This window comes from Lithobates pipiens, unplaced genomic scaffold (genome assembly GCF_037356315.1).
Source record: "Lithobates pipiens isolate NorthernLeopardFrog02 unplaced genomic scaffold, aLitPip1_a1.2 Scaffold_16, whole genome shotgun sequence".
NCBI lineage: Eukaryota > Metazoa > Chordata > Amphibia > Anura > Ranidae > Lithobates > Lithobates pipiens.
Window position 1 is genome coordinate 606,873,732 of NW_027507748.1, and position 288,358 is coordinate 607,162,089.

Below are 288,358 nucleotides of genomic sequence, written 5' to 3' on the forward strand. Positions count from 1 at the left end.
AAAATTCGCTCTCTTGAAATTAAGTGTTTTAATCTTTCCCGTATGTGATTTTTTTCTTACAGCTAACATCAAATGAAATCATGTTATGGTCACTGCTACCCAGGTGTTCCTTTATGTGAACATTAGTTATACGCTCTGCATGGTTTGAGATTACCAGGTACAACAGAGCATCATTCCTAATTGGGGCCTCAATAAACTGGTCCATAAAATTGTCCAGTAATAGGTTTATACATTTTTGCCCTTTAACTGTCGCAGTAGTGCCATTACTCCAGTCAATTTCTGGGTAGTTAAAATCTCCCATTATTATCACTGTCCCACCCCTTGCAGCCCTTTCTACCTGTGCAAGGAGCTGAGTCTCCACCGCCTCATTAACATTGGGTGGTCTATAACAAAGTCCAATGATTAACCTTCATCTGTATGCAGTTCCACCCATAATGCTTCAGACTAATCACACTCTCCATCCACCAGGTATTCTTTCACACTCGCTTTGAGATCACTTCTCACATACAGACAGACCCCTCCACCTCTCCTTTTTACTCCGTCTTTCCGAAAGAGTGCATAGCCAGGAATATTAATAGTCCAGTCATGTGAGGACACAAACTATCCTCTTGGGTGTTCCGAGATTGCAAAAAGGACTTGCTACTATACTTACCTTGGGTTTATGTGCTTTGGTTACCCTCCCCCCCATCGCTTAGTTTAAAAATCCCTCTAACTTTTTGGACATTTTTATTCCCAGCTGATCTGCACCCTCCTCATTTAGGTGCAGTCCGTCCCTTCTATAGTACCTGTTATCGACTGAGAAGTCATCCCAGTCCTCCAGGAACCCAAGCCCCTCCTTACTACACCAGCTCTTCAGCCACTTGTTTACTTCCCTAATCTCCCTCTGCCTTTCTGGTGTGGATGTACCAGTAGTATTCCTGAGAATACTACCTTGGAGGTCCTTTTCCTAAATTTAGCTCCCAAGTCCCTAAAATCATTCTTTAGGACACTCCATCTGCCTCTGACTTTGTCATTGGTGCCAACGTGCACCATGACAGCTGCGTCTTCCCCAGCCCCTCCCAGTAATCTGTTTACCAGATCCGTGATTTGAAGGCCTTTACACTGCGGTTTTCTTTCACATGCTTCTGAGTAGTTTTTAATCTGTTCTTTTAATACATTTATCAAAGGATAATGTACAAGGCTGGTGCGCCCTCTTTTCTTTATTACTTTTCTTGGCTGCTAGGATACCCCTATCCTGGAGGGCAGCAAGGCCTGAGATATAATCCATCTTGAACTCTAGATCGCCTGATCAACACACTTGTGCACAAGAGTATTTGTTTGCTGCAGTGGTCAGTGCAGTAGGCTGGAGACAGCAGGTAGGAACTGCATGCTGGAGAAACAGGTAAGTACTGCAGGCAGGTACAGCAGGCTGGGTACAGCAGGTAGGCACCTAGGCAGGTTACAGCATGCAGGGCAAAGCAGGAGGCATTGTCAAGGATGGTAGCAAAGGTCAGTGAGCTGGTGGTCAGCAGACAGGAGATCAGAGATGTGGTCAGACAAGCCAAGGTCATAGACAGGACAGGAGACGAGCAGATCCGTGGACAAGCCGAGGTCAGAGCCAGGAGAGAGACAAGAGGTATCCAAGGGCAAACCAGGTTGGTAACGGGGAATCCAGAAACATAAACAAAAGAGTGGACCTCCACTATGTGTGCATGCAATTCTGTGCAAATGGGCTTGACCATATTAGGAATTTCCCATTGTGCCAGGCCCATGGGCAACTCTCCTCTCGCTAGTCTCCTGACAAGAACAATGGTCTCCCAATAAATATGTGTGCTGCAACACTTCATTTTCTCTTAGTCTCCATGAAAAATCTCACAAATACCTGCTGAGTCTTTCCTGCCACAGCTGCCACACCTGATGAAGCTGCAAAGCAGTGGTGAAACATGTTGTGTTATTTGGGTGTTTTTTTTCGGTGATCAGCAAATCTAGGTTAGAGGGTGGCATGAGAGAAAAGAAAAGCAGAGTGTTTTGTAAAAAGAATATTGAGATGAAATAGAAGAGAGGTGTTTTTTGTATTTATATTAGTAAAATAGTAATTTAGAACAAATGTGGGTTAAGTTGGAAGATAGTGATTTGTAATGAATGTATAGTTCCTACATAAAGTATACAAGCAAAAGTAGAGTGTATAGCAGGTAAGAACTGCATGCTGGAGCTACAGGTAAGTACGGCAGGCAGGTACAGCAGGCTGGGTACTGCAGCTAGGCACCTAGGCAAGTTACAGCATACAGGGCAATGCAGGAAGCATAGTCAGGGACGGTAGCAAAAGTCAGTGAGCCGGTGTTCAGCAGACAGGAGATCAGAGATGTGGTCAGACAAGCCGAGGTCATAGACAGGACAGGAGACAAGAGCAGATCCGTAGACAATCCAAGGTCAGAGCCAGGAGAGAGACAAGAGGCATCCAAGGGCAACCCAGGTCAGTAACGGGTAATCCAGAAGCATAAACACTACGTGTGCATGCAATTCTGTGAAAATGGGCATGACCATATTGGGAATAAAATAAATACTAAATAATTGAATTATTTAATAATAAATAAATAACAAAATGCCAGCAAAGTCCTCCTAATGGAACTTTCTGTGATGGTGTGGCAAAAATGCTGTGCTGCCCCTGAATTCAGAGCCACTCTCATCTAAGCAGTGCCAGCTTATACTATAAAGGATTGAAACATTTTCAATTGCAAGCTATGCCTGAAGATTCTTCGTAAAAGTATCTAGCAATAAAAGGTAAAAATGAGGGGTATATGTCTCAACAGCAACTGGACTTAAAGACAAAGGACAATAGTTGCCTTTCAGACAGGCATTGAACTAAATACTGCTGAGAATCAAATTAAAGTTGCCAACCTCAGAGTCTCACGTTTCAGATTCAGATTCTAATTTCAGATTTTAAATTCTAATTTATATAGATATGTTGAGATTTTGGAGAAACTATTAAACCCACACATCTGTATTAATTCATGTAGTACATACTGTATACCAAATGTTATTATGCTTACTGACTCTGGACCTCATTTATCTATGTGTAGAGACCAAATATCAATATCACAATTATTATAATTATATACCTGTTTTAAAATCACTCTACACAGCTGGGCATTTGCATTAAAGCCCAACTGAAGTTTCAGCTTAAATCAAATGAATCTGCTCCTGGTACATCAAAGCAAAATGTGTCTTACTGTTTTTTTTCTTTCTAACAGCTACAGACTAAATAGAAAAGCCTGCAGCTACCAGCAGATACAGATTATGTCCCTTGCCCACTATTAGGGATGAGCCGAACGCCTCTAAAAGGAAAAAAAGTAATTTAAAGCTACTCGCGACAACACAGGGGACCCATAGGGGAACCCACAGGGAAACCTCGAACCAAAATTTAATTTAAAAAATGTGTGAGGTCCCCCCAAACTCTATACCAGGCCCTTCATGTCTAGTATGGATTTTAAGGGGAACCCCGTGCCAAAATTTAAAATAAAATGGTGTTGGGGTCCCCCAAAAATCCACACCAGACCCTTATCCGAGCACGCAACCTGGCAGGCCGCAAGAAAAAAGTCGGGGCGAGAGAACGCCCCCCCCGAACTGTACCAGGCCACATGCTCTCAACATTGGGAGGGTGCTTTGGGGTAGCCGCCCACAGCACCTTGTCCCCATGTTGATGGGGAGAAGGGTCTCATCCCCACAACCCTTGTGGGGCGTCTGCAGGCGGGGTGCTTATCGGAATCTGGAAGCCCCCTTTAACAAAGGGACCCCCAGATTCCACCCCCCAGTGCAAATTGGTAATGGGGTACAAATGTAAATGGGTGACCCCGCCCCCTCTGACACCATAGGGAAAGCCATAGGGAAGTCCCCGTGTGTCAGAGGGGGACGGAGTCACCGAGTGGCCCCGCCCTCCATTCTAATATAAGAGCTGTTACCTGAACAGAAGCGTCACACACCGGGAGGCTCCCATTGAGGCGGATTGTCCGGAGGACAAAGAAGAGGAAGATGCCAGACGAGAAGACCGGTGGAAGAAGCGGAGGAAGATAGAGGAAGAAGCGGGGGAAGAACAAGATGGAGGAAGAACACCGAAGGAAGACAAGAAGAAGCGGGAAAAGAAGAAGACATTAATAAAGGAATTGTCAAAAACCATCTATTGTTTTTTTTAACATTTTTGACACTTTTTTGTGAAATGGTAGGGGCACATTTATACCCAATTACCAATTCACATGGGGGGCGGGATCTGGGGGTCCCCCTGAAGGGTCTGGTATGGATTTATGGACCCCCACTCCATTTAAAAATACTTTGGTGCATGGTTCCCCTTAATATCCATACCAGACCTGAAGGGCCTGGTATGGAATTTGGGGGGACCCCCACACATTTTTTTCTTTCATTTTGGTTCGGGGGTTCCCCTGTGGGGGAATCCCATGCTTTTTTTTCAATTACTTTTTTGTTGTATTGCAGGGACCGATGATTCATTATAGCCACGAGTAGTTTTAAATTACTTTTTTCCTTTAGAAATGTCATTTTGGATGCCAAATTTGGCGTGGCCTGACGGTACATGGAGTAAGACGCATTTCACGGAGCTCCGCTCGTTAATTCTACAATCTATTGCATTCTGCATACTGTGACCCGCATTTACTCCCGTAAGATACCTGTTTGGCAGCCTCAAACTCCAGGCATCATGTCGCCGTCAAAATCAGAAAAAATCCGCGTTGGCAAGGCTGGCACAGTACCGTCACCGAGACTCGGCAGACCATGAGGAAGATGGCGCCGCACCTCGCTGACCTTACAAATAGAGGAGGTAAAGGTGGATATCTCCCACCTTCGCCAAGATCTGCACAAGCTCCGTGATCAGGTGAAAACAGCTGAAAACCGCCTGTGTCCTGTGGAGGACTCACTCCCGCCATTGTAAACCGGAGCTGACGGCCTACAACAACAGATACATCATCTGTTCTCCAAACAGTACGAGATGGAGAACAGACTCAGACGCTGCAAACTGAGGCTGATCGGGCTACTGGAGGGAGCAGAGGGGAAGGATCCAGCTGAATTCTTTGAGAAACTGCAGATTAAAACCTACGGCAGGGAGGCGTTCTCCCCAATACTAGTGGTGCAAAGAGCCCACCACATGCCGGCCAGACCACGGACATTCATTGCAAAAATGCTTAACTTCAAAGATAGGGATGCAGCCCTACGATTGGCCAGACTGAAAGGCAACATTGAATTTGGCAACGCCAAACTCGCTCTATTCCCGGACTTTTGGGCGGAGGTCCAGTGGTACCGTCACACCTTCCTTGAAGCTAAGCGCAGGCTGCGGGTCCACAACTACAAATATGCCATGATATTTCCAACTAGACTTCATGTAGAACATGAAGGTAAAGTGTCTTTTTTTGATGAATCTGAAGATGTGATTACCTGGCTGGAGCACCGCAATGTTGCGGACAAGAGAGACTGATGACTTTGTGAGTACACTGTATAGTATCTTCTCCCTGTGTGGACTATACGGGCTTCTTAAGTATAAACTTGTTTGCTTAGACTGGTGGCTACTGGTCCCTACAGCTTACCTGGAGGTGTAGAGCGAAGGGGGGGAGGGGGGGGGGGCAGGTGAGAGACCGTATTTCTATAGTAAAATGCAATATCTAATGGTTGTTCACCAAGCCACCCCTCCTCTACTTACATACACGGGGAGAATGCTGTGCTACTATCAGGGCCACAGAAACGTTTATTATTAGTGCTATTTTCACCATTCTGTTGTCCTCATGAGGACATGATACTATCCTTCACCACGGCAGTGGTGGGAGCTCTAGAACAGTATGGGTCCTACCAAATAAATGTGCTGTGCAGCGAACTTTACCCCATGCACAACCCAGATTCTATTTCATATTACAGGTGGACATGGCGGGAATATGGAGGCCTCACGAAACCTGCCGCACTGGGGAAGCTGGACACGGTTCTTTTGCACGCTGTTGCCATTATTGACTGTGCTACTGTCAGGGCTGGCTTAGCCCTTCCTCCTCTGGGCTGGCCGCTCAGCTGTCGGCTAATTGCCAGCTCTCTTCTCTCTCCACAGTTACCAGCTGTTCCCGATGATGCTGGTCTGACCTGCCTATTTAAAGCATTCCAGCTCATTTCTCCATTGCCTACATGTTGGTCACATCACAAGGAACCCTCTGCTGCTGTTTGTTTGAAGACTGGCTTGCTGACATCCCTCCTGGCTTCTTATGCTGCTTGCAGTTGCTCTCCTTGGATACCTGACTTCTGGACTGGTTGATTACCCGATCTGGCTACTGGACTCTGGCTATGCTTGAGTATGCTTTTTTCTATTTACCTTTTTATTTTTATTATTAATAAACAAGTGTGATTTGATTGTACTTCTGTCTCAGTCTGTTTCATGGTTCCTGACAGTACTTGAAGGCCATGAATCCAGAAGATACAGTCAATCCACTTGTTGGTAATATTTTTTTACAGATTGGATGAGCAAGATCACTGCATGGATCAGTTTGCCTTGGCGTTACAAACGCTCCTGAATCGCACAGCTCACCTGGAATCCCCCACGGTGGCTGCTCCGGTACAACCTGAGCCGCAGGCTGTCCCTGCTGCTGCGCCAGTCTCTGTGCAGACACCCGCCTCGAGTATTACCTCTATAAGAGGTATGTCTGGTTCTGCTCTGCTTCCCCAGCGATTTGGGGGTGATCCAGTTCAATAAAGAGGGTTTCTCAATCAGGTTGAGATATACTTTGAAATGCTGCCCCAGGCGTTTCCCACGGACAGAAGCAAAGTAGGTTTTGTGATGTTTGCTTTCTGAGAGAGCCTTGGCCTGGGCTAACCCTCTATGGGAGATGCAAAAACCTGTTGTCTTGAGTTACCCTCCATTTGTGGCCTCCTTTAAAAGGGTTTTTGACGTTCCAGCACGATCCGCTTCTGCTGCCAAGTGCTTCATGTCCATCAAACAGAGTACAAGAACTGTTGCCGACTACGCCATTGAATTCCGTACTCTGGCAGCAGAGGTTGCTTGGAACAATGAGGCCCTCGTGGCTGCTTTTTCTCATGGTCTCTCGGATTCCATCAAGGATGAGATAGCAGCCCGAGATATACCCACTGAGCTGGAGAGCTTGATCTCATTTGCCATCCTCATTGACTCCAGACTCAGAGAAAGACTTTCTCTTAAGGAGCGCTTGCGGAAGCCTCCTGTACGTTTGCCTCCGAGCTTTGTAGTCCCACCCATGCCTCTCTCACCTCCCATGCCTCCTGGTACCGAGTTGGTCAGTGAAGATGAACCATTTTGTGGTTGAACTGGATGGACTTGTGTCTTTTTTCAACCTGACTAACTATGTAACTATATAACCCATGCACCTGGGCTTCACGCGGCTCTCTGTGGATGAGAGAGCCTTTAGAAGGTGAGAGAGAGATTGTGCCTTTATTGTGGCCAGGCAGGTCACTTTTTGAAGTCTTGTCCTACCCGTCCAGGGAATGCCCAAACCTTGAGGTCCTGTCATGGACAGACCTAAGGTGGCGTTGTTTCGTCCCCAGTTATCCAGAAGGATAAGCCCCTGGTTTTGGTCACCCTTTCTTGGGCTGAGTCGTCCATCGAGATACAGGCTCTAATCAACTCTGGGGCTGCAGGCCTGTTCATTGATGCTGCATTTGTTTTGCAGCACTCGATTCCGCTGCAGCTGCGTGACACTCCACTTGCCATTGAGGCTCTTGACGGGAGATCTTTACAGCCTGCCCATGTGACTCATCAGACGGTTCCATTGTCCCTGGCTGTAGGGGCTCTTTACCATGAGATAATCCAATTCCAAGTTATTTCCTCACCCAGATTTCTGCTGGTTATTGATTATCCTTGGTTACAGAGGCACAACCCCTCTTTTGATTGGCTCCATGCTGAGGTTCTCTCCTGGTCACCACAATGCAGTGAGACATGCTTCCTGAAGGTATCCAAGGTCCTGTGCACCGCTTCACTCCCCTCCCTGCCGGAGGAGTACTGTGATTTTGGCGATGTCTTTGATAAAGGTCAAGCCGGTAGTTTGCCTCCACACCGCCCTTATGATGGCACAATTGACCTTCAACCTGGTGCCATACCTCCTCGTGGCTGGGTTTACCCTTTGTCGGTCTTGGAGGATAAGGCAATGGAGGAGTATGTTGCTGACGCACTTTCTCGAGGTTCCATCCGCAAATCCTCGTCTCCTGCTGGTGCTGGTTTCTTCTTTGTGAAAAAGAAGAGCGGTGAACTGAGACCTTGTATAGATTATAGGGGTCTCAATCGTGTCACAATTAATAATGCCTACCCGATTCCATTGATTACTGAGTTATTTGACCGCCTCAAGGGAGCAACGGTTTTCACGAAGCTTGACCTGAGAGGGGCATACAATCTCGTGCGCATTAAGGGGGGCGACAAGTGGAACACTGCGTTTAATACCAGAACAGGCCATTATGAATACCTTTTGGCCTTTTTAACGCCCCGGCAGTTTTCCAGGAATTTATTAACAATGTCCTCCGAGATTTGTTGCAGTTGTGTGTGGTGGTTTATCTCGATGATATCCTCATATTTTCCAAATCCCTGGAGAGCCACCACACAGATGTCTGTCCTGTAATTCAGAAACTAAGAGAGAACAATCTCTATTGTAAACTGGAGAAGTGTGAGTTCCATCGTGAACAGGTTACATTTCTGGGCTATGTCATTTCCACTGCTGGTTTTTCAATGTACCCAGAGAAACTTTCGGCAGTCCTACAGTGGCCTCGACCCATGGGTTTACGTCCTCTGCAGCGTTTCCTGGGCTTTGCCAACTACTATTGGAAGTTTATTCGTAATTTCTCGTCTCTGGTATAGCCTCTGACTGATATGACCAGAAAGGACAGTAACCCACAGAGTTGGTCTCCGGAGTCCATTAAGGCCTTTGAGACTCTTAAAGGCTGCCTTTGTTTCTGCTCTTGTGTTGGCGCATCCTACGTTGCCTTTTATCCTAGAAGTTGATGCTCCTGAGACTGGAGTTGGCTCCCTTCTGTCTCAACGTCCTAACTCTGAGAGTGCTATGCATCCGTGTGGCTACTTTTCCAAGAAATTGTCACCTGCTGAGTGCAATTATGAGATTGGTGACAGAGAGCTGTTGGCAATCATTTTAGCCCTGAAAGAATGGAGACATCTCCTTGAAGGTACCACTGTGCCCGTTCTTATTCTTACTGACCATAAGAATCTTACATTCTTGTCTGAGGCTAAGCGACTCTCTCCCAGAAGGGCGCGATGGGCTCTTTTCTTGTCGAGCTTTAATTATATTGTCTCATTCTTACCCGGTACTAAGAATGTAAGGGCTGATGCCTTGTCACGACAATTTTCCTCCACTTCCAAGTCAGAGTCGGTTCCGGTTCCTATGATTCCTCCTGATCGTATCTTAGCTACGGTTCACACCAGTCTTACTTCTCCTTTGGGTGACAAAATTCTTACTGCTCAGGTCCATGCTCCCCCTGATAAACCTTGTGACCGCTGCTTTGTCCCAGAGAGTCTCCGTACTGCAGTGCTCCAGACTTATCATTCTCCCAAGGCAGCTGGCCATCCTGGGAAGAATCAACTCATTTGGGCCATCTCCTAACAATTCTGGTAGCCTAGTCTACGGGCTGATGTTACTGCTTTAGTGGCTACCTGTCCCATGTGTGCTCAGAGTAAGACTCCACGACACTTTCCAGTGGGCCTCCTACAACCCATACCCAATGTAGAGAGGCCCTGGACTCACCTGTCTATGGATTTCATTGTGGAATTGCCTAACTCCCAAGGCAACACTGTTATCCTTATGGTGGTTGACTGGTTCTCAAAGATGTGTCATTGTATTCCACTTAAGAAGTTGCCCACCTCTAAGGAACTGGCTTCTATTTTTGCTCGGGAGATCTTTCACTTACATGGGCTACCCAAGGTGATTGTCTCGGACATGGGCAGTCAGTTTGTCTCCCAGTTCTGGCAAGCCTTTTGTGCACAGTTGGGAATCCAGCTTGCGTTCCCTTCTGCGTATCACCCGCAGTCTAATGGGCCGCAGAACGAGCCAATCAGTCCTTGGAGCAATTACCACGTTGCTATATTTCTAAGCATCATCAACTGGTCTGACCTTGGGCAGAGTTTGCTCACAACAGTGCCTTGAATTCTGCCTCCCAATTATCTCCATTTATGGCGAATTATGGTTTCCAACCTTCCATGTTGCCTGACTCGTTTGTTCCGCAGAGTATTCCTGCATTAGAGGAGTATCTCCGTGGTCTTCGTTCCACTTGGGTACAAGTCCAGGAGGCTTTGCATCATGCTAATGATAGGTACAGACACTGTGCTGACCGCAGACGCCTGCCTGCACCTTCCTACCAGGTTGGGGACAGGGTTATCTCGCAACCTCCAGCTTCGTGTTCCCTCACTGAAGTTTGCACCTCGGTTTATTGGGCCTTTCTGTATCCTTCGCAGGATTAACCCAGTAGCTTACGCGTTGGAACTTCCTCCTAGTATGCGCATTTCAAATGTGTTTCATGTGTCCTTATTGAAACCATTGGTCTGTAACCGATGCCACGTCCTCACCCTATTCAGGTTGAGAACCATGAGGAGTATGAGGTACAATCCATTGTTGACTCCCGTAGGTTCCGTTGGCGCATACAGTACCTGGAGCATTGGAAGGGGTACGGTCCGGAGGAACGCTCCTGGGTTTCATCCTCTGACGTACATGCCCCTGTCCTCCTCCGCGAGTTCCATAGACGGTTTCCCCTCAAGCCCGGTGGCCCTCCGAGGGAGAGGGGTCATTGAGGGGGGGCACTGTCAGGGCTGGCTTAGCCCTTCCTCCTCTGGGCTGGCCACTCAGCTGTCGGCTAATTGCCAGCTCTCTTCTCTCTCCACAGTTACCAGCTGTTCCCGATGATGCTCGTCTGACCTGCCTTCCAGCTCATTTCTCCATTGCCTTCACGTTGGTCACATCACAAGGAACCATCTCCTGCTGTTTGTTTCAAGACTGATTTGCTGACATCCCTCCTGGCTTCTTATCCTGCTTGCAGTTGCTCTCCTTGGATCCCTGACTTCTGGACCGGCTGACTACCCGATCTGGCTACTGGACTCTGGCTATGCTTGACTACGCTTTTTCCTATTTACCTTTTTATTTTTATTGTTAATAAACAAGTGTGATTTGATTGTACTTCTGTCTCAGTCTGTTTCATGGTTCCTGACAGCTACCCAGTGACGTGCCAGAACTGAGTAGACCCTGCTGGTTCACTATGATCTCGGTTTTTGTTATCACCCTTGTTTCTGGGATAGTTGCATATGTTTGGTTCTGGGATAATGCCCGCATTAGTTTGGAGAGATGCAGGGCGGGGAGGGGGGAGGGGGGGTGGGGGGTAGTTTTAGTTGTTAAAACGGTGCATACTGTCTGTCGAACACAGAGTAAATATAACCACTTAAGGTACAGTCTGTCACGCTTTGTCATTTTATGGGCAATGCTACGGATGATATATTTACAATTGAAGCCTAACACTAATGATCTTGCGGGAATTCAGGGAGCTCAACCCCGTCAACTAATTAGCTGCTTTTTAAATTTTGTCCTTTACACAGTATGGCGCTGTTGAAGTTTCTTACATGGAACATGAGAGGGCTGCGCGATAAAATTAAGCATGCGGCAACTTTCACGATTCTTAAAAAACACAGAGCAGATGTGGTGGTGCTGGTGGAGACACATGTGGAGGGGAGACTGCAGATGGGCGTATCACTCGACCCATACGTCCCACTCGAGGGGGGTGTCCCACCACCTTGTGGACTCATGGAGGCACAAGTTCCCCATTACACAAGCTTTCTCGTGCATCATAACACGATGTCCAGGATAGACTATATATTTATTTCACAAGGCCTCACCCCACACTTGTCGGATGCATCCTTTGGCCCACACTGCCTGTCTGACCATAGCCCATACCAAATCTCCCTCATGCCGCGTACACATGATCAAACTATCTGGTGGACTGTGGGCTCCAGCGGACTTTTTTTCCCAAAAGTCAGGCAGACTTAGACTGTAGTTTTGACTCAAAAGTACTGTAGTTTTGACTCAAAAATTGTCTGCCGGACTGTGAGTCCGGCGGACAATCCGGCCGTGTGTGTGCTAGTCCGCCGGACTTTTGAAATGAACAGACTTCCACACACGGAGAAAAGTCCATTCATTTTGAACTCGGCTCCAGGTAGCCGGGACTAGCGAAGGAGGCCTTTGGCGGCGAGATTGACACGTCACTGGCCCCGTCACCTGGAATGGACATAAAGGGGAAGCCCTACGCATCCATATCAGACCCTTATCTGAGCACGCTACCCGGCCAGTCAGGAAAGGGGGTGGGGACAAGCTCCTGAGCTGTACCAGGCCACGTTCCCTCAACATGGGGGGGTGCTTTGGGGAAGGGGGGGCCCCCCCACCCAAAAGCACCTTGTCCCCATGTTGATGAGGACAAGGGCCTCTTCCCGACAACCCTAGCCGTTGGTTGTCGGGGTCTGCGGGCGGGGGCTTATCAGAATCCGGGAGCCCCCTTTAATAAGGGGGCCCCCAGATACCGCCCCCCCACCCTATGTGAATGAGTATGGGCTACAATGTACCCTACCCATTCACCTGGTGAAAATAATGTAAAAAAAAAACACAAGGGTTTAAAATAATTTATTGCACAGCTCTGGGGGTCTTCTTCTGTCTTGGGGGGTCTTCTCGCTGGACTCCTCCACTATCTTCTGCTAGCTCTTTTACTAGCAGAGGAGCCTTTCTTCTTCGTCGCCACCCGGGGGTCTTCTTCCAACTTCGGGGGTCTTGTTTCCCTCTTCGGTTCTTCTTGCCGGGCCTCCGCTCCTTCTTCCAGCTCTTACTAGCGGTTGCCCGGTCTTCTGTCGCCACTGTCACCGCTGCCTTCTCTTCTTCTTCCTTGAGATGTTGACTCGACGCTCTCTCTGGCCGCAATGACAGGGACGTGTTGCGCGGCGACTTATATAGGGACAATGGGCGGGGTCACCGGGTAATGTCCCCACCCATTACGATGTCACAGTCCCAGCATCCTCTGGGAGATATGGAGTGGGTGAGGTATATACCTTTTGCAACACCTGCTTTCTAATGGTACCCCCAAGCCCTTTAACCAACTAAAGGAAGATTTTGCGATACAAAACAATATGCACTTTCAATATTTACAGATCCGGCACGCGGCCCGTGCACAATTTCCACGGGAGGCCTACCCACAACCCACCCCTCATCTATTATTTCCATAGCTAGAAGCACAGACCCCAAAGGCCTCATCTCATCTTACTATGACATGCTATCCACCCCAATATCTAGCAAAACCGCATATGCCCCAAAGCCACCGTGGGAAAAGGATTTAGGTCCTATGAAAGATGGGGAATGGGAGGAGGCACTTGAGACATGCAGAGAGGCATCCCCCAGGTTGTCGGATCGATTATCCCAAATCTATATACTACATAGGGCTTATCTCACCCCTCTCAGAGTAGCGAGATATAAGAAGGAATATCCATCAAGCTGTTCAATGTGCAAGGTGGCCCCAGGTGCATTTTTCCACCTTATATGGTCATAGGCCCTAGGCTACAGGGGTTTTGGGAACAGGTAGTAGTGAATTTTGACAACATGGGTACGCCCGCGGGGCTGGACCCTAAGAAATGCCTCTTGGGCATCTTTCCAGAGGTGCACGATAGACACACTAAAATATTTCTGCAGGAAACTCTATTCTCTACAAGAAAACACCAGGAAATGGATGAGGCCTACACCCCCAACCTTAGCAGAGTGGAAGACATTAATACGACCCTGCCATATAAAAAGTGTATCTACACCAATAGAGGTTGTTCGATCAAATACAATAATGTATGGGGACCAATGGCTGAACGACTCTGATACTTGCTGTAACCTGGGGGACAGGCAGCAGGTATAAAGCTCCCTGGGATGAGCAGTTTCTCAGGCACAGATACCAAATCCAGAGATGAAGTGACCAACAGTGTTGTGTTTATTTGTGGTATATACAAGTCCATATACAGGTGCTGTACAGTGCTCCAGAAAACAAAATAAAGGGCAAAGTAGCAAAACACAAAAAACCCTAGCCGTGTCACGGCTCTAGCTATACAATCTGCAGGCCCTCACTACCAGGTTGAACAAGCCTAATGCTTGTCAGTCTCTACAAAGAACTGCTTAACAGGTTTTACCAACCTTACTCTCTTCACAAACCAACTTTGTGTGAATGTCCCAGGCAGAGAGCAAAGTCCTGCCCCAGGGGACATGGATCAATGAAAAAAAAGTTTTAAAAACGGCCGGTGTGTTACATCAGAGGGGGGCGGGATCACCCATACGTCACTGGGGAACCCCATGGCTTCCCTCATCAGCGTTAGAGGGGGCGGGGTCAGGTGACGGATGGCCCCGCCCTCCTAATATAAGAAACATCAGCACTGGGATCCCTCCAGTGTCTCCGCAGTGGAGACAGGAGACGAATGTATGGACAGCGCTGGACTGAAAATCACCCGTCGCTGGATCAGATCAGCCATCGCTGGACCCCAGAGAGATGATCATCCGTCGCTGGATAGCAAGAGTGGATTACCACCGCTGGAAACTTTTTTTATTTTTTTTATTTTTAATAAAGGAATTTTACAAAAGTGTGTTTGTCTTATTTAACCATTTTTACACTTTCTTTGTGAAATGGTAGGGGTACTTTTGTACCCCCTTACCATTTCAAATGGGGGGGCCGGGATCTGGGGGTCCCCTTGTCAAAGGGTCCTTCCAGATTCTGATAAGCCCCCCGCCCGCAGACCCCCGCAACCAACGGCCAGGGTTGTGGGGATGAGGCCCTTCTCCACATCAACATGGGGACATGGTGCTTTGAGGGGTCACAGACCCCCAAAGCATCCTCCCAATGTTGAGGGCATGTGGCCTGGTACGGTTCAGGAGGGGGGCACTCTCTCGTCCCCCCCTCTTTTCCTGCGGCCTGCCAGGGTCTGGTATGGATTTTTAGGGGGACCCCCACGTCAATTTTTTTTTTTTAATTTGATGCGGGGTTCCCCTTAATATCCCTACCAGACCTGAAGGGTCTGGTATGGCTAATTAGGGGGACCTCCACGTCAATTTCTTTTTTTAATTTAACACGGGGTTCCCCTTAATATCCATACCAGACCTGAAGGGCCTGGTAATTGAATTTAGGGGAACCCCCACGCTTTTTATTTTTTTTATTAATGAATGAATTGTCGGCTAATACAGAGAACACTCATTGAGTGTTCTCTGTATTACGGGAGCTGACAATGGGAAGTGATTTTAAAAGACTTTTTTTCCTTGCGAAATGGCACTTGTGCAGGGACAGTTCTAAGCACGGGAAACATGCGCCCCTTCCCAGGCATACTATAGACACCCCCCCAGGTACGACATTTAAAGGAATATTACACTTTTATTGTTTCACTTTAATCATTATTAAAATCACTGCTCCTGAAAAAACGTCAGTTTTTAAAACTTTTTTTTGCATTGATCCATGTCCCCTGGGGCAGGACCCGGGTCCCCAAACACTTTTTAGGATGGTAACTTGCATATTAGCCTTTAAAATTAGCACTTTAGATTTTGAACGTTCGAGTCCCATAGATTTTAATAGGGTTCTAAAGTTCACACAAAGTTTAGGTCTGTTCGCAGGTTCTGGAGCGAAATGAACAGGGGGTGTTCGGCTCATCCTTACTCACTATGAGGAAATAATAATCTCTCTGTACAGGTCCAACATTCCCCTTACTGAGTCAGACCTATAGCTCTGCAATCAGCAAAGCTCTGGCTGTAACTTAGCAGGAGAATGTAGGACCTAAATGACCACTACTGTTCCACAAAGTGCAAGGGTCCCTTGCAGTTATACTGGCAGGACACAGGCTTTGCTAGGCTCTCATGTATACATTTTTAATAACTGTTATGCCGCATACACACGACCGGACTTTCCGGGAGACTAGGTCCGACGGACTCAGTCTGTCAGACAATCCGATCGTGTGTGGGCTAATCCGATAGTTTTTCGTAAAAAAAATCAGACGGACCTAGAAATAGAACATGTTTCAAATCTGTCCGACGGACTCAATTCCTACAATGCAAGGGAAGCTATTGGCTAGTGGCTATTGAACTTCCTTTTTTTAGTCCCGTCTTACGTCATCACATTTAAAACGAACGGACTTTCGAATGGACTTAGTCTGTTCGTGTGTGGCAAAGTCCATTCGTTCGGAAAGTCCATCGGAAGTCCCCCGAAAGTCTGTCGGGAAGACCGTCGGATCTAGTCTGCCGAAAAGTCCAGTCGCGTGTACGCGTCATAAAACTTTGTGCATCTTTTGTTTTAATGCATCTTGAATGTATTTAGTTAATTTAAGTTGGACATTCAGTTAGGATTTAATTATTATGACTGCATAATGTGATGTTTAAAAGTAGAACACAGCCTCCCGTGTCCTCTGTGCACTCTATCTGCAAAGCTGTCATTGGGGCCCGTTGAAGCACCTGCCCCCTGGATTATCCATTATATGCCTGTATTCACTCTGCTTTTGTGAGTAGCCATTTGGCTTTGGTTTTTTAATTTATTAAACAGTGATTTTATATACTGCACTTAGTTTGGTGCACCTGACCTCTTTTTATGGTAATTTCATGCAGTATGTCCGCAGTCTGGTAATCTCATGCAGTATGTCCGCAGTCTGGTAATCTCATGCAGTATGTCCGCAGTCTGGTCATTTCATGCAGTATGTCCACAGTCTGGTAATCTCCTGCAGTATGTCCGCAGTCTCTTATAATCTTGCACAGTATGTTCGCAGTCTCTGATAATCTCATGCAGTATATCCACAGTCTCATATAATCTTGTGCAGTATGTCTGCAGTCTCTTATAAACTTGTGCAGTATGTCCGCAGTCTGGTAATCTCATGCAGTATGTCCGCAGTCTCTTATAAACTTGTGCAGTATGTCTGCAGTCTGGTAATCTCATGCAGTATGTCCGCAGTCTGGTAATCTCGTGCAGTATGTCCGCAGTCTCTTATAATCTTGTGTAGTAAGTCCGCAGTCTCTTATAATCTTGCGCAGTATGTTCGCAGTCTCTGATAATCTCATGCAGTATATGCACAGTCTCTTATAATCTTGTGTAGTATGTCCACAGTCTCTTATAATCTCGTGCAGTATGTCTGCAGTCTCTTATAATCTTGTGCAGTATGTCCGCAGTCTCTTATAATCTCGTGCAGTATGTCCACAGTCTCTTATAATCTTGTGCAGTATGTCCGCAGTCTCTTATAATCTCGTGCAGTATGTCCACAGTCTCTGATAATCTCATGCAGTATATCTGCAGTCTCTTATAATCTTGTGTAGTATGTCCACAGTCTCTTATAATCTCGTGCAGTATGTTTGCAGTCTCTTATAATCTCATGCAGTATGTCTGCACTCTCTGACCCTCTCCTGTAGTATGTGTATTAATGTGCCGCTTTACTTGCTCAATTATTTGGGATTGCTCTACTGCTCAGTGAGTGGTAATGATGTGCATTAAGGCCCCTTTCACACTGAGGCATTTTTCAGACGCCTGTATAGCGTCTGAAAAAAACGTCTCCTTTCACTCCAGTGTGCTGGCAGGACGGTAAAAAAAGTTCTGCTAGCCGCATCTTTGGAGCGGTGAAGGAGAGGTGTATTCACTGCTCCCAAACCGCTCCTACCCATTGAAATCAATGAGGCAGCGCAGCTATACCACCAGCAAACCACTGCAGCTACTTTTTCAGCCACTAGCGGGGCAGCCAAATACCACTGCTAAAACTATGGTAAAGCGCCGCTAAAAATAGCAGCGCTTTACCGCCGACGCCTGCACCGCCCAGGTGTGAAAGGGGCCTAACCTATAGCAACCAGACTGACAAGTTTACTTGCCATTGAGTCAGAACTTTTAAATACTTTGTCTTACAAAGATATTATCGATGAGTTTGCCAAAAGAAAAGTTAGAACTAAAAATTTGTAGGGAGTTTCTGCTATAATCTATAAAAGGCATTTTCTGCATTATAGAGTATTTTTAGTCTGTACAATTAAAGCCAGTTATTTTCAGTGTTCTCATGTGTGGAGATATGTTTTTAATTGATCTATTGTAGTAGTCATCGATAAAGGACGAGAATGGTGGTGTGTGGGTGGGGGGGGGGTGTCATTGAAGGACCCGGCCTTGGGGCGGCAAAAGGGAGTGAATTCGGGCATGGACGTACATGCCCCTTTCCTCCTCCGCGATTTCCATAGACGTTTTCCCCTCAAGCCCAGTGGTCCTCCGAGGGAGAGGGGTCATTGAGGAGGGGGTGCTGTCAGGGCTAGCTTAGCCTTTCCTTCTCTGGGCTGGCTGCTCAGCTGTCGGCTAATTGCCAGCTCTCATCTCTCTCCACAGTTACCAGCTGTTCCTGATCCTACTCGTCGGACCTGCCTACTTAAAGCTGTCCAGCTCACTTCATCTCTGCCTTCACCTTGGTCACATCACTAGAAACCATCTCCTGTGTTCTTGTTTAAAGACTGGCTTGCTGACATCCCTTCTGGCTCCTCATCCTGCTTGCTGTTCCTCCACTTGGATCCCTGACTTCTGGTCTGGCTGATTACTCGATCTGGTTATTGAACTCTGGCCTGGCTGACTACTCAATCCGGTTACTGGACTCTGGCTATGCTTTGACTACGCTTACTCTATTTACCTTTTTATTTTTTATTAAGGAAGTTCCACACACACTTTTCTATGTTAATGTCATTGCTTTTATCATCCCTTGAAGAGTGCTCAATGGTTGTTTATTTTTATTTTTTTTCCTCCTACCTTTAAATATCTGCTGGGGTTTGTGGTCCTACTGTTCTTTCCCTGCAGCTGTGGGTGGGGTTAGTGTGGGTATCAGCATAATTTCCGTTGTTCTCTGCACTGTCTTCTGGGATCTCGTGTAATTCATCCCAGGAGTCAGTGCGCCTAGCCGAAGCGAAATGACACGTGTCATGTTGTGATGTCACGTGACATCACAACAGGGGTGGGAGCTTCTGAAGATGCCACCCATTGTGATGACAACAGAGAGGTTTACGCTAATCAGCTCTGTTGCCATTGAGCATGCGTGGGAACCAGCAAGGGATGCTGGTAGTTCTAATTCGAATGGAATAAGGAAATGATTGCTTGTGGGCTTCAAATGCCCACAAGCAAAATGAAAACTCATGTAAAAAATGTTATAAAGTTGCGATTTGATATAGAAATGGAACTGGATACCGCAAAGCAATATTAAAAGTGAGTAGGATGCTAGTATGTTAGTAATTTTCTAATGTACAAAAACAAAATCCTGTGTGCAGAACCGCTTGAATAAACAAGCCATTATTGTAAGACAGAGGATAGATTCCAAAATCAACCAGGTCTGTTTAGGTAATTTTTGTGACCTACTTGTGACAGGCCCTTCTTTCCCTCTTCCGAATGGCCAGATCCATTTCCTGTGACACCATATTTCATGTAAAACGAGAGGTGTTATATATATTATATTCTGTCAATGCGGAGCCTTTTATATAGGCAAAATGATCAGGCCATTCTGGAAGAGGATTACAGGACCATGTATATTATGCCACAAGTGGTCTTCTAAATACCACCATGGGCCATCACATAGCATTCAAGTATCACTATGAACCACGAGTATTCAAATTTTCCACCCTTGAGTGTATATATGAAGACCCTCAAGGGGGCAACTTTGATCAGAAAATCCTTCAAAAAGAAACCCAATGGGTCTATAGTCTACGGGACACTTATTATTCTGGTCTGAATGACATGATGAGCTCTAGACCCTTTCTATAAGAATCCGTACTAAGTTGTATGATCCTGTGAACGCTAGTATGTTTGTTTTTACACTTTTGTTCCCACATTTAGATTCTCCTTGCCCTCGTCCCCTTTTGAAGTAAATATAACTATATTTCTAATTACTAGTTTTCGCCTCATTTATAGTGACCAATATCTACTAAATATAGGACTCCAGATATGGATGTACAGTGGTGTGAAAAAGTGTTTGCCCCCTTCCTCATTTCCTGTTCCTTTGCATGTTTGTCACACTTAAGTGTTTCGGGAACATCAAACCAATTTAAACAATAGTCAAGGACAACACAAGTAAACACAAAATGCAATTTGTAAATGAAGGTGTTTATTATTAAAGGTGAAAAAAAATCCAAACCATCATGGCCCTGTGTGAAAAAGTGATTGCCCCCTAAACCTAATAACTGGTTGGGCCACCCTTAGCAGCAACAACTGCAACCAAGCGTTTGCAATAACGTGCAATGAGGCTTTTACAGCGTCCTGGAGGAATTTTGGCCCACTCATCTTTGCAGAATTGTCCTAATTCAGTTACATTAGAGGGTTTTCGAGCATGAACGGCCTTTTTAAGGTCATACCACAACATCTCAATAGGATTCAGGTCAGGACTTTGTCTAGGCCACTCCAAAGTCTTAATTTTGTTTTTCTTCAGCCATTCGGTGGTGGACTTGCTGGTGTGTTTAGGATCATTGTCCTGCTGCAGAACCCAAGTTCGTTTCAGCTTGAGTACACGAACAGATGGTCGGACATTCTCCTTCAGGATCTCTTGGTAGACAGCAGAATTCATAATTCCTTTTATCACGGCAAGTCTTCCAGGTCCTGAAGCAGCAAAACAGCCCCAGACCATCACACTACCACCACCATATTTTACTGTTGGTATAATGTTCTTTTTATGAAATGCAGTGTTCCTTCTACGCCAGATATACTTGGACACACACCTTCCAAAGAGTTCCACTTTTGTCTCATCGGTCCACAGAATGTTGTCCCAAAAGTCTTGGGGATCATCAAGATGTGTTGTGGAGAAATTGAGATGAGCTTTGATGTTCTTTTTGCTCAGCAGTGGTTTTCTCCTTGGAACTCTGCCATGCAGGCCATTTTTGCCCAGTCTTTTCCTGATGGTGGAGGCATGAACGCTGACCTTAACTGAGGCAAGTGAGGCCTGCAGTTCCTTGGACGTTGTTGTGGGGTCTTTTGTGACCTCTTGGATGAGTCGTCGCTGCGCTCTTGGGGTAATTTTGGACGGCCGGCCACTCCTGGGAAGGTTCACCACTGTTCCATGTCTTCGCCATTTGTGGATAATGGCTCTCACTGTGGTTCGCTGGATTCCCAAAGCTTTGGAAATGGCTTTATAACCCTTTCCAGACTGATAGATCTCAATTACTTTCTTTCTCAATTGTTCCTGAATTTCTTTGGGTCTCGGCATGATGTGTAGCTTTTAAGGATCTTCTGGTGGACCTTACTGTGTCAAGCAGCTCCTATTTAAGTGATGCCTTGATTGTGAACAGGTGTGGCAATAATCAGGCCTGGGTGTGGCTAGAGAAATTGAACTCAGGTGTGGACAACCACAGTTATAGTATGTTTTAACAAGGGGGGCAATCACTTTTTCACACAGGGCCATGATGGTTTGGATTTTTTTTCACCTTTAATAATAAACACCTTCATTTACAAATTGCATTTTGTGTTTACTTGTGTTGTCCTTGACTATTGTTTAAATTGGTTTGATGTTCCGAAACACTTAAGTGTGACAAACATGCAAAGGAACAGGAAATGAGGAAGGGGGCAAACACTTTTTCACACCACTGTATGAGATATGACACAATAGATAGTAATGTATTGTACATAAATATTATTATATGTACAAAAATTTCTATCCATCTATTTTTCTAAGTGTTCAGGTATGTTTTTTTATTTAGTCAGCCTGTGCTCTCTATTCATGAATAATTGCAGGGTTTGGATGTCTCTCAATTTTGATGTCATATGGGCTTCTCTTCTCTTACATATGTGCATGGGTATTGTTGGGTCTATGGTTGATTGGGCGTATAAAATTGTGGATATTTATTCTCCCGCGGGGCACATGTGCCAGCCAAATGTTCGTTTATTGCGATGTTTGGAACGATTGGGGCTTACTTGGTTCTATGTGGCGCCAGGATGTGTCGGCGCCACAGTATACCACCCCTTATAAATTTATGGTATAAGCATTTTATTTACTTATTTTTGGGCTTTGGTTCACACGCATAAGTCGAATGGCTCCCGCTGTACATTTGGCCTACACTCCCCATAATGCAGCTCGCATTGGATCACGTGCCGACGTGTGCGTGTCAGATGATTCAGTTCATTTTTCTGGTGGTTCTGATGCGCAAGCACAATCAGAGTGGGGCCTGCTTCTTATGCGGCCTACAATCCCCATAATTCATCCTGTCTAGTATGACATGCTGATGAGTGTGCGTCATATGATACAGGTGTAAGGTGTACAGGTATAAATAACCCACGCTTGCAGCCTCAAGGTGTGCACAGCGTTGGGCTGTCTCCCAGGGGCTTGCTTTCTTTGTTCCACTTAAATTTAAGCACTTTTATCCGTATGGATATAACATCTACTTCGTTATAGCATCATTATCTTTTTTGTCTTTCCCACTAGTGTAGATTTTTACCTTTAGCTGCTAATTATGCTGCTTGGGGTACACTATTTGCTATCAGCCTCTGTTAAGCTTCAGTTGGATGGTAATCTGTCCTTTATTGGCTGTCCCCATTGATGGTAGAATGTGGAATAAGACTTTTTTGCCCCTGCTATAAGCAAGGATTAATCTTTGTCTGGTAGGTATTCTATTTGCGTAATTGGTCTGTGATATTTTGTGTGTATAAATAAATATATATATATATACATATATAAAATACACCTATGTGAAAACACACGTTAGATGGTGTTTACCATTGTTTTTTGTTTTTTTTGTTAGTATTCATCAGAACGTGCCACGTGCTGTCTACCCTATCACAGAGTGGTTGACCTTCTCCATATATTTGGATTTGTCCTGGTTGCTATGACATTTGAATTTGAGGTGCAGCCCATTTGAAAGTATCTTACATTTTATTTTTCCATCTTTTTTGGTATGTTTGTCTCCCTGTTTTCTGGATAGTTGAGCACATGCTTTTTAAATGTGACATGCAATGCAAAGTCTGTGTATATATGCATTGTTTTGAATTTTAACTCTAATATGTCTAATTTCAGATAGTGAGATTTATTTTGCTCTCACTTGCTACGATTTTGAACCTTTTCCCGTGTCCTGGGGAAGCCTTTACGGCGAAACGCGTAGACGCGACGCACAAGGGCTCAATGTACAAATTGTATCATTTTATATGATTTTTATATTCTTTTTTGAACACTGTTATGATATTGTGTATTTTCTATTAATAAACTATTTTGTTACTTTCTTATTTGTTTCCATGCCTTAAAAGTCTGACCTGTCGATACCTATTCGGTATCTTCTTTGTTTTACGATGTGCCCGTCATGTGCTGTGCCATGCAGTGCCCACTATGTAATGTGCAATGCCCATCATGTCATGCGCAGTTCCCGCCATGTCGTACTGTGCCATACAGTGCCCACCATGTCATGTGCTGTGTCATGCAGTGCCCCCATGTAATATGCAGTGCCCACCATGTCATGTGCTGTGCCTTGTAATGCCCACCATGTAATGTGTCATGCAGTGCCCACCATGTTGTGCTGTGCCTTGCAGTGTACAACATTTAATGTTCAGTGCCCACCATGTCATGTGTTGTGCCATGCAGTGGCCACTATGTCATGCTGTGCCTTGCAGTGCCCACTATGTAATGTGCCTTGCAGCGCCCACCATGTCATGTGCTGTGCCTTGCAGTGCCCACTATGTAATGCACAGTGCCCACCATGTTGTGCTGTGCCTTACAGTGCCCACCATGCCATGTGCTTGCCATGCAGTGCCCGCCATGTCACGTGTAGTGCCCACCATGTCATGTGTTGTGTTGTGTCCACCATGTCATGTGCTGCTCCATGCAGTGCCTGCCATCTAATGTGCTGTACACACCATGTAATGTGCCGTGCTTTGCCCACCATGTCATGTGCCATGCAGTACCCACGATGGAACGTGCTGTGCAGTGCTCACCATGCCATGTGCTGTGTCCACCATTTAATGTGCTGTGCCCACCATGTAATGTGCTGTGTCGTGCAGTGTCCACCATGTCATGGGCAGTGCCCACCATGTCATGTGTGTTATGCAGTGCCCACCATGTCATGTGCAGTACCTACCATTTAATATGCTGTGCCCACCATATAATGTGCTGTGCAGTGCCCATCATGTAATGTGCCCAGCTGTGCCCACCATGTCAGGTGCTGTGCCCACCATATAAGGTGCTGTGCCCACTTTGTGCATGTGCAGTATCAACCTTGTTATGTGCTGTGCCCACCATATAATGTGTTGTGCCCACCATGTAATGTGCTGTGCTTTGCCCACCATGTAATGTGCTGTATCCAGGTATCCACCATGTAATGTGCTGTGCCCACCAAGTAATGTACTGTGCTTTGCCCCCCCCCCCCATGTAACATACTCTGTTGTGCCACCAATGGAATGTACTGTGCTATTATCCCCCATGTAATGTACTATGCTGTGCCCCCCACAGACTCACCCCCTCACTCTGTCTCACCCTCTGTCTCGCTCTTTCTCTCTCTTTCATCCCCTCACCCCCCTCTCTCACCCCCTCCTTCACCCCTTTCTCTCTCTCATCCATTTCACCCCCCTCTCTCCTACCGCCCTCTGTCTCACCCTCTCTCTATTTCCCTTTTTCTCACCCCTCTATCTCTTATCTCCTCTCTCTCTCATTCACCCCTTTCTCTCTCTCTTCCTCCCTCCTTCTCTATATTACCCCCCCCCCCCCCACTCGATCAACACCTCTCTCACCCCCTCTCTCTCTTTAACCACTTCCATACCACACAAATTCCAGCACTCCTCTCCTACATGTAAAAATCATTATTTCTTTGCTAGAATATTACTTAGAACCCCCAAACATTATATTTATATTATATATATATATATATATATATATATATATATATATATATTTATTTTAGCTGAGATCCTATAAAATGTCAGTCATTGAAACGTTTTATGTCACACGGTATTTGTGCAGCAATTTTTTAAACACAATTTTTTGAGGAAAAAAAAATACTTTCATGAATAAAAAGATCAAAACAGTAAAGTTAGCCCATTTTTTTAAATGTGAAAGATGATGTTATGCCAAGTAAATAGGTACCTCATATGTCACGCATTAAAATTGCATGCACTCGTGGAATGGTGCCAAACTTTGGTACTTAAAAATCTCCATAGGCGACACTTTCAAATGTTTTACAGGTTACCTCTTTAGAGTTACAGAGGAGGTCTTGGTCTAGAATTATTGCTCTCGCTCTAACATTCGCGGTGATACCTCACATGTGGGGTTTGAATGTCGTTTACATATGCAGACGCGACTTATGTATGCTTTTAAGCCTTCCCTCTTCCTTTTTTCTTCTTTTTCAAAAAAAACCCTCCAAATCCCAAACAAAAACAAAACAACAAAAAAAGAAAAAAGGAGGACACAAACAGAATCAATCTCTCCTCCCCATCACCCTACCCCGCCAGCCAGCAATCGAGCGAGCAGGGTTCCACTCTCACCAGGAGCCAAACTAGTTTAAACAGGACAGTGCCCTTTATCCTGAACTAATGAAATCCGCATCAATAAGATCCCTTCCCTCCTCTGAATTAATACAAAGGTTCAATGGAGCCCAGATTTTATCATATATCTCTCACTTCTTTTAGTTGTCCAAACCAAATCTTCCAATATATTAAATTCTTCAACCTTTCTGAGCTACAATCCCACTGAAGGTGCTTAGGTCTGCTTCCAGGTAAGGGGGATGTAAGATTTAGCCATATTCAAAAGGTGGCCAATAATAAAAATTTTGTGTGTCTTACCTGGTATTTTAGTGTCGGCAAAATTTGTGTCTCCTGGAATCTCAGGCTCACTGAATTTTTGAGTAATCTTTGGGACCTCTCTCCAATAGTCTCTGAGTCTGGTGCATGACCAGAAGACATGTAGTAATGTTTCACGCTCCTTCTGGCAGTGCCAGCTTTGATCAGAAGCGTTTGGAAAATATCTAAATAACAGACAGAAGGGAGGTGAAGCTGGACTTCTTCTATCCCCACAAAGCACCTTCCAAGTCCTTCCTGTCCCTCCCTCTCTATTCCTCTCTTCTTTCGAGATGCACTGTATTCATCTGTTTTCTCCCATTTCTCTGAGGATTGCAGCAATTTATCGGCCTACTTGACCAGTATCGCGCTTTCTTGATGACTTTGCTGCCTGGCTACCCTATTCTCTCTCCTCTGAAATACCCACTATCATTCTTGGTGACTTCAACATTCCTGTCAATGTTAACAGCTCATCTACAGCTAAACTTCTCAACTTAACCTCATCTTTTGACCTAACCCAATGGACACATACTTCTACTCACTCCAATGGTAATACCCTTGACCGTGTTTTCACCCTTCTCTGCAACCATGGCAACCTCACCAACACCCCCTTTTCTCTCTCTGATCACAACCTCATTAGCTTCACTGTGTCCTTGCCTCCAACCACCCATCCCTCCAAGCAGCATACAATTACTTGTAGAAACCTTCGCCACTTTAACCCTTCTATTCTCTATTCTGCTATTGACCACCAATATGACATAATCTCTCCCCTGTCCTGTCCTGTCCTGGTTACCTCTGCCTACAACAGTTCACTCTCATCATGGCTAGATGCACTTGCTCCTCTAACCACACGCAGAATCAGGCACCGACCGTTACAACACTGGCAAACTGACAACACTGGAAATCTCAAGAGACATTGCCGTGCTCTTGAACGATGTGCCGTGAAACCAAATGCCTGCAAGATTTCCCCCTATATAAATCTGCTCTTCTAAAATACAATTCCTGCCTCCATGCTGCTAAACAAGCCTACTTTGCCTCTTTTACTAATACCTTGTCATCCAGTCCCTGTCGGCTCTTCTTAATCTTTAACTCTCTGCTTCATCCCCCACCCCCTCTACCCAATAACTCACTCACTGCCCAAGAGATTGCCAATCTCTTCAAAGACAAGATTGATGCAATTCATGAGGACACCTCCACTGTGCGTACATCTTCCCCACCCAACACACCTTGCCTAACAGCACATTCAGCACTCTCCTCTTTTGAATTGGCTACTACTGAAGAGGTTACAAAACATTTTTCAGATGCCCACCTAACCAATAGTCCCTTGGATCCTGCTCCCTCACAACTACTACGATCACCCTCTTCTACTATCCTATGCTCCCTCACTCACATCTTCAATCTCTCCCTCTCTAGTGGCACCTTCCCCTCCCCTCTAAAACATGTCCAGATCGCGCCCATACTTAAAAAGCCCTCACTGGACTCCGCTAATCTGAACAACTTAAGACCCAATTTATTGTTCCTATTCACCTCTAAACTTGTAGAACGCTTAGTCTATAACCATCTTACAGTAGCTCCTACCTCAGTGAAAATAACCTTCTTGACGCCTTACAGTCTGGCTTTCGCTCGCAGCACTCCATGGAAACTGCCTTACTAAAAATCACTAACGATTTACTAACTGCTAAAACCAAAAGCCAGTACTCCATACTCCTACTACTTGACTTCTCTTCAGCCTTTGATACTGTTGACCACCTGCACCTTATCAATAAACTACATTCCCCTGGCCTCCGAGATTCTGCTCTATCCTGGTTCTCTGCCTATCTATCACAGCGCTCCTTCAGTATCACCTACAACTCTGTCTCCTCCTCTCCATTGCCCCTTTCTGTGGGGTCTCCCAAGGCTCTGTTCTTGGACCCTTTCTCTTCTCTATCTACACCTCATCACTTGATAACCGCCCACGGCTTCCAATGCCATTCATAAGCTGATGACACCCAAATCTATCTGTCTACTCCTCAGCTCACTCCTTCAATCTCCTCTCGCATTACTAACTGACATATCAGCATGGATGTCGCGCCACTTCCTTAAACTAAATCTCTAAACACTAAACTGAGCTATTAATATTCCCCCCCCCCACCCGTGCCCCCCTCCATGACTTTTCCATCAAAATCAGCAATGTAACTATCAGTTCCTCCACTCACGCCAGGGTACTAGGTGTAATCCTAGACTCTGACTTGTCATTTCAGCCTCAAACCCAATTGTTGTCAAAAGTATGTAGAATTCACCTCCGCAACATCTCTAAAATTCACCCCTCTTTAACAAATGAAACTACCAAGCTCCTCATTCACTCCCTTCTCATTGGCCTGCCTCTCCATAAGCTATCCCCTCTTTAGTCTATCATGAATGCTGCTGCCAGACTTATACACCTTACCAACCACTCAGTGTCTGCCAATCCTCTCCTCCAATCCCTACATTGGCTCTCAATCACCCAGCGAATGAAATTCAAAATACTAAAGACAACATACAAAGCCATTCACAACTCTGCCCCAAGCTACATCACCAATCTTGTCTCCAAATATCACCCAAATCACCCTCTCCGCTCTTCTCAAGACCGCCTACTCTCAAGCTCTCTCGTCTCCTCCTCTCATGCTTGTCTCCAGGATTTCTCCAGAGCCTATCCCATCCTCTGGAACTTGCTACCTAAACCTATCTGGCTATCCCCTACTCTTGCTACCTTCAGGTGATCCCTGAAAACTCATCTCTTCAGGAAAGCCTATCATGTCTCTAACTAATCTTTTACCCCTTCCATCAGTTCATTCCCCACAGTTACAACCTTTTGTATCACCTGCCCCACCCTAATAGATTGTAAGCTCTTCTGAGCAGGGCCCTCTTAATCCTCTTGTATTTTATTGTATTATAGCTGTATTGTCTCCCTTTTATATTGTAAAGTTCTGAGTAAACTGTTGGCGCTATATAAATCATGTATTATAATAATAATAATATCTATGAAGAAGGGCCAGAGTATGGTACCATTGAGAAAAGATCTTATAATTTGTTTCTGGCATTTTTGTGCAAATTAAGGTTTCAAATATGGAGTGAATTATGTTAGCTCGCTGCTCCTCTGTTAAGATTATGCCTAAGTCCACCTCCCATTTTTGAAAGAATGGCAGTTGGAAGTCTTCTGGAGGTACTACCAATAAAGTGTTAATCTTTGAGACAGTATGAGAGAGTGGTCCTCTCTCAGTACAGTACTTTTCAAAGGGCGTAAATTATGTTCATAAACATCAGGAGCATGTAAGGTATGTAAAAAGTGTCTCAATTGAGCTGCTCCCCAGAAATCCAGTTGATATTGCCCAGTTCCCAATATGGGTAACTAGTATCTGTAAATCCCTATGAGGCTCCACCCCCCCAGGTACAGAACTCCCCCATTCTGTTGCTGTCTTTGTGACAGCTTCAGTGGCTGGGAGGGAGCGCTACTGTACTGAGGTTGGAGTCCCTGTATGGACACTCTGGTCTCAGTGCGCCTCCACACTCGGTGTGTTCAACAGAATCATGTACCTGTCTACAACAGGTACATGAAAGTGTTGCCCACACTAACATTTATCATGTGTAGGCACACTGGAATTTTAAATGAATGTGAATGAATTCCAGGGGTTGTGTCTGAGGGCCACAACCTGGAAAAACCCACCAGTAAAGTCCATCATTCCTTGCAGGAAGCCCTAATGAAGATCTGGTGGCGGTGATTACTTGCTGCACCAGCAGAACTTTTAAGAGCTCACACCCTTTCCAAAAATATGCATAAATCACAGAGGACCCACTATCCAGTTTGTCTGTGACATTCATATTCTCATTAGTTAGCACAGTGCTACATGACCAGCACCGCTGAGGGACCCCAGAACAGAAGATTAGGATCAGGATAGCTCTGTGCAAAACCCTTGCACTGAGGACGTAAGCATGACATGTTTGTTATTAAAAATATATATATATATATGAACCTTTACAAGTCCTTTAAGTATATAAACCTGGAAGATCAAAATGTGTAGCACTACAAATCATTAACTAAGTGAATAAAATGTATTCCAAACAATAAGCATATTAAAAAATATGCACATAAACCTTATACAAATAAAACAAGATATGTGCAATGAATCCGAAAAGAATACAAATACATGTAAATAAAATATATAAAAGTCCCGTGACCAAGGTGAACTGCAAAATTCAGGGATTAATTGATTTTAAATAAGCATTAGAATTAAAATTATTGCACTTACAAAATCCAGCATAAATTGAGTGTGTACATTACACTGGAGAAGTATTACTATGTAGGCCGGAGTTAGGACATACAATGCACCACGCATGGGTGATACACTCGCAGCCACCTTGGAGACTGGAGTTTGCAGCCCTTCTCCAGTGTATTGTACAATCTCTATTTATGCTATATTTTGTAACTGCAATCGTGTAATAAACATATTTATGTATATACGGATCTCCACTATGGTTGGTGTTCTATTTTACTTCCATGTTTGATGACTGGTGAGATCAATTAGCCTGTTTAAAAACCTATGCCCTTGTCGGATAAGCTGGAGTCCATGAGATACATCTTATGGCTGTATGGTTGCCGTTTGGAGTAAGTGGCAAGTGGCTTTGAGGAGTTCAATACTAACTAAAAGTGTGCTTTGTCCACTGTTTACTAGCGGTCATATATTTCTGGTAAGCTCCTGTCTGCTACGCTTGGGTGACGTGATCCTTCCTTGGGCTTTGGATGTTCTTGAGCTTCCCTCGGTTTACGCCCCCCTCACTGTACTTTTAAAAAGACTTTCTTTCTGTCTCTGTGAATCATCTCCATTCTTTATATTTGTAACTGATATTTAATCAATAAATCGTGGATACCGTGCTTAGGTAAGGCTGGGCTATTGCCTTCCCCAAAAGCTCCACTAGTGAAGCACTAAAAAGTATTTGTGTATATGTGCAGGGGTGGGTGGCGCTGCCTGTTACCTGGAGAGCAACCTCTAGCCTTAGTTGCAATTGAAAGTGCAAGTGCTAATGAAACCCCTATGTGATAAAAACTAGGATTAGATTATGTGGTGTTATGTGACACTTCCTGTCTCCTTCAGTGATGGAGGGAAGAGAAAGCAAGGGATTGTTAGTGTATATTTCAAACCCGTGTTATGGTGTTCATATATAAGGTATCTAAACCTCTCCGTTTATATACAGCGATGCGTATTTCATTTAAAAAAAATCACACAGAGTTAACAGATAACCTAAGAATTAAACTAAAATATCATATGAATTCATTATTGCGATAATAAAGTAAATTCTTTGGTGCAAATGTGCACAAAAATTATGAGTTATATAAATTCAGTCTGTTAGGCTAATGGCATATCATATAATATATAACAGTCCAAGGTGACCTGTGCAAATTCCTGTGAAAACAGCATAAGGTGACGTTCAAAGTGACTTGTGCAAATTTCTGGGAGAACAGTATAAGGTGACGTTCGTGCTCCCCTTCAGTTCCCCATTCACCAGATCCTCATACCCCTACAGGGGTTAACTGTAAAGGCCTTCCTCCTTGTTTGATCCAACCAAAGGGTGACCAATGATTGCTGGAGATGGGCGAAGATGAGTGTGGTTCCTGGGTGGTGGCCTACTTCATACTCATTCAAGCCTGTGGGGCATCCTTGTATGAATGGAAGAGATGGGCACTCATAGGGAAGTTCCATAAAAAATTCTCAAATTTATTGTATGAGGCAGAATAAAATTCAGCAAAGCCAGTGGCCAGAAAGAAGTTTCCGATTATATAGAACAAAAAGAGTTCCTGTTCAGCATGCGTTCCACCAATCCGAATGCCGCAAACCGGAAGTAACGTGGGAACATACTAGGCTCCACCGTATGCATTTCGTCATAGGTGCGTCAGACAGCGTTCAGATCAGTGGAACACATGCTGAACAGGTACTCTTTTTGTACTGTATTATCGGAAACAAAGCATGTTATGGTTTTTGTAAGCAGATTTTATAGAAATTGACTAATTGCAATAAATGTTCTAAGTGACAGCTGTCTGTTAGGCTAACTTTAACTTTTTTCTTATTAAATACTACTGCACATAAGAAGTCAATCCATTTTCTTTGGTAAACATATTTTTCTCAGCAGAAGTAATCCAAAAACTGAGTTTTGGTCTGCACTGGAGTTTTACCAAGACTTCGAATTTTTTAAATATACTGTAGCTAAAGCCACAATCGTTTTTAGTTTTGCATAGAGTATGGAATAGTTAAAGCTCCTGTCAATTTTTGTTGTTGTTGCTGCCTTCATCTGATTGAAGAGATCATTCTTCACTTCCTTTCTTAAAGACACAACAAAAAGTAAGAGGAAATCTCCCTAAATTAAGAGGACTCCTTAAAGACAATTGTCACTAGAACAACTGCTCTCCATGCTTGTTCTGAAGACAACTTGAAATGTTGAGTTACTTAATGCATAATAAATTACTTTATCTAAAAAATAAAAAATAATTTTGGCTTTGGATGTATTTTAACTATGTGACTTAATTAGCATAACCTAAAATTATGACACAAGAACTGTTATTATTAGATCAGACAGACATGCACCAATATATTAATCATGCTTTCAAAATTCTGGCATACTAGTCTACACATTATTAAAAGAGATTACCTTCTAATTGCCATTGTCCTATCCATGTTGAAGGGGCAGACAGTAAGTCATGGAAAGGCTCCTTCGGGTGGCATTGTATGTCTGTTTTTTAAATATTGCATTATATAACTTGTTGAATGAAAATATATTTTAATGCCATAACATTATGCCAAATCCTCCCATGCATTCGGCACAAAATATCCTAAGCTTCAGGAAACAGATGTTAAAAGTTCCATACATAGACGGGTCTTAATTTCTCACTTTCAGTACCTTGTATATGACTGTTAACACCAGTGGGCTTTGTGTCATAATAACTTTTTATTGCCTCGAGGTTTTCACACATAACTTAAAAACTGGCATTGTCTGGATGTCATTTTTTTCTCAATTACTCTGGTGTGTTATGTAAAGTGAGGCTCAAAGAAAAATAAAACAAGGGATAAAGCGTTGAGTAAGTGTCATGACTGCCAGGGTCAAATGACATTGAGTGTTATTGCTGGCTATGTACAAGGCATTTCTTACCCACTTTCAAATGTGATCCTAATGGAATTCTCTTAGTTGTACAATCAAACTCGTGAACAGAAAAACAGAAAGTATGAAAGATTTTGGTTCTGACCAGACTTGCTGGACCTCACCTTGTTGCTCTTGGAGGTCTACAAAGGACAGGGCTAGCTTAAGCTTGCTTTAGGTGTATTGGACACTGAGCAAGGATCACAGTAAATCAGTATTCTTAAGTTGTTATGCATTAAATAACCAGTTTTAAACAGGTCTAAATTCAAAAAGGTCAACAAAACGGCTTATGGAGACAAGTTTCCACTGACTGGAAATCACTTATGATTTAATTTTACCAAAAGGGAGATTGATGCATAGCTAATGGTTTTGTCCCTCCAGAACGTTTTTCTTTTTTTCTTAGGTAATTTCACAGACAGGACAGATGAAAATATCTCAGAGCCTGACGTCCCAAAAAACTTTGAGCTTAAAAAACTTTGAAAAACTCATTAGAATAATCTGCCAAAACTAACATAAGATTTTGTTTGTCTAACCCTTTTTTCCTAAATTACTGGATAAGGAAAGGAACTATGTACATTTTATTCTGCTGTCATTACATAATTGCTGCTGTTTGTACCCCCCTTGGGGAGATATTTAGTTTACTGTTAATAAACAAATCTGTGCAATCTTCAAAATGGTAACATAAATATGCTGAGAAAGATATAGCCCTGCAATACTATGCTGAAAAATAATTTGTTTTGCTCTCTTTGTCCCTATTGGATAAATTCATCAAATCTTGTTCCCTTGACACAAAAGGATGTGAAGAAAAATTTCCACAAAGGGGACATAGACAGGAGTCATAAAATGTGTCTGGAATTTTAAGGACTAACTCTATCCAAAACCACTTTAGATCTTCATCGGTAAACTGGAAACCTACCAGCTTCTTTAAACTCTTGAATAGTCAAGTACAGTACAGTACAAAGATTTTCTCCCAGTATATTTGGTCTCTGTTTATCCCCATGAGGCTATGATGAAAAAACAAAAAGCCTTGTAGGAAGACTAATTATTTGTGAATTTTGCATTATAGAGAATTCATCACAGGCAAGAGTATTCATAACTCACCATCAGATTAAATTTGGCAGCAATCACATTAGATGCAAATGTCAGTTTTGGATCAAATTTGGCTTTACACTTCCTGACCAGCTAGGTCAACTGACTTGTGCTGCATTCCTCCTACTCAAGTCAGATGGTTAGCTTTATGCCGCGTACACACATTTGGAATTTCGCCCAGCAAAAGACCAATGAGAGCTTTTCGTTGGAAAATGCGACCGTGTGTATTTTCAGAAACAAAAACATCAATTTATTTTCCCTCATAATAACAAAAGAAAGATGAAGGCAACGGAGAAACTGCTGGAATTTGTGAGGCCTTTGGCCCCCAAGGCAGACATCAATTTTGTGGCTAAAAAACTTGGTAGCTTGAGAAGTCCATATAAAAGGGAGGTCAATCTGGTCCAGGACTCCCAGAGATCAGGAACAGCAGCACATGACATATCTGTTCCCAGGCTGTGGTACTACAACAGGCTGCGTGATCTGTCAGACCAGACTGAAGCCAGGCAATCACTTTCGACTCTTCTTTGCAACCTTCCCCCCAAGCTGACCTGCAGCCTTCCCTGGAGGCTGTGGCTCTGGAGGTGGAGTTGTGGAAAGAGGAGGAGGAGGAGGATGGGGGAGGACACACAGGTGGACATCATCCATCATTTGGCCCCTCAACCCCTTGTGGATGGCCTCAAAAAATTTTTTTTCACAGTTGAGGCATTGGCCCTCCTCCATTTTCTGTAAATTAGAGGCTAGGTAGATGCCATAGGCCTCTACAGCATCAAGGGGGGATTTCAGGGCTGCATTAGCCTCCTTAATGAGGGCTAGTGCTGCCTCCTCCAGTTTACTTCCCTTCCTGGACCTTTTGGTTGGAAGGAGGAGGGGAGGGATCTGGGATTGGGTTTGACTGGGCCCTGCCACCTCCTGCCTGACACTTCCCCCCGCCTCCTCTTGTATGCCACATTCCAGAGCCTCTTCCTGGCTGAGGTCTTCCTGTGTATGAAGAAGGGACATCGTTTTTGTTTTTGGTTCATCAATCACACACATTTTTTAGCTCATGACTGTTGCAAATTGAATGTTAATAAATATAAAAGACTATCATTCTGACCCCAGCATTTTTCATTCTTGTAACAATCTTTTTTGACCCCTACTGTCTATTGATATGTCAAACACTTTTTGATAAATCATTAATTTGTTATCAATAAAAAACATCTAGTTACCAACAATAATTTTCCCACATAAAATATGTTTCCAAATACTATACCTGGCTCCATATGGGCTCCTCAATTTCTTCCTGGATGGAAGGCCTAGGTTGGTCCTCGGAAGCCTCAGCTGCGGTTGAGAGAAGGGTGGGGGGAAGGGTAAATGGAAGGCTGGATGGAAGGGGGGCTGGAAGAGTCCAAAGCGATTCCCTGGCTTCAATCTGGTCATCCATTAAATGCATCCTGTTGTATGACCACTGACTGGGTACATACACATCATCTGCTGCTGCTCCTGATCTCAGGGACTTCTGGACCCTCAGATAATCCTTCCTATATGTGCTTCTCAAGCTACCAATTTTAGTTTCCAGAAACCTCATGTCTGCATTGGAGGCCAGAGTCTTTACAAATCCAAGCAGTGTCTCCAGCGATGCCTTCCTACATGCTTTATTGTGATATAAGGGGTTTTCACCTCCCATAAATTTCTCATATCTTGGTATTTATCCAGGAATTCACCCAGGAATTCTTGATCTTTAAATGGATGCATTATTTCTGCAAGCCCAAACAAAAGACATAAACACTCATCTCAGGCTAATCTTATAATCTAGAATCAGTATAGGCCACTCATGTCCCAAGTTAAAATCTTACCTTCGTTGTAACATTCGTCGCTTCTGTTCCTCCTTCCTTGTGTGTTGTAACATAGCTACAGCACACGTGTGTTAGCTGTATACTGTGCATGCGTAAAACTCCAGCGACGTTCTTTCTAGAATATTCCTCACCCCATCTCTTTTGTCGCAGTGGGAGAGGAACATGGCGGAGACACAGCAGGTGCATAATAGCAGTAACAAGGAGGAGCAAAGCCCGGAGCCAGAAATGTCACGATCCAGGAGGAGATTTAAGGCCTCCAATATTGTCCTTTGGTGAGATGTTGGAGATGGTTGACATATTGAAGAGGAACGACTATGAAAAGGGGTATGCATACATATCTATGATACATGGTGTGTATTTTATTTTTTAGGTGATGTAAAGGTTGTGGAAGAACAATCTCAACATTACACCAATGACAGTGCCCAAAGGCTAATCCAAGAGATCATGTATACTTTACCTGGAATATGCAGTTCAGTTTTGGGCACCAGTTCTCAAAAAGGATATCAGGGAACTGGAGAAAGTGCAGAGAAGGGCAACCAAACTGATAAGAGGCATGGAAGAGCTCAGCTATAAGGAAAAATTAGAGGAACTGAATTTATTCACTCTTGAGAAGAGGAGAATAAGGGGGGATATGATCAACATGTTCAAATATATAAGGGGTCCATATAGTGAACTTGGTGTTGAGTTATTCTCTGTACGGTTAACCCAAAGGACACAGGGGCACTCTTTACGTCTACAGGAAAAGAGATTTCATCTTCAAATACGGAAAGGTTTCTTCACAGTAAGAGCTGTGAAAATGTAGAATAGACTCCCGCCAGAGGTGGTTATGGCCTGCTCAGTAGATTGCTTTAAGAAAGGCCTGGATACTTTCCTGAATGTAGATAATATTAATGGTTACTAACATTTATAGGTAAAGTTGATCCAGGGAGAATCCGATTGACTCTTGGGGGATCAGGAAGGAATTTTTTCCCCTGCTGTAGAAAATTGAAGCATGCTCTGCTGGGGTTTTTTTTTTGTGCCTTCCTCTGGATCAACTGTGGGTATAAAATTGGGTATATTGGATTGTATGATATTTTTTATTTTTTATTAATTTATTGTTTTTAAGGTTGAACTGGATGGACTTGTGTCTTTTTTCAACCTAACTATGTAACTATGTATTGTAGTCAGGATTTAGACTGTATAAAGCAAAAAATAATTGAGATTGAACAAAAACTGAAGAACATGATTTATGTCCTAGGAAGAATCTAAATACCCAAAATATTTCACCATTTTTTATAGCACAAATTTTTTTAACATTTTAAAAGCCAGATTTTGAAGATGCACACAGTGTGTCAACATGTGCTATCTGCAATCAGGGGATATCAATGTACACGTTTTGTGGCTTCCTTGAAACTGAAGTAGGAGAGAGGAAGTGCTTGCACCCTCAAAACATGTCCATTGATCCCTAATGATGGGAGATAACACATGTTGACATTAGGCATGGGATCAGGAGGGAAATCCCCAGTTTGGCTCCCAAATTGTGTGCATCTTCAAAATTTGGCTTTTACAGGGGTGACTTCACCCCATCTGATGAAGGCAATATCAAGACATTTTAGACACTATAATGTCTGATATTGCCTTCAGTGTTTAAATGTTGAACTTTGTAAGTTCCAGATTTGTGTATGTTATGTTTTGAAGCATGCCTGTTTATGTACCCTAACATTTTTAGAAAAAAAAGAAAACAAGAATTGGTATTTTTACCAAAAATATGTTTTACAACATACATGTACATGTGCACAGAATAAAAGATTTTATACTCAACAATGTGTGGCTTTTCTTTCAATGATCAATACCAGTTTTTGTATTAAGTTGGTGTTTACAGTGACAATGGGTGTTATTTAATTATGGAAAAACCACTTGGCACTTTTTCAGTTTGTATTCCGCCATATTTATGGCCGTTTGAAACAGACGGAACCAGCTGGCCGGGATCCCAAACGCGTTCTCCACAACTCTTCTGGCTCTGGCCAGCTGGTAATTAAAAACCCTCTTCTCCGGGGTGAGGGCCCTCTATGGGAATGGGCTCATCTTGCGGTCACCCAGATGGATGCCTCATCTGTGACGAACACTAATGGCAGTCCTTCGACATTCTCCTCCGGAGGTGGCAATCCCAAACCACCACTCTCAAGATGTCGGCAGAACTGAGTCCGGGCAAATACTCCACCATCTGATATCAGGCTATTCCTCCCCACGTCCACATACAGAAATTCATATGTCGCCGACACCATCGCCATCAACATAATACTATGAAACCCCTTATAGTCAAAATAGTATGACCCCCAATGGGGTGGTGTGACGATGTAGACATGCTTCCCATCGATTGCCTCTCTGCAGTTAGGAAAATCCCACTGCTGGGCAAATTGGGAAGCCACAGTCTGCCATTCCTGTGGTGTTGAAGGAAACTGTGGAGTCAAATAAGAATAATCAAATTAGTAATTTTAAACATAAAAATTGAAAGCAGATTAGACACAAACATTCTTGGCCAACATCAGTAAAACATTTTTTGGAAGAAGTATTTAAAGGCAAAAATATAAAGTCCACTTATCAGATTCCTCACCCACTCTGATGGCCCCTTGGAAATATTTTGCGTGCGGGGGGGGGGGGGGGGGGAGGCAGGGTATGTTTTGGACAGGTAACCCTCTCCCTCTCCACTAAGTAATGGAGTAACAAAGTAATGTATGTTATTTGGCCTGCCCCTCCTTAATTATACTATTGGCAGGACAGGTAAGAAATGGCATAATAAAAAAATAAAAAAAATTGGAAGCACATTTTTAGATTCTGCAATTATCTATCAAGATAATAAGAGAACAAAACTTTAAACAGTACAATTTGAAAGTAATCAGGCATGTACTACATGTTTTGGTGAATTCATCCATAAATATGAACACAAAAGAGGTTGGTGTAGTGTGTATGGGTAATGCAAAGTCAGCAGATACAGGATTGATATCAGCTGACTTAGTGGTTGCCAGGGGGGTTCCAAATGATTTTGCCCTCCCCCCCAAAAAAAAGCCTCTGCCTGAATTTAAGGACACAAATAACATTTGTACACATTTTAGGGGTGTTTAGGGTAAATTACTACAATGGAGCTGACTAAATACATTGTTAAGTGACTAGGCTATAGGTGTATATGGGCCCAGGATAGCATTCTGGGAAGGTTAGTGAAGGCAAATATACATGAAGGACAAAAAAGGAACATTAAAAGCTTACAGTATGCATGAGGATAAAGAGGACATTCACAGCATATTATAATCATGGTAATTAGGGAATGATGAAAGAAATAAAATACATTAGCAAATATTAAATACATAGAAAGTGATGTTAAAGGATAAAACTTACCCTACTATAGTCCTTCTGCAGGACTTGAATGATGGCAGAACAGGTCTCTGGAATAATGATCCCCAGAGCCTGAGGGGAGATGCCTGTCGAGAACTTGAAGTCCTGTAGGCTTCTCCCAGTCACCAAGTACTGCAATGTAGTGATGGCTTGCCGCATGTAGGTATCCTGCCTGCTGATATAAAGGGTGAGCAAAGCCAACAGATGGTGCAAAATGGGATCCGTCATCCTGAGATAATTCCTGAAATCATTTCTCACGGATCTCACGAAGCAAAGGCATGTGCGAGAATTGGTCACGCTGGAGTAACCAATTCTTGGTCCATAAACTCTTTCTCGCCCTGTTCATGGACTGGGCTTGTATCAAAGTAAGAACCCCAACACCAAACCCCTGCACAGCACGAACTCTACGATGAGCACGTACAGGGCTGGACTGGGACAGAAATTTGGCCCTGGACTTTATCCAGACCGGCCCACTTACATTTAGAGTGTCCCATCAGCATCCACTTACATCAGAGTGTCCCATCAGCATCCACTTACATCAGAGTGTCCCATCAGCATCCACTTACATCAGAGTGTCCCATCAGCATCCACTTACATCAGAGTGTCCCATCAGCACCCACTTACATCAGAGTGTCCCATCATCAGCCCCCTTACATCAGAGTGTCCCATCATCAGCCCCCTTACATCAGAGTGTCCCATCATCAGCCCCCTTACATCAGAGTGTCCCATCATCAGCCCCCTTACATCAGAGTGTCCCATCAGCAGCCCCCTTACATCAGAGTGTCCCATCATCAGCCCCCTTACATCAGTGTCCCATCAGCACCCCCTTACATCAGAGTCTCCCATCAGCAGCCCCCTTACATCAGAGTGGCCCACTGAGCCATCGGCCCACCGGGAAACTCCCGGTAGTCGCAATGGCCAGTACATGCCTGAGCACGTACCCGCAACATGGCTTCAAAACGGTCGGCTGGTCAGAACGAACTAAACAGAAAGCACTGAAAAACAGCAAGGCCTAAAAGAACAAGCTGAAAATCAGAAACGAGTGGATTGGAACGCAATGATAGTCAAATACGGTACTGCTATAAATAGTACGCACTGACAAACAAATGCGAACGAACTACATGCAATGAAGAACAGATACAAGCCCACAAGCACAAACTAAAGAGGAGCAACAATCTGAAAAGCACGAGGCTGCAAAGCACTCACCAAGCTTCTAAACACGAGATTAGCAGAAGGAACCCAAAGGGTGGTGCACTGGCTATTGAACTTCCCTTTTATAGTCCCATCATACGTGGTGTATGTAACCGCGTTCTTGGCGGTCGAAATGTGGTGTGATTGTGTGTAGGCAAGACCGCTTGAGCGGAATTCCATTGGAAAAACCATGAGAGTTTATTCAAATGAAAAAAACGGTCATGTGTACGCGGCAGTAGACATCTGTGGTTTGTTTCATTCCCAATCAAAATTCGGACAATTTTTCAAATCACAATAGGAACAAATTTAAATGAATCTGAAGTAAATTATAACAAAACAAAATTTTGTTTTAATTAGTATCAAATTTTAATTAAAAATTGAAATTAATTAGAAAACAAATTTAAATTCGAAAAACGAATTTGAAATGTAAACATATTGCTGACTATTGCTGATTCCCTTCAAGTGTACCTAAAATAATTGATTCTGTTTTGAAGTCAAAGGGTATTCAAATATTGATTTAATTTTAATTTTTCTTCTATTCACACCACACCATATTCTCTAAATTGACAAAAATAAACTGATAAATAAATATATATTTTTAAAAGCATTCTCAAGCAAGCCATAGACGGAGCGATTTTCTTTCCTGCAACCAAAAGATAATCGCTCAATTCCCCCTTCAACAAAGTCAGTGTTGATGGGGAAATCCCTCCCGTGGAGCTGTTGTATTCTCCCAGGGGAATAGTAACTAGCAATAATAATCGCATTTAAAATCCGACAGGCTGGGTATCCAACTTGATTGATCGATAAACGTAGGTACATTCAGTCTGCCCATACTTGTTTGGAATTGTATTCCATGATTTGAACTGTATATGGCCTTTACATGGTACTTTTACAGTATTTCTTCACACCTGCCAAAAATTTTGCAAAGTATTGTACATAGAGACAGCAAGATGTTGAAGTCAGATATTTCTTTTAACACTATAACACAATATAAAACACTTCACATATTCTAAATAAACGTTATAATTACAATGAAGATTAACGTGTCAAAAATCAAACTATCAACATTTCTGGTGAATTAATAATTTTAGCATTTTAATCTAGGACTTGTTCATTTCTTTCTGTTACAATAATTTTATTAAAGGTTTAAGCTGGCCATAGATGGTGCAATTTTCTTTTCTCCAGCAGTGGGCTCAGTGTTGATGGGAGAATCCCTCCCACAAAGCTATTGTGTTTTACCAGTGGGGGGGGGGGGGTGTATGGTGGGAGCGGAGCCATCACCTACTGGGAGAGCTAACAGTTAATATAGCTAGCAGCTATACAACATGCTGGTTTACAATCATCCTTCCCATAGATGGTTTGAATCTCAGCTGGTCCCTGCTGAAACAGCCAAGATTCCAACCATGTATGTCCGGCTTTACTGTAAGCACAAATAGAGAACAGTACAGCCATGAGAATTGAACCTTTATGGCAAATGTAGGGAGAACATTCAAGTAACCCAGGCAAGACACAGTGTGAGGATAAAAACAACAGTGACGTACATACATAGTAGGTGCAGCAAACTATTTAGGATCATATTGGACCATCAAAATCAACCAAGGATGGACAATATACAGTATCTCACAAAAGTCAGTACACCCCTCCCATTTTTGTGACAGCACTGAAGAAATTATACTTTGCTACAATGTAAACCAGTAAGTTTACAGTTAGTAAAACAGTGTCAATTTGCTGTCCCCTCAAAATAACTCAACACAACCATTAATGTCTAAACTGCTAGCAATAAAAGTTAGTACACCCCTAAGTGAAAATGTCCAAATTGGGCTAAAAGTGTCAATATTTTGTGGGGCCACGGCCCCAGAGCAGAGCTAGAGGACAGGATGTCACATCGTACCACACACCAGCCTGTCTTTTGCTTTGAAGTACCCGCTTGTTGTTTGCTGGTTAATGGTGCAGTGTTGGTATCTTTTGGAATAAAGGAACTTTGATTTTTTTAAACCCACTGCACTATGAATCCCTCTTTCTTCATTTCATGATTCACCCTTTGAAAGTTCTTATTTTCAAACGGAGGTCCCACAGAGCAGATTAGAGTCTAGACTTACAAGCGGAGGAGAGGATCTGGATGGATTTTGAAATTGCCACCCTTGCCTGAGTGATCCTTCCTGTCTGTGCCTATTAGATCTCCATAATAGTGATCCTACTGTTCTGGTAAGTGGCCATCTGGCATTTTATTAGTCCTTGGCTATCGTGTGGGAATATGCTGTCTGAAGAAAATTGGGTATGGGTCTTATGTTTAAGGATCTACTTTTTGGACTATTTTGAACACTTATTGATTTTTTTTTTTCTTTTTTAGCACAGGGTTTTTTCTGGACAGGTTAAATTTAAATTTATGTATGCTGATGAATATTTATTTTGCTGCTTTTTGTTGTCCCTTGAACACAACTGTTAGAGTTTCCATGTTTTATTCAGCACAGGCGTTGCATATATATTTGTTTGTGTTTACACATATTGGTACCCTTCTTATTTTGGTTGTGCAGCTATTTCTAATTTATACATTAATGGCTGTGAGTTGAGTTATTTTGAGGGGATAGCAAATTTACACTGTTATACAACCTGTACACTCACTACTTTACATTGTAGCAAAGTGTCATTTCTTCAGCATTGTCACATGAAAAGATATAATAAAATATTTACAAAAATGTGAGGGGTGTACTCGCTTTTGTGGATATATATATATATATATATATATATATATATATATATATATATATATATATATATATATAATATCTATTGGGTGTGCTAATTAGAAGAGTGCAGGTCGAATAAGGTAAAACCTATTTTCTGCTCCATACTGCTCCATAGGACGACAGAAACAAGAAGATAAACAACTGCACAACTCTCATCCCAATTAATAAAAGGACATGGGGGTTATTTACTAAAGTAAAATCCACTTTGCACTGCAAGTGCACTTGGAAGTAAAGTGGCTGTAGATCCGATGGGGACATGCAAGGAAAATAAAAAACAGCATTTTAGTTTGCACATGATTGAATGATAAAATCAGCAAAGCTTCCATTCATTTCAGATCTACCCCTTATATTTAGAGCGACTGCACTTCCAAGTGCACTTTCAGTGCACTTGCAGTGCAAAGTGGATTTGCCTTTCGTAAATAACCCCCATTGTGTATACATATTTTTATACATTATGATTATAATGCCTATGATTTTTACTTTGTGGTTCCGAATGGCTGCATGTTCTGGGTTGTAATTTTTTTTTCGCAAGCATGAGCAATATTTCTCATGTGATGATTTATTGTACGTAACCAGTACACATCACATGAAAATCATAAGTTCTGTTCAGTAACGAGAACAATTTTGCAGTTTTCTCCTTTAGTCACATCCTTTTGGAAGGTCTAACTTGGCTCTTGGAATTTATGTACACACTATATGAAAATCTTATGATCGTTCCACATACAGAATTTTCCCTCCAATTATCATATCATGTGATGGCCAAGTCTGTTACAGGGTAGACTTTCCATTCTATAGATATGGTCATAAACAGTTAGGACCAAATTTTGTCATTTCGGGCCAAATGTGACATTTCCAACTCCATCAAAAAATGTTTGTTAACTTTTGGCCATTAGGGCGGGCACATTGTTAACTGACAGGGCTTCTTCCGCTTTTTTATAGCCACAAAAAACGATTCTGTTATTTGGAACATATCTGTATATGGCAAGAACCAGTTATGATATGCAAAATAAAGTTATTCTTATTCAAATTAATCAACGTGAAATAACCTTCCACTATTCTATCTCAACTAAAAAGTTAAGGTAATGATTAGGCATGGATTAGGGTTACTATTACTTCACTTTGTATGCTCATCTTATCTCTTGCTCTAACTTACCTAATAAAACCGCCATCTTTATTTTCCTAGATTACAAATCTTGATGAAGAGAAGGTACCGTATATACTCGAGTATAGGCCGACCCGAATATAAGCCGAGGCCCCCAATTTACCCCCAAAAAACTGGAAAAAATTATTGACTCGTGTATAAGCCGAGGGTGAGACATGCCTGTCCATCCCTGTGTGTCCGTCCATCCCTGTGGGTCCATCCATCCCTGTGTGTGTGTCCATGCATCCGTGTGTGTGTGTGTGTGTGTGTCCATGCATCTGTGTGTGTGTGTGTGTGTGTGTGTGTGTGTGTGTGTGTGTGTGTGTGTGTGTGTGTGTGTGTGTGTCCGTGCAGCCTACCTGTGTCCAGCCTGCCTGTGTCCGTCCAGCCTGCGTCCCGTCCAGCCTGCGTCCCGTCCAGCCTGCGTCCCGTCCCGGCCCGGCCCGTCCCGGCCCGTCCCGGCCCGGCCCGTCCCGTCCCGAGCCGAGCCTCCGTCCTTCAGCTCTTCGTCGGCGGCCATTCTAGGATTCAAAAGCCGCGCCTCCGTCGGTGATAGGCGGAACACTCAATTTCCCACTGACTGCTGTTCCGCCTATCGGATGTCCGTGATAGGCGGAACACTCAATTTCCCAGCAGCCTGTGTTCCGCCTATCACGGGCATCGTCTCATCCTCGTCCGTAGTACGAGGATGAGACGATGCCCGTGATAGGCGGAACACAGGCTGCTGGGAAATTCAGTGTTCCGCCTATCACAGGCGAAGGCGGAGCCGGAGGCGCGGCTTTTGAATTCTAGAATGGCCGCTGTCTGTCTGCTCGACACGCTGATCGAGCGGGCAGACAGCGATGACTCGAGTATAAGCCGAGGGGGGCACTTTCAGCCTCAAAAAAGAGGCTGAAAATCTCGGCTTATACTCGAGTATATACGGTAAGCTGCCTTTAAATGCAGTGGAATGGATCTGCTGTGCATTAATTATACCAAATATGAAATAGGAATCTATTGTACAGCACATATCCAATCCATTACCTTTATCAGTATTTAGCTCATTGGATCTTCTTAAATGGCATTGTATTTGTGACTGTATAATACATTCATTTGAATGTTCCTTGTTTCCACCCCAACCCTAATCGTGTGGCAGTGGATGGTGTGCACAAGTGAAGGCATAACATGCTTGTAAGGACTATACTTAATTTATTTATTATGCATGTGTGTGTTAAGGTATACAAAAAGATAGTGTCTTAGATCGCGTGAGTTTCATGTGTTTAATAGTAATTCAATTGTTTACAATGTGTAAAGTTACAGCCAGAGTTTCCAATAGAGGAATTTACTGGTCTTTCATAAACAGCATCAAGGTGTTTGGGGTCAAGTAGATGTTGATGCTCTTGTAGTTGAATACATTTTTTTATAAATTATAATGCTGATAACGGACCTAGAATTTCATGTTGCATACTCTGTTGGGTGGCCCCATAATGGAGGCTTGTTTTTATATGATAAAATCACAAATATTTGAACAAGTAGCACCGATCTAATTTTTGAATTGTCAATTTGAATCAAATTCGATTTGAATACAGACAAAATTTTTGAATCAAATCAAAAACAAAGAAATTAAACTGAATCATTCCGAAAATTAATCATTCTAACTTAAAGCGGGAGTCCGCCGGGAGTCCGCATTTATTTTTTTTTTAAAAGCCAGCAGCTACAAATACTGCAGCTGCTGACTTTTAAAATAGTGACACTTACCTGTCCAGCGCGCCCGCGATGTCGGCACCCGAAGCCGATCTCTCGATCGTCTCTCGGGTGCTGCCGCCGCCATCTTGGGTATGGGAATCAGGAAGTGGAGCCTTTCGGCTTCATTTCCCGGTTCCCTACTGCGCATGCGCGAGTCGCGCTGCGCAATAAGGATGGACCCGCTGCCTCTGGGATCTGTGTGTTTCCCAGCAGGCAACGGGGGACTTTCAGAAAGGGGCGTAATCTACGCCCCTTTCCGCAGAGAGCTATCCCGGAAGTGGGTGCAGATACCTGTACTGTACAGGTACCTGCACCCCCTCCCCCCTGAAAGGTGCCAATTGTGGCGCCGGAGGGGGGGAGGATTCCAATGAGCGGAAGGTCCACTTTAGGGTGGACCTCCGCTTTAACACTCAGTGGATATAAAAAATCTACACACCCCTGTTAAAATGTCAGATTTCTGTGGTGTAAAAAAATGAGACAAAGATAAATCATTTCAGAACTTTATTGTGACCTATAAATTGTACAACTCAGTTGAACAACAAACTGAAATATTTTAGGTGGAGGGAAGTAAAAATAAAAAAATAAAATAATAAGGTGTGCACACCCTTAAACTAATAATTTTGTTGAAGCACCTTTTGATATTATTACAGCCAGAGCCGGACTTACCATTGGGTTTGACTGGGCTCAAGCCCATGGGCCCCACCCAATAGGGGGCCCCATGGGCCCCGCCAAGATACATAGCTGAGTGCACTTGGCTTGGCTCCGCTCACAGTCACGCCCAGTCCTGCCCCATGATGGACATAACACAGAGACTGGGCGTGACTGTGAGCCGAGCCGAGTACACTCGGCTATTCTCCACACCGCTCTGGACTGCGAGATGACCCAAGAGCCGCCGAGAGGACCCGAGAGCCGCCGAGAGCTGCCGAGAGCCGCCGAGAGCCGCCGAGAGGACCTGAGAGCCACTGAGAGGACCCAAGAGCGCCATTTTTAAACTTCAAGACTGCAATGACAAGGCTGCAAATTACACTGGGGCAAGGCTGCAAATGACAAGGCTACACTGATAAGGCTGCAAATGACACTGACAAGGCTGCAATGACACTGAATAAGACTGCAGATGCATGGGCAAGGCTGCAGGTGGACACTGATAAGGCTGCATTCATGGGCATTTAAATGTACGTTTTTTTCCTTAAACTTCCCTCCTAAAAAAAATTCCCTAAAATTCCCTCCTAAACTTGGGGTGCATGTTATACGCTGGCGTGTGCTATACGCCGATAAATACAGTAATGTATAGAAGGTAGGGCCCAAAAGTGACTCAAGCCCAGGGGCCCCCACCACCCTAAGTCCTGCCCTGATTACAGCACTTAGTCTTTTTGTGTATGAGTCTATCAGGATGGCACATCTTGGCTTGGCAATATTTGCCCACTCTTTGAAAAAACACTCTAAATCTATCCGATTGCGAGGGCATCTCCTGTGCACAGACCTCTTCAGATTACCCCACAGATTTTCAATCTGATTCAAGTCTGGGCTCTGGCTGGGCCATTCCAAAACTTTAATCTTCTTCTAGTGAAGCCATTCCTTTGTTGATTTGGATGTATGCTCTGGGTCATTGTCATGCTGAAAAATGAAGTTCCTCTTCATGTTTAGCTTTCTAGCCAAAGCCTGAAGGTTTTGTGCCAATATTGACTGGTATTTGGAACAGATCAAAATTTCCAATACCTTGACTAAGACCCCTATTCCAGCTGAAGAAAAGCAGCCCCAAAGCATGATGCTGCCACCACCACGCTTCACTGTGGGTATGGTGTTCTTTTGATGATGTGCAGTGTTGTTTTTGCACCAACATATCATTTGTAATTATGGCCAAAAAGTTCAACCTTGGTTTTATTAGACCATAACACATTTCCCCACATGCTTTTGGGAGAATTCAGATGTGTTTTTGCTAAATATAGCAAAGCTTGGATGTTTAAGTAAAGGCTTCCATCTTGCCACTCTGCCCCATAGCCCAGATATATGAAGAACATGGGAGATTGTTGTCACATGTACCACACAGCCAGTACTTGCCAGATATTCCTGCAGCTCCTTTAATGTTGCTGTAGGCCTCTTGGCAGCCTCCCTGACCAGTTTTCTTCACATCTTTTCATCAATTTTGGAGGGACGACCAGTTCTCGGTCACTGTCGTGCCATATTTTGTCCACTTCATGATGACTGTCTTCACTGTGTTCCATGGTATATCTAATGCCTTGGAAATTATTTTTTACTCTTCTCCTGACTGATATCATTTAACAATGAGATTCCTCTGAAGCTTTGGAAGCTCTCTGCGGACCATGGCTTTTGCTGTAGGATGCGACCAAGAAAATGTCAGGAAACACCTACTAGAACAGCTGAACTTTTTTGGGGGTTAATCGGAGGCACTTTAAATGATGGCAGGTGTGCACTGACTACTATTTAATATGAGCTTGAATGTGAGTGCTTAATTCTGAACACATTGTTTAATTCTGAACAATTATGCAACCACATTATTTTATTTTTTTATTTTTACTCCCCCCCAAAAGATTTTTTCGTTTGTTATTCAACTGAGTTGGACAGTTTATAGGTCACATTAAAGGTGGAAAAAGTTCTGAAATGATTTATGTTTGTCTCATATTTTACATCAAAGAAAACCTGACATTTTAAAGGTGTGTAGACTTTTTATATCCACTGTATGCAAGTAAACAAATTTATTAACTTAACAAATCTATCCAAATCAAAACAAAACTATTTTTTTCATTCTGCACTTTGTCTAGTTATACCTAATATTGCACAATGGTCCCAGCTGCAGTGTGCTCCTCCCACCTTTTTAATGCAGCCGGGAGGGACAGGTGCAGTGTCCACCCCCATTGCAAGCTGGCAATCAAAATTTATGTGGCCAGGGGGCGTGGCCAGCGCACGAGCCGAATGGAAGCTCTGTGAGAGAGCTCCGTGACACGAATGGGCATATTAGCGACAATTCACAGCGAATATCGGTAAAAAAGATACGAACAGATGACGGAAGAGTTCCTGAATCCGAAGGTGATGTCGAAAAAGTGGAAAGACGAACGGAAAATGAAAAAACTAACGACATTCTCCTCTGAGTCAGCGGGAGGGAGAAAAAAAGATGGTGCAGATCCTCTCACAGCTGCTGTACCAGCAATGGCCTCCTCAGGGAGAGCGCACTACACTGACATGCCTGATGCTGCTCTAGAAGAATCAACTCACAAAACACATCTGGAATCTCCTCATGAGAAAGATTGCATCAGCCCTACATGTCGCAGCCTGGCTAAAACTCGTATCAAACTGGATTTCACAGGCCAGGAGGTAAGCCATAAAATACCTCATATTAGTCAAGATAACACAGTCATAACTCCTATAGCTTCGCCTATAGCCGCATTCCCCACTAATAACCAGCCTATTCTGGACACCCAATTAAAAGAAATGCTATTAACTTTACATACTTCGCTTCATACGGATATTTTACAACTCACAAATCAATTCTCCAAAGCAGTGAACTCCTTAGGTGAAAGAGTACACACTATTGAGAACTCTATGGGAGACATGACCAATACTATTAATGATTTAATAGATGCTCATGAAGAAAATAAAGCTGAAAAAGAGTGGCTTAAATTTAAAATCGCAGATTTAGAAGACCGCTCAAGGAAGAACAATCTCAAAATCAGGGGTATCCCTGAAAATATACAGCAGTCTGATCTTAAAAATATGCCACTGACTTATTCTCCAACTTGCTGCCAGCTATACCAGCCTTAGAGCTCACAATTGATCGTATCCATCGGATTCCAAAACCGTCATTTCTCCCTCCACAGATACCACGTGATGTACTACTTAGAGTACACTTCTACCATGTTAAAGAACAAATCCTCTATAAAGTGTGACATCTAGGACAACTTCCACAACCATATAATACAATCCAGATTTATGCTGACTTGTCTAAACATACTCTAGATATGAGAAGACAACTTTCCACGATTACAAAAGCTCTGCGTAATCATAAAATTGAATACCGTTGGAAACAACCATCTAAACTACTGATACAGAAGAATGACACCTACCATACAATCACTTCTGTGGAACAAGGCATTAAGTTACTTCACACATGGGGTATTATCCCCGAACCAACTCCACCTATCAGAGCTAAGAAGAATCCGGAGAAACTTACGCCACAATGGCATTAGCTTTCATTGACTAGATCCGGTTAAAATACAATCATATCTATAGGAAACCGATCTATCAGCTTGCCCGCCGTGCCGTGCGATACTAAATCTTTGGAACAGCTGACCTTTGAACTAATTCCCCATTCTAATGTTGCAGTATGCATTGAAATGTTTACCACTGCAAGTTAAGTTTAATGTTTGGTTATATTTTTGTTTGTGTTTTTACTTTTATTTTTTTCCTCACAGTATCCTATACACAACTCATAGCGTTCAAAGGGACAGGTATGTTGTGAACCTACAAAATTTGAATCAAAACTTTTCAGTCACTAAATTTTTGGACATTCATAGTCATTTCAGACTACAGATTGTTCACATGGAAGTAGAGTTTAAAGCTATTATCAGGCTAGTATGTACTTACTTTTTCCATCTTATTAATATCCTTTTATCAGTATAACGTTAATATCTTTAAATACTAATGGTCTTAACCATCCAGCAAAAAGTGCGTCGATGTGGCAAATGGCTAACACCCAGCGATGTCAAATATTGTGTATACAAGAAACCCATTTCAAAACAGGCGCTATTCCCACTTGCACCCATAAGAACTTTCCTCACATATTTACAGCCTCAGGCCAACAGAAAAAAAGAGGAGTACTTATTGCCATACATCATTCAGTTAATTTTCAATTACATGAATCTATTGTAGATACCAATGGACGATACCTCATATTAATATGTACTATTGATAATACACTTACTACATTGGTAAATGTGTATGCGCCCAATAAAAGGCAATCCCATTTTCTGAATGGCCTGATGAGAAAAATAGGTAAATGCGAAAAGGTGCCTTAATAATTTGTGGAGACTTCAACACAATACATGAACAAGAACTAGACACTTCTAATCCCAAAACCAGAACCAACTGTGCACTTAAATTTTTTTTGAATAAAAGCGATCTCTATGATGTATGGAGATGCCATCATCCTGGAGATCGTGAATACACATATCATTCCCTGGTACATAATACCTATACTCGTATCGATTATATTTTTACGTAATAAGTGGTTATTACAGCGGGTGAGGGAGTCTGACATTGCACCCATCACTTGGACTGATCATGCCTCAATTAGTATGACTATTCTACCTAAACACTCTCAAACGACCCATTTTCTATGGAGAACAAATGCATATCTTATCAAAATGCCTACCTATGCTACAGCTATACAAAACCAGATAACTGAATTCTTTAAATATAATGTGGGATCGGTGTCAGACTCCGCCACCCTATGGGGTGCTCATAAAGCATTTAGTAGGGGAATCCTAATGCAACTGAATGCTCAATTCAGGAAAAATAAAACGAAACTCATTGAGAAACTTACTGCTGACATTAAAACATTAGATTCCCAAAACCAATCTCACCCATCACAACAACTGAAAACTAAACTACAAATATTACGACAGGAACTCAGAACGACTTTATTGGATACATTTGAAAAACATACTAGAAAACTTAAAGCTAAATATTACCATACTAGCAACAAAGCAGGAAAAAAACATGGCACTTCGGATCAAAGGCAGATATTCCAAATCAAAGATTCCATATCTATACCACCCTATTACTAGAGAAAAATTGCAAGACCCCCAAGACATAGCGAATGCATTTAGCTGTTATTATAGCTCCCTTTACAATCTTAAAGATGATTCTCAAACTCCCACACCTACCCCAAAGATAATAAGTGATTTCTTAGATACTATTAGTCTCCCATCATTAACTAATGATCAAATCTCTGATCTTAACATCCCATTTTCAGTGGAAGAAATTGCTAGAACTATAGACTCCCTGCCCAACAATAAATCTCCGGGCCCAGACGGAATGATAGGAGAATACTATAAATTACTTTGAGATATACTGGCTCCCCACTTATGCTCACTTTTAACGAAGCGGCATCCAAATCAGAATTTCCGGCTGAGATGCTTCAGGCCTTGATCATAACACTGCCGAAACCAGGCAAAGATCCCAACGCTCCCCAAAATTTCAGACCGATTTCATTATTGAACATTGACATCAAAATATACGCCAAAGCAATAGCGAATCGACTGATGAACTACATACCAGACCTCATTCACAAAGATCAATCTGGCTTTACTAAAGGTCGACAATCTTCAGATGCAACAAGACGTCTGATTGATATTATACACTTCACTGAGAGACATCAAACGCCTTCTCTGCTCCTTTCTTTGGATGCAGAGAAGGCGTTTGATAGGGTCCATTGGGGCTATTTACAGTCAGTGCTTTTAAAATTCGGCTTTCATGGAAATATTTTATCGGCAATTTTTGCACTGTATAAGGGCCCCTCAGCGAGAGTATACACAAATGATATGATGTCTAGGCCCTTTGGCATCTCGAATGGAACACGACAAGGTTGCCCCTTATCTCCTTTAATATTTAATTTAGCCATCGAACCTCTAGCAGAACGTATACGATCTGACACAAAGCTATCTGGTATAAAAATTAGGCAAATAGATAATAAAATAAGTCTGTTCGCAGAGGACATAGTGCTTATAGTGTCTGATCCTATTTCATCTCTCCCGAATCCCCAAAATATACTAATGACATTTGGAGCAGCATCATATTATAAAATCAATGAAACCAAGTCCCATATTTTAGACCTAGGATTAGATAACACAACCAGGCAGTTATTGTCTAATAAATACCCCTACCACTGGAAAGACGAGGGGATTTCTTACTTAGGAATCACTCTCACTAACAAAACAAAACAGTTATTTAAAACAAACTTTTTACCATTTAAGAAACATTTTGAAACAGATCTGACAACACTTAGTAAATTCAAAATTACATGGGCTGGTCGCCTGGCAGCTTTCAAAATGATGACCTTACCAAAATGATTATATCAACTCAGGTCCCTTCCAATATGTATCCCTAAATACTACTTTAAATCCTTACAAAGCAGTTTGGGAAAATATCTATGGAATGGCAAAAAATCTCATTGCGCATACCATATACTAATTAAACATAGAAATATAGGTGGTGCGACCGTACCTGATCTACAGGATTATTATGACGCAACTCTTTTGACCCAATTGCAAGAATGGTTCTTGCCTACTCCTAAAACTTTATGGGGACAAATTGAGAAAGACATCACGTGACAGCCTAATATGCAATTCTGGTTACTTAGTAGGAAAATTAAGTCCACAATTACAGCTCAATACCCACCAACGGTGAAAGCGACGCTACACTCTTGGCAGAGAATCATCACATACAAATGGGATAAAACTCCAATCACGGTGTTAAACCCTCCTCTAACAATCATACCAACATTAATTCCTGGCGTACAAATACACGACTGGAATTTGGGTCGGGATATCAAACGTGGTTCCTTCTTCCAACAGGGCTCATTAAAGTCTTTTTCTCAGTTAAGTAATGAATTACAGCTTCCGAAATCTGAGCGATCTACATATACTCAAATAGAAAAGTGTCTGCTACACAATCCACAACTCAGAGCTTCAATCCCGGTTAAAATATGGTCTTTCCTCAATAACCATGCCACCTCACAGAAAGGAGTAGCTACAATATACCCAATTCTAAGGGAAAAAAACATACCCAGCAAACTACCTTCCTTCCTTAAATGGGAACAAGATTTGGGGCAAGACTTTTCAATTAAACAATGGATGGCTTCCCTACGAAGCATATATAGGGCCACTGCATGTGTTACACTATGGGAATTGGCACAAAAAATTGTTCAAAGACAATACCTGACTCCACATATCCTAGCAAAAATCAAGGGGAACTCGTCACCTAATTGCTGGAGAAATTGTACCCAATTGGGGACCCTATTTCATATTATGTGGGACTGCCCAAGCTTACATAACTACCGGCAGGCAATCTCCCATTTACTCACTTCCGTAACAGGTATTGTCCTTCAACTTTCACCAGAACTATCCATTCTGAATATGAATTTACATACGATTCCCAAACAATATCGTAAAGTAGTAACACATATACTTTTAGCTGCGAGACTATCCATAGCTAGAAAATGGAAAACTGACTCTCTTCCTACTATGACAGAAGTTATAGAATTAACCCAACTCCACCACTCCTACGAATTGTTATTTCCTATATATTAAGGAACAACAACTATGGGAACCTTGGAGTACATGGTACAAAAATTATACTTCCACAATTTAGATAATGCTGATTCTTTAATCATATAGAAGAAAGAACTCCTGTGCGTTTTAATATTTTTTGGATGGCTTTAAAAATAATTTCATAGCAAAGTGACAAATATATCACATGTCTGTTTATCTGAATTGAGCTGCGGAGTAAGAATAGTTCTTTATTTTCCTTCATAAAAGATAACTACTGTGTTTGAATTTCCTTTAGGATGTTGGCCTAGGTACTCCAGGACACAGATAGATCCCTGTGAGGGGTGTCTTGGGGTCCAGAAGTGGCCGTTATCCATATCGCTATTTATAAATCTTACAATAATTATATTACGGACTTTATTATACAAGTTCTAAGAGACTTACTCTTGTTCGAGTCCCTTTATGACTATGAATATTAGATACTTGGGAATACTACTTTATTCTTTATTGTGGACTATTTGTTACTATGCTATATTGTGCTGAGAAAACCCTGTCACTACATTATACTGTGCTATGTTACTTTTGTTACTATATATTATTATTTTTTTTGTAACCCTTGTTGTAACTAACTCTGCTAAAAATCTCAATAAAAACATTTGAAAAGAAAATTTATGTGGCCAGACAGAGCTAAATGCTGTTACTGAAGCGTTTAGGGTCTTATAGGTTCAGGCTTGGAAGTCAGAAATGTCAAAGACCTGCTGTTATGAAGAAATCTGAATTTGGTAATGTTGGTCTTCAGTGTATTAATTTACTGTAGCATAGGGCAGGTAATACCAACGCACTGGGGTTGATTTACTAAAACTGGCGAGTGCAAAATCTGGTGCAGCTGTGCATAGAAACCAATCAGCTTCCTGTTTTTTTTTTGTTTTGTCAAAGCTTAAAGAGTAACTCCACTTTTGTTGAGTAAAAAACATTCCCCCTGGATGATCTATGTGTATTGCAAGGATTTTACCAAACTTTGTTGCAGATTCCTACCTTTTGTTATTCTGAAGGAATCCCTGCGTGTTTGTCAGTGTCCTTGTGGAAAATGAATCTAATGGGAGTGGTTTCATGATTATCAACCAGCTGCTGCTCCTGCAGGGCTCTAATGAGGAAAGCTGCATAGTCTGCATACCTTTAGATGTGATTTCCTATTGGGCGTATCTCACCACAAATTAAATTTTTGTTGCAGGGGATGCCAAAAATCTGACTTGTATCTTAGTGCAGACTTCTGTGAAAATAATTAAGCCATCACTCAAGCAGGAAATTATGTTTCTGGGGGCGTTCTGTACAGAGCACCTCTAGGTAGCCATACTGCATTGCATTTTACAAATAAATTACAGCGCTGCAGATCAAAAAGGAAAGGTAATTTTTAATAACATTCAATTACAATATGACTTGTGTTGCAATTGTATATGCTATATTATTATTTTTTTTGCTATTTTTTTTCCACGATAGTGGAGTTACCCCTTAATTGAAGAAGCTAAAGTTGGAAGCTGATTGGCTACCATGCACAGTTGCATCAGATTTTGCCGTTTTAGTAAATCAACTCAACCGTGATCAACCAAGACTTCAGAATTGTAGATAGCGATGAGTGGTTAGACCCGTGATTGGGTAATTTTCATGATCACGTAAGATTAGTTTACACAATCTGTGTTTCCATTCACTCATCACTACCAATAACCCAACTAAAAAAATAGAATTAATAATATTTACCTCATGGAAAAAAAAATCCACCCTTTATAAAACACCACACATCTAGTTGAAATGAAATGGAACCCTTGGCTTACACACTCTGATCACACTCTGATCACCTCTCAAACCCCGAATGAAGATTCATCCATCAACCAAATACACTCATGGAAAAAAACAAAAAAAACAGGACTATACTCTACTGTTTATTTGACTACCATGGGTATTATAAGAAATAATTATTCTTTCATTATATTACTTTATTATTAACCCCAATGACTTTTATACACTGTATTTCTATGAACTTATGATATAATGTTTTGTACCATTATTTTTATACCACATAAAAAAAATGTAAACAAAAAGAACTGTAGATAGCACCTATTTGCTCTAAATGTTTTTTTTTTCTGTGAACTAGCACTCATGTATTAAAAAATAAATACTGTATATGACTGTGTTATCTATAGAAACCAAAAGATTCTACCTGTCATGTTTGCTTTGTAAGATAGAATATCCACTCCCAATGTCCCTCAACAAAGCAAAATGCATGGGACTATTGAATCCTCTTCTCTCCTCTCTCAGGTAGGCAACCCAATGATATTTCAGCTGTCTGCAAGAGGGCATTCCTCCCACTTACCGCTCTTCCCCAATATAATGGGACATACTTCCTACTGATTACTGACATAAAGAAGCACTATACTGACCACCAATATAAGGAGTATTCTTCCCACCGACCACTATGAAGAGGGCTTTCCTGCCACTAACCATCAGCGTAAGAAGACCTTTCTCCCACTGGCCATCAGCGTAAGGAGGACCTCTCCCACTGACCATGAATGTAAACAGGCCTTTCTCCACAGACAATCAATTTAAGACAGAACTTCCCCATGGACCACCAATGTAAGGAGGCGTTTCTGTACTAACCACAAATATAAAGGGGCAATAAACAGACTTTTAGTATACAGTAAGAAGGCATTTCCCCACCAATCAACATTGTTAAGGGACATTACAATTTTTACTGTGTTCATTTCTTTTCTGGCCACTGTTATTAATTGTTTCATGATTATTATTGAAAATAACTGTGTCATATAAAACAAGGGGTTTAAAATATATATATATATATATATATATATATATATATATATATATATATATATATTTACTCAGCAGCCTCTCTAATAGTCCCGTCTCCTGGGCCGGCATTGGACCAGTGTTCTGTCTGTCATAGAACTTTGTATTAAAGAGGCTGCCGAGTAAACAGATTTGCGCTGTATGTAATCTGACGGCAGTCGTCCCGCCCCCTCCCTGTCACCTCTGAGGCAGCAGTAATCTAAGGTCAGGCTGCAGATGGGCACTGATCAGGCTGCATTTATGGCAAACGTGAGGCCGCATATGGGCATTGATCAAGCTGCATTGATTGGCAATTGTGAGGCTGTAGATGGGCATTGATCAAGCTGCATTGATGGACAATTGTGAGGCTGCAGATGGCATTGATCAAGCTGCATTGATGGGCAGTTGTGAGGCTGCAGATGGCATTGATCAGGCTATCATTGATGGGTAATGTTGAGGCTGCATTGATGAGCACTGACCCTTATTTTGCTTCAAAGTTCTTCATTTAAAATTCTTTTTTTTTTCCCTGAAACTTCCCTCCTAAAATGAAGGTGCGTGTTATACAACTGTGCGTGTTATATGCCGATAAATATATATTTGCACTGGATGTCAGATATAAACACCACATATTTGTAGCCCAACTTCTCAAATTAAGTTTAAATAGTGCATTGTGTATGAAATTACCTTACTCTTCAGTCTTGATTCCAAACACCTCTTCCAAAGCCATCCTACAGTGTAATAGATCAACAAAGATCAAAATCATAGTTTCTTCAATAAGCCAAGCTAATTTCTTACCCTTCTTGTTATCTTCTTGGGCACTGGTCCCCTCACTGCCCTTGTAAATTCCCCTGCCTCTGGAGCCTATGAGAGTGGACCACTGGAAGTGTCACCTCCAACAATAAGAATATCCACATCATGGAAAAAAGAAACACCCCAGGAATTAAATAGAAGAGTAGATAGGGATATGATCTTGGCTCCAGGTAATTAAACTTGTAATTTTATGGGGCCAATCGTGCGGATGGGGCCAATCGTGCGGACTCATTTCTGAGCTGCTCTACCTGCATCTATTGACCACCCACTCCCTTGTCACAAAATGTAATGGATGGTAGTGGGAGCCAATGGCTCCTACCACTATCAGTCTGTCCTGTGGGGCGGGAGAGAGTGGAGAGAGCCATTGCTCTCATGAACAGCATTGGATCGAGAATGGGCTTAGGTAAGTATAAGGGTGGTGAGGGGGAAATCTTGTGACACAGAAGGTTTTTTACCTTAATGCACAGAATGCATTAGGGTAAAAAGCTAAGGCTTTAGAACCACTTTAATTCAAGAGTTGCTCTGTGATAAAAAGGTTGAGAAAAATAAATGTAGAGAGAATAAAAGCGCCACAGAAATTGTGTACATCGAGTAAATCTTTATTTTGCACAAGTTACATTAATGTGTTTTCAGTGCTCCAGCAGGCACCTGCTGTTGAAGAAGGTTGAGTAGACTGCTTTATAGGGTGGTTGACCATGCAGACATGATCTGACAAACAGAGCACTGCAGACTTTAACTTGTAGGCTCAGCTGTACTCACAAGTAGTTTCAGTGACAAGAAGAGCAGTTACATATCTATGGGACACACAGAGAGGGACAATAGTGATAGATGCAGGTTTTATTACCTGCCCAAATAACTGTTCCTACAAAGAGTTATGATAGGGCGGCCCTCTTTAGCACCCTCAAGCATGAGATTATTGCTCAATCTGGATAGCTTCACAGAAAAAAAATAATACAACTCACTGTATCTGACCCTATAATGTGTGCAAAGCTGGAGTCTTGTTCAGTGATTTCTCATAATATGGAATTTCATCCAAATGGGCTATAAAGTGCTAATAAAAATTCAAGACCCTGTGAAATTTCATCATTAACTGCTAGGACCGTTAAAATGATGTTGTGTGATTAAGTCCTCATAATTGAGCAGTTTGATGGCATACTGGGAGGTTTATCTCCCTTTTACTTTGAATATACTGTACTTATAAATTATGTTATTGTAAATCATTTTTTTTATCCACTAGATGGCACTGCAACTCTACTTCTGAAAAACAGTCATTACATTATTATTCTGCCATTATTCGGGGAATTCCTCAAAAAATTGGGGGGAGCCAGGGGGCATTGTTGGTGTTGTGACAATTAAATCACTTGCTTTTTTCTTTACAGGGCATTAAATTATATCAATATTGCAAATTTAAATAGGTGTAACATTTTAATCAATTACTTTATTTGAGAAACTATATTTTATACAGGGCCAAATAAACAGCAAAATTAGTAATGTTAAACAGAAATATCAAACAGAATAAAATAAAAAAAAAGTAATGCTATTTTATTTACATTTATATCACATATAAATATGTTTAGGCCTCTTTACACTGTGCTATTCTTTTGCATTGCGTTGCCGCATGCATGTTAATTTGTGGTTATGAGCCTGGGTTCACACTTGTGCGATGCAGACACCCAATGGCGTAGTGTGGGGGGTGCAGGGGGTGCCGTGGCCCCAGGCGCAACATTTAGGGGGGTGCCAATATGGGTCACTACTGGCTGCCTCCTCCTAATTTTAACTTCCTGTGTCCCCCGCGCTCCGGCCACCATGTTCAGTGTCCGGCCGGTGTCTTGTAAAATAGGGTCCTCCATCAGATGCTGTCCTCTGCGTACTGCGCATGCGCAGTACACAGGAGCACAGATTCCGAAAATTGCCGAGGACGAACGGCGCCTGCGCCGTGAGTCCAGGTTCTATCCCCACTATCCAAGCGGACATAGAGTTAGAATAAAAAAGAGCCGAGCGCAGCGAGGCCGAGCCCGAAGCGTGGCGAGCGAAGCTCGCCCGCGAGGGGCCCTCTAAAATTCTAAACCCTATGTCCGCTTGGATAGTGGGGCTACCTCCTCCACTCACGGCGCAGGCGCCGTTCAGCTTCGGAGATTTTCCGAAGCTTCGTCTGCTCCGTACTGCGCATGCGCAGTACGGAACGGACACATATCGATGGTCGGACTCAATTGGGCAGAACACCGGCACCCTGTGATTGGGCGTATGGGGGTCATGTGAGGCGTAGGGCTGGTCTGTCTGAGATTGCTCCTGAAGTCCCGCCTCCACACATGACCCCCATATGCCCAATGACAGTGCGCCGGCCGGACACTGAACTTGGCAGCTAGAGCGCGGGGGAGAGAAGAAAAACTGAGCTGCCACTGTCTTCTCCTATCTCCGGACCGATGTAGGCCAGGACAAGAAGGTTAGTGAGACTCCCTTCTGAGAGTCGTGGTACTGGCCGGGGGGTGGCTATGTGAGTGTAAAAGTACACTCACATAGTACAGTACTGCGCCACAGTGCTAGGTGACAAGCGAAACAAGTAAGGCAATTTCCGAAAGACGATCATGCACGGATCAACGTGCTCCTACTTTGGGGACACAACGCGTACAGACCACGTGACCTTAGTCATGACATCACCCACTTATCCACACGCTGATCCGTGCATGATCGTCTTTCGGAAATTGTCTTACTTGTTTCGCTTGTCACCTAGCACTGGGGTGCAGTGCTGTACTATATGAGTGTACTTTTATTTGCTTTTAATAAATCAATTTCATACAGAGAACACTAGATGTCGCTATTCTATTTCTTTCACATATGACAAATGGAACTACTTTGATATGAAGTGTCAATATACGAACTTGGATTCCTCTGTTTAACCCTTGATGAGAAATGCTTTCTTTGACCTGTCTGAGTACTCAGGGGTCCAGAGGTAAGAGTCCATTTTTACCGATGGTGGAGGGGATCACATCAATCACCCCAACTCGCTGGATTAGAACACTCTGCACATGTGGACTCTTGATTCTTAGTTTTATCCTATCTATCCTGCATTTCTCTATTAATTGATTGTTATGTACTTGTTAATTAATTTTTGTTTTAGTTTATAACATCTGCGCTGTACTACTTTTATTGATTAGTGTAGTATAGTATAATGGTTAGTGTAGTGTAGTATAGTATAGTGGTCAGTGTAGTATAGTATAGAGGTCAGTGTAGTTTAGTGGTCAGTGTAGTATAGTCTAGCATAGTGGTCAGTGTGGTATAGTATAGTATAGTGGTCAGTGTGGTATAGTATAGTGGTCAGTGTGGTATAGTATAGTGGTCAGTGTAGTATAGTATAGTGGTCAGTGTAGAGTAGTATAGTATAGTGGTCGGTGTAGTGTAGTATAGTATAGCGGTCAGTGGAGTATAGTATAGTGGTCAATCTAGTATAGTGGTCAGTGTAGTGGTCAGTGTAGTATAGTGGTCAGTGTAGTGTAGTATAGTATAGTGGTCAGTGTAGTGTAGTATAGTATAGTGGTCAGTGTAGTGTAGTGTGGTGGTCAGTGTAGTGTAGTGTGGTGGTCAGTGTAGTGTAGTGTGGTGGTCAGTGTAGTGTAGTGGTCAGTGTAGTATAGTGGTCAATGTAGTGTAGTATAGTATAGTGGTCAGTGTAGGGTAGTATAGTATAGTGGTTAGTGTAGTATAGTATAGTATAGTGGTCAGTGTAGTATAGTGGTCAGTGTAGTGTAGTGGTCAGTGTAGTATAGTTGTCAGTGTAGTATAGTGGTCAGTGTAGTGTAGTGGTCAGTATAGTATAGTGGTCAGTGTAGTGTAGTATAGTATAGTGGTCAGTGTAGGGTAGTATAGTATAGTGGTTAGTATAGTATAGTATAGTGGTCAGTGTAGTATAGTGGTCAGTGTAGTATAGTGGTCAGTGTAGTGTAGTGTGGTGGTCGCAAGGGGGTGCAAATTACTTGCCTTGCCCGGGCACTGACAACCCACTCTACACCAATGCAGACACTGCATGTGATTTGCACAGAAATCGCACTGCATTCCTGTGCACATGACATAAAATGTCTGTGTGGTGTGATTTCAGGCAAGCACACTGCATCGTGCAATCTGTTTGGGGTGTCGTTAAGATAACATTGACACTCACAGCAGACTACATTGATGACGTGTGATTGCAATGTAGTGCGGGAAACACACAAGATTCACTGCGTTTCTCACAACACAGAAGTGTGAACCAGGGCACAAGTGTGATAATTGTGAAGCAGAAGGCGGTTAAGGGATTCAACTTTTTTTTTATTTCTTCAGTTATATTCTACAGTAGTTACCAGGCCCAGGCAAATGATGTCATACATCCCAGGAGTCTTCAGGAGGTTAGGGGGGGTCTTCTCAGCTAAGCACCATATTGCCTATGTTTCGTCAGATTCGGCGACCCATCAGAATTTGTAACGGAAGTGACGTTCAGTCGCTGCCATCTTGCTGCACCCCAAACTCCTCCACAGGAAGGATACAGGGAGAGGGGGACAAGCAGACATCTTGTTACACCCACCGGAGTTTTGCATTTCACACTTATTTTTAACAGTAAATAGAGCTTATATAGTGAGATATAGGATTTAAAAATCCATCTGACTGTTTATATGTTGAATCATAAAAGAATCGTCGTTCTGTCATATTAACAAACCTGTGAGATCAGCAGGCTTGCCGCTACTTTTATAATTCAACATCTAAACAGGCCATCAAATTTCTAAATACAGTACTTCACTATATAAGCTCTGTTTACTGTTAAAAATTAAGTGTGAAATGCAAGACTCCAATTGGTATAACAAGATGTCCGCTTGATGCCTTCTCACTGTATCCTTACTGTGTAGGAGTGCGGGGTTTAGCAAGTTAGCCACGACGGAACGTCACTTCGGTTACAAATTCTGACGGGTCCCCTAATCTGATGAAACACCTGCATGTCTGAGCTAAGCGGAGATAGATTCCAGGATGTAAATACTTCATGAATCATCTGCCCTTACTCAAGATGGCCAGCGCAAGAAATGCTAGGGAGTGTTTTTCAAAGTGATTTCTAAGTAAAATAAAGCATGGAGACATGAATGGATGGGTGAGATTGTATGAATATTAAAAATGCATTAAATAGCGTTTTTGGTATTTGGTGCTCAGATGGAGTGTAGCTCCAATTTTAAATAGTCTGTATTTAATCAGTCCCAGAGCCTTTGTAATTCATCTGTCTGAGTCATGAAATGGATGAGCTAGAAACCCTGCCCAGGCATAGTGATGCCTCATGCATGTTTATCTGTGAATGTATAGAGAAAATCAAAAGCTGCAAGCAGCTCTTAAAATCCAGATGATTGATCTCACTGCAAACGTAGGTGTTGTTCTCTATGTTCTCTTTGTCCTATGTTGCCCTATCCTAAGCTCTTTTTATGAACTTATTGTGAATGTGCAAATACCCATGTGTAGTGGATGCTGAAAGTCAAAATAAAACAGTTGTCAAAATGGTAGATGCATCCTAGGTGTTAAAACAGCTGCATGCAGAGGACATAGAAAAGAAGATTTACCGTATTTATCAACGTATAACACGCACGGGCGTATAACACGCACATTCATTTTAAGAGGGACGTTTCAGGAAAAAAACTAAAATTTTAAATATGGAACTTTGAAGCAAAATAAGGGGCAGTGCCCATCTGCACCCTCATCATTGCCATCAATGCAGCTTGATCAATGCCTATCTGCTGCCTCACAAGTGCCATCAATGCAGCCTCATCAATCCACATCAATGCAGCCTCACAAGTGTCAGCAATGCAACAGCCTCACCATTGCCAGCAGTGCAGCAGCCTCACCATTGCCATCAATGCAGCCTGATCGATGCCCATCTGCAGCCTAGAGGGGACAGGGAGGGGGGGCCGACAGATTACATACAGTGAGAATTACAGAGGCCGCCAAGTAAATAGGAGAGTCTCACTGTATGTAATCTGACGGCGCTAGTCCCGCCCCTTGTCCCCTCCGAGGCAGCTAAAATTGAAGTATCGGCATATAACACGCACACATGCTATTGCACCTGATTTTCAGGGTGAAAAAGTGTGTGTTATACGCCAATAAATACAGTACTTAACCAATCCTGCCCTTCTCTGTGCTGCTAGACCAGTACTCACAGTATGTTTTCCCCCATGCTTCAGTGATCTAAGGTCATAACGTCATCAGGACAAATGCACGGCCCATAGCACTTAGACATGATGACATCGAGGGACAGTCCACTGCTGGAGCATGGGGGAGCACCATCTCCTGGGGGAGCAGAGAGAGGATTGGGTAAGTAAAAGTGCTTTTGAGCTCCCCTAGACATTAACAAGCAGTTAACCCTTGCGGGAACAGCCTCACTACAAAGGAGCATTTTAAGATTTCCTGGAAGTGGAGTTTACGTTTATTTCTATGGGTTGAGCTAGATGGTTCTGGTGCTCTTTTTGAAGATATATACTCTATGAACAGCCGGGAAAATAATTATTTAATCCCCTGCAGATTTTGTAAGTTTGCCCACTTACAAATAAATGAAGGGTCTATAATTTTTATCATAGGTGTATTTTAATTGATAGAGACAGAAAATTAACCAAAAATCCAGAAAAAAAGACATGATACAAATGTTATAATTTGAGTTGCAGTTCAGTGAGTAAAAAAGGTATTTAATCCCCAAGCAAAACACAACACAGTACTTGGTGGAGAACGGGGCGGAGTGACAACTGATGGGGCCCCCGGGCAATAGAAGATCATGGGGCCCCCTGCATCCCAAGCCACACCTGCACAGGGGGACATTTGGGGGGAGAACACAGGGAGACACTGGGGGAGAGAGCACACAGGGGGACACTGGGAGGGGGGGAGGGCATAGGGGGACACTGGGGAGGGGGGAATCACACAGGGGGACACTGGGGGGAGCGCACAGGGAGACCCTGGGAGGGGGAGAGCACACAGGGGGACACTGGGGGGAGCACACAGGGAGACCCTGGAAGGGGGAGAGCAAATGGGGAGATCCCAGAAGGGGGAGAGGGCTCAGGGGGACACTAGGGAGGAGGGAAGCACACAGGGGCACACAGGAGGACACCGTGGGGGGTGGGGAGCACACAGGGGGACACTGTGGGGGGGAGAGCACACAGGGGGACTGTCAGGTCACCTTGAGGCGAGGTGACAGATGCACACCGAAGGATCAGGAGTGCACCACAAGGTTGTGGACCCTACGGCTGACTGCTGCAGATGGGGGAAAGATCCCACTGGGGATAGAGCGTAAGATTCCCCGGGGCGCGGAGTCTAAGAGCCAGCAGGTGTTCACCAGAGCCTCCAGTGGTGAGGATGGACTTGGCTGCAACTGGCTCCAGGTCGCGACCCCCAGGGTCCCCCAGCTCACACCCACAGTAGGCAACAGGAGGATAGGGATGAGGGACAAAGCCAAGGTCGGGGCCACAAGCAGACAAGAGAATAGTCGGGTACACGCCAAAAGGTCAGGATCACAGGCAAACAAGGATAGTCAAGACACGCCAAAGTCGGTAACGGAAAACAGCAGCAGAGCACACGGCAGGAAACAGGAAGCTAACACACAAAGAATACACAATGGTTGATCAGCACTGAGGCCTGCAGTGCACAGGTTTATATAGGGCTCCCTGATAGGGCCTGGGGTGGAGCCATGCTTAGAGGAGAGGTTATAAAAACCACCAGGTGGAAGTAGCTGGCTTCTTAGTCTGAAGACATTAGGGAAGGTAAGCAAACACAGGAAGATCACTGCATAACCATGACAGGGACACTGTGGGGGGGGGAGCACACAGGGGGACACTGTGGGGGGGAGAGCACACAGGGGGACACTTTGGGGGGGGGGAGCACACAGGGGGACACTGTGAGGGGAAGAGCACACAGGGGGACACTGTGGGGGGGGGGAAGAGCACACAGGGGGACACTGTGGGGTAGCACACAGGGGGACACCGTGGGGGGAGAGCACACAGGGGGACACAGTGGGGGGGAGAGCACACAGGGGGACACCGTGGGGGGGAGAGCACACAGAGGGACACTATGTAGGGGAGAGCGCACAGGGGGACACTGGGGCTAGCATACAGGGAGACCCTGGGAGGGGGAGAGGGCACAGGGGGACACTGGGGAGAGGGGAAACACACAGGAGGACACTGGGGGGAGCACACAGGGAGACCCTGGGAGGGGGAGAGGTCACAGGGGGTCACTGGGGAAGCACACTTGGGACAGAGTGGGGTGTAGAGCACACAGGGGGACAGAGTGGGGGGCATACATGGGGACAGAGGGGGGGGGAGAGCATACAGGGGGCAGAATGGGGGAGCATACAGGGGGACAGAGTGAGGGGAGAGCATAGAGGGGGGACAGAGTTGGGGGGAGAGCATACAGGGGGGCATTGTGGGGGGAAGAGCATACAGGGGGGACAGTGTTGGGGGGGGGGCATGCAGGGGGGACAGAGATGGGGGGAGAGCATACAGGGGGGACAGAGTGGGGGGAGGAGATCATACAGGGGGAACAGAGTGGGGGGAGAGCATACGGGGGAACAGTGTGGGGAGGGACGAGAGCATACAGGGGGGACAGTGTGGGGAGGGACAAGAGCATACAAGGGGGCAGTATGGGGAGGGGAAGCATACAGGGGTACAGTTTGGGGAGGGGGGAGAGCCTACGGGGCAGTGTGGGAGGGGGAATATACAGGGGGCAGTGTGGGGAGGGGGAGCATACGGGGGGGACAGTGAGGGGAGGGGGAGAGCATACAGGGGGGGGCAGTGTGGGGAGGGGGGAGAGCATACAGGGGGGCAGTGTGGGGAGGGGGAGCATACAGGGGGGACAGTGTGGGGAGAGGGGAGAGCATACTGAAGTGTGGCCCAGGCCCCATACATCTGTACTGCTGTACTTCACTCACCCCAGTCCCCCGATGCCTGTAATAATACCGCTAACAGCGCGCTGCTCCCCGCCAGCCCCTCCTCTCTTCTCGTCAGTGCAAGCACCTGCGATGGACGGGAGGGAAGGAGGAGCCGGGCGGGGAGCAGCGTGCTGTTAGCTGTATTATTACAGCCGCTTCAAGGGGCCTCTCGTTGGGCCGAGCACAAGCCCCTAATGGCTCCAGGCCCTCGGACGGCATCTGAGTGACCAATGGGTCAGTCCGCCCCTGGTGGAGAAACCCTTGTTGGCAAGCACAGAGATAAGATATTTCTTGTAGTTGGTTACCAGGTTTGCACACATCTCAGGAGGGATTTTGGTCCACTCTTCTTTTACAGATACTCTCCAAATCCTAGTTTCTAAAGTTTCATCTCCCACCATAGTTTCTCTATAGGACTACAACAGAAATAAAAAGAAAAGAAAAAGAATGTTTAGTGCAAATGGGGAAAATCCAATGTTCTCAGCCTATGTTCTCTGAGATGTGAATGTTTGAATATGGAAAATACCATATTATGCCACTAGATGGCACTGAGGAACACACTTATTTCCTATGATAGTTATAACTATCAAGTGCCCATAATGCAGCATTTTACTTATTCACACTTTTAAATTGCAGAGAATGTACACTGAAAACCAATTGATTTTGCCCCATTCACACAGAACAAATTTACATGCAGTTTCCATTGACAAATAGCTATGCAATATTTTATTTTATTTTTTATAAATATATGCTTTAGTGAGTAGAGATAAGGCTAGTGTATCATCCTCTTGCTCACAGTTTTAGCTAAATCTGACACTTTATATAATATCATGTTTCTCATATACTCTGTGCCATCTTTGGTATGGTTGGATTTTCCTGTTCATGTACTCTCATACTCCACACACTGCTGTTATATACCCACAAAAGTCAGAATGCATCATTTTTGAAGTTAACATACATTTCTCCATAGCAACCAATCAGCATCTTCCCTTTGTGTTGCTAGGAAAAATTTACAATGAGAAGAGATCTGCTTTTTATTTCAGACGCCATCAAACATGAGGCTGTCACTCTAGAACTGTCATATCATTCCACAAACTCACAATTACACAGCTCCTCTAAGAAAGGAAGAAGAGGCATCAAAATCTTATTTTATACTGTTATAGGTTATCTTGAGTGAGCTCACAGAACTTCACAGATCCGCAACACTATATCTTATACTAGTACAGTATGCAACATAATCAGCTTCCTAATAATTCAATTGAGTGCTCAATTGAGTTTTTTTTCACCTATTGTGGTACAATATCAGTTACTAGATATGATAAAGGAGAACAAAAAAGTAATATTTAGCAGCTTACTGATACTTATGTGTGGCAGCTGCATTAGTTTCCTTTTTTCTTCTGTTTTTTTTTTCTATTGCATAACCTGATAATCATACCATGCCAGTAGCACACTTCCTATAGTAAGGTGTCAATGTTCACTAACTGTACAGATCCTGTGAAGGAGAAGCTCGCATACAGCTGCAGCACCCCAATCTGAATAACTTCAGTTTGAGATAAAAAGCCTTTGTGAGGTGGTTTTTAAAATGCCCTTCCAGATTCTGATAAGCCCCCTGCCAACCACTGCCCAGATGAAATCAGTAGTTTAGTACTATCCTCAAAACAGTCCTCCTAGTCTTCCTTATCAAGGTTAGGAAGGTCTGCCATCCACGTTTCTCACAGCCTTTCCAACTTAGGGGAATTTACACTAAGCAAGGCCACATAAAGTGAAGACAGAGGTTTAGACAGGAAATCCTGTTCAAGGAGCTCTTCAATCGGGTCCATAATTAAACTCTGAGGGTCAGGGAATTGGACACGTCTGCATGGCCTAGTTGGAGATATCGGAAGTAAATTCATCTGTAATCTAAGGTCAGAGAAGGAGAGTAATGGCCCTATCATCATATATATCTCGTAAAGTTTTGACACCAAATTGGGCCCAAAGCTGAGGATCAGACAAAAGTGTAGCAGTACAGTGACCAATGGTGGGGCCGTAAAAATCTCTGCCTAGCCATAGCCCATACCCTAAGTGTTATCCTATTGGAGTGTGGGAGACCGAAATATGCCCCCAGGCCCCTATAAATCAGGTTACTGAGTTTCTAAAGCTCACCAAACAGGGCAGCCTCCAGGCAAACCACAGAGTTGGCCTGGAAGTGTATGAACCACCAGCTGACAGCCCCCCAGTAGTAGGTCCAATAGCCACAGTGCCTTGAGGCGATTCAGTTCGCATTGTGCGCTATACAAGTATTTCATTCATTCATTCAGTCGGGCAATGCCAGCCCGCCACACCGCACTGGAAGATGTAAAGTAGACTTAGCCAATCAAGGGAGAGCACCCCCCCATATAAATGTCCCCACACATTGGTCAACCTCCCTGAAGAAATTATTGGTTATGCAAGTGGGGCGGCTGCGGAAGTCAGGCCTGGGCTGGCCCCAGGCCAGGCGACTTTAATTTTAAATAAAAAACCGGCATGGGTTCCCCTCCAAGAGCATACCAGGCCCTTCAGGTCTGGTATGGATTTTAAGGGGAACCCCACACCAAAAAAAATGGTGTGGGGTCCCCTCAAAATCCATACCAGACCCTTATCCAAGCAAGCAACCTGGCAGACCACAGGCCACATGCCCTCAACACCCCCCAAAGCACCTTGTCCCCATGTTGATGAGGACAAGGGCCTCATCCCCACAACCCTGGCCAGTAGTTGTGGGGGTCCGCAGGCAGGGGGCCCAGAACCCGGCCTCCCCCACAAAAAAGTGTCAAAAGTGTTAAAAATGACAAGAGCCAGTTTTTGACAATTCCATTATTAAAGTCTTCTTCTTTCTATCTTCTTCGGGTCTTCTTCCTTCTTCCTTCCTTCATCCTTCAGTTTCTTCCTCCATCTTCTTCTTCCTCCATCTTCTTCTTCGTCGATCCTCTGCTTCTTGCTCTGGTGTTCTCGTCCGTCATCCTCCTCCACGGCCTATCGCTGTCTCGTCCCCCCTCTTCTCCTGCGGCCTGCCAGGTTGCGTGCTCAGATAAGGGTCTGGTATGGATTTTGAGGGAGACCCCCATGCCATTTTTTTGGGGCGCGGGGTTCCCCTTAAAATCCATACCAGACCTGAAGGGCCTGGTATGGAATTTCGGTGGACCCCCACGCATTTTTTTTCTTACGTTTTTTCTCTTAATGCTAACATGACCTGTGTGAAAATAGCCTTAAAAAAACATAAAAGTGAACTAGCTTAAAAAAAAAAAGTCAAGTTGAGAGGTGCGCAAATGCAAATGCATTTACGTTGCTTGACATTTACTAAGATTTTTCCGGCGCAGTAAACCAAAGCATTTGAACGTGCGTAAATGCCGCTTGCGCAGTCACAGTGCATAAATTGACCTTGCGCAGTTCTAAGTGTATTTCCAGGCGCAGCAGGCTTGTTCAGAAAAAGTTACCTTTCCATTCTATTTTGGGCATATTTGTTACTTGGACAATTATAACTATACTTCCTCACATCACCCACATCACCCCTATAATATTGGCACTTCCACCTTCTTTCAATTCTGAGTTGAAGAATGCGTGCACCATATCTATAGCGGTGCACTGATCGCCGCCTCCCGGCGCCAGCAATATAATAGTAAATGGAGAATTGCGCTGTGTTACAGGTGCAAATATTTTGTGAATACGAAAACGGCCGTTGCACATTGGCGTGCGCCACAACTCATGGCGCAAACCGTTCGTAAATCAGCCCCAGTGGTCTGATATCATAAAAACTTTATAAGTATAAAACACCATATACAAAAGAAAAAAGATTGTGCAAAATACCAGGATATAAAGATTTAAAAAAAAAGTCTATGAAGCAGATTGAGACCAACCACCCCCCCCCCCCCCCCCAATAAAGGGACAGGAAATTAATTGCGAGCGATTGTAGTTAAAATGAAGCCAGGATGAGCTTCTAGAAAACATAAATAAGCAAATAGATATTTCAATAAGGTCAGTATTACAGAGGACTGTCATATATACTTACTGGATACATTAAACTGCACCCCATAGATCCAGGCTTACCAGGGGTAATACTGTATCTTAGGGTAGTCTTCAGTAGGGATGAGCCGAACACCCCCCGGTTCGGTTCGCACCAGAACTTTCGAACGGACCCCACGTTCGTTACGAACGTTAGAACCCCATTGAAGTCTATGGGACTCGAACGTTCAAAATGGAAAGTGCTAATTTTAACGGCTAATATGCAAGATACTGTCCTAAAAAGGGTTTGGGGACCTGACTCCTGCCTCAGGGGACATGGGTCAATGCAAAAAAAAGTTTTAAAAACGGCCGTTTTGGCGGGAGCACTGATTTTAATGACGATTAAAGTGAAAAAAAAAAGTGAAATATTCCTTTAAATATGGTGCCTGGGGGGTGTCTGTAGTATGCCTGTGAAGTGCCACGTGTTTCCCGTGTTTAGAACAGTCCCTGCACAAAATGACATTAAACGGAAATAACACCATTTAAAACTGCTTGCGGTTTTAATGTTATATCTGGTTCCTGCAATATGGTTGAAAATCATTGAGAAAAATGGCATGGATACCCTCCCTGCCCATTACCAGCCTATTTGGGTCTTGTACGCATATTAAGGGGAACCCTGTACCCATATTAAAAAAAGGAAATGCGTGTGGCCCCCAGGCCCTATATACTCAGAACAGCAGTATACAGGCGGTGCAAACAAGACAGGGACTGTGTAGGTTTGTTGTGTTAAGTTGAATCTGTTTGTAATTTTCAACTGGTACATTTTTAAAGTGTAGCTCCAGTCAAAAAAACTATTTTTAAGCTTTTTGGAAAACATAGGGAAGGGTTATCACCCCTGTATAATTTGTTTTGTCGTCCATCTTTTTTCATCTCACTTGCTGCTGTCTGATGTTTGTAAGTTGGATGTTTGAAAGTAGGGGCCTGCCCTATATGCTCTGCAGAAATGGCGGAACAAGGTGTTGGTTTTGCCACAACATTGTAAGCCCTCAAAGTGACTCTTGGTGGGCGCTGGAGCGCCCTGCTGTGAACGATTATATAAAGAATTGTAATTACATGCCATTGTTGAACAGTGGTAGAAAAATTGACCTTTGGTGGTTGTGGTGCTGGTGCCACAACACTATAAGTCCTCACCGTTACTCTGGGTGGGCACAGGAAGGGGCCCTCCTGTGAAATATTATATCAAGAATTGTAATTACATGTCCCTGTTAAACAGGGGCAGAAAAATTTGGCCTTAGGCACTGCTGCTGGTGCCACCACACTGCAACCTCTTCCATATACTCTAGTTTTTTTGCTGGAATTAGCCCTGCTAAAGCATTGCATCAAAAATTGTACTTAAACGCCCCTGTTAACCAGGGGCAGAAAAATTGGGCCTTAGGCTGAGGTGAATATCGCGGTGTATACTGCGGTCAGGGCACGCAGACAATAACCAGAAAACAGCAGAGATAAAGGGGTATATACAGATGTATACTGTGCTGTGCTGGAGGCACACACAACTTCCAATAACTCCTGCAGATGGCAATTGGGCTCAAATAGAGAACAGCTATGTAGGTGGATTATAGCGGTATGTACTGGGTACAGAGCACGCAGACAGCACGCACTATCTCCTAACACTACTGACTGCAAGCTCTATTATTAAAGATAGATCACTATCTATATAGGTGAGGTGAATATAGTGGTGTATACTGCGGTCAGGGCACAGACAATAACCACTACACAAGAGCAAGATAGGAAATCAGCCAAAAATGATCGGTGTGTAACTGTGTTGAAGGTACACAGAACACCCACTGCTTCAGATGCCAACACACTACACGAGGCCGCCTCAAAGGCGGCCTTATATAGTGTGGGGCGTGCACTACACAGCCTGAGCTATGATTGGCCACAGGCATCCTGCCTGTGGCCAATCATGGCTCTCCTCGCTGCTGGCGCTGCGATTGGCCAAGCATGCGGGGTCACAGTGCATGCTTGGCCAATCATGAGCCAGCAATGCACTGCGCCATCGCAGTGCATTGTGGGCCGTGCGCGCCACACGAATTTTGACGCGAACGGACCAAGAGTTCGGATTTCGCCGAACGGACGAACAGCCAATGTTCGAGTCGAACGTACGTTCGACTCGAACACGAAGCTCATCCCTAGTCTTCAGGGAAAATCGGTGAACCAATCACACAAACAGTAAACTGTGTACAGCATGCCCCCCAGAAACATATTCTATGTACAGAACACCTCCAGGTAGCCATATTGTATTGCATTTTACAGAAAATTACAGAGTTGCAGATTTAAAAAGAAAGGTCATTCAATCACAATATTATTTGTGTCCCAATTGTGTACGCTAAATTATTTTTTCTTTATTTTCACATTTTTTCCCCCTCACGAAAGTGGAGTTACCCTTTAAAAATTCACTGTCAGCGTCTTTGATCACACTAATATGAGTGGTTGAGAACTGACCCTTGGCCAGCCAGGCCAACATGCCGTTTTTATTGCCGAGTTAAAAAACTCTCTGAGCTGTGTACAGTAGAGATGTCTGGGTCAACTTAACCCAGAGCAGGGAGACATCCCTCAGGGTATACTGCTAGGCCACATAGATAGTCTGATCTGCATTCGCCACATATGCTGGTCAGTCTGCTAAACATCCATCTCTATCTCCTCAAGAGATTGCACAGAGGCCCTCCTGGCTGCAGAAAGAGACACATGGGGGGGGGAGGGGGGGGGGTTTATTTACTAAAGGCAAATCCTTTAGTAAGTCTTGATGTCCAGGAGCTAAAAAGGAAGTGACCTGTGCACTTGCACACTAACTCCTCTAGAGTAACTGGAGTATGTTGCTTGGTAGTGGGAGCTCACCAAGGCTCGTTTGAGGCCTAAAATGCAGGAACCCAGAAGATAGGTGTCTTGTAAGACATATATGTGGAGAAAATGTACAGAGGTAATTAAACACTATTAATGGCTGAGTTAAGACCCTGCACATTCCAAGAAACCTACGGAAAACTTAGGCACTTCATCCCTAAGGTTCAGTATTGTTGGTTCAATAATCAGAGACAGGGGAATAAGGAAAGTACGTACTCCAGTACTCCCAAAGGCATCAGTGGAGATCAGTCCCCCATGTGTTTATTTATTCGTAAATATTTAGCTGCATTTATTTATTTATTTTATATCTGCTTGGATACTTCAAACTGTTTACATCCCTCGCCTTTCAGTAGGAACAAACCACTTACAATACACAGTAATTTCCTTCTAAATGATTGTGCTTTTAAAGTGGGCTATTCCTTTTAGGAAGAGAGTTTAAGCACTATAGAGAGTGAAAGCCCTTAAGAACATGTTTTATAACTTCTGGATAAAACAAAATGAATTCCAGTACACATTAAAAAAAATCTAATGTTGATTCTGTTTTTGTCATATAGACTAATGCTTAACAGCAGTTTAACAACTATGATGACATCATACACTGTATATTTTTACGCTGTTTATAATGACTTCCTATATCTTGTTTGTCCATGGAGAGCTTGCATAAGGCTTTAATGTTGTTTTTTTTAGTGCTGCGCACACATTGTTTAGTATCTCATGTGGCTGTTTCCCAATGATTTATATGACTTTGCAGCAGTACAGACAACAGACCAAAACTACAAACTGTGCAATATATCTCAATGCATATATCTAAAACGCTACCGAAATTATTGAGAACATCCATAAAACGAACATTTTCAACACTACATAACAGAAAATTACTACCATTAAGAAAAAAAAAAATACTAGATAAGACAGAGAGAGAAATTACAAGACTTAGCTGTGCTTTAATGGAAATAAAATGTCTGATAATCCATTTCTTAGTACGCAGCTTTCGACAGCCAACTATGACCGTTTATCCAAAAATATCCGAAGGGCCAAGCACAAAAATTGTTCTCACACAATAACAGAACTAATGATTTTTTGTGTAATTAGTATAGTATTTGTATGAAAAACATTGTGTGACCAAGACCACACATGCTCAAAAATGAAAGAATACTTTACAATATAATACATAACTTCGGAAGTTGTAAACTGTCTTACGACAGAAATCATCACGGACTGTGGAAAACGTAGCATTTCATTTGGAAATAAAGGTCCCAGAGTCTTGAGGAAGAGTGCAGAGACACAGAATCCAAGTTGCATGAGGTCCAGTGTGAAATTTCCATAGTCAGTGAGGATTTGGGGAGCCATGTCATCTGCTGGTGTTGGTCCACTGTGTTTTATCAAGTCCAAAGTCAGCGCAGCCCTCTACCAATTCTAGAGCACTTCATGCTTCCCTCTGCTGACCAGCTTTATAGAGATGCTGATTTCATTTTCAAGCAGGACTTGGCACCTGCCCACGCTGCCAAAAGTACCAATACCTGGTTTAATGATCATGGTATCACTGTGTTTCATTGGCCAGCAAATTCACCTGACCTAAATCCCATAGAACATCTGTGGGGTATTGTCAATGACCACTCGAGGAACATGAGAGACACCAGACCCAACAATGCAGGAGGCCACTATCAAAGCAACTTGGGCTTCCATTTCACCTCAGCAGTGCCACAGGCTGATTGCCTCCATGCCACGCCGCATTGATGCAGTAACTCAAGCAAAAGGAACCCCAACCAAGTATTGAGTGCATACTACAGTGGTGTGAAAAAGTGTTTGCCCCCTTCCTCATTTCCTGTTCCTTTGCATGTTTGTCACACTTAAGTGTTTCGGAACATCAAACCAATTTAAACAATAGTCAAGGACAACACAAGTAAACACAAAATGCAATTTGTAAATGAAGGTGTTTATTATTAAAGGTGAAAAAAAATCCAAACCATCATGGCCCTGTGTGAAAAAGTGATTGCCCCCTAAACCTAATAACTGGTTGGGCCACCCTTAGCAGCAACAACTGCAACCAAGCGTTTGCGATAATGTGCAATGAGGCTTTTACAGCGTCCTGGAGGAATTTTGGCCCACTCATCTTTGCAGAATTGTCCTAATTCAGTGACATTAGAGGGTTTTCGAGCATGAACGGCCTTTTTAAGGTCATACCACAACATCTCAATAGGATTCAAGTCAGGACTTTGGCTAGGCCACTCCAAAGTCTTCATTTTGTTTTTCTTCAGCCATTCGGTGGTGGACTTGCTGGTGTGTTTAGGATCATTGTCCTGCTGCAGAACCCAAGTTCGTTTCAGCTTGAGTACACGAACAGATAGTCGGACATTCTCCTTCAGGATCTCTTGGTAGACAGCAGAATTCATAGTTCCTTTTATCACGGCAAATCTTCCAGGTCCTGAAGCAGCAAAACAGCCCCAGACCATCACACTACCACCACCATATTTTACTGTTGGTATAATGTTCTTTTTATGAAATGCAGTGTTCCTTCTACGCCAGATATACTTGGACACACACCTTCCAAAGAGTTCCACTTTTGTCTCATCGGTCCACAGAATGTTGTCCCAAAAGTCTTGGGGATCATCAAGATGTGTTGTGGAGAAATTGAGACGAGCTTTGATGTTCTTTTTGCTCAGCAGTGGTTTTCTCCTTGGAACTCTGCCATGCAGGCCATTTCTGCCCAGTCTTTTCCTGATGGTGGAGGCATGAACGCTGACCTTAACTGAGGCAAGTGAGGCCTGCAGTTCCTTGGACGTTGTTGTGGGGTCTTTTGTGACCTCTTGGATGAGTCGTCGCTGCGCTCTTGGGGTAATTTTGGGCGGCCGGCCACTCCTGGGAAGGTTCACCACTGTTCCATGTCTTCGCCATTTGTGGATAATGGCTCTCACTGTGGTTCGCTGGATTCCCAAAGCTTTGGAAATGGCTTTATAACCCTTTCCAGACTGATAGATCTCAATTACTTTCTTTCTCAATTGTTCCTGAATTTCTTTGGGTCTCGGCATGATGTGTAGCTTTTAAGGATCTTCTGGTGGACCTTACTGTGTCAAGCAGCTCCTATTTAAGTGATGCCTTGATTGTGAACAGGTGTGGCAATAATCAGGCCTGGGTGTGGCTAGAGAAATTGAACTCAGGTGTGGACAACCACAGTTATAGTATGTTTTAACAAGGGGGGCAATCACTTTTTCACACAGGGCCTTGATGGTTTGGATTTTTTTTCACCTTTAATAATAAACACCTTCATTTACAAATTGCATTTTGTGTTTACTTGTGTTGTCCTTGACTATTGTTTAAATTGGTTTGATGTTCCGAAACACTTAAGTGTGACAAACATGCAAAGGAACAGGAAATGAGGAAGGGGGCAAACACTTTTTCACACCACTGTATACTGTACATGGACATACTTTTCAGTAAGCTAACATTTCTGTATTAAAAATTCATTTTTTTTTTATTATCTTATGTAATATTCAAATCTTCTGAGATACTGAATTTGGGGTTTTCACTAACTGTAAGCCATAATCATCAAAAAATCAAAAAAGAAAGAAAGAAATGCTTGAAATATATCACTCATAAATTATATGAGTTTCACTTTTTGAATTTAATTACTGAAATAAATTAACTTTTTTGATAATATTCTAATTTTATGAGATACACCTGAATATACCATTGTTTATGGACTTTCACGCAAACCAATCAATATTATTAACACTTATTGGGATTTTATTTTACCAAAGACATACAGCAGAATACATTTTGGGCAAAATTTATGAAGAAATTGAAATTGTTTTAAATTAAAAAAATAAATAAATACATGATATGTTTTATTACAGAAAGTAAAACATATTGTTTTTTTTTAGTTAAAAATGTTCAGTCTTTTGGTTTATATCGCAAAATAAAAAATAAAAAAAACATAGTGGTGATCAAATACCGCCAAAAGAAAGCTCTATTTGTGTTAAAAAAAAACCTATATCAACTTAATTTGGGTACGTTGTTGCATGATCGTGCAATTACCAGTTAAAACAGCGCAGTACTAAATAGCAAAAAATGGCCTGGTCATAAAGGGGGTAAAAACCTTCTGGAGCTGAAGTGATTAATCATATCTCTCAGCGTAATTTTATCGTCTTATTGTTTGCATAAGTACACTTGCTAATCTTCTCTTCTTTTAGGCTATTCATGGTCTAATACATTTTTTTAAATACCTCAAGGAGTGTTGGTAAGTGCTGGGTGAGCAAGGTGTTTCATCCTCAAGTTTGCAGAGAAATCACAAAACAATTTAGTGGCTCTCCTGCTTTTGAAATAAGGATTTTAAACAATTTTCACCTGTCATCAAAAAATAATTCAAGGGGAAATCTTACCAAGGAGATACCTGTTCAGATGACAAAAGTCTAAAAGAGGATTCCCCTCACATTGGAAAAATGTATTCAGACCTCATGCACATGGGCAAAACAATTATGCTTTTAGTGGCATTTTTCATTTTTGTTAGCCTCTGATCACATCTCTTTTTTTAGCCAATGGGGGGATTTACTAAAATGGGAGAGTGCAAAATCAAACCAATCAGCTTCCAGGTTTTATTGTCAAAGCTCAACTGAACAAGCTGAAGTTAGAAGCTAATTGGCTACCAGGCACAGCTGCTTCAGGTTTTGCGCTTTTCAGTTTTAGTAAAGCAACCGCAGTTTATTTCGGATGATGGACTGAACAGTGCTCCCATGAGATGCTCAAAGCTTGGGCTATTGTTATATAACCTAACCCTGCTTTAAAGCGGAGCTCCACTGGATATATATATATATATATATATATATATATATATATATATATTTTTGGTACACAGTAAAAACAATGACACCTAAACAGTTGCAAACTCACTTTTTGGTAGAGTTAGATTGCCCGATGTCCGTTTTCATAGAAAAAACTAACTTATAAAATAGCGGTATTCATCTTGCTTGTGGGCATGTGAAGCCCACAAGCATTTACTTCCTTGAGATGCAATATAAAGATATAGTAAGTAAATGCCATTAGGGAGAGAGCGCGGCAGAGGACAGGCAAAGAAATTAAACCTGTCTGTCTGCCTTGCCCTCGTTTGCAATGGAGAAATTCGCGTCACTTCCTCAAAATCCCACGAGAGCTCGCGGCAGACCTCTGCAATGACTCCTGGGAAGGATGACAGAAGCTCCCAGGAGACATTGCAGCGAAAAAGGAAATTGCACAATAGCCGCAGTTGGCCCGCCCATATCCGCAGATAACAGAAACAGGAAGCAGAGAAGGACATTGAAAAAACACAGATACCGAAGAAAAAAAAAGTATATATTCGTTTTTTAACTAAATACATTAACGGCATGTGATTGAGCTAAACATATAAAATAGGGTGGAGCTCCGCTTTAAGCCTCTCCACAAAGTTATCCCTGACCTGTCTGGCCTTCATGATGCTGTCTGTTCACTAATGTTCTCTAACAAACCCCTGAGGGCTTCACAGAACAGATGTATTTTTACTGAGATTAAATTACACACAGGTGGACTCTATTTACTAATTAGGTGACTTCTGAAGGGAATTGATTCCACTAGATTTTAGTTAGGGGTATCAGAGAAAAGAGGGCTGAATGCAAATGCATGCCACACTTGTTCGATATTTATCTGTAAAAAAAAATTAAAACAGTTTATCATTTTCCTTCCACTTCACAATTATGTGCCACTTTGTGTTGGTCAATTACATAATATCCCATTAAAATACAGTTATGTTTTTGGTTGTAGCATGACAAAATGTGAAATATTTCAAGGGGTATGAATACTTTTTCAAGGCACTGTAGGTTTGTATTTTAGAGCAGCATTCAGGGGCATAAAAATGGCCCAAATCCAAGTTCAGAGAGGAGCACAGTGACATAATTTATGAACATATGTGTATAAACACGTGTAAATGAGCATGTATGCATGTAAAGTAATTCTGTTGGCCAGATAAAATTAATATTCTGAGCAATTATATTCTGCTAGCTCCTGGCAGAAAGATTCAACATATACAAGAGTGTTTTAATAGACCTGTGTGCATTTCACTTTGTGTTGTGTCACCAGAACAGACATTTTCGCAGGGGATTTACCCGTTTCCTACTATCCAAAATGAAAAACACGCACAGCAAGAGGTCACACATCATTTTGCTGTGTATCTACTAAACTACAGGTGCTCTTTGTATTGTCACATAAAGAGTTTTCTTCATCCTATCCCCCTTCAAAGTGCCACTAACAGCAGATACTCCAGCAAAATACTAAGTACACCAAGGGAATTGATTCTTCTGCTCATTTCAGTGGCACAGTGCACTGGGGATAATCACTATATTACAGGTATGCTTTAAATGAGATTTATGTCTCTCTGTTCGGATGATAAATAATTCAGCTGTGGAAAAAGCCTAGTACACTATTGTAATTAGTCTGTAATACACAGAATGGGAAGCTTTGTTATTTGTTTTACTTGCAGTAAACCTTTTATGACTTGCTTACTGTTGCAGAGCCCAGGGCGATCAATTGTTTAGAGCCTAAAGAATGAGAGAAGATGAGCACTTAATGTAACTTACTCTTAAAAAAGCTTTTATATCTATAGTATATGACTATTGTCTTTTAAAATATTTGGCATTGGAATTTCATGCAGTGTAGTCACTTGGGAACTAGAGTTAAACAATAGCTCTGTGAGTCCTGGTTCGGAGGTTGGCATCTATTCCTAGCTATTAGTATGTAGAGTAAAACCAAGTCATACTGGTACCAAATAGGACTGGTGAGGATGATGATATTGACATTCTAATGAAACTTGTAATGGGTTTTATTAGGCAATCCACTGCCAATCTGTAATTGTAAAATTAGGTCAAAAACATATTGCTACAGGGAGAAAAATTATAGTAGATAGACTCCATAGGTTTTCAATTGATTGCTTTTTAATTGATGAAGGTTTTAATGTATTTTGACATGTGATGTTTAGTCTTTCTGTAGTCCTGTGTGCCTTTTCGCCTGTTATATGTCACCTTGGCATACTTAGCAGCAATTCGATTGTGTAGAGTTTCAGCATTTACACAGAGAACTCAATGAGTTATGGCAGGGATCTCCAAACTTTTCAGCATGTGGGCCATATTGAATATTTCACAAATAAAAAAAAGTTTTCAAAATCAGGGGTCTCCTAAGTTTTATTCAAAGGGCTAGTTTACTATCCTTCCAACTTTGGGGGTGGACTGTGGCCAGCGGGAGTGGAAAAGGTCCCAGCAACACTGAAAGTAGGCAATGTCCCAGGCTTGGTGGTCAGTGGTAGCATAAAAAATTATAAAACACCAGTAGGAGGAGGAATAATGCCCCATCATTGGTGTTAGAGGAATGGACTAGTGCCCCATTGTTGGTGTCAGTGAAAAGAATAGTGCCACATTATTGCTGTAGTCCCTCATATCAGTGGGAGGAACACACATCTGAATCTGCAGTTTGGAGCCCACTGTTCTAAATGAATGCATAATATGTATAAGTCCACCATTACATCCAGGTGTAACCAGCAGAGTTCCCTGTTACATCCAATACTACCCAGGGAAGTCCCCCCTTACATCCAGGAGTGCCTGGCAGAATCTCCAGAAGGACAGAAGCTGAGAGATGGAGTAGATCAAGATGAAGGAAGTCAGGGCCTCCTGTAAATACTGGGGAGTGATAGTCTCATCACTGGTTGGTAGGATGCCAGCAGTCCTAGAAACAAACATCAGCCCTAGAAACATAGCGGACTTGGGGGAGAATGTGCGCTGGGGATTGGGGAAGGAGCATAACTGTATTATGTATTTTGATACACAGCATACAGCATTTCCACTACCAGCCAGCCTGGGTTGCTGCACATAAAATCTTGTAGAGGGCTGGTTTTAGCCTTCTGGCCATAGTTTGGGGACCTTTAAATTAGAGCATCAAGTTCTGTCAGTCTAAGGTTTCATTGAGAAACAGCTGTTTCTGAAATAGAGATCATTTTTCTGAACTGTCTCTTAAGTTAACCTATAGTGCTCTGGAGGTCTCTTTATCATGTAGTACATGTTTATTTGGAAAACAAACAATCTATACAGACTTTAATAAACTAAGATGTAAAATAAAAATATCAGTTTAGAAATCTTGTAAATGAAATAACAAGCTGACCCAAAACCATTATTAAAGTCTGTCGCTTCCAATCTGAGTCCTAATTTCTGATGTACAGTTTACGTAAAGCCAGTATGAAGATATATTTCATGTAAGCATAATGGAAACTATATAAAATATATATTTAATGATGTCTTAATAAATACACAATCAACTTGTTTTTTTTCCTGTAGTTCTGTGTTCACTTTAAAGCACCAAATTTATTTCACAGCAACGATATTAACGCTGTGAAACATTAATCAATCTACTATTTTGAGTTTGTGCTCCAAATGTTAGTCCTCAAATAGAAATATTAACAGAATTACTGGGGAAATACCATATGTTTGCCAATGAGCCTTTACGCTGTCAAGTAATCCTTCAAAATTCAGGAGAAATTAAATTAAACCTAATATTGTTCCAGAAAACTTTTTATATGTCAGATCAGGTAATAAAGTTGGCAGACTTCACGGATGGTTTGAGCTATGTATAAAACTGGACTCTTAAAGTAAACTCCCCAGCTGATTGATATCCAGTGTTAACATGAAGCTCTTACAGCACTCTCATTGATCTTTTACAGCACTATCTGCCATAACATATAGCTCCTACAGCACTGTCTCCACCAACATTCAGCTCTCGTAGCTCTCTCTTTGGCACTCTCTCTGGCAACATGCAGCTCTCACAGTCAGTGCCATCTTTATAGCATCATGGGCTCCTGGGCAAAGTAAAGTACAATATTTTCTACATTCTGCTATGAAACATATCAAATTAGAAAAATTTAAAACGTCTTCATAAATATAGGCCAAAATGGATTCTGCTACATGTTTGACACATACATACACATGTACACAGGCGCACACACACAGACACACACATTTACACACACACATGTACACAGACGCACACACACATTTACACAGAAACACACACAACCCCCCCCCCCCCCCCCCCACTTGTAGAACAGCCCTTACTTGTTAGGTGGTGTTCCTTGTCCCAGCTCTAGTGCAGGACACACGAGGGGTGCACATGCAGGAGTTTACCAGACGGGGCAGCAAAGAACCCAATGTCAACTCAATGACACACACACATTCCAAAAGCCAGTGCAACCATGGAGCTCCCCTGCACACGCCCTTGCCTTCTCCCACCCCCTCCAGACAGCTGGGCCCTTCTAGACGCTCGGGCCCCTTACTAGTGTATGGGCTGTACCCCCCTGATGGCTCCCCTGCATGCCGGACTGCCTGTGCCCGCTAAGCCTGACTCCCTTGCCACACTGCTACTTCTATTTGTCTGGCTCTGATGGGGCCCATGCATGCAGCTCTCATGGCACTCTCTCTGGTAACATGCAGCTCTCAAAGCACTGCAGTGTTGCCAGCCTACCAGATTGAAATTTACCGACATGACTCCAAAAATTTACTGGCACAGCCATGTATTTAGTGGCATTTTACAAAAGTTTTTTAAAATATATTTAGCAGATATATATGTCCAACTGGAGAGATTCCCCTTAATTTCTGTTCCATAGCCACCACAGAAAGTGAAGGGAAATCCATAGTAGCCACTAGGATCACCACAATGCATGCCCCCAATTCTAAAGATCTTCTGTTTCTATCACACCATCTCTCCATCACCCCTTGTCTCCATCCTTCCATCACCGCCTGTCTCCATCATGCCACCAATCCATCACCATACCTCCATCACACCATCCCTCCATTACTTTCTGTTTCCATCACCTCCTGTGTCCAAACCTCCATCACACTATCCATCCATCACCTCCTGTCTCCATCACACCATCCCTTCATCACATCCTGTCTCCATCCTTCCATCACCTCCTGTCTCCATCACACCACCCCTTCATCACCAGATCTCAATCACTTTCTGTCTCCATCACCTCCTGTGTCCATACCTCCATCACACTATCCCTCCATCACCTCCTGTCTCCATCACACCATCCCTCTATCACCTCCTGTCTCCATCCGTCCATCACCTCCTGTCACCATCCCTACATCACTTCCTGTCTCCATCCATCCATTCATCATCTCCTGTCTCCATCACCCTATCACCTCCTGTCTCCTACTCTCCATCACCTCCTGTCTCCATCTATCCATTACCTGCTGTCTCCATCCCTCCATCACCTTCTGTCTCCAGCCCTTCATCACATCATATCTCCATACCTCCACCACCCCCTGTCTCTATCCCTCCACCACCTCCTGTCTCCATCCCTCCTCCACCTCCTGTCTCCATCCCGTCACCACGTCCTGTCTCCATCCCACCACCACATCATGTCTCCATCCCACCACCACATCATGTCTCCATCCTGCCACCACCTCCTGTCTCCATCCCACCACCAGGTCCTGTCTCCATCACACCACCACATTATGTCTCCATCCTGCCACCACCTCCTGTCTCCATCCCACTACCACCTCTTGTCTCCATCCCACCACCATCTCCTGTCTCCATCCCTCCACCACCTCCTGTGTCCATTCCACCGCCACCGCCTCCTCCTCCATCCCTCCACCACCTCCTGTCTCCATCCCTTCATACCTTCTGTCTCTCCCGCCACCACCTCCTGTCTCCATCCATCCACCACCTCCTGTCTCCATCCATCCACCACCTCCTTTCTCTGTCCATCCACTGGCTCCTATCTCCAGCCTGCCACCAACTCCTGTCTCCATCCCTCCACCACCTCCTGTCTCCATCCAGTAGCCACCACCTCCTGTCTCCATCACACCATCCCTCCATCACCTCCTGTCTCCAACCCTCCATCACCTCCTGTCTCCATCCCTCCATCATCTTGAGTCTCCATCCCTCCATCATCTCCTGTCTCCATCACCCTATCACCTCCTGTCTCCTACTCTCCATCACCTCCTGTCTCCATCACCTCCTGTCTCCTACTCTCCATCACCTCCTGTCTCCATCTTTACCAATTTCAGGCAATACAGGTTCAAATAAAATGCAGTATTTTTTCACTATTGATGACAACAAATAAAAGAGAGTGGGCTTTACTTACAAAGTTATTATTTACTTAAGATAAAACAGTGAGTCCTTTATGCATGTATGCCTTTATATACTGCAAAAGGTGAGAATTTCTATTCAGGCCACAGAGTGACTTAATTTGGTGGAACTTTTTACATTTTTAAGACAATGTTCTGAACCACCCAAAGCACCTACACTTAAAATCTAAATGTTGGCTGTCTAATGGGGATATAATTTAATGTGATAAAGCAATCATAAATAAAAATCTTTAGTATGTAATTCTTAATTGAAAACACTTCATCATACATTGTCCATCTAGCATAATAGGAGCATATCAGAACTTTGGTTTGATGTCCAGCTCACTCTTGCTGCTGATTATATTCATGGGCTTCATTAGGGCACTTGGGTAGATTTACGAAAACTGGAGTGCAAAATCTGGTGCAGCTGTGCATGGTAGCCAATCAGCTTCTAACTTCAGCTTGTTCAATTAACCACTTGCCACCCAGCTGCCATCATTATACGGCGGCAGGTTGTCACGTTCCGCAAATTGCCTTAGGTGTACGGGGGGCCTGATGCACGTGGCCAGCGGGAGTGATATCCACTGGCCACCCGCGATCACAACAACGAGAGCCAGTACGGGGATCTGTAAATGTAAACAGAGAGGAGACAGGGGAGGAGAGAGAGATCTGCTGTTCCTAGTGATTAGGAATAGCGATCTGTCTCCTCCTCTAGTCAGTCCCATCCCCACACAGTTACGAATACCTCCCAGGGAAAACACTTAACCCCTTGATCGCCCCCTAATATTAACCCCTTCCCTGCTACTGACATTTACATAGTAATCAGTGCAATTTTATAGCAAAATCGCAGATCGCCACCATTAGTAGTAACATTACATATATTTTACCAAAAATATGTAGAAGAAAATATATCGGCCTAAATGGATGAGGAACTTTTTATTTATTTATTTATTTATTTGGATACTTATTATAGCAAAGTAAAAAATATTGTTTTCTTTTAAAAATTGTTGCTTTTTTTGTTTATAGCGCAAACAATAAAAACTGCAGAGGTGATCAAATACCACCAAAAGAAAGCTCTATTTATGGGGAAAAGGACGCCAATTTTGTTTGGGTACAACATCGAATGACTGCGCAATTGTCAGTTAAAGTGACGCAGTGCAGTATCGCAAACAATGGCCTGTTCCAGAGGCGTAACTTGAACCTCCAGGGCCCGGCCCCCCCGGCCCCCCTTCATTTCATTTTTCCCAAGCCCTTTTCTCTTGTCCCATGGCCCTCCCAACTGATCCCGAGGCCCTTTACTCCTCTATTATGGTCCTGCAACGGGACCCTTTCATTGTTCTACAGTGGACCCCATTCCTACAATCTTGGGCCCACCGCACGGTGGCAGAAAACAATAGACATGTCACCAGCACACTGGGGAACTCCATATAAGGGTCCAATGCAATGGCAGAACAACCAGGGTTGCAAAGGTCACACTTGTGACCGGGTCCTGGCATTCTGGTACCATGGGCGTCCCCAGCCTACTCTGGCACCATGGGCATCCCCAGACCAGCGCTATCAATATCCCTTCTATTGATAGCGCTGGTTTGGGGTCTCTGTCTCCATGGCAGTGGCTGCGGTCTATTAGGACCCAGTGCTGGTTACATTATGGGGCTGATGGATGCAAGTGGGCTGGCACTATTGGTTGTAGACAGATGAGCCCCCTCTCGGTCACCTAGCAGCAGTACTGCTGCATAGCCTTCTCTGTTGTCATACCAATCGGGATGTGACTCAGGTGATGCTTCCAGTCGGATCTAATAAACACAGTATTTATAAGAATCAAGTGTACAATCACCTATATATCAACCATATGTTCTGCAGCCATGTGGACTCCATGTCAGAAAGGTGGGGGCTATCACATTTAACATTAGATCTGACTGGGAACATCACCTGGATTGTATCCCAATGAGCATGTCAGAGAATACTATGAGGTGCCACCACTGCTAAGCGTCCTGCAGGGAGGCTCAGCTGTCTACAACCAGTTGTACTGGCCCTCTTGCGCATGCGCCCATCAACCACACAAAGTAATCAGCACTGGGTCCCAATGCATTGCCATGGAGACAGAGACCAGCGCTGTCAATACCATGGACAGCATCCCTGGTTCTTTGACCCCCATCCACCTGGAATATGTAGATGGAGGAATTGGATCATATTTTTTTTTTTTTTCAGTGTAATGACCAAGGAAAAAAAAAGCAACCAATGTACAGAGGGGGGAAGGGAGAAAGATAGAGGAGAGAAAGGGACAGTTCAGTGATCAAAGTGTAATGCAGTGCTCACTTATTTGAGGGACGAGGCTAGAAGTTGGTGGCTCAGGCATCATTCACACAGCTTGGAATGTGTAGCTGTGACTGGTGTTCTTCATATCTCCCGCACATCTTCCATCTCTCTCCTTCACACAGCTGTATGTCGGGATAGGTGAGTGGGTGGGCCATCAGTCTGTTTCCTCGAACTGTCATGGAGATAATGGTAGGCTGGCACCACTGCTCGGCCCCCCCCCCACAGTGGTGGAACAGCAGAGCTCAGTCATAAGTGCGACTTCTGTGACTGTGATTGTTCTGCCACTGGCCTAATCATTAAGTGGGAAAATCTGTAAGTGGTTAAACTTCAACAAACAAAAGCTTGGAAGCTGGTTTCTTTTCCGAGCTGCACCTGATTTTGCACTCTCCAGCTGTAGTAAATTAGCCCCACTGACTTTAAAATAAATAACAAGACAGCTGGATTAAGTTGTGCACTTGCAACAGCAGTAATGTTCTGCATCAGCAAAAATATACCCTCTGTTACATTTGGCGGATGCTACTGCCCACTGAATGCAACACAGTTGCAGCACAGTACTGTACAGGCATACCCCACTTTTAAGTACACAATGGGGTTTATTTACTAAAGCTGGAAAGTGCAAAATCAGGCTCACTTCTGCATGGAAACCAATGAGCTTCTAAACCCAGCTTGTTTAATTACGGTTTGGTAATAAAACTTGGAAGCTCATTGGTTTCTATGCAGAAGTGATCCTGATTTTGCACTTTCCAGCTTTAGTAAATAAACCCCATTGTGTACTTAAAAGTGGGGTATGCCTGTATTCTAATTCAAAAACGCTGTATGGCTGCCTCTGTTCCTTTTTATGGCTTTACAATGAACATATCATATGAAAAGTCTGCAGGACTATTAGGTTATATGTTCAAACGTTTAGTGAAAAGGGGTTTATCATAAAGTTTGTGTATGTGCTTTTAACATTTTATTTTATTATGGTAGACATAAAATGTTTGCTTTACCTAAGAACCTGGCTTATGTTTGAGCCTTGATTGAGAATTGATGCAATGGGGTTGATTTACTAAAGGCAAATATAACTTATTTTTTTATTTTCTTTGCATGTGATTGGGTATTTTTATGCAAAGTGACATTTCACCACATTGACCAAAGGTTGGGGATAATCCCCTTGCAAAGTGCAACTTCTCTTGCAAAGTGAACAGCTTATTTACCTTCAGTAGATCAATCCCATTTTAGCGATAACCCTTCATAAGTAGCGACAGACTGTGAGTAAATGTTGTGTATTACTGAAAACTAGTAACCTTGAAGGGATATAATTTCCACTTCCCCTTTTGAGCAATAGATATACAAAGTGTATTTTCTTGTATGTTAAAATATTAAAAATGACTTTTACAGTTCCCTAAAGATGTTTATTATTAAAGATTAGATATGATTTTAGTTATTGGATTTACTTATACTGTAGGCTTGTCATTAAAATCACAATACTGAATACTTTTTAAGAATATTAATAAAAAAAATAATAACCTGTTCAGAATTTAGGGACACTCTCCCCATTTGTATTATTTTTATTTATTACACAAAGACTAGCAGGAAAAAAATGCTGATGTAGCTACTCTAGTGTATGTTCTCTAGCATGGAGCAATGAAGCAACTATAATCTGTAGTGATAAAACAGACGGTGGGGGAAGAGAGGCCCATTCATCTTTCTTACTGCACGCTGTAATTAATCAGCCACCTTTCTCCCTGTCTACTCATTCTCCTACCACTATCTTCTTTATGTTGCGCACACCATGCCCATGAACACAGTTACCAGAGATTCCTTCTGTCCCAGATGTAAAGTGATGAGCTGTGGTGATAACCAAAATCCTGATTAGTAAATCAATTAAACATGTGTCACAAGAACAAGTTGCTTTTATAGTCAGTCATGACCCAATTACAGCTAAAGGAAGCTACGATGGTTTTTGTCAGTTTCATTTTACATTTCATCTCTGTGGGGTTAGAAACAAATGTTTAATATTATTCTTTGATTACTGGAATAAAATCGTTATTTTACAGAAAACATTTTTTACATGCTTTACATGTGCAATTGGGTTCATTTCATAAAAAAGTTGAGAATCTGCACTCAAAAAGTTGAAACCTTGTTCATCCCGAACATCTAATCATGTCAATTTAAACATACAATTCAATAAATAAAAGGAATTGGCTTTTCACATTTTTAGATAATTAGAGTGATTCTGTACTCATTTCAATCAATTTATTAGTAAGATTCTCAACTTTTTCAGTAAATTATTTGGACCGTGTGTGTGTGTGTGTGTGCAAAGTATGCTAGACTTAACCAACTAAATACCAGCATGTTTCTTAATTTCTAAATATGTGGCAACAAATGAGATCATCTTGGAGTGTCTATGATCCAAAAATGAGTCATTCAGGTGTGTTTATAGTGTTTTGGCATTTTATTTGATATATTTTAAAACAAAAAGTAATAGAATTTTTTTTTTATTCAAAGTTTTTGATCTTTTTCCATTACATAGTGTAGCGGATGACATTTTGGACAAAATTTCATACGCATGTAAATTTAGTTTTTACCTTGGAACAGTAGGGGTTCTGAGAGTTAATTACATAGGTTGGCCTTAACATCAGTATGGCCAGGTTGTGTTTGGAAGTTCTGCCTGGTCATGTGGGCGGTAAGGGCGCAGATGACAGGCCAGAACCAGGCCTGGTTGGATGTTTGGGTATCGGCCTTCTCTGAGCCAATCAGTGGGAGTGCCGGGGTCCGCTGAGAAGTCTGGTAAGGGGTACTTAAGAGGTGTGGGTCACATGTTGGGAGAAGAGTTTGTGAGGCCCGTGTGGTCTGTTCTGGTTCCAGGACTGGGGTAGCCCCGTGAGGGGTCCCGGTCACGGGGTGTTCGACATCCTGAAACATGTTCCTGTCAGAGGCCCCTAATAGACCTGCTTGGTCTGAGGTAGGGATCCGTCTGTTCCCGAGTCTCGAAACCGGCTGGTCCAAGGCGCAGTAACTGAGGGAGGATTCAAGGTGTCCAGGTGTGCTCTCGGCTTGGAGAGGCGCCACAGCTCACCGAAGTGATCGGGGGAGGACTCTTCAGAGGAGGGCCGGCAAGTGGCATCCAAAGAAATGCCTGGTTAATGAGTTGGGAAGGACATTGACAAATCCACACTTTTCCAATGCCATTGAGGAGACAGAGAACGTTCCAGGTTACTGAGGAAAAAGGTTCCCGTTCACCCTCAGTTACAACTTTGAGCCCCTATTTCTCTGGGTATTTGTACCTCTTCTGCCCATAGTGCCAAGCAAGAAAGGGTAGAGGTACCACAAAAATGCACTGACTGCTGAGCAATGTAGTTCAGCAACTGCCGCTGCTCCTGCGAGTCAAGACTCTGATCTCTGAGCAAGCATGGAGAGGAGGCTGGGGAGGAGGAGAGAGAAGGGCCAGTGGATGTGAAGCCGCCGTAATGGCGGCGGCGGAAGGCGGCGGGTGGTGGAGTATACTACCGCTCCCTGCTAAGGCTCACCCCGGCCCCCTAAACCATGAGGGTGAATCCCTGAAGGAAAGAACCTCCCTACCCACATCCTACCTGGAGCATGGCTGGAGAAATGTACAGCATTGACACTGAGACAGACAGATCAGGCATGAAAGATATGTGCTCTTGACAGCCCCTGGTGGTGACTTTAGGCATAGCATACATTTACTTAAAGGAGAAAGCCTACTACTAGAATTAGAAAAATTCTTGAGGAGTCTCCCTTACCTTATCCAGCTGCAGGGTTCTGTGTAACAGACCGAATCTTCGCCTCTCATGGTGGGCCCCGTTTAGAGAAAAACCTTCAGAGGCTGGGGCCCCATTGAATAGGGGGATCCGCAGTTCTGGGCCTGTAAAGCCCCCCGCCAGGGATATCGCTGAAAAAAACAAATACTGGATCCCGGGGTCCAGCTCTCTAAAAGAGAAGCGTTACAGGTAAAACCTTGTTTCTTCGGATACATTTTGAGTTGAACTGAAAGACATTTTGAATGGATCTGGTTGCATGGCTTGCCCCAGTGAGGATATTCCAGTGGAGCTCAGCACAGCACATCTTTACTCGTGACCAACACCTAAGACACTGGCAAAAAAACTGAGGTACTCCCAGTAAGGGGAGGGGTTATATAGGGGGTTGAACTTCCTGTCTAGGGTGTGCTAGTGTCCAATCACCTAGTGATACCCTATATAACCCATCAGTAATTACTGAGACTCTGTGTCCCATGATGTACAAGAAAGAAAAGTATTTTCTCCCTCACTGATAGGCTGCACTGATGGGCACTGATCAGGTGGCGCTGATGGGCTTATATATATATGGGCTATACCTTGATGGTAGAAATAAGGTCCTCCGTGAAGTTAAATTTCCTAAATGTTCCTTAAACAGACCATGTTAACCTGCTATTCATCCAAAAGCCACTCGGTCAACGAGAAGATCAGAAATGTCTAGTATGGTACTGCCAAGGAAGAGTCCCACTGATATTTATATATGATGAATAGGTTTAAAGGATTATTTGGGTTCTGTAACACTGAAATGCACTTTATTTTTTTTCTTTCCATAACAGTTAAAGGTAAGGGATTACTTCGGAATGCAGGGCTATAAATCACATTTCAGTTTGCAGGAAAGAGTGTAAATCAAGATTACTACTCCTATAATTTGTTGGAAGAGATATTAATCATTAATTAAAAGAAATATCCTGTGCTGTAATTTATGAACTTCTTCCCTTTGTGTAAAGCTTGTCTCAAACTTTTTCCTGGTTTTTGTCCTCACTGGAAAAACGTATTAAAGGGAAGCTAGAATGGCTTGGGATCAGTTCTATTTTTTTAAAGTTTTTTTTTAAGCTCATTTTGCAATTTTGGCATTTATATAAAACCTCCATTTTACAAATAAAAGCATAAATAACAGAGCACCTATCACAAGATTTTCAGAGCATTATGGAAGAGAGAGATTATCTAAGGAGAGAGAGACTCATCTGGCTTCTAGAAAAGAGCTGCCTGGTTCATGAATTCTATGTAAAGCTGAACTTCAGACTTACCTTCAATTTTGTACAGCTGTACATGCTCCACTCCTGTGTTGAAATTGCTTACTCTGATTTAAATACTTGTAGCACTGACCCCCGGCTGGTTTTCTTGGGCTTACCGTTTACCTTCTCCACCTCGTAGCTCATCGTTCTTGTCTAGGGGTTCCCGAGGTTGATGGCCCAATAACTGCAGAGACCGATACTCGAATTCCTTTAGGAATTTTTATTTGCATAAAACGTTGAACAGAAACTCAGTCTCTCAGTTTGGAATAGAGGGTATGGGTAGAAAAGCTCAGGTATTTTGGAACTGCTGACACTTAATAAATGTCTCTCTCTAGATGATCCAGGAAATAGCCACTTGCAACTGGATACTTTAACTGTTGGATAAATCCTTGTTTGTGGCTCTAGCAGCCAACAAGTGATTTTAGCTTAGCAAAGTCTCTGCCACAGACTTGGTTGTAAAACTTTAAATGAACGCGAAAAGTCTCTCACAGGAACTTAGTTACAACTGAAGGATAAAATAAGTAACTTTCTTACAGTATCTTGCAGCCGGTCCGGCGATACCGTAAAAAATGTGGATTCAATTAGTGTCCTTACAGCTCAGCTTCCAGGCTCTTACAGAGCAGCCAGCCATATTGAGTTGGAGGGCCCCTCCAAACCCAAGACGGTACTGGAACACCTTAGAATCCTCCTTCCAGTTACTGTGCCTTGGGCTAGCCAGTCCTGAGGCTCGGAAACGTATGGATCCGTACCACAGGCCATGAGGGACTCTGGGTGCTGGTCAAGAGGACTAGGAAATGGTGTCAGAATCAATTTCTGGACCAGAACCCAGAATCACGTGACTTCAGCACCTTAAGTACCCTTTCCCGGAATACACAGCGAGACAGTGCACCCACTGATTTGCTCAGAGAGAGAGATTGGTACCCAATACGTCCATCTAGACTGCATTTCAATGCCTGTCAAAGGTGATACCTCCACCTATGACCAGGCAGAACATAGTACAGCCCAGCCAAACTGATGCCAAACTCACAATTTCAGAGAAATTAACCCCAAGACTCAACTACAGTCTTAGGAAAAAACTAAATTTACAACATAGCGCGTACTCTTCAGGAGTACCGGCGCTAAATGTTGCGAGTTTCTCACAATGCAACATAGAAACTACAGCATGTCAGATAGAGCCTGTTTTATTTCCTAACTGGAGGATGTCCAGCTTCATCTAGAACTTTGCTGTCCAGCCCTGCGCTGTCCCTTTTATTCATTTTGTTTCAGTTTTTTCAGTCATGGAGGCCAGGGCTGGTGCTAGGATTTTTGACACCCTAGGCCAGTGATGGCGAACCTTGGCACTCCAGATGTTTTGGAACTACATTTCCCATGATGCTCTTCTACACTGCAGTGTGCATGAGCATCATGGGAAATGTAGTTCCAAAACATCTGGGGTGCCAAGGTTCGCCATCACTGCCCTAGGCGAAACATCATTTTGCTGCCCCCCGGCTCCACTCCTGACTCCACCCCCTTTGCCCTACCCACGTATACCCCTCCTTTTTAACCTCTTCAGCCCTGGAAGGATTTACCCCCTTCCTGACCAGAGCACTTTTTGCGATTCGGCACTGCGTCGCTTTGACTGACATTTGCGCAGCCATGGAACGTTGCACCCAAACAAAATTGACGTCCTTTTTTCCCCACAAATAGAGCTTTCTTTTGGTGGTATTTGATCACCTCTTCATTTTTTTTTATTTTTTTGAGCTATAAACAAATAAAGAGCGACAAGTTTGAAAAAAAAAGCAATATTTTTTACTTTTTGCTATAATAAATATCATCCAAAAATATATATAACATTTTTTTTTTCCTCAGTTTAGGCCAATATGTATTCTTCTACATATTTCTGGTAAAAAAAATAAAAATAATCGCAATAAGCGTATATTGATTGGTTTGCGCAAAAGTTATAACATCTACAAAATAGGGGATAGTTTTATGGCATTTTTATTATTTTTTTTTAAAAATTAGTAATGGTGGGGATCTGCAATTTTTATCATCACTGTGACATTATAGCGGACACATCGGACACTTTTGACACTATTTTGGGTTCATTGTCATTTATACAGCGATCAGTGCTATAAAAATGCACTGATTACTGACACTGGCGGGGAAGGGGTTAAACACTAGGGGCGATCAAGGTGTTAAGTGTGTCCTAGGGAGTGATTCTAACCTTGGGGGATGGGCTACCACTGACATGACAGCGATCACTGCTCCCGATGACAGAGAGCAGTGATTTCTGTCATGTCACAAGGCAGAACGGGGAAATGCCTTGTTTACAAAGGTATCTCCCCATTTTTCCACTCAGTGACACGTTCGCGGGTACCCGGCAGACATCGAGTCCATGGGACCCGTGGTCCCAGAGCACGTGGCGGACACACACCCACAATGCCGCATCTTAAAGGGGACATACCTGTACGCCCTTTTGTCCACTCGTGCCATTCTGCCAACGTATATCAGTCGGAAAGAGGTTAATGACTGCTACTATTTTGCATGCAACATTTTGCTAGGGGGGGCGTGGCCGGACCTCACAGGAAGATGGACACATAACAGGTTAGCTCCCGCTGTGTTAACTGCCACTTTGCTGCTGAGAGACTTTTCTTTGCTTACCCGGTCCAGCTGACATGGGGACAGCATCGCGGACATCCTCCACCTCTCGTTCCCGCTCACCAAGAAGTAATCAAAGCGGCACAAACAGCAATTTTCTTGACCCTTTCTGGACACAGGGCTCTAACATGGCAGCTTCCCGCCAAATTTCCTCACAGAACTCCCAGTTACCTCAGCAGAGAATACCTGGAATGCAGCCAGATTATCACCCCGCTGACTCAGATATTTCAGTGGCCTCTGCTTCTGCCCTAACTGCTACACACCCAAGTCTTTTAGACCTCAGAACAGTAGCAGCAGATATAAAGGATACACTGTCAGCTGCCATTGCAAACCTGCGTCTAGACATCTGTGCCATTGCTGACAGGGTTCTTGTGGTAGAAAACACAGCTGCCCAGCATCATACAATTCTGCGCAGAATGTCCCATAAAATAGATGCTCACACACTACAGCTTAGAGACATACAAAGACACACAGAAGATTTGGATAACAGAGGAAGAAGACATAATCTGCGTGTCAGAGGTTTACCAGAGGCTGTGGATTCTGATCATTTACTGTCTGCCATTACTACTATATTAAATGACCTGCTAGACAGACCAGTGCACACAAACATAGCAATGGAAAGAATTCACAGGGCCCTCAAACCTAAAGGCAGAGAGAATGATCCCCCCAGGGATGTGGTGTGCTGTTTGGTTGATTATAAACTTAAAGAAGACATTCTTCACAAAGCGCGAAACAGGATTCACATTATGTTTGAGGGAGCTGAGATTCATATATACCAAGACCTTTCTGGCATTACTCTGAAGAACCGAAGAGACCTAAAACCCCTATTAGACACACTGCGTGCCAAAAATATTCCGTACAGGTGGAAATTCCCCTTTGGGCTCTCAGCTACATTTCAAGGTCGCACGGCTCTGCTGAGAGTGCCCGAGGACCTACCATCCTTTTGCAACACCATGGGCATTCCTCTAGCAGAAGTCCCAAATTGGTACGCTGAATTCCGACAATCTGCGACTAAAAAAGAACAACAACATGAAGCCTATGGAGGCACAGGAGACCCGACACCGTCGTCGCAGATCTCCATCAGACGACAGGTCTTCAATGTCTACAAGAAGACAGCACAACGGTACAAGCTCACCTGAATCACCGCGACCTAGAAGGGCCAGAAGGGACCACGGGTCACAGCGCAACCGTGTTTACCAACGCTAACAATCAAGCCTGGAGAGTATACTGGTTTAATCCATGGTTGTTTATAATCTCCTAGTTCAATGGGTTTATTGCATAGTACAAGATGCCTTTTCTAGCCTCTTTACACCGACTTTACTCATCTGCTTAGGTTAAACTGATTAGAGACTGTCAACATCATATAAAATCTGGGGTTAAGTTACTGTTATAGATTGGATATGATAAATTCTCTTACACAATTCAAATCTCATGTTCCCACTAGAAGAGTACATAGGAAAGTACTATTGCACAGTTTTTAAACATCCTCATCCTCATTTATAGTGCTTTGATATTAGTTACTGCTCAGTCTGTTTCGTTCAATTTCCAGCAGTTAATTAGTCCTATATAAGGTTTTCCAATGCAGAACTCCCCTCCCCCCTCATCACACCCGTAGGACTACGGTTATTAGGATTTGTTTTCGGTTATCCTGCTCTGAGGAGACCAATGAACTAGTATCATCCGCTGTATGATACCTAGAAACAGTCAAGCTAGGCTATGTTTAAATGAGATGTAAGGCATAAAGGTGGTCCAACAAGGCCCAAGGAAAAATCGGAAGCATTATTAATATTTTTTTTTTTTTTGCATTTTTTTTATTTATTTATTTATTTATTTATTTTTGCATTTTTTAAGCCATCATAGGTAAAATTGGCCTTTAATTTTAATTTTAATTTCAGTATTAGTGTTATAGTATACCACTTTAGTGGAATCATCATAATGGTTATGTCTCGTTCTTATGGATGAAATACTAGAAAACTTTATTGAATTACATTACGGTCAAGACATTAAGTGAGACTCGCATTTTATAATTGTTAGTTTTGCATTATTACTTGTGCTGTTGTCCTAGTTAGTGGTTAGGTATGGCTATTTTACTTCCAGCACTTGATAAGTCCATCCCAGGATTCTACCTTAAACTATCCCCACCTATCCTCACGCCCACTGGAATGTGGCTGTGAGAGATTGTTATATTTCTTCCACCGTTGTGGATATACTAAGGAACGTGTATGGGTTTATACATAGGTATAGTACCAATAAAATTAAACACTACACAAGTAGTTGGGAGATACTAGTTTGGTTCAAGAAAGCCCAAAATACTCCGACTGCACTAGAATTATTTTATTACATTATTTTTATTTTATTTTGTATTTTATTTTGTAATTTTTTTTTTTTATTTATTTATTTTATTTATTTATTTTTCTTTTTTTTTCCTGTTCCGTACTTGTCTTCTTAGGTTAAGATAATCTTTAATATTAAGGTTAAAGTACACCAAAGACACCTTATTAATGGTATATTGGTAAGGACATTCTGGTGTGGCAAATATTTCTAATTTTACACTGTCTATTCCATACACCCACTAATATTTCCTGTTAGTTGTTCTATAGGATTCAGAGCTGGGGTTTCTAGTTCTTTCCTAAGAAGTATACGTTTATATAGGCGTGATACTGCTATGCTTTATAAATTTACAATTTATTTGTTTATTTATTTATTTTTATGTGAGAACATGTCAGTATTTTTATTTGCAGATTCCACAAAACAAGTCTCTACTCGCATACACCATGTCCTGATTTGCGTCACTCTTGTAGTTGCTTGGGTTTATTATCATAATTAGATATTTAGTACTTCCACACCCATGCCAAATACATGACCGATATCAACACAAATTTTCCTTAGTTTCTCATATTTACACCTTTATAGGCATTTGGCATTGATAACAGCGGATTACCATGTCACTCATTCTCCTGTTCTCTGTGAGGTTTTATCCAACCCCCACACAGTAGCTTGGACCAGAGTTGGCCTGTGTTATGTAGGCTTTCTCTGGCCTTGCTCTGTACTTCTCCGATTTTACACAGGTCTTGGGTAGATCCCATAACCTGCTCGGTTATTGCTTCAGACCTTTCCCCACATTACACCATCTTAGCCTTATCACATAACCTGGTCTATTCCCCTTCCCCCTTTCCCCTATTGCCAAAGTTAATCCAAAAAGAAAGCTACTAATCAAAACATACAATGTCTCTTGCAGGAAGGCACGGCCCTCCTCCCCAGGTCAAGCTATATTCTTTAAACATAAGGGGTCTTAACACTCCAGAAAAAAGATCTCAGTTGTTTATGTTACTAAGAAAAGCTAAAGCGGACATTGTATACCTCCAAGAAACACATTTTAGATCAGATAATATCCCCAAACTTTTCAATCCAGAGTATCCAACAGTATTTCATGCCACTAATCCAGACTCCAAATCAAAGGGAGTATCTATTCTGATATCTAAAAAATGCCCATTGCAGATCCAAGATACTTTGATTGATACTAATGCAAGATATATTTTTTTAAAAGGCAAATTGCATAACAAACTCGTTACTTTGGCCAATTTGTACGCCCCTAACAAACAACACGTTCCTTATTTCCGCGATGCCTTACAAAACCTTAGTACATTTCGCGCAGGCATGCTCATTGTCGGGGGTGATTTCAATTTGGCCTTGAACCCCTCACTTGATACGTCCTCAGGTGCCTCCTCTATCACACACAGGGCTCTTTGGGCAATAAAAACACAGCTATCTAACCTGGAGTTACACGATACTTGGCGCACATTGAACCCAAACTGTAAAGATTTCACTTTCTATTCCCCTCCGCATCGTAGATACACAAGAATAGACTACTTCTTCTTATCACAACCAGATTTGGATCTACTTCATCAAGCTACAATTGACCCAATGGTAATTTCAGATCATCACCCTATTTCTGTCACAATCACATTTTTTACATCCAACACTAGACAATCAATCTGGCGAATGAATAGCTCTATTTTAACGGATCCAGTAAATGTAAAGCGTATAAATGATCGCTTGTTGCAGTATTTTCAGGAGAATGATTCCTCCGAAATTACCCCGGTTACCCTTTGGGCGGCACATAAGTGTGTCATACGGGGAGAACTAATTTCTATAAACGCTCAATGTCAAAAAGCTAGACAAGCTCTGATATCCAAATTATCGGATAAAATTCATTCCCTGGAAAGACAGCATAAACAATCATTGGCTGATCAAACTTTTCAAGAGTTATTAAAAACTAGGGAAGAACTTCTAGAAGAACTAGGGAAATCCATACGTCGCAAATATGCCCTATCACAAAAAACCTTCTATGAGTTTGGGAATAAATCCAGCAAATTTCTAGCTAAAGCCCTGCAATCTAAAAAAGCAAATACTACCATTCATTACATAACGGACCCCAAAGGGAATAAAATAGAATCATCCAGTGGAATTGCAAATCAATTTAAACAATTTTTTTCTAAACTTTACAACATACAATCCCATTCGCAGACAGGCTCAAACAAGGACAGGATAAGATTAATACAAGATTTCCTTACACAATATGGTCCACACCCTATCACTGAAGAGGAGGCAGATGATTTAGATAAACCTCTTACCAGGGAAGAAACGCTGGAAGCCCTCAAAATTATGAAGCCAAACAAAAGCCCTGGCCCAGATGGCCTTCCAGTTAGTTACTATAAAACATTCACTGAAGTTCTCATACCAAGGTTCTTAGAGACCTTTAATTCCCTAGATACCCTCTCAGATAAAAATAAAGATCTTTTAGAAGCCTTAGAAGCCCATATAGTTATGATACCAAAACCAAATAAAGATTCATCTATAGTTTCTAACTACAGGCCCATTTCTTTAATAAATGTTGATGTGAAACTTTATGCAAAAATTTTAGCTAATCGTATACTTCCTCTACTGTCCTCTTTGATTTCTCTGGACCAAGTGGGATTTGTCCCAGGCAGAGAAGCTAGGGACAATACCTTGAAGGCACTCAATATTCATCATTGGCTGACATCTTCCAACACCCCTGCGTTTTTCCTTTCCCTCGATGCGGAGAAAGCGTTCGACAGAGTGGCCTGGGACTATATGACGGAAGTCTTACGCAAAATAGGTTTCAAGGAACGCATGATGAACTATATCTTAACCTTATATTCATCCCCAACAGCAAAAATCAGAGTTAATGGTCTTCTTTCAGATGCTTTCTCCGTGTCGAATGGAACTAGACAGGGTTGTCCCTTATCCCCCCTTATATTTATACTAACCATGGAACCTATTCTAAGCAAAATTAGAGCCAACAGAGATATTAAAGGAGTTGAAATAGCAAATACTCATTACAAATTAGCGGCTTACGCAGATGATATTCTTCTTTTTCTTACTGATCCCATCATAACAATTCCGAACTTATTGAAGGATTTTGACCTTTTCAAAAAAATCTCCAACCTCCAAATAAATTTATCCAAATCAAAAGCACTCAACATTTCTCTGTCAGATTCCATTGTATCGCAATGTCAGTCCAATTTCCCGTTTGGCTGGGATGCATCAGCCATAACCTACCTAGGGATACAATTACCATCAAAACTACCTGATCTTTACAATAAGAATTTCGCCCCCATTTTAAAAACCATACAGAAGAACCTTCAAGACTGGAACAAAGGCAATTTTTCCTGGTTTGGTAGGGCAGCAATTATAAAAATGAATGTACTCCCTAGACTCTTATATTTACTCCAAACAATTCCTATAAAACTACCGCCAGCTTTCTTCTCCACATACAAAAGATTATGTTTAAAATTTATCTGGGCAGAGAAACCATCACGGGTCAAATGGGGTAAGCTAGTGTCCCCAAAATTGAAGGGGGGAATAGGTCTTCCAGATATTCAAAAGTATTACTGGGCTTGTCATCTGACTAGAATATTAGATTGGCATTTACATCACAAGACAAAGGCCTGGATAGGTATGGAAGAAGCTGTCCTCCATTTACCAATGTCTTATTTACCATGGATCAATCCACAACAATTAACACATGAGGTCAGATCACATCCTCTAATAGCTCCCACGTTACAAATCTTCCATTCAGTTCGCAAGAAGCTACACATTGCCTCAGTTCCGGGCCCACTAACCCCAATTGACCAGAATCCGGACTTCCCTCCTGGTATTTTGCCTAAATCCGATGCTGACATATCTGCAGTGTAACCCATGAGAGCTAAATCCTTCTATCACAATGGTCAGATATTATCTTTTCAAGAAATTTTAGCTCGTTTCCCTGGAATGAAGATTCCTTTCTTTAAATACCTTCAAATAAGACATTTTTTGCAAAGCTCTAACACCCAATCTCTGTGGTATAGAGACCATACGCCGTTTGAAAACTTATGCTCCAAAACAGACCCTCAAAGACACCTCATTTCATTTACCTATTCTTTAATGTTCCCAGATGCTTCTTTCTCAAATGACACCACATGTAAGAAATGGGTTAAAGAACTGTCCTTGGATTTAACACATGGGGACTGGCAAAACATATACACACACATACATTCAGGCTCCCTAAATGTTACCGCTCAAGAAAATGGATACAAATTATACTCTAGATGGTATAGAACGCCTGACCGAATTCACAAATTCCATTCTACTATCCCTCCCACATGTTGGAGATGTAATCTAGCGCACGGTTCTCTTCTCCACATATGGTGGGATTGTCCTTTAATCCAACCATATTGGAAGGAAGTCCATAAGCTCATCACTAAAATCACAACCTATTCCCCAGACTACACGCCAGCTCAATACCTCCTGCATCATACATCTATTCCGCAATCCACTTATAAAAGATCCCTCATATTACATCTTATAAATGCAGCAAAGCTTTGCGTCCCCGTTCATTGGCGTTCTACCTCTCCCCCCACTATTTCTGAATGGCTCCGCAGAATAGAGAAAATAGCTGAAATGGAGGGCTTGATCTCTCAAGCGAAAGATACTCATACTAAATTTTATAAAACGTGGTCATTTTGGTCACATTTTAAGTGCTCGACTACATATAACACCCTAATATCTGTCCCTGTTTAGCTTGACCTGGGGACCCCAACATAATATAATAGAATAAATTACATTTCACTGCTTTTATATAGCAGCTTGTACTCAATTCTGGATACTAATCCCTTATAAGGTAGACAACCATGTTGGTTGTAGCTCAGATTAAAGCCATACAGACCACTACCTTATATATAGTCTGATGTTAAGACTCAAATTATTTTCGCGCACAGTTTGATCCCATTAGGGGTGCGTGAGATAATATGGAATTTACAGATTCATTGTTACTCTAGTTTGTTACACCTTTTTTTTGGTTTCTTATGAGATGTAGGTATGCGACTAATATGACTCCATATATACGCATGTGTTTAAATCAATTTTATCCAGCTTGGAGTAATTTCATCTATATGATAGATATTTACAAGTGTGTTTTTTTTTTGTTTAATTTTTTTTTTTTTTTTTATTGATCTATGCATGTCTATCTTATGCCAAATATCAATTCATATTGTTGTTTATTTTCAAATTCTGTATTTCATAATTACAATGATATTCAGATTTATGTTTTACTATGTGTATGTAACATGCAATATTTGTTTTATCAATAATAATCAATAAAAACATTGAAACAACATTTTGCTAGACCCATCAATGCAGACTCACCAGTGGCCCAATGCAGCTTCACCAATGATGTCAATGCAGTCTCAGCAATGCAGCCTGATCAGGGAGGGGGTGGGAGCCTTACATCCAGGTCATGTGCTTGGTACACAGACACTAATCAGTGTGATCAGTCTATATACAGTAATACAATGTCAGTGACAGTGTTTCGCTCGCCGGGTCCGGGACTCTGCTCTGCATCCAACAACGTGACCCTGCAAGTGCAAGGAACTATTTCAAACCCTGCCTCGGTGCCTCCTCCAGCTGTCACCAAGCTCAGAGCGCCAACTACTGTGATCCAGCATGTGAGTGATGCCACCAGCACTGTTCAGGACAGGCAGAACACCAGGAGGGAAAGTGGCCTCTACTACTGGGGGGGTCAGATGACCCAATATAAGAATCACGTATCGTATGGGCAGAGAGGCACAGCTGCCTGTACTAGGACGGACAGCGATCAATGACAGACTGATGAGACAGAGAGATCACTAATCGTAAAGGCACACAGGGGATGTTGTTTGCTTCTGTTCTGGTGTCAGGACACACCACTGCGTCTCTGACACTACAGACGGATAGCTTGGCTGCCTGCTGAGAGTTAGTTACATGCTGAAGAGCCAGAGGAGAGTAGGAACACCAGTGGCCAGGCTCCCTAGGCGGCAGTGCACCTTAGGCGGCTGCCTAGTTTGCCTAGTGGTAGCGCTGGCCCTGATGGAGGCTCAGCATCACATGTCACAATACAACCTGTCTAGGAATGCCCACTCTTTCAGACTTTGGAAAGTAGATAGAATGGAGCACCCGGTGTCTAGTAAATGTGAGTTTGAAAGTGAGTTTAATGCCGCTTATTGAGGGTAGCAAGAAGTAAAATCAAACCAACACATTTCAGGGGAACAGTGACTCCCTCTTCTTCAGGCATGCTAATGGATGAGAAAGGATCCCAATCAAGTGTGTCAGTAGCACAAGGATCAGACAGATGGGTTCCTGAGTGCTGGCTGTGAATACAGAGGCAGCTTTAAGTTTTTAACTTGTTGCTACCTCCAGTAAATGGTTTTGAAACTCACGTTTACTGGATACCAGGCACTCCTTTCTATCTACTTTACAAAGTTACATGTGGAATTGACCATAAGGCCATATCCTTAGGCAGCCGCCCAGGTCTCAATAGAGCTCATGGCCACCTCCTTTCAAGTTGGGCACAAATCTTTGGAAGGGAACTCTTTCTACACATCCACATCACTTACCTACAAATAGTGACTAAGCGAGCCAGGCTAGTGCAATCTCCAACCCTAAAGAGCCACTCTTTCAGACTGACATCCACCCTTCAAGGGATTTTGATATTTGCACAACTTCTCCCAAGAGCCAGCTCACTGCTTGCATCAGGGATGAGAGCTCTTAAAAAGAGTACTGAGACAGGAGGCTGTGATGATTTTATCAAGCAATGTATAACTCCTTGCTGGCCCCTGCCATGATCTGATTTCTAAAATGTGCAAAAGGATTAGGGAGACTAATATCAAATTAAGCGTAGTGTGAGGGGGTTCGCTCGGTAGCGGGTGTGTGTGACCCCCTGGATGGGTTCACAACACAAAGTCAGGCACAGCAGACAGCGGTGTAGGTGCAAAAAACAAAAGATCCGGTTTATTTAGGCTACATGCAGTGATACATATAACAGCCAAACAAAATAAAACAAGAAAATAAATCCTGGTCAGCTTGACCTCTAACTACACACGTAGACTCCCTGTCTAACAACTGGGTGCAGCCTTGTGCTGCCCCAGTCCCTGTCTCTATTGTAGGGGTTTGCCACACAGGCGTTAACTCACCGCACAGAACAGATCTCAGACTCCCAGTCTATACACACAAAACTGGTTCCAGGATGGAGCATCTCCCTATGCATGCTGGGGTTTTTTGTAGAGGCCTTAATGAGCCCACTTAATTCAGCTGGGCTCATTAACTCTTCCCCTCTAATTGTAAAAGTCTGCATAAAGCCTGAATCTAGGACACACATATTTACCATCCTGGATACAACCAGGTGACTTTACCTGCCTGCTGCCACATACCCCCCCCTCTTGTTTCAACCTTGGGGTTGTAACACCAGCAGTCAGACACGCATGTATCCGAGACAAAGCATCCACATTCCCCATTTTAACACCAGGGCGATGCTTAACTGTAAAGTTAAATTCCTGTAGGGCTAGGAACCACCTATTTACCCTTCTATTGGTCTCCTTGTTCTGAGCCATCCACTTTAAAGGAGCGTGATCAGTCACCAGGTCAAAGTGCCTACCTAGCAGATAGTACCGAAGGGAATCTAGAGCCCACTTCACTGCTAAACATTCCTTCTCAAACGTGGAGTAATTTACCTCATGGGACTTTAACTTCCTGCTGAGGTAAATGACTGGGTGCTCTTCCCCGTTCCAGACCTGGGATAACACTGCTCCTAACCCAACGTCTGATGCATCAGTTTGTACAACAAAGTCCTTAGAGAAGTCTGGTGAGTACAACACTGGCTGGCTACATAAGGCTGTTTTTAAGGACTGAAATGCTTCCTCAGCCTCTGGGGACCATTTAACCATAACCGACTCTTTCCCTTTTGTCAGGTTGGTGAGGGGCACAGCCTGAGAAGCAAAATGGGGAATGAATCGTCGATAATAGCCAGCGATTCCCAGAAAGGCTCGTACCTGTTTCTTGCTGTTGGGATGTGGCCAACTCTGTATGGCCTCGACTTTATTGACTTGGGGTTTTATCACCCCCCTCCCAATAGTGTACCCAAGATATTTGGCCTCCTCCTGTCCAATGGTACACTTCTTTGGATTGGCCGTAAACCCAGCTTCCCGGATAGAGTCTAGGACTGCTTGTACTTTTGGCAAATGTGAGACCCAGTCTGTGCTATGGATAATCACATCATCCAGGTAAGCTGCAGCATATATCTGATGGGGCCTCAGAATCTTATCCATTTTCCGCTGGAATGTTGCCGGTGCATTCTGTAACCCAAACGGCATTCTCTTATATTGGAATGCCCCATCTGGGGTTACAAACGCAGTTTTCTCCTTGGCCGACTCGGCCAGGGGAATTTGCCAATACCCTTTGGTGAGATCAAGAGTTGTCATATATCGGGCTGTTCCCAGCCGGTCAATCAACTCATCTATACGTGGCATGGGGTAGGTGTCAAATTTTGTAACTTTATTTAATTGTCTAAAATCGTTACAAAACCGCCAGCTCCCATCAGGTTTGGGCACTAGTACAATAGGACTGGACCAGTCACTCTGGGACTCCTCTATCACACCCAATTCCAGCATCCTTTGAACCTCCCCACGTATTGCCTCCCGTCGGGCCTCTGGTATTCTATAAGGTTTTCGTTTTACCCTTTCTCCTGGCGGGGTGATAATGTCATGCTCTACGCCAGATGTTTGTCCCGGAAGCTCAGAGAAAATCTCTTTGTTACGAAGTACAAACTCTTTAACCTCCTGTTGTTGGGGTTTCGATAAGGTGTCTGCTATTCCAACCTCAGGAACTAAGCAATCAGGCTGTACTTGTGACAAAGTCTCTGCGACTAGGGATTCCCTATCCCTCCAGGCTTTCAGCAGATTGACGTGATAGATCTGCTCCGGCTTTCGCCTTCCTGGCTGTCTAACCCTGTAGTTCACCTCACTAATTTTTTCGATTACTTCATATGGACCTTGCCATTTGGCCAGAAATTTGCTTTCAACCGTAGGGACTAGCACCAAGACCCTATCCCCCGGGGAAAAAGTACGGGTCTTGGCCCCACGGTTGTACACTCTCTGCTGTGCTAACTGCGCTTGGGTTAAATGTTCCTTTACAATTGGCATTACCTGTGCAATTCTATCTTGCATCAGGGCGACGTGCTCAATCACACTCCTGTGAGGAGAACTCTCATTTTCCCAAGTTTCCTTGGCGATATCCAGCAGCCCTCTTGGGTGTCTCCCATAGAGCAACTCGAAGGGTGAGAAACCCGTAGAGGATTGGGGTACCTCCCTAATGGCAAACATCAGATAGGGTATTAGACAATCCCAATTCTTTCCATCTCTATCCACCACCTTCTTTAACATTTGTTTTAGGGTTTTGTTGAATCTTTCAACCAACCCATCTGTTTGGGGGTCATACACAGATGTACGCAATTGCTTCACTTTGTACAACTTGCATAATTCTTTCATAACCCGGGACATAAAGGGTGTACCTTGGTCCGTAAGCAGTTCCTTACAAATACCCACGCGGCTAAAAACAAGGGATAGCTCTTTGGCTATGGTTTTGGCCGAGGTATTTCGGAGAGGAATTGCTTCCGGATAACGGGTGGCATAGTCCAATATAACCAAAATGTACTGATGCCCCCTAGCAGACTTCATTATCGGACCTACCAAATCCATTGCGATCCTCTCAAAGGGGACCTCAATGATAGGAAGAGGTACCAGTGGGTTACGGAAATGTGGCATAGGTGCCGACTTCTGACACACAGGGCAGGAGGAACAATACTTTTCTATTTCCTTCATGACCCCAGGCCAATAGAATCTCTGCAATACCCTCTCTCTGGTTTTCTCTGTCCCCAGATGACCTCCCAGAATGTGTCCATGAGCCAATTCTAACACCAACTTCCTGTAAGGTTTGGGCACTACAAGTTGCTCAATGGTTTCTTATGCCCTTTGAGCCACTCGATATAGCAGGTCCCTTTCCATAGTGAAGTACGGATAAGGGCAAGTCCTATCTGGGTTCACTAACTCGCCATCTATTTTCACCACATTTTCCCGTGCCTTTATTAGGGTGGGGTCTTTTAACTGTTCTGTGGCAAAATTTTCCCTGTGAACCTCAAGATCCGAAAACTCCACAGACGGCATGTTTTCATCTGAGGATGTTGGCTCCTCCCCAGTTTCTCGAGTTTCCCTCGCCAATACCGACAAGGGAAATTCAGGAGAGTCCTCACCACTCCCAGAGGAATTCTGGTCATCTTCCTGGTTTATAGGGGCACCAATGGGGGCCTCAGGACAATCCCAGAGTTCCCAGAATTTTGGAAAATCCCTTCCCACAATAGCATCATGTGGTAACTGAGACACTAACCCCACCTGATGAGAGAGGTTACCTTTGGGGGTCTCAAAAAACACTGAAGTTACAGGATACTCTCGGGTGTCCCCATGCACACAAATAACAGCCACCCTGTTCTTCCCAGAGACCTCTGTAGTAACTAATTCAGCTTTTATCAATGTTACCAGGCTACCTGAATCTAGCAACACATCAACATGTCTACCATTAATACACATTTTACATAAATGTTTCTCAGGTCTCCGAATGGCAGTGCATGCAACTGTCGCAAACAGCGACTGACGTCTCTCCCTTATAAAGTCACATTGCATAGGCTCATCCACAACTGGGCAATTGGCTGCAATATGTCCCTCTTGCCGGCAGCGGTAGCAAATAATCTTTTTCGCTGCCTCTTGCAGCATGGGCTTCCTGGGCTGCTCCCGCCAGACCTTAGGTAGAACTCCCACCCTCTCACTCTCTCCACCCTCACCCCTTGGAGTCATCTTACCCGCCACTGGGGATGATCTGGTCTTAGGGGGGAAAGTCCGTGAGTCCCTGGAAGAGGTGGTCAAGTTCTCTGTAGCCAAGTACCTCTCAACCAGATCCACAAGTTTATCTGCATTTTCTGGGTCTCCATGGCTTACCCATTTTTGGATGGCAGTAGGAAGAGCTCTCAGGAAACGATCCATAACAACACGTTCCACAATGTTTGGTGCGGTCAAAGTCTCTGGCTGCAGCCACTTCCTGCTCAGGTGAATGAGGTCATACATTTGAGACCTGGGGGGTTTTCCAACCTGAAAAGTCCAGTTATGCACACGCTGAGCCCGGACTGCCAGGGTGACACCCAGCCGTGCCAATATTTCTGCTTTTAGCACCACATAGTCTTTTGCTTGGTCAGGCTCTAGGTCATAATAAGCTTTCTGCGATTCCCCAGTTAACAGAGGGGCCACCAGTCCAGCCCATTGCTCCTTAGGCCACTTTTCCCTTTCAGCAGTCCTTTCAAATGTGGTCAAAAACACCTCCGGATCATCCTCTCCAGTCATTTTTGTCAGTAAACGGCTCACACCAAAGGATGCGGTATTATTGTAACCACTTGCTTCATTGGTCTGCGGACGTTGCTGTATTAATGTCTCTATTTTCTGTTGAAAATTCTGCTCTTGCTTCTGCAACAGGTCTATGAAGCGGGCTTCAGATCGCTGCTGGGCTTGTTGCTGAGCTTCCAAACTCTGCTGCAAAGTTGCATTTGTCTGCTGCTGATTTGCATTTGCCTGCTGCTGGGCTTCCAAACTCTGCTGCAAAGTTGCATTTGTCTGCTGCTGATTTGCATTTGCCTGCTGCTGGGCTTGTTGTTGAGCTGCAAGGCTCTTTTGTAAACCTGCATTTATTTGCTGCTGGTTTGCATTTGCCTGCTGCTGGGCTTGTTGTTGAGCTGCAAGGCTCTTTTGTAAACCTGCATTTATTTGCTGCTGGTTTGCATTTGCTAGAGCCAGCTGTCTCAGTATCTCCTCCATGCTGGCCTTAACAAAAAAAAAAAAAAAAAAAAAAACTGCCAAAATTCTCCACCAACTGTGAGGGGGTTCGCTCGGTAGCGGGTGTGTGTGACCCCCTGGATGGGTTCACAACACAAAGTCAGGCACAGCAGACAGCGGTGTAGGTGCAAAAAACAAAAGATCCGGTTTATTTAGGCTACATGCAGTGATACATATAACAGCCAAACAAAATAAAACAAGAAAATAAATCCTGGTCAGCTTGACCTCTAACTACACACGTAGACTCCCTGTCTAACAACTGGGTGCAGCCTTGTGCTGCCCCAGTCCCTGTCTCTATTGTAGGGGTTTGCCACACAGGCGTTAACTCACCGCACAGAACAGATCTCAGACTCCCCAGTCTATACACACAAAACTGGTTCCAGGATGGAGCATCTCCCTATGCATGCTGGGGTTTTTTGTAGAGGCCTTAATGAGCCCACTTAATTCAGCTGGGCTCATTAACTCTTCCCCTCTAATTGTAAAAGTCTGCATAAAGCCTGAATCTAGGACACACATATTTACCATCCTGGATACAACCAGGTGACTTTACCTGCCTGCTGCCACAGTAGGTACTTAACGTGTATGTTACCCATTTCATATTTCTGATATGTGCCTGTTGTATGGGTATTTATATTAAAAAGCATCCTGTTCTCTTCGTATTGCTTCCCCTGTGTGACATCCCTAGTGATCCTGCCAATCCCCCTAATTTCCTGTATTCAACTGACCACACCAAGGTATGGTAGCACATCAATCCAAATGTGGCTTTGCATTATATTATATAAATAAACCCAAGGATAGATCCAAGGAAAAAAAACAAGCTTTACTCACCGGCCAGCCCGCTGACAACCGAATCAACCTATCTAACAGTATGCGTTAAAACGGGTTTAGTCTGCACACATTTGCAAATACATGCGTAAGCCACAGAACCTCGTCAAGGCACCCTGGTATCTGTGGTTCTAACTAATGAGAGACTTTACATTCTACCTGGGAGCCAAGCCTGCTGACACACCCCCCCCCCCCCCTGCACAGCTCTTTATTTGGAGGATCAGTGTACTTCTGTTTCTATGCCTTCTGCTGACTAGCCCCCACCCCCTCCCCTGGCACAGCTCGTTACAGTGTATTACTTTCTCTGCATTTACCATTGGACTGTGCCTATGCTGCGTTCAAGCTGCTGCAGAAACACCTGCCACCTCACCACCATTTTCAGAAAAAGTCTCCACCCCACGTATGAAAATATAAATAAACAGAATTTAGAATGTTTATACATGCACTATATATATATATATATATATATATATATATATATATATATATATATATTTCACTAACCCCTGAAGGAGCTGGTGGTTTTATTTGGGCTTACCGTTACCTCTCCTGCTCGCCTCTTCATCTTAGGAGGGTCCTGTGGAAAGTAGCCCAATTGAAGATATATCAGACACGTGGTCCTTTTTGAAGATTTATTTAGGGGTAATATCAAAGAAAAGCACAAAACACGGTTCTTCAAAAGAGGGTTAGAGGATAAGGGGGAGTTCAGGCACCTGGTAATTGCGGTTTAGAGGTATCAGTCAGATCCAGAGGACAAACAGCTCCACAGACTGGATCCAGCAATCACCAGATAAGCCCCTCTCACTTGACCTAGCAGCCGATGATATGCCAAACCAAGTCTCTGACACAGACTTGTTAATTAAACTTAGTGGTTCTTGAAAATAGATGCGCAACAAAGTCTCTGCCACATACTTGTTAATCAAACTTAGAGATTTTTGAGAGTTTTTAGGAAGAACTATATATATTATATATATTAAATATTAAATACCCTCCCCCAGAATGCACAGCAGGGAAACAACACCCACTGAACCATTTCCGAGCAAGAGGCGGTATTCAATGCATCCAGCCTGCCGCTGTTCCACACCCACTGACGGTGGCAGCAACACCTACAGTCAGGTAGGAATCAGTGCAACCCAACTGGACTGGTACAGAAACCAGAACTTTAGAGAAATTATTCAGTCAGTCAAACTACAGCTTCAGACAATTAAATTGAAAAAAAACAAAACAATAGCGTCTGCTCATCAGGAGCAGGGCGCTACATATATATATATATATATATATATATATATAGAGAGAGAGAGAGAGAGAGAGAGAGAGAGAGAGAGAGAGAGAGAGAGAGAGAGAGAGAGAGAGAGAGAGAGAGAGAGAGAGAGAGAGAGAGAGAGAATGGTTAAGGGTTCATATATACTTTAAACTGGGAGTGTTTTTTAATTAGTACACAATTGCATTTAGTGGTATTTAGCTTAGTTTTAAATATCTACTTCCAAAAAAGTAAAAGCAAACATTAAAAAACCTTGGTAAGAGCTCATCTTGGCTATGCACTTTACATTTGGACACCATTATTAAACACATGGTCTCTGCCCCCACCTATAACTGGCCCTCACAGCAAGGAGCCCATGGAGAGGGAAATACATGAAAGACAAAACAAGAGAAAATTCCCAGCTCATCTCTTCAACCAGTCTGCTACCAACTGAATGAACCTATCTAACAGTATGTGTTAAAAACAGGGGTTTAGTTAGCACACTTTTGCAAATGCATGTTTAAGCTGCAGAGCCACTCCAAGGTACCCTGATATTTCTGCAGTCCTAACTCTTTTGGAAACCAGTTCACCTAAAGATTGTTGCAGAGAGAATGCAGAAAAGGGCAACTAAATAAATAAGGGTCAAGGTAGCAGGTCAAGCGAGAGGTGGTCAACAGGGCCACCCACTAGGGATGAGCTTCGTGTTCGAGTCGAACGTACGTTCGACTCGAACATTGGCCGTTCGGCCGTTCGCCGAATTCCGAACGTTTTGGCCGTTCGCGTCAAAATTCGAGTGACGCGCGCGCGGACCACAATGCACTGCGTTGGCGCAGTGCATTGCTGCCCGATGATTGGCCAAGCATGCACTGTGACCCCGCATGCTTGGCCAATCGCAGCGCCGGCAGCGAGGAGAGCCATGATTGGCCACAGGCATCCTGCCTGTGGCCAATCATAGCTCAGGCTGTGTAGTGCACGCCCCACACTATATAAGGCCGCCTTTAAGGCGGCCTCCTGTAGTGTGTTACTTTGCATCTGAAGCAGTGGGTGTTCTGTGTACCTTCAACACAGTACACACCAATCGTTTTTGGCTGATTTCCTATCTTGCTGCTGTGTAGTGGTTGTTGTCTGTGCCCTGACTGCAGTATACACCACTATATTCACCTCACCTATATAGCTAGTGATCTAGCTTTAACCACTTAACAACTGCCCATTGCCGATTAATGGCTTCAGGGCGGTTGTTTAACTCAGAGAGGCCGTTAATTAACGGCCTCCCAGAATTCTGCTCTCGCGTGCCCCGAGGTGTGCGCACTCGAGAGCATCCGTGACCGCCGGGTCCATGGGACCCGGTGCATCACGGTAAACGGCCGCTCATAGCGGCCGTTTACCACGTGATTGCTCCGTCAAATGACGGAGTGATCACTTGGAAACAAACTGGCGTCATGTTATGACGCCTGTTCCTACCTCCCCTTTCTGTACCGATCGGTACAGCGGAGGGGAAAGAGATCGGTGTCAGCAGCGATGTGGGCTGCATCTGCAGTGCCCACATCGCTGCTCACCGAATTTAACCCCTCAATTCCCTGCCAATACTCTGCAATACCAGTGCATACTCTGCAGTACCCTGCCATTACTCTGTAGTACCCCGCCATTACTCTGCAGTACCCCGCCATTACTCTGCAGTGCAGTACCCCGCCATTACTCTGCAGTGCAGTACCCTGCCATTACTCTGCAGTGCAGTACCCTGCCATTACTCTGTAGTACCCCGCCATTACTCTGCAGTGCAGTACCCCGCCATTACTCTGCAGTGCAGTACCCCGCCATTACTCTGCAGTGCAGTACCCTGCCATTACTCTGCAGTGCAGTACCCTGCCATTACTCTGTAGTACCCCGCCATTACTCTGCAGTGCAGTACCCCACCATTACTCTGCAGTGCAGTACCCTGCCATTACTCTGCAGTGCAGTACCCTGCCATTACTCTGTAGTACCCCGCCATTACTCTGCAGTGCAGTACCCCGCCATTACTCTGCAGTGCAGTACCCTGCCATTACTCTGCAGTGCAGTACCCCGCCATTACTCTGCAGTACCCCGCCATTACTCTGCAGTGCAGTACCCCGCCATTACTCTGCAGTGCAGTACCCTGCTATTACTCTGTAGTACCCCGCCAATACCCCGCCAATACTCTGTAATACCCTGCCATAAATTGCCATACCCAGCCATACTCAGAGATACCCAGCCATACTCGGTGATACCCTGAAATACCCAGCCATAGACGCCCCCCACCCCTCACCGCCCTCCGGTGCTTCTACCAACTCGCCAGTACGATCAAAGCCAGAATCTTTTTTTTATTTTTTATTTCAGGCTTCCCAGCCTAGAGGTGAGATGTGGGGTCATATTGACCCCCCAGATTTCACTGTAAAGAGGACCTGTCACCCCATATTCCTATTACAAGGGATGTTTACATTTCTTGTAATAGGAATAAAAGTGATCAAAAATATATTTTTGGGAAAAAAAATGTCAAACTAAAATAAATAAAGTAAAATGAACAATAAAAAAATAAAATAAAAATTAAAGCGCCCATGTCCCCATGTGCTCGCATGTGCCACACATGTGAGGTATCGCCGAGAATGTTAGAGCGAGAGCAATAATTCTAGTCCTAGACCTCCTCTGCAACTCAAAACATGTAACCAGTAAAAAAATATTTAAAGCGTTGCCTATGGGGATTTTTTAAGTAGCGACGTTTGGCGCCATTCCACGGGCATGTGCAATTTTGAAGAGTGACATGTTTGATATCTATTTACTCAGCATAACTTCATCTTTCACTTTATGCAAACATTGGGCTAACAAGTGGTTAATAATAGAGCTTGCAGTCAGTAGTGTTAGGAGTGCGTGCTGTCTGCGTGCTCTGTACCCAGTACATACCGCTATAATATAGGGCAGGCCCCTACTTTCAAACATCCAACTTACAAACATCTCCTACTTGCAAACGCAAGGAGACAGCAGCAAGTGAGATGAAAAAAGATGGACGACAAAACAAATTATACAGGGGTGATAACCCTTCCCTATGTTTTCCAAAAAGCTTAAAGATAGTTTTTTTGACTGGAGCTACACTTTAAAAATGTACCGGTTGAAAATGACAAACAGATTCAACTTAACACAACAAACCTACACAGTCCCTGTCTTGTTTGCACCGCCTGTATACTGCTGTTCTGAGTATATAGGGCCTGGGGGCCACACGCATTTCCTTTTTTTAATATGGGTACGGGGTTCCCCTTAATATGCGTACAAGACCCAAATAGGCTGGTAATGGGCAGGGAGGGCTACCCATGCCATGTTTCTCAATGATTTTCAACCATATTGCAGGAACCAGATATAACATTAAAACCGCAAGCAGTTTTAAATGGTGTTATTTCCGTTTAATGTCATTTTGTGCAGGGACTGTTCTAAACACGGGAAACACGTGGCACTTCACAGGCATACTACAGACACCCCGCAGGCACCATATTTAAAGGAATATTTCACTTTTTTTTTTCACTTTAATCGTCATTAAAATCAGTGCTCCCGCCAAAACGGTAGTTTTTAAAACTTTTTTTTGCAGTGACCCATGTCCCCTGAGGCAGGAGGCAGGTCGCCAAACCCTTTTTAGGACACTATCTTGCATATTAGCCGTTAAAATGAGCACTTTCCAATTCGAACGTTCGAGTCCCATAGACTTCAATGGGGTTCTAACGTTCGTACCGAACGCGGGGGTCGTTCGCAAGTTCTGGTGCAAACCGAACCGGGGGGTGTTCGGCTCATCCCTACCACCCACTGAGAGATTCCTGAGAAACCTGACAAAATTCATGCAATGTATGGCCAGCTCAAAAGGTATGTATCATATATAATGTACAACTATGTTGTGCATGATTGAACACCGTGGCAAGTATCCCTGTTGTTGATCAAAAGGTATCTCAGTTCCTCTTTTATTCTTAAAGCAGTATTAAACCCAAAACCAAAAATGTAATTTGTAGGTTACCAATCCTTATTTGTGCATTAGTTAAAAACCACAAAGGTGATCAAATACCACCAAAAGAAAGCTCTATTTGTGGGAAAAAATGGATGTCAATTTTGTTTGGGTTCCACGTCGCACGACCTCGCAATTGTCAGTTAAATCGATGCACTGCCGTATCGCAAAAAAAGGCCTGGTCGGGAAGTGGGTAAATCCTTCTGGGGCTGAAGTGGTTAACCACTTCCCACCCGGCCAATGCACATATACGGCCGGGTGGGAGCCGTCTACTCCTGATAGGACGTTCAGGAAAGTCCATCAGAAGTAGCGGGATCACGCGCGCACGTGCCCGCGCAGCGGCGCAATCCCGATGCGCCCGTGTCACCCGGACACGGCGCATCTCAGATCGGCAGGAGGGCTCTGTGATTGGCCCTCCTGATCACATGACGGCCGTGTCCAATCACGGCCGTCATGTGATGTAAACAAACAGCCGGTTGCTAGGCAATCGGCTCCTCCTCTCCTCACACAGAAGTCATCGCTGAGGAGAGGAGAGCGGATCGCTGCAGCCGGCTGATGATCAGTGAGTATGAGCTGTTTTTTACAGCTTTTTACTCACTGATCATCAGTCTAGTGTACACACAAATCACCACACAGTAAACACACCACACAGTATAAACACAATGTCCCCACACATGTCCCCAAAACATACATGTCCCCAAATAATAAAAACACATGTCCCTAATAATAAAAACACATGTCCCCCACATATGTCCCACTAAAATCACATGTCCCAATGATTATCTGCACACATATGTACGTGATCACCTGCACACATATGTACATGATCATTTGCGTACATATGTCCGTGATCACACAAACCAATTATTATACACTTAACTGAATTTTTTTTACCAAAAACATGTAGCAGAATACATTTTGGCTTAAATTTATGACAAAATTTGATTTTATTGGATTTCTTTTAAAATAGAAAAAAGAAAATATTGTTTTTTTTTCCAAATTTTCGCATTTTGCGCTTACGGTATATCGCAAAAAATAAAAAACGGAGTCATGAATAAATACCACCAAAATAAAGCTCTATTTGTGCAAACAAAATGATAAAAATTTCATTTGGGTACAGTGTAGCATGACTGCGCAATTGTCACTGAAAGCGCTAGAGCGCTGAAAGTTGAAAATTGGGCTGGGAAGGAAGGGGGCGAAAGTGCCTGGTATTGAAGTGGTTAAAGTGACCCCATTCTGTGCAAGGGTCATTGATAGAGAATTACTGTACATACCTGCTAAAAGGAGAGTCACTATACTTACCTTTCTGCCAGCCCATTTGTTGAAGCAGTGCCTCTTCATTGCTTCCCAGTAGGGAGGAGCCGAACACCCCCCGGTTCGGTTTGCACCAGAACTTTCGAATGGACCAAAAATTTGTGCGAACTTTAGAACCCCATTGAAGTCTATGGGACTCGAATGTTCGAAATAAAATGTGCTAATTTTAATGGCTAATATGCAAGATATTGTCCTAAAAAGGGTTTGGGGACCCGGCTCCTGCCCCAGTGCACATGGGTCAATGACAAAAAGTAGCTCAATTGCATACTGTGCAAGCTCTGGCCAGTGATCCATCCTCAAGACCCAGTAAGCCAGAGGATTTTCAGTAGGAAAGGTGTCCAAGTCTGTCCTTGCCCCTAGGTATTCCTGCACCATGTAAATCAGATGCTGGCGATGGTTGCTGGAACCGATCATACCTTGGGGCTGCGGACTAAAAAATTGTCTGAATGCATCGGTCAGACGGCCACCTTCTCCACCGCTCTTTCTGTGACTGACCGAAGCCTCAGAAAAACATTGTCCAGAACTAGGAGTTTGTAACCTCCCAGTCTCTGGAAACGCATTGCACAGACCTTTCTGCAAGGCCTCCCGGAGATGTCTCATCCTCTGCTCCCTCTGCGATGGCAAGATAAGGTCGGCAACCTTACCCTTGTACCGTGGATCAAGGAGAGTGGCCAGCCAGTAATGGTCCCTCTCCTTGATCTGAAGAACACGAGGATCCTTCCGCAGGCTTTGCAGGATCAGGGAGGCCATGCAGCGTAGGTTAGCTGAGGCATTCGGTCCGGAGTTTTTTGGGACTGTAAATCATGCCTAAAAGACTGCTGCTGCTGATGCCGAGTGCCAGGCTCCACCTCCATGCTGACACAAGCCTTCTCCTCCTCCTTGTCCTCTTCCTGTGTGATGGGTGGGACAACAGGAACACTGTCTGGATAAAGGGGGCCTTGAGAGGCAAGGAAGTCCTCCTCTTCCTGCCTCTGTTCTGCCTCAAGTGCCCTGTCCATTATTCAACGCAGCGTATGCTCCAACAGTGGACAAGAGGTACAGTGTCACTGATGCATGCACTGTCACTGCTCACCATCCTCATGGCCTCCTAAAATGGTGACAGGACAGTGCATGCATCCCTGATCATGCCCCACTGGCGTGGTGAAAAATAAACAAGCTCCCCTGACCCTGTCCTGGTGCCGCATTCGCACAGGTACTCATTGATGGCCCTCTGCTGTGTGTGCAGCCGTTGCAGCATGGCCAACATTGAGTTCCACCTGGTGGGCATGTCACATATAAGGCAGTTCTTGGGCAGGTTCAACTCCTTTTGGAGCCAGCTGAGCACTTGCATTAAATGATGGGCGGAAATGCACACAGACTTTCCTGGCCTGCCTCAAGACATCCTATAAGCCCGGGTATCTGCCCAAGAACCGCTGCACCACCAGGTTAAGGACGTGAGCCACACAGGGCACATGGGTCAGTTGTCCCTGTCGGAGGGCGGAGAGGAGGTTGGTGCCATTGTCGCAAACCACCATTCCTGGCTTAAGCTGGCGTGGCGTCAACCACCTCTCGGCCTGCCCCTGCAGAGCTGACAAAATATCTGCCGCAGTGTGGCTCCTGCCCCCCCCCCCCGCAAGCACAGCATGGCATCTTTTTGCCTGCGTACTTGTGTAGCCCCTTGAACACCTACAGAGCACTGCTGGTTCTGAGGACAGAGCACTGGAAGATGCCATGGAGGAAGAAGAAGAGGAGGGGGTGGAGGAGAGAGGTGTGTCACAACCAGTAGTAGCATTTTGGAGGCGTGGTGGCGGAACAACCTCCAACACTACTGCACCTTGTCCTGCATCCTTCCCAGCTGCCAGAAGAGTGACCCAATGGGCCGTGAAAGATAGGTAACGGCCCAAGCGGCTGATGTTTTGGCCACGCGAGATACGCTTGAGACATATGTTGCAAATAGCAGCAGTGCGATCTGATGCACTGGTCTCAAAAAAGGCCCACACCAAAGAACTTTTGGACTAATGCGCAGAGGCAGCGCCCTGCTCAGGCGGAGCTCTGCAGTTTGATTCAGTCGGTGTGCTGCCCCTAAGCTGGCCCCCGGAGGGCATCCTTTCTCATTGGACATGTGCCTCCTCCTCCTCCTCCTACTCCTCTCTCCTATCAGGCACCCATGTGGAGTCAGTGACCTCATCATCCCCTCCCTCTTCATCACTGGAGCAAACCTGGCAGTATGCTGCAGCTGGTGGAACATGACTGCCAGATTGCTGTCCTTCTTGAGCATCCCCTCTCTCTGCGCTCACGCTACTGCCTTCCTCTAACTGGGTATCATCATCAGAGCCTTCAAAACGCTGGGCATCCTCCTGAAGCATGTACCCAACACTGTGCTCAAACAGTTCTGGGGATTCCTCAGGGGGACATGGTGGGTCTAGGGAAGGAGTGACTGATGACATTGAGACGAGGGAAGAGGACGCGTTGGCAGCTGCTTTGCTAGTACCTGTGAGCCTGGGTGAGAGAGGATGAGGAGGGCTTGGTCATCCACTCTACCAAGTCTTCGGCATGATGCGGCTCAACACGTCCAGGCAGTGGTGGGACAAGGTAATTCAGTGCCCAGGGTGAAGATGCCAAAATACGCCGCCCCCTCCTAAGCAGGGGGTGGAGCTAGTTGAAGCATGTGCAGCACACCAAAACATATGTAATGGTTGCGGAGTACACCAGTATTACACAGAGAGCCAATTAGATTGCTTTGATGATGGCTTGGTTTACAGCCAATAAGGAGTAATAGCAATAATGGCTGCCCAAGGTTGATTTCTGAAGACTGTAAATGGAGCTCAAGAACTAGCTGAAGCTGACCTTGGCTTCTGTCAAATGGTTCTGCTGGAAATAATCCTTTGATCAGTGGGCTGCAGCACTGATCATTGAATTCTGATCAGTGGAGGAGTCCTGCTGTTAGAGTACAATAGCACAGAGGGGAGAGGGGGGTTTCTGAATCCACCTTGTTTGTGTTCATGCAGGGATCTATTCGTTTTTCTTCCAGCAGGCTGAACAAAAAAAAAAAACTAATAGTGTGTACCCAGCTTTAGACAATGTGTCAGGGAAAACATTTGTCGTTCTTAGTAATCATACACATGAACAGTAAAGGTGAGCATACACTTTACAATCTGATTGACTGCACAATCTCCCTTAAATTTACTAAAACTTTGTAAAATGAGGACAAACCTGAACAATTCATTATCCAATTAGTAGTATACAATCAGGCAGGCCCTTGTACTACATAGATCCAAAATATATTGTACAATCAGATTGTATAGTGAATGGTAAGCTGGCCATAGATGGATCAGTTTTTTTGATCAGTTAGGCCTCATGCACACGAGACGCAGTTAAACGCGCGTTCAGATGCAGTTGGACAGTTTTTTCAACTGCACCTGAACTCATTCAATGTTATCCTATGTGTCCATGCACACAGTCTCGTTTTTTTCCGTTTATATGCAGTTGCGTTTAATCTCGTTTTTCCAGAAGCAAAAAAATGTGTTCAGAAACAAAAATTTCTGCGTTTCAGACGCAAAACACGGCTAAACGTGGCTAAACGCGGCTAAACGCGGCACCCGCGTTTAGCCGCGTTTGCGTTTATATGCGTTTTTAAAGGTGACCTTTTTTTTTACATTAAAAATCTCAAAAATGATTGCAAATGATGAAAAACCATTAGAAAAATATTTTAAACAATTGCAATTGCAAGTGGACAATCCACAACTTGTGGCAAGTGACGTGGCAAGTGGACAATCCACAACTTGTGGCAAGTGACATGGCAGGTGGCAAGTGATGTGGCAAGTGGACAATCCACAACTTGTGGCAAGTGACGTGGCAGGTGAAGTGGCAAGTGACGTGGAAAGTGGACAATCCACAACTTGTGGCAGGTGACGTGGCAAGCGACCTGGCAGGTGACGCGGCAAGTGACTTGGCAGGTGACGTGGCAAGTGGAAAATCAACAACTTGTGGCAGGTGACTGGCATGTGACGTGGCAAGTGGACAATCCATAACTTGTGGCAGGTGACGTGGCAAGTGACGTAGCAAGTGGACAATCCACTTGTGGCAGGGGACGTGGCAAGTGACGTGGCAAGTGGACAATCCACTTGTGGCAGGTGATGTGGCAAGTGACGTGGCGAGTGGACAATCCACAACTTGTGTCAGGTGACGTGGCAAGTGGACAATCCACAACTTGTGGCAGGTGATGGGGCAAGTGATGTGGCAAGTGGACAATCCACTTGTGGCAGGGGATGTGGCAAGTGACGTGGCGAGTGGACAATCCACAACTTGTGTCAGGTGACGTGGCAAGTGGACAATCCACAACTTGTGGCAGGTGATGTGGCAAGTGATGTGGCAAGTGGACAATCCACTTGTGGCAGGTGACGTGGCAGGGGACGTGGCAAGGGACAAGGCAAGTGGACAATCCACAACTTGTGGCAGGTGATGTGGCTGGTGACGTGGCAAGTGGACAATCCACATCTTGTGGCAGGTGACGTGGCAGGTGACGTGGAAAGTGGTGTGGCAAGTGGACAATCCACAACTTGTGGCAGGTGATGTGGCTGGTGACGTGGTAAGTGGACAATCCACAACTTGTGGCAGATGGCATGGCAGGTGACGTGGAAAGTGGACAATCCACATCTTGTGGCAAGTGACGTGGCAGGTGATGTGGCAAGTGACGTGGCAAGTGGACAATCCACAACTTGTGGCAGGTGATGTGGCAGGTGATGTGGCAAGTGATGTGGCAGGTGATGTGACAAGTGGACAATCCACATCTTGTGGCAAGTGACGTGGCAGCTAACGTGGCAAGTGACGTGGCAGGTGACGTGGCAAGTGACATGGCAAATGGACAATCCACATCTCGTGGCAAGTGACGTGGCAGGTGATGTGGCAAGTGACGTGGCAAGTGGACAATCCACAACTTGTGGCAGGTGACGTGGCAGGTGATGTGGCAAGTGACGTGGCAGCTGACGTGGCAAGTGACGTGGCAAGTGGACAATCCAAAACTTGTGGCAGGTGACGTGGCAAGTGACGTGGCAGGTGACGTGGCAAGTGATGTGGCAAGTGGACAATCCACAGCTTGTGGCAAGTGACGTGGCAAGTGGACAATCCACAACTTGTGGCAGGTGACATGGCAGGTGACGTGGCAAGTGAACAATCCACAACTTGTGGCAGGTGACGTGGCAAGTGACGTGGCAGGTGATGTGGCAAGTGACGCGGCAAGTAGACAATCCACAACTTGTGGCAGGTGATGTGGCAAGTCACGTGGCAGGTGATGTGGCAAGTCACGTGGCAAGTGGACAATCCACAACTTGTGGCAGGTGATGTGGCTGGTGACGTGGCAAGTGGACAATCCACAGCTTGTGGCAGGTGGCATGGCAGATGACGTGGAAAGTGGACAATCCACATCTCGTGGCAAGTGACGTGGCAGCTGACGTGGCAAGTGACGTGGCAAGTGGACAATCCAAAACTTGTGGCAGGTGACGTGGCAAGTGACGTGGCAGGTGACGTGGCAAGTGATGTGGCAAGTGGACAATCCACAGCTTGTGGCAAGTGACGTGGCAAGTGGACAATCCACAACTTGTGGCAGGTGACGTGGCAGGTGACGTGGCAGGTGACGTGGCAAGTGAACAATCCACAACTTGTGGCAGGTGACGTGGCAAGTGACGTGGCAGGTGATGTGGCAAGTGACGCGGCAAGTAGACAATCCACAACTTGTGGCAGGTGATGTGGCTGGTGACGTGGCAAGTGGACAATCCACAGCTTGTGGCAGGTGGCATGGCAGATGACGTGGAAAGTGGACAATCCACATCTCGTGGCAAGTGACGTGGCAGGTGATGTGGCAAGTGACGTGGCAAGTGGGCAATCCACAATTTGTGGCAGGTGACGTGGCAGGTGATGTGGCAAGTGGACAATCCCCAACTTGTGGCAAGTGACGTGGCAAGTGGACAATCCACAACTTGTGGCAGGTGCCGTGGCAAGTGACACGGCAAATGCAAGTGTACAACTGCTCTCTATGCTGCTGCTGCTCACTCTGATCAAAATAGCAGAAATAGTTAAAAAAAATGCTTTGAGAGCTTGGGGAGGGTCTACATGATGTTATCTTTATAAACGCGTTTAAACGCAAACGCGTCTAAACGCGTCTAAACGCGGCATGCAAACGCGGCAAAACGCGCATTTCTAAATGCGCGTTTCAGCTTTTTTTTAACAGAGGTTTCATCTGCGTCTCGTGTGCATGAGGCCTTAGTGTGTGATTGAAAAAAACTGAGCCGATCCCCTCATCCACAAAAGTGTGCCTCCACTGAGGCATTACATTGTGATAGTGGTCAGAATACATTGATTAGCGCTGCAGATCAAAGGAAAATTTTCCAACAAGCTGGTTTGAGAGAAGGTGATCATAGATCAACTTCTCTTTAGCAGGAATGGCCATAGATGGATTGAAGCTCATCCAGTCGTTGGAGAACCAGCTGAATTTCATTCCATGTCCAGACTTAGTAGCTCCTGTGTAAAACCCATCTGTTTCTGATGCCTGGGGAGCTGGGGAAATCACTAAGCCTCCATGTACATGAGCTGTTTAGGCCTATTCAGACATGCGTGTCTTGTGCAGGGCTATCTTATGCATTGCGTGTATCCCTGTGCCAGTGTTCTATTAATTTCTATTGGGACCCAAACCTGCATGTCATATTACAATACAGAGGCTGTGTGCATGCAACCTCATGTCCCAATAGAAATTAATGGGTGCTGGCACAGGGATGCAAACAATGCTCATGCACCTCATGCTGATAAATGACAGCCCTGCATGGGAGCCACATGTCTGCACCTCATCTTAAAAGGTCCTTAATAAAAACAGAATCAGAAAGAAGAGTTGTCTTCACAGCTAGAACTGTGATATCATGCCTGAAAGAAGGTTACCTGTTAGCTGAGTAGGGGCAGCCTCAGCAGCACAGAGACATAGGAGAGAGACACTACTCACTTATAGGACTGGAGAGGAGGGGACCCGAGGGAAAGGGCACAGGAGGGGAAGGGTCACAACACAGAGGAGGACACACCCACTCCACTCTACTGTCGCTCAGGGACTTGTACAGTGCACTGTGCAGGCAGGGGGCGGGTGTAGTGCTACGATCACTTGGCAGAACATTATGGGCGTGGTTACACCCGGCAGACAGCGCCTTCCTCCTCCAAGTAAATCATTCCGCCCAGGGCCGCTGCCCATCCCGCCCACCCCTAGTACCGGCCCTGCATCCAGCTGCTAAAAAGAAGGAAAAGCATGTCCCGTGGCCACATGCTGATGACGATGCACCGCGTCCACGACCAGCACTCTTGTCTCTAGACACAGAGCCTGCTTTCCCTCTTTTATTGGCTCATGCCTGTCTGCCTCTCCTTGTTGGCCTTCCAGACATAGTAATGGCCTGCAGGGATATGGGAAAACCAGCAATTGGGTAGTGTATATTGTGCTGGAGGCACACAACACCCACTGTAAAAGGCTGTAGATGCCTGCATTAGAGAACACCTGCAATAAAGGGTAGATACAGGTGTATACTGTGCTGTTCTGGAGGCACACAACACCCACTAACTCCTGCAGAAACACTGGAAAACACTACACACGGCCGCCGCACTGGCGGCCTTATATAGTGTGGGCGTGGGACACTAAACTGAATCCTTAACATTTGCCTAAAAACAAATAAGGGATTCAAGAAGAATTCCTATTTTACAAAAAAAAAAAAAAAATGAAGAAAACATTCAGAGAAAGCAGTGGTAGGAAAGCGATGAATGTGGTTAGTCACTAGGGATGAGCCGAACACCCCCCTGTTCGGTTCGCACCAGAACCTGCGAACAGACCTAAACTTCGTGTGAACTTTAGAACCCTATTAAAGTCTATGGGACTCGAACGTTCACAATCTAAAGTGCTCATTTTAAAGGGTAATATGCAAGTTACTGTCCTAAAAAGTGTTTGGGGACCCGGGTCCTGCCCCAGGGGACATGGATCAATGCAAAAAAAAGTTTTAAAAACGGCCATTTTTTCAGGAGCAGTGATTTTAATAATGATTAAAGTGAAACAATAAAAGTGTAATATTCCTTTAAATTTCGTAGCTGGGGGGTATCTATAGTATGCCTGTGAAGGGGCGCATGTTTCTGGTGCTTAGAACTGTCGCTGCACAAAGTGTCATTTGTGCAGGAAAAAAAGTCCTTTAAAATCACTTGCGGCTAAATTGTCGGGTCTCTGTAATACAGAGAACACTCAATGAGTGTTCTCTGTATTAGCCAACAATTCATTCATTCATTGATTAAAAAAAAAAAAAAACGTGGGGGTTCCCCTAAATTCAATTACCAGGCCCTTCAGGTCTGACATGGATATTAAGGGGAACCCCGTGTCAAATTTTTTAAAAAAATTGACGTGGGGGTCCCCCCAAATATCCATACCAGACCCTTCAGGTCTGATATGGATATTAAGGGGAACCCCGCATCAAATTAAAAAAAAAAATTGACGTGGGGGTGCCCCTAAAAATCCATATCAGACCCTTTATCCGAGCACGCAACCTGGCAGGCCGCAGGAAAAGAGGGGGGGACGAGAGAGCGGCCCCCCCTCCCTCCTGAACCGTACCAGGCCACATACCCTCAACATTGGGAGGATGCTTTGGGGGTCTGTGACCCCTCAAAGCACCTTGTCCCCATGTTGATAAGGACAAGAGTCTCATCCTCACAACCCTGGCCGTTGGTTGTGAGGGTCTGCGGGCGGGGGGCTTATCAGAATCTGGAAGCCCCCTTTAACAAGGGGACCCCCAGATCCCGGCCCCCCCCCTGTTTGAAATGGTAAGGGGGTACAAAAGTACCCCTACCATTTCACAAAGAAAGTGTCAAAATGGTTAAATAAGACAAACACACTTTTGAAAAATTCCTTTATTAAAAATGAAAAAAAAAAAAAAGATTCCAGCGGTGCTAATCCACTCTTGCTATCCAGCGACGGATCTCCGGGGTCCAGCGATGGATGATCATATCCAGCGACGGGGGATCTCTCAGTCCAGCGCTGTCCATACATCCTTCTTCTGTCTCCTCTCCGGAGACACTGCAGAGAGCACAGCGCTGACGTTTCTTATATTGGGAGGGCGGGGCCACCCGTCACCTGACCCCACCCCTCTGACGCTGCAGAGGAAAGCCAGGGGTTCCCCAGTGACGTGTGGGTGACCCCGCCCCCTCTGATGTAACGCAGGTTTCCGTTACATCAGAGGGGGCGGGGTCACCCACACGTCACTGGGGAACCCCTGGCTTCCCTCTCCAGCGTCAGAGGGGCGGGGTCAGGTGACGGGTGGCCCCGCCCTCCCAATATAAGAAACGTCAGCGCTGTGCTCTCTGCAGTGTCTCCGGAGAGGAGACAGAAGAAGGATGTATGGACAGCGCTGGACTGAGAGATTCCCCCGTCGCTGGATATGATCATCCATCGCTGGACCCCGGAGATCCGTCGCTGGATAGCAAGAGTGGATTAGCACCGCTGGAATCTTTTTTTTTTTTTTTTTCATTTTTAATAAAGGCATTTTTCAAAAGTGTGTTTGTCTTATTTAACCATTTTGACACTTTCTTTGTGAAATGGTAGGGGTACTTTTGTACCCCCTTACCATTTCAAACAGGGGGGGGGCCGGGATCTGGGGGTCCCCTTGTTAAAGGGGGCTTCCAGATTCTGATAAGCCCCCCGCCCGCAGACCCTCACAACCAACGGCCAGGGTTGTGAGGATGAGGCCCTTGTCCTTATCAACATGGGGACAAGGTGCTTTGAGGGGTCACAGACCCCCAAAGCATCCTCCCAATGTTGAGGGTATGTGGCCTGGTACGGTTCAGGAGGGAGGGGGGGCCGCTCTCTCGTCCCCCCCTCTTTTCCTGCGGCCTGCCAGGTTGCGTGCTCGGATAAAGGGTCTGATATGGATTTTTAGGGGGACCCCCACGTCAATTTTTTTTAAAAATTTGATGCGGGGTTCCCCTTAATATCCATATCAGACCTAAAGGGTCTGGTATGGATATTTGGGGGGACCCCCACGTCAATTTTTTTTTTTAATTTGACACGGGGTTCCCCTTAATATCCATGTCAGACCTGAAGGGCCTGGTAATTGAATTTAGGGGAACCCCCACGCTTTTTCTTTTTTTTTTTTTTTAATCAATGAATGAATGAATTGTCGGCTAATACAGAGAACACTCATTGAGTGTTCTCTGTATTACGGAGACCCGACAATTTAGCCGCCAGTGATTTTAAAGGACTTTTTTTCCTGCACAAATGACATTTTGTGCAGCGACAGTTCTAAGCACCAGAAACATGCGCCCCTTCACAGGCATACTATAGATACCCCCCAGCTACGAAATTTAAAGGAATATTACACTTTTATTGTTTCACTTTAATCATTATTAAAATCACTGCTCCTGAAAAAACGGCCGTTTTTAAAACTTTTTTTTGCATTGATCCATGTCCCCTGGGGCAGGACCCGGGTCCCCAAACACTTTTTAGGACAGTAATCTGCATATTACCCTTTAAAATGAGCACTTTAGATTTCTCCCATAGATTTGTATAGGGTGTTCCGGCTTTTCGAATTTGCTGCGAACAGCCCAAATTGTTCACTGTTCGCTGAACAGGCGAACAGGCAATGTTCGAGTAGAACATGAGTTCGACTCGAACTCGAAGCTCATCCCTATTAGTCACAATGGGGTTGATTTACTAAAGGCAAATAGATTGTGCCCTTTTTAAAGTGCAGTTGCACTCTGCTGAAGCAGTTGCTCCAGAGCTTAGTAAATGAGCAGAAGCTCTGCTGACTTCCATCATCCAGTCATGTGCAAGCAAAAGTACTGTTTTTTTTATCATTTCCTCGCACAAGTTTGGGTATTCTTTGCAAAATTTAGCTTTACCTCATTTACTAAGCTCTGAAGCAACTGCACTTGCAGAGTGCAACTGTACTTTGCAAATTGCACAGTCTATTTCCCTTTAGTAAATCAACCCCAATATCTACAGTATAACAAGCCCAATGGTATTTATTTTAGCATTGAAAATGGCCAAATTTAAATTGAAAGAACCATTCTTGAATTCAAGGCATTCACAGGGTCACTGGATCAGGACCTTACTATGTTATAGAACATTTTCCCATGACTGATCAGAGGTTTGTACAGAAATAACATCAATGTCTTTACAACTATTTGCCATTATTAACACAAAGATTACATCTAATTTACAGCTGTAAACGAATTAGCACATAGTGCCTGTATTAAAATCTTATCTATAAAATGTCAAAATTAATATGAGTATTTAGGTGTAAGGAAAACAAGAAGGAACAGTTGTAAAAATTAATTTCCTCTCTTTAATGGCATTTACAATGTGCAAATTCATTATCAACATCACATAATAAACACTAGGACAGGCGAATGGAACCAGCGAAGCAGCAACAGAGTATTTTAATTACTAGAATCCCATTATCTCGAACCCTTGAAAAAATAAACTTTTATTTACCCTGCTTTAAAATGGATCCTATTTAATTATTTTTTTAATGACATTCCCTTAGCGCAAGGCAGTTTCCTAGAGAATGAAAATGCTATTTCAATTCATCATAAATGTAATATAAATTCCATTATTGTAACTGTATTTGTTGTCATATAGACTGCATTTACTGCATTTTTTTAAGGTTCTACTCCATAGTGAATATCTTGGTCACCGTTTCTGATCTATAGCCATTCTTTGGTCAAAGTCTGCGATTATCAGTTGCACCAACTGCCAACTGTCCAAAACTAGTAGCATCTTTTAGCTTTCCTGAACACCAGATGATGGTCTCTTGAGTTGGCCATACATGTATTCATACCATTGCTTGATATAATGACTGTTTCTTTTTGTAAAATACGTTTTATTAAGTTTTATAATATACATACAACTTCAGCCGCAGGTTACAGGCAACAGTCACCGGTTACAGTAAAATTCCCAGTGCGTAACAGTAACATTAGAAGCGAAAAAAAGGGGTAAATATAAACAAAACAATACAACACTTGCCCTGACAGATATACACAGTCCAAACCTCCCACCAAAGGAAAGTGCACACAGTAGTGATTTAAGTCATGGTCTCCTTTTGTAATTCTACAAAACAATACCTACATTGTGGCTCCCCAGCCCCACCCCCACATTTATTAAGGTCTAGAGTATCCAAAAGCCAAATAAATCCTTACTGCCATCTGAATTCAAATTGTGACTCTCCAATCCTCTAGAAATAACCTCTTGTCACCTCTGCATCCCCTCACAAGGACCAATGCCTGTACTTGTGGTAAGTTAATCTGAAACCGTATCCACAGATGCCATCCAGCCTCCCCAAACCTTATCAAACTTAGCCATATCCCCCCTATGCAAGTAGGTTGCTTTGTAAAAAGGTACTTTTTTGTTGATTAGTGATTTCCAGGATGCTTGAGGAGTTGGGGCAGAAGAGCTCGTCCATGACAAAATAATCCTCTTTTCGGCATAAAACAACAGAAGGGTGAGAAGAGTCTGTATAGCCCTAGTAGTGGCCAAAGGTTCAACCAGATGCAACAAGCACACTTCAATTGATAGGCGAATCAAAATGGAAGTGACCGACTTGATACATTGCTCTACAGCTTGCCAGTTTAATCTGGGGACAGTCCCAAAATACAGTATGCATGAGCGTTGGTTTCTAAATATCCTGGCCAACCTGGCTGGGGTATGGTATATTCTATGCAGGAATTTATAGTGGATCAGATGGTCCCTAGTAGAGACTAGGCACTGAAATGTAGCCACATGTCATCCCAGTTATCTCTGTCTAGCCCCTGGAGCCGCTGCCTTCCTGGCCAGTCTGCAAGTCTCCATCAATACTGTCGTCTCCTGAAAGAGGTCTTTATATAAACTAGAGACTGGTTTAGTTAAGGAGTTGCTGTCAGTAGTTCCAGGTCGCTTGGCTCAAGATCAAGAGGTTCCCTGCCAAATTGAGAGTAAAAAGCATGCCTCAGTTGGATATATCTAAAAAAATGTGAGTTGGGTAAGTCATAGCATAGTTTTAATGCACTGAATGTCATCAGAATGCTATTCTGTACAATATGGTTTAAGATCTTAATACCCTGTTTAATCCAAACCATCGAGTCTGGGTAATTAAACAAATGTGAGAAATTGGTATTTCTCCAAAGATTGGGGGAAAACCTGCCTCAATCCCTGAGTCACAAACCATGCCCTAATCACTGACTGCATAGAAGCAGTGAGTAAATAGGGAGATCTCAAGCCCCTGTAGACCAGGTGTGAGAGTGCTTCATAGGAGCCCACAGAGGCAGCCTCCAGGGACACAGAGGAATCGTCTGGAGGAGTAGTCAGCCAGCGGTGGGCTACTGTCATTTGGCCAGCAAGTAAGTATTTATAGAAATTTGGTACAGCTAGGCCCCCTTCCCCCTATTAGGGGGGGTTAGATTGCGCTATGGACCACTCAATACAAAAAGTAAAAATATATAAATATGAAAAATTGGGTAAGAGCAGCCTCTATTTATTTCCACCCGAACGGGTGGAAAGATACTGAAAGGGGTGAGAGAGGAAATAGACCTGGCGCTATACCATATAACACTACAAATCTGTACGTGAAAACTCTGTTATATGTAATTTTCAGTGTGCTGGCAATTAAATAAAATAAAAATCATAGAATAAAAGTCATAAAATAGGAAATGCTCAACCAAATATTACTGTTAATAATACTAAAGTGCAAGTGATAGACCTGTGCACAAAGACTTTGTAATTTTCAGCGTGCTGGCATTCCCTCACTAAAAATGGCGGCGATTGACCGCGCATGCGCGATAGGAACAATACACCCTATATAAAGCTAAAGGTGTATGAAGATGGCCGCTCCGGATGACGTCTGTATGACGAAACGCGTAGGGCGTGGCCAAGCGACGTACACCTCTAGCATACACCAGGAAGCTGAGCAGGACTTTTAAACTGTCTTAAAGCTGTAAACACAACCGCATTTACAAACTCTGCTTTTGTAAGTAGTTTTAATCTTTTTTGAATAAAAATGAGCTTTTAAACGTTATCACACTATGGATATGCCTCTCTTTTAATATACATAACGTGGCACACTATACTCACGGAGAAACGAGGGATCCCCAGCATTGCATCTGAAGCAAGCCAGAGAGCGACACAATAGCTGATATTGTGAAGGCTGATTCACCCCGGATGGGGTCATTTTTCCGGTGAGAGCATAATATAGAAGTGACCACTGAACACGGGAAATTATTTTGGAAATTATCACTTCCCTCTCCTTCATGCACGGAAGATTCCGTCACTCACCAGAGACTTTTATTTTTATTTTTATTCTTATTTTTATTTTTATATTTTTATATTTGCATATTTTTATATTTTTTCTTTTTCATTGTTTATTTTTTCCTGCACTGCACATATCTTCACTTTTATTTTATTTTTTGCAGTGTGTCAGTCATCACGAAATTATTTCTGATTATACTTTGCATGATATTTTGTGAAAAACACCTTATAAACAAAATACAGTCACCATATTTTTTAGGTCTGAGATTACACATTTTGTTTTACCCTATTTTTGCTTCATATTTTTAATTCACGTATGATAACATATAGCTATTGGCACATGTAAATCCACTGGCACTTGAACTTTAGCAGCATATTGTTTGAGTCACTTTTGGATCAGCAATTTCCTCCCCCCCCCTCCCCCTATGGCTGCTGTAGTATAACCAATTTAAGGCGAGGAGTTCCTCCCTGCCACCAGAAGGAGGAGAGCATACTATCAAACGATTGACTATGGAATCCACACTGGAGAATTTCTGAATTTATATAACAGTAGAGGCAGGATTTTAATCAGATTTATTTTCCCAATGAGGGACAAGGGAAGCTTTTTCCAAGCGCGGAACCTCTTAGATAGAATGACAAGCAGTGGGGAAACATAAAGGCTAAGTCACGGAGTCTGTAATCAAAAGCAAATCAAATTTTCCCGACGGAACTCCGCCGGACCCGGTCCCCTTCGAAAAATTCGCTCGTGTGTGTGCTACTCCGACGGACTAAAACCGACGCTAGGGCAGCTATTGGCTACTGGCTATGAACTTCCTTATTCGAGTCGGGTCGTACGTCATCACGTTCGAATCCGTCGGAGTTTAGTGTGATCGTGTGTGGCCAAGTCCGTTCGGCCGAAAAGTCTGTCAGAACTCCGTCGGAACTCCGGCAGAACTCCTTTGGAAGTCTGTCGGACATAAGTCCTCTCGTGTGTACGGGGCATTAGAAGGAGGCCAGTAACATCCCAAGTTTAAAACAGTCCCCATACCGGTTTAAGAGTCCCAGAGATAAAAGATCCAAATATTGCTTGTACCACTCTGCAGGGATCCCATCCGGGCCTGGCATTTCAATGAAAGAATCGTATTTATCAAACTATTGCATTCAGTAATTGTTTCTATCTTTTGACAATTGCTTTTATAGATGAGAAATGATCCCCCTTGCAGAAAATGTCACATTACCAAATTATTCTTTCCGTTTTTGTATCTACAATTTTTTTTGGAGGTAAATATCACTTAAAGGAGTTCTGTGATCACAACACACATTTTCATTTATAATATGTACATTGTAATACAATAAAAACAATATTTTTGACAATGCAACAAAGTTTACTAAATCTCATTTCATGGTGTGAGTTCTACCTGGTCTTCACTTTACACAACTTCATGCACTCCATGTATGCTTTACAGCTTCTCCTTTGCTATTTACTTTCAATTTCTAAGGACTACATATACCATGGTACCTAGCTGCCTGCAAGCAATGATTCCTGTACTGACTCCACCCTCCTGAAACTCCTCTTCTCAGTAGTTCAGAAAGCAGGCTCTGTGAAATATGTGACACAGCAGCGCCTACTCACAAGACATCGTGATGTCACAGAATTCAGGGAAGTAAATGTGTGGGATATTCACAAATTAGATTTACAAACTTTAAGATTGTTCAGATTAGTAGGATTAGGATAGAAATAACTGAAATACAATGTGGAAGTTAACCTCTTGCCAACCCCCCACAGTGCATATAATGCAGCAGGTTGGCTCTTACAGTACCTGTATGTTGCAGCTTTCTTACGCTTTTGCTCACGCATATGTGCGCGCACCCAGAAGTTTGAGCTGTTATTCACTGCAGCACAAGCTGATCAATAGGTCCCAGTCGATGACCAATGGCTGGGACCCACTGATCGGCTGAGCAAATAACAGAAGAGAGCCTTGTGTTAGTAAACAACACAGGGCTCTCTACAGACAGCAGTCATGTGCCATTGTTTTCTCTCTGCAAAGCAGGGAGTAAAAACCAGTATATTGCTTAGTAAAATCAGCACACCTTACACATAGTAAACATTGTTAGGCACATAGTTAACCCCTTGATTACCCTAGATGTTAACCCTGTGACAGTGTATATTATTAGCACTGATCACTGTATTAATGTCACTGGTGATGTCAGTGGCAGTTAGTTAGTTCCCCCCAGCGTCAGTTAGTGACCGATTGCCCATTGCACTGTCAAAGTCCCATTATAATGTGCTGATCACCACTATTAGTAGTATAAAAAAATCCAATATATATATATATATATATATATATATATATATATATATATATATACAGTATCTCACAGTACACCCCTCACATTTTTGTAAGTATTTTGTTATATGTTTTCATGTGACAACACTGAAGAAATAACACTTTGCTACAATGTAAAGTAGTGAATGTACAGCTTGTATAACAGTGTAAATTTGCTGGCTCCTCAAAATAACTCAACATACAGTTTAGGGGTGTACTCAATTTTGTGAGATACTGTATATATATATTTCTTAATCGTACATCACTGGACACAGAGCAATAATAATTACTACATGGGTTATAGGCCACCTTCAGGTGATGGACACTGGCACACCCAAGACAGGAAGTCCCCCTCCCTATATAACCCCTCCCACTACAGGGAGTACCTCAGTTTTTTCGCCAGTGTCTAAGGTGTTGTTAAGGTTAAAGAACTTCTAAAGAAAAAGCTCCGCTAGGATCCTCACTGGGTCAAGGAACTATGCTACTGGGTCCATTCAATGTGCCTTGAAGAGGCAAAGGAATGGTACCCTGGCCTCGTGAAGCAAGAACAAGGTTTTGCCTATAATGCTTCTACATTTAGGATATATTCATTGTACATACAGGTAAGCCTGATTGTAAGCTTACCTGTAGGTACAAGTAGGGCCATTACTACCACTTTAAGAAATAAGCTTCTAAGGTAAAAAATAAAATAAATGAGCAACCTAGAGACAAAGTTAGTGTCTTATCATGGTCTAAGGAATGTGAGTATGTAGCAGAAAGGTTAGTGTGATGCCCATGGGCGTTGGCTGCAGTAGACAAAGCAGAGATTGGAATGATTCATTTTCAGAATTCACTTCATATATTTGAATTTGTTTTTTATATTCCTATTTTCAAATCAATTTCAAATTCAGAAGACAGCTATATTCATTCTATTCTATTCTACTGTATTCTAATCTATTTTTCTAATCTATTCTATTCTTTTATTTTCCATTCTATTCAGTTGTATTCTATTTTTTTATTTTCTATTCTGTTTTATTCTACTCTATTCTACTCCACTCTTTTCTATTCTATTTTGTTCTGTTTTATTGGCTGTTAGAGAGGGGCTTTTCTACCACTTTAAGTAATACACTTTTAAGGTAAAAAAGAAAATAAATGAGCAACCTAGAGATAAGGCTAGTGTCTTATCATGGTCTTAGCAATGTGAATATATAGCAGAAAGGTTAATGTGATGCCCAGGGGTGCTGGCTGCAGTGGACAAAGCAAATGTTGAAATTATTTGTTTTCAGAATTAATTTCATATATTTGAATTCATTTTGTATATTTGTTATTTACAAATTGATTCAAAATTCACATTTTCACATTCAAAATTCAAATTTCAGAAGACAACAATATTCATTCTATTCTATTCTGCTGAATTTTATTCTACTCAATTCTATTCTATTCTTTTGTTTTCTATTCTATTCTATTCTGTGTTATTCTATTCTTTTATTTTCTATTCTATTCTGTTTTATTCTATTCTTTTCTATTCTCTTCTGTTCTATGCTATCATTTTATTTTCTATTAGTTTCTAAATTATTATTTTCTATTCCACAAAGCAGCCTAAGTAAGAATCAACATCTTATTTCACTTGTATACCTTCCTGTAGTTATTGCAATATGTTTACATTTCGAATTCAAATTAATTCTCGCATTCGAATTCCAATACTTTATTTTGCTAAACTTTATTTTGGATGCGTTGAAATTTATTTACTGTGATTCATAAATTCAGATACATGTAAATCCTTGAATAATGAAAGTTTCTTCGAAATTTCGATTTGTAACAATATGAATTGCACATGTCTACACGTGACTGTATGCATTATAGCAAAAGTCCACTTTTTGTACAGAACATCCTCCTGTCATTTGTTATCCAATGAAATATGCATTATAGCACTTGGGAAACACTGAGTGGGGTTGATTTACTTAAGGCAAATAGATTGTGCACTTTGCAAAGTGCATTTGAACCCTGAAAGTGCAGTTGCTCCAGGGTTTGGTAAATGGGGTAAAGGTTCATTTTGCAAAGAATACCCAATCGCATGCAAGGAAAAAAATACAAAAAACATTTTTGCTTGCACATGATTTGCAAAATGCACAGTGTATTTCCTTTTAGTAAATCAACCCCTTTGTGTCAGCCTTACGATCAGACACACGATGGACTTTCCAAACGAGCGGACCTGCCCACACACGACCGGACTTTTGAAATGAACGGACTTGCCCACACACGGAGTAAGGCCCATTCATTTTGAATGTGGCTCCAGGTAGACGGAACTAGCGAAGTAAGTCAACGTCGCTGCCTCCATCAGCGAGATTGACACCTCGCTAGCCCCGTCACCTTGTATGAAGTTAAAATGGAACCCCTATGCTGAAAAAATGGTGTGGGGGTCCCCCAAAGTCCATAGCAGACCCTTATCTGAGCACACAGCCCGGCCAGTCCTAAGCCATACCAGGCCGCATGCCCTCAACATGGGGGGGGTGCTTTGGGGAAGGGGGGGCCCTGTGGCCCCCCACCCCAAAGCACCTTGTCCACATGTTGAGGAGGACAATGGCCTCTTCCCAACAACGCTGGCTTTGGCGAAGAAGAAAGCCGGCTCCTCCGCTAGTAAAAGAGCTAGCAAAAGAGCAGAAGATAGCGGAGGAGCCTGGCGAGAAGACCTCAGAAGGCAGAAGAAGACCCCTGGAGCTGTCTAATAAAGTACTTTTAAAACCTGTGTTGTGTATTTTTTATGTACACTTTTTTCCCCAGGTGAATGGGTAGGGTTACATCGTAGCCCATACTCATTCACATAGGGTGGGGGGCCGGAATCTGGGGGCCTCCTTATTAAAGGGTACTCCCGTATTCCGATATGCCCCCCACCTGCAGGCCCCGACAACCAACGGCCAGTGTTGTCAGGAAGAGGCCCTTGTCCTCCTCAACATGGGGACAAGGTGCTTTGGGGTGGGGGGCCCCCCTTGTTGAGGGCACGCGGCCTGGTATGGCTCAGGAGGGGGGGGCGCTCGCTCATCCCCACCACCTTTCGTGACCGTCCGGGCTGCGTGCTCGGATAAGGGTCTGCTATGAACTTTGGGGGCACCCCACGCAGTTTTTTTGGCGTAGGGGTTCCCCTTTAACTCCATACCAGGTGACGGGGCTAGCGAGGTGTCAATCTCGCCGATGGAGGCAGCGACATTGACTTCCTTCGCTAGTTCCGTCTACCTGGAGCCACGTTCAAAATGAACGGACTTTACTCCGTGTGTGGGCAAGTCCGTTCATTTCAAAAGTCCGTCGGACTAGCACACAGATGACGGAGTCCGGCGAACAATTTTGAGTCAAAACTTCTTTCAAAGTCCACCGGACTTTTGGGAAGAAAAAGTCTGCTGGAGCCCACACACGGGCGGATTGTCTTCCGGACTCTGGTCTGCCAGACAAAGTCCGCCGGATAGTCCGATCGTGTGTACGCGGCATTACTCTTTACAACATAATATACTTTTCATTGTGGTATGAAAACGTCTTCCTTATTATGAAATTTTCCATTCTAATTGAGTGTCCACAATCTTTCTGATGCCAAAAAAGTAAAAAAAATGGTGAGCTCTTACCTTTATATGATGGCTAAAGTTCTAATGCAGGGGCAGGAATCATGTCATTCAATTTCATCTCACCATGTTTCAAAGAGTAACATCCAAAATGAGCAAAATCCTTCTCCCTAAAAAAGGTAGCATATGCCCCTGGAAGCTTTCATGTTTTGAGCCCTTTAAATGTACACATGATAACTCCTACAGACTCGTTTCGTACTCCCAGAGGCACTATTAGAAATAATCCAACAGCAAGCTCTGCCGTAGCAGCGAAGCCACTTTTGTGACATTGATTTAGCTCAAACGTACAGTATATTTTTCTACAATAAGGGGATATGCCTTTTGGCGAAAATCAGAATGGAGGCTATAGGACTAATATTGGGATCTGGGTTTACCTGAGCCCCCCTTGACCTCAATGCTTCCTTCTTGTTCTCCTTCACCCCCTCTATTCACACAAACACATCAGTCTGTCTCTGCATGCTCCTCCTAAACTAAAACCATGACTAAGATATACACATTCAGCAATTAAAGCAGAACTTTGCTCACTTTTTTTAAAGCAGAACTTTGTTCTCTTTTTTTGCTTCTGTTGATCTGGCTTCTCCTCAACCCTTTCATAAAATTGTACAAAAAAAAAAATTCTCTTATGCCTTTCTGCCCTAGGCCAGAATGACGTACCCCTGGCCAAAGCCTTCTTGAATGACACAAAAAATTGGTTATATGGCACCGTCAGGGACCTTGAATCATTGCTATCTGGATTAGCTATGTATGGTTATGTTGTGTTATTTCAGAAAGTGTATGTTTAATAAAAAGGCAGATTTTGGCCATTTTAAGTCCACGTTTTTTGGGGGGTAGAACAGTGACGACTGGTGGTTTTTTGTTTGGAGGGCAGCAAACAACTGAATCCCCCCCACGGCGGCTCAACCCCCCCCCACAGCCCGCCAGTATGTCCACCAGCACTTACCCCATCTAGGCGGCAGGCATCGGCGGGCATCCGAGGAGCAGCAGTGAGGATCGGGCATCCGAGGTGCGGCGGTGGGGATCGGGCATCCAGGCATCGGCCAGTGTCCCTTCTTCTCCTCTCTTCCGCTGTGCGTCTCCTCCCCTCCTCCTAGGTGGCCCATAGGATCCCTGTCCTTTCAGGCAATCGAGTGACGGGTATCAGACCCGCTTCCTGATTGGGCGGGAGGAGGATCAGTATTGCACCTGGTTGGGCTCTGGAGGCATCCTCTTTGACCTGAGCCCACCCTATTTTAAAGCCTATTAGAGCCTTTGGCTCTAATCAGGTGTTTGAAAAAAAAAAAAAACCTGGCCGCTGTAATTCATGTGCCCGGTGCCCTGAAAAGGGCCGTATGCATGAATAGGGGGTGGCCGCAATGGCCATGGATAGATTCATGCTCTGCATGAATCTATCGATTGCATATAGGGGGGCCTGGAGGGAGGGGGCAGCTCCCAGGCATCCCTAATGGACGATAAGAGCGGGAGGGGTAGGTCACGCTATGGATTGTAATTCTGGTAAGAGCGGCCTCTATTTCAATTTCAACCCAATGTGGGTGGAAACAGAAAAGTGAAGTGGGGGAGGAAATAGGCTTGGCGCTATACCGTTTAAAATTTAGATAAGTAATAAGCATAAATTTTCCAGCGTGCTGGTAAGTAATAACAATAAAAATAAAAATAAAAATAAACTTGTGCAATACCAAATGGTGATCTATACTGTTATGTATATATATGTGCTTATCAGTAGGTGTCAACAAACGATCATTATATCTTAAAAACCATAAATGTCATTGGAATCATAAATCAATGAGCCGTAGATCAATCACAGCAACATGCAGTTCCTAAATTACAATATTAAAGTGCAGAGTGCCATTGACACTACCTGTTTCACTTCCTGATTCCCTCACCTAGAATGACGGCGGCAGCAGCCGAGGCACGAGCGGTCGATCGGCCTCGGCTGCCGGCATCGCTGGAACCCGGGACAGGTGAGTGTCCATTTATTAAAAGTCAGCAGCTGTAGTATTTATAGCTGCTGGCTTTTAATATTTTTTTTTTGGGCGGAATCCCTCTTTAAGATCGAGCCTCTTTTTAGATGTGGTGTTTACAAGTTAAAAACATTTTTTTTTTATAGAAAATTACTTAAAACCCCCAAACATTATACATTTTTTTTCTAACATCCTAGGGAATATAATGGCGGTCGTTGCAATACTTTCTGTCACACTGTACGCTACACCAAGTAAATTGATACCCAACATGTCACGCTTCAAAATTGCACCCGCTCGTGGAATGGCAACAAACATTTACCCTTAAAAATCTCCATAGGCGACATTTAAAAAATTCTACAGGTTGCATTTTGTGCTACAGTGGAGGTCTAGGGCGGCGTACACACGCGGGGACTGTCTGCCGAAACTAAGTTCGTCAAACAGTCCGCTCAAACTTTTGAATGAACGAACACGCCCACACACGGCACTTTTTGAGCGGACAAATACGGCAAACTTTGTTCGTCGTACTAAGTCCGCGCAACTTTTGAAATGAGCGGACTCGCCCACACACGAGGCAACAGTCCGCTCATTTCGAGCGCGTGTCAAGGTAGGCGGGGCCCGCGACGGAGACGTCGCGGGCTCTGCCGCCTGGAATGGACTTAAAGGGGAACCCCAACGCCGAAAAAAATCGGCGTGGGGGTCCCCCCCAAAGTCCACAACAGACCCTTGTCCGAGCACGCTACCCGGCCGGCCAGGAAAGGGGGCGAGCGAGCGCGCCCCCCCTCCTGAGCCGTACCAGGCCGCGTGCCCTCAACATGGGGGGTGCCTTGGGGAAGGGGGGGCCGCGCGGCCCCCCCACCCCAAAGCACCTTGTCCCCATGTTGATGAGGACAGGGGCCTCTTCCCGACAACCCTGGCCGTTGGTTGTCGGGGTCTGCGGGCGGGGGGCTTATCGGAATCCGGGAGCCCCCTTTAATAAGGGGGCCCCCGGATACCGGCCCCCCACCCTATGTGAATGAGTATGGGGTACAATGTACCCCTACCCATTCACCTGTAAAATAAAAGTACCCAAAAAAAAAACACAACACACGAGATAAAATATTTTATTGCACAGCTCCGGGGGTCTTCCGTCTTCGGGGGTCTTCTCGCCGGACTCCTCCGCTATCTTCTTGTAGCTCTTTTGCTAGCGGAGGAGTCCGGCTTTCTTTCTCCCCGCCGCCGGCCTCTTCTCCCGACTTCGGGGGTCTTGTCCCCCTCTTCGGTTCTTCTGCCGGGCCACCGCGCCTTCTTATAGCTCTTTTGCAGACGGTGGCCCGGTCTTCTGTCGCCGCTGTCGCCGCCGCCTTCCGTTCTTGTTCTTCTTCTTGTTCTTCTTGTTCTTCTCCAGGAGATGTTGACACGTCGCTCTCTCCGGCCAGAATGCCAGAGCCGCGCTGTGCGGCCACTTATATAGTGACAATGGGGCGGTGTCACATGGTATATGTCACATGGGTTGGTCACATGGTGACCCCGCCCCCTTACGATGTCATAGTCCCCATGTGACATCAACCCATGTGACCAACCCATGTGACATATACCATGTGACACCGCCCCATTGTCCCTATATAAGTGGCCGCACAGCGCGGCTCTGGCATTCCGGCCGGAGAGAGCGACGTGTCAACATCTCCTGGAGAAGAACAAGAAGAACAAGAAGAAGAACAAGAACGGAAGGCGGCGGCGACAGCGGCGACAGAAGACCGGGCCACCGCCTGCAAAAGAGCTATAAGAAGGCGCGGTGGCCCGGCAGAAGAACCGAAGAGGGGGACAAGACCCCCGAAGTCGGGAGAAGAGGCCGGCGGCGGGGAGGAAGAAAGCCGGACTCCTCCGCTAGCAAAAGAGCTACACGAAGATAGCCGAGGAGTCCGGCGAGAAGACCCCTAAAGACGGAAGACCCCCGGAGCTGTGCAATAAAATATTTTATCTCGTGTGTTGTGTTTTTTTTTGGGTACTTTTATTTCACAGGTGAATGGGTAGGGGTACATTGTACCCCATACTCATTCACATAGGGTGGGGGGCCGGTATCCGGGGGCCCCCTTATTAAAGGGGGCTCCCGGATTCCGATAAGCCCCCCGCCCGCAGACCCCGACAACCAACGGCCAGGGTTGTCGGGAAGAGGCCCTTGTCCTCATCAACATGGGGACAAGGTGCTTTGGGGTGGGGGGGCCGCGCGGCCCCCCCTTCCCCAAGGCACCCCCCATGTTGAGGGCACGCGGCCTGGTACGGCTCAGGAGGGGGGGCGCGCTCGCTCGCCCCCTTTCCTGGCTGGCCGGGTAGCGTGCTCGGACAAGGGTCTGTTGTGGACTTTGGGGGGACCCCCACGCCGATTTTTTTCGGCGTTGGGGTTCCCCTTTAAGTCCATTCCAGGCGGCGGAGCCCGCGACGTCTCCGTCGCGGGCCCCGCCTACCTTGACACGCGCTCGAAATGAGCAGACTTCCCTCCGAGCGGGAACAGTTTGCTCATTTCGAAAGTGGCCTACACACGGGCGGACTGTTCGCTCAAACCAAGTTTCAGCGGACAGTTTTTCGGAATTTCCGAAAAACTTTGTTCGTCAAACTGTCCGCTGAAACTGTCCGCTGAAGCCCCACACACAAGCGGACTGTCCGCTGAAACACTGTTCAGCGGACAAAGTTGAGCCAACAGTCCGCCCGTGTGTACGCGGCCTAGGGCTACAATTATTGCTCTAGCTCTACCGATTGCGGCAATATCTCACATGTGTGGTTTGAACACCGTTTTCATAAGCGGGCACTACTCACGCATGCGTTCGTTCTGCAAGCAAGCTCGGCAGGAAAAAAATAATTCTTATTTATTTTACCTTATACTTTTTATTTTTACATTCTTAAAAAAAAAAAAAAATCTCTCACTTTTATTCCTATTACAAGGAATGTAAACATCCCCTGTAATGGAAAAAAAGCATGACAGGACCTCTTAAATTTGAGATCTGGGGTCAAAAAGACCTCACATCTCATATTTACACTAAAATGCAATAAAAAAAATGCTCCTTTAAGAGCTATGGGCGGAAGTAACGTAATGATGTCGCTTGTGCCCTGCAGTGTCAGGGAGACAGGCGGGGGCTGTCTCCATGTCAGCCCAGGGGACAGACACAATAGCCTCCGCCGCTGCCGACGGCTCCGGTAAGCGGCAGAGGGCACTGGATCGCAGCGGGAGGATGGTCCTTCTCCCGCCATAGATAAAAATGATCTTGCGGCGAATCCTCTGCAGAGACCACTTTTATCTTGTACTGGACCGCCGGCCAAACATGGTAATACGGGGTTATGGCAGCTAGCTGCTGCCATAACAACAATATCCATCCCCAAAGTAGGGACGTACATCGTGTGCGGCGATCCGGAAGTGGTTAAGAATGTGTACATTTTTTAAAGTTCGTATCTTGGCTACAGTTCTACTTTAACTGGAGAGCTATAGGACTTTGGTCATCATTCCCACATGAAGAAGGAGGTTTAAGATGGCTCCACACTCGGAGCCTGCATTCCTTTTTCTTACATGGTGATGTCAGTCATTCAGACAAAATTCATATGTAATCTTAAAGTGGTTGTGAAGGCAGAAGTTTTTTTTTTTACCTTAAGGCTTTTTTATCTTAATGCATAAAATGCATTAAGTGTTCAGCCACCCCCCCCCCCCAATACTTACCTGAGCCCCATCTTAATCCAGCGATGCTGCATGAGTGACTCGGCTGTCCAGTACTCTTCCTCCCCATTTGCTGAGACAGCACTGAAGTGCCATTGGTTCCCACTGCTGTCAATCAAAGCTAATGAGGAGAAAGAGAGGGTGGGGCCAGGTCGTGGCTCCATGTCTGAATGGATACACAGAGTTGTGACTCGGCTTAGGTGCCCCTATAGCAAACTACTTGCTGAGGGGCCACTCAACAGAAGGGAGGGGCAAGGAGCACTGAAGAGGGACCCAAGAAGAGGAGTATAACATGTTTGTTATTTTGAAAAAAAAAATAAGACTTTGACATCATTTTAAAAGAGCTTTAAAGTTCCTAAAGAGAAGGTCCAGCCTGGGTGAAAAAAAATAAAAGTCACAGCTACAAATACTGTAGCTGCTGACTTTTAATATTAGAGCACTTACCTGTCCAGGGAGCCCCCGATGTCGGCACCCCAGCTGATCTTCGAATCCACTCCGCCATTCCTAGTAAGGCAACCTGGCAGTGAAACCTTTTGGCTTCACAGCTGGTTCACTACTGTGCACGCGCGAAGTGCGCTGCGCTTTCTAATTGACCCGGAGGCGGGGGAAGGAGGAGGGAGGGCCAAACCTCTGGGAGATTGGGCTGTGACCCCGTCTCCGGAAGTGGGGAAGGGGACCTGTCAAACACAGGTCCCCATTCCCCCCTCCCCCCTGAAAGGTGCCAAATGTGGCACCAGAAGGGGAGAGGAAGCGTATAAGTGGAAGTTCCACTTTTGGGTAGAATTCCGCTTTAAAGAGGAACCTGAACTCTGGAAGCTATGCTAAAAAAAGGCAGGCAGAGAGCAAAGTACTACTTACCAGTATTGCCTTCACTTTGTCTCTGTGTGTAGATGACCACCTTGATAGAGGCAGGGGTTTTGCTTTCTCAGATCCTCAAGCAAGGAAAACATTGTTCAGCAGAAGAGCGCTATTACCAAATCTCATGAAAAATCTCCAGTCAAAGGTAGCCTTCAATCTCACATTACAAATATGTACCTATGAGACTGTGGGCGCAAGAGTGCCTAGACACCATCATATACCAGCAAATGTACTGTTATTTTTCAGTAGAGATTCTAGGGCACATTTTTGAAGGTACTGCTTAGGCAGAACTAACAATCCTAAATGTACCCCATAACTTAATGAATCTTCACTTTTTTAGTTTGGGTCCAAGTTAAAGTAGTTCTAAACCTTTTTTTTTTTGTATTAAAATAACAAACGTATCTATACTTACCTGCTCCGTACAATGCTTTTGCACAGAGCAGCCCCGATCCTCTTCTTATGGGGTGCTCTGCCAGTGCTTCAGAACTCTTCATTGGATGCCCCAACAGAAAGCAGCTTTCCCTGGGAGCACCCGTGCACGCTTGCTCCTGAGCTCTGCTGTTGTGCCCATTGACACAGACAGCAGGACTCGACCCCGCCCCCCACTCCTGTGTCACAGAATTTGATTGACAGCAATGGGAGCCAAAGGCTTCCACTGTTATCAATCTGTCCAATGAGGAGTGAGACAGCAGCGGGAGATACTGCGCTTGTGGTGACATCGCTGGATCGGATTAGGCTCAGGTACAAAGGGGGGGGGGGCTGCAGTACAGAAGGTTTTTCCCCTTAAAGTGGTTATTAAACCACTCTAACCTGTATACACCATCTGCACTGACTCCTATTTTAGTATCCCCTCTGTGTGTAATTTATAAAAATAAATGCTGCAAATACCGAATTTCACTGCCGAGACTGTGATCACATGACTGGCCAGCTTTCTCCTTTCCTCCTCTGAGAGATACAATGGGCAGGGCTGAGATTTCTCTGCTGATGTCAGCCTGGAAGGGAGGAGAGGAAGAGAAAGCTGGCTAGTCATGTGATTGCAATCTCGGCTCTTAAATTAGGTATTTACAGAATTTATATTTATAAATCATTAACAGAGGGGAACACTGCAATAGGAGGCAGTGTTGATGGTGTATACAGGTTAGTGTTTTGAGAGCAGCAGGAGGGGGGAGGGGCGGCTCTCACACAGACAGAGAAGGGAGAGGGGAGGAGGACACAGGAGCAGAGAGCAGAGCAGATAGCAGGCTGCTAATGACAGAGTCACATGAACTGACCACAGTGTCAGGGCTCAGCAGCCATGGTACACCGTGGTCAGTTTACAGAGGGGTGGGGAGAAACTGGCAGGATCAGCCAGGTTTTTTAGATGTTACAGGGGGCCAAATGACACAGGACAAGCACTGTGTCATATAACATGCTTTAAAGGACTAAGATCAATTTTTGGGGGGAGGTTACAAAAACACATAAAGTTGAAAGACCTTGAGGCTTTAGAACCACTTTAACTGCTTGCTGACCAGCTGCCACAGTTTTACTGTGGCAGGATGGCACAGCTGGGCGAAATGACGTTATCTTACACCTCTTCGCCTTTTGGCCACTAGGGGTGTGCACGTGCGCCCGCAGCATGTGCCCGGTGGGTAGGACGGGCTCCCACAATCACTCGTGACAGAGCGATAACCGGGATCTGTGTGTGTATAAACACACAGATCGCTGTTCTTTCAGGGGAGTACAGACAGATTGTGTGTTCATGTATCATGTTCATGTATGAACACCGATCTCTCCCTCCTCCTAAACAGTCCCATCCCCCTACAGTTAGAACACAGTGAGAGAACACAGTTAACCCCTTGATTGTCCCCAGTGTTAACCCCTTCCCTGCCAGTAACATTTATATAGTAATCAGTGCATTTTTGTAGCACATTGATCGCTGTATAATTGTCAATGGTCCCAAAAAGTGCCCAATTTGTGTGTCGCAATATCCTGTTAAAAATCGCAGATCGCCGATATTGCTAGTAAAAAAAAATGATAAAAATGCCATAAATCTGTCCCATATACTGTAGACCCTATAACTTTTGCACAAACCAATCAATATACGCTTATTGCGATTTTTTTTTTACCAAAAATATTTAGAAGAATACATATCGGCCTGAACTGAGGACAAAATGTGTTTTTTTGATAAAAAATGTGGGATATTTATTATAGCAAAAAGTAAAAGATATTGGGGGTCATTTACTGCAAGTGCACTTGAATGTAAAGTCGCTGTAGATCCAAGGGGAATATGCAAGAAAAATAAAGAACAGCATTTTAGCTTGCACATGATTGTATGATTGTATGATAAAATCAGCAGAGCTTCCCCTCATTTCAGATCTACCCCTTAGATTTAGAGCGACTGCACTTCCAAGTGCACTTTCAGTGCAAAGTGGATTTGCCTTTCGTAAATAACCCCCATTGTGTTTTTTCCAAAAATTGCAGCTCTTCTCTTGTTTATAGCACAATAAATTAAAAATGCAGAGGTGATCAAATACCACCAAAAGAAAGCTCTATTTGTGGGAAAAAAGGACGTCAATTTTGTTTGGGTACAGTGTCACACGACTGTACAATTGACAGTTAAAGCGACGTAGTGCCATATTGCAAAAAATGGCCTGGTCATTGAGCAGTCAAATCTTCCGGGGCTGAAGTGGTTAAGTGTTCTCCTAAGTGCCCGTTCACACTACCGCGACACGACTTGCGCGCGACTTATCGACGCGACTTCGACGCGACTTCGACGCGACTTTCGACGCGACTTCGACGCGACTTAGCGCGACTTCGACGCGACTTAGCGCGATTTACAAGTCGCCTCAAGCACAGGCGACTTTGCCTATGGCCAATCAGCGCTACTCAGCTCTTGTGACATCATTGTTGTTTCCTGTCGCTTCTTCCTGCTTCCTGTCGTGTGTCTTGTCCTGTCACCACAATGTTGTCATTGCCTTATTTGATGAGAGCTGTAGTAACTGCTGGTGTGGCAGTGTTAATGGAAGAGGAGGAAGAGAGGAAGCGAAGGATGAGGATGAGAAGACGACGCCGCTACTGGATCCATCCAATTATTGCAAGTAGAGACAGTAGAGGCCAATTTTGGGCCATCTATGAAAATTTGCGTGTTTTTGAGGACAAGTTTTACAACTATACCCGGATGTCAATTGCAAGGCAAGTACATATGCTAATAGACTATTTTGTCCCATTTATTTTTTATTTTTTGAAAGATATATTTTGTAGCATTTAACGTAGAGAATAAAATGGCGAAGATTGATATTCAGCAGAATTGTTTGTCATCTACCTATGCTAAACATCAACTGGGGTGATCGGCAAGCTTGCATGTATCACATTAAAGCGGTGCGCTGGCTGGCTGGAAGGTGAAAAAAGTCCTGCTAGCCGCATCTTTGGAGCAGTGAAGGAGCGGTGTATTCACCACTCCTAACCACTCCTACCCATCAAAATCAATGGGACAGGGCCGCACAACCGCTGGCAAAGCGCCTCTGCATCGGCACTACCCTTTTTCGGGCGCTAGTGGGTGTTAAAACCACCCCGCAAGTGCCCCCAGACCACCGCTAAAACGACGGTAAAACGCAGCTAAAAATAGCAGCCTTTTACCGCCGACGGCCGCACCAGCCCAGTGTGAAAGGGGTCCTAGAGGCATCAGATTTGCATATGTTATTACATCGGTAATAGTGTAGCTACAAATGTCAGATATTTCTCATGTAGAATATATCAAATTACATTTTTTATCCATTTTACAGTTTTGATGAATTGCTTCGTCTAGTTTACAACCGTCTGGAGCGACAGAACACCTCATATAGGAGGAGCCTCTCACCTACTGAAAGATTGATTATTACGCTCAGGTAAACTATCTATTTTTTTGATGCACATTACCATTATCACATTGTTATTATATGTGCAACAATCTAGCCTGAGCTCATTTGTCTTGGCTTCTCCTACGGGTCATATGAGTGCAATTATTTTGCAATCCTGTGCCCCTTTTCAGTGCAGAGTGAACAGAAGTCCACTTTCTGCAGATATCACGAAGATTAGTTGAGACAGCGCATCATCCTTCATTCGCCAGCAGCTGGCTGGACTGATGACAGTGGCAGCCTCTCAGCAAGCTGCTATCCACCCCTCCACATTGAGCGTGGGGGATCAGAGCAGCTGAGAGACAGCACCTCCCATCTTGGGGAGAGGACAGAACAGAGACATAGACGATGTATGTTGACTCAGTTCTGTGTGAAGAAACAGCAGTGGACAGTTGCATCATTGCTGCGATGTTGCATCCACCTAGGTACGTAATTCTTCCAAATAAAAATATTGTTGAAGAAATATTGCAAAATTTATCACACCAACATCCTTTTTTTTTGAAAAAAACTTTAATAATTAGAACAATATATAACCAAATAACAACAAAACAGAACATATGTTTATTTTTAAAATCTCACAGGTTTTGGTACACTGGCTCATATGGTGAGGAGCTGGTGGAAGGCATTGGTGTAACATTAGCTGAAGTTGCTGATGTCAGTGGGGATGGAGAGGGATAGGGTATAGGTGGATGGGCAGGATTAAGGGCATGTCCATACTCATTGGAGTAGGGACGGAAGTGAGGGGGATAGTAGGGATGGGTTCTGGGTGGTGGAGGGGTTGAGTACGTGTAGTAGGGTCCGGATGGTGGTGGTGGTCCAAACATGGAAGCGGATTGAATAGGATCATTTGTAATGCTCGCTTCTATGAGATCCATCACTGATTTTTTTACATCATTTTTCCTCTCCGGCGGTACTCTTTTTAGCATTTCGGCGACCATGATTCCAAAACTATGGTCTTCCGAATGCAGCTCGTCCAATTTCTGGTTCATCCGATCAACCAGTTCCGAAAATCGTTCTAGGTTTTGTGAGTTACTGCCCCTTGCTGGTCGACTTCGTTGTTGCCGGAGTCGGATAGGCTGAGCCGGCTGCTGACTAGTGGAAGCCTCTCCCTGGTTGCGGTCCGCTTCTTCACTTTGCTGTTGTTCCAGCAGCAAAGGATCATCCAGGGAAATGGGCAACGAGCCTTCCACTTCTTGAGAAGCTGCCTCCTCCTGTGCTGCATCCTGCCGTTCACCAGCAACTGGCCAACTTGATTGTGTTCTGCAATAAACATATAAAAGAACAGTTACCCCCTTCTTATTTGAATTGTATAGTATCACTTTACAACTATGTAAGATTTTATCTTACTCTCTCAGCTCCAGGAAAGGCCGCAGAAACTCTAGTTCATCTGCGTGAACATAGGGGACAATACGCTTTCCTCCAGATCCACTCCTGGCCTCATTCAATTTGCGTACGTAGCGCGAAAAACAGTCACGCAAACCCTTCCAACGGATTTGTAAGATTGATACTGCAAAACATAAATAGGAACATAAAATGGTTTATGTCTTTTGTCTTTCAGATACCTGGCAACCGGTCATTCCCTAGTTAGTCTACATTATGAGTTCATGTTGGGCAGATCAACGATCAGCTACATTATCCGTGACACCTGCCAAGTCATATGGGATGTGCTTAACAGCATGGTTATGAAACGGCCTACACAAGATAATTGGCGTGATATAGCAGAAATATTTTGGCGTCGGTGCAATTTCCCAAATTGCCTTGGAGCTATAGATGGGAAGCATGTGCGTGTCGTTAAGCCTGTTGGTAGTGGAAGTATGTTCTACAATTACAAAAAATATTGTTCTTTTGTACTTCTTGCTGTTGTCGATGCAAACTACTGCTTCACCTATATCGATATAGGATCCTACGGAAGTAGCTGCGATTCGCATATTTTTGCAAATTCCTCATTTGGTGAAAGGCTACGATCTAATCAGCTAGATATTCCTGAGAACTGTCCTCTTCCTGGCACAACTGAACCCCCAATACCCTATGTGTTTGTCGCAGATGAGGCTTTTGCATTGTCGCAACACCTAATGAGGCCTTACTCCAATAGAAATCTGACAACCCGCAAGAAAGTCTTTAATTACCGGCTGACAAGGGCAAGAAGGATGGTTGAGTGCACGTTTGGAATTCTTGCCAATAAATGGCGTTTGTTACATACGCCTATCGCATTAAACATTGAAAATGCAATTACTGCTGTCCAAGCAGCTTGCGTGCTGCACAATTTTGTACGGGTACGTGACGGGTACCGTTTTGAGGATTCCCTTATGCATGACTTGGAAAGTGCACATATGACTGCTGCAAGGGGATCCTGCGATGGTGCCACTGTTCGTGAAAAGTTTGCATCATACTTTATTTCACCGGCCGGTGACTTATGCCCCGTACACACGAGCGGACTTTTCGACATCCAAACTCCGACGGACTGAGTCCGGCGGACTATCCGATCGTGTGTGGGCTGCAACGGACTTTAGCGAAGCTAAAGTCTGACGGACTTTAGAAATGAAGCATGCTTTAAATTTTCCCGACGGAACTCCGCCGGACCCGGTCCCCTTTGAAAAATCCGCTCGTGTGTGTGCTACTCCGACGGACTAAAACCGACGCTAGGGCAGCTATTGGCTACTGTCTAGGAACTTCCTACGTCGAATCCAGTCGTACGTCATCACGTTCGACTCCGTCGGAGTTTGGTGTGATGGTGTGTGGTCAAGTCCGTTCGGTCGAAAAGTCCGCCAGAACTCCGTCGGAACTCCGGCGGAACTCCGGCGGAACTCCTTTGGAGGTCTGTCAGACTTAATCCCTCTCGTGTGTACGGGGCATTAGAATGGCAATTGGATGCCATTTCCTAACTACATTGCTCACTGCTTTGCATCTAGAATTTGCTAATGTGTTATTACGGTTATAATGTTTTCCTGCTATGTCATCTTTATTTCATGTAATAAAAATGATATGTTGGTTATTTTTTTTTCTATAATGTAATAATAAAAGAATCATTCATTCACGATCATTCATTATTAACATTTATTAACACTAGCAGTTAGCATCAGTGAAAGAATACACAAAAGTGACGTGGCAGGTGACGTGGCAAGTGACGTGGCAGGTGACGTGGCAGGTGACGTGGCAAGTGACGTGGCAAGTGACGTGGCAGGTGACGTGGCAAGTGACGTGGCAGGTGACGTGGCAGGTGACGTGGCAAGTGACGTGGCAAGTGACGTGGCAGGTGACGTGGCAGGTGACGTGGCAAGTGACGTGGCAGGTGACGTGGCAAGTGACGTGGCAGGTGACGTGGCAGGTGACGTGGCAAGTGACGTGGCAAGTGACGTGGCAGGTGACGTGGCAGGTGACGTGGCAAGTGACGTGGCAGGTGACGTGGCAAGTGACGTGGCAAGTGACGTGGCAGGTGACGTGGCAAGTGACGTGGCAGGTGACGTGGCAAGTGACGTGGCAGGTGACGTGGCAAGTGACGTGGCAGGTGACGTGGCAAGTAATAACACCATGAATTTAATAAAAAGGTTAAACTTACATTTGTCACTACGATCGGTCGGCAGCATTGTTTCCCAATCTTCGAAAGTCAGTCTACATATTTCTAACCAAGCACTATCCCTCTTGGATTGATCCTTGTAGTCGGGATCTTGCTTGTTATATATGCAGGGTCGCTGCCTCACATGTCTGATGAGGGATTCATTATCTACTGGCTCCCTGTGCTGCACTTCTCTGCGGCCTCGGGATGACATGTTCTTCAATCTTCTCACAATCACAATCACAATCACTTCTTTTCTTCTTCACTTCACACAGGAAGTGATCAGTGTATGGGAAGGGGGAGGGATGCCATTGTGTTCTTCTTCCTGTTAAGTCGCTTGGTTACAGACAGCGATCCGACTTGTAGGCGACTTGTATTGAAATGTATGGGTACAAGTCGCCTATAAGTCGCCTTGAAGTAGTACAGGAACCTTTTTTGAAGTCGCTCCGACTTGAGTAGCGGTCATTAAGACGGCTCTCATTCACTTTAATGGAATTACTATTGTCAAGCGACTTGGGGCGACTTGCGGTCTGACAAGTCGCGTCCCAAGTCGCGGTAGTGTGAACCGGCACTTAAAGCGGAGGTCCACCCTAAAGTGGAGCTTCCACTCATTGGAACCCTCCCCCCCTCCGGCGCCACAATTGGCACCTTTCAGGGGGGAGGGGGGTGCAGGTACCTGTACAGTACAGGTATCTGCACCCACTTCCGGCGTAGATTCTGCACAAGCTACTCCCCTTTCCGCAGAATCTACGCCCCTTTCTGAAGGTCCCCCGCTGCCTGCTGGGAAACACACGGATCCCAGAGACAGCGGGGACCATCCTTATTGCGCAGCGCAACTCACGCATGCGCAGTAGGAAACCGGGAAATGAAGCCGCAAGGCTCCATTTCCTGATTCCCATACCCAAGATGGCGGTGGCAGCACCCGAGAGACGATCGAGAGATCGGCTTCGGGTGCCGACATCGCGGGCGCGCTGGGCGGGTAAATGTCATTATTTTAAAAGTCAGCAGCTGCAGTATTTGTAGCTGCTGGCTTTTAAAAAAAAAAAAAAAAAACGGCGGACTCCCGCTTTAAATACAAAATAAGATCCTATATAATACTGAATATGTTCAAGATTAGTTTAATAAAACATTTATAGACTTTCAAGCTGCATAATAGGTTAACTACATTCATATTTCCCCAATGAAATATTTAATTATATCTTCATTGGTAGCCATATAGTCACTTCTTTTATGACACCGAGTGGAGGTTTTATGACATGATAGTAAGAAAATGTGGAAGTTCTACACAATTGTCCTTGCCACAAGATTTGGTGACCTTTGTTAAAAAGACCATGCTGTTCCCTTAACGTGATCTAGCTGGCATTACACTCATGCTGTGCTCCTGGATCAAATCCATTATCCTTGAAATGAGTAATTTATTCTGAATGAAATAGGTCAGGCTAAGTAGAGTTAATTATACATATTACTCCTTTCCATACTGGAGATATCAGCTCACTGTCATTGCTGTAAGATTGAGCTTCAAGTTGTTGGTAACAAATTATAATAAAAACAGGAAATGCTCTATGCCCAGAACAGCAATAACATACTGTCAAATGCTTATTTTACATAGAGCTGCTCTGGAACACAATAAAAGCAAAAAGTTAGCCCTAGTCATTAGATGGCAGTTGTTTTTTGTGTAATGATCCGTTCAAAAAAAAAAAAAAGATGTTTATCTTGTCAAGAATACATATAAATGTCATTGACAACTTTTCCTCGAGGCAAATGACTACCTGCCAGCACTTCTTCTATCCTGCCTATCATGGAAACAGATACCAAGCTGTAGCAATGATGAGTCGAATAGAGAAAGCCAAGGGGAACATGCTTCAGTTCACAGCCACTTGTTGGGAATACATTTTCTGGCTAGATTTTGCCCTTTGCATGCCATGTCCCAATCAGCCAACAAAATAAAACTCCATTCTACTACAACTGAACCTGTGAGAAATAACAGTAAAAATAATTAATGCCAGCTCCCAGCTGTCCCTGATTTTGAGGGATTGTCCCTGATTTGGAGCAATGTCCCTCTTTCCCCCTCATTTGTCGCTCATTTTGGTCTGATCTATATAGTTGTATGTAAGGGTAGGGAGAGTCACCCTTTAAGTTCATACTCATCTTATACTAGAAACTGCTTGTATAAGATATATACATATCTGATGTATATATATATATATATATATATATATATATATATATATATATATATATATATATATATAGATATATATATAGTGGTAGTATGGTACCCCACCAGCAGAAGAATGCAGGGTTTTCAACCAGGCAGGTTGAGGGGCTCCAGGAAAGTTGTTTATTTGTGAGGAAACTGGCTTTTCAGTTTCCTCTGTGTTTTCAAAAATCCAGTTTGGGACCTGGAGCCCAGAGATTCCATAGTGTTATGGGTGGGACGGAATCTCCAATCCTGGGACCGGGTTTTGGGAACAGCCAGAAGTCTGGCTGGATGATTGCAAAGGTGGGTCCTGGGCTTATAACAGAGCCAAGACCATGGTTCTGGGCTCCACCGTCCCGAGGAGTCCAGGCGAGTAAGGGAGAAGTGTGCAGGTCTGCACAGGTCGGTCTGTCAGAGCAGACAGAGGGTCCAAGCTTGTGGGCTGAAAAAGGAAGCTAGTAAAGAGTGCTGAGGTACTGGGTGTACAGGAACTCTGTTACAGAGCTGAGAGGGCTGCAGCATAAGTCTGAGCAGCAGCGCTGCTAAAGAGAGCCAGGTGGCTTGGTATTTTTGATTCTACTTACATTGTTGCTGTGAAAAAGCTGAAACCCCTGTGTGGGCAACTCTTCTTTTATCGGACTTTTCTTTCTTTAATAAAAGTGGGCTACCATGCCCTTAAACGAAAGTTCCTGTTCGCTGTGAACTTACTGAAAAGGCATCTGCCACTGAGTTAAACATCCCCCGCCCCAATGTTACAATATATATATATATATATTTGATATTGGAAACAGCTTCACATGCAAAGCTTTGCAAGTTTCTTCTGAAGAGCAAATTCGCGAAAAACAGGGTGCGCTTGCGGTCGCAGCTGACATTTAAGTTTTGTAGACTTAGAACATTTTGGGGCGAAATGGAACATTGCGGTTTTATGTTCAAATTATGATAAACAGCTTAAGGTCATGAAAACATATTTATATATATATATATATATATATATATATATATATATATATATATATATCTAGGGACTTTTTCTTATCAGAAATCCCCTAAAAATTCTGCTTAATGTATGACGAACATAAATGTGGATGTATATGATTGGTTGCTCAGAAGGCCTAACCCTTCTTGTGTAATTTGATTGGCTGACAAGAGGCCTCCCTCTGTCTTTATGCAATGTCTGAAATGTATAAATTCTGTATACAGGAAATAATAAATCATATTCATGATAACCCATTCAACTGTGCATGGTTGTCTTGATTTACCCAATCGATCGAAAGGGCTTTCCAGTGACCACTAAAGTCCAGCTCGAGCAAACCAAGGAGGGGCGCACCTTACAGAAATGGTACCAGAAGTGGGGTTCTCAAACAAACCTTTGCCATCTTGACCGAATGCCCCCTATGTTTGATGGGGAGAGACCTCATGTCATCTTTAGGACTGACCTACAAGGGGGTATGACGGCTAAAGCAGTTAACTGTGACTTAACTATGCCTAAACGAAGGGACTTGACATTCTACTTCATGTCCATATCGGCCCCCTTGGAGACTCACCCAATTTGGGCAAAGTCCAAGACAGAGGTAGGACATATCAAATGCACTCCATATATCCCTACTTTTAAACCCAACACCTCTCCCATCTTTCAGAAACAATACCCATTACACACTCAAAAACTACAGGGTATACAGCCACAAATTGAAGAGTATTTACAAAGGGGAATCCTTAAACCCATCATCAGCCCCTGGAATACCCCCATAAATCCTGTTAGAAAGGCCAGTGGGGAGTGGAGGATGGTGCAGGACCTATGGGGATTAAACAAATGCATACAGCCCCTCCCGCCTTTAGTCTCAGACATCACCGGGATCTTTGTTAACATTCCTGCCACATCCACCACTTATACGGTACTAGACTTGTCCAATGCTTTCTTTAGCATTGATGTACACAAGGATTTTCAGGAAATCTTTGCTTTCACCTGGGGCCCTGGCCAACAGCTGACCTGGACACGTCTCCCTCAGGGATATGTGGACAGTCCGGCAGCTTTTTCAATGGTTTTGAAAGTCACATTGGATGACTGGGTGCCACCCCAGGGATCTGTCCTACTACAATATGTAGATGACCTACTATTGTGTAGTGAGAGTGGGACACAGTGTGCAGAAGACTCTGAGAGCCTGATGACCCATCTAGCCCTCAAAGGCCACTTAGCGTCTCAGAAAAAGATCCAGTGGTGCAGGGACAAGGTGGAATACCTAGGATGTATTATCTCAAGACTCTGACCTGTCTCGGTCCCCCGAAGGATAAGGCAGCTCTCCTTTCCTTCCTTGGCTCTATCGTCTACTGTAGGAAATGGATCCCAGACTGCTCTTTTTATGACTCAGTCCTACGCCCTGCCACTGCACTGACTGCCCCAAAACAGGTCACATATGCTGAAGAAATGGCACAAGCCTTTAACTCTTTGTTACAGTCCTTGGCCAGTGCCCCAGCACTGGGCTTGCCAGATTACAAAAAATCCTTTGTGCTGTACTGTGTAGTCAGGGGTCCTGCATGCGCTGCAGTTCTAGCGCAAATGCATGGCACTCACTACCGACCCGTGGCCTACATTTCAAAAAAATTACTAATTCAAGTCCAGGGCATGCTTGCCTGTCTACAAGCTGTAGCTGCTTGTGCAATGACCGTAAAGGAGGCATCTAAAATTACTCTTGGCACCGACACCACTTTGCATACCACACACACTGTAGTGCATCTTCTACAAAACATATCAACTCAACACATGACAGCCCAAAGATCTAGTGGTTATGAGATTGTGTTATTGAACACACACGGACTCACAATCAAATCATGCTCTGATACTACCCCAGCATTTAGATTGTTACACTCTTTACTCAGACTGCCCATTGCAATCACTCCCACCCATGACTGTTCTGAAGAACTTTCAAATACAACTTCACCAAGACTGGACCTCACTGACACTCCCAACCCTGAATTTCTAAACATTTTTGTTGATGGAAGTTGTTCCAGACCATTAGACGATACATACAAAACAGGGTATGCAGTAGTTACTTTACCTAATGTAATCATTGAAGCAAAACCGCTGACAGCCACTTCCGCACAACATGCTGAATTCCATGCCTTGACTAGAGCATGTCAGCTATTTCAGGGACAGAAAGTGAACATTCACACTGACAGTAGATACGCTTTCAAGGTCCAAAACATGGTTTACATGGTCATCTCCCAGCCCCCTTAGGCCCCCTGCAAGACATACAGATAGATTTCACACATATGCCAAAACAAAAGGGAAACATCAAATATCTTTGCGTGATGGTGGACAAATTTTCTTCCTGGCCGGAAGTCGTTCCCGTTACAGAAGAGACCACAGGGATAGCCACTAGATACATAATCAATCATTGGATCAGTAGGTTCGTTTTACCTGCTACCATATACTCTGACCAGGGGCCTGCTTTTACAGCAAAACTCACCCAAGAGTTAGTGAAAGTTCTGGGGATACAATGGAAGCTCCACATTCCTTACCATCCCCAGAGTGCAGAAATAGTGGAAAGAATGAACAGGAACATTAAAGACAAGCTAAGGAAGGCCACACAGGGTACTATGAAGAACTGTCTTCATTTCTTGCCAGGGGTACTCTTCCAGATAAGGACCAGCCCCCATGCCAGGACAGGACTCTCCCCTTTTGAAATCCTAATGGGTAGGCCAGCACAGAAAGCCCCTAAAATAGGTGAAGAGTCTAACCTATATTCCTTATAGGAAGAACACGTGAAACATTTGGTAAGTAGCCTTACTGAAACAAACGAAAAGGTTGCTGTCACCTTTCCTCCTCTCTCCACAGAACCAACACATCCCTTCATACCAGGAGACAAAGTGTTGATCAAGCAACTTGCAGTCCGCAAGCAACCAGGCCCCGTCTTTCAAGGTCCATTTGAAGTCCTCAAGGTCTCCAGGACAGCAATTCTGACCGACCAAAGCCCGCAATGGATCCACGCATCAAGGATAAAGAAAGTGCCAAAGCAGCAAGAACCGGAGATGGACCCAAAACCAGGACCAAACATTTCCTGCCACCCCCCCTCCCCCTCGGATCCGAAGAGACTCTGATCTCATCACTCCCTGCCCCCCTCCCCCCCGCCCCACAGACCCCCTTTGTCCCACAGCCAGGTTGCTTTTCTTCTAGGTTCCCCCAAGCCCCAATCCACAAAGCCCAAAAGGTGCAATGTTAAAGCTAGTTTAATTCTGTCAATTGTACTAACCATCAAGGTATTCTTATTAACTGTTTTTGGGTGCTGGCTTACATCTTCATGTGGAATGAGTGGAAATGACAGTATCGGGGTCAAGGGCAGAGCAGCATTCATAGCAACTGATTATATTCACCCCTGCTGCATACAGGCAGGGGATAAGATATCTAAAGCACAGGCTGCAGCAGTTACTGGGTATCGCATCCAGAGCAGGCACGGGACATGTAATATAACAGCAATCATATTGTTAGTAACATACAAATGAGAGAACAAAACGTGGTGCCTGCATCCCAATCATCTACCAACAAAAAAAACTTGTAAGTAAATTTAAAAGACAGAAGGCAGAAGCCAAGGGTATCAATAGTGTGATGCAATACAGGAGATCCCACAGACAATCTGAATATCCCCTGTCACAATTACAACTAAAACTATTGTCCTTCTCAAAGACAAGAAAATAAATCCTAAAACCAAATTTGGACAGTGATAATAATGGAGCTCAATTAGACCCAGAGACCTATTCAGTTCCTGATACCATCCCACATCACTTCATAATGATGCGTGCTTTCGCAAGAATGCAAAATCATTCTGAATGCTGGGTGTGTTCTCATATGGGCACCGGTCGACACTCAGTTCCCATGGTTGGAAGGCCCACCACCCTAGAACAGCTGCTAAATATCCCCCAGTGGATCCCTTTAGCAAACACTACTACAATTAACAAGCCCCTGTTATTTACTGGGTACACCAGGAGAACCCAATTCTGTTTCTTAAATGGAGCAGGGAAATATCTCTATAATGCCCAGTTTTGTAGAGATACTCTGGTAAATTTCACCATGTTAGACTTACCCCTAGCTCTGAATGGTACAACAGAAGTAGAAGGATTACTTAAACATAATATCCCTAACCTTGATGATCGAATATCCAATATGTCCCGTTATAATATATCCAAATTTGCCAGAGAATATAACGTATCCCGAGCACTTGAATGGTTACAAGACACACATATGAACAGCCCTTTGATGGGGAAAGGGGAAGATGATACCCCCTCTTTGGGAGATTGGTTGTGCCTTGTAGGACCCCGATCCAAACTAAGTTCCCCCAAGATAGTACCAGCACCCCATGTTCCACATGGGTGGATGGTTTGTTGTGAACTGTGGTGTCACACCACTATTCCCTACCCCATGGACAGGAAAACATCAGGATGGTGTACCCTTGTAGAAATGATACCCTTCGTGGGGACCACGGCAGGAGATTCTCCTGTCTCAATGATACCAGCACACGGCCACTTAGAGTTCGGGAGACACAAAAGAGAAGTTACTACTTGGTGAGATAAAGTGTTTACATCATTCGGTGGAGCAAGGTGGATGAATTTGGGATGTTGGTAGATTCTTAGATGAATAAAACCGCTATAGACATAGATGAAATAAGGAGAAAAATAGATTTGGCGCTATACCATTTCTAACTCAAAATAAATAAATAAATATAATTTACATAGATTTTCCAGCGTGCTGGTAAGTAATAAAAATAGAAATAGTAAAAAGGTGAAGGTGCAGAACTCTCCGTGTAATACCTGACGGAAATCTGTAGTAATTGTTCCTATATATATGCTTATCAGTAAATATCAATAAACCATAAAAATAAAAATAAAAAAAATAAACCATAGGTAGCTATTCGAACATGCTATTCCTTAAATTCAAATATTAAAGTGCAAGTGCCAGTGAGAAAACATGTGCCAATATTTGAATGCACAAAAAAACTAAATAAATGTCCAATCTGTTTATCATATTATATCTCCATATGTGCATATACTAAATATCATGTGATGAAAAGTCAGTGAATAAAAAATAAAAATATAAAAATATATATATAAATAACACAGGTGAACAAAATAATGATAATTATGCCGGAACAAATGTGATAAAAACTTGATTATAAAATTGATGAAAGAAATTGATATAAAAAAACAGTGAAAAAATAGTGAAAAAATAAAAATAAAAATATAAAATGGTGAAAAAATGGTGAAAAAATTCTTCTATAAGTGGGGGAGGGGTGGAGGGGGTGACTTCAACTGTTGCTCCCGGTGCTCGGTGACCACTTATGTAATTGCTCTCACCAGAGGTATAACCCCGTCCGGGGTGGATCAGCCTTCATAGTATAAGCCACTGTGTCGCTCTCTGGCCACGCCGCTGTCTGGCCACGCCCTACGCGTTTCGTCATTCAGACGTCGTCTGGAGCCAGCCATTGGCTCCAGATGACGTCTGAATGACGAAACGTGTAGGGCGTGGCCAGACAGCGTACACCTTTAGCTCAGACGGCGAGGAAGCTGAGCGGGACATTTAAAAACCAAGCAGCATAACAAACGAGATTGTATTGATCGCTTGTGAGTAGTTTTAAGTTTATTTAAATAAAATTCACATTTTTAAACGTACTACACCATGGATATGCCTCTTCCTTGTTGTATATAACGTGGCACACTATACCAACGGAGGAATGAGGGACTCCCAGCACCACAGCAGAGGCAAGCCAGAGAGCGACACAGTGGCTTATACTGTGAAGGCTGATCCACCCCAGACGGGGTTATACCTCTGGTGAGAGCAATTACATAAGTGGTCACCGAGCACCGGGAGCAACAGTTGAAGTCACCCCCTCCACCCCTCCCCCACTTATAGAAGAATTTTTTCACCATTTTTTCACCATTTTATATTTTTATTTTTATTTTTTCACTATTTTTTCACTGTTTTTTTATATCAATTTCTTTCATCAATTTTATAATCAAGTTTTTATCACATTTGTTCCGGCATAATTATCATTATTTCATTCACCTGTGTTATTTATATATATGTTTTTATATTTTTATTTTTTATTCACTGACTTTTCATCACATGATATTTAGTATATGCACATATGGAGATATAATATGATAAACAGATTGGACATTTATTTTGTTTTTTTGTGCATTCAAATATTGGCACATGTTTTCTCACTGGCACTTGCACTTTAATATTTGAATTTAAGGAATAGCATGTTCAAATAGCTACCTATGGTTTATTTTATTTTATTTTTTTATGGTTTATTGATATTTACTGATAAGCATATATATATAGGAACAATTACTACAGATTTCCGTCAGGTATTACACGGAGAGTTCTGCACCTTCACCTTTTTACTATTTCTATTTCTATTTTTATTACTTACCAGCACGCTGGAAAATCTATGTAAATTATATTTATTTATTTATTTTGAGTTAGAAATGGTATAGCGCCAAATCTATTTTTCTCCTTATTTCATTTCATTGTTCCACCCAAATTGGGTGGAAATTTAATAGAGGCCGCTCTTACCAGAACTATATCTAATTGTTCTATATCTAATTGTTCCATAGCGCGACCTACCCCCCTCTTGCCCCCGCTATAGACATAGGATTGCTAAATGAGGAACTGAGAAAGATTTTGTTTGAACAAGAAATTATTAAACAGAGATAGGAAAGAATGATGATGGTCCTCACTGGACTTTCTGACGTTACAGGAGACAAAAGCCTATGCTGCACATATATGAATAATCTGACTAAGCCATCCGAGGACCTGGAGGTAACTGATTACTATGAAATTATAAAAGGACACAATTATGAAAGGGCAAAATTACAGGACCGAATGAGACGTCTGGGAGACTCCTGGAATCCATTCTCTGGAGTGGGAGGTTGGTTTGGTTCGTTCTGGGATAGTATCATGAACTTTTTTAAGAAAGCAGGAATGACCCTCATCATGATACTTATCCTGGGAATTGCAATTTATGCTACCATCAAGATTCTATTCTGTCTGATGGGTAGAATTACCAAAATCAAGCCTCCCACTTCAGACCTAGTCACAGCCATGGCTATGTTCTACTCAGAACATAAGTGGTACTGAGAATGATCAAGAGAGGACTTCGTCCTCCATGATCAAAGGAGGGATTGTAAGGGTAGGGAGAGTCACCCTTTAAGTTTATACTCATATTATTATACTAAAAACTGCTTGTATAAGATATATATATATATATATATATATATCTGATGTATATATATATATTTGATATTGGAAACAGCTTCACATGCAAAGCTTTGCAAGTTTCTTCTGAAGTGCAAATTTGCGAAAAAAAGGACGCGCTAGCGGTCGCAGCTGACATTTAAGTTTTGTAGACTTAGAACATTTTAGGGCGAAATGGAACATTGCGGTTTTATGTTCAAATTATGATAAACAGCTTAAGGTCATGAAAACATATTTTTATATATATATCTAGGGACTTTTTCTTATCAGAAATCCTCTAAAAATTCCGCTTAATGTATGACGAACATAAATGTGGATGTATATGATTGGTTGCTCAGAAGGCCTAACCCATTGTGTCTAGTGTAATTTGATTGGCTGACAAGAGGCCTTCCCTCTGTCTTTATGCAATGTCTGAAATGTATAAATTCTGTATACAGGAAATAAAAAGTGTATTTTCTAGTGCTAAACCTTTCATCCAATTTCTAAATTGCTGCATTTGTACATTTTAAAAGTCAATATAAAGGAATAATAGTGGTAAAAAAACAAAAGCCCTTGTGGATTTATTTAACTTTATTTTTGGCAAATCTCCTTTAAGGGGGGGGGGGGGTATGTCCTATGCCTACAAACATTTGCTAGGGGGGGTCCTTCATTCCCATCTCAAAATGTTAGGAGGTATGTTAATGCTAAACACCAGGGAAACAGCTACATACACAAGTGATATACACAGGGCTTTTTTTCTTAGACAATAGGTGCAGGAATTCCTCTTTTCTGAGTCACCCCTTTTCCCCACCCCCTACCCACCTCCAAGCACCATCTTTTAGTTCCATCCCCTGCCCACCTCCAAGCACCGTCCTTTGGTTCCCTCTCCTACCCACCTCCAAGCACTATCCTTTGGTTCCATCTCCTACCTACCTCCAAGCAACGTCCTTTGGTTCCATCTCCTACCCACCTCCAAGCATCGTCCTTTGGTTCCATGTCCTACCCACCTCCAAGCACTGTCCTTTGGTTCCATCTCATACCCACCTCCAAGCACTGTCCTTTGGTTCCATCTCCTACCCACCTCCAAGAACCGTCCTTTGGTTCCATGTCCTACCCACCTCCAAGCACCGTCCTTTGGTTCCATCTCCTACCCACCTCCAAGCACCGTCCATTGGTTCCATCTCCTACCCACCTCCAAGCACCGTCCTTTGGTTCCATGTCCTACCCACCTCCAAGCACCGTCCTTTGGTTCCATCTCCTACCCACCTCCAAGCACCATCCTTTGGTTCCATCTCCTACCCACCTCCCAGTACCACCCCTTTTAGACAATACAGAACCAAGTATCATTTTGTGCTGCTAATTAATTTGTATGGAATTTGGTAATGATATCAAGAAAAGCAGTAAAATAGATCCCCTTCAGCCAGCAACAATAGATCCCCCTAACAAGATTGTACCACCCACAACAAAATCCCCCCCCCCCCAGCAACAATAGGCTCCCGGCAGCATCAACAGATCTCCGCACAGCCAGCATTAATAGTCTCTGGCAGCCATAAAAAATAGTCCCCTCCCCCAATAGTAGATCTCCTTCAGCAACAACTGACCCCCTAGCAACATAAGACCCACCACTAGCAACAATAGGTCCCCCACCAGAAACAGTAGACCTCCTCAGCAACAATAGACCCCCCTGCAAAAATAGATCCCCTCCAGCTAGAATAGATCCCCCAGCAGTGAGCATCAATACCCTGCAGCACACCCCAGCACCCCTTGCAATTACATACAGTAAGTCCAGGAGATTACGGAACTGCGTTCCCCTGTGTTCTCACTGAAAAATAGCCCTGGATATACATACAGTATATGTATGACAGCCCATTTTACCTGTCAAAGCATTTGTATTTTACTTCATCCTGTTTTGAGATTTACACAGCAAACCTGGTGTCCAAACCTTTCACTGTCGCAGTTAGGTACAGTAACACAGCTTGGTCCCCTCTCTGCACCCTGCCCGTGAATGGGCATGGAAGGAGCAGCAGCTGCTCAACCCTCTACTCATCCTGTCCTCTCCTCCTGTCAGCAAGTTTCTTTTCAGCATATGCTCATGCATTAAACATAATTGGCTCCTGGTGCTGCCCCACTCCCTGCGAGTCTCAGTGCTGCTTTGCAAGGGATTACAAGGTTTAAACATTAAAGCCACATTAAGGCACTTACACTAATGCCGCGTACACATGATCAGACTATCCGGTGGACAAACCGCCGGACTTTGAAGCGGAGGTCCGCTGGACTTTCCAAACGAGCAGACCTGCCCACACACGACCGGACTTTTCCAGCGGACTAGGTGCAGCGGACAAACCGCCAGACTATGGCTGGGCTTTTGAAATGAACGGACTTGCCCACACACTGAAGAAAGTCTGTTCATTTTAAACGCAGATCCAGGTAGACGGGACTAGGGAAGAAAGTCAATGTTGCCGCCTTCGGCGGCGAGATTGACACCTCGCTGGCCCCGTCACCTGGTATGGACTTAAAGCGGAAGCCCTACGCTGAAAAAACTGTGTGGGGGTCTCCCCCAATGTCCATATCAGACCCTTAGCCAAGTACGCAGCCCGGCCGGTCAGGAAAGGGGGTGGGGACAAGCGAGCAACATGGGGGGGTGCTTTGGGGAAGGGGGGATGCTAGGACTGTGACATCATAAGGGACGGGGACATTACCCGGTGACCCCACCCATTGTCCCTATATAAGTCGCCGCACAACGCGTCCCTGTCATTGCAGCCAGAGAGAGTGTTGAGCCAAAATCTCAAGGAAGAAGAAGAGAAGAAGAAAAGGCGGCGGCGACATCGGCGACAGAAGACCGGGACAACGCTAGTAAAAGAGCTGGAAGAAGAAAGCGGAGGCCCGGCAAGAAGAACCGAAAAGGAGGACAAGACCCGCGAAGAGGGGGACAAGCCCCCTGAAGTCAGAAGAAGACCTCCGGGTGGCGACAAATAAGAAAGCCGGGCTCCTCCACTAGTAAAAGAGCTAGCAGAAGATAGCAGAGGAGTCCGGCGAGAAGGCCCCCCCAAGATGGAAGAAGACCCCCGGAGCCATGCAATAAATTATTTTAAAACCTTGTGTTGTGTCTTATTTAAAAAATTTTCACCAGGTGAATGGGCAGGGGTACATTGTACCCCATACTCATTCACATAGGGTGGGGGGCCCGTATATAAAAGGGGGCTCCCAAATTCCAATAAGACCCCGACAACCAACAGCCAGGGTTGTCGGGAAGAGGCCCTTGTCCTCATCAACATGGGGACAAGGTGCTTTGGGGTGGGGGGCCGCAGGGGCGCTCGCCTGTCCGCACCTCTTTTCCTGACTGGCCAGGCTGTGTGCTTGGATAAGAGTCTGATATGGACCTTGGGGGGGACCCCCACGCCGTTTTTTCGGCATAGGGCTTCCCCTTTAAGTCCATACCAGGTGACGGGGCCAGCGAGGTGTCAATCTCGCTGCTGAAGGCGGCGACATTGACTTCCTTCACTAGTCCCCTCTACCTGGAGCTGCCTGGAGCTTTCAAAAGTCCGGCGGACTAGCACACAGGCGGCCAAATTCTCCGCCAGACTCGCAGTCCGGCGGACACTTTTTGAGTCAAAACTTCTAAGTCCGCCGGACTTCTGGGAAAAAAAAGTCTGCCGGAGCCCACACACGGGCGAATTGTCCACCAGATAGTCCGATCGTGTGTACGGGGCATAACTGAATTTTAAATACATTTTATTATTTTTGAATTAATATATAACTGAATTGTTTTATATTTGCCTGTCTTTTCATAGCTGCCCTGCATACTTCTTTCAGGTCAATGATTCACTAGGTAATGAAGCTTATCAGTATGATGGCAGTGAAGTCGGTAATCAGATGTGGCAGCTCCCATATTTCTAGCTCCACCAGTTCCATTTAAAGACCTACCAAAATAAAATGTCTTTTTGTGTCAATGCCAAGAGCTCACTAAATGTCTTCTCACATTTCTTAGGCTTTTTAGTAGAGAGATTTCCCTGTCTTGAGTTCCCAGCTGTGCCCCACTCAGCTGTCATCATGAAGGCAAGCAAGGGAGTCTTACCTTACTTTCTGAATATTCCATAAGATAAAGTTAGAAAAGATAGGAGAAGGAGAGCCCTTGATAATGGCTTTAAATAGGAACTTCATTGTTATCTTAAAAATAACAAAAAAGACACAATGTTTAGTAATTGCAATCTACAAACAGTTATTTATAGATAGTTGCAAGATTTTCTTTCTTTGCATACTTTTTTTTTTTAACCTAACCAGTCTATAATCCTCAAGGGGCCTGCAGAATTAGAGATATAGTATAGTGATAGGGTTACAAGGGAGGTTAGTGTTAGGGTTATGGGGGTGGAGGGGTAGAGGGGTAAACATTACAAAGAGGGTTAGGGCTGAAGTTACAATGAGGTTTGGTGTTCAGGTAAAGGGAGAACTATTTTTAGGGATAGAAGATGGATTAGGTTGAAGGTTAAAGCTAACTCCAAACAAACAGCTACACAGGTTAAAAACATATAGTATTTGGGAGCTGTTTTACCTGCCTGTACTTCTGTCCACCCAGCTTTGAGATTTACACAGCTCTGACAAACAGCTTAGCCCTATCTGGCAGGTGAGGAGATCTGATCTTTAACTTTCAATTAAGGTCATAACATCACTGCTTCCCTGCATTTCCTGTCTTTATATTAAAGAGATAATAGTGGACAGTGCAGTCTTCATCAGTCTGTTAGCTTGGAGAAGGGAAGGGGACTGCCTTCAGGGGCGGATCCAGGGGGGCAAAGGGGCAATTGCCCTGCATCCCATCCTGTTACATCATGTCTCTGCTGCCGGACTTCACTCTGGGACACAGGAAGTGACAATCCCCACCCTAGCATGAAAGTAAAAATTGTAGCAGGCAAGTGACAATCCCCAACGTGTGGCAGGTGACGTGGCAAGTGACAATCTGCATCTGGTGACAGGCGACGTGGCAAGTGACAATGCACAACTTGTGAAGGTGACGTGGCAAGTGACAATCCGCATCTGGTGACAGGCGATGCGACAAGTGAAAATCCGCAACGTGCGGCAGGTGATGTGGCAAGCCACAACTTGTGGCAGGTGACATGGCAAGTGACACACTCAGAGCTCCCACTGATTCCGCATTATGGTGAGTTGAATTATTTCATTTTATATAACAAAGTAATAATAGAAATAATGCACTTCAATCATCCTGACACCATATCAACCATGGTGACAGGATTTGAAACACCAACACCAGCCATTTCCCCGATAAATTGCAGGCAAAAAAAATGTATTTTCTGGCAATGCCCCTCCCAAGAGTAGATTTTGGATCCGCCCCTGCTTCCTATCCTATACTAGGGGGCTGTGTGTATCAATACATTAGATGTACACAATGTAGAGAGACACAGCTTTTGTCCATGTTCATGACTGAGGGACCTGCAGAATGCAGAGTCTTCAATTATCTATAAAACAATAAACACTTGACCAATCCCCCCATCCAAAATTACCAGACGACACATTTTATTTGTCGAATGGACATAGCCGCCTTTTATTACAAACAATTAAATACAACATTCACAATAAAACAAGTTTAATGCATATAATACAGTCAATGCAGAACAAATAAACCAACCTCAGCTTATGCCCGGTCTAAGGTCTTTGAAGGCCTATATACTCACGATTAACTGATTGTATCTGCCACCCAATCAAAGGCCCCCAGCCGCAACTGTCTCAGGGACAATTAACCACTTACATACTACCAGTTACAACCTAATTATTAACCCTGATGTTACCACCATATTATTAGTAAGGGACACCCATACCTCAGGTGGGCCCAACCCACAATTTTCCACAATTATTTAACCAGTACCGCCTTCAAAGACCCAAGACCCCTGCCACAGCACATGAGCATGACACCTTATGCACATGTTGCCCCCCAAACCAGAAAACCTGCTGAATACCCTCTTGCAATCCTAGATGTCACAAATCAATGCCGATGGCATTCAAATCCACACCATCTCTTCTCAGATATCACCAGGTCTCATCTTCTAGCTCTCAATAGCTTATTGCCAGGTCCCCATTTCAGACAAAAAAAACTTGCTACCCCTTAGTTCACCTTTATCCTGGCTTTGTTGATCTTTTGAACAGAGCGGCTCAGACCTGACAACTATAGACCACACAACTTAGGCCGCGTACACACGGGCGGACTGTCTGGCCAACTAAGTCCGTCAGACAATCCGACAGACAGTCCGTCCTACTTTTGAATGAACGGACTTGACCACACACGATGAACAGACAGTCCGCTGAAAGCTTGCACGATGACGTGTACAGCACGTACGACGGGACTAGAAATACGACGTCCAATACACTGCAATGCAACCTTCGGCCGTGTAAATCCTTTCTGAGCATGCGCCATACTTAGTCCGTCCAACTTGCCTACTCACGAGCGGACTGTCCACTGAAACCAAAGTTGGACGGACAATTTTACGGAAATTCCGAAAGACTTAGTCCGCCAGACTGTCCGCTGAAAAAGTCCGCTGAAGCCCACACACGAGCGGACTGTCCGCTGAAACACGTTTCAGCGGACCAAGTCCGTCAGACAGTCCGCCTGTGTGTACACGGCCTCAGTCTAACCCATCAGATAGCAAACCTTATAAGTTACATTAAATGAGGGCACATATATTATCAAAATCTGACTGATAGGGATGAGCCGAACACCCCCCGGTTCGGTTTGCACCAGAACTTTCGAACGGACCGCAAATTCGTACGAACTTTAGAAACCCATTGAAGTCTATGGGACTCGAACGTTCGAAATTAAAAGTGCTAATTTTAATGGCTAATATGCAAGATACTGTCCTAAAAAGGGTTTGGGGACCTGGCTCCTGCCCCAGGGGACATGGGTCAATGCAAAAAAAAGTTTAAAAACTAACGTTTTTTCGGGAGCACTGATTTTAATGACGATTAAAGTGAAAAAAAAGTGAAATATTCCTTTAAATATCGTGCCTGGGGGGTGTCTATAGTATGCCTGTTAAGTGCCACATGTTTCCCGTGTTTAGAACAGTCCCTGCACAAAATGACATTTAACGGAAATAACGTCATTTAAAACTGCTTGCGGTTTTAATGTTATATCTGGTTCCGGCAATATGGATGAAAATCATTGAGAAAAATGGCATGGGTAGCCCCCCCTGCCCATTACCAGCCCCTTTGGGTCTTGTATGGATATTAAGGGGAACCCTGTACCCATATTAAAAAAAAGAAATACGTGTGGTCCCCAGGCCCTATATACTCAGAACAGCAGTATACAGGCGGTGCAAGCAAGACAGGGACTGTGTAGGTTTGTTGTGTTAAGTAGAATCTGTTTGTAATTTTCAACTGGTACATTTTTAAAGTGTAGCTCTAGTCAAAAACTCTATATTTAAGCTTTTTGGAAAACATAGGGAAGGGTTATCACCCCTGTATAATTTGTTTTGCAGTCCGTCTTTTTTCATCTCACTTGCTGTTGTCTCCTTCCGTTTGCAAGTAGGAGACGTTTGTAAGTTGGATGTTTGAAAGTAGGGGTCTATATGCTCTGCAGAAATGGCAGAACAAGGTGTTGGTTTTGCCACAACATTGTAAGCCCTCAAAGTGACTCTTGGTGGGCGCTGGAGCGCCCTGCTGTGAACGATTATATCAAGAATTGTAATTACATGCCATTGTTGAACAGTGGTAGAAAAATTGACCTTTGGTGGTTGTGGTGCTGGTGCCACAACACTATAAGTCCTCACAGTTACTCTGGGTGGGCACAGGAGCGGGCTCTCCTGTGAAATATTATATCAAGAATTGTAATTACATGCCCCTGTTAAACAGGGGCTGAAAAATTGGGCCTTAGGCACTGGTGCTGGTGCCATGACACTGCAACCTCTCCCATATACTCTAGTTGTAGTGCAGGAATGAGCCCTGCTGCAAAGCATTGCATCAAAAATTGTAATTAAAAGCCCCTGCTAAACAGGGGCTGAAAAATTGGGCTGCTGGCATTGGTGCTGGTGCCACAACACTGCAACCTCTCCCATATACTCTAGTTGTAGTGCAGGAATGAGCCCTGCTGCAAAGCATTACATCAAAAATTGTAATTAAACGCCCCTGTTAAACAGGGGCTGAAAAATTGGGCTGCTGGCACTGGTGCTGGTGCCACAACACTGCAACCTCTCCCATATACTCTAGTTGTAGTGCAGGAATGAGCCCTGCTGCAAAGCATTGCATCAAAAATTGTAATTAAACGCCCCTGTTAAACAGGGGCTGAAAAATTGGGCTGCTGGCACTGGTGCTGGTGCCACAACACTGCAACCTCTCCCATATACTCTAGTTGTAGTGCAGGAATGAGCCCTGCTGCAAAGCATTGCATCAAAAATTGTAATTAAACGCCCCTGTTAAACAGGGGCAGAAAAATTGGGCCTTAGGCACTGGTGCTGGTGCCACGACACTGCAACCTCTCCCATATACTCTAGTTGTAGTGCAGGAATGAGCCCTGCTGCAAAGCATTGCATCAAAAATTGTAATTAAACGCCCCTGTTAAACAGGGGCAGAAAAATTGGGCTGGTGGCATCACCCAGAACCAAAAATGTTCTTCCAACATATCAGCGGAGGAGGAAGAGGATAGACAATCAAAATAACAGGACAGTCACTCAGCATCAGCATAGGCAGTCTTGAAGGGATGTGATATTTAAAAAAAAAATTATTCGGTTACATCAGTTTCAGTTGCTTGGTAGCTGTGGGTGATCCAAGACTGATTCATCTTGATGAAGGTCAGTCGATCAACTGAGTCGGTGGACAGGCGCACCCTGTGATCGGTAACAAAGCCACCAGCAGCTCTGAAGGTGCGTTCCGAAAGAACGCTGGATGCAGGACAGGCCAGTAGCTCAATTGTATACTGTGCAAGCTCTGGCCAGTGATCCATCCTCAAGGCCCAGTAAGCCAGAGGATTTTCGGTGGGAAAGGTGTCCAAGTCGGACCTTGCCCCTAGGTATTCCTGCACCATGTAAATCAGATGCTGGCGATGGTTGCTGCAACTGATCATACCTTGGGGCTGCGGACTAAAAAATTGTCTGAACGCATCAGTCAGATGGCCACCTTCTCCACCGCTCCTTCTGACCGATGCCTCAGCAACAAGTTGTCCAGGACCAGGAGTTTGTAACCTCCCAGTTTCTGGGAACGCGTTGCACAGACCTTTCTGAAAGGCCTCCCAGAGATGTCTCATCCTCTGCTCCCTCTGCGACGGCAAGATAAGGTCGGCAACCTTACCCTTGTACCATGGATCAAGGAGAGTGGCCAGCCAGTAATGGTCCCTCTCCTTGATCCGAAGAATACGAGGATCCTTCCGCAGGCTTTGCAGGATCAGGGAGGCCATGCAGCGTAGGTTAGCTGAGGAATTCGGTCCGGAGTCCTCTGGGTCACTAAGGACAACATGATCCGCAGCTACCTCCTCCCAGCCACGTACAAGTCCACGGGTTTCTTGGTACTGTAAATCATCCCTACAAGACTTCTGCTGCTGCTGCTGCTGCTGAGTGCCAGCCTCCACCTCCATGCTGACACAATCATCCTCCTCCTCCTCATCCTCTTCCTGTGTGATGGGCGGCACAGCAGGAACACTGTCTGGATAAAGGGGGCCTTGAGAGGCAAGGAAGTCTTCCTCTTCCTGCTTCTGTTCTGCCTCAAGTGCCCTGTCCATTATTCCACGCAGCATATGCTCCAAGAGGTGGACAAGAGGTACAGTGTCACTGATGCATGCACTGTCACTGCTCACCATCCTTGTGGCCTCCTCAAACGGTGACAGGACAGTGCATGCATCCCTGATCATGTCCCGCTGGCGTGGTGAGAAAAAACCGAGCTCCCCTGACCCTGTCCTGGTTCCGTAGTCGCACAGGTACTCATTGATGGCCCTCTGCTGCATGTGCAGCCGCTGCAGCATGACCAACGTTGAGTTCCACCTGGTGGGCATGTCACATATAAAGCGGTTCTTGGGCAGGTTCAACTCCTTTTGGAGCTCAGCTAGCCGAGCACAGGCATTAAATAATCGGCGGAAATGCACACAGACTTTCCTGGCCTGCTTCAGGACATCCTGTAAGCCCGGGTACCTGCCCAAGGACCGCTGCACCACCAGGTTAAGGACGTGAGCCACACAGGGCACATGGGTCAGTTGTTCCTGTCGGAGGGCGGAGAGGAGGTTGGTGCCATTGTCGCAAACCATCATTCCTGGCTTAAGCTGGCGTGGCGTCAACCACCTCTCAGCCTGCCCCTGCAGAGCTGACAAAACATCTGCCCCAGTTTGGCTCCTGTCCCCCAAACAAACCAGCGCAAGCACAGCATGGCATTGTTTTGCCTGCTTACTTGCGTAGCCCCTGGAACGCCTACGGAGCACTGCTGGTTCTGAGGACAGAACACTGGAAGAGGCCATGGAGGAAGAAGAAGAGGAGGGTTGGAGGAGAGAGGTCTGTCACAACCAATAGTAGCATTTTGGAGGCGTGGTGGTGGAACAACCTCCAACACTACTTCACCTTGTCCTGCATCCTTCCCAGCTGCCAGAAGAGTGACCCAATGGGCCGTGAAAGACAGGTAACGTCCCTGTCCATGCCTGCTGGACCATGAGTCAGCTATAATATGCACCTTACCACTGACCGCCCTGTCCAGCGAGGCAAGGACATTGCCTTCCACATGCCGGTAGAGAGCCGGAATCGCCTTCCGTGAGAAAAAGTGGCGTTTGGGGACCTGACAGTGAGGAACCGCACATTGTACAAACTCACGGAAGGGGGCGGAGTCTACCAACTAAAAAGGCAGCAGTTGAAGTGCTAGCAATTTAGCCAAGATAGCATTCAACCGCTGGGTATGTGGATGGTTGGGAGTGAACTTCTTTTGACGGTCCAGCAGCTGGGGCAGGGACATTTGCCTGCTATAATCGGACGTGGGTGTACTGCTAGCAGAGTTCCCGGAAGCACTTGGCTGTGACACACCTAATTCTACACCTTCATTCCTCTCAGAGCAGGTTTCAGAGAGGACTGAAGGTCTAGTGAGGTTGGAGATCCCAGCTGATGAGGAGCAAGGAGAGGTCCACTTTGTTCTTTGGTGTGGGTCTTTGAGGTACGCTTGCCAACGAGCTGCATGGCAGGTCAACATATGTCTGGTCAAGCATGTGGTGCCCAAGCGGCTGATGTTTTGGCCACGTGAGATACGCTTGAGACATATGTTGCATATAGCAGCGGTGCGATCTGATGCACTCATCTCAAAAAAGGCCCACACCAAAGAACTTTTAGAATAACGCGCAGAGGCAGCGCCCTGCACAGGCGGAGCGCTGCGGTGTGCTTCAGTCGGTGTGCTGCCCCTAAGCTGGCCCACGGAGGGCATCCTGCCTCGTTGGACATGTGCCTCCTCCTCCTCCTCTCTCCTACCAGGCACCCACGTGGAGTCAGTGCCCTCATCATCCCCTTCCTCTTCATCGCTGGAGCAAACCTGGCAGTATGCTGCAGCTTGTGGAACATGACTACCAGATTGCTGTCCTTCTTGAGCATCCCCTCTCTCTGTGCTCACGCTACTGCCTTCCTCTAGCTGAGTATCATCATCAGAGCCTACAAAACACTGGGCATCCTCCTGGAGCATGTACCCAACACTGTGCTTAAAGAGTTTAGGAGACTCCTCAGGAGGACGTGGTGGGTCTAGGGAAGGGGTCACTGATGATGACATTGAGAGGAGGGAAGACGATGCGTTGGCAGCTGCTTTGCTAGTACCCTGAGCCTGGGTGAGAGAGGATGAGGAGGATGAAGAGGGCTTGGTCATCCACTCTACCAAGTCTTTGGCATGTTGCGGTTCAACATGTCCAGCTGCCGAAAAGAAGGACAAGCGTGTCCCATGGCCACGTGCTGATGATGACGATGCACCGCGTCCACAACCAGCACTGTTGTCTCTAGACACAGAGCCTGCTTGCCCTCTTTTATCGGCTCGCGCCTGTCTGCCTCTCTTTGCTGGCCTTTCAGACATGGTAATGGCCTGAAGGGAGATGGGAAAACCAGCAATTGGGTAGTGTATATTGTGCTGGAGGCACACACAACACCCACTAACTCCTGCAGAGGGCAGATGGCTCAATTAGAGAAGAGCTATGTAGGTGGATATAACGGTGTATACTGTGGTGAGGGCACGCAGACAGCACGCACAATCTCCTACAACTGACTGCAAGCTCTATTTAAAAAGAGCAAGATAGCTAGCTATATAGGTGTATATAATGGTGTATACTGTGGTCAGGGCACGCAGACAGCACGCACAATCTCCTACAACTGACTGCAAGCTCTATTTAACAAGAGCAAGATAGCTAGCTTTATAGATGGATATAGTGGTGTATACTGGGTTCAGGGCACGCAGACAGCAGGCACAATCTCCTACAACTGACTGCAAGCTCTATTTAAAAAGAGCAATATAGCTAGCTATATAGGTGGCTATAACGGTGTATACTGTGGTCAGGGCACGCAGACAGCACGCACAATCTCCTACAACTGACTGCAAGCTCTATTTAAAAAGAGCAAGATATGCTAGCTATATAGGTGGATATAGCGGTGTATACTACGGTCAGGGCACGCAGACAGCACGCACAATCTCCTACAACTGACTGCAAGCTCTATTTAAAAAGAGCAAGATAGCTAGCAATATAGGTGGAGATTTTTTTTATTTTTAACTGCTGCCAAAATTACAAAAATTTACAACTCACAATAACATTTACAAAACTTAATTTCTAAACAAAACACAAACTATACTATTACCCATACTTGGTTTACTTAATTGCACCCTTTTTTGAGGGATGTAGCTAAGTCAAGAACCTGATCGTCAAGAAGTTTATCCCATTCATTACGATCCTTTTTCTTTTTCTTCCCAATAATTTTACCACCACACTTATGCACAACATTCTTTCCCCCACCAGAACCTTCAATTACTATTCCATCTGTTTGCGACACACCAGACTCAACCTCCCCTTTCTCTCTATTCTCTAACTCGCCCTCTGACATGGATGAGCAGGTGGACTCTACACCCCTATCAGGAAGGCTACGACACGGGGAGGGAGAGGCCGAAACGGAAGGCTTAAGAGGGCTTCTGCTCCGAGAGGAGCTCCCACGTTCCGGCCTCTGCCTAGCCGACCTCCTTAAAACTCTACTTTCCCTCCTTTCTTTAGGACAGGGTGTCACGCCCCCACCAGAAATACCTTTGCTTTTTCTTGGAAGGGGGGCCGGAGCTACCGGTAAACTTTCAGTAGTCCGACACACCTCACCAGCTACACCAGAAACACAAGGAGCTACTTTAGCCCCGACACCAGCCCCCACAGACTCAACCCCTGTATTAGTTTGTTCACCACCCCCGCTGTCCTGTCCAGTTCCAGAAGGGGCACCCGCATCCCCTGGCCGACCACCTGATGTGGCTGTATCCTTGGGTCGACCACCAGATGCAGCTTCACCCCGAAAAGCTTTGGGACATCTACTAAAAGGATGCCCCATCTGGCCACACAGGTTACAGCAAATCAATTCACACACTTCACTCGAATGTCCAAATTTATTGCACTTAATGCACTTCACCACTGTGCAATCAGCACTTAGGTGAGTCGGGCTACCACATTTAAAACACCTCCGGGGCTGCCCTGGATAAAACACCAGGATCCGGTCGCGACCTAAAAACGCACTACCGGGGACATGTGCCACCGTATTACCAACTCTACGCAACCGGATCCTGGTGTTCCATGCCCCAGTCCAGACTCCCCTTTCATCCAATTTCTTATTCAGAGGGCACTGTAATTGACCGTATCTACTCAGCCAAGTCACAATGTCCTCAGGTGGCAGGCTTTCGTTCATTACGAGAATCGTAAGGTTCTTAACCTCTTCCTGTCGGCTCAGGGGGATAATCCGGAAGTTCTTCCACGGATCGGTCCCCCTAATCAGCCCAAAGGAGGTAATAAAGATTTCCATTATCACCACATTTGTAAAGCTCAGGTCAAAGTCAAGAGAATTCGACGGGTGAATGACCGCAAAAATCTCACTGACCTTGATACCTAAGCCCAAGACCATGTCTACCACTTGCCCTCTAGTAGGGCACTGACCCTCCCCCTCCCACCTTAACTGAACTACGTTACGCCTCTTACGCTCAGGACCACCTGTACCCCGAGACCACGGGCTAGCACCAGAAAACTGGTCAGCCGGGGGAACCCTAAAGTTGCTGGCACCAAATTGGTCATACAAGTGACCCAGGGGCACAGATGATCCCGCCACACTGGCATAAGTGCGCCTTTCCCCCAAAGCATTTAGAAGATTTGCCTCCGGCGTACCCCTCAAGATTGGTTTAGGAGGGGAAATCCCATCCCAGGAGTCCAACCGGGGGGCACGCTCCTCAGCAACCTGTCCTTCACCCCTTACCACCACATTACCTTGCCGGACCATCTGGGAGCCTTCCATCTGACCACTTAACTGTTGTTCTTGCAAGAGAGCCTCCAGACTGTCTGTTATTCCCACCTCCATGTGGGCCCCACAGGAGTCCACCATTACTTGCCCATGTGCCTGTTGGGAACCTTCTAAACATTTAATATAGCCCATCATAAGGTCACCTTCATCTAATTCTCCCATTGGGCAATCACCCCATGCTGGTGCCTGCTCAAGCTGTAAATTATCAGACATATCCATATTTACATTATTATTGGTATCACAGCTTCCATCTTGCTGGGTTGCTGCGCCGGAAATCCCGGAAGTCCGCGACCGGAAGTTCTCCTCGCGGCTAACCTCCGCTTCCGGCCGTGACGTCACTTCCGGCGCGACCATAGTTACACCCCTACCCTTCCCGCCCTCCGAAACCGCGCCAAAAACTCCCGCCAAACAAACACCAGCTTCCTGTTTGGTAGTCCCACCTCCAATCCCGCGGGAAGACGGCGTTCTACCATCTCCTGGCGCCATTACTTTCTCCCCACCTTTAGCCTTATTGCCAGCCGCCACTGTGTCACTGACAGCAGTAGCTACACCAGCTAGGCTATTACTACCACCCGCACCCACCCCCAGTTCCTTCCCCTTGTCCTGAGCCCGGCCTGCAGCAACGGCAGCCGACAGGACTACTGATGGCATGCCTTGCTTGCAGGCACCGGCCGGATTCATTGGGGGTTTCATAGGTAAGTCCACAAGTTCTTTTTCTGTCTTCTCTGTTAGTCTTTTCAGTTGAATCACAGGGACTAGTTTTGCCCTTTGACTTTGGTTCATTACCGCATCACCGGGACCCACTGTGGCCTGTGGGACAACAGCCCTGCTTGCAGGCTGTGTACCCTTTGGCTCACCGGGACCCTTCGTGGCTTTACTTGAACTGGTAGTCATAGGGCTAGAGTCCATACTTTCCATTACTGCCACCGTCACCGCTTTCTGATCACTCTTTCCCTCTGCTGACAGTCCTTCCTTCAGGGGTTCAGCCGCCTCCCTCTCAGGCTCCATTGTCTGGGATTGACGCAGCTCCCTGCGGCGTCCCACCGCTTGAGACCCTTCTTCACTTGCAGCCTTCATGACTATCTTAATTTTCTCCAAGAAGTCTCTCTCATAAGCTGCATCTTCAATCATTGCTGTCATTAGCTCACCTATTTGGTTGCATTGCTTTTTTAAACTGTCAATTGCGGTCTTGAACTCAGACCTCTTGCCACTTCCAACTTTATCTCTCCGGTTTCTCAGTTCAGATAAAACTCTTATCTTCTCATAAAACATTTTTGAAACTTTAGTCAATAAAGTCTTTACCATGCTTATCCTCTCCACGGCCTTCACCTTGTCCTCTCCTGGCTGAGCTGAGGACCAATCCGGAAAGTCCAACTGGTCCTCCAAAAACAGCCTCTCCTCCTGTGTCAGTTCCTGGAACCTAGGGGCTCCATGCTGTACCGCCGGCCGGGAAGAAGGCCCTGGCCCTGGGCTGGAAGAAGTCATCACGCTGCACTCCTCCTGGAAGTCTGGGAGCTCACACAGAGCACGCAGCCAGCACGCACAATCTCCTACAACTGACTGCAAGCTCTATTTAAAAAGAGCAAGATAGCTAGCTATATAGGTGTATATAATGGTGTATACTGTGGTCAGGGCACGCAGACAGCACGCACAATCTCCTACAACTGACTGCAAGCTCTATTTAACAAGAGCAAGATAGCTAGCTTTATAGATGGATATAGTGGTGTATACTGGGTTCAGGGCACGCAGACAGCAGGCACAATCTCCTACAACTGACTGCAAGCTCTATTTAAAAAGAGCAATATAGCTAGCTATATAGGTGGCTATAACGGTGTATACTGTGGTCAGGGCACGCAGACAGCACGCACAATCTCCTACAACTGACTGCAAGCTCTATTTAAAAAGAGCAAGATATGCTAGCTATATAGGTGGATATAGCGGTGTATACTACGGTCAGGGCACGCAGACAGCACGCACAATCTCCTACAACTGACTGCAAGCTCTATTTAAAAAGAGCAAGATAGCTAGCAATATAGGTGGATATAGCGGTGTATACTGCGGTCAGGGCACGCAGACAACAACCACTACAGAAGAGCAAGAACGCAAAATCGGCTGATAACGAAGGGTCTATACTGTGTTGAAGGTACACAGAACACCCACTAACTCCTACAGACGCCAACACACTACACAAGGCCGCCACGTTGGTGGCCTTATATAGTGTGGGGCGTGTACTACACAGCCTGAGCTATGATTGGCCACAGGCATCCTGCTTGTGGCCAATCATGGCTCTCCTCGCTGCCGGCGCTGTGATTGGCCAAGCATGCGGGGTCACAGTGAATGCTTGGCCAATCATGAGCCAGCAATGCACTGCGATGGCTGGCACAGTGCATTGTGGGCCGTGAGCGCCACACAAATTTGGCGCGAGTGGCCCATAATGTTCGGAATTCGCCAAACGGGCGAACAGCCGATGTTCGTGTTGAACGTATGTTCGACTCGAACACGAAGCTCATCCCTACTGACTGATTCCCACCGCACAAAGCGATCAACAACCTGGTCATTAAGTTCCCATCAGACCACTTTCATTGCCGCTCCAATCCAAAAGTAATGAGAAGAATAGTTGCCTTCACTCCAACCAGCAGACAACAGGCATTTTCTGAACACTGCCATAAACTGTAATGGAGATGTTGCTGTTCCATCCGCATGCATAAAGAAAACAGCCTGGACAGGGCAAATTGGAGAAGAGGGAACCACACACAACTCAATCCAAATCTGATCCCTCCCTGACTGATCAGTGTTAGATTTTCTCAGCAAAATACCCAATATAGTGTACTGTAACCACACATTCTGTACACTCAAACCACCCTCACCACAATTGTTCTGGCTTACCAATTCCCCCACCTGAAAAACCCCAAAAAAGGCAGCACAAATACGGCCCAGAACAAGGCAATCTCATAGGCGGAAGAACAAACTCTATCCAAGTGACTCACTACAGCATCAAGAACCTCAAATTAAACTGGGCGTCGAGCATCTGCCACAGAGCGACCCTTCCCATATTCCCACATGAATTAAGCCCGGAAACAACCCGAACAGCCCATTCCAAAAACAAACAAAACATTTCAAACAACATACAAGAAATAGCACAGCCTAATTGTTAAACATGTATCAACAAAATTCTGCCCTTGCCATTTGCACCTCAGCTAGGATGTACCAGCAACAAATGAAAGGCCGCCTCAATATCAGTCTTGGTCAACAACGTACCTTTATCATACCTAGGAACCCATGACACTGCCATATCATAAGAAGTATAGGACACCTTGCAAATCTCCGGATCAATGGCATCATTCACTGAACCCCCTTTAGGATGTGACAAGTGATGAATGAAGTGTAACGTATTCTGTTCTCTTTTGGGGATAATACCCAAAGGGGAAATATTGGTGGTTAATCAAAAGGGCCATGTTACCCAAAACAACAACTTTGAAAAGTTTTCCTGAAAATGACTGCTGGATGTAAACGAGATGACTGCAAGCTATCTGCCATAGGAGGAACAACCAGCAGCTGGCAGGGTATCAGAAAAACCCTACGAGAAACCCAGCTGCAACACACAAGTTTCCTCCCTGTTGGAATAACACTTTAGGAAAGGTGCCATCTTTTCAACCTTCACCAGCGTCTTCCCTCTTTCTAGTATCACCTCCTTTTCCATGCTTAAAGCATCTGGACAGTGCATGAGCCCCCACACACCCTGAACAATCACGACGGAAACAGCATGCAGTGCCAAGCTTGCAAGATCCAGCATTGAATTGCCAACATAACTCCCTATGTTTTGCGGCCGGTTTTGAAGAGGCTGCTGCACCCTCTACCCCACCCTGAAAGGGAGGAATCAAACTCTGTGGAGACGACATCAGTTTCATGGTCCCACCGATGACACTAACTAACGCCTGCAACCAATTTGAGAACGTATGGGGAATCCTCCGGTACTACCGTTTTGTTCCTCCTTCTTACTTTCATCTGGTCTAACTTTAAAGTTAAATTCCTCCAATGGCAACAAAGAAAAAATTCCACATACTCACCTTCACTTCTGGTTTTAGATGTGCACCAAAAAAGACCTTCAAAACACATATACATATTGCTTTTTTGCAGCATTTGCCAGGCGTACCCTATCAACCCCGGCAACTCCTTTTTCAGCTGCTTTGTCATCCGAAGCCATACCAGCTGTAGTTTCCGCAGATGCCCCCAGCCATTGACCAAGGGAATCCGATGGTCCCGCACCAAGAGGGTGAACAGAAGCCTCAGATGGAACCCTGACCGCCTGACCACTGACACTGGAGGTGTCAGCTTGTGCTGTGGACCACGCAGCTACCAGAGATGAAGAAGTCCCAGACGTTACCCCAGCTTCACAGCACACCAGCACCTCCCTTAGCCCTTGTACACACGGTCGGAGTATCCGTCGGAATGTGTCCTATCAGACCGTGTTGTCAGATAATCCGACTGTGTGTGGTATGCATCGGACTGATTCCGTCGGAAAATATCCATCGGACCAAGTTTTCCAACTTGCTGGAAATATTTTCCGACAAACTGGTCCGATCGGACATACTCCGATCATGTGTAGCCTACTCCGACGGACAAGGTGCCACACATGCTCACATTCAAATTCCGACACGGAAGCGCTCATTCAGGTAAAACTACTGCTCGTAAGCGATATAGCACATTCATCATGCTGCAATGTTAAAAATTCTTTCATCAAGCGCATTCTCTTGTTCTTTACAATGCTGCAAGAACGAACTTCTTTTGATGCTCATAGTCACACACACTTCTCCCGAACGTATTTCATTACTCTTTTTTAACCATTTCAGCAATTTCAACAATTTTAGTTTGCGTCACATCTACACAATTTTAGATTTTGTTTATTCTTTTTTGGATTTCTTTTATTTTTAATTCCTAAAAATCTCCTTTAAAGACAGTTTGCTCATTTCTCCTTTTTTGGGGTGTTTTTTGTGTGTAAACTTACCACAACAACATTATTTTATTTTTTATCTTTGGTTTTTCTTTTTTAATCTACAGGAGGTTGTTTAGTGTTGGTACCCCTTGTTATTCATTTCACTTTGTATTTTTGAAATGTACCTGCCTGCTCACAAATAAACTGGCCTTTTGGAAGGAAAACACATTACACAAGTATTTCATCAAACAAAAAAAACCTTTATTTTGGTCGCTATAAAATAAAAATAGGAACGCAGCGCTGGAGAAACTTCCTACTTTGGTGCAGCCTTTGGCCCCCAGGGCAGACATGAACAAATTAGAATATAAAAAATTGGTGGCCTGAGGAGTAGATATCTCAGGGAGAGAAGTCTGGTCCCGAAGTCCTAGAGAACAGGAAATTCAGATGCCATTTATGTCCCCAGGATGTGGATCTTCAAGAGGCTGGATCTTCTGGCAGACCAGACTTAACCCAGGCCATCACTCTCTCGTCTTCTTTGGGCACTTCCCACCAGGCATCCTTCGAGGCTGTGGCTGGGCTCCTGTAGTTGGGGCAGGAGGAGGAGAAGGAGGGCGTTGTTTGACCTCCTGGCTGCCACTTGCCACAGCCTCCCCCCGACTGAGGTCTTTCTGTGTATGAAAAGGGGACATAGTTTTAGTTTTTTGATCATCAATCACACCATTTTGTGCTCCTGGCTTTTGATAATTGAATGTTACCAAATAGAACAGACTATCATTCTGAGACCAGCATTTTTCTTTCCCGTCCCAATCATTTTTGGTCACTACTGTCTATTGAGATGTAAACTACTTTGAGAAATCACAACTTACTGATCAATAAGAACATCTAGTTAACATCATTAAATGTAACACAAGAAATATGTTCAACAATGCAATACCTGTCTCAAGCTTGGTCCCACCACATGGTGCTGCCTGGAAGGCCCAGGTTGTACATCAGAAGCCTCAGCTGGGGGTGAAGGATGCCTTGAAGGAAGACTGGAGAGTGGTGGCCTGAGTGGTGGCCTGGGTACCCCCTGGTCTACCAGAAAATGCAGCCTGTCAAAGTGAACCATCCTGGGGTAATAAACAGCATCTGTATCTCCTGCTCTCAAGGACTCCAGGTGCTTCTTTCTCTCCCTGAAATATGTAATCCTCATGGCCCCAATTTTCCTATTCAGATAGGCCATGTCTGCCGTGAGGACCATGATCCCCACCAAAGAAAGCAGTTTCTTCAGCGCTGCTGTCAGAGAGTTGCCCGTAGCAGACGTGTCACTGGGCACGCTGCAGTGTGTGCTGGTGCGCGCTGGCGCTGCTGGGCGTGCGGCTGTGCGGGCACACACCGGTGTGCGTGTGCGCGTGGGTGTGCGTGCGCGCGGCGCGCGTACGTGTGCGCGTTGGCGCCAATCGGCCTACTTAAGTGTTCCCCCATGGTGTGCTCGGTGCTGTCCGATCTGCAGCTTCCTGTGCCCTGTTGCCTGTGACTTTGCCTGTGTTCCTGAACTCCTGTTTACCCGACTCGTCCCTTGGATTTTCCTGTCTGCTGCCTGCCTTTGACCTCAGCCTGTCTCTGACCTTGCATCTGCCTGCTCCTTTGTACCACGCCTCCCGCCTGTTGCCAACCCTGCTTGTGACCCGGACTCAAACTTGCTCATCCCTTTTCTGCACTGTCTGCCTGCTGTCATCTGAGCCTGTGGCTGGACCTGCTCACCACCTTCTGCTCGCATCTGCTCCTGCATCCAGCTCTGAGAGTCTGTCTACCTGTCTGAAACCTGCCGTCGGATCTCTCCTTCAGCATCTAACCCGCCAGGCTCCCATACCCGTCTGCGCTCCCGTGCCTCCTGTCCATCCTACCAGGGGCCGTGAACCAGACCCGTAAGGGAGACCTTCCCCTGCTATTTCGGGCTCACCTGTGTACGTGGGTCTGACAGTATCGGACAGCTATGTCTGAGCCCGAGCAGGGAGCCTCCCCCATGGAGGAATTGTGCAGACACCTGGCGGGTCTCACTCAAGCCATGAAGAGTCTGCAAGAAGGCTACACCAGACTGGAAGGCCAAATCCAGGTACTGTCGTCTCCTGCACACCAACCAGGAGTTTCCGCTGCTGGACCAGTATCAGCACCCTCTGTAGTAATGCTGCCTCCCGAACCCAGGGTACCAACTCCAGAGAGATTCTCTGGTGAGCGCGGTAGGTTCCGGTCCTTCCGCAACGCTTGCGAGCTTTACTTCGCTTTACAACCTCGCACCTTCTCCCTGGAAGCGACTAAAGTGGGCTTCGTGATTTCTCTTCTGTCTGGTGAACTCCAGTCCTGGGCCCCTTCGTCTCCTAGAGCAGAAGTCGCCCTCCCTTGACAGTCTGGATACCTTTTTCGCCACCATGTCCCAGCTCTATGAGGATCCCCAGCTGAGAGCAACTGCGGAGGCTGCCTTGCATGCCCTACAGCAGGGGGCGCAGGGCGGTAGAGGACTATGTGGTGGACTTCAGACGTTGGAGTTCTGATACAGAGTGGAATGATGCCGCCCTGCGCTACCAGTTCCGCATGGTTTTGTCTGATTCACTCAAGGATGAACTGGCACGGGTCGGTGTCCCCCAGTCTCTGGCAGAGCTCATCAACCTCTCCATCCAAATCAATTGACGCCTTAGGGAACGTTGTTCTGAGAGGTCCTCCAGCCAGTTTCAGCCTACTTGGGTCCTCCCCAAGGTTCCTAGTGCTTCCAGCTTTTCCCGGCAGACCACCCTAGCTCCTCCGGCTCCGGAACCTGAACCCCCTGAACCCATGCAGCTGGGTCTCATCCGTCCATCCCTCACTCTGGAGGAACGGCAATGTCGAAGAGCCAGTAACCTGTGTATGTACTGTGGGGAACCAGGTCACTATGTGAGATCTTGTCCTAACAAGACACCTAAGTCTCTTCCGATTCCTTTCAAGCATGCTCCTAATCTGCCTAAGTCTACTTCTCACCTTGCTCTCTCTGTCGTTCTACAGCTTCCCAACAAGGATATTCCAGTTCCAGTCATAATTGATTCCGGAGCCTGTAGTTGTTTTATTGACCAGACATTTGCTGCCATTCACCGCATTCCCCTGCAACCGAAGTCCCAGAGCCTGGCGGTGCACCTTGCCGATGGCTCCATCCTAAGTTCTGGTCCTGTCACCCAGGAAACCATTCCCTTGCTGGCCACCATGGGTCCTAACCACCGTGAACTCCTTTGCTTGGATGCCATCTCTTCCCCTCTTTTTCCCATTATCTTGGGAATGCCTTGGCTACAAGCCCACAACCCCAACATCGACTGGGCCACAGGGAGGGTCGAGTTTCTTTCCGGTTACTGCCAACAGCACTGCTTCCTTGAAGTCCCTTCCACGTCCACTCAGCTCCTCAGTCTGGACTCTGACCTTGAGTTACCCCAAGCAATTCCTGAGCCCTATCTGGATTTTGTGGATGTGTTTAGCCAGAAAGGAGCAGAAACCTTACCCCCGCACAGATCTTACGACTGCCCGATAGAGCTTCTACCCGGAACCGAGGTCCCTTTTGGAAGAATTTTCCCGTTAACTGAGCAAGAGCTGGAAACTCTGAAGGGCTATTTAGATGAAAACCTCAAGAAAGACTTAATTCGCCCATCTACTTCCCCAGCTGGGGCCGGCATCTTTTTCGTTAAAAAAAAAGACCACTCTCTACTACCTTGTATAGATTATCGGGAGCTAAATAAAATTACTATCAAAAATCGCTACCTGCTACCCTTAGTGCCCGAACTCTTCCAAAGACTGGGATCCGCTGTTGTGTTCACCAAGTTAGATCTCCGCGGTGCCTACAACTTGATCCGCATTCGTGAGGGGGACGAGTGGAAGACTGCCTTCCGTACGCGGTTCGGGCACTTCGAATACCTTGTTATGCCCTTTGGTCTGTGTAATGCACCCGCCACTTTCCAACACTTTATAAACGACGTCTTCCGTGACCTGTTAGATTTATACGTTATCGTTTACTTGGATGACATCCTAATCTTCTCTTCCTCAGTCTCTGACCATCGCAGGCATGTCCGAAATGTGTTGACTCGCCTTAGGCAGCATAGACTTTACGCCAAGTTGGAAAAGTGCGAATTTGAGCTCCAAAGCATACAGTTCCTTGGCCTGGTTATCTCTGTTGATTGTATCAAGATGGATCCTCGGAAAGTGTCCGCTATTCTGGATTGGCCCGCTCCTACCGATAAAAAGGGTGTCCAGCGTTTTATTGGCTTTGCCAATTTTTATCAGAAGTTCATTAGGGGCTTCTCTGCTATAATCGCCCCCATCACTGAATTAACCAAGCAAGGAAATCATTTCTGTTGGTCCCCTAAGGCCCAAGTTGCTTTCCAGAAACTGAAGGAACTTTTTACTTCTGCTTCCATCCTAAAGCACCTGGATCCTGCCCTGCCTTTTTTCCTTGAGGTGGACGCTTCAGAAATCGCGGTAGGGGCTGTACTCTCCCAGCGACAAGGTGCCAAGGCCCTTCTCTTCTCTGTGGCCTCTTACTCTCGCAAGCTCTCCGCAGCGGAGAGAAACTACGATGTGGGGGTTCGGGAACTACTGGCTATAAAGACAGCTTTGGAGGAGTGGCGTTACTTACTGGAGGGTGCTGCACATCCAATCCTGGTCTATACCGACCATAAGAATCTGGAGTATCTGAGAACGGCTAAGAGATTGAAACCACGGCAGGCGAGGTGGGCACTGTTCTTCTCCAGATTCCACTTCCACATCACGTACAGACCCGGCTCCAAGAACATCAAACCAGATGCCCTCTCCCGTATGTTTCATAACTCCCAGGATACCTTGCTTCCAGATGCCATCCTCCCTGCTGGAAATTTTTTGCTTCTCCAGGGGGACCTTCTGTCCCGGATTAGACAAGCTTCTGTGGGGTGGTCCCCGTCGGTTGAGAATGTTGTGAGGTCACAAGATGGCATGTTCCGGTACAGGGACAAAATTCTAGTCCCGGAGGATGTGAGGATGGCTGTTCTGGAGCTCTGCCACGACCACAAACTTGCCGGCCACTTTGGCACTTTGAAGACGGCGGACTTGGTACAGCGTGCATTCTGGTGGCCGCAGCTAAGTAGTGATTGCAAGAAGTACGTAGAGTCCTGCACCACCTATGCCCAGAGCAAGACTAGCCGGACAAGATCCTGGGGTCTACTAAGACCCTTGCCAGTTCCAGAAAGACCTTGGAAGATGATTTCAAAGGATTTCATCGTGGAGTTGCCCCTGGCGGAAGGCTTCTCTACCATCTTTGTGGTGGTCGACAGACTGTCTAAGATGGCCCATTTTCTGCCTATGAAAGGCAAACCTTTGGCCCTTGAAACTGCAAAGGTGTTCATTAAAGAAGTGGTGAGGTTGCATGGAGCTCCCTCAAGCATTGTTTCCGACCAGGGTGTCCAATTTACCTCCAAGTTTTGGAAGGCTCTGTGCAGTTCCCTTGAAATTGAGTTGGCTTTTTCTTCTGCCTATCATCCCCAGACGAATGGGCAGACGGAGAGGACTAATCAGACCTTGGAACAATACCCCCGCTGTTTCTCTGCCTTTTCACAAGACGACTGGGTCTCTCTTCTGCCTCTAGCCGAATTTGCCTATAATAACTCATTGCATTCTGCTATCAAACAGACGCCTTTCTTCGCAAATTATGGTCACCATCCATCCTTCTTGCCCAGTTCGGTTCCTGAGTGTGCCATTCCTGCAGTTTCAGAGACTTTTTCTTGACCAACAACAAATTGCTACAGGAGGCTATGGCCAAGACCCAGGATTATAACAAGAGGATGTTTGATAGGAAAAAGCGAGGAGAACTCATCCTTGTACCGGGCAATCAGGTCTGGCTTTCTACGGCTAATCTGAAGATGGCTTGTCCCTCAAGGAAGCTGGGTCCTAAGTTTTTGGGTCCCTTTGCAGTCAGGAGGAAAATTAACGATGTTACTTATGAGTTGGGCCGCGTACACACGGGCGGACTGTTCGCCCAACTAAGTTCGTCAGACAATCCGACAAACAGTCCGTTCAAAATTTGCATGAACGGACTTGACCACACACGATGAGCAGACAGTCCGCTGAAAGCGTGCGCGATGACGTGAACGGCACGTACGACGGGACGAGAAATTTGTCGCCCAATACACTGCAATGCAACCTTCTCCGTGTAAATCCTTTCTGAGCATGCGCCAAACTTAGTCTGTCGAACTAGCCTACACACGAGCGGACTGTCCGCTGAAACCAAGTTTGGACGGACTGTCTTACGGAAATTCCGTAAGACTTTGTTCATCAGACTGTCCGCTGAAACAGTCCGCTGAAGCCCACACACGAGCGGATTGTCCGCTGAAACACTGTTCAGCGGACTAAGTTGGGCGAACAGTCCGCCCGTGTGTACGCGGCCTTGGACTTACCCGGTTCCCTAAAGATTCATCCAGTCTTCCATGTATCTTTGTTAAAACCTGTTACTCCTAATCCTTTCACTGGCCGGAACTCGGGCCCACCTAAACCCGTAATCGTTAATAATGAAGAGGAATTCGAAGTGGAAGCGATACTGGACTGTAGAAGGAGGGGTAACCAAATTCAGTATTTAATCAAGTGGAAGGGGTACGGTCTGGAAGATAACTCCTGGGAACCTGAAAGTAATTTACATGCGGAGGAACTGCTCAGTGCTTTTAAAAGTGCCCACTTGGATAGATTGGCCCGGATGGGCATCCGGAGGCTGCCCTTGAGGAGGGGGCACTGTCAGAGAGTTGCCCGTAGCGGACGTGTCACTGGGCGCGCTGCGGGGCATCGATGTGTGCTGGTGCAGCTGGCGCTGCTGGGCGTGCGGCTGTGCGGGCGCGCGCCGGTGCGCGTGCGTCGGTGCGCGTTGGCGCCAATCGGCCTACTTAAGTGTCCCCCCATGGTGTGCTTGGTGCTGTCCGATCTGCAGCTTCCTGTGCCCTGTTGCCTGTGACTTTGCTTGTGTTCCTGAACTCCTGTTTACCCGGCTCGTCCCTTGGATTTTCCTGTCTGCTGCCTGCCTTTGACCTGTCTCTGACCTTGCATCTGCCTGCTCCTTTGTACCACGCTGCCCGCCTGTTGCCAACCCTGCTTGTGACCCGGACTCGAACTTGCTCATCCCTTTTCTGCACTGTCTGCCTGCTGTCATCTGAGCCTGTGGCTGGACCTGCTCACCACCTTCTGCTCGCATCTGCTCCTGCATCCAGCTCTGAGAGTCTGTCTACCTGTCTGAAACCTGCCGTCGGATCTCTCCTTCAGCATCTAACCCGCCAGGCTCTCATACCCATCTGTGCTCCCGTGCCTCCTGTCCATCCTACCAGGAGCTTTGAACCAGACCCATAAGGGAGACCTTCCCCTGCTATTTCGGGCTCACCTGCCAGGTACGTGGGTCTGACAGCTGCGTTCCTCTTTGTTATGTCGGCATAAAACTCGTTGTGGAACTGCCACAGGCAGGGCATCTCCTTGTAGAGTTCTAGGAATAGCCCCATAAAATTTGGGTTTTTGAATGGATCCATATTGTCTGCAAGACACAACACAAGACAAACCCTCAAATACAAATAATGCCATTAAAAACCCTCCTAATCTTGTCCCAACATCGGCTTATATAGAAGCAGTCTAGTCTAGTGAAGCACCAAGTTAAAAATGTTACCTTCGTTTGCACGTTCGTCGCGTCCGTGCCTCACTCTCTTCCCAGATCGTATGGACGATACACGCGTGTTGCGTTTTATATACAGTGGGCATGCGTGAAACTACGCCCGCCCCTGACGTTCTTTCTAGACTATTCCCCGCCCCTTCACTTCCGGCGCAGTGGGGAGAGCACATGGCGGAGATAACGCAGGTGCGCATTAATAATAGTTCCACTAACGAGGAGGAGGGGGAGGAAAGCCCGGAGCCTGAAACGTCCCGATCCAGGAAGACAAGATTTAAGGCCTCAAATATGTCTTTTGGAGAGATGTTGGAGATGGTTGACATATTGAACAGGACCGACTATGATGGGAAGTATGGGCCTTACCCAAACCCAAATATCAGAAAGGCCAAGATCATGTCTAAAGTTGTGAAGAGTCTTCATAAGAATTTTGGGGTACGCCGATCCAAGGATCAACTGAGAAAATGCTGGTCAGACTTGAAACTGAGGGAGCACGAGCAGTACCTAAGGATCAAGCGTGTTCTTAAAAAAAGTAAGTAGTTGTCGTGTGTTCATATCATTATTCTTGCTTGCATACTGCTCCATGTGCTTTGATTTCATGTTGTGCATTTTAAAATGGCCACTTTCAAGTTCATGGTTTCATTCGTTCGTAAGAAACATCGTTCTGCAGGGAAGTATTCCAGGGCTGCTGTTAGAAATCATGGGGCCCCGTACAGCCTACCTGACAGGGCCCCCTTCAACCACGCCCTTGCCCCCACCCCTGACCCCGACTTGAAGTGAAATGCAGGTTTGTTGCCGTTTACATATGCATGTGAAGCCAAAGCATGTTTGCAATTAGTAAGCATGAAGGAGCAGGGGGCAGTTTACATTTCTTTTCAATTTTATTTTATTAATTACAAATAAAAAAAATCTTACATTGTATCTTTACATTTTTTATTGTCATTTTTGCTTTCACAGGGGATGGACAACATTCCTTGTGATAGCAAGGGCCATAACAGGTCCTCTTTATAGGGAGATATGAGGTCTTTTAGACCCCATATCTGTCCTCTGGCCTCCAAAGCATCTGCTCAAGCTAAGATCAGTTTGATCATATGCTTGTTCAAGAGCATATCGTGATGATTGAGCATATCATTGATGATATCGAGATATCATCAACCTTCCAATCCAGCAACGATGGGAAGCAATTAAAGGGGGTTGGTTTGGGGGGCAGTAAAAATGCAGCTCCGCTGCACGTTTACTGCTCCTCCAAATTTGTTTTTAAAGTAGCATGTTTCTTATCATCAGGTTACAATTATCACACAGGCATCACAGTAAGCAGGGGCTCTATCATGAAGTTATCATGAATGTATCATGACTTTATGTCACATGGCTGTTGAGTGCTGGCTTAGTTAACTTATGGCTGTATTGCATATAACAGACTGTAACAGTACAACCATAACAAAGTCAGCACCCAAAAGCAATGTAACACAGAGCCATAAAAGAGACCCTGCTGTGCTGCCTCTGTGATGATTGTACCCTGCTCTGAGATATATAATAGGACACAGTGAGTATTATTTCCTCTATTTCCCACTCACTGTGTCCAGTGCAGCCAGGATCTCCTCCTGCTCTTCCCTGTTAGCCATTCAGCTTCTTCACATCTGGAGAGGATAGCAGCCGGGAGCCGAACGGAGAATGACAATATCACTCCGCCAGCCGGGACTAATAAAATAGTGGGACAGCATGATGTATATGCACCCCGAAAATAAAGAAATAGTCCCACTGTTGTGCTCCCCTCCTGAGCCCCTGCATTGACCAGATGAGGCCCAGGAAAACAATTTACCCACTCTGTAAGCAAGTGGAAGCAGGGAAGAGTTTAGAAAATGTTTTTTTTAAATGCAGTAACAAATTGTTTATGATGCCTGGGCCCCACTGTGTAGCTGATCTGGGCGGGCCCAGTACATCAGGGCTGATTGTACTGCCCTATCAGTGCCCCTGAAGTATTCCAGCTTAACAAAGTGTCCACAATAATGTTCTCACCTTGGAACTCGGCCAAAAAACACAATTGTACAACACTTCCAAGCAATGTTTCAGATTCCTATTTCTGCCCTCTGTGTGCTAATTATTCTTTGTTTACATTCTCATAGGGGAGAGAAGACTCGGCAAGTATGAGGACACCAGGGACCACACCCCTCCCAAAGAAGGCCAACTTCCAAAAGCAGAAACAGAGGAGCAGGAGCAGGAGGAGGAGGAGGAATGAGAGATCGTGGAGGTTGGGCAAATTGTCACCACAACAGGTGAGTGTTGGAGAACACAGCTTCCGGTAAGCTCATCAATGTATGTCAGCATATTTTTATTACATGGTGTGTTTTTTTGCTTTGTTTTGTAGGTGATGTGGAAGAAGATTCCCGTTTTACCAGGGAAAGTGCCCAGATCCTGATTGGGGAGATAATGGGGTGCAATCGGGATTTGGAAAATATACAGCAAAACATCAGTGATGTTAAAAATAAAATGAAGAACATCATTGATGTTTTGGGGAGATTGTGAAACACAAAAAAACTAGATAGGGTTTTATTTTTGATATTTGAAACAAAAAATGTTGTATTTTGTGTAAAGTGTCTGAGATGAAGGGGTTGCAGCCCCAAAGCATGAACATTGATCCCCCATGATGGGAGATAGTACATGTTGACACAATGTGTGCATCTTCCAAATTTTGAATTTTCGGGGGTCACACCCCATGTGATGAAGGCAATATCAGCCCAGTTTTTACATACTCATGTCTAATATTGTCTTCACTTTTCAAAGTTGAACTTTGTAAGTTCCTTTGTTCTGTATTTTACGGTTTGATACATGCCTGTTTACACAAAAACAACAAGTAAACAAAATTCTGATTAAACTCTGTTTTTGATACACACAATTTCTTGGTTTGTTGTAAAAAACTTTTTTAAACGCACATGTGAATGTGCTTGTATTAAAAAGTTTAATTCTCAACAATGTGTGGCTTCCTTTTTCATTGCGCAAAAATGTATTTGTAGTAAAATTTTAGTTTGTGCTGAGAAGGAGTGTGATTTACTAAAGGAAACTCCACTTTGCAGTTTCAGGTGTACTTTTGCAGTGCACTTGTAGTGCATAGTGGATGTACCTTTAGTAAAAAGCACCCACAGTGAGGTGTACATTTTGACAACCATGCCATTTTCCTGCCATGGTGCTGAAAATGAGCACGATTTTGGTCAGTAATGCACTACATACATTAGTTACAAAAACAAGGTGTGTGTGTAGCAGGCCCACAACATAATAAGATTATCTGAAGAAGAGACTGTCCCCTCATCTCGCTCTGAACTTGGGTTTGCACTGTTGGTGAAAAAGGCACAACTTGGAAAAAAATGGCAAAGTGGGAGGCCACAGTCTGCCATTCCTGTGGCGTTGAAGGACACTGTGTAGTGAAACAACAATACAAATTAGTAATTTGACAAATCAACATTGCAAGCAGATTAGACACCCACATTTTTGGTCAAAATTAGTATAACATTTTGTGGGAACTGAGTATTTAAAGCCTAAAGTATAAGGTCCCCTTATGAGAGTAATCACCCCCCCCCCCCCCACCATCTGATGTGCCCTTGCTAAAAAATGAGGGGGGATGTTTTGGACAGGTAACCCTCTCCACTTGGTTGAGAGCTGAATGCCTAAATAATGTGTGATACTTTGGGAAGCCCCTCCTTACTTACACTATTGGCAGCCCACCGGACAGGTAAGAAGTGTCATAATAACAAAAAGAAAACAAAATGGAAGCACATTTTGACATTCTGCTATTACATATCAAGATAATTAATATGTTAAAAAAAAAAATAGCATTTGAAAGTATTGAGGCAGGCCCTTACACTACATGCTTAGGTGAACTCGTCCATAAATGTGATCATCAAAAAGGTAGGTATAGTGTGTATTGGGTTTGGTCAAGTCATCAGATAGAGGATTGCTATCAGCTGAGCTAGCAGTTGGGGGGAGAGGGGTTACTAATGAGTTTGGCACAACCCCAAAAATTTCAAAAAAGTCACTCTGCATGAATTGAAGCACACACATAACATGAATGAATGATGGCAGAACAGATCTCTGGAATAATGATCCCCAGAGTCTGGGGGGAGATGCCTGGAGAGAACTTGAGGTCCTGAAGGCTTCTCCCTGTCGCCAAGTAGCGCAACATGAGCCTCTGCTCTGGAGTGATGGCTTGCTGCATGCAGGTATCCAGCCTGGTGATATAAGGGGTCAGCAAAGCCAGCAGACGGTGAAAAACGGGGTCCGTCATCCGGAGATAATTCCTGAAATCATCAGGATTATTCTCGCGGATCTCACGGAGCAAAGGCATGTGCGAGAACTGGTCACGCTGGCGCAACCAATTCTTGGTCCACAAATGCCTCCCCTCCCTGTTCATGGACCGGGCTTGTGTCAAAGTAAGAACCCCAACACGAAGCCCCTGCACAGCACAAACTCTACGATGAGTACGTAGATGAAACATGGTTTGAAAATGGTCGGCTGGTCAGAACGGACACCAGAAAGCACAGATAAACAGCAAGGCCTGAAAGAACGAACTAAGCAAGCAGACAATAAAAAATGCCTTTCAAAGCATACTATACCAAGATATAGTCCACAATGATCAACAAATACTTAATGACTGCACGCACTGATTATCAGATACGCAAAGACAAGCAGAAACCGAAGAGCAGTAGCGATCAGAATAACTAATGTGAAAAGCTTGAATCTTCTCTCCCCAAACTTCTACTAACATGAGATCAGCAGAAGGAGCCCAAAGGGTGCCGGACGTGGTGCTGAACTTCCCTTTTCTAGTCTCGCCGTACACGGCTTACGTCACCGCGTTCTTGGCAACCGCAAAATCCGACAACTTGGTCCGACCGTGTGTATGCAACACAATCCGTCGGACAAAATCTGTCGGGCAAAATCCAACAGATTTGGTTGGCAGAATGTCCGACCATGTGTACAGGGGATAAGACCTGCAATAGGGTGTGTATACGTGCCTGGGGCCCCCACCAAAGAAGGGACTGAGGACCCAGCACTGCCCCCCAAAACTCAAGCTATATCCTTGTGCAGCATGTGGGAGGTCACCATCTTCAGAGCCGCTGAGCACCCCTTCAGACTGGCTCTGTTCACCAAGCCGTGCTGTCGCTCTCTCCCTTCAGCAGGCTCCAGGGTGCAGTTGCTGGCCCCAGACCCGGGCGGGCACCCGCTGATGATGTCAGTAGCTGCTGCCAAACTGGAACCCTTGGCACTCCTGCTCCTACTCCCACGCTGAGCTCTGTGAGGGTTGGAGGAAGCCACACCAGCCGACGCCCCCAGCTCCTTCCATCCACAGTGCACGCTCTGTGATGTCAGGACACAGGGGAAAACTTCCACCGGCATCTTCTGTCACTGGGGGCCCGGCCACTCCTGGAACCTGGCCGGCAACTGCTGCTCTGCCATTCCCATGCTGGGCCACACTAGACACAGGCAGGGAGCCTGTATAACCAGCTGCACCATCCACACTGTGAGATGTGAGGGCAGGGGAGTGGGTGTCAGATGAAAAAACTCCCGCCCTGGGTTTGCCGTAGATGGAGATTCCTCCCGACTCACACAACCAGGGGAAGCAGGTGTGTGCTTGGCTGGTGCCAGGTGAGGGGTTTGCCTTGGTATCACTTTCAATTACAGGTCATTACACCACTGCTTCCCTGAATTTCCTGTCTTTATAGGAAAGAGTTAACAGTGGACAGTGCAGTCTTCATCAGTCTGTTAGCTAGGGGTAGGAAGAGGGAGGAGCAGGGGAGTGATAAGTATAAGAAAGTATTCCTGGGCCTAATCAAGGTAAAGAACAAAGGAAAGAAGCCGTACTGCTGCACACACTGGAGTGGGGTACCTAAAAGGAGCAGGGGAATGCCTTCCTATCCTAGGCTAGGGGGATGTGTGTATCAATACATTAGATGTACACAATATAGAAAGACACAACTCTAGAACTTGCATATAAGGGTGGCTCCATAGGATGCTGCAAAAGTAAGGAGCCACCCTGGAAAATAGGAAACCTGGGACAGTGGTCATGGCGCTGGCTTATGCAAAAACATAGGCAAGGATAAAAATAAAGATATTATATAAATAAAAGAGCTAGAAGAAGGCACGGTGGCCCGGCAGAAGAACCGAAGAGGGGGACAAGACCCCCGAAGTCGGAAGAAGAGGCCGGCGGCGAGGAAGAAAGCCGGGCTCCTCCGCTAGTAAAAGAGCTAGAAGAAGATAGTGGAGGAGTCCGGCGAGAAGACCCCCGAAGACGGAAGACCCCCGGAGCTGTGCAATAAACTATTTTAACCCTTGTGTGTTGTGTTTTTTTGTACTTTATTTCACAGGTGAATGGGTAGGGGTACATTGTACCCCATACTCATTCACATAGGGTGGGGGGCGGTATCCGGGGGCCCCCTTATTAAAGGGGGCTCCCGGATTCCGATAAGCCCCCCGCCTGCAGACCCTGACAACCAACGGCCAGGGTTGTCGGGAAGAGGCCCTTGTCCTCATCAACATGGGGACAAGGTGCTCGCTCGTCCCCCCCCTTTCCTGGCCGGCCGGGTAGCGTGCTCGGACAAGGGTCTGATGTGGACCTGGGGGGACCCCCATGTCGATTTTTTTCAGTGTTGGGGTTCCCCTTTAAGTCCATACCAGGTGGCGGGGACAGCGACGTCTCCTTCGCGTTCCCTGCCTACCTGAAGACCCGCTCAAAATGAGCGGACTTTTCTCCGGGCGGGAAAAGTCCGTTCATTTCAAAAGTACGGCTGACTGGCATACGCACGGCCAGATTGTCCGCCGAAATGCAAGTCCGGCGGGAAGATTGGAGTGCAAAGCTACTTTCTAAGTCCGCCGTACTTTCGGGTGAAAAAAGTCTGCCGGAGGCTACACACGGGGGGGGGGGGGGCATATTGTCCGGCGGACTTGAGTTTGCCGGACTTTTCCACCCGATTGTTTGATCGTGTGTACGCGGCATAAGCCTCACATGATCGGACTGGACCACGTGGAGTATGTACAACTTTCTTATACTAGTCAGTAAGCATAGGGGTTAGGAGGGGAGAGGAGACAGTTTTAGGAATAGATAGAGTCAAGCTGTAATACTACTTTATGCTGGATTCACACTGGAACACGCAGCGGCTCACAGCAGGAGTCCGGTGCATCTCCATTCACCGTTTCAGTTCCAATTTCAGCCAAAATTTTGGGCTGAATTCGGACATGAAACGGACCAAAAGACGCACAGGGCTCATGTGCAATTCTCACCGGAGCCGCTGCAGAGATGTTTTTTGAAAGCTAGTCACAATCTCCTGCTATGCGAATTGGATGTGGAAAAAGCCGCATCCAATTCGCATAAGTGTGAACCCAGCCAAAACCTGCTGGCACCAATTGCCTAACACCGAAAGCTAATGCATTGCATTTACCTACCTGCATCAAAGCTCAACTGTTAAGCTTCTAGCTTCTAGCCTGGAAAATATTTCTGCATGTGAGCTATTTTTTGCATACATAAACATGCACACTATGTTTTTTTTCCAGTAAACGGGACTAAACTTTGTAAAATGAGAACATTAAAAATGTTTTCAAGTAGATTTGACTACAAAAAAAAAACAGAAACAAATTTATTACTTTTAGTTTGCCATCAGCATATTAAATTAAGCTATTTAAATGAGCAGAACCTCGAATGAGACTTATTAGATCATTAGTCCATAAGCCCTGAGGAGTTGTTCTCTCCAAGATAGGACATTTCCTTTGTCATTTTTCATTTTTACATTGCCCAAGTCTCTTATGACAAGTTGTTTGTACTTTTGTCAGTTATAATTTTCGGTTTTACACTTCATTTCGGCAAACATTAACATTCTACATAAAAGTTGATCATCAATGGTGGAGAAGTAGCCATGTCGTATTAGCATTAGGTTTATGAAGGTCCAGGTCATGGAATGTCTAGCAGTAGTTAGTCACATTCATCTAGACTTGTTCTGTAATATTGAAGATGTTGTGTAGCTTTTCCAAGCCCGTTCTAATGAGTGTCAGGAGGATACCTCAGCATTTATATCTAATCACCATGAAATGTGTCAAGGCAGATATTGATGGTGCAAGAACAGGATGGGAGGTATGAAAGTCATGGATCTAGAATAAAACATATATAAAATAGAAGTCCAGCCAATTTGTAGCTAATTGGATATTGCTGTCTGTGTCCTGTTAGGAAGGTTCACATATGCCCTCTCTAAATAGACCACGATAATCAGGGCCGCTCCACCGTGATCACCGTGGTCGAATTGCGACCCTCCGTCATACGCTTTCCTCTCTCTGCTCTCCTCTCTCCCCCCTCCTTCCTCCCTGTCATCTGCCTCTGTGTCTGTCTCCGGCCTGCCCCCCCCCCCCCCCCGACCACTATTGCTTGTAAATTAAAATCATAACATTTTCACTGCCAGCCTCTCTATTAGAGGCTGAAATAGCACACTATGTATTTCATTTTACAAAACGAGTGTTTTAAATACCAAATTTAAGCTGTCTTCAGGCCGGTCACGTGGGTGGCTTCTACGGAGGAGACCAGCGGCCATGTGATCTCCCTGGCTGACATCAGAGGGAGATCATGGCCCCTCTCTCAGAAGCCATCCATCAGAGCTGGAAAGCAGCTGTGAATCATGTCACTGGCCTGAAGACAGCTCTAACTAGGTATTTACACTGCTAGTTTTGTAAAACTAGTCACACAGTGTGCTATGCCAGCCCCTAAAATAGCATAGGCTGGCATAGTTTTGTATATATGGGTTAACAAACCCTTTAAAGAGGAAGTAAACCCTGATGGGTTTACTTCCTCTTTGTCTCCCTGCAAAGGTAAAGCATAATGGGCTACTATGCATCGCATAGTAGCCCATTATGTGTCACTTACCTGACACAGGAGCTAGCGATGTCACCACTGTCCCCTGTAGTCCGGAGTGTCCATCTTCTTCCGGGTATCGCTGCTCTGGCCACTCACAGCGCTGGAGCAGCGATGCGCACGGGAGCCGCCACTAACAGCATATTGTCGTTAGTGGCATGCTGCTAATGGCGATAGTGCTCCTGCGCGCCGCTGTTTACGGCGCATGCGCCGTAGACAGCTGTGTCTGGCTTTTAGTAAATATCTCCTAAAACGTGTAGGTTTAGGAGATATTTCTTGGACCTACGGGTAAGCCTTAATCTAGGCTTACCTGTAGGTCAAAGTGGTTTGTAAGGGTTTACAACCACTTTAAGTTCTGTATAATGGCAACTGCAGAATTTTGATTTCCCTTCAATTTCTATTGTTGTCTGTGGTCCCACTGAGGATATCTATCTCCATTATTTTCTATGGTGACGACTGTCTTAAAAAAATGATATGCACTCACATGATCTAAATGCATGTATAGCATTAAAGCATATCCATGTAAAAACCACCAGCAGGCATAAGGACAAAGATGGCAAGTAAATCCCTTAGTGTCTGTGGACGTAGTGCCCTCACAAGGCCTGCCCAATGCATACATGTTTTTTCACATCAATTTCCTCAAGAGGAACGTGTTTTAATGCTATACCTGCACTTGGATCATGACAGTGCAAATGGTTTCATTTATTAAAGAAAGCATAGCGGTATTTCACTTGTTTCTCTTATTCCTTTAGATACATGTACAGGATTCTGGTCTGCAAGATATGATAATATCTTGAAACCTTCAGTTTAGTCACTTTGATTGGATCAATTGTAAGCCTTTTCACCTTCCTCGATATGAGATGTTTTTTTTTTAGCCAATTAGACACATAGGTTTTTGGGCGGTGTGTAAAATGAATAGTTTTATTTACGATAATATAATCCATTTATATAATACATTTTATAATCCCAAAAATATTCTTTCCCTCTTGTTGCTCTGATACCTTCGCACAGTTGTACAGCCTTTTTCTTAGTTTTAAAACATCTCCCAAGTTCCCGGTCCTTACATGACATAGAGTTCTGGTCTGCCAGATGCCGCAGGAAAATCACTGTGTTCCGACCATGTTATTTTGTCTGTCCAGAATGGGTTTTACATAGTATTTCTTATATTAAAGTCGAAGGATGGAGTCGTTTTATGCTATATCTCTGGCTATCCATTTTTAAGCCACAGTGCTGTCTAAAGATTATAGCTAGTAACACAACTTATAGAAACTGGGAGTCTCAGCAGACCAAAATCTAATTCTTCTGCAAAGTCATTCATCTCATCCATTTTTTTATGTCTGCAAACATCACATGGCACAAAAGAACATCCTCAGTGTGTGTTCCGCTATTCCTGGTACAGAAAGTCCTTATCACCGACATCTACACCTGCATGTGGTCCGTGTAATGTCCCTGAAATCATTAATCAAAACTAAGTACAGTAGTTGCTCTTTTCAAGGAGCTATAGCTGATTTGTTCAAAATGACATTGGGAACCTTAATGTAAAAGGGAAATAAAGATAGGAATATGAAATGGGACAATATTGATAGCATGTTCATAAACAAATATGTAATTGCACAAAGGTCGGGGTTCAGAGAATCTGAACAAGGGTCATCAGCTTGCAATCTCTAAGGCCCCTTTCACACTGGGGCAGGAGCAGCGTCGGCGGTAAAGCAGCGCTATTTTAAGCACCGCTTTACCGTCGTTTTAGCGGAGGTATGTGGCCACTAGCTGGGCGGTTTTAACCCCCGCTAGTGGCCGAAAAAGGGTTAAAACTGCCTGCAAAATGCCGCTGCAGCGGGGCTTTGCCAGCGGTATTGCCGCACTGCCCCATTGATTTCAATGGGTAGGAGCGGTTTAGGAGCACTCCAAAGATGCGGCTAGCAGGACTTTTTTTTACGGTCCTGCTAGCGCACCACTCCAGTGTGAAAGACCTCCGGCTTTTACACTGGAGTGAAAGGGGCCAGATTTTTTCAGGCGCTATACAGGCGCTATTTTTAGCACTGTAGTGCCTGAAAAACTCCCCAGTTTGAAAGGGCCCTTAATCAAAGGCAAATAATTGATTGTACAGTAGTATACTGCTATTTGACAGCTTCAAATTAGGCGTGTGATGAACTACATCTAAATTGGTTTATAGCCCTTACATATACCCAGTGAAGTGACTGGCCTCAGGTCATACACAGAGATTAAAAAAATACTCCTACGTAGGATGTACCTGTTTATCTGCAGTGCTCTCTTATCCACAACCTTCTAAAACACACAGATCAAAGGCAACGTCTCAGCTCCAGCAGGCAGGAGCTGAGGGATGTGATATAACACACTGCACAGCATAGGGATCTGAGTGTAATCTGAGACCTGAATAGAAGAATTTGACACACACCCCTCTACACTAGGGAAACATGCATAGTTGAGGTTGTCAATAACAGGCTGTGTGCTGGAGCTCCCCTCCCTCACCCCCTCTGGATCTCTTTGAGTCAGCAAGCATAATCTGTCTGAAGTGACTAATGCAGATAGCAGAGGAAGGAGACAGCGGACAGAAATCACACTAAGTAATTTGGATTAAGGCAAAAACACATTATAGAAGAACGCACTTTGTTTCTATTTTCATTTTAAGGTTTACAGCCACTTTACACTTTAAGGAATTATAAACCTTCCAATCTGCACCTTTTGGTTTTCACCTGCATAAGATGTGCATTGATTATGTAGTTTCATTGTGTCATTAGCTGCCTGTACGCAGAGCCTATAGAAGAGTACATATTCACATTCCTGTGTCAGCAGTTTCCGATTGTGTCCAAACACATAGTTTGTAAGGTTTGAAAAAGATACAGGTCTATTCATTTTAATCTCTGAGTGTTTATGTTTGTGTGTGATGTTTACTCACTAATAATGCCCAGAGCCCTATATAATATGTTTTCCATGGAAGACATCTGAAAGTTTTTTGAAGTTCTCAACACTCTCAGCTAGTACCATTTCCGGGAGGGGGATTCCACATTTTTACTGCTCTGGCAGTAAAGAACCCTTTCTGTAATTTAAGTTTATACCTCCTTACTTCTAACCTCAAGTCATGGCCTCATGTCCTTTTCAGGAACCTTAGAGTAATCAGTTTCTGAAGTTACCTTTGACATATCTGTACACTGTAAAACATGAGGCATGCCTTTTGGCACTGAAATGGTTCATGTATGACCCCTGTCTGTAATCTAAGAACTGACATTTGCTGTGCAGGAACTATATATCCCACAATCCCTGGGTTTCTCAGTCTAGTCTTCTGTAGGTGAGAGCTTAACAGTAAATACACCAGACACAGACAAAGGCAGGTAGAGCAATAAAGAGATGTGTTTCATGAATTTAGCACTCCCACATTTGTGATGCAACACAGAGAAATGATGAGGCATGGAACCGAGACTGTGTGACCCGGCCCTTTAGAGCATAGGGACAAATACATTCCTTTATTTCTAAGTAGTGTGGTCAGACAGCCCCCCCCCCCCCCTCCTTCAACAACACTGCTAGGAAGAAGACAGATCTGTAATTGACAGCTCTGATCTTTTCTGGCTCCATGGATCACAGATCCTGCTGGGCTGTGTGTCTAATGAGTGGCTGCTTTTACACATACACAGCCTGATGGAATGGATGACACAATTCTGCGGTGCTGTGTGAGCTTTACATTTTTTGAATAGACAATCAGCAAGGTTGGGTAATGTTATACACGGTCCCAGCTCGACACTGCTGTTTGTTCATTCATAAATTGTTAAAGCTCATACAGCAGTGTGTGATCCAGCTCTGTTTACATTGCTGGCACACTTAAAAAAAATTTAACGCTCCTCCACCCCTATGTACATGTAAAAATGTACATAAATGCAAATATTGGGTGCCCTTACGTATAAAAATGACAATTGCCCCACACAACTTATATATTGTTGCACACGCCAGAGAGAGTGCAATAATTCTAGGATGATTATTCCCAGTTAACTCAAAGTTGATGATTTATGAGGGCTTTTAAGGTAATTTTCGAGTGCCAAAGTTTGTTGGCATTTCATAGGCACATGTAATTTTAAGGCTTGACAAGTTGGGTATTTGTTTGCTCATAGCAACCTCATCTTTGACCAAAAAATGTAATTGGGTGTTATATTGCATTTGTGCTACTAAGCAAAGTCAACCGGAAGTAGGAGTAGGCACCTGTCAAAAACAAGTACCTGCCCCCCCCCCCCCCCCCCCCTTGAAAGGTGACAAATGTGGCAGCAGAGTGGAGAGGAAGCAAACAAGCAGTGCTTCACCTTTTGGGGTGGAGCACTGTTTTAAATTTCAGGCAATACAATACCATTGCTGGCAATAGAAAATGTTTGTAAAAAACGGCGTGGGGGTGCCCCCCAATCCATACCAGGCCCTTTGGGTCATTTATGGATTTTAAGGTGAGCCCCACTGCAAGAAAAAAATCAAATGAGCCCCACTGCAAGAAAAAAATTCAAAACCGTGTGGGGTCCCCCCCAATCCATACCAGACCCTTATCCAAGCATGTAGCCTGGCAGATCAAGAAAGGGGGGATTAGTGAGCAGTCCACCCTCCTGAGCCATATCAGGCCACATGCCCTCACGCCAAAATACATCGGCAGAAGGGCACGTACAGGCATATTAACGTACCTGCACGTTGCCCTTTAAGATGGGGCATTGTGGGCGCACGCCTGCCACGAGCTCCTTGAGTGTGAACGCGGGATACCCACGATCATCTCACGGAAAGGAAGAATGGGGAAATGCTGATGTAAACAAGCATTTCCCCATTCTTCCTAGTGACAGGATACTGATCACAGCTCCCCGTGTTCGGGAGCGGTGATCAGTGTTATGACACACGTATCCCATGCCCCCAAGAGTTAGAATCATTCCCTAGGACACACTTAACCTCTGCAGCACCCCCTACTGGTTAACCCCTTCACTGCCAGTCACATTTACACAGTAATCAGTGTATTTCTATTTGCACTGATTGCTGTATAAATGTGAATGGTCCCAAAATAGCGCCAAAAGTGTCCGTTCTGTCTGCCATAATGTCACAGTCACAATAAACAAACATCGCAGATCGCCGCCATTACTAGTAAAAAAAAATGTATTGATAAACATTCCATAAAACTATCCCCTATTTTGTAGATGCTATAACTTTTGCGCAAACCAATCAATAAAAGCTTATTATGTTTTTTTTTTTACCAAACATATGTAGAAGAATACATATCAGTCTAAACTGAGGAAAAAAACATTTTTTTGGGGGGGGATATTTATTATAGCAAAAAGTAAAAAAATTTAGTTTTTTTTTCAAAATTGTTGTTCTATTTTTGTTTATAGAGCAAAAAAAATAAAAAATACGCAGAAGTGATCAAATCCCACCCCTGTCAGTTTATTTTGCTATCTGTGCCCCTGTTAGGGAGATTCACCCTCTCTCCTTGTTCTGTTTACCATTAGCAAGTGAAAGTAAAAGAAAATCCCAAATTTTGGGTTGTCTCCAGAAAGGTAGGGGAACTCTTCCAATGGAGACATTAGTTCTGGTGACCTGGGAGTCCCCAAGGGATTTTCCTAATTTGCAGGGATTTTTAATTTTCGTATTTTGGCTATAGGACAAGACGTGAAAGGAAATTTCCCAAATGGGACACAGATGACAAAAAAAATTAACTGATTGGGGTTATGAACCTCTCTTACTCTGATCCAAAATAAAATAAAAAGTTTTGCCTATAGTTCTATTCTAATTCTTGCAGGCACACCCCAACTGCAAGGCATCGTTTTTAATGATTCCTAAAGTTGGGCAATATGGCTCAGAGATTTAAGTGGCATAGGAATCATAGCAACCTCAGGAGTAGGGATAAGCTCCGGTGTGTTCGCAGAGCCCGCCAGGAGGTCGACGCAGCGCTAATCACAGGCAGTGAGTCATTGCCCGATCTATGCAGCAGCGCCTCAGGGCAATGTCTCACTGCCTGTGATTAGCGTAGCGCTGCGCCGACTTCCTGGCGGGCGCTGCACATGGAGTGTGCAAACACGCCGGAGCTCATCCCTACTCAGGAGGAACTCATGCGTTCCACAGTCTCTTGGTAAAAAAAAAAAAAGGCTAGAAAATATATGCACTTTTTTGCACGATAAGCCCTGGAAAACGAGCAGGCAGATGCAAGTGGGCCACACATTGACTCCTATGGGCAGGCAGGTGTCAGCGGAGATGAGTCCACTGACCCCCACCTGTCATCTGATCCGCCCAAGACAGATGTAAGGCGGATCGGACTGGATCTGGTGAAAACGGAGATGCTGTCCCTTTTTGTCCAATCTCCCCATAGAAATCAGCGGGGCTCCGACAGGTCCCTCCCCGCTCATTGAGCGCAGAGGGACCTGTCATCAGTCAGCTCAGCGGAGATCAACGGGTCAAACTCCCGTTGAGCTGAGCAGATTCGCCCTGTGTGAAAGGGGCCTTACATTATATATGTTTATGTATATAGCCATATACAAAAATAGGCTTCAGTAAAATAGTACTAAGATCAATAGGACTAATTGGATGGTGAAATAGCAGAAAATGTGCCTGGGACATCACAGACTTCGTGGCTCTTCTCCTAGGCTGTATGACAGGTTCACTTTAGACAAGAACTAAATAAAAATAAACACATAGATGAAAATTTCAAACTGCAAAGAATGATCCCTGTCCATCACAGTTTCTGTTTTCTCTCCGTTTTATGCCTTGATGCTGAAATTTAAGCATTACAAATTCAAAGCCTCTTTTTGAAAAGGAAACACACAACAAAAGTTTTAGATTTATGACATGCAATTATGAAGTTCTGAGCATAGTATCTAGTTGGTATTTATTTTTTGTACCAATTTGAACATTTTGTGGATGCAAATTATGTGTGTCCTTTCACTGTAAATGCAAAAATTTAGCATATGTAAGTGCTGCAAGAAGTGACAACACTGAGGGCTTCAAAGCTTTCATTCTGGGTGAGTTTAATTGTCTATAATTGTGTTTTTCAGGAAAGCTGATTATGCTGCTATTTGTCTTAGTAGTTACTGCAAACAGAAAATATGACATTTTATAGAAATATACAATAAATCTGTAAACAGAATGTATTTACACAGCACTTCTTGGAATACACAGCTGACTACTTGCCAACTGTCCCTGATTTGCCAGGACAGTCCCGCTTTTACACAGCTATATTGCAACTGCTACATCCCGTTTGATTTCAGTGAGAGGCATCAATATTCCTAATGCTGGGTACCCTGCGGCCTGCACCCCTCATCTCTCGGATGGTTCCCTGCACCTCTTCCCTATTTTAAATTTGCTGCTGTCAGTTTTTGTCCCCACCGGGTGGCTTCTATGCTCATTACCTTGTGCAAAAAAAGATTTAAAAAAAACAAACAAAAAACAAGCTTGTGTGTTATCTTCAGACAACCTCCATGAACGGAGTGCTCCCACCACCTCATGCAATGCTCGCTCACCTCCTTTAACCGCTTCCCGACCGCCTCACGCAGATATACTGTGGCAGAAGGGCATATACAGGCAGATTAGCTTACCTGTACGTTGCCCTTTAAGAGGTGGCTTGTGGGCGTGCACCCACCAGGAGCTCTGTGAGTGTGATCGTGGGTCCCGCGTACTCGATGTCCGAGGGCATACCCGCGATCGGAGAGGAAGAATGGGGAAATGCTAATGTAAACAAGCATTTCCCCGTTCTGCCTGACACTGACACTGATCACGGCTCCCTGTAATCGGAAGCAGTGATCACTGTCATGTCACACACATCCCCTCCTCCCCACAGTTAGAATCACTCCCTAGGACACACTTAACCCCTACAGCTCCACCTAGTGTTTAACCCCTTCACTGGCAGTCACATTTACACAGTAATCAATGCATTTTTAATTGCACTGATCGTTGTATGAATGTAAATGGTCCCAAAATCATGGCAAAAGTGTCCGATGTGTCCGATGTGTCCGCCGTCGCAGTCCCAATAAAAATTGGTGATCGCCGCCATTGCTAGTAAAAAAATATATATATTAATAAAAATTCCATAAAACTGTTCCCTATTTTTAGACACGATAACTTTTGCACAAACCAATCAATAAACGCTTATTGCGATTTTTTTTAACCAAAAATATGTAGAAGAATACGTATCGGCCTAAACTGAGGAAAGAAACTTTTTTTTATATATTTTTGGGGGATATTTATTATAGCAAAAAGTAAAAAATAATGTGTTTTTTTCAAAATTATCGCTCTTTTTTTGTTTATAGTGCAAAAAATAAAAACCGCAGAGGTGATCAAATCCCATAAAAAAAAAGCTCTATTTGTGGGAAAAAAAGGACGTAAGTTTTGTTTGGGAATCACATCACATGACCGCGCAATTGGCAGTTAAAGCGACACAGTGCCGAATCGCAAAAAGTGCTCTGGTCTTTGGCCAGCCAAATGGTCCAGGGCTTAAGTGGTTAAACGACCCTGAAAGGGGTAAAAAACGCCTTGCACCCTGTGCAAACATTCCCTCCCAGAGAATCTTGGTGGCTCAGAGGATGAAACTAATCTAAACCAGGTAGGTACTCCTCCCACTGTGCTGCTTCAAACTTTAAATCCACAATGACTACAGGTAAGTTCAGCAACACATGAAAAAAACGAGAGAAAGTGCCTCCTATAGTGCAATATCCGAGGGGTTAAAAATGAAACCACTCCACCCCAGCTAGCATTTAATGAAATTCCTCCAGATGAAGTCACATGGGAGGTGGTGAAACTAGTAGAGGTGTAGCCTGGCGGTGAACTACTACTACTGAGTGAGACTGTCATGTCATTTTTAATGCTTTTAAAATTTCATTAGAAAATAGGAAATTATAGCGCAAAAAACTGGATGATAAATAAACGTAGTGCCGACTCCTGAAGAGCACGCGCTATGTGTTTTTCAAATTTAAGTTTACACCTGAACTGCAGTTTGGTTTGGATACAATTGTCTAAATTTGGACTTCAGCATCAATCTGGCTGGACTATGAGATGTTCAGCCTGGCCACAGGGGGCACTGTCTCTTCTGGCAGGCATGGAACTATGGTCTGGTTGGGTGCTTAAGTTACTTTCTCTCAGATCCCACCCAGTGGGAGTGACGCTCTTGCTGTGCTTTCTGGGAGAGGGTATTTAAGATGCGGTTGTCATATGGTTCGGGGTTCCGGTCCAGAAGGATGCACTGACTTCATGGTCCTGGTCCTCCTGACCAGCCCCCAGGAAGGCTATGGGGTGCGGATCCACCCGATCTTGTTGTCTCTGGGATGGCTAGCCCAAGGCAAGGAAACTAAAGGAGGATTCTGAGGTGGTTGGGTGCCGTCTCCGGTTTTGGAGAGACCTAGTGACTTCAAGCATTCCAGGGGAGGATTCTTCAGAAGAAGAACACATACAGGTTGGTTTCTTAGTAAGAGCTTGGAAGGGCTGAAGTACCCAAGAGAATCCGTTCTCGTGGATATCACTAAGCTGGCTGAAACATCCAGGTATCACACGAGTGTTCTACAAGTTTAGTTTTCCTACGTGTTCTACAACAACGTCTGTGGCAGAGACTTGTTCCTGAGTAAGCACCTTGTTGGCTGCTAGGCCTTGTGAGAGAGGGACTTTCCAACTTGAGTGAACATCCAGTTGCGAATGGCTATTCTCTGGATGCAGTCAAAGTAAGCAAGTTCTTCAATATTGACTTTGACACTAAGCCCTTGTACACACGATCGGAGATTCCAAGGACCAAATCCGTCGGAGTTATTCCGACGGATTAATTCCGAACGGGGTCCTGAAGTGATATTGCATACACACGGTCGAGCCAAGTTGTCGGAATTTTCAGTTGCCAAGAACACGGTGACATAAGCCGCGTACGGCGGCCTACAAAAGGGAAGTTCAGCACCACGTCCGGCACCCTTTGGGCTCCTTCTGCTGATCTCGTGTATATCGCGTGTTAGTAGAAGTTTGGTGAGAGACGGTTCGCGCTTTTCAGATTAGTGATTCAGATCGCTGCTGCTCTTCAGTTTCTGCTTGTCTTTGCGTATCTGATAATCAGTGCGTGTAGTCAGTAAGTATTTGTTTCTCATTGTGGACTATATCTTGGTATAGTACACTTTGATTTGCATTTCTTATTGTCTGCTTGCTTCTGCTATTCAGTTCGTTCTTTCAGACATTGCTGTTTATCGGTGCTTTCTGTTGTCCGTTCTGACCAGCCAACCGCTTTGAAACCATGTTTCATCTACGTACTCGTCGTAGAGTTTGTGCTGTGCAGGGGCTTCATGTTGGGGTTCTTACTTTGACACAAGCCCGGTCCATGAACAGGGAGGGGAGGCGTTTGTGGACCAAGAATTGGTTGCGCCAGCGTGACCAGTTCTCGCACATGCCTTTGCTCCGTGAGATCCGCGAGAATAATCCTGATGATTTCAAGAATTATCTCCGGATGACGGACCCCGTTTTTTACCGTCTGCTTGCTTTGCTGACCCCTTATATCAGCAGGCAGGATACCTGCATGTGGCAAGCCATCACTCGAGAGCAGAGGCTCATCACCACGTTGTGCTACTTGGCGACAGGGAGAAGCGTTCAGGACCTGAAGTTCTCTACAGGCATCTCCCCCCAGGCACTGGGGATCATTATTCCAGAGACCTGTTCTGCCATCATTCAGGTCCTGCAGAAGGACTATATGAAGGTAAGTTTTCTCCTTTAACATCACATTCTATGTATTTCATGATTCCCTAATTACCAACATTGCAATATGCTCTAATTCATATACTCTGCCCCTTTGCCCCTTTGTCCTCAGGCATATTTGCCTCACTAACTTCCCCACCATGCTCTTCTTGACCCATAAAACTATAGTCTAATCACTTACCAATGTCTTTTGTCAGCCCCATAGTATTGCGTTCCCCTAAACACCCCCTATAATGTCTACAAATGTGATGTGTGTGCTTCAATTCATGCAGAGTGAGATTTTTTTTTTTTTGGTTGTGCCAAACTCATCACCTCCCCCCAACTGCTAGCTCAGCTGATAGAAATCCTCTATCTGCTGACTTTACCAAACCCAATACACACTATACCTACCTTTTTGATGCTCACATTTATGGATGAATTCACCAAAGCATGTAGTGCAAGGGCCTGCCTCAATACTTTCAAATGCTATTTTTTTTTGTTTTTTCCCCTATTATTATCTTGATATGTAACAGCAGAATGTCAAAATGTGCTTCCATTTTGTTTTCTTTTTGTTATTATGACACTTCTTACCTGTCCGGTGGGCTGCCAATAGTGTAACTAAGGAGGGGCTTCCCAAAGTATCACACATTATTTAGGCATTTAGCTCTCAATCAAGTGGAGAGGGTTACCTGTCCAAAACATCCCCCCCCTCATTTTTTAGCAAGGGCCCATCAGATGGGGAGGGGGGGATTGGGGGGTGATGACTCTCATAAGGGGACCTTAGACTTTAGGCTTTAAATACTCAGTTCCCAAAATGTTATACTAATCTTGGCCAAAAATGTTTGTGTCTAATCTGCTCGCAATGTTGATTTGTAAAATTACTAATTTTTGGTCTTGTTTCACTCCACAGTGTCCTTCAACGCCACAGGAATGGCAGACTGTGGCCTCCCACTTTGCCAGTCGTTGGGACTTTCCCAATTGTGGAGGAGCAATTGATGGGAAGCACGTCCGCATCGTCCCACCACCCAACTCGGGGTCGTACTATTATAATTTTAAGGGGTTTCATAGTATCGTGATGTTGGCGGTGGTGTCTGCAACCTATGAGTTTTTGAATGTGGATGTGGGGCAAAATGGACGGATGTCGGATGGTGGAGTGTTCGCACGGACGGAGTTCTACTGGCATCTCCAGAGTGGCAGTCTGGGCTTGCCACCCCCAGAGGAGAATCAGGAAGGACTCCCGTTCGTCTTCGTCGTGGATATGGCGTTTGCCCTGGCGAACCATCTGATGTGGCCTTTCCCGAAGAGGACCCTCACCCCAGACCAGAGGATTTTTCATTTCCGCCTGTCCAGAGCCTGAAGAGTGGTGGAGAACACCTTTGGAATACTGGCCAGCCGGTTCCACCTTTTTTTAACGCCTATCCACATGGCGGAATACAAACTCAATCACATAGTGCTGGCGTGCTGTGTTCTGCACAATTTTCTAAAAAGACATTCTGCGAACTATGCGGTCTCAGTTGTGCAACAAGCAGCAGACTTGCTGGAAAATGAGAACCTCACGGGCCTTGAACCTGCTCATCCTGGCTTGCCCCCCCAAAGCGCCCGTGAGGTTGGAACACAATACATGGACTACTTTGTGGGTAGGGGGGCCATTGATATGCCAGACAATGTCTGAGCGGCATTTTCTCAATAAATTATTCTTTGAAACTCCTTCATTTACTGCTTGGCTTGCTTTTAGGTGTCTCCTAGGTAAATTTATGTTTTTTTCTTGTTGTGCCTTTTTCACCAACAGTGCAAACCCAAGTTCAGAGCGAGATGAGGGGACAGTCTCTTCTTCAGATAATCTTATTATGTTGTGGGTCTGCTACACACACACCTTGTTTTTGGTAACTAATGTATGTAGTGCATTACTGACCAAAATCGTGCTCATTTTAAGCACCATGGCAGGAAAAGGGCATGATTGTCCAAATTAACACATCACTGTGGGTGTTTTTTTACTAAAGGCACATCCACTATGCACTACAAGTGCACTGCAAAAGTACACCTGAAACTGTACTTGGAGTGCAAAGTTGAGTTACCTTTAGTAAATAACACCCATTCTTACCGAAAAAACAACAATTTTACTCCAAATACATCTTTGGCGCAATGAAAGAGGAAGCGACACATTGATGATAATTTAACTTTTTAATCCAAGCACATTCACATGTGCGTTTAGAAAAGGGTTTTACAACAAACCAACAAATTGTGTGTATCAAAAACAGTCTTTCAGGTAATTTTTGTTTACTTGGTGTTTTTGTGTAAACAGGCATGTATCAAAGCGTAACATACAGAACACAGGAACTTACAAAGTTCAACTTTGAAAAGTGAAGACAATATCAGACATGAGTATGTACAAACTGGGCTGATATTGCCTTCATCACATGGGGTGTCACCCCTGGAAAATCCAAATTTGGAAGATGCACACAGTGTGTCAACATGTGCTATCTCCCATCATGGGGGATCAATGTACATGTTTTGGGACTGCAACCCCTTTATCTCAGCCACTTTCCACAAAACACGTACATTGATCCCCCATGATGGGAGATAGTGCATGTTGACACACTCTGTGCATCTTCCAAATTTGGATTTTCAAAAAATACAAAAGTTGTTGATTAAAAGTCAAAAAATAAAACCCTAGCTAGTTTGGGGTGTTTCACACTCTCCCCAAAACATCAATGATGTTCTTCATTTTATTTTTAACATTGATGTTTTGCTGTATATTTTCCAAATCCTGATTGCCCCCATTATCTCGCCAATCAGGATCTGGGCACTTTCACTGGTAAAATGGGATTCTTCTTCCACATCACCTACAAAACAAATCAAAAAAACACACCATGTATTAAAAATATGGTGATATACATTGATGAGCTTACCGGAAGCTGTGTTCTCCGACACTCACCTGTTGTGGTGACAATTTGTCCAACTTCAACGATCTCTCCTTCCTCCTCCTCCTCCTCCTCTGCTTCTGGTTTGGGAATTTGGCCTTCTTTGGGAGGGGTGTGGTCCCTGGTGTCCTCATACTTGCCAAGTCTTCTCTCCCCTATGAGAATGTAAAAAAATTATAATTAGCACACAGAGGGCAGAATTAGGAATATGAAACATTGCTTTGAAGTGTTGTACAATTGTTTTTTTTGGCCGAGTTCCTAGGTGAGAACATTATTGGGGACACTTTGTTAAGGTGGAATACTTACCTGCAGAACGATGTTTCCTACGAACAAATGAAACCATGAACTTGAAAGTGGCCATTTTAAAATGCACAACATGAAATCAAAGCACATGGAGCAGTATGCAAGCAAGAATAAGCATATGAACACACAACAAATACTTACTATTTTCAAGAACACGCTGCAACCCTGAGAGTAGAAGCACAACTCTAAAAGACAAAATAGAACAAAAGACAAGGTGCGCCAGCCTCAGTGCAGTATTAAAATATTAATTTAATAGGACAACACAAGTCAAATGGCTACTCACAAGAGGGAAATGATTTCAGGCATATGAGAAAAGGATCCGGGGGTCGAGATCACTCTGCGGTCCGAGCTGCTGTCCATGTGGTAAGAAGCTGGCTTGGTCACAGTGTATATGGATCGTATGCCGCTGGAGGATGAAGTGGCGGAGAGGTGGTAGTCAAGCCTCTGTGAATGCCCTAGAAGTAGGATAGCCAGTTTGTTGCAGCTGTGCAAAGCACAACAACCGTAACCCGGAACCGGAAATGCGTGTCAGCGTGGAACGCAAGCTACGCGGCCCGGTAGTGACGTTCCTCGGTGGCCAATCAGATGACGCATTTCACAGTCTCCACTGTTTCATCAGATCTAGCTAGCTAACCAGAAAGTCTGGTATATATAGAACAAAGGGGTAGGGGATAGGACAATGTAAACAAGAAACGTGACACTGTATTTATAAATGGACATCGGACCATAATTATAAACAAGAATCAGAGGTCACCATGCACAATAAGAGCAGATCAGATGGAAAATCTAAATAGGATGAGCAGACAAAAAAAGATATAAATACAAAGAAGGTATCAATAGATCACATCATTGAGGAAATTATAATAGAATCATACACAACATACTGATTAATGCGCCATGAAGTAACAAATAATATAATAATAAAATCACGAATAATCCTACAAATTCACCATAGGGAATATAGTAAAAGTAATATGGAAAATATGTTAGAAACAAATATATACATGTGTAAAAAATATGATTTAGGGTATGAAATGGGTTTGTCATAGAAAATTATTATTTAATATAACCTATAGGGTACCTAAAATATATTTTAATTGATGAATTATCAGTGACTAAAATTAGTTATCATTCCATATACCTAAAATAAATCCTTTAAAGAATATATATATATATATATACAAATTGCGCCAAAGTTAGAGTTGTTCTTTAAATCTTCTCAGTCATTTCTAAAAGGTTTGCCCAAAAAGATGCTTGTACTGTAGAAGAATCTTAAAGTGATTGTAAGTGATATACAAGTGATATGCACTTCAATCTCTTCAATCAATTCAATCTCTGCTTCAAGTTCTGCCTCACCTGAACATTCCTTCTCTGTCTCTCCACAGGTATGTGTCAGCTCAACCACATCTTCCCCCTTTAAATGAAATTGGGATCTGCTTGCTTTTTCTGTGTATGTGTCTTTGGTATGTGGAATTCTCTATCTGTTGCCCTGTGTGCATAACCATTATGTTGTTTTTTTGTTGCTCTGGACTATCTAAGTGTATGTGCTGATCTTATCTTGGCCTCTGGGCTCTTTCTATTCTGACTTTAGAAGTGAAAGGTCCACTTTGATTGTAAGGCATTCTTATATTCACTCATGATTAATTAACAAGCTTCCAACCCACCTCATGACAGTATAAATAAATGTATATATTATAAATAAGAATGTATGTATGTGTATATATATATATATATATATATATATATACATACATACATTTATTTATAATATATACATTTATTTATACTGTTATGAGGTGGGTTGAAAGCTTGTTAATTATAAATGTGAGCATCCTTAAGGGGTCAGCACATTGCAGGGGCTTCTGAAGCAAAGTGCAGCTAAAAAGCACACATGTGAGGAATCCACCAACGGCACCCAATCGCACTGCCTTTTACCTTCCTCTTAGACCCTCATTACAAAGGTCAAAAGCACATTTGGCGGCAGTCAAGTATAGCATTAATCTTTGTGTAGGATAGCAGATAATCCAATCGTATCCTCCAAGGCTCACCACATAGAGGGACAAAAGAGGCACTCCCCATGGTGCAGAACATCTGCATTCCGGCATACACGAGTGTCGCATCCCGGCATACACGAGCGTCACACGTCTCCAGCTCCTCCCCATGCATTTCATCAGATGATGTCATCAGGGGCGTGGTCAGATATGCATGTGTCAGGGCTAGCTTAGCCCTTCCTTCTCTGGGCATCAGACCTGCCTACTTAAAGCTGTCCAGCTCACTTCATCTCTGCCTCCATCTTGGTCACATCACAAGAAACCATCTTCTGTGGTTCTGTTTAAAGACTGGCTTCATGACATCCCTTCTGGCTCCTTACCCTGCTTGCTGTTGCTCCACTTGGATCCCTGACTTCTGGCCTGGCTGATTACCCAATCTGGTTATTGAACTCTGACTGGCTGACTACTCGATCCGCTTACTGGACTCAGGATATGCTTTGACTGTGCTTACTCTATTTATCCTTTTATTTTTTTATTAATAAACAAGTGTGATTTAATTGCACTTCTGTCTCGGTCTGGTTCATGGTTTCTGACAGCGTGGTCAGATATGCGTTCTGACTCTATATATAGGCGGGACAGGTGTAGGCAGCGGCTACAATTGTGTTCCAAATACCGGAGCTAAAGTCCAACCTCACAATGGGGAAGCTTAATAATCCGCAAAAATTGTGTTCCACCCAGGAACAAAGATCATAAATACACCCCTGTGGCCGGAAGCATAAAAAGAAAAATATAAAAATATTAACTCACAAATTGAATCGCCAATATGAGAAAATCATTAATGAATAAACATTGTGAATCATCCAAACAAATCAATAAATATATTACTCTAAAAGCAATTATGCCAGGAAATCATGCCATCTTGTGGTTGGAAAGAATATTGCAATGTCAAATTAATTCAATACATGAAACACAAGTTATATTAAAATGATAAAAACAAAACTAATAAAATTAAATGTTAAAAGAAATATGCAGCGCTACTCCACTTACCCATAAACTACAAATATTACTAAAAAATATTTTAGAAAAATAAGAATATAAACCTATGTATCAATAATAGATGTGCAAATCCGCAAAACAATAAAAAACACACATAAAATAAACCTGTGCAATAAAGTGCAATCAATAAAGTGCAAAGGCAATATATATATGACATAAATTAAAGTGCAAAAAAGTCCATATAGCACACAGATGATCAGTGCAGTGCGACCTCCAATCAGCATCAGTGTTCATAAAAAAATGCAAAAAGTGCAAACTGTTCATAAAACACACAAAGGAACAGTGCAGTGCAGGCTCCAATAAAATACTGTGATCCTATGCCAAATGGAAGCTAGAACTGCTCCAGATAATGTGACAGTCCACCATCAATTCAGTGCTTAACTTGTGCACCACCTGTTTCCCCCAGCCTCTCACCTCCAATGGAGACCATCAATGGCCAGATCAAACGTTGTAAAGGTGACCCATTGACTCTTCCTCCGCTCTCGTTTTTACAACCCGTCAGTGTAGATAATTCACCAACCATAAACTGGATGACAAAAGAGACAAGAGGGGGGCTCCCATGTGTAGAACGTAAATTACAATACTTTATTAAACAATATCCACACTTACTGTTCGTAGTAACACTCGCAAATAGGTAAACAAGAAGATTTCCGGTCTCGGCCGCGACCGGAAGTGACGACCGTGACACCTGGCTCCCCCCTGACGCGTTGCGTCACATCCACGTGACTTTTTCAAGATTACTGTCAATAGTCTATAGACTCAAGCACTATTAATAAAATCATTGACATCCCACTCTATATTCATGCCAAAAGGTGTGTATGTCTTAGCCTTATATATCCACTGGGTTTCTAATTTTGACACCTCCCTAATCACATTACTACCTCTCCAATTGCTGGTTAATCTATCTATACCCAAAAACACTTCTCTCTGGGTTTCAGTTGTGATGTGTTTTACAATGTTTGGATAGGCTAAGTTTAGGGAAACCCTTTTTTATATTTACCACATGTTCTTTTAACCTGACCTGGAGTTTACGAATAGTGCGGCCAATATACCCCAATCTACATAGACACAGAATGAGATAAACCACATTCTTAGATGTGCAAGTTATAAAAGGCTTAATGGGTAAATGTTTATGGGTAGAGTTAGACTCAAAAGTGTCAACTCCCCTACTCCTCTGGGCATTGATCTTACAAATTGGACATTTTCTACAAGGAAAGAAACCACCCAAAGTTTAACCACTTGACCACTGGGCACTTAAACACCCTTAATAACCAGACCAATTTTCAGCTTTCGGTGCTCTCGCATTTTGAATGACAATTACTCAGTCATGCAACACTGGACCTATATGAAATTTTTGTCCTTTTTTTCACACAAATAGAGCTTTCTTTTGGTGGTATTTAATCACCGCTGGGTTTTTTTTTTTTTGTGCTATAAAAGAAAAAATACCGAAAATTCTGTAAAAAAACGAATTTTTCTTTGTTTCTGTTAGAAAATTTAGCAGATTAGAAATTTTTTCTTCATAAATTTTGGCCAAAATTTATACTACTACATATCTTTGGTAAAAATAAGTACAAATTGGTGGATATTATTTGGTCTTTGTGAAAGTTATAGAGTCCACAAGCTATGGTGCCAATATCTGAAAATTGATCACACCTGAAGTACTGACGGCCTATTTCAATTCTTGAGACCCTAACATGCCAGAAAAGTACAAATACCCCCCAAATGACCCCTTTTTGGAAAGAAGACATTCCAAGGTATTTAGTAAGAGGCATGATGAGTTTTTTGAAGTTGTCATTTTTTCCCACAATTCTTTGCAAAATCAAGATTCTTTTTACTTTTTTTTTTTTTTTCACAAAATTGTCATATTATCAGGTTATTTCTCACACACAGCATATGCATACCACAAATTACACCCCAAAACACATTCTGCTATTACTCCCGAGTATGGTGATACCACATGTGTGAGACTTTTACACAGCGTGGCCACATACAGAGGCCCAACATGCAGGGAGCGCCATCAGGCGTTCTGGAGCACCCAGGACAATTCTGACATTTCTCTCCTACATGTAAAAATCATCATTTATTTGCTAGAAAATTACATAGAACTCCAAAACATTATATATGTTTTTTTAGCAAACACCCTGGAGAATACAATGGTGGTCTTTGCAACTTTTTATCTCACACGGTATTTGCGCAGTAATTTTTCGAATGCTTTTTTTTGGAAAAAAAACTGTTTTGTGCTTAAAAAAAAAAAAAACACAGTAAAGTTAGCCCAATTTTTGCATAATGTGAAAGATGAAGTTACGCTGAGTAAATAGATACCTAATATGTCACTCTTCAAAATTGCACACGCTCGTGGAATGGCGGCAAACGTCGCTACTTAAAAATCCCCATAGGCGACGATTTACATTTTTTTTACTGGTTATATGTTTTGAGTTACAGAGGAGGTCTAGGGCTAGAATTATTTCTCTCGCTCTAACGTTCGCAGCGATACCTCACATGTGTGGTTTGAACACCGTTTTCATATGTGGGCGGGACTTACGCATGCGTTCGCTTCTGCATGCGAGCACATGGGGACAGGGGCGCTTTAAAAAAAACATTTTTTTTTTATTGTTCATTTTACTTTATTTATTTTAGTTTGACATTTTTTTCCCCAAAAATAATTTTTTTGATCACTTTTATTCCTATTACAAGGAATGTAAACATCCCTTGTAATAGGAATATGGCATGACAGGTCCTCTTTACAGTGAGATGTGGGGTCAATAAGACCCACATCTCACCTCTAAGCTGGGAAGCCTGAAAAAAAAAAAAGATTCTGGCTTTGATCGTATTAGCGATTCGGTAGAAGCACCGGAGGGCGGCGGGAGATGTCTATGGCTGGGTATTGCAGGGTATCACCGACTATGGCTGGGTATCTCAGAGCATGGTGTTGCAGAGTACTGCGTTGCAGAGCATTGCAGGGTATTGGCGGGTGTTGCAGAGCATTGCAGAGTGTTGCAGGGTATTGGCGGGTGTTGCAGAGCATTGCAGAGTGTTGCAGGGTATCGGCGGGGGTTGCAGAGCATTGCAGAGTGTTGCAGGGTATCGGCGGGGGTTGCAGAGCATTGCAGAGTGTTGCAGGGTATCGGCGGGGGTTGCAGAGCATTGCAGAGTGTTGCAGGGTATTGGCGGGTGTTGCAGAGTGTTGCAGGGTATTGCAGAGCGTTGCGGAGTGTTGCAGGGCATTGCGGAGTGTTGCAGGGCATTGCAGAGTGTTGCAGGGCATTGCAGAGTGTTGCAGGGCATTGCAGAGTGTTGCAGGGCATTGCGGAGTGTTGCAGGGCATTGCGGAGTGTTGCAGGGCATTGCGGAGTGTTGCAGGGCATTGCGGAGTGTTGCAGGGCATTGCGGAGTGTTGCAGGGCAATGCAGAGTGTTGCAGGGCAATGCAGAGTGTTGCAGGGCAATGCAGAGTGTTGCAGGGCATTGCAGAGTATTTGCAGGGAATTGCAGAGTATTTGCAGGGAATTGCAGAGTATTTGCAGGGAATTGCAGAGTATTTGCAGGGAATTGCAGAGTAATGCAGAGTATTTGCAGGGAATTGCAGAGTAATGCAGAGTATTTGCAGGGAATTGCAGAGTAATGCAGAGTATTTGCAGGGAATTGCAGAGTAATGCAGAGTATTTGCAGGGATTTGAGGGGTTAATTTTCGGTGAGCAGCGATGTGGGCACTGCAGATGCAGCCCACATCGCTGCTGACACCGATCTCTTTCCCCTCCGCTGTACCGATCGGTACAGAGAGGGGGAGGGAGGAACCGGCGTCATAACATGACGCCGGCTTGTTTACAAGTGATCACTCCGTCATTTGACGGAGCGATCACCTGGTAAACGGCCGCGATGAGCGGCCGTTTACCGTGATTCGTGATGCGCCGGGTCCACTGGACCCAGCGGTCACGGATGCTCTCGTGTGCGCGCCCCAGGGGGCGCGCGAGAGCAGAATTCTAGGAGGCCGTTAATTAACGGCCTCTTAGAGTTAAACAACCGCCCTGATGCCGTTAATCGGCAATGGGCGGTTGTTAAGTGGTTAAAAGAATTCAATCTTTTTGGGAGGCTCTATTACATTAGGTACTACCTGCAGTCTTAGGGGGGAACTCCTCTATAGACAACAGCAGGCAGCTCAAGCAGATGAGGCCCCAAGACCCTATGATTCCATAATGCCTTTACCACATAATGCTGAGTAGAATATGCAATGAAAAAGGCAAACTTCAAAGATTTTGTCCAGGTAACAATAACTTGTCCCTAGTTTTGCTATCAGCACGTACGAGGGCCTGATCCACTTCAAATGGATCATAGCCTTTTTCAATAAACTTGTGTTTCAAAGAGGAGGCCTCCTGCAAGATGTCATCACAATTGGTGCATTTCCTCAGAAACTGACTTACAGGAACTGATCTTAACCAAGAAGAATGATAACTGTTGGTGGTAATAACATTTTTCATGCAAGTTTCTTTAAAGTTAGTAGATGTAACAAGAATCCTAATTCGCAAGTCCAAAAAGTGGACCTCAGATTACTAAACTCATGTTGTTACCTATTACCCCTATCATTGGCATTAAGGATAGTCATAAACTGAGCCAAAGAGTCTTGGTCACCATCCCATGCGAGGAGGATGCCTTTAGCTCTGGTATTTGGAATGCAATTGTAGCTGCTGCCTATACCTGTCCTGCCTCTATATCGAGTCAGAACGCACATCTAACCCACGCTCCTGACGACGTTATCTGATGAAGAAACACGTACGGAGGAGCTGGAGATGTGTGATGCTCCTGTATGCCTGGACGCAGCACCCATTTTGCTGGTTGCAAATGCTGTTTTCAAACTGAGACAAGTATGTTTTAACTGCTGTCATGTATTACTCTTTATCTCACATATACATTTGTTTGATGTTCTGCACCATGGGGAGTGTCTCTTTTGTCCCTCTATGTGGCTGAACCTTGGAGGATACGATTGGATTATCTGCTAACCTACACAAAGATTGACACTATACAGTACTTGACTGCTGGCAAATGCATTTTTGACCTTTGTAATGAGGGTCTAAGGGGGGGGTAAGAGGCAGTGTGACTGGGTTCCGGGGGAATTGCTCTAATGTGTGCTTTTTAGCTGCACTTTGCTTCAGAAGCCGTTTTCAGGATATTTTCTGTGGACTTTTTTTTCTCAATGGACTATCATGTCACTTAATTTATGTTAAAGCACTGCACCTTTACCCCTTTTATTCACTTTGTTGACCTTTCATTAATATTTACAAATTTTTACCAAGCGCAATAGATACAAATTATTTAAATAATAGTGTATATGTGCATGACCAGTGGGAACACGTTAATGCAATAATTGCAATAATTGTTCCACCTGGAATTTTAAAACAGTCATTTTTTTTCCACTGGAATAAATTGCACCATGCATTATAGTTTTTTTTTGCCTACCTCTGGATCAGCTGTGGGTATAGGGTTCTGTATATGGAGGTTTTTAATGTATTTATTGATTCCATTTATGCATTTTTTTCTATTGGTTGAACTAGATGGACTTGTGTCTGTTATTCAACCTGACTAACTATGTAACAGCAGGCTTTCCCCCGTTCTGCACTGACACATCTCGGTTTGGAAACATATATTTTCAACTCCTTCATGTTTATGCCAGCGTGACACCGTAAAATATGCAAACACAGATTGAAAATTGGTGAAGCAGTGAGATATAAAGTATATTCACCAATGACATCTGCCAGCCACCACTGGTAGGGCAGATTGATAATTAGGCAGACAGCATATGGAACAATTTGTACCAGTTCATTATTCCAGCCCATATACTGCCACGATTGAGTTTGTTGAAGCAAAGCCAACTGTTTTCTCTCTTTTCATCTGGCTAATTTACTGACATATATGTATTTTTAGCAACTGTATGCAATAGCATCGCTAAAGCCTTGGTTATATTTCAGTTTTGAAGAATTGCTAGTTTTAACTTTTGTCATGGAATGACTGTTTTGATCTGCAGAGAATGAACACTTCAGAAGACTTCCAAAGGCAATGCAGTTATTATCATTTCATTATTATTTCCCCCATTAGATTTATGTATGCATGAGTGAGCATTAGCAAGAGTTATCGGTAGGCTAATACCGGCATGTGTAAGACTCCTTTGGTGGGTTTAAATTGCAATTAAAAAGGAAGCCAGACTTTACAGATTAATATAATACATAACATTAATCTTCTTAAACCAATAATGGGGAAATAATTAAAATGCATGAATAGGTATCTTCTTTTGTAGTTGATCTAAGTATTTATTTTTGTCTGTGTTATATATTCTAAGATGTTCTTGCTTTCAAAACACAATGTGAATTTAAGTGCATAGCTAACTTAGCACGGTGAACAATGTGGTGGTAAAAAGAGTATCTAAATGTTGGAAGAAAAACATTAAAGTGATTGTAAAGTCTCTTTTTTTTTTTATTAGGCCTCATTCCCACTGACGTTTTTACAGCCACTTTTTTGAGCATTTTTTGCAGCTTAAAAATGCCTCTCCATGTTAGCCTATGGCCTCCAGCCCACCATGACGTTTTTGAGCTGTAAGTGGCATAGGCGTTCTTAAGCTCCAAAAAAAAAAAAACAGGACCAGTGCGTTCTGAGGCTCCAGCGCTAGAGCTGTAAAAACACCAGACTCTGGTAAAAGGAGTTAAACGTGATTTAACAGGGCTTAAAGCTGTATACACAGTGTTATGCACCATCCCGCATTTCTCTGTCTCTATTCAAAATCAATGGCTCCCTATGGGAGCCCATTGATTTGAATAGAAGTTTCACCTGAAGTCGGATCAAGATGATCCAACATGCCTTGCGACTTGTGTGTTGAGAATCTTGAAAGGGAACCATAATTTTCCGTGAGGTTCCCCCCAAGATCCATACCAGACCCTCATCCGAGCATGCAGCCCCCCGGACTATACCAGGCCACATGCCCTCAACATGGGGGGTGGGTGCTTTGGGGCAGAGGGGGCCCCTGTGCCCCCCCACCCCAAAGCACCCTGTCCCCATGTTGATGAGGACAAGGGCCTCTCCCTGACAACCCTGGTTGTCGGAGTCTGTAGGCGGGGACTTATAGTGAACTTGAAGCCCCCTTTAACAAGGGGGTCTCCCAGATCATGGCCCCTCACCCTAGGTGAATGAGAATGGGGTACATCATACCCCTACCCATTCATCTAAATAAAAAAAGTGTCAAAAATAAACACACTACACAGGTTTTTAAAGTATTTTATTAAAGCAGCTCCAGCTCTTCTCCCCGCTCTCTGCTATCTTCTGCTCTTTTTCTTGGTCTTCTCCCCTCTCCGGGTCTTCTCCGATATCTTTTGCTCTTTTGCTGGGTCTTCTCCCTCTGTTCTTCTTCCGATGTTGACTTAACGCGATCTCCCAGTGTAATGCTGGATCTGCTGTGTGCAATGACTTATATTTGCATGGGGCGCGGCCACCCAATGACATAAGTTAGAGGACATGCCCATTGTGATGTCATTACCTGGGGCATTATGGGGTGGTGACATCACAAGGGGCCTATCCTCTAACTTACGTCATCGGGTGGCCCCTCCCCATGCCAATATAAGTCATTGCACACAGTGGACCCAGCATTACACCGGGAGATCACGTTGAGTCAACAGAAGAACAGAGGGAGAAGACCCAGCAAAAGAGCAAAAGATAGCAGAGAAGACCCGGAGAGAGGAGAAGACCAAGCAAAAGAGCAGAAGATATCGGTGAGCAGGGAGAAGAGCTGGAATTGCTTTAAAAAATACTTTAAAAACCTGTGTAGTGTGTTTATTTTTGACACTTTTTTATTTAGGTGAATGGGTAGGTGTACAATGTACCCCATACTCACTCACCTAGGGTGGGGGCCATGATCTGGGGGCCCCCTTCCTAAAGGGGGCTTCAAGATCACTATAAGTCCCCACTTGCAGACCCCGACAACCTCCGGGCAAGGGTTGTCGGAGGGAGACCCTTGACCTCCTCAACATGGGGACAAGGTGCTTTGGGGGAGATGCAGGGGCCCCCTCTGCCCAAAGCAACCACCCCCCATGTTGAGAGCATGTGGCCTGGTATGGTCCGGGGAGGGGGGTTTAACGTTTAACCGTTTTTTCCTGAAGTAGGTTTTTAAAAACATCCGTGGGCATGAAGCCTTAAAAATAACAAACATGTTATACTTACCTGCTCTGCTGCAGTGGATTTGCACAGAGCAGCCCAGATTCTCCTCTTCATGGGTCCCTTTTTTGTGATCCTGGCCCCTCCCTCCCATTCAGTGCCACCACAGCAAGCTGCTTGCTATGGATGCACCTGAGCTGAGACACAGCTCTCTCATTCAGACGTGGAGCTGCGGCCCGGCCCACCCCCTTTCTATTCATATTGGCTGACTGACTTTGATTGACAGAAGCGGGAGCCAATGGCGCTGCGCTGCTGTGTCAGCCAATTAGGAGGGGAATCTTAGATGGTGAAGACATTACAACAACATCGCTGGAGCTAGAGGGTCCTCGGGGGGGGGGCGCACACAGAAGGATTTTTATCTTAATGCATAGAATGCATTAAGATTAAAAATCTGCCTTTACAATCACTTTAATATATTGCAGCTTACTAGTGCTGCACTTAAAGGAGTTGTAAAGTCTCTTTTTTTTTTCTCCTTAATGCATTCTGTGTATTAAGGTACAAAAATCTTCTGTGCTGCAGCTGCCCCCAGAGCCCCCCTTTTTCTTACCTAAACACTATCCAATCCAGCAACGAGCACAAGCCCAGCAGCCCCAGCCACTGTCTCCGGTCCTCATTCGATAGATTGATAGCAGCAAGAGCCATTGGCTCTCACTGCTGTCAATCAAATCCTGTGACACAGGAGTCGGGGGTGGGGCCAAGTCCTGCTGTCTGTGTCAATAGATGCAGTAGCAGTAGATAAGAAATCTGCCTTTACAATCAACTTAATATATTGCAGCTTACTAGTGCTGCACTTAAAGGAGTTGTAAAGTCTCATGTTTTTTTCTCCTTAATGCATTCTGTGTATTAAGGTGCAAAAAGCTTCTGTGCTGCAGCTGCCCCCAGAGCCCCCCTTTTTCTTTCCTAAACACTATCCAATCCAGCAAGGAGCACAAGCCCAGCAGCTCCAGCCACTGTCTCTGGTTCTCATTCGACAGATTGATAGCAGCGGGGGCCATTGGCTCCCGCTGCTGTCAATCAAATCCTGTGACACAGGAGTCAGGGGTGGGGCCAAGTCCTGCTGTCTGTGTCAATGGATGCAGTGCCTGCACAGATGCCCCCATGGAGAGAGGAACACATATGAATTACACAGGTTCAGAGGCTAATTTAATGCAGATAAGGCACCAAGTGAGTTCACCCCGGAGGTTTTTATTTTTTGCGCTATAAACAAAAAAGGAGTGCCAATTTTGAAAAAAAACGCATTATTTTTTACATTTTGCTATAAAAATTATTATTTGCCAAAAATATATAAAAAAAAATTTTCCCTCAGTTTAGGCCGATATGTATTCTTCTACATATTTTTGGTAGAAAAAAAATCGCAATAAGCATTTATTGATTGGTTTGCGCAAAAGTTATAGTGTTTACAAAATAGGGGATAGTTTTATGGCATTTTTATTAATATTTTTTTTTACTAGTAATGTCGGCAATCAGTGATTTTTATCATGACTGCGACATTATGGCGGACACGTCGCACATTTTTGGGACCATTGTCATTTACACAGCAATCAGTGCTATTCAAATTAACTGATTCCTGTCTAAATGACACTGGCAGTGAAGGGGTTAACCACTAGGTGGCAGTGTAGGGTTTAAGTATGTCCTGGGGTGTGATTCTAACTGTGGGGGGGCGTGGCTATGTGAGACACATCACTGATCTCTGCTCCCGATCACAGGGAGCAGAGATCAGTGACACTGGCACTAGGCAGAACGGGGGGAGATGCTTGTTTACATAAGCATCTCCCCATTCTTCCTCTCCGTGAGGTGATCACAGGTATCCGGACTCAATGTCCGCGGGACCCGCGACCCAACTCACGGAGGTCCCGGCTGGCGTGTGCCACCGTCAGCGTGCACACGATGGCACAAAGGCAAATTTAAAAGGACGTACAGGTACACCTATTTGACCAGCCATGCCATTCTGCCGACATACATCGGTGTTCGCCATTTGGGAACCGGTTAAAGAGGAACTGCAGTCTGCTCACATCATTTGTAATAAAATCATCTTTGCTATTCTGAAGCTTCCCTCCAAACACTTTGCATATTATTTTATATATACTGTGATTATGTACTTGCTAAATATGCTGCAGAAATCTCCCTTTACTGAGTCTGGCTGCCACCATTTTAAATGTGGGCAGCTGAAGTTGCTGCCTGTTCACTTCCTGGATTTACACAAACACACACACACACACAGGCAAACCTCCAGCTCTGCAGCCCTGAAGCTCCCATTGGCCCTCTTATGACTCATCCCCCCTCCCTTCCTGGCAAACTCTCATGAGAGTGAGACGGCTGTGCATGATGTCATCAGTCTAGGCTTTTTATCAGACAAGAAACAGGAGGTGGACTGTATAAGCTATTTACTGGCAGAAAAAAAGGTTTTCCTTTCCACAACAAGGGCAGAAGATTTATTAGATGAAAAAAAATGACTGAAGGTCCGCATTAAAGACCAGGCCTAATTCTGATATTTGTTGTTTACAAGTTAAAATCAGTATTTTTTGCTAGAAAATTATGGTATGGTACTTAGAACCCCCAAACATTATATATATATATATATATATATATATATATTTTTTTTAGCAGAGACCCTAGAGAATAAAATGGAGATCATTTTAATACTTTATGTCACATCATATTTGTGTAGCGGTCTTACAAACGCAATTGTTTGGGAAAAAAATACACTTTTTTTGAATAAAAAAATAAGAAAACTGTAAAGTTAGCCCAATTTTTTTTTGTATATTGTGAAAGACAATATTACCCCAAGTAAATTGATACCTAACATGTCATGCTTTAAAATTGTGCACGCTCATGGAATGCCCACCTCTCCCGCCACCCATAAAAGTGATCTGTGGCGAAACCGTCACCGGGACCATTTTTATCTGAAAGAGGATTGCCTGCTGTATAAAAATATACCGGGGTTATGGCAACTATCTGCTGCCAATAACCCCGGTATATAATGTCAAATTAATGATGTATGCTGTGAGAACATATCTGCCCCCTTGCTGATTTTTTTGCATATTTCTGACACTTAAATGATTCAGATCATCAAACAAATTTAACACCACACAAAGATAACCCAAGTAAATCCAATATGCAGTTTTTATATTATAATTTCATTGAATGAACTGTGATTAACCACAATTTTTTGGAAAGCAGAGTTAAATGTCACTTGCCATACCCAGGCCTGATTACTGCCAGACCTGTTGAATCAAGAAATCACATAAATAGAAGGTGTCTGACAAAGTGAAGCATGCTAATAGATCACAAAAAGCCACACATATTGCCACCATCTCTAAAAAAATTCAAGAACAGATTAGAAAAAAAGCAGTGGCAGCTTGTGCTCAAAATATTTTGGGGGGGGGTGGCGCAAAAAATTTTGAAAAAATAACATCAATTGCAGCCACTGTGCCATCAAACACTGCCACTTTTCCCTCAAATGCTGCCACTGTGCCCATCAAACGATGCCACTATGCCCATCAAATGCTACCACTGTGCCATCAAATGCTGCCACTTATCCCATTAAAAGCTGTCACTGTGCCATCAAACGCTGCCAGTGTGCCCCTCAAATGCTCTCCTTCTCATCTTCACCAGGTCCAGTGGGTGTGTGCAGCAGGTTGCTCCGCCATCTCCCCCCCAGCCCCTCTCGGGGGCATTACTGCTTTAAGTTCACTGCTTTAAGTTCACGGAATATAGCTGAAAAACTTGATAATTTAGTTTGAGATTTCAGTCCACAGGAAGTTATAAGGGTACACAATTTCTGACAGGATCATACATATTTTACTGGCAGAAAATTCGACCTTACTATTGAAGTCTGTAGGACATCAAGTTCTCGACAGGCATCTCCCCCCAGGCTCTGGGAATCATTATTCCAGAGACTCGTTCTGCCATCATAACAGGTCCTGCAGAAGGACTATATTAAGGGAAGTTTTATCCGTCACATTATATGTATTTAATGTTTGATAATGTATTGTATTTAATTCATCATTCCCTAAATACCAAGATTGTAATATGTGGTGAATGTCCTCTTTATCCTCATGCATGCTGATGCTTTTAATGCTCCTTTTTTTGTTCTTCCTGCATATTTGCCTTCACTAACCTCCCCAGCATGCTACCCTGGGCCCATACACACCTAGCCTAGTCACTTACCAATGTATTTTGTCAGCTCCATTATAGTGCTTTACCCTAAACACCCCCTAAAATGTGTACAAATGTTATCTTTGTCCTTAAATTGATGTATAGTGCAAGAGGCTTTTTTTCTTGCGGGCCCTAACTCATTTGGAACCATCGCTCCCCCCCCCAACCGCTACATCAACCGATACCAATCCTCTATCTGCTGACTTTGCCAAACCCATACACACTATACCTACCTCTTTTGTGGTCATATTTATGGATGAATTCCCCAAAGCATGTAGTCCTGCCTGAATACTTTCAAATGGTACTTTTTTAAGTTTTGTTCTCCTATTATCTTGATAGGTAATTGCAGAATGTAAATTGTGCTTCAATTTGGACAGTGTGTATTAATATTTTTGTATTATATTTTTTACCTGTCGAGTGGGCTGCCAATAGTGTAAGTAAGGAGGGGCTGGCCAAAGTAACACATATTATTTATGCATTCAGATCTCAATGAAGTGCAGAGGGTTACCTGTCCAAAACATACCCCCCACCCCCAAAATTTTTACAACGGGCCATCAGAGGGTGTTAAGAATCTGATAAGTGGACCTTATACTTTTGTCTTTAAATACTCCTTAAAATAAATGTTATACTTTTGTTGGCTAAGAATGTTTGTGTAAAATCCTTTTTTTTTTTTCTTGTTTGACTCCACAGTTTCCTTCTACCCCACAGGAATAGCAGGATGTGGCATTCCACTTTGCCCAGTGGTGGGACTTTCCTAACTGCGGAGGGGCAATAGATGGGAAACACATCCATAATGTCCTAACCCCCAACTCGGGGCCATACTATTATAATTATAAGGGGTTTAATAGTATAGTGATGTTGGCAGTGGTGTCGGCGACATACGAGTTCCTGTATGTGGACGTGGGGAAGAATGTCCGGATGTCGGATGGTGGAGTCATCGCCCAGACAAAGTTTTACAGACGGGCTCCAGAATGGGGGCTTGGGCTTACCACCTGCGGAAGACAACGTGGCTGGTCTTCAGTTTGTGTTAGTTGCTGATGAAGCATTTGGGCTAGGTGACCATCTCATGAGGCCATTTCCGATGAGGAACCTCACCCCAGACCAGAGGGTTTTTAACTACCGGCTGGCCAGAGCCAGAAGAGTGGTGGAGAATGCTTTCGGCATAATGGCCAGACGGTTCTGCCTATTTCTAACACCCATACACATGGCGGAATATAAACCCAACCATATAGTGCTTGCCTGCTGCATTTTTCACAATTTCCTATAGAAAAATGCTATAAACTATGTGGCCTCAGTTGGGCCTGAGGCCGGATTTCCAGATCAAGCAACCTTGACAGCACTTGAAGCAGGCCATTCTGGCTTGCCCCCCAAAATGCCCGCAAAGTCAGACAAAGATATCTGGAGTACTTTGCGGGTAGGGGGCCCATTGATATGCCAGCAAATGTATAAAACATTTCTAAAATATATTTTCTTGTTAAATGAAATAATATTTAATTTGATTTCTTGCTTGTGTTTCTTTTAGCTGTCTCCTTGGTTCTACAGTGAGCTTTTCTTTTTAGACCTTTTCTTCAATAGTGCAAATTTATTTGATACATGAGGTGACAATCTCTTCTTCAGCTAATTATTATGTTGTGGGTCTGCTACACACACATTGTTTTTGTTGTTAATGTATGTAATACATTAATGATAAAAAATAATCATCCTTTTCAGCACCATGTATTAATTGTTTGGAATCCCTAAAATTGTCTGATTGGGGCCAATTTTAGAGCACTGTGTGGGCTATTTACTAAAGGCAAATCCACTTTGAACTACAAGTGCACTGTAAGCGCACTTGAAAGTGCACTTGTAGTGCAAAGTGGATTTGCCTTTATTAAAAAACCCCCATTATCACTATAAACACAAACTTACTCCAAAAATTAGTATTGAGCATTGAAAGAAGTAGCCACACATTGTTGAGTATAAACATTTTTACTTTGTGCACATTCATATGTGCGTTAGAAAAGGGTTTTTGAACAAACCAACATCTTTGGTGTATAACATTTTTATGTTTGACATTATAAATATCCTTTTTTTGGTTAAACAGGCATGTTTAAAACCATAACATACACAACTCGGGAACTTACAAAGTTCAACTTTGAAAAAGTTAAAGCAATATCAGACATTAGTATGTTAAAACTGTGTCGATCTTGCCTTTATCAGAGGGGGTGATGTCACCCCTGTTAAAGCCAAATTTTGAAGAAGGGGCGTTTCTTATTGGTGGACTCCCCTCAGCCTGCAAACATTCATCCTCAGGTAACTGATGGCCACAACGATGCGGAAGACACAATACCGCTGGAAGATCCAGCTACATCCTGCCTTCCATGGGACAGCGTGAATACCCCAGTGTGCATGTCAGACCCACTGTCAGCCCAGGCCCCTGACCAGGACACTCCAGAGCCCACTCTTAGAGATATCACGACTGCAGTGCTCTCATGCAATACCTCGATAGCAGCCCTTACCTTGGAAATGAAAGGGGTTAAAACAGAACTTACCTTTGTCTGACAAGACATGCAAAAACTGAGAGACCGCACCACAGCACTGGAGGATAGGTGGGCACACTGGAGGACAAATGGGCCCCTATACAACGAGAGGTGCACAACAATAGAAAAAACAAAAAAAGTCTGTACTCCTATTCCAAGTGTGGTACTGTGGATACAGTAAAGGTCAAAGTGTGCCACATCCCAAATAATACTTTGGAATGAACATATAAGTGGGACTATGGACTTTTTAGGCACTGTAACGAGCAATACTTTCATATAGAAGTTAAATTTATTAGTAAAAAAAGTATTTTAACAATGCTTTAAAATGTTTTTTCACAATCCAACTATAATACAGTACAAACAAACGCCCCTGTATCCTAACCAGAATTCATAGACAATCTGAAAATATATATTGATGTAAATACTCCATAGCTGAATCAGGAGATCCAGTGTAGAGGTATGTTTACAGCATTGGCGGAGAAGTCACAATATTCTAGGAGTTTAGCTCAACATGTTTCGGGTATTGATACGCTTCTTCTGGAACTTATACGTTTTTGACTAGCAGAAAATAGAAAAAACAACAACATCAAAAAATATACATATATATATATATATATATATATATATATATATATATATATATATATATATATATATATATATATATATAATATATGTATATATAAATATAAAATGATCAACATAGATCTATAAATGCATAGTAGAATAATGTCATAGAGTCCTGAACAGTAAGGGGCCCATCATGCAGAATTCGAGCAGGAGGGGGAAATATAGGCCCTATGGGGGCATGTATAATATAATAAACTTGGGTAGACAAAGCCACAATAGATAGAGGGTTCACTACATAAAGTGCCTATTCCACTAGTCAACATCAATTATTTAATTATAATAAACTGACTTACTGAATAGGAGTATCTGGTTGTATGTTATCCAAGCTAATCACAATGGTACATACTGAAACTGACGCTGAAAGATATGCGATATAAACGTTAATTGGACATCCTGGGATTCACAGTTGGACACCTATAGACAGAACATTGTATTAGGGTATATTATTCAGCCAGTATCCGTATCACAGCTGGGTGTAATTCATAGGTCAGAAACAATAGAAATTAGACCATGTTGGTAAACGAATACTCACCAGGTCAACCACCAAGGTCAAGATTGGGACAAGAATGACAAATGCTGGTGTCAGAAGGATAGTCTTTTCTATTTGTTAACATTCAATTTGCAACAGTCATGAGCTCAAAATTGTGTGTGATAGATGACCAAAAAACATAGATTTTTTCATTTTCATACACAGGAAAGTCTCAGCCAGGAGGAGGGCGCGGAAATTCTCAGCCAGGAGGAGGCCGTGGAAAGTGGCAGCCAGGAGGTGGCCTTGGAAAGTGGCAGCCAGGAGGTGGCCATGCCCAGTAGCCTGACTGAATTGCAGGTTCCTCCCCTCCGCCTTCCAACAAAAAGGCCCAGGAAGGGGAGTAAGGTGGAAGAGTCAGCGCTTTCTTTGATTTGGCAGGCTACTCAGAAACCCCCCCAATCTTCAAGAGGCCTATGTCTGCATGGCAGCCAGAAAAATGCAGGAAATGGAGGTGGGCCAACGCCTCATTTGTGAGGAAGTCATGTATCAGGCCCTAAATAAAAGGTGTGATGGTCAAACTCACAAAAAAAGTCACGTATGTGAGTTGGACCTTACTCCTCCTCCACCTCCTGCCACAACTCCAACACCACACCCACAGACTGGAAGAAAGCGTGGAAGGAAGCCAAGAGTGTGATGGCCTGGGTTTGGTCTGGTTTGGCAAAAGATGCAGGCTGCTGTAAGACCACAGCCTGGGGACATATATGTCATCTGCTGCTGCTCCAGATCTCTCAGAGTCCTGGACCGGATTGTGCTTCCTATTAAATGGACTCCTCGGGCTACCAATTTGGCCTGTGAAATAATTGATGTCTGCCCTGGGGTACAAAGGCTTTGCCAATTTCAACAGTTTATCCAGCGTTGTCTTCCTCTTTGTTTTGTTATGACCCCTAATAAATGTCTATTTTTTTTCACAAATACTTGGCTATGTGTTTTAGTTCAAAAAGGACAGTTTGTTTATGCATTGGACAGGTACATTTCAAAAATACAATGTCAAATTAACAAGGGACACCAACACCAACCAATCTCCTTGAGGTTAAAAAATATAAGATAATAATGGTGTTGTGGTAACTTGACACACAAAACGACAAAAAATAATATGAAGATCACTAGAAGAAAAAAAACATTAAAAAAATAAACCAGGAGATCTTGATTAGAAAAAAAAGGACATCACTATAAAAAAATAGAAACATCATTCTGGAGATCTGGTGGAAAAAAAAAAGATTATTCAGGAGATCACGAGAAATAATAAACAATAGGCTCTGTTCTGTATCTGAACTTGAAACCCAATAAAAAGAAAAAGGAAAATGTTTTACTAATGCTGACACCACCTCTAAGGACTTAAAAGCTACAATACACTATATTGTCAAAAGTATTTGGATGCCTACCTTTACACGCATAAAAACTTTAATGCCGTCTTAGTTCGTAGGGTTCAATATTGAATTGGCCCACCCTTTGCAGCTATAACAGCTTCAACTCTTCTGGGAAGGCTCTCCACAAGATTTAGGAGTGTGTCTTAGGGAATGTTTGACCATTCTTCCAGAAGTGCATTCGTGAGGTCAGACATTGATGTTGGACATATTGTCTGGCTCGCAGTGAGGTTGTTTTTTAGGGATTGGGCTTGGCCCCTTAGTTCCAGTGAAGGGAAATCTTAAGGCGTCAGCATGACATTTTGGACAATTTCATGCTCCCAACTTTGTGGGAACAGTTGGGGGTGGCTTCTTCCTGTTCCAACATGACTGTGCATCAGTGCACAAAGCAAGTGTCAGGTACTCACCAAAGCCGAAGTGCCGAGAGCGGCTTCCCTTGCAGCTGGGTGCACAGTACCCCTGAGGATGGAACAGCGGGTACAGGGCACAGAGAGGCACGGGTTGCCAGCAGGTGACTGGAATGCAGCAGGTCCACTGAAGGAAGAGATGCCCGTGCAGAAGATCTTGGAACTGGTAGAGGTAAACGCCTGCCAGGGGTTCCAATACCTGGAGTGAAGGTCGAGGGTCAAACACAGGTACAGTCCGTGAGACAAAGGATATTCCAGAAGCAGGCTGAGGGTCAAGCACAGGTATCAGTCCGTGAGACAAGGGATATTCCAGAAACAGGCCGAGGGTCAAGCACAGGTATCAGTCCGTGAGATAAAGGATATTCCAGAGGCAGGCCGAGGGTCAAGCACAGGTATCAGTCCGTGAGCCAGCAAGGCTAAGTGCAGAAAGTCCGTTTAAACAAGCCAGGGGTCAGATCAGGAGAGAAGCAGAGTGGTCTTCAAACAAGCCGGGTCACAACAGGAAGTGGTCAACAGGAACAGGAAACAGGAAACAGGAACACAGGAACACAGGTGAGCTGAGGAGACAAACCAGCAAAGACACAGAGCACATTGATGCCTTTTATAGGACTGTCAGGCCAATCAGGTAAGGCCCATAGCCGTGTGCATAGGCTTGCACATGCGTGTACGACATTGTGTATGCATGCATGCATGCGTCGTTGTGCAGCTCTTCCCCGCAGGCGCACGGGGAAGCGCCGACGTTGAAGTTTGGTGATTCTCTGACAGTGCCCCCCCCCAAGGGGCAGTCTCCGGATGCCCAATCTGGCTGGTAGCTTGGGGTGTCTCCGGTAAAAATCCCGTATCAGGCGAGGAGCGTGGATGTTGCTGGAGGGTTCCCAAGAACTGTCTTCAGGGGGATACCCTTTCCATTTTACCAGGTATTGGGTCTGTCTTCCCCTTTTTCGACAGTCCATTATGGCTTCATCCTCGCCTTCGACTTGGACGGGTGGGGTGGTGCCACTTGTCTTCCGGTGAAGGAGCTTGGAATCACTGGTTTTAATAGGGATACATGGAACACCAGGTGAATTTTGTACGAACTAGGTAGCGCCAGTTCAAAAGCTACTGGGTTTACCACCCTTTTGATTGCAAAGGGGCCAATGAACTTGGGACCGAGCTTCCGTGACGGGTATGGCAATCTCAGGTTGGCAGAAGATAACCAAACCTTATCCCCGATCTTGAAACTTGGGCAACTTCTTCTTCCTCTATTGTAGTATACCTCATAGTCTCTTTGAGCCTTCTTCATGGCCTCCTGAATCTGTAGGAAATTGTCCTGAATTGACTTTACCCGTTCTTGGACTGCAGGAGCGGAGACTTCAGGGACGGAATCTGGCAAGAAAGAAGGGTGGTAGCCATAGTTCGCCCAAAATGGAGTTTGGTTGGTGGCGGAATGTACAGAGTTATTATACGCAAATTCCGCGCAGGGCAGGAGAGAGGACCAATTGTCTTGAGAGCAGGAGCAGAAGCAACGAAGGTATTGTTCTAGTGTCTGATTTGTTCTTTCTGTTTGCCCGTTGCTTTGCGGGTGGTATGCGGAGGATAGTGAGGACTTGATTTCTAGTGCTTTGCAGAGGTCTTTCCAGAATTTGGAGGTGAATTGGATTCCCCTATCAGACACGATGTTGGAAGGGACGCCATGTAGCCTCACGACTTCCTTGATAAAGATACTTGCTGTAGCTGAAGCAGAGGGGGTGCTATACATAGGTAAAAAATGTGCCATCTTCGAGAGCCGATCTACCACTACTAGGATTGTAGTGAACTGGTCAGAAAGTGGTAAGTCAACAATAAAATCCATAGAGATCTCTCTCCAAGGGCGTTCGGGAACAGGTAAGGACCTCAAAAGTCCCCAGGCCTTGGTGTTTGCCCCCTTGTTACGCTGGCAAGTGATACAGGATTGGACATAGTTCTTGCAGTCCCTTCTCCAACCTGGCCACCAGTACGAACGATTGATTAGATCGGCAGTCTTCTGGATCCCAAAATGTCCTGCCATCTTGTGATCATGAAAGGTTTGCAAAATCTGAGGTCTTACTGAAGGAGGAACGAATACCTTGTTGTGTGCCCATAGCAAACCGTGTTTCCTTTCCAGGGAGGATGCTGTAGTTTTGGAGAGTTGGTTAGTGGCTTGTTTGATGGCAGTTTCTAGATCGGGCTGGATAATTTGGAGAAAGTTTTGTGCGGACAGAATAGTTGTGGGTTTGGGTGGTTCTTCGGCTTCCGGAAACATTCGGGAGAGTGCGTCTGCTTTCCCATTCTTGGAACCGGGACGGAAGGTGATATGGAAATTGAACCTGGAGAAAAAGAGAGCCCAGCGCTTGTCGGGGTCGGAGGCGTTTAGCAGCTCTGAGGTACTCCAGGTTCCTGTGATCTGTAAAGATCATGATGGGTTGAGACGCACCCTCCAGCAGGTACCTCCATTCTTCCAGTGCAAACTTTATAGCAAGAAGTTCTCGATCTCCAACATCGTAATTCCTCTCCGGAGGACTGAGTTTCCGAGAGGCGAAGGCAACTGGATGAAGGAGAGCCTTCGGCCCACTTCTTTGGGAGAGGATAGCACCTAATGCAAATTCAGAGGCGTCAACCTCCAACACATAGGGAAGGCTTGGATCTGGATGTAGGAGGATAGGAGCTGATATAAAGAGTCTCTTTAATTCATAGAAGGCTTCCTGTGCTTGTGGAGACCATCGAAATTTGACCTGCTGACGGGTTAGTTGGGTGATGGGGGAAATAATCGTGGAGAAGCCCTGGATGAACCTGCGATAGAAATTGGCAAAGCCAACGAATCGCTGTACAGACCTTTTGTCTGAAGGTGCCGGCCATTCTTGAATGGCTTTGATCTTCTTTGGATCCATTGAGATTCCTCCTGTGGAGATGATAAATCCAAGGAACTGGATGGTGTCTCTCTCAAATTCACACTTTTCTCCCTTTAGGTAGAGCCCATGTTCTCTGAGGACAAGGAGGACCTTCCTGACGTGAGTACGGTGCAGTTCTAAAGAATTGGAAAAAATCAGAATATCATCAAGATATACTATCACGAAGTTGTCTAGATACTCACGGAATATATCGTTGACCAGATGCTGGAATGTGGCTGGGGCATTGCAGAGCCCCGAAGGGCATCACTAGATATTCAAAATGCCCGAATCTAGACCTGAAAGCCGTCTTCCACTCATCCCCATCACGGATTCGGACTAAGTTATATGCTCCCCGAAGATCTAGTTTAGTAAATATCTTGGCAGTTCTTAGGCGTTGAAAAAGTTCAGGGATGAGTGGAAGCGGGTACCTGTTCTTAATGGTAATTTTATTAAGTTCCCTGTAGTCCACGCAAGGCCTGAGAGAACCGTCCTTTTTTTCGACAAAAAAGATGCCTGCACCAGCTGGAGAAGAGGATGGTCGGATGAATCCCTTTTCCAGGTTTTCATCTATGTAAGAGCGTAGGGCTTCTAGTTCAGTCTCTGATAATGGAAAGATCCGACCAAACGGAATTTCGGAACCGGGTAGCAAGTCTATCGGGCAATCATAGGGCCGATGGGGTGGCAGAGTATCAGCCTTCCTCTTGTCAAAGATGTCCAAAAAATTATGATAGGCTGAAGGGACATGTTGCAGGTCATCAGGAATGGTCTGTATGGTTAGGCAGGAGGTGGACTTGTGGGAGGTCGGCAGGTGACAGTGCTGTGAACAGTAGGCAGATGAAAAGAGTACTTCTTTCTTGTTCCAGTTGATCTGTGGGTCGTGGGCTTGTAACCAAGGGAAACCCAGAATGATTGGGAACATAGGAGAGTGGATAACGTCAAAGCGAAGAAATTTGCAGTGACCAGAGTCTGTGGATGTCAAGATTGGTACTGTTTCCTGGGTCACAGGACCGGAGCAGGGTAGGGAGCCATCGGCCAGATGAATCTGAAGGTGTTGTTTTTTAGAGCAGAGGGGAACGTGCAGGCTCCGAGCTAGGGTTATGTCCATAAAGCAACTGCAGGCCCCGGAGTCAATGATGGCTCCCAGCCGAACCTTCCGCCACCTGTAATGAAACCGGGAGGACAAGGTGAGACCGGGTGGAAACCGCAATCTGGGAATTCACAGCAACACGAGGTTGGCACTTACTGGGTCTCACAGGGCAGCTGTGTAGGAAATGGCCCGCTTCACCACAATATAGACAAAGGTTGGCTTGACGCCGACGGAGTCTCTCGTCAGGGGTGAGTGGAGCCCGGACCAAGCCCAGCTGCATGGGTTCGCCATCAGTAGAGGAGGTGGGAGCTGGAACAGGTGCGGGTACCGGGGGTACCCGAGGTAGCATCCAGATGGGTCTAGGTGACTGGAGGCGTTCGGAGCGACGCTCCCGTAGACGTCGATCAAGTTTGGTAGCCAACTGGACCAGATCTTCCAGGGATGTAGGGGTGTCTACTCGGGCTAGTTCATCTTTTAAGGTCTCAGACAGGCCCAGACGGAACTGATACTTAAGGGCAGCCTCATTCCAGTTAGTGTCCCCAGACCATTTCCGAAATTCCACAATGTAGTCCTCTACTGGTCTCTTTCCCTGGGTAAGGGAATGCAGGATGGCTTCAGCCGTAGCGGTGCGCTGGGGATCGTCATATAGTTGTGACATAGCTTCAAAAAAAGTCTCTACTGAGTCAAGAAGGGGGCTCTTCTGTTCTAGGAGGTTATGGGCCCAGGACTGTTGCTCATCGGATAGCAGGGAAATGATGAAACCCACCTTTACCGACTCAGAATGGAAGGTCCTGGGCTGCAAAGCCAAATACAGGAGGCATGCGTTTTTAAATGACCTAAACTTCTTCCGGCTGCCCGAAAAACGCTCAGGAGTAGGGACCCTGGGTTCCGGAAGGGTCATGGCTACCGCAGGTGTAGCATCGCCTTGGGCTTGCGAAGCAGAAGGTCTGCTGGGTGAAGAATCTGGTAGACTGGCAAGTGCTGAAGGCGACCCTCAATCTGGAAGTAGCCATCTTGGAGTCGCTGTACGGCCTGGGTGAGGGTTGCAACCTGCTGGCAGAGAGCCTCTAAAGGTGAGCCAGCCCTGTCGGCTTCTGACATGGCTGGTTTGTACTGTCAGGTACTCACCAAAGCCGAAGTGCTGAGAGCGGCTTCCCTTGCAGCTGGGTGCCCAGTACCCCTGAGGATGGAACAGCGGGTACAGGGCACAGAGAGGCACGTGTTGCCAGCAGGTGACTGGAATGCAGCAGGTCCACTGAAGGAAGAGATGCCCGTGCAGAAGATCTTGGAACTGGTAGAGGTAAACGCCTGCCAGGGGTTCCAATACCTGGAGTGAAGGCCGAGGGTCAAACACAGGTACAGTCCGTGAGACAAAGGATATTCCAGAAGCAGGCCGAGGGTCAAGCACAGGTATCAGTCCGTGAGATAAAGGATATTCCAGAGGCAGGCCGAGGGTCAAGCACAGGTATCAGTCTGTGAGACAAGGGATATTCCAGAAACAGGCCGAGGGTCAAGCACAGGTATCAGTCCGTGAGATAAAGGATATTCCAGAGGCAGGCCGAGGGTCAAGCACAGGTATCAGTCCGTGAGCCAGCAAGGCTAAGTGCAGAAAGTCAGTTTAAACAAGCCAGGGGTCAGATCAGGAGAGAAGCAGAGTGGTCTTCAAACAAGCCGGGTCACAACAGGAAGTGGTCAACAGGAACAGGAACACAGGAACACAGGAACACAGGAACACAGGAACACAGGAACACAGGAACACAGGAACACAGGTGAGCTGAGGAGACAAACCAGCAAAGACACAGAGCACATTGATGCCTTTTATAGGACTGTCAGGCCAATCAGGTAAGGCCCATAGCCGTGTGCATAGGCTTGCACATGCGTGTACGACATTGTGTCGTACGACGCATATGCATGCGTCGTTGTGCAGCTCTTCCCCGCAGGCGCACGGGGAAGCGCCGACGTTGAAGTTTGGTGATTCTCTGACAGCAAGGTCCATTTTTATTGTATTTAGATATACATTAAATTGGAAAAAGCATCAGATTTATTTTCTCAGGATTTTCAGGTTAATTACATACATGCCAAAAGGGTTCAAGGGAAACCCTTAGCGGTGTTTATTACCTATCACTAAACATAAATATGTCATTTTGTGAACCAGTCCTTCATCCCCAGGTCTCCCTTCTCTATGCTCCTCTTTCTTTTCTGACTACAACTCCCTGAATCCCCCACAGTAGTCTAGTAGTGCAGTAAGGATACAGAGAAAGTAGTGGGTGATGCAGGGGGTACAGAGTGAGGTGTAATGGAGTTACAATGTGAGGTGTAACTAGGAATGAAGTGGGTGTAGAGTGGGGTACAATGAGGGATGCAAGGGGTGCAGAGTAAGGTGTATTGAGCAATGGGTGGTGCTGGGTAATGGGGGATGCAGAATGATAGGTAATGGGGCATGCATACGGTGCAGATTGCTGAATAATGGGGAATGTAGTGTTGTGGAAATTTTATGAAGATGTATTTTAATATGTATTGTCATAGTATCTCCCAGTGTTAGTTCTCCCACAACCCGCTCTAAAGAGCTGACTGGGGCAGACTGACGCTGGTTGAGATCTGTTATGTAGTGGAAAACTTCCTGAGGTTGGAGAGAGGTGTTTGCAGAGTGAAGATATGTCTGCTGGTGAAAGGGCCCAGGTGCGATGCACAAACGTTCATCTAGGGGGGATGTGTTCGCCCTACAAAGACAATATCGGTTTAGCGGATGTGCGCTCGTGTCACCCCTGTATACCTGATCAGCACATCCTGTGTTGCCACATCCTGTGTTGTCATATCCTGTGAGATCACATCCTGCTTGTGGCTTCCTGTTTGTGTGTGAATAAAAAATTTAAGAGCCTCTGCCCTGCGAGGAAGATGGAGGAACAATGGAGCTGAGATGGTGCTTATGGCTGTTTACTGGGGAAAAGGGGAGACATGGGCTATGTAAGCATGCATTATACCAAAAGGCTGAAAGGATGCTTAATAGCGCAAGAGTATAGTAGAATATCGACGACAGTAGGGAGTGCATAGTGAAGTGTAATGGGGTTGCAGGGGGTGCAATGAGTAATGTAGGGGGGGCAGAGTTAGGTGTAATGGGGGAAGCAGGGGATGAAGAATGTAGGATGCAGGGGAATATGTTGGGGAATTGGAGATCCATGGGATACAGAGCTGTGGGGTAATGAGGGATGCAGGGTGTGCAGAGTGTTGCGGTAGAGTGGAATGAAATATACATAGTGTGGGGAATACAGGGGGTACAGAGTGTGCGAGATGAAAAGTGTGCAGAGTGTCGAGTAATGGGTATGGATGCCAATAGTAGGTACTGGGACCTGTCAGCTAGGCTGTATGGTGCCCTGTAATTTCTAATGATGGCTTTGTTGGGAGGTATTATTTTGATGATAAATAAATCAGAGATAGGCGGAGTTCTGTAGTCCAGCAGGGGAGAACTCAGGCAGGGCTGACAATACCGCTTGAGATTCTTTTTTACGGGATTAAACATTGATTTTTTTTGTACCTGACATACATTTTAAGCAGCCAAATCTGAGGATTACTCTGGTCCTAGGACTTAGAGGTGAGAGGTTCCCTGAAGACTGAAGTTTCATATCTGACCTCATGCTTATAACACGCTCTACCTTCAATTCATGAAGTTAAAACCCCAGGATAAGGATCCTTGTGAAAAAAAGTTATTTGCAGCCCAATGATATTCTACACTGCCTCCTGAGTATACATAGCAGTATCACATAATAGAATCCTGTCGTTAATACACAAAAAGAAAAACAAATTCCTGTGATTGATGCAAAGTTGGTTTCTTTGAAGCTGAAAAACAGTGTGGGGCCAATTTATAACAAGCAGAGAATATTGATATTCACTGTATTCTGTTATACGCCACAGTATAGTTCAATACTGCGTCTGTCACCTCTTTTTGTATTACAGGCTGTGGAATTGAGCCTGTGGTAATTCACAGAATTCTCTGCAGCATAACGCAGCAGAGAGAACTCCAAGACTGGAGGAGAGCCATTCATGGGACTTTGACAAGTCATGTGACCAGGATCTCTCCTTGGATTTTTATTTTTCTTCTTACAGCTCAACTCAAATGTATTGACTCCCGAATCAGGTGGAATGCAATGCACATTTTTTCTTTCCTTTTGTAGCAGCATGGTCACAACACATCTATGCTGCCTTTCTAAATGTCCCCCTGTGGGGTTCGGCCATTGATGCAGGCAGCTGACTTAGCCAAATAATTTAAGTGGTTGTAAACCTTACACATACCCAGCGAAGTGACTATCTTCAGGTAATTCACAGAGATGAAGGCCACTTTCACACTGAGGTGTTTTACAGGTGCTTTTGCGCTAAAAATAGTGTCTGAAAAGCGCATGTAAAATGCTTCTTCTGCAGCTCCAGTGAGAGTGCTTTCATACGCAGCATCTTTGGGCGGTGCGGGATTTAGCACTTCTAAACTGCCCCTGCTATTGAAATCAATGGCTAGCGCTGTCGAGGCGCCTGCAAAGCGATATGGCAGCGGTGCTTTGTGGCCACTTTTAACCCTTTTTCGGCCACTAGCGGGGGTTAAAAGTTCCCCGCTAGTGGCTGAAAATGACGATAAAGCACCACTAAAATTAGCAGCCCTTTACCGCTAACGCAGCCAGAGCTTCTGTGTGAAAGTGCCCTTAACCAGACATCCCAAGTCTCTCGGAAGGTGCAGGAGAATCCCACATTTCTGCGGTGGCTCCCGCACACCCACAAGCGCCTCCCGATCCCCCCGGAATGATCGGTGTGTCCCTCCTGCTGCGCACCGATCATCCCCAGCTTCTCTTGTGTACTCCTCCCCCATCTGTGTCCTTCTCCACCCTCCCTCACCCCCTGCAACCGGCTCCCCTCCTCGCCCACCAGCTGTGGTGGAAACTAGTAATAGGGCACTGCAAAAAAATATTGAGAAAGTGATTTAAATAATATTTTGCAGCGGGGGTGGGGGGTGGCATTTGCCTTAACAAATCCTCCTCTTACATAAGTTAGACCTGTTTATGTGCTGTCTTTTCTTCTCTACATTTGTTCAAAGTTCAGAATTTATAAAGCTTGTCTGAGTTTCAGAAAGCAGGGGGCAGAGAGCTGCAATTGCAATTAGCAGAGTTTAGTGAGGAGAGCTCTGAGAGCTGATTGGAGGAAAAGGGACACACCCACCTTCACACAGCACACAGGAACAGAGCTGAGGATGGTAATCGACTGCCCCACCCCCCCATCACTCTCTGCTTTTCCAGGCTCTTCCGTCCAACCAGAGAGCCCAGCATCCACACCAGGGGTTGCGGCCTATGACAATATAGGTGATCGGGGACCACGATGTCCCAATCATCCCCATGGTCTAGGAGACCTGGAAGCGACAATCATTTCCTGACATCTGGTTAGAAAAAATGTAAACAGAGCCATTTTTTTTTTCTGGAAAGCATGAGATAAAATTTCATTTTTTTTGTTTATCTCACGCTTTCAAGGGTATACCCCAGATGTCTCCACAAAGAGGACCTGTTATGCTTTATTGATATCACAAGGGATCTTTACATCTCTTGTGCAGCAATAAAAGTGATAAAAAAATTAAAAGGATAGTGTAAAAATAAAATATAAATAAATAAATAGAAAAAAATGTAACGTACCCCCATCCCCTCGTGCTCACGCACAGAGGCAAATATCGTATTTATTGGCGTATAACGCGCACTTTTTTCCCCTTAAAATCGGGGAAAATTGTGGGTGCGTGTTATACGCTGATCCCCCGCCGTTTCTCAGCTTCTCTGTCGTCGGCTTTTGGCTAAAGTGCGAGTGCAGCCAAAAATAGCCGAAAGCTGTCAAGAACGGCTGAGTGCGGCCTAAAATAGCCGAAAGACGCCGAGAACGGCCAAGAGCTACCGAGCGCCGCCGAGATACACAGGACATCCGCTCTGTATCTCGGCGGCACCATTTTTAAACGGCAAGCTGGCAAAGACACTGACAAGACTATAAATGACTGACAAGGCTAAATGGAAGGCTGCAAATGACTGACAAGGCTGCAATGCAAGGCTACAAATGACTGACAAGGCTGCATTAATGGTCATTTAAATGTAAGTTTTTTTCCTTAAACTTCCCTCCTAAAAGTTTTTTTCTTTAAAATTCCCTCCTAAACTTAGGGTGCGTGTTATACGCCGGCTCATGATATACACCGATAAATACGGTACATACATACAGTAGGTTGTGCACGCATATGTAAATGGTGCTCACATCACACATGAGTGGTATAGACGCAAATGTTATTGCAAGAGCAATAATTCTAGTTCTAGACCTTCTTTATAACTCTAAACTAGTAACCTGTAAAAAAATTTAATGATTTACCTATCGAGATTTTTAGGTATCACAGTTTGTCAAAACTCCACGAGTGTGCCCAATTTTAATGCATGACATCTTAGGTATCTATTTACTTGGCGTAGCATCATCCTTTATATTGGTATTATATTATTATATACTGGGTTATATATTGTGGGTTTTTTGCATCAAAATGTAATAAAGCTTATCTTTTCCAAAAAAATTGCATTTGAAAAATCGCTGCGCAAATACTGTGTGACATAAAAAATTGCAATGATCCCCATTTTATCCTCTAGGGCGCCTGCTAAAAAATGTATATGTATATATATATATATATATATATATATATATATATATATATATATATATATATATACAGTGGTGTGAAAAAGTGTTTGCCCCCTTCCTCATTTCCTGTTCCTTTGCATGTTTGTCACACTTAAAGCGGAGGTCCACCTTAAAATGGACCTTCCGCTTATCGGATTCCTCCCCCCCTCCGGCGCCACAATCGGCACCTTTGAGGAGGGAGGGGGGTGCAGTTACCTGGATAATCCAGGTAACTGCACCCACTTCCGGGCTAGCTCTCTGCGGAAAGGGGCGTACGTTACGCCCCTTTCCGCAAGCGCCCGCCCCCTTCAGCAAGTGCCCCGCTGCCTGCTGGGAAACACACAGCTCCCAGAGGCAGCGGGGACCGTCGTCATTGCGCAGCGCGTCTCGCGCATGCGCAGTAGGGAACCGGGAAATGAAGCCGAAAGGCTCCATTTCCTGATTCCCATACCCAAGATGGCGGCGGCAGCACCCGAGTGTCGATCTAGCGATCGGCTTCGGGTGCTGACATCGCGGGCGCGCTGGACAGGTAAGTGTCACTATTTTAAAAGCCAGCAGCTGCAGTATTTGTAGCTGCTGGCTTTTAAAAAAAAAAAAAAACGCGGAGTCCCGGTGGACTCCCGCTTTAAGTGTTTCGGAACATCAAACCAATTTAAACAATAGTCAAGGACAACACAAGTAAACACAAAATGCAATTTGTAAATGAAGGTGTTTATTATTAAAGGTGAATCCAAACCATCATGGCCCTGTGTGAAAAAGTGATTGCCCCCTAAACCTAATAACTGGTTGGGTCACCCTTAGCAGCAACAACTGCAACCAAGCGTTTGCGATAACGTGCAATGAGGCTTTTACAGCGTCCTGGAGAAATTTTGGCCCACTCATCTTTGCAGAATTGTCCTAATTCAGTTACATTAGAGGGTTTTCGAGCATGAACGGCCTTTTTAAGGTCATACCACAACATCTCAATAGGATTCAGGTCAGGACTTTGGCTAGGCCACTCCAAAGTCTTCATTTTGTTTTTCTTCTGCCATTCGGTGGTGGACTTGCTGGTGTGTTTAGGATCATTGTCCTGCTGCAGAACCCAAGTTCGTTTCAGCTTGAGTACACGAACAGATGGTCGGACATTCTCCTTCAGGATCTCTTGGTAGACAGCAGAATTCAGAGTTCCTTTTATCACGGCAAGTCTTCCAGGTCCTGAAGCAGCAAAACAGCCCCAGACCATCACACTACCACCACCATATTTTACTGTTGGTATAATGTTCTTTTTATGAAATGCAGTGTTCCTTCTACGCCAGATATACTTGGACACACACCTTCCAAAGAGTTCCACTTTTGTCTCATCGGTCCACAGAATGTTGTCCCAAAAGTCTTGGGGATCATCAAGATGTGTTGTGGAGAAATTGAGACGAGCTTTGATGTTCTTTTTGCTCAGCAGTGGTTTTCTCCTTGGAACTCTGCCATGCAGGCCATTTTTGCCCAGTCTTTTCCTGATGGTGGAGGCATGAACGCTGACCTTAACTGAGGCAAATGAGGCCTGCAGTTCCTTGGACGTTGTTGTGGGGTCTTTCGTGACCTCTTGGATGAGTCGTCGCTGCGCTCTTGGGGTAATTTTGGGCGGCCGGCCACTCCTGGGAAGGTTCACCACTGTTCCATGTCTTCGCCATTTGTGGATAATGGCTCTCACTGTGGTTCGCTGGATTCCCAAAGCTTTGGAAATGGCTTTATAACCCTTTCCAGACTGATAGATCTCAATTACTTTCTTTCTCAATTGTTCCTGAATTTCTTTGGGTCTCGGCATGATGTGTAGCTTTTAAGGATCTTCTGGTGGACCTTACTGTGTCAAGCAGCTCCTATTTAAGTGATGCCTTGATTGTGAACAGGTGTGGCAATAATCAGGCCTGGGTGTGGCTAGAGAAATTGAACTCAGGTGTGGACAACCACAGTTATAGTATGTTTTAACAAGGGGGGCAATCACTTTTTCACACAGGGCCATGATGGTTTGGATTTTTTTTCACCTTTAATAATAAACACCTTAATTTACAAATTGCATTTTGTGTTTACTTGTGTTGTCCTTGACTATTGTTTAAATTGGTTTGATGTTCCGAAACACTTAAGTGTGACAAACATGCAAAGGAACAGGAAATGAGGAAGGGGCAAACACTTTTTCACACCACTGTATATATATATATATATATATATATATATATATATATATATATATATATATATATATATATATATATATATATATATATATATATATATATAATGTTTGGGGGTTCTAAGTAATTTTTGGCCATAAAAATACAGATTTTTGCATGTAGGAGAGAAGTGTCCGAATAGGCCTGGTCTTCAAGTGGTTAAAGTGTAACTCCACTTTTGTGGAGAAAAAACATTCCCCTCTAGGTGATCTATGTATATTGCAAGGATTTTAACAAACTTTTTTGCAGATTCCTACCTTTTGCTATCATAAAAAAATCACCGTTTGTTCCTCTGTGCTGAGTGAATCTAATGAGGTTGGTTTCATAATTATCAACCAGCTGGCGCAGAATCAGGGCTCTAATGAGGAAAGAAATCTGACCTGTATCCAGGGGCGTAACTAGAAATCACAGGGCCCCATAGCAAAATGTTGTATGGGGCCCCCCCCACCAAAAAAAAAAGAACTAATGCCATTAAACAACAGACTACCACACCCATGTGGCACAGTACCCAGGCAACAGCTTATATTAATTTTGAACAACAAAGTATGCAGTATACTGTATGCAGCCCCTGAAGGGAACACATTGCTGACCTCCAGGCCTTCTAACCAATTTCTGTTCTGTTATATAAAATGAAATAGTTCAACTCACCATAATGCAAAATCAGTGGGATCCCTGAGCGTGTCACTTGCCATCATCGCCTGCCACCAGATGCAGATTGTAACTTGTCACACATTGCGGAATGTCACCTACCACATGTTGCGGATTGTCCACTTGCCACATCCCAGATTGTCTCTTGCCAAGTCACCTGCCACACATTATGGATTGTCACTTGCCACGTCCTGGATTGTCACTTGCCACACATTATGGATTGTCACTTGCCACGTCCTGGATTGTCACTTGCCACACATTATGGATTGTCACTTGCCACGTCCTGGATTGTCACTTGCCACACATTATGGATTGTCACTTGCCACACATTATGGATTGTCACTTGCCACGTCCTGGATTGTCACTTGCCACACATTATGGATTGTCACTTGCCACGTCCTGGATTGTCACTTGCCACACATTATAGATTGTCACTTGCCATGTCCTGGATTGTTACTTACCACACATTAAGAATTGTCACTTGTCACATCACCTGCTACACATTGCGGATTGTCCACTTGCCACGTCGCCTTCCACCAGATGCAGATTGTCACTTGTCACACGTCCCAGATTGTCACTTGCCACGTTACCTGCCACACATTACGGATTGTCACTTGCCATGTCCTAGATTGTCACTTGCCATGTCTCGGGTTGTCACTTGCCCCGTCACCTGCCACACATTACGGATTGTCACTTGCCACGTCACCTGCCGCACATTACGGATTGTCACTTGTCACATCACGGATTTTCACTTGCCACGTCACCTGCCACGTCACCTGCCACATGTTACGGATTGTCACTTGCCACATCCAGGTTATCACTTGCCACGTCACCTGCCACACATTACGGATTGTCACTTGCCACGTCCTAGATTGCCACACATTACAGATTGTCACTTACCACATCCTAGATTGTCACTTGCCACACATTATGGATTGTCACTTGCACGTCCCGGGTTGTCACTTGCCACGTCACCTGCCACACATTACGGATTGTCACTTGTCACGTCACGGATTTTCACTTGCCACGTCACCTGCCACATGTTACGGATTGTCACTTGCCACATCCAGGTTGTCACTTGCCATGTCACCTGCCACACGTTACGGATTGTCACTTGCCACGTCCCTGGTTGTCACTTGCCACGTTGCCTGCCACACATTATGGATTGTCATTTGCCACGTCATGGATTTTCACTTGCCACGTCACCTGCCACACGTTACGGATTGTCACTTGCCACGTCCCGGGTTGTCACTTGCCACGTCGCCTGTCACACATTATGGATTGTCACTTGCTCTGCCACTTTCCTGCTGTGTCACAGAGTCAGGCAGCAGAGAGATAATGTCATCTCTCTGCTTCCTGGCTGCCTGCACAGTGAGGGGGAACTGCACTGCAGGGATGAGAGGTCGGGGAGAGATGATGTCATCTCTATGCTCCCTCGCCGTCAGATCCCTGATTGGCCAGCCCACTCACGCCCACTCTCTCACAAGCGGACTGGCCACTTTCATCTGCCTCCCACTATCACCCGCGGAGCCGCCCGCGGACCACCCGCGGAGCCGCGGACTACCCGCTCTCACCCGCGGAGCCGCCCGCGGACCACCCGCGGAGCCGCGGACTACCCGCGGGCCCCCCGCGGACCACCCGCGGAGCCGCGAGCCGCCCGCGGACCACCCGCGGAGCCGCGAGCCGCCCGCGGACCACCCGCGGAGCCGCGGACTACCCGCGGGCCCCCCGCGGACCACCCGCGGAGCCGCGAGCCGCCCGCGGACCACCCGCGGACCACCCGCGGGGCCGCGGACCACCCGCGGAGCCGCCCGCTATCTCCCGCGGAGCCACGGCGCCTATCCTCACCGGGCCCCACTTGACTGCGGGCCCCATAGCGCCCGCATGTGTTGCTATGGCGGTAGTTCCGCCACTGCCTGTATCTTAGTGTAGACTTTTGGGGAAATCCGTGAGCCAATCACACAAGTAGGAAATTATGTTTCTGAGGGGTGTTCTGTATACAGTCTGTGTACAGAACACCTCCAGATAGTCATTTGTATTGCACTTTGTAGAAAAGTGGAGTTACACTTTAACCACTTACCGACTGGGCCATATCCAAATGATGGCTACAGCACGGTCGGATAATTTTGGGAAGGCATACAATGATGTCTTCCCAGAATCGTGCTCTCACACGCCCTCAGGGGCGCACACCCAGGAATGTAGGAATGTCCGCGACCGGTGCGTGACCGGGGCATCACAGATCAGGGTAAAGGGCCAATGACAGCGGCCCTTTAATACGTGATCGCTCTGTCCAGTGACTGAGCAATCAGTTTTCAACAAACCGGAGCATGCCCCATCCTGCTCCTACCCTCTCCTCGAACCGATTGGTACAGTGTGTGAGGAGAGGAGGGAGGCGGGGCATCATCATTGTGGGCTGGATCTGAAGTTCCCACACTGTTGATCTGTGCCCATCTATGGCTCATCCATCCTCATTCATGGTCATCTATCCTCATTCATGCTCATCCATCATCATCCATAGATCATCCATCCCCATCCAGGGCTCAACCATCCTCATCCATGGCTCATTCATGCTCATCTATGACTCATCCATGCCACATCAGTGCTAATCCATGTCACATCAGTGCTCATCCATGCTACATCAGTGCTCATCCATGCCACATCAGTGCTCATTAGTTCTTATCCGTGGCACATCCATGCCACATCAGTGCTCATCCGTGCCACATCCATGCTTCATCAGTGCTCATCCGTGCCACATCCATGCCACATCAGTGCTCATCCGTGCCACATCCATGCCACATCAGTGCTCATCTATGCCACATCCATGCTACATCAGTGCTCATCCATGCCACATCAGTGCTCATCCATGCCACATCAGTGCTCATTAGTTCTTATCCGTGGCACATCCATGCTACATCAGTGCTCATCTGTGCCACATCCATGCCACATCAGTGCTCATCCGTGCCACATCCATGCCACATCAGTGCTCATCTATGCCACATCCATGCTACATCAGTGCTCATCCATGCCACATCAGTGCTCATCCATGCCACATCATTTCTCATCCGTGGCACATCCATGCCACATCAGTGCTCATCCATGCCACATCCATGCCACATCCATGCCACATCAGTGCTCATCCGTGCCACATCCATGCCACATCTGTGCTCATCTGTGCCATTCCGGATCAGTGCTCATCCATGCCACATCCATGCCTCATCAATGCTCATCTATGCCACATCCATGCCACATCAGTGTTCATCTGTGCCATTCCACATCAGTGCTCATCAGTGCCACATCCATGCCCCATCAGGGCTCATCAATGCCTTGCCACATCAGTGCTCACCCGCGCCACATCCATGCCACTACAGTGCCTCACAAAAGTGTAATAGGTAGTCAAATTAGATTTGAAATGTATGTCCCTAGAATTCCCTGCATGTTGGGCCTCTGTCTTACACATGTAGCATCGCCATACTCAGGAGGAGTAGCAGAATGTATTTTGGGGTGTAATTGGAAGTATGCATGTGCTGTGTGTGAGAAATAACTTATTATAACAATTTTGTTGAAAAAAATTTTTTGCAAAGAATTGTGGAAAAAAATTACAACTTCAAAAAACTCCCCATCCCTCTTACTAAATACCTTGGAATGTCTACTTTCAAAAAGGGGCCATTTGGGGGGTATTTATACTTTCCTGACATTTCAAGACTTCAAGAAATAAGATCTGTCAGTACATCAGGTGTGATTGGTTTTCAGTGATTGGCGCCATAGCTTGTAGACTCTATAATAGGGATGAGCTTCGTGTTCGAGTCGAACATACGGTCGACTCGAACATCGGCTGTTTTCCCGTTCGGCGAATACCGAACGTTATGGGCCGTTCGCGCCAAATTCGTGTGGCGCTCACGGCCCACAATGCACTGTGCCATCGCAGTGCATTGCTGGCTCATGATTGGCCAACCTTGCACTGTGACCCCGCATGCTTGGCCAATCACAGCCCTGGCAGCGAGGAGAGCCATGATTGGCCACAGGCAGGATGCCTGTGGCCAATCATAGCTCAGGCTGTGTAGTACATGCCCCACACTATATAAGGCCGCCAGCGCGGCGGCCTTGTGTGGTGTGTTGGCATCTGTAGGAGTTAGTGGGTGTTCTGTGTACCTTCAACACAGTATACACCATTCGTTATCGGCCGATTTTGCGTTCTTGCTCTTCTGTAGTGGTTGTTGTTTGCGTGCCCTGACCGCAGTATACACCATTATATCCACCTATATAGCTAGCTATATTTCTCTTTTTTAATAGAGCTTGCAGTCAGTTGTAGGAGATTGTGCGTGCTGTCTGCGTGCCCTGACCGCAGTATATCGAAAACAAGATAAGGTCTGGTGTCACCGGTTACACACCTCCATCCCTATAATATGCAACAAAAAAGAGAAATTCGCAGTGGGACTTTTGATGAGGTGAGCACCACTAAGCCAATAAAAGTAACAAGAGTAAGTACAGTATATGTTTTTATTCAGTAAAAATATTACAAGCATATTGTCATCAAAGAAAGCCCCTTAGTACAAGGTACATAAAACTGGATTGAATACAATTGGTAGTAGTAGTAGTACAATTGTGTATGAACAGTCACATAACATACAAACATCAGGTGTACTCGACATGTTTCGCGAGTCCCAGCTCGCTCTTCAGGGGTAGATGTGTATGAATTGCACCTAAGGTGAATGGATACAATTTGGTATATGGTAAATACTTGGTATTTTAAAGGCAGAGGGTAAGAGGGGCCTAATAAATGGAGGCCCCATACTTACCACTACACATAGCCGAGCCAACAAATGTGAAGCCTTCAGACAGTGGCAGCAAATGTATCACCAGGGAGCTGAGGAGGCAGAGCCAGAAGAAACCCCACACAGGGCAGATTGGAGGGAAAGCATTGCATGGATGGGGAAGGTGTATCCCTATTGGTCTCACCATGTCCATGGTAAGTATTGACTCTAAACATAAAGGGGTATATCAGATAATCTGAAGTAGTAGGTAAAATATAAGAGTAATAACATGGACAATTCTATATATAATATATAGAGACTAGAGCCATGAATGGCATGGACAAAGGACTATAGGGAAATGTGGTGGAGAAACACCAGAGAATGGCATGAGTGGAAGTAAAGAAAGTGAACAAAGAGCATTGAAAAAGAAATGAAGTGAAAATATGGGGGAAAGTCAAAGTGGTCAAAGACAAGCTACAGGTGAGCACTTGAGGAAAACCAATGAGTATACCTGAGTGAGATATGTGTATAATTGCATCGGTGGTAGATTCCAATAAGAGGCATCCACAAGCATGAGTGTTCAGTGAAAGCAAAAGCTGCAAATGAATCCATGCAGTGCTAAACCTCCAAGTTATATCCAGGAAGGGTTCAAGGGGCTCCGCCCCCAACGTCATGTGTGGATGACTGGAAAGTGCACAAGCACTCCTATAGGTCAACCAGATGGTACAATGCGTGCAGCCGTAACAATGCCGCAAAATCACAGACATTGAGCGGCTGGTGCATACACATGGCGCCGATGTGTAGGTGACCCCACCCGCACTAAAGAGCAGATGGGGGCAGCAGGGGACAAGAAATCCCCCTTTGTACTCATCACAGCTCCCAAAGCAGAAACAAAGCCGCCAACGGCAAGAGGCAACACATCAAATGGGTTGGGATATGAGCCTTATATTAAATGGTGTATTAACCAGTACATTATAATTACGTAGAATGCAAGTATAATGCATGTATTGGCAGAGGTGACAGCAGACCAGTTTTGGGCTGTATGAGCGTCTTCCACCCGAATTCAATATAGAAAACAAGATAAGGTCTGGTGTCACTGGTAACACACCTCCATCCCTATAATATGCAACAAAAAAGAGAAATTCGCCCTGGGACTTTAGATGAGGTGAGCACCACTAAGCCAATAAAAGTAACAAGAGTAAGTACAGTATATGTTTTTATTCAGTAAAAATATTACAAGCATATTGTCATCAAAGAAAGCCCCTTAGTACAAGGTACATAAAACTGGATTGAATACAATTGGTAGTAGTAGTAGTACAATTGTGTATGAACAGTCACATAACATACAAACATCAGGTGTACCCGACATGTTTCGCGAGTCCCAGCTCACTCTTCAGGGGTAGATGTGTATGAATTGTACCTAAGGTGAAAGGATACAATTTGGTATATGGTAAATACTTGGTATTTTAAAGGCAGAGGGTAAGAGGGGCCTAATAAATGGAGGCCCCATACTCACCACTAAACATAGCCGAGCCAACAAATGTGAAGCCTTCAGACAGCGGCAGCAAATGTATCACCAGGGAGCTGAGGAGGGCTCATCGTTGCTGAAGACGTCTATGACGAAACGCGTACAACATAGTCACGCACACCACGTCACTTCCGGTCCGCTGAGTACCTGGAACGCAGGTGGAGTGTAGGCCGTTCCTCCACGATCTCTCTGCTAGAACCGGTGACGTATTATACAACGCTTACGGCGCAGGAGCACTTTTTTTCATTACAAACAGAATGCTCTACTAAAGCATATATGTTTATGTGATTTTCCAACCTGTGCTGATTGCATGGATTCGGCCACCGGGTTTATATACAACTAAACTCAAACTTATAGGAAATTCCTGTTTTCTGATTACCTACTGCAAAAGGGGCACCCGAGGGGAAGGACCCGAGACAGGAGACATATGGTGGATATACTACAGGCTCGCAACCCCCTAGGCGTATAGGAATCTGGTGAGTGGGGACCCAAAAGGGGCACGAGCACAGAAGTCACTGGATTTACACAAACACAAAGTCACCGTTTTAGAAGTTTCTGGACTAATTATGAGACTTTCACTGACCTTTTTTTGCACAGCTTTGCACTAAGCACTTTTATTTATTTATTTTCTCTTTGTATTTTTTCTTTGATTTTTGTTAGGGGTTCTTTCACTGTAGAACTTACCACCATTTCTTATGAGAGTATTGTGAGTGGAAGCTGAGTACAGATAACTAACTACGGTTGTTTGTATAGTGATAAATATTGCTGTTTTTTTGATTATCCTTATATATATGTAGTCTGGCAAGATGTTCCTGCCATATATATATATATATATATATATATATATATACCTTTCTCTGGTATTTTACACATAATTTTTTAGTGCACAATATTGTTTTTTTGTATGCATTGCACTTTAGCACTTTAAGGATATTGTATCATATATATATATTTCTGGAGTTGGTATCCTATGGGCACTTTTTAGAGTGTGGATTTTTCCAGATTCTTTATATTAGCATGATATATTTAATATGTTAACTATTGGCTTACTTGTATCTTGTAACTTATAATTTTTGGGTTCATACATACACAATCTTAAGTGATTGCACCCATTTACACTTATATTGGAGGAGTACAATTTTGAAGTTTATTATCCATTTTTCTTGGACACTTTACAAGTATAGGGCTTGTGAGGGTAGCACTATCATATCAGGTTTAAAGATTTTCTATAAGGCTTTTTCCTGTACTACTGATACGTATCTCTCCCCTCCTTCTCTTATGTTGGGTGCTATCTGTCTCTAGTATCATAGAGTGCATTGACTGGCATAGGGGCAGTAGAAAAATAAAACGAATTTCTGCTTATATTGGTATGACCTCTGGGAATATAATATAGATAAGGCAACTAGTTTTTATTGGTAGCGCCACAAACCCTTTTATCAGATAATAAATTGCATTTCCTCAGCTCCCGAATAGGAGGTGAGGCTTTTTTGAGGGAGGCAGCAACCTACAAATAATAAATACATATACCCTGCCCCTTAGAGCGCGGCTATCATATATTATTTCTGTTATGATGATTGTCTATCCTCTTCCTCCTCCGCTGATATGTTGGAAGAACATTTGTGGTTCTGGGTGATGCCACCAGTCCAATTTTTCAGCCCGCGTTTAACAGGGGCGTTTAATTACAATGTTTGATGCAATGCTTTGCAGCAGGGCCCATTCCTGCACTACAACTAGAGTATATGGAAGAGGTTGCAGTGTCGTGGCACCAGCACCAGTGCCTAAGGCCCAATTTTTCTGCCCCTATTTAACAGGGGCGTTTAATTACAATTTTTGATGCAATGCTTTGCAGCAGGGCTCATTCCTGCACTACAACTAGAGTATATGGGAGAGGTTGCAGTGTCGTAGCAACAGCACCAGTGCCTAAGGCCCAATTTTTCTGCCCCTGTTTAACAGGGGCGTTTAATTAAAAATTTTGATGAAATGCTTTGCAGCAGGGCTCATTCCTGCACTACAACTAGAGTATATGGGAGAGGTTGCAGTGTCGTGGCACCAGCACCTAAGGCCCAATTTTTCAGCCCCTGTTTAACAGGGGCATGTAATTACAATTCTTGATATGATAGTTCACAGGAGGGCCCGTTCCTGTGCCCACCCAGAGTAACTGTGAGGACTTATAGTGTTGTGGTACCAGCACCACAACCACCAAAGGTCTATTTTTCTACCACTGTTCAACAATGGCATGTAATTACAATTCTTGATATAATCGTTCACAGTAGGGCGCTCCAGTGCCCACCAAGAGTCACTTTGAGGGCTTACAATGTTGTGGCAACACCAACACCTTGTTCCGCCATTTCTGCAGACTGCAGAGCATATAGGGCAGTCCCCTACTTTCAAACATCCAACTTACAAACTCCTCCTACTTGCAAACGGAAGGAGACAACAGCAAGTGAGATGAAAAAAGACGGATGGCAAAACAAATTATACAGGGGTGATAACCCTTCCCTATGTTTTCCAAAAAGCTTAAAAATAGATTTTTTGACTGGAGCTACACTTTAAAAATGTACCAGTTGAAAATTACAAACAGATTCTACTTAACACAACAAACCTACACAGTCCCTGTCTTGTTTGCACCGCCTGTATACTGCTGTTCTGAGTATATAGGGCCTGGGGGGCCACACGTATTTCCTTTTTTTAATATGGGTACGGGGTTCCCCTTAATATCCGTATAAGACCCAAAGGGGCTGGTAATGGGCAGGGGGGGCTACCCATGCCATTTTTCTCAATGATTTTCATCCATATTGCCGGAACCAGATATAACATTAAAACCGCAAGCAGTTTTAAATTACGTTATTTCCGTTAAATGTCATTTTGTGCAGGGACTGTTCTAAACACGGGAAACACGTGGCACTTCACAGGCATACTATAGACACCCCCCAGGCACGATATTTAAAGGAATATTTCACTTTTTTTCACTTTAATCGTCATTAAAATCAGTGCTCCCACCAAAACGGCCATTTTTAAAAACATTTTAGGCATTGACCCATGTCCCCTGGGGCAGGAGCCAGGTCCCCAAACCCTTTTTAGGACAGTATCTTGCATATTAGCCATTAAAATTAGCAATTTTAATTTCGAACGTTCGAGTCCCATAGACTTTAATGGGGTTCTAAAGTTCATACGAATTTTCGGTCCGTTCTAAAGTTCTGGTGCGAACCGAACCGGGGGGGTGTTCGGCTCATCCCTACTCTATAACTTTCACAAAGACCAAATAATATATACATATGTGGGTTATTTTAACCAAAGATATGTATCCATATGCATTTTGACCCAAATTTCTGAAGAAAAATTACAAATTTGCTAATTTTTTTAACGGAAACAAAGAAAAATGCATTGTTTTACAAAATTTTTGGTCTTTTTTTCATTTATAGCACAAAAAAAAACTCAGTGGTGATTACATACCACCAAAAGAAAGCTCTATTTGTGTGAAAAAGGGACAAACATTTCATATGGGTACAGTGTTGCATGACTAAGTAATTGTCATTCAAAATGTGAGAGCACTGAAAGCTGAAATTTGGTCTGATTAGGAAGGGGGTTTAAGTGCACGGTGTGGAAGTGGTTAAATAAGTGACTCCCAGGTGGGTATAATTTGATATATGTAAAATAAACAGTCCTGAACCATTTTCTATTTCTATATTTGTAAATAACTTGGCTATGCTGTCTGGCAGAGCACTACAAATATTAGAACTGGATATACAGAATTACAAACTCTTTGGCAGGTAAACTAAAGCCCCATACACACTATCAGTTTTTCCTTCAGATTTACCAAAACCATATAATATGAGGTCAAACCTTAGGAGTTTCAATGTGTATGCAATCAGGCAGGCCATTGCACTACATGGCTTTGGCAAATCTGAAGGAAAAACCCAGCAGAAAAACTGATGGTGTGTATGGGGCTTAAGCCACATATATATTTTTTTGACTGTGTAATTGGGTGCTTTCTTGGAGTGGCAAAGAGGAATCACATTGTACCCTATAAATTCTTCTAATGGAATATGTCTTTACCCAAGGAGATTGCTAACCACACACTGAACTGTGAATTACTGTATTTATTGGCTTATAACACTCACTTTTTCACCATGAAAATCGGATGCAATAGCGTGTGCGTGTTATATGCCAATACTTCAATTTTAGCTGCCTCGGAGGGGACAGGGAGGGAGCGGGATGAGTGCCGTCAGATTATATACAGTGAGAATCTCCTGTTTACTTGGTTCCCCCTTTAATAGTAAGTCCCGTCTCCTTGGCCGCCATTGGACCACTGTTCTGTCTATCATAAGAAATTCTCACTCTGTGTAATCTGTCGGCACTTGTCTCGCCCCCCTTCCCTGTCCCCTCTAGGCTGCAGATGGGTATCGATCAGGCTGCACCGATGGCAATGGTGAGGCTGCTGCATTGGTGGCAATGGTGAAGCTGCTGCATTGATGGCAATGGCGAGGCTGGTGCATTGATGGCAATGGCGAGACTGCTGCATTGAGGCAATGGCGAGGCCGCTGCATTGATGGCAATGGCGAGGCTGCTGCATTGATCGCCATGGCGAGGCTGCTGCATTAAGGGCAATGGCGAGGCTGCTGCATTAAGGGCAATGGCGAGGCTGCTGCATTAAGGGCAATGGCGAGGCTGCTGCATTGATGGCAATGGCGAGGCTGCTGCATTGATGGCCATGGTGAGGCTGCATTGATGTGGACTGATGAGGCTGCATTGATGGCACTTGTGAGTCTGCAGATGGGCATTAATCAGGCTGCATTGAAGGCAATGGTGAGGCTGCAGATGGGCACTGACCCTTATTTTGCTTCAAAGTTCCTTATTTAAAATGTAAGTTTTTTTCCTGAAACTTCCCTCTTAAAATGAAAGTGTGTGTTATAAGTATTCTGACTCCGATTGTTGTGAAGCGATTTATCCCTTGTGAGACCTCTATGCCTGGCCTGTATAAGATATAATCACTGAGAACAATCCTCATCACATAGTTTGAACGCACCAAATACCAATTCCATCCACAAAGGTGCTTTTATTGTGAACATCAGGTTACAGCAGATGCCAGGATACAAACAGATGAATAGGTTGTTGTAATTATGGGGTCAAAAGATGATATTGTCTGTAGCTTACAATGCAGAATACATGTGCCCTGCTACATGTGGCTAGTTAGCTGTATGCATGACACAGGAAGTACAATCACAGGAAGAAGGCTGGAGCATTACATACAAAGGGAAGTGTGTCATAACATAAGGGAAAAAGAACATGGGAAACAAGTGCATTACCACAAAAGGTCATTAGATGGCAGCATGTGAACTAAATATAAACATCTATAGAAAATGGTTAGGAAAACAGTCTATATAAATTCAATGCCCCTCTGGGGTGGCACAATACACCTGTGCATGTTATATGCCAATAAATACTGTAATTATAAAGTGCTGTACAACATAGCTTGAAAAAAGTGCAAATGATTAGAAAATGACACCGTTGCAACTTTTAATAATATTAGATGCTATTTAATGTAGGTTAATATCTTAATGCTAGTAGGAAAAACGAAAGCATATATTTATTACTGTAAGAACCTTGTTCAGCAGTTTGCATTGCCCTGTGAGATCTCGGCTTCCATTCCTAACACAGCTAATTACTGATCACACAGCTACCTACTGTTTTCTGACACAGTGAAAAGCTATAGCGGATGAGGGAGAAATTTATGGTACTTGGAAATGCAGCTCTAGCATAAACTGACATTTACTCCAGCAATAAAGTAATACAAATATAATGTTTCATGAAAAATAAGTCATAGAAAATCCATTGTAGTATTTGTACTAGATCTCATGAATCACAATACGTATCCTTGCCTCCCACAGGAAAAGATTCCACAGCATAAATACTTGTCAAGCACCCATTCACAATATGCTGTGTTGTCAAATGCACTTTTATACACATTGTTTCATGAATTGAGATGTGTTGCATTATGGCAGCCCAATCATTTTGAATCAACGCACAAATAAAATATGTGTACTTTTTTCTTCAATGCAGTGCAGTGCAAGTCACACACAGTTCACATCAGTGCATTTTGGCTTGTTATGGCACGGGTGCATTTAGCTGCACTACATATGTGGGAATGGCATCTTAGTCTGAGGATGCAAGTTAACCCTTCTCAGTTTATTTTAAAAAAACATTTTAGTTTAAAGGAAGAATATTAAGCAAATACATTCACCGGCCACTTTATTAGGTACACCTTGCTAGTACCGGGTTGGACCCCTTTTACCTTCAGAACTGCCTTAATTCTTTGTGGCATAGGTTAAAAAAGTAAAAATACATATAAATCAACAATTGCCATGCTAAATAAATAAATATGTTGATATGTGAAATAAAATAAAGAGACAATAATCAGTCCATATGATTTCCATATAAATCCATACAGAAATTAAGTGACATTATGTTGCAACATGTGTCCAGGGATAGTGAGTGACCATACACCCCAGTGCGCCTTCCACCATATACAGTAAAACCTTGGATTGAGAGTAACTTGGTTTGAGAGCGTTTTGCAAGACAAGCAAAATTTTTAAATACATTTTGACTTGTTATACAAGAGATGTCTTGATATACAAGTATCATATCATGATATCATGTCACAACTGAGTATAAAAGAGAAGACAGGCGCATCTAAGCCCTTGTACACACGGTCGGAGAATCCGTCGGAATGTGTCCTATTGGACCGTGTCATCGGATAATCCGACTGTGTGTGGTATGCATCGGACTGATTCCGTCCGAATATCCGCGGGACCCAATTTTTCAACATGTTGGAAATATTTCCCGACCAACTGGTTCAATCGGACATACTCCGATCATGTGTAGCGAATTTTGATCGGACCAAGTGCCACGCATGCTCAGATCAAATTCCTACATCAAAGCTATTGGCTACTAGCCTGAATGTAGTCCCATCGTAACGAAATTACGTCATCACGTTCTGAAAGATCGGATTTTTTGACAACTTAGTCCGACCATGTGTATGCAACAGTTTCGGACACAATCCGTCAGACTAAATCTGACGGACAAAATCCGACGGATTTGGTTGGCAGAATCTCCGACCGTGTGTACAGGGGCTAAGTGTAGCAATATGGTTGCATTTAATGAAGGTACAACATTTAGCAACTCACATGGTTGATGAATAAAACAGGTACATGTAAGTATGCAGGCATCCAGATAAAGCTGTCCACATAGACCATCCTCCGCACCGCCATCAACGTCATCCTTTCCAAGCTGCGCTCCACAAGCTCTTCAAGCTTCACTTTCAGATCGCTCTACTGCAGGGTAGTCTTCCCGGTCACGATTGCAGACTGACAGTGTTCAAAGCCAGAAGTGCGGAGGATGGTCTATGTGGACAGCTTTACCCCGGGTGACGATGACAGAAGACCGGGCCACCGCTAGTAAAAGAGCTGGAAGAAGGAGTGGAGGCCCGGCAAGAAGAACTGAAGAGGGGGACAAGACCCCCGAAGTCGGAAGAAGAGGCGGCGGCGACAGAAGACTGGGCAACCACTAGTGAAAGAGCTAAAGGAAGAAAGCGGAGGCCCAACAAGAAGAACCGAAGAGGGGGACAAGACCCCCAAAGAGGGGGACAAATCCCCCGAAGACAGAAGAAGACCCCTGGGCGGCGACGAAGAAGAAAGACGGGCTCCTCCGCTAGTAAAAGAGCTAGCAAAAGAGCAGAAGATAGCGGAGGAGTCTGGCGAGAAGAACCCTGAAGACGGAAGAAGACCCCCGGAGCTGTGCAATAAATGATTTTGAAACCTTGTGTTGTGTTTTATTTACATTTTTTTTCACCAGGTGAATGGGTGGGGGTTGTACCCCATACTCATTCACATAGGGTGGGGGCTGGTATCTGGGGGCACTCTTATTAAAGGGGGCTCCCAGATTCCGATAAGCCCCCCGCCCGCAGACTCCGAAAACCAACGGCCAGGGTTGTCGGGAAGAGGCCCTTGTCCTCATCAACATGGGGACAAGGTGCTTTTGGATGGGGGGGGCGCAGGGTATCTGTACCTCATGATTTTGGTCCATATTGACATGATGGCATCACACAGTTGCTGCAGATTTGTCGGCTGCACATCCATGATACAAATCTCCCGTTCCACCACATTCGGGAGGTGCTCTATTGGATTGAGATCTGGTGACTGTGGAGGCCATTAGAGTACAGTGACCTCATTGTCATGTTCAAGAAACCAGTTTAAGGTGATTTAAGCTTTGGTGCATTATCCTACTGGAGGTAGCCATCAGAAGATGGGTACATTGTAGTGATAAATGGATGGACATGATCAGCAACAATACTCAGGTAGGCTGTGGCTTTAAACAATGCTCAATTGGTACTAAGGAGCTCAAAGTGTGTCAACAAAAAATCCCCCACACCATTCCACCACCAGCCTGAACCATTCATACATGGCAGGATGGATCCATGCTTTCATGTATGCCAAATTCTGACCCTACCATGTCGCGGCTGAAATCAAGACTCATCATATCAGGCAACCTTTTCCAATCTTCTATTGTCCAATTTTGGTGAGCCTGTGTGAATTGTAGCCTCAATTTTCTGTTCTTAGCTGATAGGAGTGCCCGCCGGTGTGGTCTTCTGCTGCTGTAGCTGCTGCAGGGACGTGCGGCCAGGGGAGGAAGAGCCTTACCTGCCATGAACATATATATATTTTTTTAAACTATCAAGCTTTGAGGGTCTTAGCTCAGTGACCTGGGGTCACAGAGAGTAGATGATCAAATTCCTACACCACCACTGGTCAAAATTTTTGGGCTCCTCGGACCTATGGTTCCGGAGATACGGGGCTTCTTGCGCAGCCTGTCAGAAGCTACATACAGAGCGGCCAGTTTAAACATAAGCTGACACTCACTGTTTTAGCAGACTGAGAGGATGAGCTCACAATGTCTCTCCTCATTTCTTCTCAGAGGCACTGAGCTCAATGGACAGTTTGTAGCCTTGGACCAATGGTAAAGTACCATTAGAACAAGCTGCAGTGTCATAGAAGGGGGCATGTGTCTAAAAGACAAATGCTCCTATTCAGCCCAGCCCACTTAACTACAAGGAAAAAACATGTGTTTATGGGTATACGATTTATCCACAATCCCATGTTTAAGAGGGAGAAATGGCTGCTGCTGAAAAGGCAAGTTTTTAAACAAGCTAAATAATATATTGTGCTTTTTGAAAGTTAAGGTTATACCTGAACTTCAGTTTGGTTCAGGTACAATTGTTCTAAATTTGGACCACAGCGTCAGTCTGACTGGACTATAGGATGTTCAGCCAGGCCACAAGGGGCACTGTCTCTTCTGGCAGGCATGGAACCACAGTCTAGTTGGGTGCTTTAAGTTTTCTTTCTCTCAGACCCCGCCCAGTGGGAGTGTCACTCTTGCTGTGCTTTCTGTGAGAGGGTACTTAAGATGCGGATGTCACGTGGTTCGGGGTTCCGGTCCAGAAGGATGTTCTGACTTTATGGTCCTGGTCCCCCTGACCAGCCCCCAGGAAGGCTATGGCCTGGGGTGCGGATCCACCCGACTTGTTGTCTTGGGGCTGGCTAGCCCGAGGCAATGGTCCGGTGCCATCTCTGGTAGTTGGAGAGGCCCAGTAACTTCATAGCTATCCAGGGGAGGACTCTTCAGAAGAATGTATGGGTTGGTTTCTTAGCAAGAGCCTGGAGGGGCTGAAGTACCTAAGTGAATCCTGTCTCATGGGTATCGCCAAGCTGGCTGAAAGATCCAGGTATCACACGAGTGTTCCCTAAGCGTTAGTTTCCTGAAGTCTACAACACCGTCTGTGGCAGAGACGCATTGCTGTATGTTCTACAACAACCTCTGTGACAGAGACTTGTTCCTGAGTAAAGCACCTTGATGGCTGCTAGGCCTTGTGAGAGAGGGACTATCCAACTTGAGTGAACATCCAGTTGTGAATGGCTATTCTCTGGATTTAGTCAAAGTAAGCAAGTCCTTCATTATTGACTTTGACACTAAGAGTACCTGAACTTCCTTCCTAACCCTCTGATCCTATTTTGAGAGACTTTTCATTGTCTACGTTTTGCAAATAAAAATCCCTTTATGCGTATCAGTCGTCAGTCTTTGAGTTTACTGGGCCATCTATCACAGGAACCCCTAGACACAGATCGAGGAGGAGAAGGTAACGGTAAGCCCAATCAAACCAGTAGCTCCTTCGGGGGTCAGTGCTACAATTATTATGCTATATGTTATAACATAATAACTTATTATTTATCTATTTACTGTGAAATTACTGGTTTGAAGTTATAACTTCAAACTTCAGTATTTTGTCCGTTAATCCACCTGCTTGAGTACAGTTCTTGAAAATATTGTAAATTACCTTAAAAACAATATATAATAATGATTTGTACAGTAGGTGCCCGCGAAATTGTATCAATCTCGCTGCTTTTATCGGCGAGATTGACACCCTGCGAGCCTCATCGCGGGAGCCAGCACCGAGCCGGCTCACATCAGGAAAGGAAAAATGTTTCTTTTCCTTTCCCGATGAGTAACAAGCATCGCTGACATTGAGGCTGGGTTCACACTGGTGCGGGGATCCAAACTGGATTCCCGCCAATACCATGCACTGTACTTGGTAGGAATCTTAAGGGAGAACTCAGCGACAAATTTTAAATAAAAAACCGGCATGGGTTCCCCCTCCAGAGGCATACCAGGCCCTTAGGTCTGGTAGGTATTTTAAGGGGAACCCCAATACGTCGAACAAATGGCGTGGGGGTCCCCCCAAAATCCATACCAGACCCCTATCCGAGCACACAGCCCGGCTGGTCAGAAAAGGGGGTGGGGACGGGCGAGCGCCCCCCCCCCCCTCAGCCGTACCAGGCCGCATGCCCTCAACATGGGAGGGTGGGTGCATTGAGGAAGGGGGGTGCCCTGCGGCCCCCCACCCCAAAGCACCTTGTCCCCATGTTGATGAGGACAAGGGCCTCCCTCTTTACATGGTACCCCTACCCATTCACCTGGGGAAAAAAGTGTTAATAAAAAAAACACACAACACAGGTTTTCAAAGTAATTTATTAGGCAACTCCTGGGGTCTTCTTCTGACTTTGGGGGTCTTCTCGCCGGGCTCCTCCGCTATCTTATGCTCTTTTACCGCTCTTTTGCCTGCGGGGAAAGCCCGGCTTTCTCCTTCGTTGTCTTTGCCGTCCGGGTGTCTTCTTCTGTCTCCTTCACACTCTCCGGTTCTTCTCCACGCTCTCCGGTGTCTTCTCCTGTTCTCCGGCGTCTTCTCCCGCTCTGGTTCTTCTTCTGGGCTTCTCCGCTCTCTTCTTCCAGCTCTTTTAACCACTTACTGGGCACTTAAACACCCTTCCTGACCAGACCAATTTTCAGCTTTCGGTGCTCTCACACTTTGAATGACAATTACTCAGTCATGCAACACTGTACCCAAATGAATTTTGTGTCCTTTTTTTCCCACAAATAGAGCTTTCTTTTGGTGGTATTTGATCACCTCTGGGGTTTTTATTTTTTGCGCTATAAATGAAAAAAGACCGAAATTTTTTTAAAAAAACCCGCGTATTTCTTTGTTTCTGTGATAAAATTTTGCAAATTATAATTTTTTTTTCATAAATTTTGGCCACAATTTATACTGCTACATATCTTTGGTAAAAATAACCCAAATTAGTGGATATTATTTGGTCTTTGTGAAAGTTAGAGAGTCTACAAGCTGTGGTGCGAATCGCACAAAATTGATCACACCTGATGTACTGGTGGCCTATCTCATTTCTTGCGACCCGAACAAGTCAGGAAAGTACAAATACCCCCCAAATGACCCATTTTTTGAAAGTAGACATTCCAAGGTATTTACTAAGATGCATGGTGAGGTTTTTGATGTTGTCATCTTTTTCCCACAATTCTTTGCAAAATGAAGATTTTTTTTTTTTTTTTTCTCACAAAATTTTCAATGTAATAGGTTATTTCTCTCACATGGCATGTGTATACCACAAATGACACCCCAAAATACGTTCTGCTACTCCTTCTGAGTATTACGATACCAAATGTGTGAGACTTTTACACAGCCTGGCCACATACAAAGGCCCAATATTGAAATAGCACCATCAGGCGTTCCAGGAGCATAAATTACACATTTCATTTCTCAACCACCTATTACATTTTTGAAGGCCCTGGAGCACCAGAACAATGGAAATGCCCACAAAGTGACCCCATTTTGGAAAGCTAACACCCCAACGTATAATCTATGAGGCATATTGAGTCGTTTGAATGGTTCATTTTTTTTCCAGAAGTTTTGGGAAAATGTGGAAAAAAAATGAAAACGCATTTTTTTTACGCAAAGTTGTCCATTTATAAGATATTTCCAACACATAGCATGTACATAGCAAAAATGACACCCCAAAATACGTTCTACTACTCCTCCTGAGTATAACGATACCAAATGTGTGAGACTTTTACACAGCCTGACCACATACAGAGGCCCAATATTGAAATAACACCATCAGGCGTTCTAGGAGCATAAATTACACATCTTATTTCTCAACCACCTATTACATTTTTGAAGGCCCTGGAGCACCAGGACAATGGAAATGCCCACAAAGTGACCCCACGTGGCACTGACGACACGTGGCACTGACAGATGGCACTGGAGGCAGATGGCACTGGAGGCAGATGGCACTGGAGGCAGATGGGGCTGGCAGATGGGGCTGGCAGATGGGGCTGGCAGATGTCGCTGGCAGATGGGGCTGGGGCTGGCACTGGGGCTGGCACTGGCAGATGGCACTGGCAGATGGTGCTGGCTATTTGCTCTGGCTAATTGCTCTGGCAAATGGGGCTGGCAGATGGCACTGTGGCTGGCAGATGGCACTGGCGCTGGCAGGTGGCGCTGGCAGGTGGCACTGGCAGGTGGCACTGGCGGCACTGGGGCTGACGGCACTGGGGCTGATGGATGGCACTGGCGCTGGCAGGTGGCACTGGCGCTGGCAGGTGGCACTGGCACGTGGCACTGGCACGTGGCATTGGCGGCACTGGGGCTGGCGGCACTGGGGCTGGCGGCACTGGGGCTGACGGATGGCAGGTGGCACTGGCGCTGGCAGGTGGCACTGGCAGGTGGCACTAGCAAGTGGCACTGGCGACACTGGCACTAGCGGCACTGGTGGTGGCAGGTGGCACTGGCAGGTGGCACTGGCGGCACTGGCACTGGGGCTGACGGATGGCACTGGCGCTGGCAGGTGGCACTGGCGCTGGCAGGTGGCACTGGCGCTGGCGGCACTGGGGCTGACGGCACTGGGGATGACGGCAGGCACTGGCGCTGGCAGGTGGCACTGGCAGCACTGGCACTACTGGCAGATGGCACTGGGCTGACAGATGGCACTGGCACTGGGGCTGACAGATGGCACTGGGCTGACAGATGGCACTGGGGCTGACACTGGAACTGGGGCTGACACACAGATCGCTCTCCCTCCTCACACGCTGTCTCTGTGTGAGGAGGGAGAGACACGGCAATGGGAGATGATCTCATATGTTTACATATGAGATCATCTCCCATTGGCAGCTGCGATTGCGCTGTGAACGGCCGCTTTGATTGGCCGTTCATGGCGATCTGTATTTGCCTGTCTCCGGGAGACACGGCGAATGCAATACTTCCGCGATGCGCGCCCCCGGCGGCGCGCATTGCGGAAGTAAACACCAGGCCGTCCAGGGACGACCAGGCGAATAAACCCGCCCGCTCTAAGGCCGTCATTCGGCTATAGGGCGGGCGGGAGGAGGTTAATAGCGGAGGAGCCCGGTCTCCTCCGTCCTTTTTCTCTCTTCTTTCTTCTTCTGATGTTGACACGACGCTCTCCCCCACTGTAATGCCGTGTGAGCGCTGCTCGATCACTTATATAGGCATGGGGCATAGTCACCGGGTGATGTCACATGATGGCCCGCCCCTTATGATGGCACAGTCCCAACATGCCCTGGGACATGACGTCATAAGGGGTGGGGCCATCATGACATCACCTGATACACCCTGGTACGGCTCAGGAGGGGGGATGGGCGCTCGCCCCGTCCCCACCCCCTTTCCTGACCGGCCAGGCTGCGTGCTCGGGTAGGGGTCTGGAATGGATTTTGGGGGGACCCCACTCCATTTTTTCGGCGTAGTGAGGGTTCCCCTTAAAAAAGAAGGCATGCAGGTCTTATTAGAGAGGTGACATTGTCGCTCATTTCTCACGCTCATTGCTATAGGAAAATGTGACATTTTCCTATTGCAGACAGTGCGAGAACCAGCTCGATGGGATTGTGCTGGTTAGAGAAGCCTGTCACCAAGAACCAGCGTGACGGGATTGCTCTGGAAACACAATATCGGCGGCACCTACTGTAAATTACTTATGATAATTAACCACTTGCCATCCAGGCCAATTCTGACACTTCTCTCCTACATGTAAAAATCATCTTTTTTTGCTAGAAAATTACTCAGAACCCCCTAGGGAATAAAGTGGTGGTCGTTGCAACTTTTTATGTCACATGGTATTTGGGCAGCAATTTTTCAACGTTTTTATATTTTTTTTGAAAAAAACTGTTTCAAGAATAAAAAAAAAAAAACACTACAGTAAGCCCGATTTTTTATTTTTTTTTGTATAAGGTGAAAGATGATTTTATGCCAAGTAAATAGATACCTAACATGGCACCCTTTAAAACTGTGCACACTTGTAGAATGGTGCCAAACTTCAGTACATATAAATCTCCATAGGCGACACTTTAACATTTTTTACAGGTTACATGTTTAGAGGAAGTCGAGTGCTACAAGTCCTTATGCTGGTTAAAGCGGAGGTCCACCCTAAAATGGACCTCCGCTCATCGGAATCCCCCCCCCTCCGGCGCCACAATCGGCACCTTTCAGGGGGGAGGGGGGTGCAGTTACCTGGATAATCCAGGTAACTGCACCCACTTCCGGGCTAGCTCTCTGCGGAAAGGGGCGTACGTTACGCCCCTTTCCGCAAGCGCCCGCCCCCTTCAGCAAGTGCCCTGCTGCCTGCTGGGAAACACACAGCTCCCAGAGGCAGCGGGGACCGTCCGGATTGCGCCGCGCGGCTCGCGCATGCGCAGTAGGGAACCGGGAAATGAAGCCGAAAGGCTCCATTTCCTGATTCCCATACCCAAGATGGCGGCGGCACGAGCGAGCGATCGGCTTCGGGTGCCGACATCGCGGGCGCGCTGGACAGGTAAGTGTCACTATTTAAAAGTCAGCAGCTGCAGTATTTGTAGCTGCTGGCTTTTAAAAAAAAAAAAAAAACGCGGAGTCCCGGTGGACTCCCGCTTTAAATTAGTAAACTATAAGAACTAATGAAGGTTCTACAGTATCTATAATCTAAATAATCAGAGAATGGTTCAGGTTCTATTCTTTTATTATATAGATTATATATGGCACTTTCATTAGTTCTCATAGTTTACTAAGTTAACCAACATAATGACTTTTTTTTAATAAACTCAGGACTGTTGGTAACTATATAGTGCACAGTGTAATTTTTTTCATTTCTGCATTCTGCAACAGAACTGTACTTGATCAGTGAAATCTCAGCATTTGCAGGGCTGTTACAGAATGCAGAAATAAAAAATAAAAATCTGCTGTCCAATAGATTCCTTTCAACAGGCACTTATTTGTCTGGGGGAATATATAGTTATATAGTTATATAGTAATTGCCATTTTAATGAGTGGCTATGTGTCTTATTAAACTCCCTTCCACGGAAAAGTTTTATCCCTATTGTGAGGTCACCAGTATGGTATTTGTAAATTGAAATCCTATCCCCTGTCAAGTGTCTCTTCTCCAGCGAGAATAAGTTCAGTGCTCGCAACCTTTCTTCATAACTAATATCCTGAAGACTGGTGCCCAGAACTGGACAGCATACTCCAGGTGAGGCCGGACCAGAGTCTTGTAGAGTGGAAGAATTATAGCTTTATCACTTGAGTTAAATAGAGGGCCAGCCTGAAAACAAAAAAATCTTAAAAATCAAAAAAAAATCTTAAAAAAAAAAAAATGAAAAAAATTATTTTTTTTTACTTACCAGAAATGCCTGTTGCTAGGCACATAATCCTAATCTTCCTCTTCCTCCTCAGCGGAGATCTTCTGTCTTCTCTCCTCGTCGTGGCGTCTTCTGGGTAATGGGTCGCGCTGTGTTCTGGGAACTGTGTGTTCCAGAACACAGCGCGTCCCATTCAGAAAGTGCTGCGGGACTCGCGCATGCGCAGTAGGAAACGGGCAGTGAAGCCATAAGGCTCCACTGCCTGTTTCCCTTAGAGGGAATGGCGGCGCCGGGCCCCGAGAGCCGAGGGACGGGCCGGCCTCGGGCAGCCGACATCGCGGGCGCCCTGGACAGGTAAGTGTGTTTATTAAGTCAGCAGCTGCAGTGTTTTTTTTAAACAGCCCTCCTCTTTAATCCCCTTTTTAATGCATGCCAATATTCTGTTTGCTTTGTTAGCAGCAGCTTGGAATTGCATGTCATTGCTGAGCCTATCATCTACTAGGACCCCTAGGTCCTTTTCCATCCTTGATTCCTTCAGAGCTTCTCCCCTATTGAGTAGATTGCATTCATAATTTTGCCACTCATATGCATTATTTAAAATTTTTCCACATTAAACCTCATTTGCCATGTAGTTGCCCACCCCACTAATTTGTTCAGATCTTCTTGCAAGGTTTCCATATCCTGCGGAGAAGTTATTGCCCTGCTTAGCGTAGTATCGTCTGCAAATAGAGAGACTGAACTGTTTATCCCATCCTCCAGGTAATTTATGAACAAATTAAATAGGATTGGACCCAGCACAGAACCCTGGGGAAAACCACTTCCACCGCTGACCATTCCAAATATTCTTTATTTAACCTCAGTTTTCAATCAATGTACTGACCCTATGGTGGTCCATGCCAATGGACCTTACTTTGTACAGTAAACGTTTATGGGGAACCGTGTCAAATGCTTTTGCAAACTATCAATGATACAGTTTTCCTTACTAAAATCTTGTATATAGTCCCTTATCATCCCTTCCAGGAGCTTGCATACTATTGATGTTAGGCTAACTGGTCTGTAATTCCCAGGGATGTATTTTGCCCCTTTTTTAAATATCGGTGCTACATTGGAGAAAAGCCAATCAGCTGGTTCCATTCCCATTAGTAGACTGTCAGTAAAAATTAGCAACAATGGTCAGGCAATTACTTGGCTGAGTTCCCTAAGGACCCTCGGGTGCAAGCCATCTGGTCCCGGTGACTTATTAATGCTACTTTTTCCAAGTCTATCTCTAATTTTGTCCTCTGTTAGTCATGAAGGTGCTTTCTGTGATGTGCCATGAGGATAAACACTGCAGTTTTGGTTACTGAATCCCCCTGATTCCTTTGTGAATACTGAGGAGAAGAATAAATGTAATACCTTTATTATCCCCCCATCCTTTGTAACCAGATTGGGCCAATATGGTCTGTCCTCCCTTTTTTACTGTTTATATACTTAAAGCGGAGTTCCACTTAAAAAAGAAAAAGAAAAGTCAGCAGCTAAAAATACTGCAGCTGCTAACTTTCAATAATCGGACACTTACCTTTCCCAAGGTCCAGCGATGCGGGGGAATGAAGCCCCACTCATCTCCCCCTCCTCTCTGCGGTGCTGGCATAGTCACTGCGCATGCACAAGCCGTGCAGCGCACCGTGACTGGCCGGCAATCATCTGGGACCTGTGACATGTCCCAGATGATTGGGAGGGGAGAGAGGTGTTCTCCCTTCCGGTGCCACGGTGCGCAAGGATGAAGTGGGAGCTGGAACCCTCTAAAAAGTGGGTATCCGCCCCCCCAAAAAATTACATGCCAAATATAGCATGTCAGGGGGTCACCTTCCCTTAAAGCGAAAAATCTATTTTTGGGTGGAACTCCACTTTAAAGAATTTCTTGGGATTATTTTTGCTCTCTTCCGCTATGTGTCTTTCCTGTTCTTTCTTGGCCGCTCTCTTTGCACACTTACATTTCTTGTTACATTCTTTGTAAAGTTTGAATGATGATGATGATGATTCCTCAGCCTTGCATTTTTTTAAGGCCTTCTCCTTTGCTTTTATATGCATTTTTACATTGGAGTTAAGCCATCCAGGATTTTTGTTCGCTCTTTTAAATTTATTTCCCAATGGGATGCACTGGCTCATGCCCTTATTTAATATGCTCTTAAAGAAAATTCATCTCTCCTCTGTGTTCTTTGTGTTCCTAAGATTCTATCCCAATTTATAGCTTCTACCATAGTTCGTAGTTTAGGGAAGTTGGCTCTTTTGAAATTCAGTGTATTCCCCTTATGTTTCCTATTTGTGTGATTTATACTGAAGCTAATTAACTTGTGATTGCTGTTTCCTATATTGCCCCTTATTTCCACATCAGTGATCAGGTCTGTATTGTTGGTAATGAGTAGGTCTGGTAACGCTTTGTTTCTAGTTGGTGCATCTACCATCTGACCCATGAAATTGTCCTGCAAGACATTTAGGAACTGGCGAGCCTTAGCCGAATGCACGGTTCCTTACGCCCAGTCTATGTCTGGATAATTAAAATCCTCCATTATGATGACACTTCCCATCATTACTGCTAATCCAAATTGTGATAGGAGGTCCATCTCACCATCCTCCCTTTTTTTTTTTTTTTTAACATACTACTGTCACCAGTCAGTGTCCCTGATCACTGCCACACCAGTTATATGATAACACTGTACTGCACTGGTGACAGTATGTGAAATAAAAGTGAAAATTACAACTTTAAAAAATTTGCCATACCACTTACTAAATGCCTTGAACTGTCTACAACCATGGAAAAACATTTTGAGAATGACACAAAAATTAATTTTCACAAAGTCTGCTGCCTCAGTTTTTATGATGGCAATTTGCATATACTCCAGAATGATATGAAGGGCTCCCAAGAAAGTCAAGCAAGCGCCAGGTCTGTCTCATACAGTTGATTCCCCAGCGGGATCAGGGCACCACCAGTGCAGAGCTTGTACAGGAATGGCAGAAGGCAGGTGTGAGTGCATCTGCACGCACAATGAGGAGAAGACTTTTGGAGGATGGTCTGGTGTCAAGAAGGGCAGCAAAGAAGCCACTTCTCTGGAGGAAAATCATCAAGGACAGACTGATATTTTGCAAAAGGTACAGTGATTAGACTGCTGAGGACTGGGGTAAAGTCATTTTCTCTGATGAATCCCCTTTCCAATTGCTTGGGCCATCTGGATTAACCTTGTCCGGAGAACAAAAGGTGAGCACTACCATCAGTCCTGTCTCATGCCAAGAGTAAAGCATGAGACCATTCATGTGTGGGGTAGCTTCTCAGCCAAGTCAGTGTGCTCACTCATAATTGCCTTAGCCCCCGTACACACGGTCGGAGATTCCGACAACCAAATCCGTCAGAGTTATTCTGACGGATTAATTCCGTAAGAGGTCCGGAAGTGATGTTGCATACACACGGTCGGACTCAGTTGTTGGAATTTCCGGTTGCCAAGAACGCAGTTGCGTAAGCCACGTACGGCGGCACTAGAAAAAGGAAATTCAGCACCATGTCCGGCACCCTTTGGGCTCCTTCTGCTGATCTCGTGTCTATCGCGTGTTAGTAGAAGTTTGGTGAGAGACGATTCGCGCTTTTCAGATTTGTGATTCAGTTCGCTACTGCTCTTCAGTTTCTGCTTGTCTTTGCGTATTTGATAATCAGTGCGTGTAGTCAGCAAGCATTAGTTTCGCATTGTGGACTATATCTTAGTATAGTATGCTTTGATTTGCATTGCTTATTGTCTGCTTGTTTCTGCTATTCAGGTCATTCTTTCAGGCATTGCTGTTTATCGGTGCTTTCTGTTGTACGTTCTGACCAGCCGACCGTTTTCAAACCATGTTTTGTCTACGTACGTGTCGTAGAGTTTGTGCTGTGCAGGGACTTCGTGTTGGGGTTCTTACTTTGACACAAGCCCGGTCCATGAACAGGGAGGGGAGGCGTTTGTGGACCAAGAATTGGTTGCGCCAGCGTGACCAGTTCTCGCACATGCCTTTGCTCCGTGAGATCCGGGAGAATAATCCTGATGATTTCAGGAATTATCTCCGGATGACGGACCCCATTTTTCACCGTCTGCTGGCTTTGCTGTTCCCTTATATCACCAGGCAGGACACCAGCATGTGGCAAGCCATCACTCCGGAGCAGAGGCTTATCGCCACGTTGTGCTACTTGGCGACAGGGAGAAGCCTTCAGGACCTCAAGTTCTCCACAGGCATCTCCCCCCAGGCTCTGGGGATCATTATTCCAGAGACCTGTTCTGCCATCATTCAGGTCCTGCAGAAGGACTATATGAAGGTAAGTTTTATCCTTTAACATCACATTCTATGTATTTAATGATTACTAATGTCTTGCATTTCTTTTTCTCATTCCCTAATTACCATCATTGCTATATGCTCTAATTCATATGCTCTGCCCCTTTGTCCTCATGCATATTTGCCTCACTAATTTCCCCACCATGCTCTTTTTGGCCCATAAAACTATAGTCTAGTCACTTACCAATGTCTTTTGTCAGCTCCATAGTATTGCTTTCCTCTAAACACCCCCTAAAATGTCTACAAATGTTATGTGTGTGCTTCAATTCATGCAGAGTGACTTTTTTTGGGGTTATGCCAAACTCATTAGTAACCCCCCTCCCCCCAACTGCTAGCTCAGCTGATAGCAATCCTCTATCTGCTGACTTTACCAAACCCAATACACACTCTACCTACCTTTTTGATGGTCACATTTATGGACGAGTTCACCAAAGCATGTAGTGCAAGGGCCAGCCTCAATACTTTCAAATGCTATAAAAAAATCTCCCCCTATTATTATCTTGATATGTAATAGCAGAATGTCAAAATGTGCTTCCATTTTTTAAAATTTTTGGTATTATGACACTTCTTACCTGTCCGGTGGGATGCCAATAGTGTAAGTAAGGAGGGGCTTCCCAAAGTATCACACATTATTTAGGCATTCAGCTCTCAATCAAGTGGAGAGGGTTACCTGTCCAAAACATCCCCCCCTCATTTTTTGCAAGGGCCCATCAGATGGCGGGGATGGGGGCGTGATGACTCTGATAAGGGGACCTTATACTTTAGGCTTTAAATACTAATTTCCCAAAATGTTATAATGATCTTGGCCAAAAATGTTGGTGTCTAATCTGCTTGCAATGTTGATGTGCAAACTTACTAATTTTTTGTCTTGTTTCACTCCACAGTTTCCTTCAACGCCACAGGAATGGCAGACTTTGGCCTCCCTTTGACAGTCGTTGGGACTTTCCCAATTGTGGAGGTGCAATTGATGGTAAACACGTCCGCATAGTCCCACCCCCCAACTCAGGGGTCGTATTATTATAATTACAAGGGGTTTAATTTTCGTGATGTTGGCGGTGTTGTCAGCGACCTATGACTTCCTGTATGTGGACGTGGGGCAAAATGGCCGGATGTCGGATGGTGGAGTGTTCGCACGGACAGAATTCTACTGGCATCTCCAGAGTGGCAGTCTGAGCTTGCCACCCCCAGAGGAGAATCAGGAAGGACTCACGTTCGTCTTCGTCGCGGATGAGGCGTTTGCCCTGGCAAACCATCTGATGCGACCTTTCCCGATGAGGACCCTCCCCCCGGACCAGAGGATTTTTAATTTCCGGCTGGCCAGAGCCAGAAGAGTGGTGGAGAACACTTTTGGAATACTGGCCAGCTGGTTCCGCCTTTTTTTAACACCTATCCACATGGCGGAATATAAAATAAATCACATAGGGCTTGCCTGCTGTGTTCTGCACAATTTCTTAAAAAGGCATTCAGCAAACTATGTGGTCTCAGTTGGCCCAGATGCAGACTTGCTTGAAAATGAGAACCTAATGGGCCTTGAAGCTGCTCGTCCTGGCTTGCCCCCCCCCCCCCCCCCCCAAAGCGCCTGTGAGGTCCGAACCCAATACATGGAGTACTTTGTGGGTAGGGGGGGCATTGATATGGCAGACAATGTCTGAGCTGCATTTTTGTAATACATTTTTCTTTGAAACTACAATAATCTTTGTTTTCATTTACTGCTTGGCTTGGTTTTAGGTGTCTCCTAGGTAAATTTTTGATTTTTGTTGTTGTGCCTTTTTCTACAACAGTGCAAACCCAAGTTCTGAGCGAGATGAGGTGACAGTCTCTTGTTCAGATAATGTTATTATATTGTGGGTCTGCTACACACACACCTTGTTTTTGTTAACTAATGTATGTAGTGCATTACTGACCAAAATCTTGCTAATTTTCAGCACCATGGCAGAAATATGTGAGGTCATGAAAATGGCATGATTGTGAAAATTAACACATCACTGTGGGTGTTATTTACTAAAGGCACATCCACTATGCACTACAAGTGCACTGCAAAAGTGCACCTCAAACTGCACTTGGAGTGCAAAGTGGAGTTGCCTTTAGTAAATAACACCCATTGTCACCGAAAACAATAATTTTACTCCAAATACTGCTTTTGCACATTGAAAAAGGGATCCACACATTGTTGATAATTTCACTTTTTAATCAAAGTACATTCACATGTGCGTTTAGAAATGGGTTTTACAACAAACCAACATATTGGGTGTATCAAAAACATTATTTAAGGTCATTTTTGGGTAACTTGATGTTTTTGTGTCAAAGCGTAACATACAGAACACAGGAACTTACAAAGTTTAACTTTGAAAAGTGAAGACAATATCAGACATTAGTATGTACAAACTGGGCTGATATTGCCTTCATCAGATGGGGTGTCACCACCTGGAAAAGCCAAAATTGGAAGATGCACACAGTGTGTCAACATGTGCTATCTCCCATCATAGGGGATCAATGTACATGTTTTGGGGCTGCAACCTCTTCAACTCTGCCACTTTCCACAAAACACGTACATTGATCCCCCATGATGGGAGATAGCACATGTTGATACACTCTGTGCATCTTCCAAATTTGACTTTTTGTAAAATACAAAGTTGTTGTTTAAAAAGAAAAAAAGAAAACCCTAGCTAGTTTGGGGTGTTTCACACTCTCCCCAAAACATCAATGATGTTCTTCATTTTATTTTGAACATCATTGATGTTTTGCTGTATATTTTCTAAATCCCGATTGCACCCCATTATCTCCCCAATCAGGATCTGGGCACTTTCACTGGTAAAATGGGATTCTTCTTTCACATCACCTACAAAAAAAAGCAAAAAAACACACCATGTATTATAAATATGCCGACATACATTGATGAGCTTACCGGAAGCTGTGGTCTCCGACACTCACCTGTTGTGGTGACAATTTGTCCAACTTCAACGATCTCTCCTTCCTCCTCCTCCTGCTCCTCTGCTTCTGGTGTTGGAATTTCACCTTCTTTGGGAGGGGTGGGGTCCCTGGTGTCCTCAGACTTCCCGAGTCATCTCTCTCCCCTATGAGAATGTAAAAAAGGAATACTTAGAACACAGAGGGCAGAAATAGGAATATGAAACATTGTTTGGAAGTGTTGTACAATTGTGTTTTTTGGCTGACTTCAAAGGTGAGAACATTATTGTGGACACTTTGTTAAGCTGGAATACTTGCCTGCAGAACAATGTTTCCTACGAACGATTGAACCCATGAACTTGAAAGTGGCCATTTTAAACTGCTCAACATGAAATCAAAGCAGATGGAGCATGTATGCAAGCAAGAAAAATCAAATGAACACACGACAACTACTTACTTTTTTGAAGAACTCGCTTGATCCTTCTGTACTGATCGTGCTCCCTCAGTTTCAGGTCTGACCAGCGTTTTCTCAGTTGATCCTTGGATCGTCGTACCCCAAAATTCTTCAGAAGACTCTTCACAAATTTAGTCATGATCTTGGCTTTTCTGATATTTGGGTTTGGGTAAGGTCCATACTTTCCATCATAGTCGGTCCTCTTCAATATGTCCACAACCTCCAACATCTCTCCAAAAGACATATTTGAGGCCTTAAGTCTTCTCTTCCTGGATCGGGACATTTCAGGCTCCGGCTTTCCTCGCCCTCCTCCTCATTAGTGGAACTCTGATTGCGCACCTGCGTTCTCTCTGCCATGTGCTCTCCCCACTGCGCCGAAAGCGAAGGGGCGGGGAATAGCCTAGAAAGAACGTCAGGGGCGGGCGGAGTTTCATGCATGCGCACTGTATATAAAACGCAACACGCGTGTGTCGTACGTACGATCTGTGAACAGAGGGAGAAGCTGACGCGACGATCGTGCAAAGGAAGGTAAAATTTTGAACTTGGTACATCACTAGCCTATAATGCTTCTAGATTGAGGCCTGCATTAGTGGAGTTTAGCCTGACATTAGGGTTTGTCTTGTGTTGTGTCTTGCAGAAATTATGGACGGTTTCAATGATCACAGTTTCCTCGATAAATACAGGGAGCTGCCCTGCCTGTGGCAATCGACGCACTCTCATTACAGTAACAGACTAGAGGCAGGCAACGATGAAGAAACTGGTTGAGTTTGTGAAGCCGGAGGTCCCTAGGGCAGACATCCACTATTTAAAAGTGAAAATCGGTGGCCTGATGAGTACATATCTGAAGGAGAGGAAGAAGGTGCTGAAGTCCATGCAATCTGGAGCTGCTGCAGATGACGTTTATGTCCCCAAGCTGTGGTATTATGACAGGATGCATTTTCTGTCAAACCAGGCTGAGGTCAGAGAATCCCTCTCTACTCTTCCTTCCACGTGTCCTATGCTACATTCCACACCCGCTGAGTCTTCCGACGCCCAACCTGGGCCTTCCATTCAGGAAGAACTGGGGGAGCCCAGCTTGAGCCAGGTATAGTATTGTTGTACATATTTTGGGAGTAAAAATGAATTATGTTAACTTGATTTGTGCTCACTAATTGCTGATTTTAGAAAGTGTTTCACATATCAATAGACAGTAGTGGCCAAAACCTTTGGGACAAGAAAGAAAAATGTTGGGCTCAGAATGATAGTCTTTTCTATTGGTTAACAGTTTGCAACAGTCTTGATGTGAAAATTGTGTGTGTTTGATGAACCAAAAACTAAGACTATGTCCCTTTTTCATACACAGGAAGACCTCAGCCAGGAAGAGGAGGGTGTGGAATGCAGCAGCCAGGAGGTGACTGTGGAACGTGGCAGCCAGGAGGAGGCAGGGGTAAGCGGCAGCCAGGCGGTGGGCAGGCGGAGGAGCCTGACAGAATGCCAGGTCTCTCCCCTCCGCCTTCCAAGCAAAAGGGCGAGAAAGGGGGGGAATGTGGAGGAGTCAGCTCTGAGGCTGATCGGGGAGGCTTCTGCGGCCCTCCAAGCCACCCCCACCTATCAAGAGGCCTTTGCCGCCTTGGCTGCGTGCAAACTCGTGCAAATAGAGGAGGGGCAAAAGCTCTTGTGTGAGGAGATAATTATACACACCCTCAACAAGGGTCTGTTGGGCCAAATCACACAAGCAACACACTTGTGTGGTTTGGCCCATGCCCCTCCTCCTCCTCCTCCTTCTGCCACACCTCCAGCACCACAGCCACAGCCTGGAAGGAAGCATGGAAGGAAGACCAGAGTGTGATTACCTGGGTTCAGTCTGGTCTGACAGAAGATGCAGCCTCTTGTAGTACCACAGTCTGGGAACATAGATGTCATCTGCTGCTGTTCCCGGTTTCTTGGACTTTAGGACCAGACTTCTCTCCCTCAGACATGTACTCCTAAGGCCACCAATTTTTGCGTTTAAATAGTTGATGTGTGCCCTGGGGGCCAAAGGCTTCGCTAATCTCCCCAGTTTCCCCATCGCTGCCTCCCTCTTTATTTGTTACTGACACCTAAATAAAGGTTTTTTTTTGTTTGAAGAAATACTTGCGTATGTGTTTTACTTCCAAAAGGACAGTTTATTTGTGAGCAGGCAGGTACATTTCAAAAATACAAAGTGAAATGAATAACAAGGGACACCAACACTAAACAACCTCCTGTAGATTAAAAAAGAAAAAGAAAATACAAAAAAGATAATAATGGTGTTGTGGTAAGTTGACACACAAAACACACCCCAAAAAATGCAAAGATGAGCAAACTGTCAAAAAAGGAGATGTTGATGAAAAAACCAAACACAAAATTCCCCCCAAAAAAAACAAAAAAAAAACAAAAAACAAAATGTGTAGATGTGACGATTTAAAATATTGTATTGCTGAAATGAGTAAAAAAGACTGAAGAAATACGTTCGGGAGAAGTGTGTGTGACTATAAGCATCAAAAGAAGTTCATTCTTGCAGCATTGTAAAGAACAAGAGAATGCGCTTCATGAAAGAATTTTTAACATTACAGCGTGACGAATGTGCTATATCGATTTCGAGCAGTAGTTTTACCTGAGCGAGCGCTTCCGTGTCCGAATTTGATTGTGAGCATGCGTGGCACCTTGAACGTTGGAGTAGGCTACATATGATCTGAGTATGTCCGATTGGAGCATTTTGTCGGAAGATTTTACCGGCAAGTTGGAAAACTTGGTCCGTCGGATATTCCGACGGAAACAGTCCAATGCATACCACACAAAACGGTCCGATAGGAAACATTCCGTCGGAATCTCTGACCGTGTGTACAAGGGCTAAGAACACCGCCATGAATAAAGAATGGCACAAAAACATCCTCCAAGAGCAACTTCTCCCAATCATCCAAGAACAGTTTGGTGAGGAACAATGCCTTTTCCAGCATGATGGAGCAACTTGCCATAAGGCAAAAGTGATGACTAAGTAGCTTGGGGAACAAAACATGAAGTTTTGGATTCATGGCCAGGAAACTCCATAGACCTTAATCCCATTAAGAACTTGTGGTCAATCCTCAAGATGCGGGGGAATAAAAAAAGCCCCACAAATTCTGACAAACTCCAAGCCTTGATTGTGCAAAAATGGGCTGCCATCAGTCAGGATGTGGCCCAGAAGTTGATTGACAGCATGCCAGGTCGAATTGCCGAGGTCTTGAAAAAGAAGGGTTAACCCTGCAAATATTTTTTTTTTTCATAAATTTAATGTAATTGTCAATAAAAGCCATTGGCACTAATGAAATGCTTGTAATTATATTTCAGTATACCACAGCAACATCTGACAAAAAGATCTAAAAACACTGAAGCTCCAGACTTTGTGAAAATTAATATTTGTGTCATTCTCAAAAAGGGTCATTTGGGGAATATTTTTACTGTCCTGCCATTTTCAGGCCTCAAGAAATGAGATGGCCGTCAGTACATCAGGGCTGGTTGATTTTCAGATATACAGTGCCTTGAAAAAGTATTCATAACCCTTGAAATTTTCCACATTTTGTCATGTTACTCCCAAAAACATAAATTTATTTTATTGGGATTTTATGTGATAGACCAACACAAAGTGGCATATAATTGTGAAGTGGAAAGAAAATGATAAATGGTTTTCATATTTTTTTACAGATAAATATCTTAAAAGTGTAGCGTGCTTTTGTATTCAGCCCCCTTTACTCTGATACCCCTAACTAAAATCTTGTGGAACCAATTGCCTTCAGAAATCACCTAATTAGTAAATAGAGTCCACCTGTATGAAATTTAATTTCAGTATAAATGCAGCTGTTCTGTGAAGCCCTCAGAGGTTTGTAAGAGCACCTTAGTGAACAAACAGCATCATGAAGGCCAAGGAACAAACCAGACAAGTCAGGGATAAAGTTGTGGAGAATTTAAAAGCAGGGTTAGGCTATAAAAAAATATCCCAAGCTTTGAACCTCTTTTTGAACTGTTCAATCCATCATCCGAAATTGGAAAGAGTATGGCACAATTGCAAACCTACCAAGACATGGTCATTCACCTAAACTGACAGGCCGGGCAAGAAGAGCATTAATCACAGAAGCAGCCAAGAGGCCCATGGGAACTCTGGAGGAGCTGCAGAGATCCACAGCTCAGGTGGGAGAATCTGTCCACAGGACAACTATTAGTCGTGCACTCCACAAATCTGACCTTTATGGAAGAGTGGCAAGAAGAAAGCCATTGTTGAAAGAAAGTCATAAGAAGTCCCATTTGAAGTTTGTGAGAAGCCATGTGGAGGACACAGCAAACATGTGGAAGAAGGTGATCATGTCAGATGAGACCAAAATTAAACTTTTTGGCCTAAAAGCAAAACGCTATGTGTGGCGGAAAACTAACACTGCACATCACCCTGAACACACCATCCCCACCATGAAACATGGTGGTGGCAGCATCATGTTTTGGGGATACTTTTCTTCAGCAGGGACAGGGAAGCTGGTTAGAGTTGATGGGAAGATGTATGGAGCCAAATACAGGGCAATCTTAGAAGAAAACCTGTTTGAGTCTGCAAAAGACTGGGGCAGAGGTTCACATTCCAGCAGGACAACGACTCTAAACATATAGCCAGAGCTGCAATGAAATGGTTTCGATCAAAGCATATTCATGTGTGAGAATGGCAAAGAAGAATGGGCAAAAATGTCATGACAAGGTAGCCAGATACCTTACTACGCCAATCCATACATGTACACCCCCCCTTTTATACCTTATTCTAAAAATAATGACACAGACACCTGCTGGATGTAAATGGCCTTTTAGGCCTTTATTTTAACAACAAACCAAAATAAACTTTTTATTTAAAACTTCTGTAACCATTTTTATTTTCCATCTATTTTCTTGTAACAAAAAACAGCTCATCAGATCAACAGTTGTTGATCCCTGACGACCCCATTTTTCTTGAGCCTGTAATCCCAACTTTTTTATGGCATTCGTCCCCAGCCGCCAACTTGCCTCGGGGACTTACCAATTGACCACAGACCCCCAACTTATTAGCCCGTCAGTCTGGCCAGCTGCCAGACCACCCGGGAGGACTCCATACATATGATGGGTCCTAACATTTCAAAACCTCATCTTGAAACAGTATAATTTGTATATCAGCCGTCAAGGACCCTACCGCCACCTGCACTCATTCTTAACACATAGTCCCCACACCCTCCTTACATTAAGGGCGGGCGGGCGGGAACCTTCCTCCTGACCTGCTGCTCCAGACTGCTGACCTTCCTAAACTCAAGTGCCTTCACATCAACTCTACTCCACCCCCTCTTACACCATCCTCCAATCAGGTAAGCCTCGCAACTTTCTTAACCCCTCGTACCATTCCCCTGCGTAAGCCTTGCACCCTGTCATGTATGTCCTACGCTTACGTTGCCCTACAGCTACGTACATGTCTTGACAAGGTAGCCAGATACCTTACTACGCCAATCCATACATGTACACCCCCCCTTTTATACCTTATTCTAAAAATAATGACACAGACACCTGCTGGATGTAAATGGCCTTTTAGGCCTTTATTTTAACAACAAACCAAAATAAACTTTTTATTTAAAACTTCTGTAACCATTTTTATTTTCCATCTATTTTCTTGTAACAAAAAACCAGCTCATCAGATCAACAGTTGTTGATCCCTGACGACCCCATTTTTCTTGAGCCTGTAATCCCAACTTTTTTATGGCATTCGTCCCCAGCCGCCAACTTGCCTCGGGGACTTACCAATTGACCACAGACCCCCAACTTATTAGCCCGTCAGTCTGGCCAGCTGCCAGACCACCCGGGAGGACTCCATACATATGATGGGTCCTAACATTTCAAAACCTCATCTTGAAACAGTATAATTTGTATATGAGCCGTCAAGGACCCTACCGCCACAGTAGCACAAGAGTGACACCTCACCCTTGTGCCTGCCGCCACACCTGCAAAGCCCTGCCAATACCATCCTCCAGACCCAAATCCCACAGGTCAATCCCGACCGGGTTAAGGTGGACACCATCCCCCCGCAGATACCTCCAAGTATCAACTTCCAACTCCCAATGCCTCACCACAATACCACCATTACGGGCCACAAACCTCCCCACCTCTCTGTTCACCTTTATCCGTGTCTTATTAATTTTTTCCCAAGACCGGGCCCCCCTCCAAGACATGCGGGCCACAATATCGGACCACACAATAATCATGTCCGGGAAGGCAGTGCGAAGCCTGATGAAGTCCCATCGTACGTCCTTGATAATGTTGCGCATTGGCCTAACAACCAACTCATTACCTCCCACATGTAGGACCAGGACGTCCGGTGCCCGATCCAGGCCCGCATAACGATGGACCTCCGGAACCACTTTGTGCCACATCATCCCTGAAATGCCAATCCACCGAACTCGGCCTTCCTCCCGTGACAGTCTGAGTTGCCTGCCATCCGGCCGAACATCCGCCTGTCTAGCCCCCCAGAACACAAAAGAATGTCCCAAAATCCAAATGAGACATCCCGGCACTGAAATGACATGGCCAACAATTAACCCAACACAACCCAAAACAACAACAACATACATGCGACCGTCCCAAAGAACCAGACTCCCACCCCTTTTACAAAAGGTGTGGCCGCACATAGAGCATATATCTCCGAGACTCCCATCGCCCAATTTGCTTAATAACGTCCTCTGGCAAGCCCCATCTAGCTGCCTCCGTGGCCGCCCCTATCCTGAAGGAATGAGCCGCATAATCCCCTGGAGACAAACCCCTGCTCTGCAAACACTTCCTCAACACTGCCGTAAATTGGAACCGCGAAAGGCACGAACCATCGTCATGCATGAATAAAACCCCGTCCCGCTCTGGGCGAACCTCTAAATAAACCCTTAAAGCCTCAACCGGACAAAAACTAGGGTCCGCCCCCCGAAACAACTCCACCCGTACCCCTCTACCCAACTGATCCGTTTTGGACTTCCTGACCAAAATTACCACCGAAGAAGGGGCCCAGTGAACGTCCCCTCTCCCCAAACCCCCCGCAGCGTTTTTGGAAGGTGACACCAATTCCCCTATCCGAAACGCCCCAAAGAAAGCCACCAGGAAAGCAGCTCGGAAAAGTTTTTGTTCAAAAACCAAGGAACACACTTCCCCGATGTGGCGCAACAAAATGCCCAAAACCTCAAAAGAAATTCCCCTATCCGAAACGCCCCAAAGAAAGCCACCAGGAAAGCAGCTCGGAAAAGTTTTTGTTCAAAAACCAAGGAACACACTTCCCCGATGTGGCGCAACAAAATCCCCAAAACCTCAAAAGAAATTGGGCGCCGAGAATCCCTTTTCGCCGCCCCTTTTCTAAAACCCCTCAACGCCTTTTTAACTAGAAAATCCTTAGTCACATCCACCAACCCCTTACATTGAAACAAAAAGGCCAAAGCCGACATTTTTTTGCTGACAGCCGACCCAGATACCCCGGACACATAATTATAACAGATAAACCCCAACACCCACATCAGCAGCTCTGCAGGGCACTCCGACCCCCCAACCTCACCCAACCCGTTCGACCATTCCCTCCACACCGCCTGATAAGCCGCTCGAGTACCTTCACTCAACGACTGCTGAATCAGTCCTCCGATGATTTCAACGCAATCCCCCACATCTCTGGAGGGCACGGCTCCCCGCGTCTGTTTGCGTCTGGCGCCAGTCTGCGAAAGTCCTCCCACTGGAAACGAGACAAAGCATCCGCCAACTTATTCTCAATCCCAGGGATATGCACCGCATAAACAAACGCATTAATCCGTAAACAGCTGAGCACCAACCTCCTTAACAACCTGATCACCGGAGGCGAGGAAGCCGAAACATTATTTATTGCCACCACCACCCCCATGTTGTCACAATTGAATCGCACTTTTTTATCCCGAAGCCTGTCCCCCCACAATTCCACAGCCAGAACTATGGGAAAAAGCTCCAGTAAGACCAGGTTTTTTAAGAACCCCGCCTCCTTCCAAGATTCTGGCCATGGTTCAGCACTCCATTGCCCTTGGCAATAAGCTCCATAACCCGCCGAACCCGCCACGTCAGTAAACAACTCCAAATCAGCGTTGCTGACCGGGCCCTCCTGCACTATCGCTCTCCCATTAAACTCAACCAGAAACACCCCCCACACCCCCAGATCGTCCGGCAACTCTCTGGACAATCTTACGAAGTGAGTGGGCACCTTCACACCTGCTGTGGCCGCCGCCAGCCTCCTGCAAAAAATCCGCCCCATAGGCATGATCCTGCAAGCAAAATTCAATTTGCCCAGGAGAGATTGCAATTCCCTCAACCTGAGTTTCTGCCTACCTCGCGCTGCGCCCACCTCCTGCCTCAGCGCCACCACCTTCTCCTCAGGCAACCTACATTCCATGGCCATGGAATCAATCGTGATACCCAAAAACACTATCTCTGACTTGGGACCCTCCGTCTTTTCCCTCGCCAAGGGAACCCCAAACCGGTCGGCCAGATGCTGCAATGTCCCCAGCAGTATCCCGCAGCCGCGGGATCCTGGGGGCCCCACACACAGGAAGTCATCCAGGTAATGGATGACCGAGTTGACCCCCGCCGTCTCCCGCACAGCCCATTCAAAAAACGAACTGAACAGCTCAAAAAGTGCACACGAGATAGAACATCCCATAGGCAAGCAGCGATCAACAAAATAAGATCCCTGCCAGCAACAACCCAACAAGCGCATACTCCCTGGGTGCACCGGCAACAAACGAAACGCCGCCTCCACATCCGTTTTTGCCAAAAGTGCCCCCCTGCCATACTTTCGCACCCACGCAATTGCCGCATCAAATGACGTATAAGTAACCACACAAGCTTGCGGGTCAATACCATCATTTACCGATCCACCCCTGGGGTAAGACAGGTGATGAATCATCCTGAATTGCCCCGGTTCCTTTTTCGGAACCACCCCCAAAGGCGAGACCACCAGATCCGCCATCGGAGGGGTAAGAAATGGGCCGGCCATCCGGCCCAGCGCCACCTCCTTAGCTAGTTTAGCTGACACCACTTGTTCATGCATTAAAGTCGACTTTAAATTTTTTGCCAGCGGGGGAACCTCCCTCAACGCACTCGGAATCCGAAACCCATCCCTAAAACCAGCCTCCAACAACCCCGCCGCCACCCGATCAGGATACCTACTTAGGAAAGGCAGCATCCTTTCCAGCCTCACCGGCGTCATCCCTTTTTCCAGCGAAGTCCCCAGGACGACCTTTTCCTTGCCGGAAACAACGCGCGAAGGGGTGCCCTCCACGAACACTCATGCTTGTAACGACAGGTGTTACCAAACTTGCACGTCCCCTCATTGAATTGCCAGCAAACCCCTTTCTTTTTTGGGGCCAGCGATCCTGCTGAGGCGGCGACGCCGGCCCCCCCTGGAAAAAACTATCCAGGGGCCCTGGACGAAGTCATCAACTTCATCCACAGGCTGATGTCCTTGTGGTCCCATCTAAAAGCCGGGCGCACCGCTTTCCGTTGATGAAACTGCTCGTCATAACGTAGCCAGGCCAAGCCCCCATAAACCCTGTGTGCCTCACTAATGGCCTCCAGGTAACAGAACAACGCCGAACAATTCTCCGGCGCCTTTTCCCCAATCACGCTAGCTAAAATCGCAAACGCTTGCAGCCAGTTCGCAAACGTGCGTGGAATAAGCCTATATCTCCTCCTCTCCTCCTCCTCCTTTTTGCTTTCATCCGGCTTGACCCTGTCTAAATTAAACTTTTACAACGGCAACAACGAGAAGATTTCCACAAACTCGTCTTTCCAAATCTTCTCCCTCACCTCCTTCTTCAAATGCGCTCCTAATGGTCCCTCGAAGCACACATAAACTTCGCTCCTCGCCGCATCCGCCAGGCGAATCCTCTCAGCATCTTTGTCCTTTTCCACTGCCGCACTACTTGTTCCCTCGCCGTCCTTCCTCGCCTCCTTCTCCGTCTGCGTCTCCGCCGCCACCCCACCCCCGCCAACCCCTGCCCGACGGGAACAGCCGTCCCCCCCTCCACCGGAGCCGCTGGAGGCGGCCCCACCCACGGGTTAATCGGGGCGGGCGCCGGCCCCGAGCCGCCCCCCAGGCGGCTCAGCACCTCTTTTAGCACCGACAACAATTCACTGCCCCCCCCCGCTATCCCCGCTGGAACCCCCGTCCCCCCCACTAACCCCAGCGAACAACCCCCCCAAAGACCCCGATGACTTACCGGGCTGCTGCCGCCTGGAAGGCCCTCCAGCCGCTGTCCCCACTGCCGCCGGCGATGCACATTCTTCATCAGGCAGCTCCCCCTCCTCCATGCTGCTATCTTCGGAAAGCGCCTGGCCCCTCGGGGGCCTCCGCGCTGGTGTGCCAGACGGCCCAGGCCGTTCCCGATCGTTCCGCCCGTTCGGAGCATGGCGGCCGCCATGTTTTGTGTTTACATCGACCTCACTTCCGGTCGCGCCGACATCATGTCCGCTGACGTCATCAGCGTGCGCCGCACCATTCGAGCGCGCGCTGCTCCTCCTCAGGCCCTCCCTCCCAGGCACAGAAACATGCCCGGAGGCGTGGCCACCCGACTGCCGCTCTGCATTAACTGATGGGCCCCCCCCGGAAGCCAAGATGGCGCACCCACGTGGCAGGCCGCCGGCCGCTTCAGGGACAAGGCCGGCGCCGAGGACCCCACTCTCCCCCGGCGAGCAGCCCCCCCGACCGGAACATCGCCAGGGGGAACCACTGGAACCACCACCGATCGCGTGGACCTGGAGGTGGCCTGAGACCCGTCCCGGTAAGTGACCCCCCTCCCTCTGGGACTCTGCCGTGGACAGGGATTCCTTCCAGGCCCCCCGCTAGCTGACTGGGGCGTCCGTTTTGCAGGGGGACCTGAAGGGGCCCAGCTGGGGCTCCCAAGCCGGCGTTGAGTCCGGGGGGCAATGTCAGGGCTAAGGCGCACAGGGGGCCGTGACCTCCTTGCCCGTGTCGGGGGTACCCTATCTGCGGAAGGTCCCTGCCCAACCCCCTGAAGGGTGGCCGCAATTTGGCTTTGCAACCAGTCTGCGCCATGCTGTTCTGCCGCCGACCTAAGCTGTTCCCATAGCTGCTCTAACCCACTCATCTTTTCCAGGGAGCTGATCCTGAACGTTCCTCCTGACCTGCTGCTCCAGACTGCTGACCTTCCTAAACTCACGTGCCTTCACATCAACTCTACTCCACCCCCTCTTACACCATCCTCCAATCAGGTAAGCCTCGCAACTTTCTTAACCCCTCGTACCATTCCCCTGCGTAAGCCTTGCACCCTGTCATGTATGTCCTACGCTTACGTTGCCCTACAGCTACGTACATGTCTATCTCTAGATGTGCTACAAAGTATTGACTAAGGGGGCGAATACAAATGCACGCCACACTTTTCACATATTTATTTGTAAAAAAAAAATAGGAAAACCATTTATCATTTTCCTTCCACTTCACAATTATAAGTCACTTTGTGTTGATCTATTACATAAAATCCCAATAAAATACATTTACATTTTTGGCTGTAATATGACAAAATGTGGAAAATTTCAAGGGGTATGATTACTTTTTCAAGGCACTGTATATACCATACCATACAGACTAAATAATAAACACTGATTTGGGTTACTGTATTTTCACCAAGGAAATGTAGACGAATACATTTTGACCTAAATTTATGAAGAGAGGTTATTTATCTGCAAAATTTTATAACAGAAACAAAGAAAAACACTTTTTTTTCAAACCTTTTGGCCTTTTTTTGTTTATTTAGCAAAAATAAAAATCCCAGTGGTGATGAAATACCAGCAAAATGAACTCTGTGTGAAAAACATGATAAAAATTTCTTATTGGGTGCAGTGTTGCATGACAGCACAATTGTCATTTAAAGTGTGACAGCACTAAAAGCGTAAAAATTGGCCTGGGGCGGGAAGGGGGTAAAATTGCCCAGTATTGAAGTGGTTAAGTGTATGCAATGTATTAACAATGAACTTCTATTTGCTTCCATTTGGTCTGTGGTCAACAGGAAAAGTATAGATGACCTGAAGTGTGGGCCCTCAGCAGCTCCAGAGGGCCACGCAACAGCAGTGCATTTTTGCACCTCAAACATTTGTTCTTGCTGCTCTCTCATTTGCAGTGTATTGCAATGCACACTGAAGAAGTTGCAACACAATAACATTATAGCATTGGTGTCAGTGAACACAATAATAACCCTAAAAATTGGTTTCAGTGGATGCAATAGTAGCCCCCAGCACTGGTGTCAGTGCTGTTAACCACCCCCCCCCCCCCCCACACACACACACACACACACACACACTCTATGCCATATTCTAAGCCCTTGTACACACGTTCGGAGAATCCGTCGGAATGTGTCCTATCGGACCGTGTTGTCGGATAATCCGACTGTGTGTGGTATGCATCGGACTGATTCCGTCGGACCAAGTTTTCAAACATGTTGGAAATATTTTCCTTCCAATTGGTCCGATCGGACATACTCCGATCATGTGTAGCCTATCTGACGGATAAGGTGCCACGCATGCTCACATTCAAATTCTGACACGGAAGCGCTCGTTCAGGTAAAACTACTGCTAGTAAGCGATATAGCACATTCGTCACGCTGCAATGTTAAAAATTATTTCATCAAGAGCATTCTTCTTTTGATGCTCATAGTCACATAGTCTCATAGTCACACACACTTCTCCCGAACGTATTTCATTAATCTTTTTTAACCATTTCAGCAATACAATTTTAGTTTAAGTCACATCTACACAATTTTAGATTTGGTTTATTCTTTTTTGGATGTTTTTTTTTTTAATTCCTAAAAATAGGTTTTGCTAATTTCTCCTTTTTTTGGGGTGTTTTTTGTGTGTAAACTTACCACAACAACATTATTGTATTTTGTATCTTTGGTTTTTCTTTTTTAATCTACAGGAGGTTGTTTAGTGTTGGTACCCCTTGTTATTCATTTCACTTTGTATTTTTGAAATGTACCTGCCTGCTCACAAATAAACTGGCCTTTTGGAAGGAAAACACATTACACAAGTATTTCATCAAACAAAAAAAAACGTTATTTTGGTCGCTATAAAATAAAAAGAGGAACGCAGCCCTGGAGAAACTTCTTACTTTGGTGCAGCCTTTGGCCCCCAGGGCAGACATGAACAAATTAGAATAGAAAAAATTGGTGGCCTGAGGAGTAGATATCTCAGGGAGAGAAGTCTGGTCCCGAAGTCCTAGAGAACAGGAAATTCAGATGCCATTTCTGTCCCCAGGATGTGGATCTTCAAGAGGCTGCATCTTCTGGCAGACCAGACTGAACCCAGGCCATCACTCTCTCA